Genomic DNA, 257,724 nt, shown 5'->3' on the forward strand with positions numbered 1-257,724 from the left:
AGCCTTGGGGTCTTGCTGTAAGTCTGCAGTATGGTATAGAGTGGGTTCTTTCTTGACTATTTGTTTTACTGAGATATGTCTCTTGATTAAACTTAAAAGTATAAGCCATAAGTATTATGTTAGCCTGGAGCAGTGTTTTGGAGCGCAATAAGATAGGGCTATTTTCTGGGTCTGCAGATTGAAAGAAGCAAAAATAGCCTTTAGTAGAGTGACATGTTCTTGTCAGTTGTGGGAGTTTAGGGAGAGTTTACGTGTTACTGAGGATTATATCTGCAATAAATGCCGTTTTTGCAAATCTGATCAGATCGAATTGAACGGTTGGAGAGACAGTCAGAGCACTGAGAAATTTACAGGAGCAAGGGCGTGTGATGAATGGCAGATATAGGAAGGGAGAAAGGCCACAGATATAGTCACATAGATGGGTTAACTCCAGGAAAGGTAAGAGAAAAAGGCAGGTAGTGCAGGAGTTTTCTGTGGCTATCTCTATTTCGTACAAGTATGTTATTTTGGAAAATGGAGGGGGTGATGTAACACAAACAGCGGAGTTTCTGGTATTGAGACTGGCTCTAATGCAATGACAGTGTTCCAAGAGAGCAATTTTGTTAGGGTACTGTCTAGTCCGAAGTACAGACAGATGTTTCTGTGGCCAGCAGTGAAAAATCAGAATGGTGTGTTACCTCCCTGGTTCCAGAATCAAGGATGTCTCAGAGAGGGTGCAGAATGTTCTCAAGGGGGAGAGGGCCCAGCAGGAGGTCATTGTACACATTAGAACCAATGACATAGGAAGGGAAAACATAAGATTCTGAAGGGAGAATATAGAGAGTCAGGCAGCAATTTAAAAAGGAGGTCCTTGAGAGTAGTAATATCTGGATTACTCCCGGTGCAATGAGCCAGTGAGAGTAGAAATAGGAGGATAGAGCAGATGAATGCATGGCTGAGGAGCTGTTGTATGGGAGAAGGATTCACACTGGAATCTCTTCTGGGGTAGAAGTGACCTGTACAAGAAGGATAGATTGATTGCTCCGAAATTGTAAGGGGACTAATAAAGATTAGATTAGATTAGATTAGATTCCTTTCAGTATGGAAACAGGCCCTTCGGCCCAACAAGTCCACACCGCCCCGCCGAAGCGCAACCCACCCATACCCCTACATCTACCCCTTACCTAACACTACGGGCAATTTAGCATGGCCAATTCACCTGACCTGCACATCTTTGGACTGTGGGAGGAAACCGGAGCACCCGGAGGAAACCCACGCAGACACGGGGAGAATGTGCAAACTCCACACAGTTAGTCGCCTGAGGCGGGAATTGAACCCGGATCTCTGGCGCTGTGAGGCAGCAGTGCTAACCACTGTGCCACCGTGCCGCCCACTGGCAGGGAGATTTAGATTAGATTCTCTACAGTGTGGAAACAGGCCCTTCGGCCAAACAGTCCACACCCTCCAAAGAGTAACCCACCCAGACCCATTTCCTTCTGACTAATGCACCTAATACTATCAACAATTTAGCATGGCCAATTCACCTGACCTGCACATTTTGGACTGTGGGAGGAAACTCAGGCAGACACAGGGGAGAAAGTGCAAACTTCACACAGACAGTCACCCGAGGCTGGAACTGAACCTGGGGCTCTGGTGCTGTGAGGCAGCAGTGCTAACCACTGAGCCACCGTGCCGCCATTGCTGGAGCTGCTTGGGAGGATTTAAACAAGTAAGGTTGGCGGGGGATGGGGGGGGGGGGGGGGGGGGGCGGTGGGATCCACAGAGATAGTGAGGAAAGAGATCAATCCAAGATTGGTACAGTTCAGAAAAGAAAGGAGTCAAACAGTCAGGGCAGGCAGGGACAAAGCAGAGAACAAGGTAGGACTGATAAATTAAACTGCAGTTATTTCAATGCAAGGGGTCAAACAGGGAAGGCAGATGAACTCAGGGCATGGTGAGGGACATGGAACTGGGATATCATAGCAATTACAAAAACTTGCCTCAGGGATGGACAGGACTGGCAGTTTAATGTTCCAGGATACAAATGCTAAAGGGAGGCAAGAGAGGAGGGGGAGTGGTGTTTTTGATAAGGGATAGCAATACAGCTGTACTGAGGGAAGATATTCCTGGAAATACATCCAGGGAAGTTATTTGGATGGAACTGAGAAATAAAAAAGGGATAATCACCTTATTGGGTTTGTATTATAGACCCCCTAATAGTCAGAGAGAAATTGAGAAACAAACTTGTTAAGGAGACCTCAGTTATCTGTCAGAATAATAGGGTGGTTATGGTAGGGGATTTTAACTTTCCAAACATTGACTGGGACTGCCATAGTGCTAAGGGTTTAGATGGAGAGGAATTTGTTAAGTGTGTACAAGACAATTTTCTGATTCAGTATGTGGATGTACCTACAAGGGAAGGTGCAAAACTTGACCTCTTCTTGGGAAATAAGGCAGGGCAGGTGACTGAGGTGTCAGTGGGGGAGCACTTTGGGGCCAGTGACCATAATTCTAATAGTTTTAAAATAGTGCTAGAAAAAGATAGACCAGATCTAAAAGTTGAAGTTCTAAATTGGAGAAAGACTAATTTTGACAATATTAGGTAAGAACTTCCAAAGGGGGCAGATGTTCACAGGTAAAGGGACAGTTGGAAAGTAGGAAACCTTCAGAAATGAGATAACGAGAATGCAGAGATAGTATTAGATTAGATTACTTACAGTGTGGAAACAGGCCCTTTGGCCCAACAAGTCCACACTGACCCGCAACCCACCCATACATACATTTACCCCTTCACCTAACACTACGGGCAATTTAGCATGGCCAATTCACCTAGCCTGCACATCTTTGGACTGTGGGAGGAAACACACGCAGACACGGGGAGAATGTGCAAACTCCACGCAGTCAGTCACCTAAGGCAGGAATTGAACCCAGGTCTCTGGCGCTGTGAGGCAGCAATGCTAACCACTGTGCCACTGTGCTGCCCACAGCATATTCCTGTTAAGGTGATAGGAAAGACTGGTAGGTGTAGCGAATGCTGGACAACTAAAGAAATTGAGGGTTTGGTTAACAAAAAGAAGGAAGCATATGTCAGGTATAGACAGGAGAGATTGAGTGAATCCTTAGAAGAATATAAAGGCAATAGGAGTACACTTAAGAGAGAAATCATGAGGGCAAAAAATGAACGTGAGAAGTGACAAAGAGGATTGATGAGGGTAGAACAGTAGATGTGATCTATATGGATTTCAGTCAGGCGTTCAACAAGGTTCCCAATGGGAGATCAGTTAGCAAGGTTGATGTCATGGAATACAGGGAGAACTAGCCATTTGGATACAGAACTGGCTCAAAGGTAGAAGACAGAGGGTGGTGGTGGAGGGTTGTTTTTCAGACTGGAGGCCTATTACCAGCGGAGTGCCACAAGGATCGGTGTTGGATCCACTACTTTTCATCATTTACATAAATGATTTGGATGTAAGCATAAGTGGTATAGTTATTAAGTTTGCAGATGACACCAAAATTGCATGTGTACTGGACAGCAAAGAAGAGTACAACAGGATCTTGATCAGATGAGCCAATGGGCTGAGGATTGGCAGATGGAGTTTAATTTAGATAAATGTGAGGTGCTACATTTTGGGAAAGCAAATCTTAACAGGACTTATACACATAATGGTAAGGTCTGAGGGAGTTTTGCTGAGACCTTGAAGTGCAGGTTCATAGCTCCTTGAAAGTAGAGTCGCAGGTCGATAGGATAGTGAAGAAGGCATTTGGTATGCTTTCCTTTATTGGTCAGAGTATTGAGTACAAGAGTTGGGAGGTCATGTTGCGGCTGTACAGGACATTGGTTAGATCACTTTTGGAATTTTGTGTGCAATCCCGGTCTCCTTCCTATCAGAAGGATTTTGTGAAACTTGAAAGATTTCAGAAAAGATGTGCAATGAAGTTGCCAACCTTATAGAGGTTTATAAAATCATGAGGGGCATGGATAGGATAAATAGACAAGGTTTCTTTCTTGGGATAGTGGAGTACAGAACTAGATTTAGGTTTAGGGTGAGAGGGGAAAGGTATAAAAGAGACCTAAGGGGCAACTTTTTCACACAGAGGGTAGTGCATGTGTGGAATGGACTGCCAGAGAAAGTGTTGGAAGCTAGTACAATTGCACCATTTAAAAGGCATCTGGATGGGTAGATGAATAGGAAGAGTTTGGAGGGATATGGGCTAGCTGCTGGCAGGTAGGACTAGATTGGGTTGGGATATTTGGTCAGCATGGACGAGTTCGACCGAAGGGTCTGTTTCCGTGCTGTACATCTCTACAACTCTATGACTTAAATACCCAAGAAAATCCCAATATGTGATCAAAAATACTCACAAGCCTGTGGAAAAAATGGCATGACCAATACAACTGGTGACTCCAGCTCACTGCTTGTTCCTCTGGAATGCCTGGCTTCAGCACTGCAGGATATACTTCACTTTAAGTCCATAGACACTGGCATATGACATGTGCCCGTTTTGCCATATCCTCATGGCGTATTTCCGATCTACTTGCAGTACGCATCAGTATTTTAATGCTGGATGTTGGACCATGGTGGCAACCATCAGTGAAAGGCAGCTACAAGGACTTTTTTGACGCAAGGCCAGGCACCCAGCATACAGAGTGGACCAGGCTGCATCTCAGGGCCGCTCGCTTGATCTCTTAGCATTCACTTAATTATCAACTACCTGAATTCTCTCAGCATTCCAGCCTTGCCTTACTTTGTTTGTTCTTTTTTGCATGTTGCTCCCTCAGCCAGAGCTTAGACTCTCAGAACTGTCTATGAGCACAGATACAAAGTCAGATAGCATGTACTGCCAGTCAGCAGTCATAAGTCATGGGGGTGGACATGTTGCTTTACTGCTCATTGCTATGTCAATCTCACATGTACTATGTGCCATCAGTTAAGGCACCAAATGATCTCCATTTACTTCAAGCCAATGATAATGTCATAAAGTCTAATTGGGGTAGTCTTCAGTGAGGTTCAGGGAGGCACAAATCAGTCATAGTATCAGTTGTACTTGACTGTGCTGGAGCCTATCAGTCCAGGGCTTGGGCTCAGTCACTGGGCTGGTCATTTGGAGGGGAGTGGAGGAGAACGGGGTCATGTTCAGCCCTGTGGATCTAGTAAAACCAGTCTGGGAAGCAGACATCATTCAGGACTGTCTAGCTATTTACTCAAGAGGGCAACAGTCAATCCAGCGGTTCTGTCCATCGAAAGTCAAGGTAGGTAAATGGGGGCAGTCCTGCAAGAGGAAACCAAATCGTGGAAACTGGAGTCAGAATGCTGGGATGCAGGGCCTGACAGCACAGAAGTTGGGGGGTAGCGGAGGGGGGTCAACGAGCTAAATGTAAGGGATGTGGAGAAACGGTAAAGCATGGAAAGGACAGGGATCATGTGGCAGTAAGTGTCTACTGTAAACAGCATCTTGGTTTCCATGGTAGGACTCTGCACACTAAATATCTGACATGTTTACCTAATATGTCTGGGACTATAGGGAAAAGTGGGCTGATATGCAGACTCAAGTTTGGTTGACTGAGGATCTGAGCAAGTGAGAGCCTATGGAGTTATTGTGGAGAATTACCAGGAAGGGGTGGTTTTTGCTGAGGTGGGGGTGATGGGGAATCACCTCTGCAGGGCAGAGCTTGGAACTCACTGTCTGCAGATCAGATACCGTCACCTTCAATAAATAAAAGATGTACAGTGGAGGTGAAGATGGATGCAATGACACTGGAGCATGAGGGGTAAGTGCTTCCAAGGGAGGGACTTTGACTTGAGCAAGTTGAGGGTCTTTAGAGAGTAATTCCATTTCACTCTCTCACACACGCACACACACACACACCAACTGAAAGATATCTGCAAACAATGTCTTCCTTGTGACATTTAGGCATTTGTCTCCTGAGTGCAATACATCACCTTGCCCCAAGCACTTTCGGACATATCATGCAAGATAATTAACAGACACCACTAATGTTTTTGCTACAAGAGCAATGTTTATCTAACTGGAGGAGATGGAATCTAACTCCCAAAGCTGCAATTACCTGCCAGTTACACATCACCTACTGGTGGTTCAGAAGTTGCTCACTTCACACCTTCAACCACAAGGCACCATCTACATGTAAGAATGGGTGGTTTTAGTTCCCTTGAGGTTGTGCTGTGCCTACACAGGGACTCAGGCTCATGGAGCAAAGTGAAGTTTCAAGTACATTTGTGAAAACAAGCCTGTGTCACCCATGCCACCAATGCACCACCAGAAGACCTTCATCTTTTTCTCCTTATCACTACAGTGGAGTCAATGCCTGCCTGAGTTAGAGCTGGGCTAGGAGGAACCTGCCCTACACTTGAACCTGTTCACCTTCAAGGTCTGTTTGGATGACCATGGGAGTGTTTTTGTAAAGACAGCCCAGACATGCTGATTGCATCCTTGCCAGCAGCAAGTGCACCATCTTTGGCTTGTTATCCCCACTGAGGGCTTGAGGGTGGCAGGCAAGGTGGAGGTAGAAGGCCCAGCCACCTCTGGAGGGACCTTCTGGCAGCCATGTATATGGTTTCTCCTTAACACTGTAACCTTGTGAGGAAGGGGTACCTAGTCCCTCACTTGCCCATGATCTTGTTGCTGGTGATAAAGACTGGCTAGTGTGATGAATTGCAGGTCTGTGTGCATATCCAGCAGACACTATAAATCTTGGAACTGCTTTGCCATGCAGCCATTAATCTGTCTCTGAAGGTAGCCAGACGCTTGCATATTTGAAGAAGCCGTGTCCCAACTGCATTGCTGCAGTCCTGCAAACATTCTGCTCACTGCCTTGGATAAACCTGCTGTTCCTGTATCTGCTTGTGCATGTTAATGAAGTCTCTGTTTGCTGACACCACAGGGCCCTCTCCTCCCTGAGGCTGGTGAGGTACCAGTCCTCTAAGTGCCAGAGACCCAGGTGTTTCTTTGTGGCCAGCTGAGGAGACATGGCAGTAAAATGATCACCAACATGTGCTCTGACTCTAACACATTAGATAACATATCCATCAAGGCATCAGTATCTGAGCTGATGGAGAATCCAGGAGGCTGGTGCATCCTCTGAGGGATTCTGCCCTCTCCTCAGAGGTGAAGCATGGGATGTGTTGTGGGGTGTCCTCTTGACTGCAGCCACCATGGACGTTCCATTAGTACCTGCAGGAGGCAAAACAAAAAATGTCACTACCGAGGGGTAGTTCTGGCATGTTAAAATGGAATGCTCAGTCTTGGTTACCGGGAGGGGGGCAGCATGGTGATGAGGAATCAATGTTTCTTACTTGGTTGCATGACATGGATATTCCAGCTTCTCCACAGGAACGGTCTCGGTCTTCTCCAGAAAAAGCCAAGATTCTCTCCTTTTGGGGGTGAGGAGCCGAAAGTGCAGCATTCCCCTGCCTGTCTTGGCCCTGTGAGCCTGTTGTTTACCATGTTCTCTTTTAATTGGAGAAAGTGGGGTTGGAGAGAATTGCAAGTGTGTGGCAATGCAGCTGGGTAGTGGTGCAGCTGGGGAATAGTGCTGAGGTGCCCCGAGTGCATAAGGAGGCAGTGCAGAGGTCATGCAGGGTTAGTACTGCCGTGTTGGGGTGGGTGAGAGTAAGTGAGGGAAGATGTTGTGTGCAATAGTGGAGAGTGGTAGAGTATGAGCCTTGATGGGAGGTAGATGCAGTGGTAGATAGAGTGTGAGTTAGCAGAGAGAAGATGATGGCACTTACTCTGTGATATAGAGGACACTGAGCTTCTTTCTACAACGCTGGGTGTTCCTCTGGATGGTTGAGACCACACTTACCCAAATGGCAACCTTGGACTTGATTCGCTGGGTCTGGTTTCATGGCCTCTCTGCTGGTGCTGGGGGAAGGGAACATCCTTCCTCTCCCATCCACCAGGAGCCCAAGGTCCTATCCACAAAGCAGGGCATCAACTTCCCTATCGCCTATCAGGTCTAAAACACAATGTGTAGTCATGTAGGGTATCTATAGCTGCTGCCAGGGACACCAGGCTATTCTGGGTTAGCTAGCCTCAGGATAGAACATTCAGTTACAGCAAGCACAGGTAGGTAACACCTAGAACTGAATGGGAAGGGAGACATAGGGAAAGGTTAAGTCATGAACAAGGTGCATTTGAGAAAATAGCACAACAGAACTCACTAAGTCTCGCAGAGAGAAATTCTCCATGAAATTGACACAGCCAAAATATCATAAATTTCAGCCCATGGTGTCAGCTTCTTTATGCATGACAATAAATTCTACATTATTTGACTCTTCTACTGTCTTTAATTCACTTGCAAGTGTATTTTCAAAGTACAAACTGTCTATTCTTTGTTCCTCTATTCATAAAGACATTTCTGTCACTGCGCATTCTGAATCACACCTTTGATGCCTTAGACTCCATCCTGCTGCACTCACTGTTCCCATAGTATGACCCTCAATTCTACTTTCCCTAATTCCAAGTGATGAAAACTTGAGTGGAAATGATGCACAACTTGTTTAGTCATTCACCAATACAACTGGCGGGAATACATATAGCTCGATTAGATCCTACTCTTGCAGGACGCATGCTCATAATTCCCTGCCTTCTCTTGGCTAGCAATCAAAGCCTGGCCAAAGCTTTCCCCACACCTTAACTCTAGAGACCCATCTTTCACTTCTTCCCTCAGCTAACTTGTCCCCTCTAAGAGAACTGAACTATAACTCTTACCCTATTCTCACAAAACTGCTGACTACACAATGACTATAAAAATGATAGTCATTTTTTTAGTATCCAGTTTCCTTTCCAGGTCCCACAGTGTGATATTATAAACAGATCCCTCTCTTTAGATAGGGTCCTTTCCTTTTCAAACCTGCCAGCAGCCCGTCATTAAAAAAAAGCACTATGATCCCTATGTAAGGTCTACCGACCAACTCAAATCCAACTTCCACCTCTTCCCCATGGTCCTTGGTTGTGTTTGCCCCTTCACAATTAGCTCATTGTAACTCAATCTTTGAACCTTTCCAATCATTTTGCTGGCCTTGCCGCATCATTGAAACAGCCCAACTCAAAGTCTGCCCTGCTCCCCTTTCTCAACTTCTCTGCAACTTTACATGGTCAACATAATTTTTCACTTTCAACATCTATTCTTCACCTTTGGCAAAATAGCCTTCAGTTCTGAAAAAGGGTCACTGGCCCCGAAACATTAGCTTTGATTTCTCTCCATAGATGCTGCCAGACCTGCTGAGCTTTCCGAGCAATCTCTGCTTTTGTTTTAGATTTTCAGCACCCACAGTTCTTCTGGTTTTTTTTGCATTGGAAACAACCTTGTTTGGTTCTGATCCTTCCGATCAGCCAGCAATTGTTTCTCATCCTGCTTACAACCTTTGGCTTTGGAGGCCTCCAAGAGCCTCCAATGTTCTATTCTCATACATACTTTCCTCAGCAGAATTGTCTGCAAGTGCAGGAAAGAGACTAGTTAATCAGTAACCACTATTTGTACAAGTGTAGAAGGTGTAGGCAAGGATAACACCACTTCTAAGAATGTAGTATCCTGGGATTCGGAAGGAAATAATCTGCACTCAAGAGAATGTAAGTCAGGAAGGGTAATCCTTACATCTGAAACTATTATATTTATATATCACCTCATTACTTCTCATAAATATTCCAAATTTTTGCAAGACCAGGAATTATTTATATGTATCTGAGGCATTGGGAAGGTCCAATAATTCAATGGACCCCCATTGCACTTTGGCAGAAAGACATTAGACGATGGTCTTTCCTGAATGTAGCAGAACGCCTCATCGCCAGAACATTCCAACAAGCACCAAACCATTACTTGGCTGGTGGTGAGAGGGCTCTACCTGTGAGATCCTTCATGCGTGCCCAGACTTCCTGCACCACCGCACGCTGCTCTTGAAGCAGCTACAGGGGGGGGGGAGAGGTCTTGAGACTGTCACACGTCTCTTTATGGAATGTGCCAATGCAAAGGAGGTCTGCAGAGATGAAGTGGTGTTTGGCAGGGTTCATCCCAAGCAGCTCCATGAAGCTGCTCACTGTGCTCTACGGTCTGTTACCCAGAACGCACACTGAGACAAATATCAATTATGACTGGAGAACTATCAACTCGGTGAAAGGTGCTCTTTGCTGTGCCCGAAACTTGCTGGTCTTCCAGTTGAAAAAGTTGGCCTTGACCGAGTGTTGCAGACTGGTACATTCCAAGGTCCAGGACTACCTGCTGAGGGATGCACTAAAGCTTGGGGCTGCTTCTGCCAAGGCACAGTGGGGAAAGACCACCATCTGCACTCTTTCTGCCACATTGCAATGGGGATCTATTCAGTTATTGGACCCTCCCAATGCCTCAGATACATGTAAATAGCTCCTAGCATAATTAAGAAAGGCGTTTAGATTTGTTGTAAGTACCAAAAAAGTCAAACTTAAATCTTTGTTTCCTTTTCTGTATGCAAAGACTGTATAGATCCGAACTGTTTTAAAAACTGTGTATACACATAAAAATTTCTAAATTTGCAAGACCACCAACTAAGGTCATTCAACCAAAGTACAATGGCTTTCCGTTCAGTTCTCAGACTCTCCAGGTGTCTCCAATTTATGTAAATAGTATCTTGACTAAGTAAGAAATGCCTTGGGTTTGTTTGTTGGAACTGCCGGAAAGTCAAATTTCAACGTTTATTTGTTCTACATATGTAAAAACTGTAAAGAACCAAAATAATGACTATGTACATATATAAAGATTTTTTTAAATTAATAAAGTATATTTCTGAAATTTAAAAATTCCCCAAATTTTGTAACTATGAAGTGCATTATGAAGGGCAAATATGGGAAAGGTTTAGCATACAGCTAGGTACCTCAGACAACACTGGGACATATAACAAAGTAATCGGTACTGGCTGATGCTGACTCACATCAAGGACAACTAATTGGCTCTGCTCATTTTTGTGGAGTTGTCCAGATAAGCCGCCGGACCAGAACAGAAAAGCAAGTTATCTGTCTCACCTGCAGAAAGGTACCTTGGAACCCTTCCTCAGCAATGTACTGAAATGGGTTGCGGACTCCCATCTTGGAGTGATTTTTTTTAAAAAAAACTACCAGTGGAAGAAATGAAATTCCTTGACTGTAACCAGTTCTAGGTGAGTAACTTACCCATGGTGCACAATAAGAACGGGGAGAGAAGAGCAAAGGCTGAGAATAGTTTCAATCTCCTGCAACTGAATATAGTTGTCTTCTTGCATTTGACATTTGTCTCAGTGTTACAATGACATATTTTGGAATTGGTGTATATAAAGGGAATTCTGGATTAGTGGTGCTGGAAGAGCACAGCAGTTCAGGCAGCATCCAAGGAGCTTCAAAATTGATGTTTTGGGCAAAAGCCAGGAATAAAGGCAGTGAGCCTGAAGCTAGAGGAGGGTGGGGGTGGGGAGAAAGTAGCATAGAGTACAATGGGTGAGTAGGGGAGGGGATGAAGGTGGTAGGTCAGGGAGGAGAGGATGGAGTGGATAGGTGGAAAAGGAGATCCGGACAAGTCATGGGGACAGTGCTGAGCTGGAAGTTTGGAACTAGGGTGAGGTGGGGGAAGGGGAAATGAGGAAACGGTTGAAGCCCTTGATGCCCTGGGGTTGAAGTGTTCCGAGGCGGAAGATGAGGCGTTCTTCCTCCAGGCGTCTGGTGGTGAGGGAGTGGCGGTGAAGGAGGCCCAGGACCTCCATGTCCTCGGCAGAGTAGGAGGGGGAGTTGAAATATTGGGCCACGGGGCGGTGTGGTTGATTGGTGCAGGTGTCCCGGAGATGTTCCCTAAAGCGCTCTGCTAGGAGGCGCCCAGTCTCCCCAATGTAGAGGAGACCGCATCGGGAGCAATGGATACAATAAATGATATTAGTGGATGTGCAAGTAAGACTTTGATGGATGCGGAAGGCTCCTTTAGGGCCTTGGTTGCTCCCGTTGCTCCCGATGTACTAAACTGGAACAAAAGTTACAATATTAATCAATACACAGGTCCAGGCACAGCAAGTACCTACAAGGATACAATGAATTGAAGGCCACCCAGTGTTGCCATTCTTTTTAATGATGTAAAAAGGGACCTCTTTATCTTATCTAACTCCACTTGTCTTGAAACTGTATGTAACACTTTATGACATTTTTGTGTCATGTCCTTACAGTACTCTGCATGCTCTAGGAAAAATGCAACAGTTTGTTACTGCCAGAACCAGAGATGGCATGCACCTTTTAGTGCTGACTGTAAATAAAGCAGGACCTGCATATAATGAAAACAGTGTCATATTTTCAGATGAGGATTGAACTCAGTAATAAGTTTGATTCATCACACAATATAAGCATTACATTTAACAATGGTGAATGTACATTGCATGGAAGAAAAGGAAAACATAGGGCATTTTTATACGAAAGCTTGTTGGGGTGGGAAGTGTTCCACACAAGTGGCCCAGTTTGTGAGAACTACAGGCTTGTATTTCCCAACCACACTGCCCATAAGGGAAGCTGCCAGCAATAGCAAATGCTCAGAAAATGGTGCTCTGTAGAGCTCTTCATTCACTGAAATGATCGAATGGTGTGAGACATTGGGGTATGATTCTGACCATTACTATCTTGTTACATCTTACATTTTGATGGTATTGCATAGGATTGACTTTTGAATTTAGATTCACTTAAAAACATCTGCAAATAAGATGCTGGCAACACTAAATATTGAAGCCTTTCCATGGTCATAAAACCCCAACCAGTTCACTAATGCCATTTAAGAAAGGAAACCTGGTGTCCTTACCCCATCTGGCCAATATTCGACTCAAGAACTATACATCTCTAAAATGCCATCCGCAAGCCTGGTGATTAAAGGATCAAGAACCATGGACTGCAGCTTTCAGATAATTGGCAAAAGATGAAATGGCCATTGTTTAAGATCTGGAATGCACCACCTGGGAGCGTGATGGAGGGAGGTCCGGTCAAGACACTCAAAAGGGAATTGTATTGTTATCTGAAAGATTACAAGGAAAGGTGACACTAGGTGAACTGTTCCTTTGAAGGGCCAGCACAGACATGATGAATCAAGTGGCCTTCTATACTCTATGATCCTATGGTTTAGAGCTGAGTAACAAATTGAACCTTGACAATGATAGATACATCCCAAACTTGATTTATGAAAAGTGCAGAACTATTGTATTTCAATGTCCAATTTGTGCAACTTCTCATACAAGTGTAAATTAAACCTGGAGATGCGAGTTTCTTGACATCTAACTCAATCGACTGATTTCAATGGCTTTAGATAAATATTAATTTCAATTCGGATAATTTTGTTCATTGACAAGTGTATTTCTTAAGTTTTTGTAATATATTAGGAATTTTTTTTTTTAAAAACTCCTTGTGATGGTGTGTATCTATTTTACTGTGTTCTAATGAAGACTAAGGAATACTGAATTTGTTGATGGATATATGTGCACTTACCTGAAAAGAAGAACGTTGAAAGAACATTATAGCTGGAATTAGAATGGTAGCAGCACAGAAGGAGACCCATTCACCCCACTGGTTCAATGTGCAAATTCTGAGGCCAGTCTTTGTGCAAAGTGACTGCTGTGACTCTGAAGTCCACTTCCTAAGAGAGAGAGAAGTTTTCTCTTCATATCAGATATCAAAGAAACTTGTGATAATTTCACTGAAAGAGCCCCAGCAACTAAGTATGGTCAAGGACGAGCAGTGCCTCCTCCATGAAAACATATACTGTTATTTCATATTAATAATGGACAGAATAGACAGCACCACGTGTACAAGCTTCCAGATACTGGTGTGTGACCAAGGTACAGGTTGATAGCTGTGTTTTTTTTTCAGGAACTGCTATCTGCCATCCTGTTGATCATTAGAGCAGAATTCCAGAATCTGGTAGAATGGGAAAATTTGGATCACACCTTTTATTAGTCGGGGCAGCAGGGTACACTACACCTTTGGCACGCAGTGAAGTATGGACTATCAGTGCTCAACTTCCAGCATTTGTTTTTAATATCTGAGACCATCATGGATCATTTTTTTAAAATGAAGAAATATGGACCTGTAACAGATACAGTAACCACAGATTGAGGCAAGTTCAGGAAACCAGTGTAGAATGAACAAAATTATCCAAATTGAAATTAATATTTATCTAAAGCCATTGAAATCAGTCGATTGAGTTAGATGTCAAGAAACTCGCATCTCCAGGTTTAATTTACACTTGTATGAGGAGTTGCACAAATTGGACATTGAAAGGATTACCTGCATCTAGCTAACTTGAAAGGCAATGGAATCAGACTTGGGAATGCACAAACAAACTATATTTCAGTCTCTGATTGGCAGAGCAGGAGAGAGAAGAAAATGGATTTGTAACAACAAGAACTGGAAGACTCTTTTCATCCTATCTCTCCCATTTCTCCTGTTAGCATTTCAGAAGTTGGCATCAGTAATAGAACAAATGGGGGAAGCTTTCACTCACTGAGAACCCAAGGATTCTACAGATTTCACGATCACTGAGGAAGCTATGGTAGGGGTCTGTAATGCACTGCCTAGGAGGGTGGTTGAGGCAGAAAACCTCACAACCTTGAGGAAGTACTTGGAGTAGTCACTGCAAGCAGTCACTGAAATGTTATCACCTTCAAGGTCATGGCCGAGAGAGGGAAAATGAGATTAGTGTAGATAAATAGTATATTTTTGGTGGTACAGACTTATTGGACTGAAGGTTCTCTTCTGTACTGTATGATTCTACGATCTGTGATACAAGATATCATAGAAATAGACATGATCTCAAGTTCAACTGTAATAATTCAAGGACTTAAAAACATTTTAACTCCCTATTCTTTATCTTCATATCATATGAGATCCGCTCCCTTTTTAAACATTACGCGTGTGCTGGATGTCAAGGTTTGTTACTTTTTTCAGGGTTAATAGATAATAAAATTACTCTTTCTGTCACTCAAGAAAATCTTGCATTTGGTTTCTTCATTTTGATTAGTAAACTACATTTTAAAGTGTGACGTAGCTGCGCTCTGAAAGAAAATGCAAGTATTTGTTGAGACTGAATTTTTTTATGCTCTCACGGGACTTAGGTTTTACTGGCTGGTTCATCCCTAGTCGTCCTTGAGAAGGTGAGCTTCCTTCTTGAACTGTTGTGGTTCATGTGCTGTAGGTAAACTCTCAATGCCCGTAGGAAGGAAATTATAGGAGTTTGACCCAGTGATTATGAAGGAACAGTGATATCAGGAGTGTGAGTGTCTTGGAAGGAAACTTGCAGTTGGTGGCAATACCATGTTGCTCTTACTTTTCTCGATAGAAGTGGTTGTGGGTTTGGAAGGTGCTGTCTAAGAATCTTTTGTTTATTTCTGAAATGCATTTTGTAGATGGTACACTCTGCTTCTACAGAGGACAGTGGTGGAGGGAGTGGATGTTTGTGAATGTGGTGCCAGTCAAATGGGCTGTTTTGTCCTGGATGGTGTCAATCTTTCTGAGTGTTGTTGGAGCTTTACTAACCCAGGCAAGTGCGAGTATTCCATCACACTCCTGACTTGAGCCTTGTAGATACTGGACAGGCTTTGGGGAGTCAGGCAGTCAGACTAAGGGAGTTAAAAAGAGAGGAGTTTAGATTAGATTACTTACAGTGTGGAGACAGGCCCTTCGGCCCAACAAGTCCACACCAACCCACCGAAGCGCAACCCACCCAGACCCATTCCCCTACATTTACCCCTTCACCTAACACTACAGGCAATTTAGCATGGCCAATTCACCTAACCGGCACAGTTTTGGATTGTGGGAGGAAACCGGAGCACCCGGGGAAAACCCATGCAGACACTGGGAGAATGTGCAAACTCCACACAGTCAGTCACCTGAGGCGGGAATTGAACCCGGGTCTCTAGCGCTGCAAGGCAGCAGTGCTAACCACTGTGCCACCATGCCGCCCATAATTAATTTAGTCCTGTTCACATTGTCATAACTGCTGTCGTAAGTGCATCATGTAAGTAACAAGTGAAATATTACAACAGGCTTTCCAGGCACAAACTGCCACGTGAGACCAGTCCAGCTCAATCAATCACTGTTTCATAGATTAGAATAGAATAGAATCCCTACAGTGTGGAAACAGACCATTTGGCCTAACAAATCTACACCAACCCTCCGAAGGGTAACCCAGCCAGACCCATTCCCCTACCCTATTACTCTACATTTACTCCTGACTAACGCACCTAACCTCCACATCACAGGACACTATGGGCAATTTAGCATGGCCAAATCACCTAACCTGCGTATTTTTGGATTAGATTAGATTACTTACAGTGTGGAAACAGGCCCTTTGGCCCAACAAGTCCACACCAACCTGCCAAAGCGCAACCCACCCAGACCCATTCCCCTACATTTATCCCTTCACCTAACACTACAGGCAATTTAGCATAGCCAATTCACCTAACCTGCACATTTTTGGACTGTGGGAGGAAACCGAAGCACCCGGAGGAAACCCACGCAGACACAGGGAGAATGTGCAAACTCCACACAGTCAGTCACCTGAGGCTGGAATCAAATCTGGCTCCCTGTCGCTGTGAGGCAACAGTGTAAACCATTGAGCCCTGTTTAATATACAGACACTGAGTTTGTACTAGAGCAACACAACACTAGGAGAAAAAATTGTTTTAGTCACCTTGTGGGAGCATGATGCTGGGATATATGTCATGAAGTTAGGGTTAATCTGTGCATCTGGATTTTCTTTGTAAGGCATAAGTACACATCCATTCTTGTGAAACCAGGTATAGCCGATATGTGGTCACTACAAGCTCAATTTTGCTCTGTCAAAATTGCATGACAAATTTACATGATCTCATTTTCAAACAAGCAAACAATCAATGAGCCACTCAAGACCTTGAAAAGGAAATGTTATCAGAGAAGTTCTCTCTGTTCTAGAGATTTAAGTTCTGGGGAAAAAGAGATAACCCATGCAAGAAATTAGCAAGTCGATGATAAGGATACCTCCTGTGCAAATGGAAAATATTCTAAATTTTTGATAATCAGTCTGAATACACAATTACTAGCCTAATCTTTGCCCTGTCTTCTCCCACATACGATCCAAATTGTATTTCAATAATAAAGATTGAAAGAACTGAGGAACCGGAAGTTCTGAGGAAGGGTCACTTGAACCAAAATGTTAACTCTGATGTTGCCTTTCCAGCAATTTCTGTTTATGTTTTTGATTTCTATCATATTTGTCAAAGGTTTACAAAGTACCACTTCAAAACAGTCTTGATGCCCCATGCAAGGTCATTTAATTAGTATGCTCTAAACCAAATGACATTGAACTATAGTACAACTCAAGCGCACTTTCAAGAAGCAGGCACAAAACTGTAGTAAATTATGAGCATACTGAAATACTCACATCGCGGATGATACAGAATATCTGGAAAAGGTTCAGCAACATACCATTGGATTGATAACTATCTTAAAAGTTATTTCGTTACAACAGACCAGTGAGAACTGAAACTTTGTTTTAGAACTTTTGTAGACCAGGGCATTTCCAAACTGGATCATGATCCCTGACTAGGTTATGACAATAGCATTCAAGGTCGCGAGCTCCCTTATGTCTAAGGCAATAAGGTGCCTATGTAGTCAGGACAATTTAAAGTACTTTGCGATCATTTTAATTGAAGTTGAAAAGCATGGCATTGGAAAAAGCACAGCAGGTGAAGCAGCATCTGAGGAGTAGGAGAGTCAACATTTCAGGCATTAGCCCTTCATCAGGAATGTGTAGGGGGAAGGGGGCTGAGAGATAAATGGGGGATGTGAGTGAAGGTGGGGTTAGTTGGTGTATGTGGACCAGAGATGCTCCCTGAACTACTCCGCAAGAGCCAACTCGCAGAGCGGTTCAGAGAACAATTCTGGTCTGCACGCACCAAACAACACCAATGCCCTGTGGCCAACCACTTCAACTTCCCCTTCCACCCCCCCAAGGACATGCAAATCCTGGGCCTCCTCCATTGCCAAATCAAGGCCACCCGCCAACTGGAGAAAGAGCATCTCGTCTTCTGTCTCAGGGACCCTACAACCACACAATATTAACATTGACTTCACCAGTTTCCAAATCTACCCACCCCCTACCTCATTCCAGATCCATACCTCCAACTTGGCTCCGCCCTCTTGACCTGACCTACCTGTCCATCTTCCTTCCCACCTATCCACTTTACCCTCCCCACTGAACTATCATAATCACCTCCTACCTGCATCCACTATCGCCATCCCACTTACCTTTCCCCCGGCCCCACCCTCATCCCCAACCCCCTATTTATTTCTCAGGCCCCTTCACCGTCCCATTCCTGATAAAGGGTTCATGCCCAAAATGTTGGCTCTCCTACTCCTCGGATGCTGCCTGACCTGCTGTGCTTTTTCCAGCGCCACACGTTTTGACGGACTCTCCAACATCTGTAGTCCTCACTTCCTCCTCTGTTTCAATTTGGATTCGAACCTAGACTTTCCAGCTTGGAAATAGTACCACTGCGTCAGAAGACTATTAGAATATGCAGTATCGAAGTAGGTCACATTTAAGCACATATTGTGCTTAAGCCACTAGAGTAGGGTTTTGAACCGACAATCTCCTAACTTGGATTTAAGGGAGCCATTATATGAGTCAATTTTTACAATTGCTCTTATGAAGAAAGTTATGAATAAGAGTAGGCCCACCGTGTCTGCCTTGCCATTTAGTATGATTGGGGCTAGTCAAACACTTCAATGTCTTTTAACTAGCCCATCCCCATAACCCAAGCACCAGTGATAATTATAAATCTATCCACCTCTACCTTACACATACTGAGAGACAGAGCTTCCACAACTCTCACTGGTAGAGATCTACAAAGTTTCATGACCTTTCGTCATCTCAGACCTAAATGACATGCCCCTAATTTTTAAGTTGTGCTCACTGGTTCTAAACTCCAAACCAGGGGTAACATTTTACATGCATTTACCCTTTATTTTGCAAGTTTCAATGAGATCACCTCTTATTCTTCAAAACTCTAGAAAACAGATCCAATTTGCTCAATCTCTCTTCATAGAACAGTCCAACTATCCTAGGAGCAAGTCTAGTGAACCTTTAATGCATTCTCTTTATGGCAATAATATGCTTTTGAAGATAAGGAGACCAACACGGCACACAGTACTCCAGGTGTGGTCAAACCAAGCTCCCTTACAACTGAAGGAAGACATCACTACTCATCTATTCAAAAGCTAACATTCTATTAGCCTTTCTGATATCTTACTGCACCTACATATTAGATTTCAGTGACTTATTTAACAAGGAGACCTAGGACCCTTTCTATATCAATATTTTTCAACCTCATATCATTGAAGAAACAGGAGGTGGGTGAGATACTAAACAAATATTTTGTGTCAGAAGGATATGGAAACAAAGGAACTTGAGGAAATAAATAGTGATATCTTGAAAAGAGTTCATATTACAGAAAGGAGGTACACGAGGTCTCAAAATGCATAGAAGTAGCTAAATCCCCGGAACCTGATCAGGTGTATCCCAGGACTTTGTGGGAAGCTAGATAAGAGATTGCTGGGCCCCTTGCTTAGATATTTGTATCATCAACAGCCACAGGTGAGGTGCTGGAAAACTGGAGGTTGCCTAATATGGTGCCAATATTTAAGAAAAGATGTAAGGAAAAACCAGGGAACTATAGACCAGTGAGCATGATGTCAGTGATGTGTAAGTTGTTGGAGGGGATTCTGAGGGACCAGACTTACATGCATTTGGAAAGGTAAGAACTTAGAGATAGTCAACATGGGTTTGCACATGGGAAATTCTGTCTCATTAACTTGATTGAGGTATTTGAAGAGGTGACAAAGATGACTAATGAAGGCAGAGCAGTGGATGTTGTCTATCTGGACTTCAACAAAGCATTCGATAAGGTTCCACATGGTAGACTAGTTATTAAGGTTTTATCCCAAAGGAACTAGGGAGAACTTGCCAATTGGATTCAAAATTGGCCTGAAGGTAGGAGAAAGAGAGTATTGGTGAAGGATTGCTTTTCGGATTGGAGGTCTGTGACCAGTGATTTGCCACAAGTATCAGTGTTGGGTCCACTGTTTTTTGTCAATTATAAAAATGATTTGAATGTGAATATAGCAGGTACAGTTAGTAAGTTTGCAGATGACACCAAAATTAGTGGTGTCGTGAAATTGAAGATGTTTATCTCAGAGTACAATGGGACCTCGATCAGATGAGCCAATGGGCTGAGGAGTGGCAGATGGAGTTTATTTTAGATAAATGCAAAGTGTTGCATTTTGAAAGTGGAATCGCAGATAGACAGTGGTGAAGAAGGTGTTTGACACGCTTGCCTTCATTGATCAATACACTGAGCATAGAAGTTGGGATGTCATGTTGTGGCTGTACAGGATAGTGGTGAAGCCACTTTTGGAATACTGAGTAAAATTCTAGTCGCCCTTTTATAGGAAGGATGTAGTTAAACTTGAGAGGGTGCAGAAAAGATTTACAAGTATGTTGCTGAGACTGGAGGTGTTGAGTTCTTGGGAGAGGCTGAATAGATTGGGGATTTTTTCCCTGGAGCATTGGAGATTGAGGGGTGACCCAAAAGAGGTTTATAAAATCATGAAGGTGATAGATAAGGTAAACAACCAAGGTCTCTTTCTGAGGGTGGGAGAGTCACAGCATCATAGAGTTATAGAGATGTCCAGCATGGAAACAGGCCCTTCAGTCCAGCCCGTCCATGCCGACCAAATATCCCAACCCAATCTAGTCCCTCCTGCCAGCACCCAGCCCATATCCCTCCAAACTCTTCCTATTCATATACCCATCCAGATGCCTTTTAAATGTTGCAATTGTACCAGCCTCCACCACATCCTCTGGCAGCTCATTCCATACACGTACCACACTCTGCATGAAAAAGTTGCCCTTAGGTCCCTTTTACATCTTTCCCTTCTCACCCTAAACCTATACCCTCTAGTTCTGGACTCCCTGACCCCAGGGAAAAGACTTTGCCTATTTACTCTATCAATGCACCTCATAATTTTGTAAACCTCTATAAGGTCATCCCTCAGCCTCCATTTTCAGAGGCTGAGGGAAAACAGGCCCAGCCTGTTCAGCCTCTCCCTATAGCTCAAATCCTCCAACCCTGGCAATATCCTTGTAAATCTTTTCTGAACCCTTTCAAGATTCACAACATCTTTCCGATAGGAAGGAGATCAGAATTGCACGCAAAATTCCAACAGTGGCCTAACCAATGTCCTGCACAGCAGCAACATGACCTCCCAACTCCTGTACTCAATACTCTGACCAATAAAGGAAAGCATACCAAACGCCTTCTTCACTATCCTATCTACCTGTGACTCCACTTTCAAGGAGCTATGAACTGCACTCCAAGGTCTCTTTGTTCAGCAACACTTCTGGGACCTTACCATTAAGTGTATAAGTCCTGTAAGATTTGCTTTCCCAAAATGCAGCACCTTGCATTTACCTGAATTAAACTCCATCTGCCATTTCTCAGCCCATTGACCCATCTGGTCAAGATCCTGTTGTAATCTGAGGTAAACCTCTTCGCTATCCACTACACCTCCAATTTTGGTGTCATCTGCAAACTTACTAACTGTACCTCTTATGCTCGCATCCATATCGTTTATGTAAATGACAAAAAGTAGAGGGCCCAGCACCGATCCTTAGAAGGCATACGTTTCAGGTGAGAGGGGGAAAGATTTAAAAAGGACCTGACGTTTTCATAGAATCAGAGTCGTACAGCATGGAGACAGGCCCTTTGGCCCAAATTGGTCCATACTGACCAAGATGTTCTTCCACACTAACCCCATTTCCCTGCACTTGGCCCATATCATTCTAACTCTTTCCTATTCATCTATTTGTCCTTTTCAATGTTGTTAATGGTGCACTTCACCTGCAAAGGAGCAGTGCTCAGAAATCTTGTGATTTCAAATAAATACATTGGACTGTAACCTGATGTCATGTGACTTCTGACCTTGTCCTGCCCAGTCCAACACCCGCATCTCCACATCATGATTAAAAAGGGCAGTATTTGTTATCCCTAATTATTCTCAAATTGTGTAGCAAAGCCATTCTCAGAGGGCAGCTAGGTTCTGTGTCCAGGATTCACATGTAGGTCAAACCAGCAGATTTCTTCCCAAAAGAACGATAGTGGACTAGATAGATTTTCACAACAATCAAATATGGAAATAGCATTTTTTTTAAATTGCAGATTTTTTTACTGAATTCAAATTTCGTCATCATGGTGGAATTCAAGCTCATGCTCCACAGCACTAGCCTAGAACTTTTACCAGTCCAGTGACATTACCTATGCATTACCACCTTCCTCTGCATGTATGATGTGCATATATATGCGGGAATGTGGTGGTGAGATGTGGGGATGGTGTTGGGAAGAACAGGGGTGATGGGAGAGGTGTGTGTGTGTGTGTGTGTATATCAAAAATTACAAGGGAGGAGAATGGTTCATTCAGCTCCTTCCCGTGAGTCAACGACAATAACCTTACAGGCCCAGAAGATGCCAACTCTACAGTCATAACATAGTGCAAGTATGCTAAAGTAGGCTAAATTGTCTATCGGCTGTGATTGCCCAAGTTATTTGAGCAACAGCACCAGATCCATAGTGGACACTGTCAAGGCTGCATGTAGTCGTATGTAAAAGGTTCCATGGATTTCAGAGTGGACTATGCTGGGGGCTTTGGACAGGGAACACAAACATGGGGTGAAATAGAAGGGGCATTCTGTTTTGTAATATAGGCAGTTAGGATGGAAAAGGGTTCTATCCTCTAAGAGGTTGCCCAATGGGAAGATTGCATTCCGTCTCTTTCCTGCCATTTTAAACAATTCAGAAAAAAAGGTCACTTCTGTCTGTGCCAACCATTTTATGACATGGGCAGTGTAATATTGATTATTTATTTCGTGTGATCAGTTGGCTGCCAATTTTAGCTTCTAGTGTCCTGTTAGGGGTGATCTCAAGGATGGTTCAGAAGGTTGTAGGTTAGCAACCCCACTATATTATATGCTTAACCTTCCTTCCACTCACAACTACAGAAGACGGTGTGTGTGTGTGTGTGTGTGTGTGTGTGTGTGTGTGTGTGTGAGTGAGAGTGTGTGTGTGTGTGTGAGAGTGAGAGGGAGAAAAAGAGAGAGAATGTGAGTGAGTGAGAGAGAGAGAATTGGGAGAAGAGAGAGGGACTAGCTATACGTAGTGAGGCAGTTGAGGAATGAAGAGGGACTGAAATTATTCTTCCATCATTAGGGAATAGGGAGAATTTGACTGAAAGCAACCAGAGTTCAGAAAATATTAACATTTTATAAAACACTTTGAAATCATAAAATTTTAATTTTTACCGTATGCTGGTCTATAGTATGCAAACTCAATGTTGAATTATTGCCGACTTGCTTTTGCTGATATCTGCAGTTATGTTAATTCATAAACAGGGTCATACTTGAAAATAGTTTGAGAAACACTTGGGTGGACTGTGGGTAGATTTCAGACATCTTTAAAAGACTGTATGTACCACTGTGTTTACATGGTTGGACCATTTCAATTAGATAAGTTAGCAGTGAGTGATCCTTGAAATGCTCCAAGGTGACATAGGACAGTTTGGCTTTACCTATTCCCAATCTTTTCACCTAGATCTATGCAGTACAAGATTTTAGATAGACCTTACATTTATATAAGCTGTTTGTTAGGCATTTCTTTCCTGTAAGCATTTGACTGGATTTAAGTGTACAGGGGCATTAGGTTAACCATTTAGCCTTTGTCTATATTTAGCTTGCAACATTATATCTCACAATTACATTAGATGACTGATCAAGGCAGCTATATAGTAGTAAATTCACCGTGGGTTCAATTCACTTTTTATTTAGTCGATCGGTCGCATTGTCTATCCTTTTGTTGCCTTTAAGTGGTACCATTAGAGCTTATGAAAGGATAGAGTGATCTCTAAATATTTTGTTAACTACTCACGATTGTGTAACTATAGATTTGGATGCCAGATTATGTATTTAGGGTTTAGCATAACGCGGGTATGAAGAAGTGGGGGTCAGACATTTTGAACCTTCTGGAGGAGTATCTACAAAGCAAACTCTGTTCCTGCTTTGTATTGTTTTCATTTAATATTGTCAGACAGCTAAAATCATATATCAACTTTCCTTTTCTGCTGTTAAGAGAACTTATACACTCAGTAAAGACTATTGGTTTTACAAAGGACTCATCTGTTTATTCCAAGTTAAAAATCACACTACACCAGGTCATAGTCCAACAGGTTTATTTGGAAGCACTAGCTTTTGGAGCGCTGATCTTTCATCAGGTGGTTGCAAAACTATTTTTAACTTTGTAAACCCGAGTCCAACACCAGCACCCCCAAATCCTATTTGTTTCAGACTGTTTGTTGGGACTGTTTCATACTAACAGCAGTGCCTGCTATCTGTCCATCTGTCTGAGTGACCTTTATGGGGTTGCTGTTTCAGGATTCAACGTTAACTGTTCATACTTCATAGAATGTGATGCAAGTGTGTGGTTAAAGTTCACACATTCTTCAACATCCTATGATTTGCAGAACACACTCTGGGTGAAATTTTCAATGATTGTAGTTTATGCACTTAACCTGACTCTTCATTTATCTTCAGGTGATATGGGTTCTTGAAAGAATAATTAGGACCTGACTATTATCACTTCTGACAAGTATGCAAATACTTGAATTTCTCAACTTTGACTGGCTGTCGCTAAATTCAGATTTCCTGCATAGGAATCCATAAATATTTAAATCAGATGTTGCCAGATTAGATTTATGGAAGGTTCACAAGATCTTAAAATATACAGGAGAGTTTTATAGTATTTGGGGACTACAAAGGTTGTATTTTAGGAGAGTGAGGTTACATCGGTTGTACTTTTAGATCTAAACAAAAGTGCAGACTAGAAAATACAAAACAACTTGGACTATAATCCACACCTGCAAAGCATTCAATTTAGTTTATCCATAAACCAGAAAATTGTGGATTCAAGTCATACTCTTGAAACAAATGACCCAATTACAGTTTTACAGGAGTGCTGCACTGCCCGAAGTGCTACGTTTTGGAGGAGGTGTAAGATTATTATCCTTTACAGCTAAATAGAAGAGTAGCTGAAAGGTCCTCAGTAACAACCCCCTCCCCTCAACCACCACCATCCCACCCTATACCATCAACTGACATTACCAGAACTGATTACTGTACATATTACTTAGCTCACTGCTTTTTGTGAGACCCTGTTAAATGAAAACTGACTGTTATTAAGAACACAGAACAATACAGTTTTGGAACAGGCCTTTACACTCCATGTTTGTGCCAGCCATGATGCATTCTAAACGAACCCCATCTGCACATAGTCTATATATTTTATTCCCTGCCAGTTCACGTTTGCCTAAATGTCTCTTACAAGTTACTATCCTATCTCTGGCAGCATACTCCAGGCATTTACAATCTTCCATGTAAAAAACTTGTCCAACACATCTCCTTTAAACTTTCCTCCTCTCACCTTAAACCCATACCTCCTAGCATTTGACATTTTTACCCTGAGAAAGACTTCAACAATCCACCACATCCATGCTTCTCATAATTTTATATCCTTCAGTCAGGTTGATCCTCAAACTCCAATACTCCAGCGGAAACACACCAAGCTTGTCCACTGTCTCCTTATTGCTTATACACTCCAATCCAGGCAACAAACTGGCAGACCTCCTTTGCCCCCTCTCCAAATCCTCCTTCCTGTAGTGAGGCACGCAATACTCCAAATGCAGCCTAATTGAAGATTTACGCAGCTTAACTTGTCAACTTTTATACTCAATGCCCCAACCAATGAAGGCAAGCATTCCATATGCCTTCTCTACCACCTTATCCACTTGCGTTGTCACTTTCAGGGAACTATTCTTTCCACCTTACAACAGTGACTAAGTTTTAGGTTATTAACAGTAAAGTGCTTTTGGATCTGAAAGTTGCCACATAAATGAAAGTCTTCCCTTTTGAGTCCAGTTACCTGCTTCCCCATTGCCAACAACTTACATTAATATAGCAGTTCTAACAAAGCAAAAAATTACAATCGTTAATTGTTACATTATTTTAAATATTAGGCAAAGAAATAAACGACTGCACTCTTGAAGAACTAAACGACTGCACTCTTGAAGAACTAAACGACTGCACTCTTGAAGAACTAAACGACTGCACTCTTGTATTTTAATGGTGTTGGAATCAGAATCCTAGAATGGCTTGCTGTCAAGGATGTAATCTTGGTATTCGCCCTGCCAATTTAACTCTATCAATTTACGATGTCTTTGTGTGATTTGCTGGTTTGGACCGCGCCTCCCCAGGGACAGGCATAAGGAGCCCCATGCAACATCAATCCAGCACTGCAAATGAGCTTCAATCTGAGGATGGTGTTTTTTGTGGTGTTGATCATCTGCGCTACAGGTACCGCCTCTGATAAAGAATGTGTTAAAATGGACAGTGCATGAGTGGGAGCTCTTACTGACCGATAGAAAGCAATTTCCGCTCTGTGTTGTATTCAAAGTGTTTTTATTTACAAGGTCATTCAATGTAGTTTAAACAGTAACAGAGCAACTTGTTTAATCGGTCGTGATCTCTAACATTCAAAGAGAAGGAAGTTTTGTTTGTTTGTCAGCTTGACACGTTAGTTATTGAGTTTGGAAATGGTGATGTGGGAGATGCAATATGTTGGTTTAGTGCAGCTCATACTAAATGGGGTAATGTGTATTCTAAATTGGAATAGAAATGTTGCTAACTTTATCAGAGATTGTGATATACAATGGAATCTAACAAACATCTTTCTTTTCCTCAGTATTGGCTGCTCACTCAATTAATGCGAAGTATGAGGAATCGATTAAAACTGTAAGTACTGTAAGTGTTCTTTTCATAGTAAAGTGGTTAGCAAACTTATTTGGTTCAGAAATCCTCTTTTCAAATTACGTAGTAACTGCCACCCTTACTCGCAGCACCAAAAATTTAATTATAAAGAGAACTCAAAAGAAAATGTGCTCAGCACTTAGCTTTCAAAATGCTTTTAGGGAAACCAATACTAATATATAGAAAGAAAGAATGGAAGAATTGCATTTTGATAGAGCTTTTCAGTGAATGAGTATGCCTGCTTCTGTCTGCACAGTTTGTCTAGTTTGGGCACGCACAGAAACCAAGTCCAGCAGGAAGGGACACCAAGAAAGCAGATGGACCAGGTCCTTTGGGAAGGCAAGGACGTTTGTGCTGGAATGAAGGCACTTGGGCTGAGCAGGAGCACGGAGAAAGCAGGACCAAGGGGGAGCAGTTCTCGGAGAGAGCGCACTGGAAAGGCAAAGGGGTAGCAGAAGACTCCACTTTCTTTTGACCACAGTACTATGGGCAGTCACACATACTGCTCACCTGTAAAGCTGGCCAAGTATTAGATAGTAGTCCCAGGTTGAAAACTATTGCTTTAGTAGATGCTTAGGTGTTAAACTTGAATGTGATATTTTAGTCCTTTGTGTTTTAGGTTCTAGGAAGCCCAAGACTTGAATAGAAACAAGTGAGATGTGTTGTGGAGGGTTTTTTTTTCAAGAACCTGAAGCTAATGATCTAACAATCTCATCTAATTTTAATATCATATGTTTGGAATCCTCTAAAAAAAAACAAATTAGAGAATGATGAAACATATTTATCCAAAGATTTTTATTTGCATGAAGCTAAGCTGATGAATGAGCAATATAATGTTCAATTGGGCTGTTTTCACATTGTTCACTGAATCACAGAAGTGTTTTGATGTAGAAGATGATCATTCAGCCCATTATGTCTGCACAGGCTTGTTAAGTGAGCATCATTACCTAATGCCAATCTTCTGCTTTTTCGCAATACCCTTCAACATTATTTTTATCCAAATAATCATCCAATGCCCTTTCAAATGTCTTGACTGAACCTGTCTCCACCAGACTTTCAGATCGTGCATTCCTCTCTAACTGGTCATACAGTCATAAAGGTTTACAGCATGGAGACAGGTCCTTCGGCCCAACTTGCCCATGCCACCCGATTTTCACAACTTAAACTAGTCCCACTTGCCTGCATTTAGTCCATATCCCTCCATACCTATCTTTTCCATGTACCCATCTAAATGTTTCTTAAATGATAAAATTATACTCATTTTCGCAACTACCTCTGGCAGCCTGTTCCAGACCCTCACCATCCTCTGTGTGAAAAACATTACCTCTCTGAATTCTGGATTAGAGTGGTGCTGGAAAAGCACAGCAGTTCAGGCAGCATCCGAGGAGCAGGAAAATCGGGTTTCCAGCATCTGCAATCATTGTTATTACCTGTCTGAAGCTGTTTGTATCACTCCCCTTTCACGTTAAACCTATGCCCTCTAGTTTTAGACTCCCCTACCATGGGGAAAAGTTGTTGGCTATCTACCTTACCTATATCTCTCATGATTTTATAGACCCCTATAAGGTCACCCCTCAGTCTCCTACACTCCAAGGAAAAAATATCCCAGCCTATCAACCTCTCCTTCTAACTCAAACCTTCTAATCCAGGTAGGATCCTATTAAATATTTTCTGTATTCTTTGTAGTTTAATAATATCTTTTCTATTATAGGGTGACCAGATCTGCACACAGCATATTGAATTTTTTTTTTCTCAATTCAACCCTTGTTTCTTTTGCAGGTCGCTTTAGGTTTATGCTGTCTTGTTCCATTTACACACAGGAATAGTTTCTCCCTATCTACTGTAACAAACCTGCTCGTGATTTTGCAAACTTCTATTAGTTCTCTCAGCCTTCTTCCCTCCAAGGAGAACAATCCCAAATTCTTCAATCTAACTCATCCTGGAAGTTCCTCATCCTGGAACCATTCTTATAAATCACAGCCTTCTTATAATGTGGCACCCAGAGCTGTACACAATACTCCAACTGAGGTCTAGGAAGTCTTTTATACAAGTTCAATACCACCTCCTTGCTTTTGTATACTATGCCACTAAAAATAAAGCTGAGAATACTCTGTTTTATTTATTGCTCAACCTGTCCTGCCACTTTCAATGATGTTGTAAATATACACAGAAGTCCTTCTCTCCTGCATCCCACCTTTGAATTGTACTCCTAGCTACATGGTTTTTTAATGTTCTTCCCACCAAAATGCAACACCTCACACTTTGCTGCATTGGAACTCATCTGCCCACTCCACCAACTTGTTCATATCTTTCTGGAGTTCTACACTGTCCTTCTTACATTTTACAATTCTTCCAAGTCTTGTGTCATCTGCAAACTTTGAAACTATCCCCTGCACGCAAGATCTCAATTATTAATATATATCAGGTGAAGCAAGGGTGCCAATGCTGAGCTCTGGGAAACTCCACTACAAACCCTCCTGCAACCTGAAAAAATTGACCATTACTCTTTGTTTCCTGTCACTTGGCCAGTTTTGTATCCATCTTGCTACTGGCTGTTTTATTCGAAGACATAAAGTCACTTGTGTGGCTCTGTATTAAATACCTTCTGAAAGTCCACGTGCACCTCACCAACAGCATTACCATCATTGAGATTTTCTTTTTTAAAAACTCCAGCAAGTCAGTTAAACATGATTTCCCTTTCAAAATCTTCCAAATCAGTCCACTTTTTTCCCATTTAACAATTAATTCCATCCCAAATAATTGTTTCTCGAAGCATCCCCACCACTGAAGATAAAATTATTAGTCTGTAATTACTGGGTTTATCTTCACAGTCTTCCTTGAACAAGGCCGTAATATTTGCAATTTTCCAGTCGTCTGGCATTTTTCCAAGTCTAGGGAAGACTGAAAGATTGTGACCAGTGCATCTGTAATTTCCATTCTCTCTTTCTTCAAAACCCTTGGATGAATTTCATCCAGTCACAGTGCCTAATCAACTTTAAATTCCAACAATCCTGCCCAAACAACACCTCGGCCCAATAATTCTGAACCTTTCTAGTGACTGAGTACCGTCCTCTCTCCATAGTCTGGGTAGCATCTGACTCTTTGGTAAAGTATTCATTTAACACCTCACTATGCCCCATCCCTCCAAGTGTAAATTCCCTTTGTTGTATGATATACAAAACACAAGCTATGGATTCACATTTTATTGGGACTTCTACATGGTATCAGGTTTCATTGTGGAAATCCAGCAGACATAACAGGAATAGTTTAGTGAAGTGGACCACTTGAAAAGCATTTTTTTTATATTTCTTTTCAAAATAGGATCACAAACTGGTTCCCTGAATATAGCCTTTCATCCCTTCTGACCTCAACCAGTCTCCCTAATATTCACACAAACATTTACCCTTCACAACGCAGACTATTCTTCGGTGCTGTGATGAGGTTACTTTCTCTATCCAGTTCAGTATCTTGTACAGGATCAAACAGTGGCAATTCAGCTCCTTCAGCCAGAACTGTCATTTAGTCAGACCATGATGATATGTTTCACAACTTCATTTAACTGCCTTTGCTCTAAATCCCTTGGTACCTTTCCATTACAAAACCCTACTGGCTGTCCATATTACTCCAAAGCTTTCCTTTAAAATTCCTTTTTTTGGAGCTTTAGCTTATAGTGTGCCTCTAATTCTTTCCTCTAACAGTGGGGATCAGCCTCACTGGTCGACTCCAATTCAGTCGCAACTCTTTTGCCTCTCAGTTATACGTTGTATGTTTGAGCTCTACTCCAAAGAACAATATTCAGACCAATGCTTTAATGTAATACTGACACTTTCTCTGCCCTCTCAGATTGCGATGAACATAAGAATATATGAAATGCGAGCAGGGATGGACTATCAGCTTGTCAAGCTTGCACCAACATTCGTCAAATCATGGCCTCAACTCCACTTTCCTATCTGCGTCTCACATTCTTTGATTTCCTTGTAGGTCAGAAACCTGTCTAATTTAACCCTGAATAGACACAATGACCCAGCCTCTGCTGCTCTGTGGGGAGAGAATTCCAAAGATTGAATATCTAAGAAAGAAAATTCCTCTTCCTGTCTATTTGAAATGGAAGGTTCTTCATCTGAAACTGTGCCCTAGTTCTAGATTTGTCACAAGGAATTACACCCTCTCAGCATTTAGTCTGTCTAGCCCCTGCAGAATCTTATACATTTCAATAAGATCACATCTTAGGAAGGCAAATCAAATGCTGGACTTTACTGTAAGGGAGACTAATTATGAAAGTGGTAAAGTTAGTAAGTTTGCAGATGACACCAAAATTGGAGGTGCAGTGGACAACGAAAAAGGTTACCTCAGAATACAATGGGATCTTGATCAGATGGGTTAATGGGCCAAGTAGTGGCAGATGGAATTTAATTTAGATAAATTATAAGGTGCTGCATTTTGAAAAGTCACATCAGGGCAGGATTTTACACTTAATGGTAAGGTCCCGGGGAGTGTTGTTGAACAAAGAAACCTTGGAGTGCAGATTCATAGTTCTTTGAAAGTGGAGTCGCAGGTAAATAAGATTGTAAAGAAGACATTTGGTAAGCTGGCCTTTTTAGTGAGAGAATTAAGTACAGGAGGTCATATTGCGGCTGTCCAGGATATTGGTTAGTCCATTTTTGGAATATTGCGTGCAATTCTGGTCTCCCTCCCATAGGAAGGATGCTATGAAACTTGAAAGGGTTCAGAAAAGATTTACAAGGATGTTGCCAGTGTTGAAGGGGTTGAGCTATAGGGAGAGGCTGCGTAGGCTGTGGCTGATTTCCCTGGAGCATCGGAGACTGAGGGGTAACCTTTTATAGAGGTTGATAAAATCCTGAGGGGCATTGATAGGGTAAATAGACAAAGTCTTTTCCCTGGGGTGGGGGAGTCCAGAACTAGACGGCATTGGTTTAAGATGAGAGGGGAAAGATTTAAAAGGGAGCCAAGGGGCAACATTTTCACACAAACGGTGCAGGTATGGAATGAGGAAGTGGTGGAGGCTGGTACAATTACAACATTTAAAAGGCATCTGGATGGGTATATGAATAGGAATGGTTTCGAGGGATATGGGCCAAGTGCTAGAAAATGGGACTAGATTAAGTTAGGATATCTGGTTGGTATGGACGAGTTGCACCAAAGGGTCAATTTCCGTGCTGTACATCTTTGTGACTCTATGATTCATCCTTCTAAGCTTCAGTGAGTATGGTGCCAATCTGCTCAAACTTTCTTTCATCCCAGGAATCAACCTGCTGAACATTCTTTGAATTACCTTCCAGGAAAATACATTGTTCCTTTAATAAAGTGACCATAACTATATAGTAGATGTAGTGTCATCTTGTACTCTGTGCAGATGTAACATAAGTTTCCTACGTTCATGCTTCGTCTTCCTTGCAATAAAGCCCAGCATTTGATTTGCCTTCCTAAGTACTTGCTGGACCCGCAACAATATTGGGATTCACATACAGGATCACCCAGAGACCTCTTTCTTGTAGCATTCTGTCCAGGTTCGCTAGTTAAATAATGTAATGCTTTATTTTCTTGTAACATCATATTTTCCCACATTATAACCTCATCTGCCAATTTTTTTTGCCTGCACATTTAGTTATGGAGACATACAGCATGAAAACAGACCCTTCGGTCATAGAACATAGAACAATACAGCACAGAACAGGCCCTTCGGCCCTCAATGTTTCACTGACCTGTGAACTATTCTCAGTTCGTCCCCCTACACGATCCCAAAATCATCCATGTGCTTATCTAAGGATTGTTTAAATCTCCCTAATGTGGCTGAGTTGACTACCTTAGCAGGTAGGGCATTCCATGCCCTTACCACTCTGCGTAAAGAACTTACCTCTGACATCAGTCTTAAATCTATCACCCCTCAATTTGTAGTTATGCCCTCTCGTACAAGCTGACGTCATCACCCTAGCAAAAGTCTTTCTCTGTCTACCCTATCTAATCTTCTGATCATCTTGTATGCCTCTATCAAATCACCCCTTAGCCTTCTTTTTTCCAATGAGAAAAGATCCAAGTCTCTCAGCCTTTCCTCATAAGACCTTCCCTCCAGACCAGGCAACATCCTGGTAAATCTCCTCTGCACCTTTTCAAATGCTTCCACATCCTTTCTGTAATGGGGCGACCAGAACTATACACAATATTCCAAGTGTGGCTGCACCAGTGTTTTGTGTAGTCGCAGCATGATATTGCAGTTCCAGAACTCAATCCCTCTACCAATGAAACTTAACACACCGGATGCCTTCTTAACAGCACTGATGAAGGGCTTTTGCCAGAAATGTCGATTTCGCTGCTTGTTGGATGCTGCCTGAACTGCTGTGCTCTTCCAGCACCACTAATCCAGTATATTCTTAACAGCACTATCTACCTAGGTGGCAACTTTCAAGGATCTATGTACATGGACTCCAAGATCCTCTGCACATCCACACTACCAAGAATCTTTCCATTGACCAAGTACTCTGCCATCCTGTTATTCTTCCCAAAGTGCATCACCTCACATTTAGCTGCATTGAACTCCATTTGCCACCTCTTAGCTCAATTCTGCAGTTTATCCAAATCCCCCTGCAACCTTTAACATTCTTCCAAACTGTCCACTACTCCATCGACTTTAGTGTCGTCTGCAAATTTACTAATCCATCCACCTATGCCTACGTCTAAGTCATTTATAAAAATGACAAACAGCAGTGTTCCCAAAACAGATTATTGTGGAACACCATTAGTAACTAGACTCCAGGCTGAATATTTTCCATCAACCACCATTTGCTGCCTTCTTCCAGAAAGCCAGTTTCTAATCCAAACTGCTAAATCACCCTCAATTCCATGCCTCTGCATTTTCTCCATCAGCCTACCATGTGGAACCTATCAGAGACTTTACTGAAGTCCAAGTATACCACGTCAAGTGCCCTACCCTCATCTACAGGCTTGGTCACCTTCTCAAAAAACTCAATGAGGTTTGTGAGACACGACCTGCCCTTGACGAAACCATGTTGTCTATCTGAAATCAAGTTGTTGCTTGCAAGATGATTATAAATCTTATCTCTTCTAATCCTTTCCAAAACCTTTCCTACAACAGAAGTAAAGCTCACTGGCCTATAATTGCCTGGGTCATCTCTGCTGCCCTTCTTGAATAAGGGCACAACATTTGCAATCCTCCAGTACTCAGGTACTAAACCCGTAGTCCAACTCATCCATGCCAACCAGATATCTTAACCTGATCTAATCCTTTCTGTCAGCATTTGGCCCATATCCCCTCAAAACCCCACCTATTCATATACCCATTCAGATGCTTTTTAAATGTTGTAATTGTACCCCCTCCACCATTTCCTCTGGCAGCTCATTCCATACACACATCATCTCCTGTGTGAAAATGTTGCCCCTCAGGTCCCTTTTAAATCTATACCCTCTTATCTTAAACCTATGCCCTCTAGTTTTGGACTCATCAAACTAGGAAAAAGACTTTGGCTATTCACCCTATCTATGCCCCTCCTGATTTTATAAACCTCTATAAGATTACCCCTCAGCCTCTGACGCTCGAGGGAAAAAGTCCCAACTTTTCTGTGACCTTTTCACAACTTGCTTCTCTACTTATCTTTGGATCCTCAGAAAATATGACTACAATACAATATGTCCCTTCATCTATGCCATTAGTATAAACTGTAAGTACTTGCAACTTTGAATTACCTTTGCTGCTGGTCAATTTTTGAGAGTTTATTAGCCCATTTTCTGTTTCTGGAAAAAACTGGCTGCTGAGAAATGAATGCTGGTGTTGCAAATTTTTGATTATTTAATAAACAATTTGAGTGTAGTCAAGGGTGATTGGGAATTGTTGACTTTAAGATTAGTGGAAAGGGACAAGCAGCAGAGAAGACGGGACTGAGAGAAGAGGAAGGAGAAAGACACAGTGCAGGAAGTCAAACCACAACAGATCTGAAAGCACCTTTCCAGTTTGGATTTCACTGAGGACAAATATAATCATAGCCTTCAATTCACAAAAAAGACTGTCACTGAGCTAGTTATCTGCTCCACACAACTCTAGAATTAAAGCATGATCAACAGTACCTGTGGCAGTTAAGGTCTATGTGACCCTTAACTTTTATTCCACACAGTCCTTTCTGGAATGGGCAGATGACATCAATAATTATTCCCATTTACATTCCATCATCGTATGAGGGAGGTATCAAAGCACTCTCACCAGAAAGAGCACTTGTATCCTTATGCACACTGTTGGGCTTGATAATAGCGTAGTAGGGTTTACCTGCATTGTTGGAATCCTCAGGATACAACGTGCCACAGACTGTAATCACGCTGCTCTCCAGCACCAGTTTAGTATTTTCACCAATCTGAAAGAATTCAGAGTCACAGTCAAAGTACAGCTGACTCGCAATCATTGATTGGTAACACAGGATGCTAGTCCCCATTTGGTTTCTTGGTATGGTAATGATTCATTAATTTTTTGCCAGCTATGTTTATCTCAACCAGGTTGTCAGGTTACAAAATAGTTTTTGGGTGACAAGCACACAACATGAACTACTTGTTAACACCTCTGAATGGGTTGTCCTCCCTACACTGCCCTACCTTACCCCACCCCCATGCCCACCACCCACCTTACCTGGGCAGCAAACTGTGTAGCAGGAAAAATAGGGATAGCTTCAGTCACCTGAACAAACAGCTGCCAGAATTCTGAAAATAGTTCATCTAAGGGTCCATCACATGAACCATTTCTCCCATTCCAACACACCTAAGTCTTTCCATTCTTATAGTAACTGTCCTTACTATTTCAATTACCATACCTATGGTTCCTTTGATCTCGACTTCAATACAAATATTAATACTAACATATGTGGATATGACTATGGATCTTTTAGTTTTGTTTTCCATAAGTAATACTATTTTTTGTCTATAATTAACACTGCTGCTAATTGGTTTACATACGAACCGAGTGAACTCTTTTAAGATATTACCTTCTTCACTGTCTAATTCCCTTCCAACCCCATCACTTCTGCAGTCTCCAACACTGTACATCAACCTTTTTCTAGTACCTTTCAAGTCGGATACTGTAATTTGAATGTCAGCTGTGATTCAGTAATACCATTTCATCCCTGAGTTGAAGCTGTGGGTTCAAGTTGGGAGAAACAGGTTAAAATTCAAGATATTGGCACCAATACTGGGGAAAAAGAGAGCAGTTCCAATGGGATGGGTCCATCTGAATTGAGACGAGTCCTGGTGAATCGTATAACTAAGCTGTATATAGGGATTTAAACTAAATACTGAGGGGTGGGTTCAGTTGCATGGAAAATTATAAAAGCAAAGTAAAAGAAGAAAGTAGGCTTGTAGATTGGTGATGGGGTCGATTGTTACCAGAAAATAAAAGGAAGGGACAGAATATGTTAATGTCACATTGTAATAAGGAACCATAAATGTGTAGGGAAACTCAAAATCAGAACAAATTTAAAGGCTTTGTATTTTAATGCAAGAAGCATTTGGAATGAGGTACATGAACTCATGGTGCAAATCGGGTTACAGTTAATCCTCTGCATCCACAAGTTCACAACTCATAAATTCATCTACCTGCATTAAAAAGTAAGTAGCAACAAAATTCAACATTCGCAGGCAAACTCGCATACTGGTGATTTTTAACAAGCTCCATATTTGTGAATTTCATGATTCATGAGGGTTCTCAGAAATGGAGTCCTTCGCATATGGAGGAATAATGATAAAGGAATATGATCTCACAGCCATACAAAAACATGGTTACCAGGAGACCAAACTGGGAACTTAACATTCAAGTAGATTTGACCTTTCAGAGCGACAGGAGGGTTGGAAAACATGGTGGGTAGCACTTAATAAGAATTGAAATGAGGACAGTAGTGAGGGATGATCTCAGATGATGTAGAATCTAAAAACAGGAAGAGAAAGAAGATACTGGTAGGACTCCCAAACAGAAGCCACATTTTGGGAAAGGCTATAAATCAAAAACTAATAGTGTCTAAAAAGTATAGAGCAACACTTATGCTTGGGTTAATAAAATTGGGAAGAGTAACTACCACAACGAATTTGGATAATTTCCAGGAGCAATGTGTCATGGAGCCAACCAAGGAGCAGACTATCTTAGATCTGGTAATAGTTAATGACGCAAGTTTAATAAATAATCTGAGTAAAACATTCTCCAAGAAGTTGTGATCATTACATGATCAGATTTGATATTCAGTTTGAGAGTGAAAACCTTGGGTTGGAAACAACTGTGTTTAACTTAAGTAAAGGGAATTCCAATGAAGTGAGGATAGAGGACCTAAAGTAATCTGGATGGATAAATTAGCAGGAATAACGAGGTGCAAGCAGGGGCAGATATTTAAAGTGGTAACTCATGACTCTCAGCAAAAATGTGTCTCAGAAAAGATTCTGAGAGGGATAAACTAATCATGGCCAATCAAGGAAGTTCTAAAAAGTGAATTAAGTTGCAAGAAAAAGATATAAGGAGGCTAAACTTAGTGACAGCCCAAAGACTGGGAAAAATTCAGAATCCAACAAAGGAGGACTAAGAAGATAATAAGGAGAGGGAAAATAAAATAAGGAGAAACTAGGAGGAATAAAGAAACTGACAATAAGAGCTCCTTTAAATATATAAAAAGGACGAGCGATGTCAAAGTGAACACAGGATCCTTACAAGATGAATCTGGGGTGACAGTTTTGGAGATCAAGGAAATGGCAAAAGAGTTAAACAGATATTTTGCTTCAGCCTTTATGATGGAAGGTACTTTAAGCATTCTACTATGGCTGAGGAATACAAGGGAGGAATTAAGTACCATCACCATCACTAAAGAAGTAGTATTAGACAAACCAATAGGGCAAAAGGCAGATACGTCTCCTGGCCCTAATGGCTGGCATCCTAGGATCCAAAAATATACAGTTGCAGAGATAGTGAATGCATTTGTTGTAGTTTCCAAAAATCATTGGATTCTGGAGAAATACCAATGGATTGGAAAACTGCAGATATGACACCCTTATTCAAATGGGGAGAGAGGCAAAAAGTGGGTAACTATAGGCTGACTAGCCTAACATCTATTATTGGAAAAATATTGGAATCAATTATTAAGGAAACAATGGCAAACATTTGGAAAATTATAATATAATCAAATTTGACTTCATGAAATGGAAACCATGTCTGACTAATCAATTTATTAGAGTTTTACGAGGAAGTCTAACCCAGAATGGATATAATGGAACCAGTAGATGTGTTGTGTTTGGACTTTCAGAAGGCTTTTGACAAAAAGAATTCACAAAGGGTTAGGTCATATGACAAGCACCTATGTTGTTGGAGGTTGTACATTACCGTGGATAGAGAATTGGCTCATCGGCAGGAAATGGCGAATGGGAATTCCGTGTTATTTTTTTCATGTTGGCGACCTGTAATCAGTGTGGTTTCACAGGGATCCATGCTCGGACTGCAACCATACATAAATGTTAATTATCTGGAGGAAGGAGGTGAATGTACTGCAGACAAATTTGCATTAAAGTAAGTTGAAATGCAGGTTGAGAGGGGGGGGGCTACAAAGATATTGATAGGTTAAATAAGTGTGTAAAGTGTTGGCAAATATAATGTGGGAAATCATGAAGTTGTTCATTCTGGAAGATGGAACAAAAGAACATAATATTATTTAAATGGAGAAAATCTGCAGAAAGCTGCAACACAAAGGGGCTCTCAGAAGGTTTAGTGTTGGTGGAACTCCTTTTCGCAGAGAGCTATGCGGGAAGAGTCTATGTGAATATTTCAGACTGAGATAGTCCTTGAAACTTCTATTGATCATGAATCTATGGGGGAAGGGCAGGAAAGTGGACATGAGGAATGTCAGTTCAGCTATGACTCTTTTGAAAGGTAGAGCAGGCTCAAAGGGCTGAATGGCCTGCTTGTGTTCCTAATTCTTATGGTTTTCTGGTCCAGAGCTCTGGGCTCAAAATCTGGACCAGCATGTATCGAGATGCATTGCTCCATTACCACCGTCATTATACTTCAATTTACTTGGTTGTGGTTTCGTAGAAATGCATTACACTAGGGCAAGAAGCACTTAAACTGAGACTTGTGGAGCAACATGTTTGCTTCTCTTCTATGCTCGTCTATCACAACAGCATCTCTCCAAAACCCGCTAAGCTACTCATTGTGACCTGAATTTTCTTATAATTGTGTCCAAGATCTCTTTGCTGGTTTCATAAAACTTTTTTTCTACCAAGTTACCCTCAGATAGTTAGGAATCCATGTCTATTTCTAAATACCCACTAGCTGCTGCCTTTTGTGAAGGAGCCCCTCAGCTGTATCTTATAAAAGGCATTTTGTGATTGTCGATATGCTACCTCCTGGAGGGCTGATTAACAGATTCTTTCAACATTTTTAATGTTTACTTTGTCAATTAGCTGTATGAGCACTCCATCAACGAGGTTTTGGGCATATTCTTCATGAAAAGAAATGATCAAGAGATGAACATTTCCTTCAGGTATACAGTGAATGACTATGAACAAACTACTTGCAGACTTCACGTGTGTTTTCAGCACTTATAACTTATCTTAATGGAAAAGAAGGAAAATTGTTGGCTTTCCACTTTTATGGTCGGTGAGTTGTGTGTGGAGAGAAAGAATATCCTAAGGTTCATTTGCTTTAGCAGATGTCTTCTAAATCTTTCACTCTGATTGTTTTTCAGTTTGTTGTTGCTAATCTTTTTTTAAATGCAAAGTGCAATACTTCATCAGGAGAGACAACAGTTGAGCTAACAAAATGCTATTACAGTTTAAAGTTCCCTTCAGTGACCTTTTTGTGACAATTGCATAGATAATTGCATTCCCACCTCAGTCTGTGTGGAGTTTGCATATTCTCCCCGTGTCTGTGTGGGTTTCCTCCAGGTGCTCCGGTTTCCTCCCACAGTCCAAAAATGTGCAGGTTAGGTAAATTGGCCATGCTAAATTGCCTGTAGTGTTAGGTGAAGGGGTAAATGTAGGGGAATGGGTCTGGGTGGGTTGCTCTTCGGAGGGTCGGTGTAGACTTGTTGGGCCGAAGGGCCTGTTTCCACACTGTAAGTAATCTAATCTAATCTAATCTAATGAGCAGGAACAGTACTAAATTAACATTCAGTCCTATTGCTTGAAAGCTTGCAAGCACAGTACTAAATCGTGTATTTTACATTATATTGCTACACCTGGAAGTAAAATCAGATTACTGCTGTGGAAGAATCAGAGTAATGATAAGAAATTAAGCAAAATGTAATTAAAACAACAATAAAAAACAGTAATTAAAATTATAATGTGACAAATGTTTAGTATTGATGCTATTTGCTATATAATGGTTTAAAGATTTGATATTCAAAAGGTACTACTTTCAATACAAGAAAAATCTACAATGAAAACTATTAGCAAACATACATATCTCTACAGAGTTCCCACAAAAGGAAGAAATCTTGCTGCATCTATCCTGTCAGGTCCCCTTAGAATTTTGTATGTTTTAACGTGACCTTGATGTCAAGAACTGTCACTCTCACCTCATCACTGGAATTCAGCATTTTTATCCATGTTTGAACCAAGGCCATAATGAGGCCAGGAGCTGAGTGGTCCTGGCAGGAGCTAAACTGGGCATCAGTGGGCAGTTATTACTGCTTGATAGCACTACTGATGACCACTTCCATCACTTTGCTGATGATCAAGACTGATGGACTGGTCATTGGCCAGATTGGACTTGTATACAGGACAGATCTGGGCAATTTTCCACTTTGTCAGGTAGGTGCCAATGTTGTAACTGTACTAGAACAACTTGGCTAGAGAAGCAACAAGTTCTGGAGAACAAGTCTTCAGTACTATTGATGGAATGTTGTCAGGCCAATATTTTGCAGTATTCAGACCCTCCAATCATTTTATATCATGTGGAGTGAATCGAATTGGTTGAAGCCTAGCAACTGTGATGATGGGGACCACTGGAAGAGGCCATGATGGACATCTACTTTGCATTTCTGGCTGTGAATGCTTCAGCCATATGTTTCGCACCAATGTGTTGGGCTCTTTTATCATTGAGGATCAGGATATTTGTGGAGCCTTGTCTTTCAGCAAATTGTCCACCACCATTCACAACTGTATGTGGCAAGTCTACAAGCTTAGATTTGATCCATTGGTTATGGAATCGCTTAGCTCTGGCTATTACTTGCTGCTTATGCTGTTTTGCATGCACGTAGCTCAGTTTGGTGGCTTCATCAGGTTAACACCATTTTCAGGTATACCTGGTGCTACTTCCAGCATGCCCTCTTGCACTCTCCATTGGACCAATGTTGAACCCCTGGCTTGATGGTAATGATGGTTTGGGGAACTATGCCAGGCCATTAGATTGCAGACTATGCTAGAGTACAATTCTGCTGTTGGTGGCCCACAGTGCCTCATGGATACTCAGCCTTGAGTTGTTAGATCTGCTTGAAGTCTGCGCCATTCAGCTCAGTAATAGTGTTGCACAACACGATGGGGTGCATTCTTAATATGAACCCGGGATTTCATCTCCACAAGGACTGCAGCAGTCACTCTTATAGATACTGTCATGGGCAGACGCATCTGCACTGGAAGATTGTTCAGAATAAGGTCAAGTATAGACTTGGTAAAAACAATTACTGCAGATGCTGGAAACCAGATTCTGCATTAGTGGTGCTGGAACAGCACAGCAGTTCAGGCAGCATCCAAGGAGCAGTAAAATCGACGTTTCGGGCAAAAGCCCTTCATCAGGAATAAAGGCAGAGCCTGAAGCGTGGAGAGATAAGCTAGAGGAGGGTGGGGGTGGGGAGAAAGCAGCATAGAGTACAATAGGTGAGTGGGGGAGGGGATGAAGGTGATAGGTCGGGGAGGGGGGAGTGGATAGGTGGAAAAGAAGATAGGCAGGTAGGACAGGTCATGTGGACAGTGCTGAGCTGGAAGTTTGGAACTAGGGTGAGGTGGGGGAAGGGGAAATGAGGAAACTGTTGAAGTCCACATTGATGCCCTGGGGTTGAAGTGTTCCGAGGCGGAAGATGAGGCGTTCTTCCTCCAGGCATCTGGTGGTGAGGGAGCAGCGGTGAAGGAGGCCCAGGACCTCCATGTTCTCGGCAGAGTCGGGGGGGAGTTGAAATGTTGGGTCACAGGGCGGTGTGGTTGATTGGTGCAGGTGTCCCGGAGATGTTCCCTAAAACGCTCTGCTAGGAGGCGCCCAGTCTCCCCAATGTAGAGGAGACTGCATCGGGAGCAACGGATACAATAAATGATATTAGTGGATATGCAGGTAAAACTTTGATGGATGTGGAAGGCTCCTTTAGGGCCTTGGATAGAGGTGAGGGAGGAGGTATGGGCACAGGTTTTGCAGTTCCTGCGGTGGCAGGGGAAGGTGCCAGGATTGGAGGGTGGGTTGTAGGGGGGTGTGGACCTGACCAGGTAGTCACGGAGGGAACGGTCTTTGCAGAAAGCGGAAAGGGGTGGGGAGGGAAATATATCCCTGGTGGTGGGGTCTTTTTGGAGGTGGCGGAAATTTCAGCGGATGATTTGGTTGATGCAAAGGTTGGTAGAGTGGAAGGTGAGCACCAGGGGCGTTCTGTCCTTGTTACAGTTGGAGGGGTGGGGTCTGAGGGCGGAGGTGCGGGATGTGGCTTGATGGTGAGGTTGGAGGGCATCGTTAACCACGTGGGAAGGGAAATTGCGGTCTCCAAAGAAGGAGGCCACCTGGTTAGTGGAACTGGTCCTCCTGGGAGCAGATACGGCAGAGGCGGAGGAATTGGGAATATGGGATGGCATTTTTGCAAGAGATAGGGTGGGAAGAGGTGTAATCCAGGTTGCTGTGGGAGTCGGTGGGTTTGTAAAAAATGTCAGTGTCAAGTCGGTCGTCATTAATGGAGATGGAGAGGTCCAGGAAGGGGAGGGAGGTGTCAGAGATGGTCCAGGTAAATTTAAGGTCAGGGTGGAATGTGTTGGTGAAGTTGATGAATTGCTCAACCTCCTCGTGGGAGCACGAGGTGGCGTCAATGCAGTCATCAATGTAGTGGAGGAAGAGGTGGGGAGTGGTGCCGGCGTAATTACGGAATATCAACTGTTCTATGTAGCCAACAAAGAGACAGGCACAGCTGGGGCCCATATGTGTGCCCATGGCTACCCCTTTGGTCTGGAGGAAGTGGGAGGATTCGAAGGAGAAATTGTTAAGGGTGAGAACCAGTTCAGCCAAACAAATGAGAGTGTCGGTGGAAGGGTACTGTAGGGGACTTGGAGAGAAGAAGAAATGGAGGGCTTGGAGGCCCTTGTCATGGCGGATGGAGGTGTAGAGGGATTGGATATCCATGGTGAAGATGAGGCTTTGGGGGCCGGGGAAACGGAAGTCTTGGAGGAGGGGGAGGGCGTGGGTGGTGTCTCGAATGTATGTAGGGAGTTCCTGGACTAGGGGGGATAGGAAAGTGTCGAGGTAGGTAGAGATGAGTTCAGTGGGGCAGGAGCATGCTGAGACAATGGGTTGGCCAGGTTGGTCAGGCTCGTGGATCTTGGGAAGGAGGTAGAACCGGGCAGTGCAGAGTTCCCGGAATATGAGTTTGGAAGCTGTGGGTGAGAGATCTCCTGAGGTGATGAGGTTCTGTATGGTCTGGGAGATGATGGTTTGGTAATGGGGGGGTGGAGTCATGGTCGAGGGGGTGGTAGGAAGAGGTTTCCTTGAGTTGGCGTTTCGCTTCAGCGGTGTAGAGGTCAGTGCGCCAGACTACCACTGCACCCCCTTTATCTGTTGGCCTGATGGTGAGGTTGGGATTGGAGCAGAGGGATTGGAGGGCTGCGTGTTGTGAGGGTGAGAGGTTGGAGTGGGGGAAGGGGGTAGACAGGTTGAGGCGGTTAATGTCCCGGCGGCAGTTGGAAATGAAGAGGTCGAGGGCAGGTAATAGGCCAGCGCGGGGTGTCCAGGTGGATGCAGTGTGTTGGAGGTGGGCGAAGGGGTCCTCGGAAGGTGGGCGGGAGTCCTGATTGTGAAAGTAAGCTCGGAGACGGAGGCGACAGAAAAAGTGTTCGACGTCACTGCGTGTATTAAATTCATTGATGCGTGAACGGAGGGGGATGAAGATGAGTCCTTTGCTGAGAACTGATTGTTCGTCCTCAGTGAGGGGAAGGTCTGGAGGGACGGTGAAAACTCGGCAGGGCTGGGAGCTGGGATCTGGTATGGGTGTGGAGCTGGAAGTGGGGGTGGAGCCAGTAACTGGAGTGGGTGTGATGGTGGGGGGAATGGGGGTGGAGTCATGAGCAGGGGTGGTGTTCCCCTCAGGGTTCTGGGGGCCGGTAATGGTGACAGTGGGCTCTGTGGGGGGTCTGTCAGCAGAATGCAGGTGAGTGGTGTTGGTGGGGGCAGAAGTGGTGGCAGACACGGCAGTAGGGGTGGCAGCAGTCACTGAGCATGTGACATCAGCGATGATGTGAGGGGCGGAAGTAATGTCACATGTGATGCATGCAGAATGTGAGGGGCAGAAGTGGTTGTGGGAGTGGCCATGATGGGGACGGAAGTGACATCATCAATCAGCGTGGGGGTGGCAGTGCACCAGCCGCGTGGCTATTGGAGTCCGAGCAGTTCCAGAGGCCGGGGGGCTCTTCTAGAATGATTGAGGAGTGCTGGTTATGGAGGGGAGTAGATAAAAGTTTGTTGTACTTACAGTTTTTGATGTTTGAGATGGAATTGAAATACTGTTTGTTGAGAGTATGAATTCTCCTGAGGATGTAGTACAGAGTGGGTCCTTTGCAATTCTGAGAGAGTGTGGCCCTCAGCTGAGGCAGGGCTGACTGTAGAGAGGTTATGTGCCAGCGCATTGCTGCAAGCATGGAGCGGAGGATCTTGAAGGAGAACTGTTACTGGTGTTTTTGAATCTGTAGTCTGTACTGTTTGTCCTGTTCGGGTCCGAACTCTGCTGGTTTAAATGTGGTCCGGAGACCATGTGGGATGAGTTGGTTATGGAGGCAGGCACTGAAGAAGCAAATGTGGCTGTGGTAGCGGGTTTGTTTCAGGCGTTGGGGGCCGGGGAAACGGAAGTCTTGGAGGAGGTGGAGGGCGTGGGTGGTGTCTCGAACGTGTGTGGGGAGTTCCTGGTCTAGGGGGGATAGGACAGTGTCGAGGTAGGTCCCTTTTCTTTGTTCCCTCACCATCTGCCACAGATCCAGTCTAGCAGCTATGTTCTTTAGGATCCAATCATCTCGATAAGTAATTCTGCTGCTGAGCCACTCTTGGTGGTGGACATTGAAATCCCCCACTCAGAGTACATTATGTGCCTTTGCCACCCTCTGTACTTCCTCCGAGTGTTGTTCAACATGAGTTACTGATTCATCAGCTGAGGGAGAACAGTCACCAACCTGCTATAGGAAGGCAAAAGTGAGGACTGCAGATGCTGGAGATTAGAGTTGAGAGTGTTATGCCGGAAAAGCACAGCAGGTCAGGCAGCATCTGAGAAGCTGGAGAATTGACATTTGGGCAAAAGCCTTTCATCATCAGCATTCCTGATGAAGGGCTTTTGCCCAAAACATCAATTCTCCCGCTCCTTGGATGCTGCCTGACCTGATGTGCTTCGCCAGCACCACAGTAGCAACCTGCTATAGGAAGCTGAATGCTGGTTGAGCCTCTGCTCAAGAAGAAGCAGAGCTCTCAGACCAGTCTGGTGAGGGTGTATAGGTATAGACAGATTGGAAGTCTATAATGAAGAGAAGACAGGAGCAGGAAACTAGAATCTGTTGAAGTGAAATTGGAAGAATCACAGACTTGGGTTTAGAAAGAGACTGGATAACTGAAGAACAAACAGAGTTGAAATGGGAATAAATAAGGTCAATGTTCAGTGGGGCAAGAACAGGCTGAAACAATGGATTATCCAGAGCAGTTTTCAGATTTGAAAAGGTGTTGCTTTTGTTTGGGATTGGAGGCCAATGCTGTGGATGGAAGATTTCCCAGGTTATATAAGAGGTGATAGTTCTGGATATAACGGCCTGGTGTTTAGTAGTGGGTTCATGATCCAGGGGGTGGAAGGAAGTATTGGAATGTTTGAGTTCAACATCTGTTAGGGAGATATCAAGAGCCAGAAGACAACAGCACCATCCCGTCAGTGGCTTTGATCACAATATTAGAGTTGGAGAATAGAGTGCTCCTAGATCAGAGGGAGGGAGATTAGAATGAGTGAGGGGAACAGAAAAATTAAGACAGTTGATCTCCAGCCAGCAATTGCCAGTTAAAGGATTTAGAGAGAGTACAGAGCCAAAGTGAGGAGTCCAGGTAGAGGAGAAGTTTGGAAATTGGTAAAATAATCTGCTGAGTTGAGGAATGACTTCTATGTGAAGAACTTAGTGGAAAGGCAAAGGTCATGTATGAACAGCTCAGCATCACACAAAGCTCAAATTCATTGAGATGGAGGCATAAGACGAAGGTCTAAGCTGTGGATGTATTATTCAGTCAGAAAGATATGGCTGAAGGGAAGGAGGATTTGAGATGGGGTTAGGGATGGATTTTTACCCCCGAGTGGGTGAATCTTGAGATCTTTCACACCTGCAAGTAAAAAAGAAAAGTGGAAGTGTCGAACTGTGAATTTGATTGCTGTGAGGTGGAATCAGTAGATTCTGTTGAAGAGGGACGACAAGGGCATGAATGTGGTGCTGCATGGTATTAAGACTGGATTCAGGGTATAGTGTCAGAGCAGTTCAAGAAATTCTGAATGTTCAGATATTTGCAATCATTGGTGGAATCTACATGGAATAAATTACAGCCAGACATAGTTACTTCGGAAGATAATGTGGCGGTGTAAGTGAGTTTTGTAGATACTTAATTAAATATAAGAAGGGAAGTAGAACGCAATAAAGGAGAACAAGGAAGAAGAAATGAACTGAAATCCCAGCAAAGAGAAGATTACAACTTCTTGATGGACCTCCTTAAAGTGACGTGGCATTGAATTAAAAACTAATGCAAACTGATGATTTAAAAATCACATCCTTGTCATCAAACAGCTTCATTCCTTTTTCTTAAAAATGTCATCAGGACTTATATTTTGCAAGAAATGTACACTCCTCCAATTTTGTTTTCTTGTACATTCCTCACTCCTTTTGCTTCACAATTAGTGGCTCTACCGTCACTTCCTATCAAGATATTCCTATCACCTTCCTGGTCCACCAATGTTGATCACTTGTTCTAATACCTCTGTGGATCTGAATAAAACTTCATCTGTGAAGTATCCTGGGACATTGTGCTACTTCGAAGCTGATGTGTAAATGCCAGATATGGTTATCAATGCATTTTAAGATGAAACGTTGACTGACTTCAGTTCCCATACAATTGCTGCCTGGCGTAAATATTTACTTACAGTATTTGATTTGCCATAGCCTTTTTTTCAGGAATAATACTTTATAATTTAAAATTGTTTTTGGAGGTTGATTATTAACCCAAGTTTTTGCATATTGCTGAACATGGCTCTATTTTTCTTGTTCTGTTTCAGCCTAACTGTGCACAGTATCCTACAAGAGCGTGCTCAAGGATTCGGGACCCAGTCTGTGGAACAAATGACATAACATTCCCTAACGAGTGTATGTTGTGCTTACACAATAGGTAAGGAGTCAATATTTTTCTTTAAGAATTGAGTTTTAGGACATAGATATCAGAAGCAAGACCCATCATTTATTGCTCTTGAAAGTGGTCATGCACTAACTTCTTGAAGTGGACATCCATGTGTAGGGTTTGTTATAAACCTGGACAAGTCAGATTCCAGAATTAAACCTTGCTTAATAAACCATCTATTTCATGCTTGCTTTTAGTTAAACTCCTGTTTAGTCAGTGAAACTTATTCATCCCTGCAGGAGTTCCTTTGGCATTGTCCTTGGCCCAACAATCTTCAACGGCTGAGATGCTCCCTCCATCGTAAGGTCAGAAGTAGGGAAACATACTAATGTCCGATAATGTTCAGCGCTATTCATGACTCCTCAAACATTGAAGCCGTCCATGGTTCAATTGAACAAGATCTGGACAATATCCAAGTTTGGGCTGAAAAGTGGCAAGTAACATTTGTACCAACAAATGCTAGTCAATAGCGATCTCCAATAAGAAGAAATCTAAGCATTGTCCCTTGAAATTCAATGGCATTACCATCATGGAATTCATCGTGATCTCTAGGCCATTGACCCATGGAAATATAATGTCAACCTGCTGCAGAATTCCTCACTTTTGATCTGTTTGAATTACTCATGTCCTGATTCCCCAAAGTCTATAATACAAAGACACAACTCAGGAGAGTGATAGAATATTCTTCTTATGCCTGGATGAGTGAGATTTAACAACACTGAAAATGTCTGACACCATCCAGGACAAAGCAGCCCACTAGATTGGTGCCACATAAATCTTCAATAAACTCCCTCCACCACCAATACTCAGTAGCAGCAGTGTGTACCATCTACACGATATACTGTAGATCCCCAGAGATCCTTAGACTGCACCTTCCAAACCCATGACTGCTTCCATTTAGAAGAACAAGGATAGCAGATACATGATAACATTTTCTGCAAGTTCCACTCCAACTCACTCACCATGCTGACTGGGAAATATATTGCCATTTCTTCACTTGGCAAAATTCTGTAATTCCCTCCCTAAGAGCTTTATGGTTCAATCTACAGCATATGGACTGCAATAGTTCAAGTAGATAGTTCATTGCCACCTTCTCAAGCGAAACTAAGGATGGGCAATAAATCCTGGCCAGCCAGTGATACCTACATCCCACTATAGAATACCTTACATCTTTCTTACAATCCTTCAGCTAGAGGGAATAGTTGCCTCCATGTAACCTGTCAAAACCCTTCATTATTTTGAATACTATGCACAACAAATTTTACCTCTCTCAAGATAAATCCCTTTTTACATCTAGCCACATAAATCTCCTCTGCATCCCCTCTGGGGACAGAGATAATCCTCCTAAACTGTGATGCCAAAATTAAGGTGGTGAAAAGGATGACAATTTTTTCTCATTCTATGATACATGACCTTTTAGCTTAATCTGACTGATCTACACAAACAGTAGAATCATGCTAATGAATGCAGTACATCACACCAGGAGAGGGGTGGACGTTCATGTGAATAACAGAGAGTTTGGGTTTTCGAATGTACTAAATAATCTGGGCTATGGTCAGGCAGGGAACATTCCACAGCATGTTGCAGGATCAGGTATGCCTAATAATGGTTCAGGATGGGTGATGGTGGTGTAGACATTTATATTCTCTCTGAAGCTGTCCTTGCTTCACATCAGGGATTTGACAAGTCCATGTACACTCGGAGGTCTATGAACCTACAAAGCTGTTTAAGACAGAGGCTAATTGCCTCATTAATATGTATACATTACCAACCAGTCTTATGGAAGGGGGTTTATAGCCTACCCTCTTGCTCTGTCTCAAAAATCTAAGTGGTCAGTGGTTTGGAGTTGATTTGTAATACACAATAGTGCCTCGACATACAAACGACCCCGTTCACGTACAAATCGGTTTACGAATGTAAAATTGTACGTAAAATTTTGCTTCAACGAATGTACGAAATTCAAGGTACGAACAAAGGTACGAACGCAAAAAGCCCGTGTGCGACCACATGGTTTCATTGTTCTGCTTTGCTATGCGCTTGTTGAACGCAAAAGCTCTCAGACCCCGCGTGATCTCATTCAGTTCGTCTTTGGCGCGTGCGCTGTGAACAGCCTCCAAGCATTCTTACGCTATCCGAACAATGGGAAAAATTGATTCAGTTCATGAACTTTTCGGTTCGCGAACCGGGTCCCGGAACAGATTAAGTTCGTAAGTCAAGGCGCTACTGTATTTATCCACTTCAAGCACATCAAATTGTTTATGTGAGCTAAAAATCTCCCTTCGGATCTCCTAGCAATGCTTCCTTTTATCTTTCACTAAAGAAGTTAAATTATCTTTGTTCTCACCTCTGAGTTAGAAGGTATAGGTATAAGTCCCATTTACATTACGAAAATAACCAAATTTCATTCGTTTTGTGATGTCTTGGAATTATAAATCACACTGCATAAATTCTTTCTCTTTTGAATTTATAAAAGCCTTTTTTTTATTTTTGTCTGTGAGGACCTTACAAGTATGTAAGGGAAGGGTGGAGAAAGAATAAGAAAACTAAAGCAGTGAGGAGATTTTTTTATCATCAGGCAGTGTAAGACTTAACCTGAATTTCTGTTGCACAGTAACTGACTTCTCAGCTTCTGATGTTGACCTATACCAAAAGGAAAATAATTTGAGTATACACACGCTCCTCCTATATTTTACAAGGACTCTGGAGTGAGCCATTGGCTTAGTTGTAGCCCTCTTGATTGGGTGACAGAAGATGTGGAGGTGAAATCATACTCAAGGTTTTCTCAGCAAATGAAGACAAGAGCTTTTCACATCCAGCAGCGGCTACTAACTTGATGCCTGCCCTTATACTTTTCCTCATTGGATGTGATGTGGGTGCTCATAAAATACATGCTGTATGGGATTAACCATACTATAACCTAGCATGAAGGTGGCTAAGGCACTTTCACATTGCAGCCTGACAGATGGTAAATTGGTCCATAAATCCTAATCTTCAAAGGCAGTTGCTGTGAAGATCCTGTTTTTTCTCATTATAGTCACAGAGCTGTACAGTATAGAAACAGACCCTTCGGTCCACCTCATCTATGCTGACCAGATAACCAAAGTTATTCTAGTCCCATATACCAGTATTAGGCCCATATCCCTCTAAACCCGTCCTTTCATGAACCCATCCAGATGCCTTTTAAATGTTGTAATTGTACCAGCCTCTACCACTTCCTCTGGCAGGTCATTCCACAGACACAGCTCCCACTACATGAAAAGGTTGCCCCTTAGGTCACTTTTTAATCTTTCCCTTCTCATCTTAAACGTATGCCCTCTAGTTTTGGATTCCTCTACCCTGGGAAAAAGACCTTGGTTATTCACCCTATCCATGCACCTCATGATTTTACAATCTCGTTAAGGTTATCCCTCAGCCTCCAACGCTTCAGGGAAAATAGCCCCAGTATATTCAGCCTCTCCCTATATCTCAATCCTACAATCCTGGCATCATCCTTGTAAATCTTTTCTGAACCCTTCAAGTTCCACAACATTCTTCCTATAGTAGGGAGACCAGAATTGTATGCAGTATTCCAAAATTAGCCTAACCAAAGTCCTGTACAGTCTTAACATGGTCTCCCAACTCCTATACGCAGTACACCGACCAATAAAGGCAAGCATACCAAACTCTGCCTTCACTATCCTATCCATCTACAAGTCTACTTTCAAGGAACTATAAACCTGCACTCCAAGGTCTCTTTGTTTAGCAACACTTCCCAGGATCTGACCATCAAGTGTATAAGTCCTGGCCTGATTTGCCTTTCCAGCTCACATTAATCTAAATCAAACTTGACTGACAAAGGGTATGTCCAGTGACTACCTCCTCTTGGCAAGACATCACTGGATGCTGAGGATTTAAAGTTTGTCTGTCACTGTTGCAGGGAATCAGAAGGCTATTTCTGCTTGATATAACAAAACATCTTTATGCCTTCAACAGGTTCTCCCAAATTATATTAGCTCTACTCAAATTTCAAAATGAAGGATCAAAGGTCTCCATAACTTTTATCTATCATTGCTGATCCTGGCTCCACCATACTCCTTATGAGAATTACAACCCACCGAGTCCATTGAGAACAGAAGGACTTTGGATAGCCATGTCACTTGTCTTTGTCTGCTTAGATTAGAACTCATTGGGTGGAAGGCCACATCACACAATGGAATTCAGAGGCATAGTCTTTTGGGACAATAGCTGAGCAGAGACAGCACCTTTTTGATCTTGTTGCCTTTTGAAAAGAGTTATCCTGGTTTTATGCAGGAAGACTGCTGAAGCAGAATTTTTAGGCCATTGTCTTAAATTTGGAGTCATGTAGTCATTGCATGTACTTTCAGCCATGTCATTCTTCTGATCAGTCCATTAGTGATGTTTGGTTAAAGCATTTCCTTCCTCTGTCTCCAGGGAATACAATCAGAATGTGAAGATAAAGAAGAATGGAAATTGCTGAAGTGAACAACAAAGCAGTGGGGAATCTTGAGCTGAGACAAGAAGTAATACAATTAACAAGAACCAGCCTCCATCTCTGTACCTTTAACACATTTGACTTTTCTTCCTGGGGGATGATTCACTGATTAAGTGCTCGTTGGTAGTGCTGACCAGGAACATGAATGGTCACCTTCCAGACTTGCTGATTAATTAAGGAATTAGCCTTCTTGTATCAACTGCAATAGTCATGATAAAAATACTTGTCAATAAATCATTTTAAAAATAACCTGTGTGGTAGACGTGCTTGTGCTTCTTCAATCTCTGAAACTGAGTATATATCAGTGACAGTTGCTATTCTTACTACCTCCACACAATAGTGCTGTTGCTTTTTTTATATACTGTACTTTATACTATTAAAAGCTGTTGCTTGCTTGATCTGGAGGTGGCACTATAGTACACTTGAGTAGATTTCAGTCTTTAAAGGGCTTCCAATTGATGGAACCATTTCTCTCACCTTCCTTCACTGTCTAATTAGATCTGGAATCCCTTAGGATCTAGAATTGTTTTTCTCTTCTTATACATTTTCCATGGCAACTTCATTGGACGATGTGATTCAAGTTCCATGTTTGCTTCTTTGAAATCCAATCATGAATGAGCTGCATTTTCATTAATCTTTGTTGTACATTCTATGCCTTTATTGCTGATTCTACACAACCTGGCTGTTTTAAAACTCAGCATCCTATCTAACCTTGAATTGAGCTTCTGAACCCATATTCTTTCCAAAACCATGACTAACTATATCTCTACTTATGTGACACTGAAATACTTATCCAGGTTTTATTATCTTGAAATCATATTGTCAGATGGCATCTAACACGCCATATTAGCTGCCAATTAGCTTATTCCTCTCTCACTACTGATAGTCATACCTTTCACCATTTGGATTCCCACTCTCAAATATCCTCACTAAATAGTGACTTCCACTTTTTGTATAACATCAACTTGTTTGACCATACCCGAACCTTGCACAGGAACACCTAATTCCTGATCTAATTCCTGTTCAGTAATACTTTATATTGCAGCAAAACAATTGAGCAACACCAAACCGAGCACATTTGATGCACTTGCGGTATGTTTCTGCTCTTCAATTCTGTCCGTTGGATTGCAAGTGTAAAAATCATATAAAATATTTTTTATTTTTTGTATTTTTGATTGTGGGCTGAAACAGGACAAAGACTGGTTTAAAAACCAAGGATGTGCAAAGGATTAAAGCGTCTTTTAAAAAGTCTTCGAGTTACCTAGTACTCGTCGTAAGTTGTTTTATACTGCTGTTTGTTCAAGCACTGGAGGAGGTTACAGTGGTTAAAGCCAAAGCATTGTACTAAGGAAGGTTTGGTTAGCAAAAGTAGCTGATTGATCAATGGAATGGTGACCAGTTGTCAATGACTCAGGTCTCTGCCAACAACTGTGACTGGCTCTCACGTAGCTGAATAGCTTGTGGGTGCAAATGTTTGGTCAGAAGCTATTGGAGTCAGCAAAGGTAGGAGCCGTCCATTCCTCTGCAGTTAAAAACACATCAAGCCTGAAGAAAGTATTATTTTTCCTTGTCAGTTAATGACATATGTGGCTCTTAACCAATAGGTCAGATATTTTATCAATGCAAACCAGTCTCCCTTTGCCTCCTGCAAGCAAGTCCTGACAATCCAAAAAAGTTACTTTAGTGAACCCTGTCTTCAGGGATTATCAAATACCTTCCTAGACTTTCCCACTGCCCATTACACCCATAATATTTTGTCTGCCTGCATGTTTGTGCAGGGGGTATTTTATAAGAGGGCTTGAGTTTTAACGAGTAGAGTGAAATGTAAACAGTTCATAATTGTCTCACTGTATCTCAAATCTATTTATAATATACTAGTAATTCTTGTTAAGTACAGAAACCTGGTCCATGCTTTCTGTCAACATGGGTCGAAAAGTCAAATAAATTAGGAAATCTTTAACTTTTGTGACAATTCTGGGAGTATCTGAGGTTGATTTCCAGTGTGCTACCCCAGTCAGGTGCATAATTGGCACATCTCATTGCAATGCTACAGCAGGTACAGTTTGTGCACAGAGACAGGCACGCAGCTCACAGAATTGACCAAGGTGCATCTCAGAACTCCTCAATCACTCTGATAGCAAACACTCACTTAGTCATTGCATCCTTGCTTTGCCTTACATTGCCTTTTTGCACTTTGCCTCTTATACAGACCTTAGAGTCTCATAATACTTCCACTGTTTAGCGCAGACAGAAAGCCAGGAAGTTTGTCTTATTTGTCCGTCAAAGGTGTGGACATATTGCTGAATAGCACATTGCTGCATCAATTTCACACCTACAGTCTGTGTCAGCAACTTCTGCAGAAAACACACAGGATGCGTATCAACTAAATGGCCATGTCTGAAGGTCGAAGGGGAGCTGTCCTCAGTCAAGTCCAGGGGTCTGCCATCCTTCAGGGTTTATACTCGCTGGAATATTTTTTTCCCACAATGCTGACTTCCAATGTCACTATGCAATAACAGCTTTGAGGACCAGATGCCAATGCGTTGACACACCAATCATTGTGTGGAACGTCCCAGAAATTGCAGTGGCCCACAGCTGTGTGGCAACTTTGGTCAGGGAATCTTGATACGGTCAGTCAAGGGCAGAAAGTCAGGGACTTTGACATGGTCAAATAGCAATTTGGGTCAGGGGCTCTGTCTCATTGCAGTGGGGCTATGGTCAGTCTGACAGGTCCAATGCAAATAAAAGATTCTTGGGGATATGTACAGAGAGAGCCATTAGTCCGTCCAAGGGACTGGACAATGGTCAGTCCTGGGGAGTCAGCTCAATAAACGTGAAGAGTTGGGGAGGTAACAGAGACACAGTTGAGGGTTGGGAAATCAATACTGGACAGTGAAGACAGAAACTGAAGTGCCAAAGGCACAAGGGAATGGATGATCAATATATAAGGAGGAAAGCTGAAGGTACATGGACAGATATGGGAATACTGTAGGAGGTGGGGCATATAGCTGTTCCCACCACTGTTGCCTCAGTCATGCGAGTGTGCATTGTGTTGGTGGCCAGGAGTAAAGTGCTGAGGGATGGTGTTGGCAGGTGCGTGGCTTGACGTAGTAACCAGGCTGAGCCTGGGAGAGTCACAATATGGATGCTGACTGCTCACATTAGTGAGGACTTATTGTTTTTTTCTGATCTGCACCGATTCCAGCCACAATAAAGGTTATATTTTCTGTTGTTGTGGAGCAACGAAGGAAGAGGTACAGATGTGTCAGCAAACCCAGGGCCAGCTGCTGCCACATAGACTCCACATGAAGAGGTCACAGCTGAAGGTGCCCTCAGGATGTGAATTATGCCAAAGGCTGGAGCAGAATCTGTGACCCGAGGTTTGGGTGGTCATCTTATCCCAGTGGTTGTCAAGGTGACAGATCTGGAGAACATTTAGGCAACTGGTTCCTTTCAAACCAGTGAGGACGTATGACAACTACGTAGTACTTCTCAGTTGCCCAGCCAAATAGGGCAGCATGGTGGCTCAGTGGTTAGCACTGTGGCCTCACAGCACCAGGGACCTGGGTTCAATTCCAGTCTTAGCAAATGTCTGTGTGGAGTTTTGTGCATTCTTCCCATGTCTGTGTGGGTTTCCTGCTGGTGCTCTGGTTTCTTCCCACAATCCAAAGATGTATAGGTTAGTTGAATTGGCCATGCTAGATTGCCCATTGTGTTCAGGGATGTGTAGGTTAGGGGTAAATGTAGAGTAATGGGGAACAGGTTTGGCTGGGATACTCTTCGAAGGGTTGGTGTCGATTTGTAGGGCCGAAGGGCCTGTTTCCATGCTGTAGGGATTCTATGAAGAGTATTAAGGCCGATACTGATGTAATTTGTGCCTCACTTTATTCCCCCATGATAAGATCAGTTCTGCAGCCCAGGTAGTGGAATACAGCAACATAGCTGGTGTTCCCCATGTGCAGGACGTAAGAAATTGTACACACATCTCACTGACAGAATTATTTCAAACGCAGCTAAGTTTATTAAAAAGACATGGCTCCATTCCATCGATGTGCAAGCAATCATCATTACCACAGGGGTCCGTGCTATTCGTTGATCCTATATTCATTGTTCATAATATTGCATATACATTCTTGTATTACTAGGGAACAATTTTCAGTAGTCATTCAGCCATCTCATTCTTACAAGATTATTTTGGTGTGTTGCCCAATGCTCCCATCAGTTCTCTCATTGTGGTGATGTCTCGGCAACTCCTGCTGAACATCCTCTGCACAATGTTCCCTCACAACACTCTTTGAGAAGTTTATACATGGTACCTTGGTACATGATGCCTACATCCCTGAGAACGCTCAAATCCATGCTGCATTTGAGATGCCAGATGCCCTGTAAAGATGGTTATGGGAGGAATAACATGAGTTGAAAAGTGTAGTGCTGGAAAAGCACAGGTCAGGTAGTATCCAAAGAGCAGGAGAATTGACGTTTTGAGGAATAATATGACCACTGTGACCATAGCTGATGATTCTGAGGCTAAGCAGAGATATAATACTGCCCAGGAAATAGGTCTCCCAAAATGAGGTTCCATTGTTTTGATTGGTATGTGGGGGGATGAGGGAAGGGCCTTACAGTATACTCCAGACACAGAATGCAAAATTATCCTAGCATTCTCTGCACAACTGGAACTGGCAAAGCAGGGTCATGATGATCACTATGAAACAGTAGCAGTTACGTAGAGGGTTTTAAGAGGAACATGGTGAAGAACAAGCAAACTTTGGGGCCTGGTGCTTAAAGAGCGATGAGTCGGAATGTACAGTGTTCAAGGTGGTGTCAGACATGCCACCTATGTTTTGTGGGAAGTGTTGGTTTGTTGCTGTTGTGCCCTTACATTGCTGAATATAAACTCTATGTTGTTGCACTGGTGAGTCAAAGATGGTGCCAGTGCCAGCGATCCTGGGATATCCCAGAAGTGGTGAGTACTTCCATCAGAAGAAATTGGTAGAAATGGGCTCACACTGTATGAGAGGGCTGTCATAGGCACACCATATCTAACTAGCGAGACTAGTTTCAGATGATCGCAAGAAAAGTCACTTGGCCTCACAAAGGGAAACCTGCCATTAAACTCAAAAAAACAGACACTCCATTATTTTTTGGAAAAATTCAGCCCTTGGAGTCCATGGATATAGATCATTTAAATATCACCAACAGTTTCAGAAAATAATCAAGAAGGCTAATGTATTGTTGGCCTTTATATCTCCATGACTAGAACAGAGCAGTATAGAAACCGTGGTGCAGCAATGGAAAATCTTTGTTATAGGCTCTGAGCAGTTCAGGGCACTGCACCTTAGGAAGAAAATATTGGCTTTTGAAAGAGAATGATACCTGTACTCCAAGGATTCCTTACAATTTAGAAGATTAAATGGTTATTTGGTTGAAGTTTCCAAAATGCATTTGGGAACACGGTTTCTGCCCATCGCACTAGTTCCACTGACTGGCGAGTCCAGGACCTGGGACAGGGGACACAGTCTAAAAATTTGAATTAGGCTTGTGAAATTAGGAAACACTTCTGCACTCCATGGCTTGGAGAAGTTGAAAACACTCTTCAACAAGTAGTGGCGAATGAAAGACCAATAGTTATACTTTAAATCTTAAGAATGAAATATTTTGATGGTCTCCACAAGTGTTTGATAGCAGACGCTGACGCATACACCACGTCCCGCTTTGAATGGTCAGAGTGAAGATTTCGGGGAAGGAGTTGGGATTGGAGATCGGGACCAGGAGGCGGAGGGAGAGGTCCGGAGGGTCCCGGAGAGCGGGGAGATGGGGATCGCGAGAAAATGGAGGGGACTCTGGAAGAGGGATGTGACTGAAGGGTGGGAGCCAGGATTGTTGGGGGAGGGGGGGAAGAGAAAAGAGCCAGGGAGAGGGCTTCCCCGGCTCCTGGGCCGTCCCTGTATTGTCCTGTCCCTCCCCAGATCTTACACCCTCCTTGTTACCCCCCACAACTTCTGGGCCGCGTCCCCTCCTCATTCGGAGAGGCTTCACCAACCTCCGGCTCCGGCAACTGAATCCAGTTCAAAAAACCGCACGCGCTCCCTGGCTCATGCGCAGTGATGTCTTTGTGTGCGACGACGCGTCACGTTTACGCTGCTTGGCAACGTGCGCATGTGTAGTCCCGCGGGCGGGCGGGCGAGCGCATGCGCGGTTTTTGGGGTCAGCAATGCTTGATGACCGCAGGTGTTATAGGGTGCAGGTAAAGGCAGTATTTGTTGAGGTTGTATATCATGGAAGATACTTCATTGAAGGGATAGAATGGACTAAAGGGCTTACGTCTGATTCTGTTTTCTGTAAGCTCTTGGTCTACATGGTGACACCCATGGACTCAACTGAAAGTGGACTCCCAAACGTAAAGACGCAGCTTGTTGTTTATTTTTAGGTCTTCTTGGTACGTTATGATTTCACTGTCAATAACAGCAATAGACTTACTCTTTTATAGCTTCAGCAACAAAACTCAAAGAACTCCACCAAATCCCAGCTCAGCAATAAATACACAAACCTCCCAACTCCACAGCAATATTTGCAGTTTTTAAAGATTGTTGGATGCCTCATATTGCAGCTATCTCACAATTCATCCTCAAGTTCAGTAGCAACATTAATGTGACCCTGTGCTGCAAAAGTAGCAACTTTTTTTCCAGACTCAGTGACACCAACAGTATTATCTCAGACCAATAGCATTGCAGGCTTTTACATCCAGTTGAGAGGATATGTGTAACCTTGGTTTGATATCCAAAAAAACACTTCAGGCCAAGCAGTACAATGCTAGAGTTTCAGCTCAAATAATGTAGCCTTGTCTATGAATTAGGACTTGAAACCATGATCTTCAACTCATAGACAAGAGATAGTTTCAAGTCTGAGCCACAGCTGACATGCCGCATAAACATAAGATGCTTCCAAGTCTCGAACAGCACCATTAAGTTGAACTGAACAACACAAAAAGATTGATTTTACTCCAAGCAATACAAACATGTGATCAAGCTGCAAAACCAGCCAACTACTGTTGAGGGTTGTCTCGATACATTGTTGGCACAATCCCCAAGTTAACTAGCAACATCAGGCCAATTCCTGCTCAGCAACATAGGCAGGATGAGTCATGTTCAGCAAAGCCTGAAATCTTCAAAACGATAACCCTCAACCCTAAACTTGTTCATTCACTGCATTATGAATCTTTGGAATTTTCTTCCCAAGACAGATGTGTATGAAAGCGTTTGAGGATGAAAGAGACCATTTTTAGAGCCTCCGGGAATCAAGGGATGTGGAGAGTAGGCAGAAAAGTACAGGTCAAAAATCAGCCATGATTGTATTGAATAATAGAAATGATTCAGTGGACCATATAGTCTTTTTCCTATGTTCTTTGTGACATTCGAATTCTTATCTCAGCCCAGCCAAACCAAAGATATCTATAAACACATATAAAATGGTCAAGCTCTTTCCTGCACATCAGGCCAACTAATATTGTGTCAACTCTGATGATCAGTAGACACCGAATTTACTTTTCCCTGTGATCTGTTCTATGTCTACTTCTGATGAGCAATACTGATGAATAAGGATTGGGCGTTAATTTTGTCTTTGTTCTATTCTTTTTACATTTTGTAGACATTTAACTTTTAATTTTATGCAAAATGATATGAAATGATACTTTCTTGCCCTGCTCTGTATTGGAAGAAAGTGAGGACTGCAGATGCTGGAGGTCAGAGTCGAAAAGTGTGAAGCTGGAAAAGCACAGCCATTCAGGCAGTATCCGAGGAGCAAGAGAGTCAACGTTTCGAACATAAGCTCTTCATCAGCAGTGGAAATGACTCTTCTGCTCCTTGAATGCTGCCTGACCAGCTGTGCTTTATCAGCACCACACTTTTTAACTCTGCTCTGTATTGTTCTATATTTACGCTGTTTGCAACCTGTCCCTATTTCAGTTGATCGTCATTCTTTTTACACTCTATTTCAAAAGCTGAAAATGTTTGAAAAAAACAGATGACATTAGATGTAGAATGAATAATTTTGTTTTAAGTTGAAAAAATTGTGCATTACTTACACTGCTGTGATTAGGCTGCACTTAGGCTGGAAGTTCTCAAATGCTCATTGGGAGTTCGTTACTAGAATAATTGCAGTTGAATCAAGTCCAGTCCAATTTCATATTCCGCAAATATGCATGTTACTTTGAAAGAGGAAAATGATAAAGATTTCCATTAATGAAGCCAAGGTTTCAATTTCCTCAAAACTTCAGATTCTACGTCCCTAAAGAGGGATTAAAGTCTTCATTCAATTGATTTTTCAGTTTGTCTATAAGACCATCTAGACAAATGCTGTAGGCTAATGGATGAATTCTGGGAATTGTAATTCATTCTGTTTACGTCAGCCTAATGGATATGCATGCACCCTTAGGGTTAGCCAAATTTAATTTGATTTTATTTATTATTGACACATACATTGAAATACAGTGAAAAGTATTGTTTTGCATGCTGTTCAGGAAGATCATACCTTACATTAGTACGTTAGGATAATGGAACAGAATGCAGAATACAGTGGTCCAACTACACAGAAGGTGCAGAAAGATCAACTTTAATATCTCAGAGGTTCATTCAAAAGTCTAATAACAGTGGGAAAGAAGCTGTTATTGAATCTGTTGTTGCAGATACAGATAGCACGTTGGCTCAGTGGTTAGCACTGCTGCCTCACAGTGCTAGGGACCCGGGTTCAATTCCTGCCTTGGGCAACTGTCTGCGTGGAGTTTGCACATTCTCCCCGTGTCTATGTGGGTTTCCTCCCACAGTGCAAGGATGTGCAGGTTAGGTGAATTGGCCAAGCTAAATTGCCTGTGGTGTTAGGTGCAGTGAATGTCGGGGAAAAGATCTGAGTGGGTTGCTCTTCGGAGGGTCGGTATGGACTTGTTGGGCCGTAGAGCCTATATCCACACCGTCGTGAATCGAATCTAATCGCGTTTTCAAACTTTTGTATCTTCTGCCAATGGAAGAAGATGGCTGAGATGGGAGGGGTCTTTGATTATATTGGCCACTTTCTCAAGGAAGTAGAAAGTTTAGAAAGAGTCAATGGATGGAAGGGGCTATGTTCACAACTCCTATAATTTCTTGCAGTCTTGGGCAGAGCAGTTGCCATCCAGGATATGTTTTATGGTGCATCTATAAAAGTTGATAAAGTGTCATTGTGGACATGCCAGATGTCCTTAGCCTTCTCATTGTGCTTTCTTAGCCAGATATCAAATAGATGTTAAGGTCTCTTTTTGTCAATACCCCCTGACTGCACCCTCTCCAGATCCAATCTGTATTCTGTTGGACACTGTTTGTTCCCTTCAATAGGGTACATGGAATCTGTCATCCCTGTGTGAAGCGTTGCTATAAAGAGAATAGCAAGCTTGCCACTGTTGGGAATGGATGGAGTTGTCGGCAGTACTTTCTAGGCAACGTTGTGCTGCAAGTGGTAGAATGTATACAGTACAGGAGAATGTAGGGGGAAAAAGAAAGGAAGGAATGTTTGTGAATGAGATATTGGGTTCTGGTATTATCCTCAAATTAGAACATATCAGGCAGGATATCCTTTTCACTATGCCCAAGAACTCTGACATCCGAAGAATACATCTGCCAAGACTAGCTAAGATGATTGCTTATGCAGGGGAAGTTTAGAGCAGTAACCTCACTCTATATTTTGCATATCCAAAGGTAAGGCCTTCCCTTATCATTACCGTATGGAAAATACTGCAATGGAAAAAAAGGAAAGCAACATAATAAAATTATTCTCAAAGTTCAAAAGCTTTAAAACTGTCAAGACTGGGTGAATAATATTAGGCAGTCAGGAAGGGGCATTCAGCTGTTGAAGGAACCTCCAGATTCTTAGAGAAAAGGAAAATCATTGAGGAGATAACATGGAGTGAAGGGTATCTATAGACCTGTTAGACTAATGACTGTTCTGGACAAATCCTTAAAATCTATAAGTTGAGATGAAATGAATAAGCATTGGTGAATAACAACCAGTGTGAATAGAGTAAAACACAGTTGTGGTCTTGCAAATGCAACTGATTTTTTAAGATAAATAAAATGTTGTGGTTGTTGTTAGGCATGAGAAAAGGCTTCCAGAAAAAAGTCAGGTACTTGGAATAAGAAGATACAAAGTTGGTGGAAAGAAAATGAAGACTTCAGGTGAATGAATGTTGCTTGAATCGCGGATGGGTTGGAAGTTTGCAGCTCAGGGTAAATGCTGAATCCACTTTCATTCCAAGTATAGAGAGAATTTATAATTGGATATAAGGCAAACAAATCTCAAGATTTGTTGATGGTAAGAACTTAAATAAACAATCAAGAGAAAGGAAAATACTTCAGGATGATGTAGGCTAGCAGAATGAGCAAGTGCAATTTCAGATGGATGTGGGAGTAATGCACTTTATCAGGTCAGACAAGCAATGAGAGAATAGAAGTGTTGGATAAACTCAACAGGACAGGCAATATCTATGGAAAGAAAAAATAGAATTAACATTTTGAGCCTAATACAATTGTGCTCTAGTTTCATAAACATAGAAGTGTCATATTGGACTCAAATGTTAACCCTGGACAGACCCCAAACAATGTGTGTCATGCAACAAATTTTGGAGAATTGTGTGAGAAGTTGAGCGAGGGTTTTCTTCATGTCAGTAGCAGTTAATTGCATTTTCCAACTAAATACCAGATGTTGAGGTGAGACTTTCATTGGAGAGAGGGGATTATCACTCTTAACATCTTCACTACGACCTCATATCATCTCACTAATAGATAGGTTTCCATTCCACTGCCCATCAGAGAGAAAGTAGATACTGAGAACTTCCGACATGAAATTCAAAGTGGTACATGACACCTCCAGCTCACCACCTGTTCCCACAGAAAGCCATCTTGGACATCTGGCATCAACATTTCAAAGTACACTCCATGGCAGTGACCATGCACACATACACTATCATGGCCTATTTCTGAGCCACTTACAGTGTGATCCTGCACTCAAGTGCTTGACATTGTAGTGCACTGGTGACCATCATTGAAGTGATGCTGCACAGACACTTTGTGCACAAGGACTGGCACCCACCTTATGGATTGGACCAGGCTACATCTCAGAACTGCTAATTTGTTTTTTTAATGCTTGCTTACTTCCCTGAATGGTCACAGCATCCCTGTCTTGCTTCGTTTGCCTTTTCGTGCTTTGCCACCTCAGTCAGAGCTAACATATGCACAGTATTTCTCTTTTGTCTTGCTTTTTAATATAGACACAAAACCAGAAAACTTGTCATGGATGACAGCAGTCTATAGTAAATGGGGCAGACAAGTTGCTATGCAGCACTATGCTGTATCAATCTCACATTTATACCATGTGCCAGCAACTCACACAGTAACCGCATATTCTTCAGGCAAATGTCCATGTCTCAAAGTCCAGAGGGATAGTCTTCAGTCAAGTCAAGGAAGACACCCTTTAATCAGAGGCTAACAGCACTTTAAGTTATAGGCAATATTAGTCCAGGGGCTGGGTCATTTGACTGTTCAGGGTGGTCAGGATCTGGAAACCCTCCTTGTAGGGGGTAAGGAGCTGTATGTTAGGCACCTCATCACCCAACTTGGCTCATTCTGCCCTATTCTGGTCTATTTTCTTTGGAAAAAATGAGAGAGAAGCACTGAGTGAGATGAAAGTGGATGTTAGTGCCACTGTGTGTGATGAGGTGTCCCAAGCAAGTCATGCAGGATTAGTGGACTGGGGTGTTGTCTTGTTCCTCCTTAAACAAGTCAGACAACTTCAACCAGAATGTGAAAATGAATTTGCCCAGGTGTCTTACAATACTGAAGTGATCAAATCAATACAAACAAAAGCCAGTACCAATACAAAACAGTTCCAACTTTATTAGGAAACAAGTTACAATCACTCAATACTAAATATACTAACTCTACTCCAATTTGGCCCCTTAAGGTTACAATATTTCCCGAGTCTACTATAGATTTACACAGTTGCTCTCTATCTCTGGCTCTATTTCTGAGTAAGCGAAGCTGCTTTCATGTCCTCTGTCACTCTCTCTCTCTCTCCAGATGGTCAACTGGTATCTGCCTCTTGCCTTGCTGGTCCCCTCAGAAGATTCCAAGAGCACCAGGTTTGCAGGTGAACCTTTTTTTAACCTTTTAAATGGTTTTCTGGAACTTTCAACAGTTCTGACCAATGGGAGATATATTTAATAGTTTGAAACAGGGTCAATCATTTGGAATGGCATGCTGCTGTTAGGTTTTCTTTTGTGTAGCAGGACCGGTGCATTTCTGTGTGCGCTGTCCTTTGTTTGGTGGATAAGTTTTTGGAGTGTCTGTGTTCAGGATAACTATTACTTTTCACATTATGTTACTGTCATTAGCACCTGGCTGCTGTGCACTGTGTCTGTTGCGTGGGTTTTGTGATTTCAGAGTTTTACTTGGCCAATGTACCCAGCATCCCTTGCTGTTTGGCCAAGTTAGCATTCTATCTGTGCTTTAGTGGCCAGGAGGATGCTACAGGGGGAATTGGATGGGGTGAGCACAAATGAGGGATGATACTGCATGACAACCTTGATGAGATGTGATTCAGTAATAGAGATAAAGTATGTAAAAGGGTAGCAGAGATAAGATAGTGGCATTTACTGAAGAGGAGTGAAGAAAATCATTGACTTTCTTTCTACTCTGCTGGGTATTTCCTTTGAAGGCTTCTTCTGCCAGTCCTAAGGGAAGAAGATGTCCTTCCTCCATACCATCTCATCCACCTATGACTCTATAATGTCTGTCCTCAAAGTGGGACACCAATTTCCCTCAGTCCACCGTGTCTGGGGCAAATATCTATGAACCCTACAGGGCAGATCTGAACTACAATGCTAATTATGTGCACAATGGCTTTTAAAAATGCCATTGGCACCAAAATCCATAAGTTTTCAGTAATTCAGCTATGACAGTTGGGTGAATTAGGATAACTTTGAACAATATTTATGTAGTTAATGAGGTAAATTGGGAATGATATTGCAAGAAAGCTGACTGGGCCTCATTGAGAGAAACCTTCAATAAAACTCAACAAAAATGACACCTTGACATAACATGGTAAGATTCATTTCTGTCTCCACCGATGCTGTCAGACCTTTTAAGTTTCTCCAACACTTTCTGCTTTTATTTCGGCTCTCAAGCATCCACAATAGTTTGCTTATATTTTAAGGAAGGAGTGAATGACCCCTTCTCTTCGACACCCCCACCAGCAGATTGTTTTTTTTTCTCAAGCTCTTCATAACCTCAATAAAATTATTCCTCAACCTATTATGATCCAGGGATAGAAGATTAGCGATGCAATTTCTCATCAAGGCCTGGGAACATTCTAGTGAAGCAGTGCTGCAGTCCTTCCAAGGTCAATATGTACTTTCTAAAGTGTACTTCCCAGAACTGTATACAGTATCCAGATACAATCTAATAGAATCTATATTTGGCTGTAGTAACCTTCCCTTTATATTCTAACATTTTAGATATAAATATTAACAATTCTTTAGTCATTCTAATTTTTATTTCTCTTTGACCATTACATTTCAGTGAGCTGTTTACATGCAGCACTTTGGACTTCCATTGATCCAGGCCCTTCAGCATTTAAAACTATACTTGGAACTCACTAGATACAACAAATATCTGTACCATTGATGAACTTACAATATCCCCAATTTGCCAGTTAATTCATTAATAAGTGTTGCAAATACTTGAGAACAGAAATCCTCCTGCAATACTATTACTCATTTTCTTCCCATTGAAAGCATGTCTATTATCCCCATACTTTGTTTTCACTGCCTAATCAGTTCCCAAGCAGGTCAATAATTTGCTTTAAATTTCATGTTCTATTATTTTAGTTAAATGTTGGAACCTTGTCAAATGCATTCTACGTGTAAACCACATTGACGTTTCCACTTCTGCTATTCTAGCAACTTCCTGAAAAAGCTCAATTAGTTCATTGGATATGGTTCATTGTCCAATATTCATGCTGGCTTTCTCTAAACAACTCAAATTTCTTTAAGCAGTCTGTCAATTTGTCCTTTGTTATCGATCTCAATACTATCCCCACAATTGAAAAAAGTCTCATCTCCTGATCAACAACAGCAATTAAACAAAATTAATGACTAGCCCATTGCTGGTTATAGAATCTCGTGTACAATAACTTAAAAGAGTTGTATGATTAGCAAAAATGAGAGGAGTAATATAAAATTGTAAATATTAATTCATAAGTGGCAACACATTTTATTGGATTCCTTAAAACTATAAATGTTTGTTTAATGTATTTTTTTGTAATTTAGTAGAAACATTTGTTGTATTGTAAACATCCAATTCATTGTTATAGACATCAAATGAACTAGAAGAATTCTATAAAAATTAGACAATAATTCATGGGTTGATTGACACATCAATATAATATGTTAGGTGATTTGAGGCTTCAAAAAGGACTAGATATTGTAATCCATAACAAAGTGTTTTATCTTGTCCAGAGAACATGGCCGTTGTTTGAAGGAAGGTAAACTACAACACTAATCTGCCAAAACATTGTCTTAATAAGTAAGTAATCAAGTAAGGAACAGCCTACTTGGGAGATTGTGGAGGCAAAATGTGTCAATTCATTCAAATGTAACTGGGATAGAAGTCTTTCAGAAAACAATGTTTTCGGATAAAGTACATAACTAACTTGAAGCATGACATGGTAAGTGTCACATGAGTAAGAAGGACAGGGACTTTAAGCCTCTGGTTTTCAAAATTTTTTACCATTGACACCCAAAGTTTTCTTTACTTCATGTGAATGTCGTTTATGTCTAATTTATATCAATTGTTATGAATAGTCAAAATTCCATTATTGCAAAAAAAACTGAAAATGTTGTGCAGCTGAAATGAAAATAAAATGCTGGAAATACTGGTAGTCAACAGGTCTGGTAGTACTTCGACAGAGAAACAGAATTAACATTTCATTTGATGGCCTCTCAAGTGAGCTAGAAAAACTGGAACGAAAACAGAAATTGCTGGAGAAACGCAGCAGTTCTAGCAGCATCTGTGGAGAGAAAGCAGAATGAATGTTTCGAGTGACCTTTCTTGTGAAGGGTCTTCTGTTTTACAGAAGTACAGCATGGAAACAGACCCTTCGGTCCAACTTGTCCATACTGACTAGATATCCCAACCCAATTGAGTCCCATTTGCCAGCACCTGGCCCATATCCTTCTAAACCCTTCCTATTCATATACCCATCCAGATGCCTTTTAAATGCTGCAATTGTACCAGTCTCCACCACTTCCTCTGGCAGCTCATTCCATACACACCACCACTGCGTGAAAATGTTGCCCCTTACGTCTCTTTACCTGTGAACAACTGCTCCCAATCAGTTTTTGAAAGTTCTTGCCTAATATCATCAAAATTAGCCTTCCTCCAATTTCACTGGATTTGAAATGTTAACTTCGCAAATTTATTAACTCCCTATAGTGTGGAAGCAGGCTGTTTGGCCCACTAATTCCACCGTAACCCTTCAAGGAATAGTCCAACCAAACCTATTGCCCTACCCTATAATGCTGCATTTCCCATGCCTAACCCACCTAGCCTGCATATCCTTGGACATTATGGGGCAACTTAACATGATTCTGGATTAGTGGTGCTGGAAGAGCACAGCAGTTCAGGCGAAATCCAAGGAGCAGCGAAATCGACATTTCGGGCAAAAGCCCTTCATCAGAAATAAAGGCAGTGAGCCTGAAGCGTGGAGAGATAAGCTAGAGGAGGGTGGAGTGGGGAGAAAGTAGCATAGACTACACTGGGTGAGTGGGGGGGGTGGGGGGGGGATGAATGTGATAGGTCAGGGAGGAGAGGGTGGAGTGGATAGGTGGAAAAGGAGATAGGCAGGTAGGACAAGTCCAGACAAGTCATGGGGACAGTGCTGAGCTGGAAGTTTGGAACTAGGGTGAGGTGGGGGAAGGGGAAATGAGGAAACTGTTGAAGTCCACATTGATGCCCTGGGGTTGAAGTGTTCCGAGGCGGAAGCTGAGGCGTTCTTCCTCCAGGCGTCTGGTGGTGAGGGAGCGGCGGTGAAGGAGGCCCAGGTGCTCCATGTCCTCGGCAGAGTGGGAGGGGGAGTTGAAATGTTGGGCCACGGGGCGGTGTGGTTGATTGGTGCAGGTGTCCCAGAGATGTTCCCTAAAGCGCTCTGCTAGGAGGCGCCCAGTCTCCCCAATGTAGAAGAGACCGCATCGGGAGCAACGGACACAATAAATGATATTATTGGATGTGCAAGTAAAGCTTTGATGGATTTGGAAGGCTGCTTTTGGGCCTTGGATAGAGGTGAGGGAGGAGGTGTGGGCGCAGGTTTTACAGTTCCTGCAGTGGCAGGGGAAAGTGTCAGAATGGGAGGGTGGGTCGTAGGGGGGGTGTGGACCTGACCAGGTAGTCACGGAGGGAACGGTCTTTGCGGAAGGCGGAAAGGGGTGGAGAGGGAAATATATCCCTGCTGGTGGGGTCTTTTTGGAGGTGGCGGAAATGTCGGCGGATGATTTGATAGGGTGGAAGGTGAGCACCAGGGGCGTTCTGTCTTTGTTACGGTTGGAGGGGTGGGGTCTGAGGGCGGAGGTGCGGGATGTGGATGAGACGCATTGGAGGGCATCTTTAACCACGTGGGAAGGGAAATTGCGCTCTCTAAAGAAGGAGGCCATCTGGTGTGTTCTATGGTGGAACTGGTCCTCCTGGGAGCAGATCCGGCGGAGGCAGAGGAATTGGGAATACGGGATGGCATTTTTGCAAGAGGTAGGGTGGGAAGAGGTGTAATCCAGGTCGCAGTGGGAGTCGGTGGGTTTGTAAAAAATATCAGTGTCAAGTAAGTCATCATTAATGGAGATGAAGAGGTCCAGGAAGGGGAGGGAGGTGCCAGAGATGGTCCAGGTAAATTTAAGGTCAGGGTGGAATGTGTTGGTGAAGTTGATGAATTGATCACCCTCCTCGCGGGAGCACGAGGTGACGCCAATGCAGTCATCAATGTAGTGGAGGAAGAGGTGGGGAGTGGTGCCGGTGTAATTACGGAAGGTCAACTGCTCTACGTAGCCAACAAAGAGACAGGCATAGCTGGGGTCCATACGGGTGCCCATGGCTACCCCTTTGGTCTGGAGGAAGTGGGAGGATTCAAAGGAGAAATTGTTAAGGGTGAGGACCAGTTCGGCCAAACGAATGAGAGTGTCGGTGGAAGGGTACTGTTGGGGACGTCTGGAGAGGAAAAAAACGGAGGGCTTGGAGGCCCTGGTCACGGCGGATGGAGGTGTAGAGGGATTGCATATCCATGGTGAAAATGAGGTATTAGGAGCCGGGGAAACGGAAGTCTTGGAGGAGGTGGAGGGCGTGGGTGGTGTCTCGAATGTATGTGGGGAGTTCCTGGACTAGGGGGGATAGGACAGTGTCGAGGTAGGTAGAGATGAGTTCAGTGGGGCAGGAGCATGCTGAGACAATGTGTCGGCCAGGGTGGTCAGGCTTGTGGATCTTGGGAAGGAGGGTAGAACCGGACAGCGCGGGGTTCCCGGACTGTGAGGTTAGGAGCTGTGGGTGGGAGATCTCCTGAGGTGATGAGGTTCTGTATGGTCTGGGAGATGATGGTTTGGTGATGGGGGGTGGGGTCATGGTCGAGGGGGCAGTAGGAAGAGGTGTCCTCGAGTTGGCATTTGGCTTCAGCGGTGTAGAGTTCAGTGCGCCAGACTACCACTGCGCCCCCTTTATCCACTGGATTGATGGTGAGGTTGGGATTGGAGCAGAGGGATTGGAGGGCTGCGTGTTGTGAGGGTGAGAGGTTGGAGTGGGGGAGGGGGGTAGACAGGTTGAGGCGGTTAATGTCCCGGTGGCAGTTGGAAATGAAGAGGTCGAGGGCAGGTAATAGACCAGCGCGGGGTGTCCAGGTGGATGCAGTGTGTTGGAGGTGGGCGAAGGCGTCCTCGGAAGGTGAGCGGGAATCCTGATTGTGAAAGTAAGCTCGGAGGTGGAGGCGACGGAAGAATTGTTCGATGTCACGGCGTGTACTAAATTCATTGATGCGTGGACAGAGGGGGATGAAGATGAGTCCTTTGCTGAGAACTGCCAATCCACCTTACCTGCACATCTTTGGACTGTGGGAGGAAAGCGACACAGTCACAGAGAGAACATGCAAACTCCACACAGATCATCACCCAAGGCTAGAATCGAACCCAGGTTCCTGGTGCTATGAGAGTGGTGCTAACCACTGAGCCACTGTGCTGCCTTTTACTCCCTTAGCCTCAGCAGGATTGCCTGAAGGCTTTCTGCTTCATTAATGAATGGAAACTAAACCAGCCCTATGCATCTCTGTCCTTCTCTATCTGGCTGAACTTGTTAAACTGCTCTTTTTACCCTGTACTCTTTCTCTAAATAAAATGTGCCTTTGTATGAGTCCTAACTAACCCCGCCATTTTCATGGCACATGTGGAACATTTTTTGTTCCAGTAATGACGAGGCACATTTTTGCCTTGTAAATTAATGGCTGCAATGAAGCTGTTTTTAGTACAAGAAAGAAATTTCCTCAACTTTGCTTCTAAGTCCTCATGAGTTAGACAATAGACAATAGGTGCAGGAGTAGGCCATTCTGACCTTCGAGCTTGCACCGCCATTCATTATGATCATGGCTGATCATCCTCCTCCAACCACACCAATCAACCCCACCACCCTGTGGCCCAACATTTCAACTCCCCTTCCCACTCAGCCGAGGACATGGAGGTCCTGGGCCTCCTTCACCGCCGCACCCTCACCACCCAATGCCTAGCAGAAGAATGTCTCATCTTCCGCCTCGGAACACTTCAACCCCAGGGCATCAATGTGGACTTCACCAGTTTCCTCATTTCCCCTTCCCCCACCTCACCCCAGTTCCAAACTTCCAGCTCAGCACTGTCCCCATGACTTGTCCTACCTGCCTATCTTTCTTTCCACCTATCCACTCCACCCACTCTCTGACCTATCACCTTCATTCCACCCCCATTCACAAATTGTACTCTTTGCTACCTTCCCCCACCCTCCTCCCTGACCTATCACCTCCATCCCTACTCCCATTCACCTATTGTACTCTCTGCTACTTTCTCCCCACCCCCACCCTCCTCTCATTTATCTCTCCATCCTTCAGGCACTCTGCCTATATTCCTGATGAAGGGCTTTTGCCCGAAACGTTGATTTTCCTGCTCCTCGGATGTTGCCTGACCTGCTGTGCTTTTCCAGCGCCATAGTTCTTGACATCTACCTGAAACCTTAACTCTATTATTGTTTCACAGATAAAACTTAAACGGGTGCTGCATTTTGGAAAAGCAAATCAGAACAGTATGTATACACATAATGGTAAGGTCTGAGGGAGTGGTGCTGAGCAAAGAGACCTTGGAGTGCAGTTTCATAGCTCCTTGAAAGTAGGGTCACAGGTGGATAGGATAATGAAGAAGGCATTTGGTATGCTTTCCTTTATTGGTCAGATTAGTTGGGAGTTCATATTACAGCTGCACAGGACATTGGTTAGGCCATTTTTGGAATATTGCATGCAATTCTAGTCTCATTCCTATCAGAAGGATATTGTGAAACTTGAAAGGGTTCAGAAAAGATTTACAAGGATGTTGCCAGGGTTGGAGGGTTTGAGCTATAGGGAGAGGCTGAACAGGTTGGGGCTGTTTTCCCTAGAGCGTCGGAGGCTGAGGTGTGACCTTATAGAGGTTTATAAAATCATGAGGGGCATGGATAGGGTAAATAGACAAAGTCTTTTCCCTGGGGTGGGGGAGTCCAGAACTAAAGAGCATAGGTTTAGGGTGAGAGGGGAAAGAGATAAAAGGGACCAAAGGGGCAATGTTTTCACTCAGACGGTGGTGCGGTATATAATGAGCTGCCAGAGGAAGTGGTGGAGGCTGGTACAATTGCAGCATTTAAAAGGCATCTAGATGGGCATATGGATAGGAAGGGTTTGGAGGGATATGGGCCAGGTGCTGGCAAATGGGACTTAGTTGGGTTGGGATATCTGGTCAACATGGACGAGTTGGACTAAAGGTTATGTGTCCATGCTGTATATTTCTATAATTCTTGACTCGTCTGTTGAATACTTCAAAGTAGTTTCACTTGTTGGATGAAGGTGGTGAAAGGTGAACTAGAAGGACCTTTGACTTTTTACCTCCAGCAATTCTGAAATATCTGTCTAGCCACATGTACGTAATGTGCTCAAATACTCAATGTCTTCCAAGTGCTGTGTTTGACTTCCAGCTCAGACAATAATAAGCTATAAAAATAGTAAAATTGTGTTACAAGTAATATAGCATTCATGACTGATTTATTTAGACACGATCCCTGGAAAATGTTGAGTCATCCTGTTACAAAGTGTAATTGGGAGGCATTAAAATGATAGACATGATGTGAATGGAGGTGTGCTTCTTTGAGGTAAGGAGAAAATTCCAGAAATTAAGGTGTATACACTTCAACTGCAGTTCTTGGTATGAAGTAATATCTGTGCTAAACAACAGCAGCTGTGGTCTAACTGCACTGCTAATGTTTTTAGTTTTCATCAGCATCAAATGGACTCATGCTCAGCTTGCGAAAGAAAAAATAGCTTACTGTTGAATTGGGCTTTTCATGACAGAGGGCATTCCCAATCAGTTTACAGTCTTTAAACACTTTTCAAAGTCTAATTATTGTAGGAAATGTTCCATACCAAGTGCTTGTCAACAGCAGTGCACTAAGTGGCTTTATGCAGGAGCAAATTACTGCAGATACTGGAATCTGTACTGAAATAATTTAGTGGCCATTATAGAAACTTAGTTGCAGAGTGGTTACGACGGGGAGTTAAATATCCAGGGGTATCAGACTATTCGGAAGGACAGCCAGGAAGGAAAGGAAGGTGATGTAGCTCTGATATTTAAGGATGACATCAGGGCAGTAGTGAGAGATGATATAGGTTCTATGGAGAGAAAGGTTGAATCAATGTAGATGGAAATTAGAAATACTAAGGGGAAAAAGTCACTGATAGGCATAGTATATAGGCCACCAAATAATAACTCCATGGTGGGAGAGCAATAAACAAAGAAATAACTGATACATGTAAAAATGGTAAGGCATTTAACATGGGGGATTTTAATCTACATGTTGATTGGTCAAACCAAGTCCATCAAGGTAGCCTTAGGGACGAGTTCATAGAATGTATCTGCGATAGTTTCCTCGAACAGTATGTAATGGAACCCACGAGGGAGCAAACTAACCTAAATCTGGTCCTGTGTACTGAGACAGGAATAACTGATGATCTCATAATTAGGGATCCTCTCAGAAGAAGCAATTGCGGTATGGTTGAATTTAAAGTACAGATGGAAGGTGAGAAGGTAAAATCCAAGTCTTGTGCTTAAACAAAGGAGTCTACATTGGGATGAGGGAGGAGTTTTCTAAGGTAGACAGAGAGCAAAGACTATATGGTGGGACAATTGAGGAAAAGTGGAGGACTTTCAAAGTGATTTTTCACAGTGCTCAGCAGAGTACGTACCAGTGAAAAGGCAGGATAATCACCCAAAGATAACTAAGGAAATAAAGGGGGGTTTTAAATCAACACCAAATGCATACCAAGTAACAAAGGTTAGTGGGAAACTACGGGATTGGGAAATTTTTAAAGGTCAGCAGAAAGCCATGAGAAAAGCTTTAAAAAAAGTAAGGTGGACCATGAGAGTAAACTAGCTTAGAATATAAAAACACAGAGCAAGATTTTCACAAATACATAAAACTAAAAAGAATGGCTAAGGTAAACATTGATCCTTTAAAGGATGAGAAGGGGGAAATGAAGAAATAGCCGAGGTGTTAAATGGGTACTTTGTGTTAGTCTTCATAGTGGAAGACACAAATAACATGCCAATAATTGATGGCACAGAGGATATGGTAGGTGAGGACCTAGAAACAATCATTATCATTAAAGAGATAGTATTGGACAGGCTAATGGGGCTAAAGGTAGACAAGTCTCCTGGCCCTAATGAAATGCTTCCCAGGGTAGTAAAAAAGCTGACAGGGGCAATAGCAAATGTGCTAGTAGTAATTTACTAAAATTCACTGGACTCTAGGGTTGTTCCAGCAGATTGGAAAACCATAAATGTGATGTCACTGTTTTAAAAAGTAGGTAGACAAAAGGCGAGTAACAATGGGCCCATTAGCTTAACTTCTGTAGTGGGAAATTACTTGAATCTATCATCACGGTGGCTCAGTGGTTAGCACCGCTGCCTCACAGCACCACGGTCCCAGGCTCAATTCCAGCCTCGGGTGACTGTCTGTGTGGAGATTGCACATTCTCCCCATGTCTGCATGGGTTTCCTCTGGTTTCCTCCCACTGTCCAAAGATGTGCAGGTCAGGTGAATTGGTCATGCTAAATTGCCCATCGTTTTAGGCGCATTAGTCAGAGGGAAATGGGTCTAGGTGGATTACTCTTCAGAGGGTCAGTGTGAACTGGTTGGGCCAAAGGGCTCTTTCCACACTGTAGGGAATCTAATCTAATCTAAAAAGATAGAAATACATCTAAATAGAAATTGTCCCATTGGACAGATGCAGCATGGGTTCATGAAAGGCAGGTCATGTTTAACTGACTTACTGAAATTCTTTGAGGACATTATGAACATGGTGAACAACGGGAAACCAATGGATGTGGTGTATCTGGATTTCCAGAAGGCATTCGACAAGGTGCTGCACAAAGGCAGCTGTTTAGGATGAAGATGCACAGCTTTGTGGTAATGCATTAGAATGTATAGAAGATTGGCTAACTAACAGAAAGCAAAGATTGGGGAAAAATGGGTGCTTTTCTGGTTAGCTATCAGTGGCTAGTGGTGTGCCTTAGGGATCAGTGTTGGGACTGCAATTGTTTACAATTTACAAAAATGATTTAGCGTTGAGACCAAGTGTAGTGTGTGAAATTCACAAATGACACTTAAATGAGTGGTAAAGCAAAGTGCAGAGGACATTGAAAGTCTGCAAAGGGATATAGATAGATTAAGTGAATGGGCATGGGTCTGGCAGATAGAGTACAATGTTGGTAAATGTGAGGTCATCCATTTTGATAGGAATAACAGCAAAATGGACTATTATTTAAATAGTGAAAAATTGCAGCATACTGCTGTGCAGAGGGATCCTGGTGTTCTTGTGAATGAATCACAAAAAGTTGGTTTGCAGGTAAATAAGAAGGCACATGCCATATTGTCCTTCATTGTTGGAGGGATGGAGTTAAAAAACAGGGAGGTTATGCCACAGCTGTACAGAGTGCTGGTGAGGACACACCTGGAGTACTCTGTACAGTTTTGGTCTCCTTACTTGAGAAAGGATGTGCTGGCACTGGAGGGGATGCAGGGGAGGTTCACTAGGTTGATTCCAGAATTAAGAGGGTTGGCGTATAAGGAGAGATTGAGTAGACCGGGACTATACTCATTGGAATTAAGACAAATTAAGGGAATCTCATGGAAACATGAATTTTTGAAGGCAATAGATAGAAGCAGGGTGGTTGTTTCCACTAGCGGGTGAAACTAGAAGTAGGGGCATTGCCTCAAAATAAGCGGAGTAGATTCAGTACTAAGTCGAGGAGGAACTTTTTCACTCAAAGGATTGTGAATCTGTGGAATTCCCTGGCCACTGAACACAGTAAGGAGAAAGTGAGGATTGCAGATGCTGGAGATCAGAGCTGAAAATGTGTTGCTGGAAAAGCGTAGCAGAGCTGAAAATGTGTTGCTGGAAAAGCGCAGCAGCTGAAAATGTGTTGCTGGAAAAGCGTAGCAGAGCTGAAAATGTGTTGCTGGAAAAGCGCAGCAGCTGAAAATGTGTTGCTGGAAAAGAGCTGAAAATGTGTTGCTGGAAAAGGCCCTCCTGAAGAAGGGCTTATGCCCGAAACGTCGATTCTCCTGTCCTGAAGAAGGGCTTATGCCCGAAACGTCGATTCTCCTGTTCCTTGGATACTGCCTGACCTGCTGCGCTTTTCCAGCAACACATTTTCAGCACTGAACACAGTAAGCCAGGCAGTATCAGGAGGTAGAGAAGTCCAGCATCTGCAGTTTTTTTAAAATCTCTAACCCAGTGAAGCAGTTGAGGCTACCTTGTTGAAAGTTTTTACAGCAAAGATAGCTAGAGTTTTGAGCAGTAAAGAAATTAAGGGTTACGCAAGGGAGAACAGGGTGGTAGAGGGGGAAGAGGATGGGAAGAGGAGAAGATGGGAAGGGAAAGGGGGAGAAGATGGGAAGGGAAAGGGGGAGAGGATGGGGGAGAGAAGGGGAATGGGGAGAAGGGAGAAGAGGTTGGGGAGAAAGGAGGAGAGGGTGGGGAAGAAGGTGGGGGAGGAGAAGGTGGGGGGAGAAGGTGGAGGAGGAGGGTGGGGGAAGAGGAGAAGGGGTGCAAGTGGAGTAGCGGAAGGGAGTGGAACGGGAGGAGTTAGGGAGAGGTGAAGCGTACAGGGTGGGAGAGGTGGAGGGTACAGGGTGGGAGAGGAGGGGAGGGGGAGGGAATGGAGGAGGGGAGGGGGAGGGAATGGAGGAGGGGGAGATGGGGGAGGAGGGGAGAAGTGGGGGGAGAGGAGAGGGTGGGGATGAGGGGAAAAGGAGGGGGACAGGGTGGGGGAGGGGAGCGGGTGGGGTGAAGAGGCGGAGGAGAAGGTGTGTGGAAAGAGGTGGGGGGCAAGAGGAGGAAGGGAAGGGATGGAAGGTGGATGGGGTAAGTCATGGGAGGATGGGGAAGGGGCAAGAGGGTGGGGGAAAGAGGGGAGACAGGAGTTGGGAAGAGGGGAGAGGGTGGGGGGAAGAGGGGAGAGGATGGGGGGAAGAGGGGAGAGGATGGGGGGAAGAGGGTAGGGGAAGGGATAAGGAAGGAGAGGGGTAAAGGGAGGGGGAGAAGAGGGAGTAGAGTAGGAGTGGAAGAGGGGGACAGGGTGGGGAAAAGTGTGGAACAGGGGAAAGGGTGGGGATGAGGGTGGTGGTGGGGATGAGGGGGTTGGTGGGGAAGAGGTTGGGGAGAGGATGGGGGATAGTGGAATGGAGAGAGGGGAGGGGGAAGGGGAGAGAGGTTGGGGGGGAAGAAGGTGGGGGAGGGGTGAGAAGGGGAGATGGGGTAGAGGATCGGGAGAACAGGATCAGGGAAGAGGGTCGGGGAAAGGGAAGAGGGTTGGGGAAGAGGGGGAGACAGTGGGGGGAAGAGCGGTTGAGGATGGGGTGTGAAAGAAGTTGGGAGAAGATGGGAGTGAAAGGGGGGAGGAGAGGGGGATAGAGGGGTAGGGGAAGGGGAGAAGCGGGAGGAGGGGTGGAACAGGTGGTGGGAAGGGGGAAGAGTGTGGGGGGACATTGTCGGGGGAGAAGGGGGGGTTGGGGAGGGAGATGGGAGAAGCATGAGGGGAAGGGAAGAGGGTATGACAGAGATGGTGAGGGAAGCAGGGTGAAAGGGTGGGGGGAAGAAGATATTGGGGAAGAGGGCGGGGGAGGGGTAAGAGCATGGGGGAAAGATTGTGGGTGAGAAGAGGGAAAAGGTGGAGGGAGAAGATATTGGGGAGAAAGGGGGGAGAGGGTGGGGAAAAGAGGGTGTGACCGTGGGGCAAGTTGGGGAATGGAGCTGTTGGACTTTGGGAGAAGTAATGCGGGAATGGGGTACTTGCTGCGGGGGCGGGAGGGAATGTAAATTTTGTCGAGGGGGGGGGGGGAAGGAAGGCACCTGGTTTGGGGGAGGAGCCACCGATGATTGACGGCCCACCTGACCCTGCCCTGCCGAGGCCTCGAGCCGGTTGGTGATGGGGGCGGGGACAGTGTGGCCGCATTTGCTGCTCGCGGGGACTCAGTGTCGGTGAAGGAGCAGGCGGCGGCGGCGGGACTCGGGGCTCGCGCGCGGTCGGTTCTCCGTCCGTCCGGCTGAAGGGGTGAGGATTGGGCGGGGGGTGGTCCTCAGGTGCAATCTCTGGGCCCACCCTTGGGCTGGTTCATCGACCTCATTTCCCGGTGTTTTCCGCGGGGGGATCGGCCCTGTGTCCCTGACCCTCTCCATCTTCACTCTGTCTTGTGCTGGAATCGACTCTGTCGCTTATTTTCATTTGCAAATAATTAGATGACGCTTTTTTTTTGTTTGTTTTGTACAATAACATTAGAAGAAGCTGCAAATACACAAATTAAATAATCTTTTGCATTCACAAGTTTTTTTTAAATTCCCCGTCTGCAAAGCAACATGTTACAATGAAGTATTAATATTTTGTTAAAAATCATACAACATCCGGTTATAGTCCAACAGGTTTCATTGGAAGCACACTAGCTTTCAGAGCGACGCTCCTTCATCAGGTGATTGTGGAGGGCTCGATCGTAACAGAATTTATAGCAAAAATTTACAATGTGATGTAACTGAAATTATACATTGAAGAATTGATTGTCTGTTAAGTCTTTCATCTGTTAGAATACAGTGATAGTTTCACTTCTTTCATGTGTAAATCACAAGTTGTATTCTCGGGTTAGCTGTTAACAATAGCTAGACAATATGTTGAAGGTGTTGGCCCCCTGTGTACTCTGTCTATGACCTGATGTTTAGATTGATTCTAATCTAAAAAGCGAGATATTAGAGTTTTACATAAATTCGTGCAGTTTTTGAGCTCAGAGTTTGACATGAATGCATGCAGTTAATATTTTGTAGTAGATTCCAGGGAATGATTTGCTTGATTTTTATTTTGCGGTGAATTGAATGGTCTCAATTCAACCTGATCTTACTTCTGGCTTAAAAAAAATGCCAGTGAAACCTTTGCATTCGGATTTATCGGTACATTGGTTTATATGTTTTATTTCATGGTGAAATGTCTTGATTTGTGGTTAAATAGTGAAGACATTTTTGACAACTGTGACTCATGCCTGCTCTTCTTGTTAAATCTTGATTCAATTGATTGCACTCTGCGTCAAAAGATCATGGTTCTAGCTTCACTCCAACAGTTTAAAGACATAATTGAGGCTGGTAATCCTAGCATTACGGAGGGAGTGCTATTTCAACAAGACAATGAGTTCCAGCTATGTGCTCAAAGACACAAACTCTGCCATGGCTTTCTTTACTGATGGAAAATCCAAGGAGGTTTCAGTCTAACCAATGCCAACAAAACATCTTAAGTATTTAATTGACATTATTTCATGCGGTGCTTCGTTGTAGCATTGTTCTCAATGTTCAAAAGTACTGTGTTTTTAAGCATCTTTTGTTTTGTGAATGCATGACTGACTTCTGCGGCACAAAAACAATGTTGCCCTAAAATATTCAGGAAATAAAGGACACGTGTTCACAAAGAAGGAAATAATTTCTATTTGCATAGCACCTTTCACAATCTTGGTATCCTAAGCTATCTCTCTGCCAATGGAGAAGTTAAGAGTTGCATTAAATCCACTTCTCTAATCAGATTGCAGTTGTAAAATGCTTTGTCTTTTTTTTTCTTTCTGTCGTTACTTTGGTTCCACATTTGATTTGGTTTTATTGTAGTCACATGTACCTAGGTACAGTGAAAAGTTTTGCGAGCAGTAAAGGCAACTTGTAGCAAACAAGGACGTACAGATCATAGGGCACTTAGAGGCATAAGATCAACATTGTTTGAAGTTAGTGAAGTAAACAGCCTGTAGCTTTCATTCCATGAACCCATTCTTTTTTTTAAATGATCAGAATTGCATATACAAAGGTGATTCCTTAGTTCCATCATTTGCAGAGAGTCTGTGTATTTTTTGAAGCATAGTTGCTGAAACAATTGTGTTTGTGGTCATATTTATTTTAACTATTTTTATATTAAACTAATTGTAAAGTTTTTAGTTTTTAATTGTTCTGATGCTTCCGTTAATTTGTGAATTTAAATATATGTTCAAGCACAATTATTAAATTTCACCTATTTTGCACAATAGTGTAAGTATAGTGTGACCTTCTATTTGAATGCATGAATGCCTACAAGGTTTTTGTTTCAGAAGCTTCTTTTCACTAGTGGCTAGTTATTTAAAAGGGAACTTTGTTTCCCTGTAATTTTTGGGAGGTGGCCATGGGAAATTTACTGGTTGAACGGAACCTCACTTGCTTTCAGGTGGATCAATGTCACAGTAGTCTAGATTGTTTGCTTGCACTCGTATCTAACAAGGACCAGTCCTCCTGTCACTGGCCAGAGAGTACTCTGTACTAGAACATATTGATGGTGCCTAGATTTGCCAAGTTTTAAGTTATATTTTTTAGTACATATATGTTCCCACTATGCTTGGACTGTTCCTGTCTAGCAGCTATAAATTGTCTCAATAAGCATAGAATTTGATTCCATGTGTATGTTGATGACAGCCTACCCTCCCTAGACCTGTACAATTGTGATTGCTTTCATGTTATGGAACTGATGTATTTGCCAGAAATCCTTATCCACACATGCAGCAGTATGCCGGTTGTATTCATCTACTTATGGGGAGGTGACGGCCTAGTGGCATTATCATTAGTCTATTAATCCAGAGACCTAGGCATCCAGGTTTAAATCATTGATGCCTATGAATCCATTGTCCATTGTCAGAAAATTCTCTTTGTTTCCCTAATGCCTTTAGGGAAGGAAATTTGCATTCCACACCTGCTCTAGTCTACATACAACTCCAGACTCAATCAGTATGAAGTTAAAAATCTCACAGCACTAGGTTATTGTCCATCAACTTTATTTGGAAGCACTAGCTTTCAAAGTGCTGCTGCTTCATCAGGTAGTTGGAGAGCAGGGCCATAAGGAGGCTGGTAGGTATAGGGAATGCTGGATGACTAAAAAATTGAGGATTTTGTTAAGAAAAAGAATGAAGCATATGTCAGTTATAGATAGATCAAGTGAATGCTTAGATGAGTATAAAGGCAGTAAGCGTATACTTAGGAGCGAAATCAGGAGGGCAAAAAGGGGACATGTCTCAAACTTGTTTGTTTTTTGAAGAAGTAACAAAGAGGATTGATGAGGGCAGAGCAGTAAACGTGATCTATATGGACTTCAGTAAGGTGTTCGATAAAGTTCCCCTGGTTAGATTTCATGGAATACAGGGAGAACTAGACATTTGGATACAGAATTGGCTCAAAGACAGAAGACAGAGGGTAATGGTGAAGAGTTGTTTTTCTGACTGGAAGCCTGTGACCAGTGGAGTGCCACAAGGATCGCTGCCGACTCCACTACTTTTTATCATTTATATAAATGATTTGGATGTGAGTATAAGAGGTATAGTTAATGAGTTTGCAGATGACAACAAAATTGGGAGGTGTAGTGGACTGCGAAGAAGGTTACCTCTGATCTTGACCAGATGGGCCAATGGACTGAGGAGTGACAGATGGAGTTTAATTTAGATAAATGCGAAGTGTTGCATTTTGGAAAAGCAAATCAGAGCAGGACTTATGCACTTAATGCTAAGGTCCTTGGATGTGTTGCTGAACAAAGAGACCTTGGAGTGCAGGTTCCTTGAAAGTGGAGTCACAGGTAGAGACAATAGTGAGGAAGGCATTTGGTATGCTTTCCTTTATTGGTCAGAGTATTGAGTACAAGAGTTTGGAGGTCATGTTGTGGCTGTACAGGACATTGTTGGAATATTGTGTGCAACTCTGGTCTCCCTACTAACAGAACAGATGTTGTGAAACTTGGAAGGGTTCAGAAAAGATTTACAAGGATGTTGCCAGGGTTGGAGGATTTGAGCAATAGGTAGAGGTTGAATAGGCTGGGGCTGTTTTCCCTGGATATCAGAGGCTGAGGGTTGACCTTATAGAGGTTTATAAATACACGAGGGGCATGGATAGAGTAATTAGAAAAGGTCAAGATTAGAGTGGCGCTGGAAAGGCACAGCAGGTCAGGCAGCATCCGAGGAGCAGGAAAATCAACGTTTTGGGCAAAAGCCCTTCATCAGGAATAGCAGATTCCTGATGAAGGGCTTTTGCCTGAAACATCGATTTTCCTGCCTGACCTGCTATGCCTTTCCAGCACCACTCTAATCTTGACTGTAATCTCCAGCATCTGCAGTACCCACTTTTGCCGAAAGAGAAAAGGTCTTTTCCCTGGGGTGGGGGCGTCCAGAACTAGAGGTCATAGGTTTAGGGTGAGAGGGGAAAGATATAAGAGAGACCTAAGGGGTAACATTTTCACGCAGAGGGTGGTGTGTGTGTGAATGGGCTGCCAGAGGAAGTGGTGGAGGCTGGTACAATTGCACTAGTTAAAAGGCATCTGGATGGGTATATGAGCAGGAAGGGTTTGGAGAGATATGGGCCGCGTGCTGGCAGGTGGACTAGATTGGGTTGGGATATCTGGTTGGCATGGGCGAGTTGGATTGAAGGTTCTGTTTCCGTGCTGTATATCTCTATGACTCTATTCCAACTCCAGTACCTCCAAATTATCTTTTAGATGGTTTTGCTAATTTTGGTTTGTTAATATGCAAATCTCAGACTCCTTTTAAGTCACATTCTCAACATAACTTCAGGTGTTTTAACAAAATGTGTCAGTTCAGACAATGCATTAAAGGTGTGGTGTTAAAGTCTGTCTGTGTCCCAATCTTGAGTCAGACTGGATTGAACGTAGATTATGCATTTTTGAGAAAATAAAATATAATTCTGCAAATACAGATTCACCCCATAAATTTGTGTGCACACGTGCAGAAGGGACACTGTGATTCTGGGTGTGAGTGCATATGAGAAAGTGTGCATGTGTGTGTAAGCTTGGTAAAGTGTGTGTGATCGGGTATAAGCCTGTAAGAGGGTGTGACTGTGGGGGATGTATGAGAAAGAGTCTGTTAGTGTGATTATGTAGGAGTGTGTGTGAGGTAGTATATAGTGCAGTGGGGTCACCTGTAGTGACATAAACCCAAGATCACACCCACGTTCACGCTTATACCATCACACGCTCACCCATACACTCTGTGTCCCTCCTGCACGCGTGCACACAAATTTATGGGGTGAATCTGTATTTGCAGAATGATGCTTCATTTTGCTCCAAAAATGCATAACCTACAGTCAATCCATTTAAGATTCTGTAAATCCCAATTTAGAAATAGAACCAGTCTGACTCAAGATTGGGACACAAACAGACTTTAACCTCAAACTTTTAATGCATTGTCTGAGCTGAGAAGATGCATTTTGTTAGAAAGCTTGAAGTTATCTTGAAAATGTGACTTGAAAGGAGTTCTGGGATTTACATTTTAACAAACTGAAACTAGCAAAACAATCTAAAGGATGAAAGATTTAATCTAAGTTTGTTTAATATATTTCAGCCGCATGACACTAACCTTTTGCTATAAACTGTCTTATGGTCCTGCTCCACAGCCACCTGATGAAGAAACAGCGCTTTGAAAGCTAGTGCTTCCAAATAAACCTGTTGGACTGTTGTGTGATTTTTAACTTTGTTCACCCCAGTCCAACACCAGCTCCTTCAATCAATCAATCAATGATTTACTCTTAACTGCCCTCTGGGCAATTAGGGATGGACAATAAATACAGATCGAGCCAGTGACCCCCTCATCCCATGAATGTTTTTTTAAAAAAAAACACCCTGTTTTTAAAGTCAATCTCTTCAAGAAGGTAGCTTTAGACTAATTTTGCCTCTGAGTCAACACTTTGTGGCATCAGATCTCTAAAGATTCTAGTTTGTACTTTAAGCTGATACTTAAGCACCTTGGAGCTATGACACAGTAGATAAGACAATAAACCAGTCACCAAGCACTCTTCGCTAGAATAAGAGCAGGGGAACTCCTCTAGTGTGCTGGCTGACATGATTTTGTCACCAGCACTAAAACTGATAATCTGGTCATTTATTGTATTTTGATTGTGTGAACTTTGTGTACCTTGGGTGCTTAGTTTCTTGCGCTATAAACAGTGACTATGTCTAAATCACAATTAATTGACTGTAAAGTACTTTGAAAATGGGAATTCTCTTTACAACCTTGATTTTCCTCTTCTAAATTTCTTCCTCCTTGATGTCCAAATGTTGCTTTCATCCCTTTAAAGCTGTTGGACCTTTATTTGTCTGAAATGCTTAATACAACTTTAAGTTTATGTTGGCATTTACTATTTAACTTGCTTTTGAAAGTTATTGCAAAAAGAGAGTTGAAGTCAAAGAAGCATCAGTTATAATGACAGTTGTGTAATTCTGTCAGATAATAGATTAGAATAACATATTTTCATATTTCAGGAAAATTATTGCACAATGTCCCAAATCCGGATTCCTGGAACTTCGGGATATGCTTTAATGAGTGATAAATCCTTAGAGTTCTATAAGGACCCAATGCATTTTTGCAACAGTCGAATTCATAGCTATGGAAGCAGGGTTTTCCAAGCACGTCTCCTCAACAAGCCAACTATATTTGTGTGTTCAGTGAAAGGAATGAAAGAATTGCTATGTGGTAAGTGTTAAACTGTCAAACGTTGGTGGAGGTCTTAATTGGTTTTGAATTTAACTGGAGAAGGTGCAAAAATGACAAGTCAGGATCATAAACTGTGACTACACCCTAATAAGCTGAATAACCTGGTATAGGCGATCCTGCTGAGTGAAGTTAGATTTTGAGGATGTATTTTTTAATGCAAGTTCCCAGAATACAACCACCGCTTCAGAAAAGACTTGTTAGAAAGTAGGAGTGTTCTTATTTAATGGCCAGCAATTTCCAGAATCTTAATTTATCGGTCAGCCTTACTTGACTTGACTTGTGAAGGTGATTTGACAGAGGGTTGTCAAGCTGGTTTTTAAGTGCTCCTGTGATGGTGTTCAAAATTATTCTCCAAGTGACGATGGAAAAAACAATAGTTTATATTTCAGTTCAGGAATATTCTGAAATGTTGGTACTCCCTTTACTGTTTTTGTTCCACTGCAGCTCCCATTTGCCACTAGTAGAGGAGTGTTGGACGTGGAGTCCAGGGACAGTGATTTTGGGTTTTAACTTTTTTAGCATTTTACACATCAGGCATAGAGATCCACAGTCCTTCACACTATCGTGTCCATGCCAGTCAAAGACAACCACCTAATTTTAAAGATTATAGAAATTTCTGCAGTTCTGTGCACAAAACAATTAGAGTCATAAAGACATACAACATGGAAACAGACCCTTCAGTCCATTGATTTAAACAACTGATTTAAATTTTTATAGCCAGCCTTTTCTATCTGATTTAATTGCACTAATGTTAAACAGAGACTTGATCCTTCCCTTTTCTATTTTACCACTTTTCCGCAATTGGTCCAGAATATGTGCTTCCTTCTCCCCTGGACAAATGCTGTTTAGGAAGTGGGTAACTTTGTTGTCTTGCTCAATAGTTCCATGAGAGGCATAAACCAGTAAGTGGGATCCAACCAGAAAACTTTGTTTTTTTGTCTTTTTTCCAACTTGAGCATGAACTAACTCTCACATTACACATCAGACAGCATTCAGTAAGGTCAGTATCAGGTTCTAGTTTTATTGAGGTGAAAATTGATATTTTGAATAATAGCCTTCTCTAGGGCAATTAGGGATGGACAATGCAGGCTGGCTTCGCCTGCAATGTTCATTTCCTATGAACAATATTTTAAAACAAAACTTACACATGTATTGCATTTTAATATAGAAAAATATCCCTCGGCATATTTTCTCCCATAATACATTACTGTGCCACTAAAGGATAGATTGGTATGGGTAGCGAAAAGCTTGTTCAAAAAAGTGGGTTTTGAGGTGCATCTTAATGAAACAAATAAGTTTGTGGAGGGAATTTCAGAATTTGCACTATATGGATGTAGCTCCACTTAATGGGGCAAAGGAAATTTGGGATTATCAGATAGTTTGGGTGATAAAATATAGAGTTGTTTGTGTTTGACTGATAGAGATTACGGAGAAATGGAGGAATAGAATCTTAGAATGAGGATTTTAAAATCAAATGGCCCTAAACTAAGAGCTGGTATAGATCAACGAGAACATGGATAATGGGTGAACAATATGTATTATTGAGAGTTAGGAAATGTACTCTGTACTGCGAAGCAGCCTGGAATCTGTGAATCATTGTAACTTTGTTGATCCATTGGGCAGCACGTGAATGGAACACGGGAATAAAGTGTGCTTTGTTGCTTCGTTAAAATTGGCATTTCCTTAAAAGAAACTGACTGAAAAAATTATTAATCTGTTCCTTTGTAAATCTGTTCCTTAGTATGAATCCTTAACCAGGAACTAGTTTTCTTGAAATACTAGTGAACGGTTTCATTTTATGATGGGTATAGAGGGTTTCAAAGATTAAAAGTGAACTAAAATTTGGAAATGTGTTAGAACAGAAGAACTAGAAGCAGGAGTAGGCAATCTAGCTCCTTGAGCCTGCTCTGCATTTGATATGATCGTGAGTGGCCTTAATTCCACATTCCTGTCCACTTTCCATGACCCTTCAACCCTTCAATTGCTAATTCAATATTTATCTCCAAGTTTATTCAATGTTCCAGCATCCTTCACAATCTGGGGTCGTGAATTCCATAGATTGAAGACCCTTTCGAGAGAAGTAATTTCTTCACTCTTCTCTTCTGTTTTAAATTTGCTATCCTTTATCCTAAAACTCTGACCTAACATTCTAGATTTCCCTAAATGAGGAAACATCCTTTCTACATCTACTTTGTCAATCCCTCTTGTATTCCTCAGTTAGATCTCCTCTCATTCTTCTAAACTTCAGAGAATATAGGTCTGAACTGCTCAATCTCTCTTGGTCAGAAGTCACACAACACCAGGTTAGAGTCCAGCAAGTTTATTTGAAATCATAAGCTGCTCCAGTAGCTTGTGATTTCAAATAAACCTGTTGGATTATAACCTGGTGTCATGTGACTTCTGGATTTGTCCACCCCAGTCCAACACCAATACCTCCACATCAGTCTCTGTTCAGCAGAAAAACACTTCATCTGTTCAATCAATCTAGTGAACCTCCAATACAAGTTTATCCCTTCTCAAGCAATGGGATCAAATTTGTACACAATACTCCAGGTGTGATCTTGCTAACATCTTATCAATTAATTCCAAAATTCCATTTTCTTCCCTTATTACCCGTGTGTTTATTTTCTGCAGTTCATACGAGGACACCCAGATCCCTCTGCAAGGAAGCACGCTGCACTCTTCAGCGTGTGAAAACATGACGGGGATAATATGGTGTCAAATCTAGAGTTTAAAATGTGCATCTGTTGACTCTTTAGAGCATTTGTTAAAATTATCTAGAAAGAAAAGTAATGTTGTTTCCTTTCTTGGAATAACTTTGCACTGATTGTGACTAGCCACAGAATGGTTAAAATCAGGAGAGTTGAAGATTCAGGTTTGCTGAAGTTGGTATTACTGTTAGCTTTGGATTACTGACACATTAACTGTGACATAAAAGGTTGCTGTGACAATTTGATCACATTGGCTTTTTGGATGCTTCAAGCAGATCTGAGTGTTAGTAATTTCCTTCTGTTGAATGCTCATACACAAGCAACAGCAGTGAAAATCTATAGCAACGTTGATTTTATCAATTTTTTTAAGAATCCCAACCATGTGGAGGCAGGCCCTTCGGCCCAACATATCCACACTGACCTTCCAAAGAGTGACCCACTACCCTACACTATTATCTGACTAATGCACCTAACTTACACATGTCTGGACACTATGGGGAAACTTAGTATGGCCAATCCACACTAAATTGCACATCTTTGGACTCTGGGAGGAAACCGGAGCAAACCCAGGCAGACATGGGGAGAATGTGCAAACTCCACACAGTCGCCCGAGGCTGGAATCAAACCTGGGTCCCTAGCACTGTGAAGCAGCACTGCTAGCCACTGAGCCATCGTTTAAAATAATCATGTCCCAAGGTACTGCACAGAAAGGAATCTTAGCATGGGTGATGAAAAGCTTGGTCAATGAGAGATCTTCTAATTGATCTTAAAGTGGAAGAAAGAGGTATAGAAGTTAGCGACGAAAACTGTAGGAGCAGAAGTGGGCTATTCGAAATCTGCTCTGCCACTCTGTGCAGATCGATAATCCTCAACTACTTGCCTTTCCCGTAACTCTTGATTTCCTTCCTGATTTAAAAAAGTAAAGAATTCCAAAAGTTTACTACCCTTTGAGAGGGGGAAAGAAACTTCCTCCATTCTATTTAAAGGGTGTTCCCTTACTTTGAGATTATGCCCTGTTGTCCTCAATTCTCCCACAGGAGAAACAACCTTTCTGTATCCAGCCTGTCAAATTTAGGAAGGTAGTTTTAGGGCTAACAACTGAATTCATGGTCCATAGTTGTAGTGTGGGCTGCAAGGAGTCCAATGCAGAAGTTAAATTAGGAGGAGTCAGGAGTTTTTATTGATCTGGAGGAGTTTAGCAATAGATGAAAGTCCATGTAGAAATTTGAACATAGATGAATATTTTGAAATAAATTGTGCCCAACCTTACTCTTTGGAGGCTATCAACAGTCAGTTGTTGCAGATGGGTGTGGGGTGGAGGTGTCCCTAACCAAGGTTGCTTCTGTTCTGTCTCTCCAGTTTCTGAACTGGTGACCAGTTCTGGCAGTTGCCATATCCTCATTTCATCACCAGCACCTGCTCAGTTTCAGTTTTTGTTTTGATGTAACGCTAATTCAGGAGCTGTGTTTCTGTTAAAATAATAATCCGGTTGGATCAAAGATAGTCTTTACCTTACACCTACACCAAACTAGGTAAAAACAATGACTGCAGATGCTGAAAACCAAATACTGGATTAGTGGTGCTGGAAGAGCACAGCAGTTCAGGTAGCATCCAACGAGCAGCGAAATCGACGTTTCGGGCAAAGGGCTTTTGCCCAAAACGTCGATTTCGCTGCTCGTTGGATGCTGCCTGAACTGCTGTGCTCTTCCAGCACCACTAATCCAGTACCTACACCAAACTTCAAGTTCTACACACCTTTCTAAGAAGTCTTTACAGTTATTGATAGTGACCTGCTCTTTCTCTTGCTACATGACCAATTTGAAATCTATAACCTTGAAACCAGTGGGAAATTTAAAGGTACACTGGTCACAATCTTCCAAAATGCTGCCTTCAAAAATTGCAATTTGTCAAACCAAAGATAACAAGCACCACTGCATTATTTAAGAAGGGGGGTGGGGGTGGGAGGGGAGTGGAAATAGGAAATCTATTGACCTGCGACTTTTAATTAGGTTAAGGATATTACTTGAATTACCGTTAGGAACAGAGTGACTGAGTCAGCCATTGAACAAGTGTGAAATGATCTGGATCAAGAGAAACCATCAGAGGGTCATAGCCATAAGCAAGTTGTAAAATGATAGTTGGAGTTTAGTGTGAGGAAGGCTGATATTATTCATTTGCATCCAAAGAATAAATAATGGACTAGTATTGAAACACAGATGAAAGCTTTGGAGAAATGAAGGAAATCAATAACCTCACCCACACACTACGGTGCATAGGTGCTAAAGTTCATCAAAGTCTAATGAAATGTTGACCCCTTTTTCAACCTAGATTGGTAATACAAAGGAGTTCAGAAGCTTTAAGCTGTTACACTTAAATTGTGCCCAACCTTAGTCTGACCACATCTGGAGGACTCTATTGAGACTTAGGCACTGAATTTCAAGGAATGTATCTAAAATTCTGGAGCACAAGCTTTAAATGAAAGCCAGGCAATGTTTTGTGAAATTAGGAAGCATTTCAGTGATGATGTCAGTCTCTTAAGTTGCTCCATCAGAAAACTTAGCTGAAATGCTGGATCATTGGGAGCTTTGAGATCAAATTTTTGTTTTGTTTGTTTCGGGTAGAGGTATCAAGGGAAGTGGATCAACGCAGGTAAATGAAGTTGAGGTGTAGATCAACAAAGGTTTGAATATCAGAATAGACTTAAGGGACTGAATGGCCTATTTCTATCGCAATGTCACTAATCTCAAACTCTGGACAGATAGTGAATGAATATTCTTGACCAAGACTTTTGCTTGATTTAATTCTGAACGCTATTGGTAAATGTCTGGAGTTTGGGTGTCCCAGTGGAAGTCAGAAATCCTAAGTGGAAGAATTTGTCTAGGACAGTTGGAGAAAATAACTTTTGTTTTTGGGATGAACAGATTAAGGAATGTGAGAGTATCTGTGTTTTGATAGCATTTCATTCTGCCATTAACCACTTTCTGATTACATTTTTCATTTTATTTGAATTACGATTATTTTAACCACGATTTGCCAGCTTTCATTCAAGCCAATTGATTGCTTACACTATCTGGACATGTGTAGGTCAGTAAATGGTCTTGTATTGTTAAAAGAACAAACGAAGCCTGCTGGTAAATACATTTAATATGATGGAAAGCTCAGGACTATTTCCACTATGTGATGAGAATATGTAAGCCATTGTTTCTCTGACTCTTTCAGACATTGCATGTTGATCATTATTGTTCATTATGTATGTGAAGCAGAGCTTTTCTCCTTTTCCCTCTACTTGTTGGTTATCTCATAGCCTTAACAAACCTTTTTTAATTGAGTACCCTGGATATTGTGACTTGTGCTGGTTATGAAGCTATGGGCACCAACAGCCATCATCACCTCATCCAAAGTCCCCATTATTCTTACGTGAACAGTAATGCATAAAATTCCCTACTAGGAACCCATACTCTGAGGATATTCTGGCTGGGGGGTCAGCTCCAGGAGGCTCAGTGCTTTCCCTGGAGGATAGATTCCTGTTGGAAAGCAAAGATTAATGGATTTACCACTATCAAGCTATTCAACTGAGACAAATTGCAGTGAATCCCAGCTGGATGTCTGCCATTGTTGAAGTTCTAGCCTGGTCAAAGGCATTGTTGGAAACCCTGATTATTTTTCTTCAGTCTTTGATAAAGATGCTTTGTTAATTATACCCTGGCTGTCAAGATGTATGAACCTCCCTAGTTTAATTCAATTTCATGCATTTACTAATTGAACCATTGAGGCACGCTCCCTAAAACTTTAAATGATTTGCAAGTGTATATGACTATGCAATTTTTAAAGTGAGCTGATGGTAATAACATGCTTGATTTTAATTTCCTGTCCATGATCTGTATGCCAGTTACTGTTGTTTTCTGGTGTCAATCAAAAGCTATTACTAGAAAATACTTCTTGCTGAGTTTAAAAAATGTTTAGTTTTTCCCCCCACCAACCCCTTCTTGTTTATATTTTAATTATTTGTGGACAGTTCGAGTTGTATTCACGGACAGGAGGTGGCTTTTGTTTTGTCCCAACATTGTGTGTGCAACCAAAATTTGCCTGATGCTTAGACATCTCAGAAATGATACATTCTATTTTGCTTTGCTTCATTGTCAGTTGGAGTCTTTACACTGAATTTGCTATCCTTGTCGCGTCTCCAGCGATCCCACTGAAGTTAGAGAAGGAGAATAGGAGGAACCTTACAGCTGTTACAGACCCGCAAATGTAGCATAAGTGTGCAACTGGAACTGCTTGCAATTGACAGTGAATGCACCAAGAAACTTCTAGCTGTTTTAACTTTCTCAAAGAATTGCTTTTGGTAATGAGCTTTGACTAGGTAGTATTTATGTGGAATATAGGTCGTGTACGTCAATAACTGACGTGATTGTATAAATTCTAATGAATCTCTGATTATGCGCAGTCACGTGTTAATTGTCTGATTTTATATAGCGTATCCAGATGGATGTGGAATTGAACAACTCAGGAATGTTCAGATACCTAATAAAATGTGCTGAGACTAACAATTATTGCTTTTGCAGCTAGAATGTCAGTATTTGAAAAGGATCCTTCTGCAGTTATGCATGAATTATATGGTGGCAATCTAGTAACAACAGATGGTAAGCTCATTACAAAGGTATATCTTTCTGAATGTATAAATATGTGTGGAGGACACTGAAGGAGATTGTTTACTGTCACCTTTTCATAGTTTGATGCGATTTGTGTCACTATTTTGCAGAGCAAGTCAATGTCTTTGACACATCCTATACTACCTCTATGTGTAAGCTGTTTGGAGACACCGTCTGCTTCACTAATGGTATGTTCCAGTATTTGTTTAGAGGAAAGCAAGTATGATATTAGCACAGAGCTTCTACAGGGGATGCAGTCAGCAGAATGCAGCTAGAATGCACCAGACATTGCTGGTTTGGCAAGCTGAAGTTTGCACATAAACATAAAAAGTCTGAACATAAAATTACCCGTAAATCAGTATAATCAGGGAGCATAATCATTGTTAATAGATTTGTGGTTGATATATGGCCTCCTTCATTGTTGGAAGGGAGTGTGATTGGTAGGAAATGAACAATTCTTTGATTTAGTGACTAACTGACGATCGAAGCTGCACAGTTGCATCCTGCTGTGTTGCAGTTGATTAAATTTAGACTCAATTTGACAGTATTATAAACCTTTGGAGCAGCACTAAGAGAAACACAGCTGTGTTAGGCTTCAGCTGACTGACTAATGCTGGTTTCATACGCTCATGAATGCCTGCACATTGAGTACATTGTGATCAGTACCTCTGAATCAGTGCATATTGTTGAAACTAGATGTTCCGATTGAGGATCGATCTTTTTGTGAGCTCTAACTGCTCCAAGTGATCGAAACGTTTATCCCATAGAAGGTAATAGGATTTAGTTTTCTCTGGGGGTTGTAACTGTTCTCCATTCCGAATGACTTTCTTGGGTCGGGGTAATTTACTGTGCTTGGTAGGTTTCTTGCTGTCTAAAGGCAACTTATTTCAGTTGATCTAGTTTGAAGGAAGATTTGCTGCCAAGAGGCAAAAGAGATCAAGCTACCACCATTGTAAACTTTGGCAGAGTCTAGGGTCTACAAAGATGTGAGCTGCAGGCTGCCCCCCCCCCCCGCCCAACTCTTGGAAGAAATCTGGGCTTTTACTGCTGCAATTTTGGGCCTAACACAACCTTTTACTTGGCAAACCCTGGGATTGGTTTTAATTGAGTCAATGAAATGGATGACAGGAACAGATCAACAGCCACAGTGCAAGATGGGTTGGGCAAGACTAATCCAGGTTGGAATGTCATGGAGTCCCTTCATTGGGTGGGGAATTCCAAACTCAGTTACTTTAAGTGTTTAGAAATGGTTAAAAAAATTATGTGCAGTTATTATTTGATATGCAGTTCTACTATTTCTGTATCTTAACATATATATCAAATTCCATTTATATTGCATTCTTCATTGACTGAAAAGCACATGAAAGAAAGCAACACAATTGGCAACCAGACCTGGAGAATACACTGAGTTTAGGATGGTGTCCAGGCTACTCCAAAGAGAGACCTGGGAGAGCAGTGACAAGATAGAAGGGTCTCCTTGAACATTTTCAGTGGGGAGGATCTGACCACATTCTCTCTCTTGTTAGTGAATGAGGATGAAGAAAAATTCAGTGGGAGGGAAATGTGGAGGGTATTTAACGTAGGATGATGTGAGGCCTTGGAAAAATTTGAAAGTAAGATGAGAATATTGAATTGAAGATGTTGAGGCATTTGCCCAAACTCTTGAGAGGATGCTGGGCATTTAAGATGGGGCACCAGGAAGAAAGGGCAGATTACAGCTGAAGAGACCTATTTGAATGATCTGAAGCTCCTGGAGTGTTTTGGGCAAGAGGGCTTTCATAAAATCAGTGAAGGTAAAATCAGTTTCAAAATATTAGGGATGATCGTTCAGGGAAGTAGTTTTGACAATTGAACTGATAGGAGGAGAGGTAACTCCAAGGTCCTGCGTCTCTTTGAATCAACTGGAAATGAAGACTGAAAAGAGAGAATCCACATTTATGTATTGTCTTTTATATTCTCAGGATATTTTTATTCAGTCGATGGAGTGTAGTTACTGTTGTAATGTGGTAAACACAGCCAATTTGCATGTAACAAGCTTGCACAAGTAAATAAGGTGATCTGTTTTATGATAAATATTGTCCAGCAAACCAATTTCTGCAGGTTTTCATATTAGATGAGATAGAAACAGGAGTTTGTCTATTCAGCCCCTTAAGCCTGTTTCATCATTTAGTTAGATCATGGTGGCCTACATCTTAGCTCCCTGTACCCACACTTGCACCATATTCCTAAACTTTCTTATCCACCAGTTTTCATTCATTCCAGCCATGACTATGTTAGTTGAACCCCAGCGTAGTGCTTTGAGCAGTGAAGTAAGCCATGAAGTTGAACTGTGGAAGCTGATGTCAGTCAAGTAGATTTTAAACCAAGGTTGGAAAGTGTGATGCTGGAAAAACACAGCAGGTCAGGCACCATCTGAGGAGCAGGAGAATCGATGTTTCTCGCATAAGCCCTCATACCTCATAAAGGGTTTATGCCCGAAACAGCAATTCTCCTGCTCCTTGGATGTTGCCTGACCTGCTGTGCTTTTTCTAGTGTCTCACGTTTTGACTCTGATCTCCAGCACCTGCAGTCCTCACTTTCTTCCAGATTTTAAACCAACCTAATTGCCAATACCCCATGCGAATTCATCTCTGTTAAAGCCACTATTTATTTTGGGTGCTGATGGTATTACCCTTCAGACTGAAGCAGTTGAGCTGGATACGCCATCACAGTCTAACGCAGATTGCCACTGTGGGCATTCTTCATGAAAGAAAGGAGCTCTACATTTCTGAGAGGTGGTTCCAATCAAGGCTCCTTGGGAAATGCAGGGCAAACTTGTATTTTGACAGTACGAAAAGGAAGGCAAGCTACACGCTCTTCTCGCAGCAGTCAGCTGCCAGATACTGACATTTAAAGGTCCGGACAGCTGCTGTCAAAGGTTAAGCATTATAAGGTAAGTGCAATGTTAGCATGCTGGGTGGACTGGGTGCCACATTGAAGTGGCTAAAGACAATTGTGCTATACTACACTGTGCTTTTAAAAAAAAACTGTAGCAGTGATGTCTTGAATTGTTTGGCCTCTGACACCATAACCGTCCTCCTTAGTGTTGGGTAGGACTCCAACCAGTGGATAAGGTTCCTCTAATGTGAATTACCTTCAACTTTGCTAACCTCTTTAATGCCACAATTAGTCAAGTATTCCCTTCCACAGGCAGTCACTTTTGGAATTCAGTTCAGGGGCATAGAGAAGCGAACGAGTATTAAGTTGGATGGACACTCTTCTTCGTAAGGAGGTCAACTAAGCACTGGTGGCTCATGCCAAAATTAGGAGAACAGACCCACTAACTAATAAAGTAAAATCTGGCATAGCCACACATGAAATCTTATTACTAATGTTCCAGACCCCTCCATCTCCATCTCCATCCCTAGGTATGTTTTACCCCACTGTTGGAGGAGTGCGGTATGTTATGTATTTGAGAAGTTACGAACTCTAGGGATCCTCAATATTGACCCATGGCATCAGGTCAAATATGGTCAAGGAAGTCCTCAGCTGATGACTCAGTACTTCATGTTGAACACTGGTTGGAAGAAGCAGTGAGGGTAGCAAGGTACGGAATACGCTTGGGTGGCGTATTCTGAGTATCTTGGTAGCACAACTACTGACCTGAGGGATTCCTATAGGATGTGCCTGATTGGGCCTGATAAGCCAACTTATCCCATCTAGGACTTGCGATTGCTTGGGAACAAATAACTAGCTGGAGGATGAGGGTTCAAAAATATCTACGTCGACAACAATGGCGATTGTAACACATCAGTGCAAAAACCTAGGCTGAAGCATTTGCAACTAACTTCATGCAGAACTGTGAAGTGAATGATCCACCTCTGTCTCCCTCTGTGGTCACTGCCATCACAGATGCCTATCAGCAAAGTGTTGGGAGTAGTTGTCACAGATGCTAGTCTTTAGCCAATTTGATTCATTCCACAAAATAACAAGAGTGAACCAGCAAAGTTTATCGACCCTGATAACATCCTGACTATAGCTCTCCAGAACTAGTTACATCTATAGGCAAGGTGCTCTGGCCATTGTTGGTTGTGTGCGATATTGCCTAAAATAAACCTGTTGGACTATAACCTGGTGTTGTGTGATTTTTAACTTTGTTCACAAGAAGCAGGACAAATCAAATCTAGCCAGTTACCATCTTTTCACTTTACTCTGAATCAGCAAAGTATTGGAAATTGTTGTCGACCACGCTATCAAGTGACACTTGCGTTGCAATAAGTTCCTTATTGTGTTAAGTTTGGATTCCACCAAAGTTCTGAGTTCATTATGTGTTGGATCAGGTGTAGATAGAAGAGCTGAGTTCCAGGGATGAGTTAAGAGTGACTGCCCATGAGGTCAGGGCAGCATTTGACAGCGTAGGATTGAGAAGACTGAGCAATGTTAACAACAATAGAAAATGGTTGGGACTATAGTGAAGAAGATAATCACTCCGGTGGTTGTAGTCATATTGGAAGATGGTTCTGATTGTTGGAAGTCAGTTTTCTAAACCCTCGGACATTACTGTAGAGTTTCCTTTGGGTAGTGTACTGAGCCCAACCGTCGTAAATAGCTTTATTAATAATCTTTCTTCCATAAAGTCAGAAATAGGGATGTTTGTTGATTGCTCAAAGCCATTTGTGTCTACTTAGTGAAACAGTTGGTGCCCACGAAGATGTTCAGGCTTGGGTTTGATTGCTGCTTAAACATAAATCTTACACTCTATTTAAGTGCTAGACAAATACCATCTCTGGTCGGAGAACATAACCATCTCCCCTTGGCGCTCAATGTCATTACCATGGCTGAATTCATCATCAACATTCTGCAAGTCGCTACTGACTAGAAACTGAACTGGACAAGTAAAATAAGTAATGTGACTACAAGAGCAGGCTAAAGGTATCCTTTAGTGCTAATTCACCTCCTACGATCCTTTTTCTCTCTACCATCTGTGAGACAGCTGTACTGCTGGTCTTGATCAGAAGCTTGGAACTGCTTCCTGACAGCATGATTGGTGTATCTCCACCACATGGATTGCCAAGATTATAAAAAAAAATCAACTTTCCACGACCTTCTCAAAGGCAATTAAGGATAGGATATGAATGTTGGCACATTCACTGCTCACACCCCATGAAGGAACAAAGTAAGACCCAAAGCTTCAATTTGCACAGGACAACTGTGGCACATATCCTGGGATCTGAAGAGCAATGGAGTTAAAAAAAAAAATGGACATCACTAGAATTTTGGATGCCACTACAAGTTGTGGCTGGGATAGGGTTGGGGCTTAATGCTGTTACAAGCTGAGATAATGTGAACATGGTTAAGAGTAATTTGATGTAGGTCCAGTTACTTCATTACATGTGATAAATGATTGATTCAGACAACCTGTGGTTGTGATTATAGATAAGGGAAACTTGGTTCTATATGTTCAGATGCGGTAAATAGTTTTTATAATTTGAATTGAAAGCAATAATTCTGTACAATGTGTAATATCAACAGATAACTTTATGATTGTGATGTCAGAAAGGTTCAAGGTGTCTGCCTTTGTAAACAGCATACACAGGGAAACTGTGTTCATGTCAGTGTCTCCAAAACAATTCAGATTCATATAATTGGACTGCTTATTACCTCTCCATAAATTGGGTTTCCAGATTTCCTGCTTCAGTTTGCTCCTGCATGCATGTATTTTGATGGGACTGTTCTATTACAATTTGCAGCTTTATTGTAAAATTAAAGATTATTGTGCTGCTTTGAGGTTTTTTCATATTTTTTTTCTAACAGATTTTATCTGCCTCCCTGCCAGACAGGTAGGCTTAAAATTGAGTCCGTAGTGATAAATATATGTTTATTATTTGTTTTTCTTACATTTCTCATTACATGGTCCTAAGTAAAACATGGCATTTACGGACGTTGAAAGCCCTTTAGCCCAACTTGATTCATCCATCCACAGTAACCCTAAAGTCCATCAACCAATTGGTCTTCAATTGGACCCATGGTTTAAGACTTCCCACTCTCTGGGAATCCATTACACTTTGTGTAAGAAAACAAGATTTTCCAAACCTCAGTCTTAAATCTTTGACTCGTTTGAACTGGTGTCCCTTACTGCTGCATGACAAAGCAGTATTCTTGATTTTTTTTTTCCAATCGTTTCCATAACTGTTTTTATCTATTTCTCCAAGATCACCCCCTTAGCCAGCTATTTTCAAAGTTGAAAAGTAGAGGTTTGCCATTATTTTCTCAACTCTGTTGTTTTGTTTCTGTTGTTTGAGTATTTCTGTGACCAGAACTGTATACAGTATTAAAAGTATGCCTTGATGAGGTCATTATGAAATATGATCATAATTTCATATAACTTGTATTCCAGTGTCAACGACTGTATGGTTCTGCTGACTTTGATTCTTGCTGTGCTTTGGTTGAGTCTACTAAAACCTCTTAATCTAATTAAACTTTACTCATAGTAAACAATTAATATGAACAATTTACACAAAGTACGTGTTGTCCACCTGCAATACTTCAATATCTTGCATGGAAAATTTCATCTGTTGCTCTGTCCAGTTGTACGTTCTGACTTGCCTCCTGATTCCACTGCTGCTTCTCGTTTGGTATCCTCTGCATACTTGACCGATACAGTCTTAATTCAGCACTTATTGCATCTGAGCTTGCAACACAATGCAACTCGCTAAATTGACAATCTTGATTGTTTGGAAGTGCAAAACACAGGCTGGGACTGCTCTTTAGAGGCTGTGGCTGGTAGTGATTTTTGGAGCGGAGTACAAGGAGCTTCATTGCTGTATCTGGTTTCTGCTAAGATGCTGCATAAAACCTTTTTTGGTCATTTTCTCAAATGCTGCTGTCTGTCTGTTTTTGTCTGATTATATACCTGTGATGCACTGTGCAACTTTCTGTATTTATGAAATGCATATAAATGCAAGTTTTTGTTAGACTAAACTAAGGAGTCCTTGATGCAAACACCAAGTACTCAATCTGATCGTGTTCCATTTGTTTTATTTCACAAAAATAAATTTCCCTTCTTTCCTCTAAAAAGCTTTTGAAATATATATTCCCAATCTTCACAGAAAAATTGTTAAAGCAGATGATATGTTTTTGGTTCATGGTCACCGGCGATTTGTTTTAGGTTTTGCTAAGTCACAGTGAGTCGCAATATATCTCCTTCATGACTTGCTACGTAAACTCTTAAACTAATTTCTTTTGTGATGACTCAGTACAGTGGGCTGAAAGCCAACAGTCAGACCTTGGCACAAAAAGAACACCTTGATTCCTTTGTACTGTTTCTTCCTCGCATATGTTTTGAAGTAAAAATATGGCCAATCTACTACTTTATGCCTCTCTCTAAATGCTAATTTACAAAATGAAAATGGTGCACAGGTGGTTTAAATGAGATCCTGGCCTATCTTTGCATAACATTTGAGACTGACGTACAGAGGGAAGTACAGGGTCAGTCCTCAAGGAAGATCCTCTGTTTAGAGCTCACAATAAATGGAAATTGAAAAACTTGCATGTGTCCTGTGCACAAATTCTTCATATGAGAGTGTCACATGAGAAGCTGGTGGAACAGGATTTGTTCATTTTAATTTTAAGGAACCTATTCAGGAAAAAGAAATATCACCTGAGTTGCAGTTTTCACTCCTGTTTAAGTTACAAATTCCCCAATCTATTCAGGATCTTAAAGTAGATACAGACGTGGGTTTCCAAGAATATAAATGATTCATTTCCTCATATAAAATATCAAGATAACTTGGTGTTTCCTGTTGTATTGACTGCAGAGGGAGGGGAACAAAACAAAGACAGTCAGAAACTTTTTCCCCGGGTACAACAGAATGTTACAAGGGGACATAAATTTAAGGTGAAGGGTGGAAGGTATAGGGGAGATGTCAGGGGTGGGTTCTTTACCCAGAGAGTGGTGGGGGCATGGAATGCGCTGCCCGTGGGAGTGGTAGAGTCAGATTCATTGGCGACCTTTAAGCGGCATTTGGATAGGTACATGGATGGGTGCTTAATCTAGGATAGAAGTTCGGCACAACATCGTGGGCCGAAGGGCCTGTTCTGTGCTGTATTGTTCTATGTTCTAAAGGAATTACCTCGTTAATACCATGATAAATCCCTAGATGATGAGTCAGCTGTTATTCTCCTATAGCCTCAGAGGGTTACTCAAAATTGTTTGTTTTGTTGTCAATATAATGGCCTAGTGGACCCACCTTACAGATCTGTAATTGGTGTTTTTGTTTGTTTCATTTTGTGTCTCAAACCTTCTCAGTCACAGGAGTTTTGCTTATGCGATGGTGTGTTACCATGAATCAATTGATTACAATTCCTGCAAAATGATGAGTCTCTGACTTGCACCCTATTACTTTAAGGACCCATCAGCTGTGTGACTGGTCCAGTACTCTTAAGTACTGTAGTCTAAGAATTTCATATGTACAGTGTCACAAAGGTGCATTTGTCTAAATTGTTTAAAATTCCTGTCATAGTGGCGTTGCTTCATGCATCGAGAAACATTTTTCTGAAGTGAATATTTAGACTCCAGGGCTGTTCTACCATGGGATATTGTCTTGCACTTCTTGTAATGGACTTAACAAGCCAAGTGAAGGTGCATGTTCATGCCAATCTCCAGAGCTAGAAATTCTGACTAGATACTTTGCATATTGTGCAGAGTAATTTGATAACTGACAGGGTTACCACCTTTGCCATTGGACTCCAGGTCATGAGGTGCTAATCTCGCATGTCTCAATCAGAACCTCTTGACAAACACTTCTGATTGTATGGTTGCAAATTGTCAACCTACTTTAGTCACCAGTTTATGGATTATCAAATCTTGCACAAATAGCTTGGCGTTCTTTCAGAACACCATGTCAATAAAGTTACTGTTATTCGCATATAAGAAACAGAATAATTCTCCTAAATCAGCCTGACCTTTTGACCAAGGCCCAAATACAACCTCCTGTAATAATTCTTGATCTTGAAAACCACAATGAGTCAAATTTTAACACCCCTCAATACATTTATCAAGCTGTTTAGTTATCCTGAACCAATAGAGGTCGTCACTGACTGTGGATACTGTGCCAGTGTTGAATAAACTACTTATTTCTTATACAAAACTCTTGGTACCATTCGTTCTTTGTTTTGAATATTCATCTTAATGGCCACAGTAAGGGTGGAGGCAGTTGGCTACCTCCAGGCTTGCTAAACAACAGTTGCTTCTCAACTAGGTTCCCTCCTTCAGCATGATTTAGGTTGTTGCCAGTGTGAGTATCCAACTGGAAGACATTTGTGATGATTAATTTCTTCCAGTTCACTTGTAAAACAACAAGCATTAATGTTTGACAGGTGTGCTTTCCTCACCGTTTGATAGTCCTGTCGTCTTTTCTCTTATTGTTTTAGAAGATAATTTCAGGCAAAACCTTTGAAGATTTAACAGGTGGTTTGAAGACTCTTGGACCTTGCTTTATTGGCTTGAGAATAATTTAGCTTTAAAAGGGCAGCAATTTATTTACGTATCCACCTTTATACCATTATAGTATCCTGAGATAAATTTGAAATGAGTGTGTTTACTGATGCTGAAACCGCAGGGCAATTGTGGTTATTTAGAAATGCATATGTGCACAGTTCTAGAACCATCATATCGTTGCATCATATGCAAAGTGTACACTGCATGTGTGCACAGAACAGATGTGACATTGAAATGAAATTCTTTCTCCCTCTCACCCCCCCCACCTGCCAATCAATCTCCTTCCCTTCCCTATCCTGTCCCCTCCTCTTTCTCTCTCTTCCCCATTTCTTCTGCTCTCTTTTCCCACCCGATATCTTTTCCTCCCCCGCTACTTGCCCGATCTCTTACCCATCAACAACCCCACCTTTCAGATCTGTCTCTCACCACCACACCACACCCTCCTGCCCCACACCCCAGCCGTTCCTGATCTTCAGCAAAATGTTTGAAATTCAGGTGTACAATTGAAACACTTGATCAAATCTCATTCACTAGCGCATGCATGAGCATCTCCTTCGAGTATGCTGCACATACAATTTCAAGGCTATGTTTGCTGACACTGAAAAGTATCAGTTACGAGTAGCTTATCTCTGCTGTTGATGCTTTTGATTCACCCACAAATGGTTCTGTAGCAGTACTGCTCCAGGTCCAGATTGAGATGCATCACATTGCAGTGTTCTCTTTGAGAGTGTAGTAGCCAAGTACAGACAAGTTAGTGAGCTCTACTCTTGGAGGCCTTGCATATCAATTTTCCCACAGAATCATTTTGTGTTCACATATTTAAGCAGATTTGCTATGCCTGGCAGAATTGCTTGCGTGATATTGTACGAGTCCAACTAGTTATTGAATTGTTGCTGTGTTTAGTTATGTTGGCTTCTCCAAAACCACTTTATCTTTGGCTGAATGCAAATAAAGCCCTCTTTTCTCCTTGAAATAAATCCAATAAAATAGCTTCTGTGCAAGAAATTCCAGTTTGACAATTTTAGCACCACTCCACAATTATTGTCTTGATATCAATATTCTAGGTTTTTATTAAAAACATTGAATTATTACTTCAAATTCTCTTGAAACCAACTGTCTAGGATCACGCGCAAAGTCACTGTCCTTGCAGTTCTTCCACTAGCTTGTGCACCTTGGAGTCTGGCTGATCCTAAATGTCATATGTCTTCAGTGGTATTGTCCAAAAACCCATTTTTGGCCATCAAACAATGAGTATATTAACACCTTGCAGACATTTGATGCTCTATCCATGGCCATTTTTTTTTTGGGAGGTTTAAAGTTATAAGCATCGAGCTAGTGTAGCATTCTTAAGAATGTCTACCATTGAATTTGTCCTCAAGTTGTCATCATTGCAAAAACAAAGATGTTCTGTTTCACTTGACTACTCAAAGTTTGCTTCAGTGTATTCTTTTGAGGCAATTGCACATGGCGGTGGGAAATGAAGTGCATCTCTTTCATTTGAGTAATACTTGTGTGCATCCTGATCAGTTATTGCCTGTTGGTTGATATGGGAAGTGAGGGTGGAAAGGCAGGGTTACCACTAAGACTTAAAAATTGCTGAAAAGCTTCCCACAGCCTAATTTTGGGCAGGAGGTTTTTGCTTATTTGAATTTCCTCCTTGAGGATTTTGAGGATATCATTCCTCAGCACCTGATTGGAAAGCAGAGTCTGCTGGACCTAGATACCTCCTGGATCCTGGATTTGCTGACTGGGAGACCTCAGTTCGTCCAGTTTGGGGACAGCGTCTCCAACACCATCACATTGAGTATGGGAGCCCCCAGGGCTGTGTTCAGTCCATTGCTGTTCACCCTGCAATGCAGAGCTCAAATCATATTACATTTGCTGATGATATGACTGTAGTGGGTCTCATTAGCGGGAACAATGAATCAGCATACAGAGAGGAAATGCAGTGGCTAACGGACTGATGCAGAGCCAATAACCTGTCTCTGAACGTGGACAGAACAGAAGAGATGGTTGTTGACTTTGGGAGGGTATGAAGCGACCACACTCCGCTGAATGTCGGCTCCCCCATGGAGATCATGAAGAGCACCAAATTTCTTGCCATCCCTCAACACCTGCTCCACAGCCAAGCAAGCACAGCAGTGTCTCTACATGCTGCATAGGTTGAGGAAAGCCCAGCTCCCCCCATTCTCGCCACATTCTACAGAGGGTTCACAGAGAGTTCCATGAGCTGCTGCATAACTGTCTCACTTGGGGATTGCATGGTCTCTGATCACAAGTCCCTACACCACACACTGCATCTGAAAGGCTAACAACATTGTGGAAGACCCTAAACATCCCTCACTGAAACTCTTTTCCCTCCTACCACTTGGCAGAAGATACCAGAGTGTTCGGTGCAAGAGTTTCTTCCCCCGGGCTATCAGGGTCCTTAACGCTGTATGATCAGACTCTATTCCATCTGAAACTTTGTTTTAGCAGCGATTCGAAGTCATACAGTGTTTTATTAATTATCGTTCTTTTATTGCACTGTAATTTGTACACCACTGTACAACCAGCGCTCCTCAAACATTCCAGAAGATTCCCCTGGCCTCGAAATCTATTCCGCCATTAGCCATGCGGCTGATGCAGCTGCCACCCCACGCTAATTGATGATGTCACTTCCGCCCCCATCATGGCCACTCCCACAACCACTTCCACCCCTCACAATTCCTCATGCATCTCACATGACATCACTTCCGCCCTTCACATCATCGCTGATGCCACATGCTCAGTGACTTCCGCCACCCCTACTGCCGTGGTCACCACCACTTCTGCCCTCACCAATGCCACTCACCTGCATTCTGCTGACATGCCCCCCACAGACCCCACTGTCACTATCACCACCCCCCAGAACCCCGAGGGGAACATTACCCCTGCTCATACCCCCATTCCCCCCACCATCTCACCCACTCCAGTTATAGGTTCCACCCCCACTCCCAGCTCTACACACACACCAGATCCCAGCTCTCAGCCCTGCCGAGTTTTCACCATCCCCCCCAGACCTCCCCCTCACTGAGGACGAACAATCAGTCCTCAGCAAAGGACTCACCTTCATCCCCCTCCATCCACTCATCAATGAATTTAATACACGCCGTGACGTCGAACAATTCTTCTGTCGCCTCCGTCTCCGAGCTTATTTTCACAATCAGGACTCCCGCCAACCTTCCAAGGACCCCTTCGCCCACGTCCAACACACTGCATCCACCTGGACACCCCGCGCTGGCCTATTACCTGCCCTCGACCTCTTCATTTCCAACTACCGCCGGGACATTAACCGCCTCAACCTGTCTACCTCCCTCCCCCACTCCAACCTCTCACCCTCACAACACGCAGCCCTCCAATCCCTCTGCTCCAATCCCAACCTCACCATCAAGCCAGCAGATAAAGGGGGCACAGTGGTACTCTGGCGCATTGACCTCTACACCGCTGAAGCGAAAAGGTCAACTCGAGGACACCTCTTCCTACTGCCCCCTCAACCATGACCCCATCACCAAACCATTATCTCCCAGACCATACAGAACCTCATCACCTCAGGAGATCTCCCACCCACAGCTTCCAACCTCATTATCCGGGCACCCCTCACTGCCCGGTTCTACCTCCTTCCCAAGGTCCACAAGCCTGACCACCCTGGCCGACCCATTGTCTCAGCATGCTCCTGCCCCACTGAACTCATCTCTACCTACCTTGACACTGTCCTATCCCCCCTAGTCCAGGAACTCCCCACATACGTTCGAGACACCACCCACGCCCTCCACCTCCTCCAAGACTTCCATTTCCCTGGCCCCCAACACCTCATCTTCACCATGGATATCCAATCCCTCTACACCTCCATCCGCCATGACCAGGGCCTCCAAGCCCTTTGTTTTTTCCTCTCCAGACGTCCCCAGCAGTACCCTTCCACCGACACACACATTTGTTTGGCCGAACTGGTCCTCACCCTTAACAATTTCTCCTTTGAATCCTCCCACTTCCTCCAGACCAAAGGGGTAGCCATGGGCACACGTATGGGCCCCAGCTATGCCTGTCTCTGTTGGCTACGTAGAGCAGTTGATCTTCCGTAATTACACCGGCACCACTCCCCACCTCTTCCTTCGCTACATTGATGACTGCATTGGTGCCACCTCATGCTCCCGCGAGGAGGTTGAGCAATTCATCAACTTCACCAACACATTCCACCCTGACCTTAAATTTACCTGGACCATCTCTGACACCTCCCTCCCCTCCCTGGACCTCTCCATCTCCATTAATGACGACCGACTAGACACTGACATTCTTTACAAACCCACTGACTCCCACAGCTACCTGGATTACACCTCTTCCCACCCTACCTCTTGCAAAAATGCCATCCTGTATTCCCAATTCCTCCGCCTCCGTTGGATCTGCTCCCAGGAGGACCAGTTCCACCACAGAACACACCAGATGGCCTCCTTCTTTAGAGACCGCAATTTCCCTTCCCACATGGTTAAAGATGCCCTCCAACGCATCTCGTTTACATCCCGCGCCTCCGCCCTCAGACCCCACCCCTCCAACCGTAACAAGGACAGAACGCCCCTCGTGCTCACCTTCCAACCTACCAAACTTCACATAAACCAAATCATCCGCCGACATTTCCGCCACCTCCAAACAAACCCCACCACCAGGGATGTATTTCCCTTCCCACCCCTTTCCGCCTTCCGCAAAGACCGTTCCCTCCGTGACTACCTGGTCAGGTCCACCCCACCCCCCCACAACCCACCCTCCCATCCTGGCACCTTCCCCTGCCACCGCAGGAATTGTAAAACCTGTGCCCACACCACCTCCCTCACCTCTATCCAAGGCCCTAAAGGGGCCTTCCACATCCATCAAAGTTTTACTTGCACATCCACTAATATCATTTTTGTATCCGTTACTCCTGATGCGGTCTCCTCTACATTGGGGAGACTGGGCGCCTCCTAGCAGAGCGCTTTAGGGAACATCTCCGAGACACCCGCACCAATCAACCACACCGCCTCGTGGCCCAACATTTCAACTCCCCCTCCCACTCTGCCAAGGACATGGAGGTCCTGGGCCTCCTTCACCGCCGCTCCCTCACCACCAGACGCCTGGAGGAAGAACGCCTCATCTTCCGCCTCGGAACACTTCAACCCCAGGGCATCAATGTGGACTTCAATAGCTTCCTCATTTCCCCTTCCCCACCTCATCCTAGTTCTAAACTTCCAGCTCAGCACTGTCCCCATGACTTGTCCTACCTGCCTATCTCATTTTCCACCTATCCACTCCACACTCTCCTCCCTGACCTATCACCTTCATCCCCTCCCCCACTCGCCCATTGTACTCTATGCAACTTTCTCCCCACCCCCACCCTCCTCTAGCTTATCTCTCCACGCTTCAGGCTCACTACTTTTTATTCCTGATGAAGGGCTTTTGCCCGAAATGTCGATTTTGAAGCTCCTTGGATGCTGCCTGAACTGCTGTGCTCTTCCAGCACCACTCATCCCGAATGTTGTCTAGATGTGCCAGGAATTACTGTGCTCTCTTGTGTGTTTTGCACTTTGCCACCCTGTGTATGATTAGAATATATTCCCTACAATGTGGGAGCAGGCCCTCCAGCCCAACAAGTTCACACTGACCCTCTGAAGAGTAGCCCACCCAGACCCATTTCCCTCTGACTAATGCACCGAACACTCTGGGCAGTTTAGAATGGCCAGTTCACCTGACCTGCACATCTTTGGACTGTGGGAGGAAACTGGAGCATCCAGAGGAAACTAGGGCAAACGTGGGGAGAATGCGCAAACTCCAGACAGACAGTCGCCCAAGGCTTGGATCAAACCTGGGTCCCAGACACTGTGAGGCGGCAGTGCTAACCACTGAGTCACCGTGCCATGTAATTTGTGCTGTCCATGTAGCATCTTGGTCCTGGAGCAACATTGTCTTGTTTTTACTGTGTCGGTTGTATATGGTAGAAATGACAAAGCTACTCTTGATATGGTGGCCAAGCAGCTCTGTACAGTTATTAAACAGACAATGCAAGATCATGGTTGTCCATGAAATTTCTGCAGTCCTAATGCAGTGGTCCAGCTTGAATGACCACTTCCTGTTACCAACATCCCCTCATTGTAGAGAATCCGAGGTTCATATCTCGGATTTCATGGCAAAAGTGAGGACTGCAGATGCTGGAGATTAGAGTGGAAAAGCACAGCAGATCAGGCAGCATCCAGGGAGCAGAAGAATCGACGTTTCGGGCAATTTCCCTTCATCAGGAGTGACTGAGATTTCTGTTTGTTAGAATGATTCTGCATCACCCTTAACGTAAAAGGAGGCTTGCCAGGAGGCATTACTCTTGGTCAACTGCACTAGTTTCATATATACAGGCAAGGACTGAAATTTGATTTAGGATGTCTCTCCTCCCCACCAACAGACAAGAACCCTCCACCCCTGTGCACACATGCAGTCTTTTTTTCTCATTCTGTCTCTTCCACACCCCAGGAAGGTGTGGATATGACTTCCCAGAATAGTTCCAAGGTTGAGGAAATTCATTTACAAAGTGAGGTTGGAAAACTGAGATTGTTCTCTTTGGAAGAAAGGTTGCAGGAAGTCTCCAAGGAATCCACAAGATTATGACTGGTTTAAGTGTTCTGCTTAGTGAGTGACAGAAGGACTAGAAACATTAATTTAAGGTTTTGGTCGATGGATGTACTTGAGGTTTTTTTTATACTTAACTGGGAAGGGCAGAACTTATACAGTAATTGGAGTTGAAAAGGCCGGTGAATGGAGGACGCTGTGGGTATTCTCTGCCTTTTATTCTCGGGCCCCGGCCCTGGGGCTTGGCATATCATGTACTGGGGATAACGGGGCAAAAACTGTCACTGGGAAAACCTAGAGCCTCTAATTTCCCTTTCCTGGCTTTTTAGTGACCAGGTATGAACCAGAGTAGATAAAAAGCTCAAACTGATGCAGCACACAACCAACCCATCTAAAAAGTACATCTTACTTTTTATTTTGAATTGAAGCTTGAATGTTATTTATTCGTATTGTATTTATTGGGTTAGGATATGCAGTTTATGGTGTAATAAATTCAACCAATCTTTCAGATACAGTATGTGGCCTTAGATGAAAGACTGCCCACTGACTTACTAAAAAGCCAATTTTAAAACCCACCACATGAATGGCAATGTTTTCCTTTCAATTAGTATGGAATTTCAGAAACATTTAATGATTTTATTTTGAAAGCTTTTTCAACTGAATGCACAGTGCCACACACGTATGATATAGTAGTAAGCTTTACACTTTTTAAAAAATCTGGGTAAGAAACCTAACTCTGGCTTTAATGTTGATTTCTATTGGAAACTATGCTTTGCTTAAAGCCATTTCACTTAAAGCTGTGATTTTCAGGAACGCAAGCACAGCTTTAAGTAAGGACTGGCTGTATTCAAGAGTGAATGTCTGTAAAGATACTTGCTGATCTGTGAGTATTTTAAAAATATAATTGTTGTAAACTGTTAGTTTGACTTGGTTGGCAGGAGTTCTCTGCCTCTGAGTCTTCTGCTTCTGCTTTGGTTGTCAGCGTCACTGATCAACATTGTAATCCACCGTTTATGACTGTTTTAACAATGTGATAATAACCATGTAATCTCCTTTTGTGATTTTGAATGAGATTATAAATTGGTCAGCGCACCAGGAACACCTTTTCCATACTCTCAGTCACATAGTGCTAGATGGAGGCAAAGTGCTGCTTTATTAAAGTGTGTCATTTGAAGCTCAGAACTTATCAAACCATGAGTCCCTTTGGCAACAATTGTAGAAGTGCAGACAATTCTTCCCGGTGCTCTGAGCAAAAGTGAATCTCAATTCTAATGAAACGAGATTAAGTTGTCACATGCTGTTTTATGGAGCCTTGCTATGTGTAAATTGGCTGCTGTGTGGTCTATATGACAGTAACTGCACTTCAAAAATAATTATTTGAACTTATTGAAATTCTATTTTATATTACACTGTTTGACCTAATCATTTTGGTTGGCATTCATCCCACTGTAATTCAAAGAATAGTAATCCGTATGACTCTTCTTCTCATCCCCTTTTGTTTCCTTCAACCTGTCTGGTAATGTATTCCACATTCATTCGCCGTGAAACACTCTACTAATGAGCAAGCCACATTTTAGACTTTAATCAGTAAAATCGATGTATAACTTTCTGGAACAATTTTTAGTTGGTGTTTTTATCAAGTGTTCTTTTTCTTCCTGGTCTTTAGGAGAAGAGGCACAATTATTAAGGCTGTCATTAATGCAACTTTTTAGAGGCAAAGCTATTGATACTTATGCAGATTATATTAACAGGTAGGTATTTTTTGTGCTCATTAAATACACAAGGCTGATTGCAAATGCATAATCAAGCTATGGCCCAAAACTAGAAGTCTGTGGAATTTTTCATGTGTCTGAAATGTGATGCTTATTTGGATGAATTAATGTACTTAAATAAATACAATGTATTGTAGTTGAATAGACTAGGCCTTGAAAATCTGTAAAATCTCCTCCCTGACCTATCACCTTCATCCCCTCCCCCACCCACCCATTGTACTCTATGCTACTTTCTCCCCACCCCCACCCTCCTTGAGCTTATCTCTCCACGCCTCAGGCTCACTGCCTTTATTCCTGATGAAGGGCTTTTGCCCGAAACGTCGATTTCGAACCTCCTTGGATGCTGCCTGAGCTGCTGTGCTCTTCCAGCACCACTAATCCAGAACTTGAAAATCTGTGGCAGTTCCTGTGAACTCTTGCTGCAAGTTTTCTGGAACAGCTCCACACTCAGTCAGGTTTCATATGCACCAAGTCTTGGCCTTGATATGTTTTCTGGGAAGGCTTTGGGGGCATCGACTTAAGTGGAAGACTGGATATTGCTGTTCAGTTATGACCTAGTTTAGCAGTGGGGTCTGTACTTAACCTGACTTGACTGCATATGTCACTAGATTCAAAACTGAACTGGAAAAAATGTTCTATTATAGAATCGGAGAATCCCTATATTGTGGAAAGAGGCCATTTGGCCTATCACATCTGCAACAACTCTCCAAAGAGCATCCATCCCAGACCAGATCCCTCCTTATTCCCAAGACCCAACATTTATCATGGCTGGCCCACATGCTGCAGGGCAGTTTTTTTTAAAGCATGGCCAATTCACCTAACCTGCGCATCTTTGGACTATGGGAGGAAAGTTACGCTGGTGCTGTGAGGCAGGAGTGCTAACCACGGAGTCACTGTGTCCAAATATATTGTTTAATTACTTGTATACAAACTCTCAGCAATTTGGTTGGTTTACCTAAATTCTGCTTTGGGCACAGAATCATTGGACAGAAGAATCCACTTTAATGGCTGGGATCTCTGAAACAATGCTACCCACACTGGCTCCTGCATGTAGTGGTTCAACTCTTGATCATGTTCGGTACGTCTGTGCTAGGAATGAACTCTCAGGAAATGTAGTTGGTATCTATTTAACAGTGAATTTTCTTCTAAAAGTTTATTTTTCTAAATTACTTTGTTTTATTATTCAGAGTTTGTGTAAGGAATCTGAAAGACCTTGCGCTGAGGTAAGAATGCAATTTAATATATCTTGGGTAGTTGGTATTTTGGCGGATTACAAGATGATCCAAACTCTCTCTGACTAGTTCTTCAACAATCATTTGGACGGTAGAGATCACTTATTTTTGGCAGGTTATAATCAAAGGTTATGAATATTCTGGCTGGCGCTTCACGTTTCAAATAGCTCTTGGATAATTTCGTTCAGATTTTCTTTATCCAGTTCCCTTTTTATTAGCTTTTCTTCAAAGTGGTAAAATCTCCGTATGGTTACACTGCTTGGTTTCCAGTTATTTATTCCCCTGTATGTTAACGGTCTGATGAAAATCTATTTCAGTTTTTGTTTTCTGCCCATAACACTCCATGCAGCTCCATTTCTCCTCTTAACTATATGCTTAATATTTCTTGAACATCCCTGACTTCTGTAAATCTCCAAATACTACATTTCCTTGGTCACCCTTGTTTCTGTGAATTCAGTAGGAAGCATGTGTCAGGTATAGACAGGAGAGATTGAATGAATCCTTAGAGTAGAAGGGCAGTAGGAGTATACTTAAGAGGGAAATCAGGAGGGCAAAAAGGGGACATGAGATAGCTTTGGCAATTAGGGTTAAGGAAAATCCAAAGAGATTTTACAAATACATTGAGGACAAAAGGGTAACTAGGGAGAGAATAGGGCCCGTTAAAGATCAGCAAGGCAGCCTTTGTGTGGAGCCACAGGAGATGGGGGGAGATACTAAACGGGTATTTGGCATTAGTTTTTACTGTGGAGAAAGACATGGAAGATATAGAACGTAGGGCAATTGATGGTGACATCTTGAAAAATGTCAAATTACAGAGGAGGAAGTGCTGGATGTCTTGAAACTCATAAAAGTGGATAAATCCTCAGGACCTGATCAGGTGTACCCTAGAACTCTGTGGAAAGCTAGGTAAGTGATTGCTGGGTCCCTTGCTGAGATGTTTGTATTATTGATAGTCACAGGTGAAGTGCCGGTAGACTGGAGGTTAGCTAACGTGGTGCCATTATTTAAGAAAGGTGGTAAGGACAAGCCAGGGATTATAGACCAGTAAGTCTGACATCAGTGGTGGGCAAGTTGTTGGAGGGAATCCTGAGGGGCAGGATGTACATGTATTTGTAAAGGCAAGGACTGATTCAGGATAGTCAACATGGCTTTGTGCATGGGAAATCATGTCTCACGAACTTGCTTGAGTATTTTGAAGAAGTAACAAAGAGGATAGATGAGGGCAGAGCAGTAGACGTGATCTATATGGACTTCATTTAAGGCATTTGACAAGGTTCCCCATGGGAGACTGGTTAGCAAGGTTAAATCTCTGGTTTGTTACCTGTACCACGTGATGGCGAGATAAGGAATAGGGAGAGATGCCAGCTGAACACATGGCTGTAGGGATGGTTCAGGATGGAGGGTTTCAGGTACATGGATAATTGGGGCTCATTCGGGGGAAGGTGGGACCTCTACGAACAGGATAGTCTTCACTTGAACAAAAGGAGTACTAATATCCTGGGTGGGAAATTTGCTGGTTCTATTCGTGTGGTTTGAACTAGCTCAGCAGGGGGATGGGAACCTGAGGTGTAGTTCCATTGTACAGGAGGATCAGTGTAGGGAGGGCCAGAACAGAATTTCACGGTCACAGGAATGCGCAAGCAGATAGCAAAATGGTTTGACGTGTGCCAGAAGTATCCAAAATAAGGTAGGTGAGCTTGCTGCTTGGATAGGTACCTGGGATTTTAATGTTGTGGCCATTTCGGAGACATGGGTAGAGCAGGATCAGGAATGGATGTTGTAGGTTCCAGTGTTTAGATCTTTCATTAAGAACTTCAGCAGGGCATTTGATAAGGTTCCCCATGGTAGGCTCATTCAGAAGGTCAGGAGGAATGGGATACAGAGGTACTTAGCTGTCTGGATACAGAATTGGCTGGCCAACAGAAGACAGCGAGTGGTAGTAGAAGGAAAATATTCTGCCTGGAAGTCTGTGGTGAGTGGTGTTCCACAGGGCTCTGTCCTTGGGCCTCTACTGTTTGTAATTTTTATTAATGACTTAGATGAGGGGATTGAAGGATGGGTCAGCAAGTTTGCAGACGACACAAAGGTTGGAGGTGTCGTTAATAGTATAGAGGGCTGTTGTAGGCTGCAGAGGGACATTGACAGGATGCAGAGATGGGCTCAGAGGTGGCAAATGAAGTTCAACCTGGATAAATGCGAGGTGATGCATTTTGGAAGGTCCAATTTGAAAGCTGAGTACAGGATTAAGGATAGGCTTCTTGGCAGTGTGGAGGAACAGTGGGATCTTGGGGTGCAGGTACATAGATCCCTTAAAATGGCCACCCAAGTGGACACGGTTGTTAAGAAAGCATAAGGTGTTTTGGCTTTCATTAGCAGGGGGATTGAGTTTAAGAGTCGTGAGATCTTGTTGCAGCTCTATAAAACTTTGGTTAAACCGCACTTGGAATACCGTGTCCAGTTCTGGTCGCCCTATTATAGGAAAGATGTGGATGCTTTGGAGAGGGTTCAGAGGAGGTTTACCAGGATGCTGCCTGGACTGGAGGGCTTATCTTATGAAGAGAGGTTGACTGAGCTCGGACTTTTTTCATTGGAGAAGAGGAGGAGGAGAGGGCACCTAATTGATATATACAAGTTAATGAGAGGCGTAAATAGAGTCGATAGCCAGAGACTATTTCCCAGGGCAGAAATGGCTAACACAAGGGGTCATAGTTTTAAGCTGGTTGGAGGAAAGTATAGAGGGGATGTCAGAGGCGGGTTCTTTACACAGAGAGTTGTGAGAGCATGGAATGCGTTGCCAGCAGCAGTTGTGGAAACAAGGTCATTGGGGACATTTAAGAGACTACTGGACATGCATATGGTCACAGAAACGTGAGGGTGCATACATGAGGATCAGTGGTCGGCACAACATCGTGGGCTGAAGGGCCTGTTCTGTGCTGTACTGTTCTATGTTCTATGTTATAACAGGGAAGTGGTAAAAGAAGGGAAGGTGTGGCCTTTTTAGTCAAGGACAGTATAACTGACTGAAAGAACTTGTGACAAAAACTCATCTACTGAGGTAGTATGGGCTAAGATTAGAAACAGGAGAGGAGAGGTCACACTGCTGGCAGTTTTTTATAGGCCTCCACAAAGTTCCAGGCTTGTGGAAGAGAGGATCGGCAAAATGATTCTGGATAGGAGTGAAAGGAACAGGGTGGTCGTTATGGGGGACTTTAACTTCCCCAACATTGACTGGAAATGCTATAACTCTAGTATGTCGGATGGTTCAAGTTTTGTCCAATGTGTGCAGGAGGGTTTGCTGACACAGTATGTCGAAGGGCCGACAAGAGGTGAGGCCACACTGGATCTGGTGCTTGGTAATGATTTAAAGGCCAGATGTTTGATTTAGTGGTAGGTGAGCAGTTTGGAGGAAGTGACCATAATTCAGTTACATTTAGTTTAGTGATGGAATGGGGTAAGTAAATGCCATAGGGCAAGGAGTTACCGATGGGGGAAGGGCAATTATAATGCGATTAGGCGAGACTTAGGATGCACAGAATGGGGTAGCAAAATGCTGAGGATGGGGGCAATCGAAATGTGGAGCTGGTTTAAGGAACAGATATTGATAGGTATGTCCTTGTCAGGCAGGGAGGAAGTGATAAGGTAAGGGAACTGTGGTTTACTACAGAAATTGCATCTCTTGTTAAGTGGAAGAAGGAGGCTTATATGACAATGAGACGAGATGGTTCAGGTGAGGCCATATAAAGTTACAGATTAGCTAGGAAGGACTTTAAAGAGAAAGAGAGGATATAAGCAGTCTTTAGCAGGTAGAATAAAGGAGACCCTAAAGCTTTCTATGGATATGTGAGGAATAAAAGGATGACTAGGGTAGGATAGGAATAGGGCCAGTCAAAGACAGAAGTGGGAAGTTGTGTGTAGACTCTGGAGATCGGAGAGGTGCTAAACGAATATTTCTCATCCGTTTTCACTCAGGAAAAGGAGAATATTGTAGAGGAGAAGAATGAGATCAGGGATATTAGAAGAGAAGGGATCAAGGTTATTAAGGAAGAGGTGTTATCAACTCTGGAAGGAGTGAAAGTAGACAAGTCCCCTGGGCCGGATGAGGATTTGCCAGGAAGCTAGGGATGTGGTGTTGGAACCTTTGGCTTTGATCTTTGAGTCGTCATTGTCTACAGGTTTAGTACCAGAGGACTGGAGGATTGCAAATTTTGTTCCCTTGTTCAAGAAGGGCAGTGGAGATGACCCAAGTAATCATAGTCCAGTGAGCCTTCCGTATGTTTTGGAAAGGGTTAGGAGAGATCAGATTTCTAATGATTTGGAGACGCCAGTGTTCGACTGGGACTTTAAAGTTAAAAATCACACAATACCAGGTTATAGTGGTGTTTATTTGGAAACAGTAGCTTTCGGAGTGTTACAATCTTATTCTCCACAACCACTTGAAGGTGCAAGAGAATTTATAGCAAAAGTTTAGTGTGATGTAACTGAAGTTATATATTCAACTTTTGATTTATAATCATCTAGCAAGCAACAGTTTGATTGCAGATAGTCAACATGGGCAGACCATGTCTCTCAAACCTCATTGAGTTTTTTTTTGAGAAGGTGACCAAGCATGTGGATAAGGGTCGGATAGTTGACGTGGTGTACGTGGACTTCAGTAAGGCCTTTGATAAGGCTCCACATGGTAGGCTGTTGGAGAAATTGCAGAGGCATGGGATTGAGGGTGATTTAGCAGTTTGGATTAGAATCTGGCTTTCTGTAAGAAGGCAGCGAGTGGTGGTAGTTGGAAAATATTCAGCCTGGAGTCCAGTTACTAGTGGTGTGCCACAAGGATCTATTTTGGGACCATTGCTGTTTGTCATTTTTATAACTGACTTGGATACAGGCATAGGTGGACGGGTTAATAAGTTTGCAGATGACACTAAAGTCGGTGGAATAGTGGACAATGGGTAAGAATGTTGCACGGTGTCTTAGATAAACTGCAGAATTGGGCTGAGAGGTGGCAATTGGAGTTCAATGCAGATAACTGTGAGGTGATACACTTTGGGAGGAATAACAGGAAAGTAGAATGCTGGGTCAATGGAAAGATTCCTGGCAGTGTGGATGTGCAGAGGGATCTTGGAGTCCATGTACATAGATCCCTGAAAGTTGCCACCCAGGTTGATTAGTGCTGTTAAGGCATCCGGTGTGTTGGGTCTTACTGGTAGAGGGATTGAGTTCCAAACCATAATGTCACGCTTCAACTGTACAAAAAGCTAGTGTGGCTACACTTGGAATATTGTGTACAGTTCTGGTCGCCCCATTACAGGGAAAATGTGGAAGCATTGGAAAAGGTGCAGAGGAGACTTACCAGGATGTTCCTGGGTCTAGAGGGAAGGTCTCATGAGAAAAGGCTGAGAGACTTGGGTGTGTTTTCAATGGAAAGAAAAGGCTAAGAGGCGATTTGGTAGAGACATACAAGATGGTCAGAGGATTAGATAGGGTAGACGGTGAAAGTCTTTTTCCTTGGATGATGCCATCAGCTTGTACGAGGGGGCAAAGCTGCATATTGAGCGGCGATAGATTTAAGACAGATGTCAGAGGCATGTACTTTACTCAGAGAATGCCCTACCTGCCAACGTAGTTAACTCAGCTACATTAGGGAGTTAGAAACCATCTTTGGATAAGCACATGGATGATGATGGGATAGCATAGGGGATTGGGCTTAGATTAGTTCACAGATTGGCACAACATTGAGGGCCGAAGGGCCTGTTCTGCGCTGTATTATTCTATGATCTATCTCATGGAATATAGGGAGAACTAGCCATTTGGATACAAAAGAAGATATAAGGCCATTGCTGAGGAGGTGAACAAAGTTAAAAATGAGGAGGTGAAGGCAGTAGAATGCATAAAGGACCCATAATTAGATAATAGAGTCATAGAGATGTACAGCACAGAAACAGGCGGGGTGGTAGTGGAGGGTTGTTTTTCAGACTGGAGGCCTGTGACCAGTGGAGTGCCACAAGGATTGATGCTGGGTCCACTACTTTTTGTCATTTATGTAAATGATTTGGGCATAAACATAAGAGGTATAGTTAGTAAGTTTGCAGTTGACACCAAAATTGGAGGTGTACTGGACAGCGAAGAAGCTTACCTCTGATTACAACGGGATCTTGATCAAATGGGCCAATGGACCGAGGAGCGGCAAATTGAGTTTAATTTAGATAAATGTGAGCTGCTGCATTTTGAGAAAGTAAATCTGAGCAGGACTTATACACTTAATAGAATGGTCTGAGGGAGTGTTGCTGAACAAAGAGACCTTGGAGTGCAGGTTCATAGCTCCTTGAAAGTAGAGTCGCAGATAGATAGAATAGTGAAGAAGGTGTTTGGTATATGCTTTCCTTTATTGGTCAGAGCATTGAGTATAGGCATTGAGAGGTCATGTTGTGGCTGTACAGGACATTGGTTAGGCCACGTTTGGAATTTTGCATGCAATTCTGGTCTCCTTCCTATCAGAATGATGTTGTGAAACTTGAAAGGGTTCAGAAAAGATTTACAAGGATGTTGCCAAGGTTGGAGGGTTTGAGCTGTAGGGAGAGGCTGAATAAGGCTGGGGCTGTTTTCCCTGGAGTGTTGGAGGCTGAGGGATGATCTTATAGAGATTTATTAAATCATCAGGGGCATGAATAGGATAAGTCGACAAAGTCTTTTACCTGGAGTGGGGGAGTCCAGAACGAGAGGGCATAGGTTTAGGGTAAGAGGGGAATGATATAAAAGAGACCTAAGAGGCAACTTTTTCAAGCAGAGAGTGGTGCATGTATGAAATGAGCTGCCAGAGGATGTGGTGGAGGCTGGTACAATGTTAGCATTTTCAGAGGCATCTGGACGGGTATATGTTTTAGAAGGGTTTAGAGGGATTTGGGCCAAGTACTGGCAAATGGGACTAGATTAGATTGGGATATCTGTTCGGCATAGATGAGTTGGACTGAAGGTTCTGTTTCCATGCTGTCCATCTCTATGACTCTGCCATTTAATTTTGGGTCCTTTATGCATTCCACTGCCTTCACCACCTCATCATGAGCGGGTGGTTTTTAACTTTGTTCACCTCCTCAGCAATGGCGTTCAACTGCTAGAGCCTAAGTTCTGGAATTCCCAATCTAAATTTCATTGGTCAGCCTCTGTCCAACATCTTGAATAAAGCTTATCACCACATTGTCTTATTCCTTGGATATAGACGGAGTGAGTAGAGAGAAGTTGTTCCCTGTGATGCGGGTCACAAATCAAAGGATTTGATTTAAGGTGGTTGGTAACAGAAACAACTGCACCATGAAGGAACGATATTTTCTAAACCATAAATGATTCTGATCTGGAGTGTTTTATCTGGGAGGACAGTGGAGACAGGTACAACTAGGACTCTCTAAAAGGAATTGGATTAACACACAAAGAGAGAGAATTTGCAGGATTCTGGTGGAAATGCAGGGGAATGTGATTAGCAGAGTTTCTTCAGGGAACCTGCACACATCCATGGTGAACAGAATGGCTGCCTCCAGTCATAATCATTCGGATTCCGTGGCTTGGCATCAATTTTAGACTGATTTATGCTGTGTAAAGAAGATTTATGACATGAATAGTTTTCAATTGCGCTGTTGGAATCAGCCACATCAAACGCGCTAAAAATATCCTCGGTCACTACTTGCTCAAAAAGTATGCAAAAATTAACTATTTCTAACTTGCATGCTGAAAATTGCTCCAAGGGTTGCATATTGAAATATCGCGCATATTAACATTTTGAATTGATTTGTACTTGGTGGCTAGTGCAGTTTACTTTTCCTTACGATCAGTATTTGCCAATCTGATGCTGATAAATTTGAGCTTGGAGGAAGTAAATACAGTTGTATCTTTCAAAAGTCAACTGGAAATGTGCTGAAAACAAAAAAAAAAAAAATTTAGAGCTGCAGGGTAGAACAGGATGAATTGTAACTCTGAAAGTTGCCACCCAGGTAAATAGTGCAGTGAAGAAGGCATATGGCGTACTGCCTTTTATTGGTAGAGGAATTGAGTTCCGGAGTCCTGAGGTCATGCTGCAGTTGTATAAGACTCTGGTGCGGCCGCATCTGGAATATTGTGTGCAGTTTTGGTCGCCATACTATAGGAAGGATGTGGAGGCACTGGAACGGGTGCAGAGGAAGTTTACCAGGATGTTGCCTGGTATGGTAGGAAGATCCTATGAGGAAAGGCTGAGGCACTTGGGGTTGTTTTCATTGGAGAAAAGAAGGTTTAGGGGTGACTTGATAGAGGTGTACAAGATGATTAGGGGGTTAGATAGGGTTGACAGTGAGAACCTTTTTCCACGTATGGAGTCAGCTATTACAAGGGGGCATAGCTTTAAATTAAGGGGGGGTAGATATAGGACTGATGTTAGGGGTAGGTTCTTCACTCAGCGAGTCGTAAGTTCATGGAATGCCCTGCCAGTAGCAGTGGTGGACTCTCCCTCTTTATGGGTATTTAAGCGGGCATTGGATAGGTATATGGAGGATAGTGGGTTAGTGTAGGTTAGGTGGGCTTTGATCGGCGCAACATCGAGGGCCGAAGGGCCTGTACTGCGCTGTATTCTTCTATGTTCTATGTTCATTCAAAGGCATGCAAAGTGAGCTGAACAACAATTCACTGCATTATAAAGCTTTCTAACTTTTCACTCTTGTACAGATGACTTTAATTTGATAACCATAAAAAATGCCAATTGGTCTTTGTTTACACAAACCAAAGTTATCATTTTTAAAAACTACAAGTCACAATTGACTTTGCTGTAGTTGCAACCTCCACTCAGCTGTTTTGCCATTTCTGGTGAAAGAACTATACGGGGCAATGTGATGGTTTTCACTCCAAATGATGTACCAACCTCCAGTTTTTAAGTTATTTAGATTTTTGAATTACTTCTATCTTTGTACTCTATGGCTCGCTGGTTAGCTCAGTTGTCTAGACAGCTGGTTTGCAATGCAGAGTGATGTTAACAGCATGAGTTGAATTGCTCGCGCTCTCTCGCACGCACGCGCTCTCTAAGTTGGTACATGAGCCTCCTCTGCGTAGGAGAGGGTGAGGACTGCAGATGCTGGAGATCAGAGTTGAAAAGTGTGGTGCCAGTCAGGCAGGATCCAAGGAGCAGGAGAGTCGATGTTTTGCGCATGAACTCTTCATCAGGAAGAGCTCATCCTCTAAAAGTGAACCCTCCTGCTCCTCGGATGCTGCCTGGCTGGCTGTGCTTTTCCTGCACCACACTTTTCGACCTGTCTTCTGCATATCCAGTAAGAAATCCATCTGCTCAGCTTGTGCAAGCAGCTTATCTGAGGAAAGACTTCAGTTTTGAGCTGCCTACCTCATGATCATTTGGCTTTCAGATAACTTTCACTCTCCGCTTCTTTTTAAATCTACTCTGATGTTGTTTAGTCAGCAATCAAAGTCAACTTCTTAAGCCAATCCATTTTCTGGAAAGGGGGTTTTGTCTGTTTTGTTATCCTACTTGTCTTCCAGAGACCGCTTGCTTGTGTGACTGTAGAAGATGAATGTTTTGGTTCCTTATTTTTGGTACAAATCCACTGAGAACAAAAATAGATTAACATTTTCTTTGCAGTGTTATTTCCAAGCTAAGCAGCACCTGTTTGTTATTATTCTTTTTAAGTCCATTGATCATCCAGGCTTATAATAGGTAAATAACTGCACAGAGGCCATTATCCCATCACCCTTTATTTACCTGTGGAGAATCCTTGACGCTGATCTAACTCCCTCAGAGCCAGCTCCAAGTGAACATCATGTCTGACACTCCTGTTCTCTTTATTTCTAGAGACACTTCTGTTTTTTTTCTATTTAATTTTTTTATTTTATAAAACAGTGCAGTTTACAAATAATTAACGTTAACAGCTGTATACAGAGAAACAGCAATTTACAAGGGAGAGGAGCAGCAAAGCCAAACCCCACCGTTCTACAGTAGAGCATGATTTTGATTCATCGACCTCTGGGTTATGTGCCCTACACACTCCTGCTACACCACTGTGCTCGCTAACACTCCTGTTCTTGTCAGCCAGGATTCCTTGGTTGGACAAGATTAACAGCCCCAGTCAGGGAACTCCAATTCTATGATGACCACCAGCTGACCTTGTTACAATCACTACACTAGGCCTCTGGTGAGACTCCTTACTGAAGCCATTCTAAAAATCAGTGACCACTACATTTACCTTAACTATCCATTTACTTACTTGCTCTAGCTGAAATTGTAAAATTTAATTTGCCTTTATAATCAACTCATGCTAGTTGCTTTTAGTAAACCCACTCATTTTCAAATGCTTTCTAAAACACAAATAACTTGTGTTGAAATGGTAAAATCCTGATGTGCCAAATCTGAGAGAGTTGATAAGCAACTGAAGAGTGAATTTGCATGGTTCTGGTGAAAGAGCAGGGGAATAAGGTAACTGCATTTCTCCTTCAAAGAACCTGCACACACCATGCTGAACTGAAGGTCGTCTCCTGTTCAATAATGATTTTGATTCCTTATCTTGGCGTCAATTTCGGATTGATTGATTACGCTATGTAAATAGCCAATTTACCACATTAAGTTTAAATTGTTTGTTTGGAATCAGCCACTTCCAGCACACCATTACAATCCTAGATGACTTCTTTTGATGTGTAAAGAAGTGCAACGGCCATGTGCATTGCTAGTAATGAGATAAATGTCATTTATGAAAAAAGTTAAATTTTTATTGATGGCAATTGATATATTTCAGTCAGGCAGATGTACTGTTGTATGTTTTTTTTATATCACACTCAGATCTCACAGTAGAGGCTCCAACCTCTGTCAGGAGAATATACAAAAGCTTAAACACATGTACCACCAGATTCAAGAACAGTTGCTTCCTCATTGTTACTGGCTTCCAAATGGATCTGTTAAATTTCAAATCTAATCTTGCTTTTTGTGCACCTTCTTTGCAACCATAGTTTTGTAATCCTCGCTCTGTTCTATCACCCTTAGATCTTTGTATGGTATGATCTGTCTGTACTGCAGAGAGCATTTTGCTATACCTTGGTACATGTGACAAAACTAAATCAAATGAAATCAAAATCCAATCAATGCATGTAATAGTCAAATTAAAGGGAGGAAGATCAGAAGGTCCAAATGTGGCACTGGGTTTATGTGAAGGATTCATTGTGACATAGCAACATATTTTGTTGTGCTGCAGATTGGAAAGAGTCCAGAGTATACCATGTTATTATGCAATCTTTTGGATTTTTTAATCTTCTACTTCACACTGATTCCCTCTGCAATATCTCCACCTGGAGACCACTTGGTGGTCGTAGTCTCTATACCTTTGCACTATTATGTATCTACAATATTCAATATCCAGTAACTTTGCTTTCCCAGGCACTGAGAATTCCAAATGACTTTTGAAGTATTGTTCCGCAAGTGAATCTAGCAAACAGATTGCATGCTACAAATAACACAACTGACTAGCTAATTTATTTCTGGTTGAGGTTGGAAATGGTCACCAGTGCTGGATATTGAAGGTGGATTTAACAACATGTTATCAATTTTGTAGGCTTGGAGAACCTGTTTATCTGTCGGTAGCTCTATATGATCTTTACTTGATCTGACCCAAAAGGCTTGTCAGTTTAACATCTTGCGATTATATTTCTACTTTTAGTAAAATGGTATCCAATTGGAAATTGTGTTGAGGTTATGTTATGGTTCAAGTTTCCACTTGTTTGTTTGCATATACTCAAACGCAAGTTTTCCAAGGACCATTGCATACAGACAGCATCTTGGAATGGAATGGTTTTTAAAATCTTGCACAATGAATTTCTTGATATTTTTGAGTGGTACCCTGCTGCAATTTTATGAACAGTGAAAAATCACTTTATCCCAAGTTGGCATTTTTTAATAACAATCTTTTGGTCACAACTAGAGTACCCCAATTCTAATTTTTTTAAAAATCCTGTAAGACTTGATGTTGATTTGGCCACAGTTGTGCATGCACACCTGGCCTGGTTCACACTCTCATTTCTGTTATTATAGTGTCATTTGTGTACACTCACCTGCAACCATACCGCCAAACACACACTATCAACCCCTGTTTACTGGCCACCACTGATTTCTGCTTGGTGATTTCATCACTCATGCTACCTTAAACTTGAGGAGCTGGCATTTCTGCTTATGTCTGGCTGACTCTTGCTTGCCTCCAGTCCTGAACCCTCACTGCCCACTGACAAGCTGTAATCCTCATTTCTACTTTTCACAGGTGCTGCCAAACCATCACTTATTACAGTGCTCCATGAGAAGTCCCCTTAGTTGATGTTACTCCTCGAGTGTTCTGCTTAACATTGTATTTTCTAGTTAGGTGAACCTGGAAGCCATTCCCACTGTATTCCATATCACCAACTTTCTATTTTGACTTGATTTGCAAATTGCAGCTATCTGGGACTTGATGTTGACACCACAGGCAATGCACACACATATGCAGATAGTGCACCCTCTGCAGGATCATTCGGTGCACTCTTTCATTTTCTTAAACAATTAAATATTTATTAATTTGTCCAAGGTCATCTAGTTGTGTCTTTGTGGCAAAATAAAACCAAGCAATTTCAAAAGGCTGCTACAACTGCAATATCTGGAAACTACATGGTGCTTAATTCAGTCTTAGATATGGCCTGCAATTTTGTTTAAAACCAAGATCACCCAAACCAGCACACAGGACTTTGGGGAGTTGGTTTGTGCATGAAGTAACTTCAAATTCTGAAATCTTTTGCTCAGTTTGGCCATCTTTATTCACTATGCTGGATAAACCAGTGCAACTTAGTAGAAATGCTGCCTCAGTATCTTTTAAGCTGGCTCCTCAAGTCCTTCCATAATGCAGCAAACTGCTAAGATTATCATCATCAGTTGTATTAAGACTGCTCCTCCTGAGGCCAGCAGTTGGTTGACAAAGCATGTTCTTTAGATTTAGTGGATATTGAAGTCTCCCCATGCTGGACATCCATCTCCACAGTCCAGTCTCCAAGTCAAGTAAAACTGGGTTTCATAAGTATCATAATTACAACTTTACACAGCTGCCACCAAATGTACAACTTGTACTTAGCTAGCACCTTTTAATAGAAGGAAGTTTTGTCAAGTGCTTTTGGTGAAATAGAATTGAGGGAGAAAATTAAGGTAGGTAATAGAAAGCTTTGTGGAAAAAAAACTTGGTTTTAAAGTTTGGGAGCAAAGTAAGACAAAACCATTTGGGAGTAGATTCCGTAGGTTACAGGTTGTTGAAGGTTATGTTGAAAAGCGGAAGGTTTAGCAGAGACCCATCTGAAAGTAAAAATATTGTAGAGGAAGGCTCAGTTAGGCTTAGAGATATCAAATTTTCCTTTATGATTGACTTGGAGATGCTGGTGTTGGACTGGGGTGTACAAAGTTAAAAATCACACAACACCAGGTTATAGTCCAACAGGTTTAATTGGAAGCACACTAGCTTTCGGAGCGACGCTCCTTCATCAGGTGATTGTGGAGGGCTCGATCGTAACACAGAATTTATAGCAAAAATTTGCAATGTGATGTAACTGAAATTATACATTGAAAAACTGATTGTCTGTTAAGCCTTTCATCTGTTAGAATACAGTGATATTTTCACTTCTTTCATGTGTAAATCACAAATGTGTAAATCCCCAGTTGGGGAACACTTCAGTGGTCCAGGAAATTCAGCCTCAGACCTTCGTGACCATCCTCCAAGGTGGACTTCGGGACAGGCAGCAGAGGAAAGTGGCCGAGCAGAGGCTGATAGCTAAGTTCGGTACCCATAGGGAGGGCCTCAACCGGGACCTTGGGTTCATGTCACATTACAGGTAATCACCATTGCATTACACACACACAGATATTCCGACGCGCACACACTCTCACATACACATGGACACAGGTACACACAGACGCGCACACAGACACCCACACACACCCTTAAAGCCCCACACACTCCCACACATGCACCCCCTCACAATCTTAAGACACTCTGCACGCACACGCACGCGCACACACACAGACAAAGACCCACATGCACACATATATTTTGTCAAAAATCACACAACACCAGGTTATAGTCCAACAGGTTTAATTGGAAGCACACTTGCTTTCAGAGCGATGCTCCTTCATCAGGTGATTGTCAATTAAACCTGCTTCCAATTAAACCTGTTGGAATATAACCTGGCGTTGTGTGATTTTTAACTTTGTACACCCCAGTCCAACACCGGCATCTCCAAATCATAACATATATTTTGTGTGGTGAATTTGTACTTGCAGAGTTACATTGCACTTTGCTCAAAAACTGCATACATTCATGTAGAACTCTGAGCTCAAAAACTGCATGAATTTATGTAAAACTCTGTTATCTCACTTTTTAGATTAGAATCAATCTAAACATCAGGTCATAGACAGAGAACACAGGGGGCTAACACCTTCAACATATTGTCTAGCTATCACCATTGTTAACAGCTAACCTGAGAATGCAACTTTAAAAAAAGGGTTTTGTGATTTACACATGAAAGAAGTGAAACTATCACTGTATTCTAACAGATGAAAGGCATAACAGACTATCAGTTTTTCAATGTATAATTTCAGTTACATCACACTGTAAACGTTTGCTATAAATTCTGTGTTACGATCGAGCCCTCCACCATCACCTGATGAAGGAGCGTCGCTCCGAAAGCTAGTGTGCTTCCAATTAAACCTGGTGTTGTGTGATTTTTAACTTTATGATTGAGGTAGGGGTCTGATGTAGTCCATTGAAGATGGGGTGATGGGTGGACAGAGCAGGATGTGAATTGTTTAGAATTTATTCAGTTTCGATGTCTCGAAGTTAAGGAGGGGGTTCAGTTGAGCAATAGCCAAGTCATTGAAACAGATCCCAACATCTATGGGAATAAGATAAGGCAGAAATAGTCACTTTACTGAGAGATTATGTTTTTCCACAAATAAATCATTAGGTTGCTAAAAATCTTACCTTTTAATCTATCTCAATCTCATGAGCAAGTTCTGAAACCTTGTGAATTTGCACAGGATGCTGCAAGTTTTCTATTCTGGCATACTTGATGTTAGGATTGGAACTAGTTAGAAAATGTTTATCCAAAATCTGGAAATACCACTTTAATGTGCATTTTGCTGTACTTTAAATTTAAAAATGTTGCAACTTGTTAAGTGCATGATCTACTTGACTGACTCCTGTGTAATATGTGCACTTTTACTCTGGGTTAGAATGGGAAGAAAATCAGGCAGTGGCCATTACTGCACCTTTTCCGGCTGCTTTTGATGCTAGGTAGCCAGGTTGCTGACTTGCTATATGCTGGTCAGTGATGTGGTTGCAGAATGTAGTACTATATGGCCCTGAAGTTGCTGTTAAATTTTGTTTTAATTTTGTACCCATCGCCTTACTGCTTCCTACAAAGGAGGTAAGTATTCCAATGGCCCAGTAATGGCGAGGTGCCACTCTACACTTTCTGAAGGCATAGGATATATGAAGCATATAAATAATTACAATGTTACAATTACCAAACGGTTTGTAAGTTTTCATGCACAACTTTTCTGTAAAATCTGCATTACAGGGGAACCTCGATTAGCCGAATGAGATGGACAGACACTATTTCGTTCGGATAATCAGTTATTTGGTTAATCGATTAAATTCCTTTCCTCTGGGGCTAGGAGTTTTTAAACTCTGCTCCCTGTTCAGGAGACTGCGGCAGCACACAGCAGTGAGACCCTGCCCCCAACACCGACCCCCACCCGCCGCCATCCATCACCGCCCCCAACCCCACCAAACACCGCCCTCGCCTGCCCCCAACCATCACCGCGCTCTCCCAACCCCGTCCAACACCACTCCCCACCATGTGCCTCTTTCCTTACCCCCCCACCCCTTCTCTGGGGCAGCCGGACTGGACACCAACAACAAGGCTGCTGCTGCTGCCTTTTTGGGTTTTGTCTCCAAATAGCACATAAACACACAGCCACAGTCACAATCACAACTTTTTCACAGGTTTCGCGATTACCCTGCTTAGGACAATGTTGGAGAGATTATCTGGGGAAGCGGGGTTTAGGGTACACCCCTCAGTCGAACTCCAGGGGAAGTGTGGAGAGAGAGAGAGGGCGGGACGTCAGTCATTTGGAGATGGTGCCTATTTAATCACTGTAAGCAAAAGACGTGATCACTGTTAGAAACACGTCTTTGCTGTAATGTTTCCATCGGGACCTTGAGATCTCCTTCATATAAATCCGATTTTTGGATAATTGGTATTTGAGTAGTCAAAATTCCTGTGTATATATCTGCAAAGTGTTAAATTATGTATGTTTTTACTTTAAGCTTTGCAGTATATTGATTTTATGCTCCATTTTAATTTATCTTCTATAATTTTAAAATATTAAAATTCTGAAGTATTTTAGTAACCTTTTACTAAAATACTAACCTCCACATAAGGAAACATCCAGTTGCTGCTGAATCATTGACTTGTCTGTGTCGGTTCTATTTACTTCTATGGTTTGTTATGGAATAGTTTTATATTGTTGGGATAGGTTTATCATTGATGGCATTTCATTTATGACCTATCATTTGGGAACCAAGAAACACTGAGGGCTAAGTTTGTCCTGAGACTTAATGCTGTCATCGGGCCTCAATTTACAGCTGAACATCTTTTCATAGTGATAGTGTGATATCTGGATGACATCTGTACCTTGGCTTCCTGTGTTTAATTTAAAAACACACTACTGTATTCTAGCAATAGAATCATGGGTGCACAAAGTTGAGTCAATAATTCTGCTGACAGGATAAGGGAAACAGTCCTTGCATCAGTTCAAAGTTCATGTCTGATGACCACAGTGGCAGAACTAACCAATGTAAAAGCAAGTGGCACCTTCTGCTTACCTTATTAATTATGCAGCTGAGATTTTGGGTAATGTTTCACCCGAACTAAGTGTCGGGTGAGGCACCAGTGCCAGACTTTGTGGCTCACATGCTGCTGGTGCCATTTTAAAAGCTGAACTGCAGACCACTTCAGACACCAAGTCAAGAACAATCCCTCACATGGTAGTGCTCGACATTGACAAAGTCACAGAGGAAAGGCAATCGAACGCCCTGCTTCTAGACCAAAAGCTCGAGTGATACCGATAGGCAGTGTGGTGGAGAGGCAAGCAGTCATTCTTCCTGCTGACCACGCCAGCAGATCAAGCAGGAATTGCAGCATAGGTCAGTGCTATGTTCCAAGGGAAAAAGAGATATCCAGCAGGACACAGGAGATTAATGTTCTTTTGTGATCCACAAGAATAAGTTCTTCTCTGGTACCTCTCAATCATGGCTTGCACCCTGTCTAATTCTGTGCAGGTGCCTCAGTAAGGCTCATGGATGACTACTCTCAGTATTTTATGCATCATTTCTACTTGAGGACTCTTACACTCGCCTCATTCTTACAAACTATATTAAGCATTTGTACCCTCTAAGCTTCCCACTCGCGCACTTCACTGCTTGCTCATGCATGACCACAAACTGCTCCATCATCTGCTTCCATCATTACTCAGTCCCTCCCTTTGTCTCATTTCAGGACGAACTGGCCCCAAGACCCCGTCAACCACCCAAAATTACCTACCCGTAATCCTTAGATCTTCAGGCCTGACTGTGGGCTGTTGACAGCACGTGGCTCCACACTATCAGTAGGACCAGTGCCTGACCGATTGGTGGTCACCCCTGTACTGGAATTGAACCAGCCATTTGACTGCAGCGGTAGCCCATAACTGTCTTTCCCCTTTACCCACTGAGAATTATCCCTTTTGACTTTTCTACATGGCCATTTGCTTGAAGTGCATGCAATGTGTTTGTCACATAAACTGCAGGAACATGCTGAAACTCTATCATTGTGGCATGGTGCCATACGAGATATGTCCACCCCACTTGTAACTAATTATATTAACTGTTCAGTCCACAACACTATCTCCAGCTGTCTGCCTTTCCCTCTGAGCTAAGAAAGCAACGCAAACCATAGGCTGGCAGCACGCAACTGAACATTGAAGGTCTTGTGCATTAAGTGGCTAGCAGCCAACTCAGTAATTTAATTATTGTGTAGGAAGAAACAGACTAGGTCATCTCCAAGTAAATGCAAAAGTCAACGAGCAATAAGAAAGTAAGCTAGGAGTAGTAAGATTATGTGTTCTTGTCAGCGCAAAGCTGTCCTGTGTAGATGCATGGCTGTCCCTGCAAGCAAAGTGAACTGGCAGAATAATGCAAGTAGTAGATGTTCTTCAGCTCCAAAGTGAAGTGTTGAATGCCCGAGTTGGTTTGAGAACAGGAGGATATCCTGGAGCGTTCAAGGACATTGTCCCGGCCATTATACCACTCCTGCTTCTAGTCAGCTATCCATGAGCCCTGGTTCACTTGTCAGGAATCTAGTTTCATAATGGAGGAGAGGAGAAAATGGAAGTGGAATGCAAATACAGGTCATTCTGCTGTATCACAACAGTTGCCTTCCTCAGTGGGCGGCACGGTGGCACAGTGGTTAGCACTGCTGCCTCACAGCGCCAGAGACCCGGGTTCAATTCCCGCCTCAGGCGACTGTGTGGAGTTTGCACGTTCTCCCCATGTCTGCGTGGGTTTCCTCCGGGTGCTCCGGTTTCCTCCCACAGTCCAAAGATGTGCAGGTTAGGTAAATTGGCCTGCTAAATTGCCCGTAGTGTTAGGTAAGGGGTAAATGTAGGGGTATGGGTGGGTTGCGCTTCGGTGGGGCGGTGTGGACTTGTTGGGCTGAAGGGCCTGTTTCCACACTGTAAATAATTTAATGTAGTAATCTGCAACCCTGTGCTATCAACGCTGTACAAAATCATTATCCAAACAGCGTTCACAATTTATCAATTGCATTATAACCGATTTGTGTTAGTGAAACACACATTATACCAGAATGACCTGTAGAGCAAGTTGGGTTTGATATGCAAATACAAGGAAATAACATTACCACTCCATGGGCAGATCAGAAGTTGCTATTTTAGGCTTGTGTGGGGAAATTGGGAGAGCTTTTCTTTTTGCGAAAATCAGATTTTAAAAAAATTTTTCACTTCTGCCCTATTTTGCCACCATCCTTGCTGTTACTCTCCCCTCACCGTGGAGGGGAACATTCCACCTCTGATTTTCATTCCAAGGAAGGAGGTAATGGGTACATGAAGAGTGTGGCCCACTTAAAGGCAGCCTGCTGAGTGCAGATTTGAGTCTAGAGTGGTGCTGGAAAAGCACAGCAGGTCAGGCAGCATCCGAGGAGTAGGAAAATCGACATTTCGGGCAAAAGCCCTTCATTTGGGCTGGTTTAGAAAGCCTGTCTTGATTCTCTGGGACTTCAACACTGTTTATTTTATTTGCCTATCACTCGTCACTTTTTCAACCACTCCCCATGGCCCTCCTCCACCTAATCCTAATGGCCTTGCATTGCCTCCATGCCAGCTCAGCAATTCTATGCTCATGCATCCTACACAGAAACAATGATCTCAATTGTATCAATTGCATTTGTTGCAAAGCTTGAAAATAGCAATTTACTTTGTCTTAACTCTAAAAATGCTGATCAGTCAGTACCAGAAGCAGAAACTACAGTCACTTAAAACCTCTGATCATGTATTAATAAACACTAAACCATTGACAGAGTAAATCTAAGAGAAAGTAAAATTGTCAGTTAGGAAATATTTCCCTTGTATGTATTTCTCTCCAAATAATGGAAATCTGGATTTCCAACAAGGTAGAGTTATGTGCTTGAAGTTGTTACTGTGGATGAATTAAAAGATTGACAGTTTTATTGGAGAATTTTAATAAGTTTTTAAAAATTTTTGGCTGTTTTGTTCTAGCTTTGCTGCAGATGCCATTTGTTACATTTGGGTTCATTGGTTCTGTTTCAGGAGCCAGTGGGAGGGAGTCAGTTGGCATAGGAAATGTTGGTAAGACCTTTTGAAATTATCTTTCAAAAGCTTCACTCATACAGACTAAGGTTAACAAGTAGTTGAAAAGCTGGCCTGATTCCTGAACAAATGCAAGTAGCAGGAAATGTCTAATTCACCCATACAAGTGACAAGTACAAGGTGAGACCTCAGTTCTTGCACCCTTGTCCCATCCTAATGAAAACTGAGGTGCCAGGAACATGCAGTGTGAATCTCTGAATCTGGTCCCATTCTCTCTTTTTAATAGTAAACTGAGCAGAAATTCATCCTTTTATTTTAGCTCCATATTCATAAAGGCTAACACTGAATTCATTTCTATTAAATTTAAAGAAGATGATATATGTTTACATGGGTCACTGCTTAAAACAGGACTTTCTAAGACAGTGCCTTTTTATTTTTCAGTATCTTTGATTATGGATTGAAATAGGAAAAGGGCTGTGTTTTAATACCAAGGTTTGGGGAAGGGATTGTTGCACTTTTTAAATGTTAGATACTGAAACTCAATGTAGGTGGTGTTTACACTGCTGTTTTGTCAACCAGTGGGGGAAGGCTGGTCGCAGATGGCGCTTGCAACAGGGAACGTGTACAAAGTGAGATTTGGCTGGCAACAAGTAACTATTAATTTATGGAGTGGTGAGTAACTGTTGATGACAATAAAAGTCATCAACCTGTTAACAACTACGTGATTGGATAGCTGAGCACTTGTAGATGTGAGCAATATGCCCATAAATGTATTGGACCTCTGCAAGGAGCAGTTATGTGTGTCTCTGTGCGTTAACAGAAAAGCCTAAGCCTGGAGAAATCAATTTATTTTACCACACCAATTGCTGTAAGCTGTAGCTTTTAACCAAATGACTGGGAGACTTTGCAATGTACCAATTGCCTGTGCCTCCTGCAAAGAAGTGAAAAAGACCCTTGGGAAATGAGATTGAAGAACAACTGGAGAGTCCAAAACTAGAGGGCATAAGTTCAAGGTGAAAGGGGAAAGATTTAAAAGTGGCCAAAGGGGCAACTTTTTTGCCCAGAGGGTGGTGCATCTTGGAATGAGCTACTACAGGAGGTGGAGGCTGGTAAAATTACAACGTTTAAACGGTGTTTGGATGGATACATGAATAGAAAAGGTTTAGAGTGATTTGGACCAAATGCAGGCAAGTGGGACTAGATCAGTTTAGGATATCTTGTCAGAGCAGATAAGTTGAGCCGGAGGGTATGTTTCCATGCTGTACAACTTTATGACTCTACTTCCTGGTGAGCGAAAGGATCATTGTGGACAGGGGCTATCAAGTCTCCCCTCCACTCATAACACCAGTCTTTTTGTCTGTTGGTTGGGGTGTGGGGGGGGGGGGGGGGGGAGCGGGGAGGAGGGGTTTAAAGGGATTTTGTAGTTTTATTTAATGGAGATATATGACACAGTTCTTTGTTGTTTAACTGTAACTAGAATCTGCTTCTTTGTAACAAATGGTAAATCTTGTTGAATGCAAAACCTGGTCCATGTGTTCTGTTCACTTGAATCTAAACAAGAGTTAAATAAGGAACTACTTTTGCATACTTTGATAAAATCTTTAACTAACGTGACGATTCCAGGAAAAGCAGAGCTTGACTTCTACTGTGATGCTCCAGTGAGGCATGATAACTTAGAGGTATACTTGTTGTTTCAAAACAGTTGACCTCATATTGCCTGTTTTAAAACACAGTAGTCCCCCTGTACCCTCACGGATATGTTCTAAGACCTACTGCGGAAGCCTAAACCTACAGATAGTAGTGAACCCATTTGTTTAAATGGGGCATTTACCTCCCCAGCAGCCCCCGGTTCTGTTATGTTCCATGTAATATGTTCAGTTGCTACAAATAACTGAAACCGTGGAAACCAACTCCGTGGATACGATAATCACCCTGTATATCTGCCAGTGTGGCCTACTTACTCAATTTGTCAATAACTGTACTACCAATCTTGGGCAAAGTTGCTTTCTACTTAGGCAAACAGTGTTAATATTGCCTAAAACCTTACCCATACTGAGGTAGCAGTTGAATGAGAGGATAGTCTCATTAGGGGTGTGTAGATTTTCTAATAGATATGAATGTGCCTTTGGTTTTCCTAATACCTTTGCAGATATTGAAAATTCCATTTTGCTGTAATGATCAGTTCTGAATATCTGTTACTTAAATAAACCAGTTTAGCACCATTGTATTTGTGATGTGATTACTTGATGCAATTCAGTTGTCCTCACATTTATTTATTATTCTTGCCACTATTCAGAATTAAATGGCAAATTGAAGCTGTGGGTGATTTTGTGAGATCTGCCATTATAATCGAGCTGGTAAATAATGACATTTGGCATCATAATGAATTCAAACAAGAATATCTCAGTTGTAAATGGTAGCGCTGCCTAGGTCACAAAACAGATATCATTGTTAAACATATTTATCAAGTGGATTATTAAATAAATGTTGACCTTGCTAGTTTTTTATCTACATCCTAAGTATTAATTACACATTTTAGTTCTCATGAGGGCATTAAATATCAACAACCTCTGTGCATCTGCAGTTTCTTGTAAGCCAGAATCCAGGTACGTAGACTAACAATGAAAAAGGATCCAGGTGGGTATTTTATCTTCCTAAAGGGGATGAATGAAGTATTTGGGTTTTCTGGTGCACTGACAGCTTGCAATGTAATTTTAATATCTTGAGAAGTTTATGCAATATCATGTTATTATTGGACATGCATCACCATTTTTTTATTGTCACTGAATCAATATCCTGGTATCTTGACCTAACCCAACAGGAGCATCATCAGCACAAGGACTACAGTGATTCAAGAAGATTCGCCACATGATAATTGGAGATGGGCAACAAATATGGCTTTACCAGTGTATCCCAAAGCCTGAGAGCAATTCTATTTTTAAAAACGTATCAATCGGGATGAAGTCCAATCCTCCTTAGTTCATTATCACTTAACTAAAAAGATAAAATTTCAATTAATTTATTGTGTCCAATGTTTACATTATTTAAGTTGCTGCACTTGAATGCTGCATGAGGTTTTATAAGAACAAAAGATTTTTGAAGTATTAACAGTAATCTTTATTTGTTAAGCTATTCCCTATATATATTAAGTAATAAAATTTATCATTTAAAAAGAGGTGGAATTTCACTTTACATCTGAACAATGGATTGGAAGTTACACAAAAAAAAGTTAAAAATCTCACAACACCAGGTTATAGTCCAACAGTTTTAATTGGAAGCACACTAGTTTTCGGAGCGACGCTCCTTCATCAGGTTATAGTGGAGGGCTCGATCATAACACAGAATTTATAGCAAAAATTTGCAGTGTGATGTAACTGAAATTATGCATTGAAAAACTGATTGTCTGTTATGCCTTTCATCTGTTAGAATACAGTGATAGTTTCATTTCTTTCATATGTAAATCATAAAACCTTTTTTTAAAAGTTGCATTCTCGGGTTAGCTGTTAACAATGGTGATAGCTAGACAATATGTTGAAGGTGTTCTCTGTCTACGACCTGATGTTTAATTTGATTCTAACCTAAAAAATGAGATAACAGAGTTTTACATAAATTCATGCAATTTTTGAGCTCAGAGTTCTACATGAATGTATGCAGTTTTTGAGCAAAGTGCAATGTAACTCTGCAAGTACAAATTCACCCCACAAAATGTGTGCATGTGGGTCTTTGTCTGTGTGTGTGTGTCTGTCTATCTGTCTGTCTGGGGTGGGTGTGTGTGTGTGTGTGTGTGTGTGTGTGTGTGTGTGTGTAGAGAGTGCAGAGTGTCTTAAGTCTGTGAGGGGGTGCATGTGTGTGTCTATAAGGGTGTGTGTGGGTGTCTGTGTGCGCGTCTGTGTGTACCTGTGTCCTTGTGTATGAGAGTGTGTGTGTGTGTGTAGGAATATCTGTGTGTGTGTGTGTGTAGTGCAATGGTGATCACCTGTAATGTGACATGAACCCAAGGTCCCAGTTAAGGCCCGCCCTATGGGTTCCGCTCTTTGCTATCAGCCTCTGCTCTGCCACTTTCCTCTGCTGCCTGTCCTGAAGTCCACCTTGGAGGATGGTCACCCGAAGGTCTGAGGCTGAATGTCCTGGACCACTGAAGTGTTCCCCAACTGGGAGGGAACCCTCCTGTCTGTCCGTTGTCAGACCTGAGCTCAAAAGCTGCATGAATTTATGTAAAACTCTGTTATCTCACTTTTTAGATTAGAATCAAATTAAACATCAGGTCATAGACAAAGAACACAGGGGGGCTAATACCTTCAACATATTGTCTAGCTATCACCATTGTTAACAGCTAACCCGAGAATGCAACTTTTTTAAAAAAAGGTTTTATGATTTACACATGAAAGAAGTGAAACTATCACTGTATTCTAACTAATGAAAGGCTTAACAGACAATCAGTTTTTAAATGTACAATTTCAGTTACATCACACTGCAAATTTTTGCTATAAATTCTGTGTTACAATCGAGCCCTCCACGATCACCTGATGCAGGAGCGTTGCTTCGAAAGCTAGTGTGCTTCCATTTAAACCTGTTGGACTATAACCTGGTGTTGTGATTTTTAACTTTGTACACCCCAGTCCAACACCGGCATCTCCAAATCACAAGGAAAGAGTTTTCACTGGAATTATTATTCCACAAGATGTTTTAAAAGCACCTCTTGTATTATTGAGTTTTGACCTCTCTTTAAACTCTTACTCCACCAGCAGTGAGCCTGTCGCAGTTTATGCTATGTTCAAACGTTTGGCTACAGAACTGGTACTAGGAATTTTTCTTAATGTTGATGCAGAGGAATCTGCAGCACTCTCCAAACAGATTACACAGCTTTCAACGCAACACTGGCATGGTAAGGATTCAGTTTGGGTGAATGACAAAAGCTGGCAACTATATGAAATCGGAGCACAACATTTTAGTACAAAGGCTTGTCATTTAGCTCATAAGTTCTGTATGTTGTTTATTACAATATGAACTACTGAGTCCGCTATCTCTTCCTCACTACTTAATTCCTTTAATGTCCTTTATCTTATTCTAGCTCTCCTGATTCATCAAACTTTTAATTTGCCACCTTGTCTAATTCCAGTCTCCTATACATTTCACACATTCTATACTAATCCTGCTGTTAGATCTCCTATCTAGTTTTCCTTTCAAAGAATTTATGTGCTCTGTCACATCAACTTGCATTCATTAAGTTAATCAGAATTTAAAAGGTAATAATCTCAAGATTAGGCAGACTCTCTAAGGGAGAGGCAGACTGGCTCAGAATAAATGGATTTAGTGGTGCTGGAAGAGCACAGCAGTTCAGGCAGCATCCAAGTAGCTTCGAAATCGACGTTTCGGGCAAAAGCCCTTCATCAGGAATAAAGGCAGTGAGCCTGAAGCATGGAGAGATAAGCTAGAGGAGGGTGGGGGTTGGGAGAAAGTAGCATAGAGTACAATGGGTGAGTGGGGGAGGGGATGAAGGTGATAGGTCAGGGAGGAGAGAGTGGAGTGGATGGGTGGAAAAGGAGATAGGCAGGTCGGACAAGTCATGGGGACAGTTACTGAGCTGCAAGTTTAGAACTAGGGTGAGGTGGGGAAAGGGGAAATGAGGAAACTGTTGGAAGTCCACATTGATGCCCTGGGGTTGAAGTGTTCCGAGGCAGAAGATGAGGCGTTCTTCCTCCAGGCGTCTGGTGGTGAGGGAGCGGCGGGAAAGGAGGCCCAGGACCTCCATGTCCTCGGCAGAGTGGGAGGGGGAGTTGAAATGTTGGGCCACGGGGCGGTGTGATTGATAGGTGCGGGTGTCCCAGAGATGTTCCCTAAAGCGCTCTGCGAGGAGGCACCCAGTCTCCCCAATGTGGAGGAGCACTCCCCACCTCTTCTTCTGCGACATTGATGACTGCATTGGCGCCACCTCGTGCTCCTGCGAGGAGGTTGAGCAATTCGCCAACACATTCCACCCTGACCTTAAATTTACCTGGACCATCTCTGACACCTCCCTCCCCTTCCTGGACCTCTTCATCTCCATTAATGACGACCGACTTGACACTGACATTTTTTACAAACCCACCGACTCCCACAGCTACCTGGATTACACCTCTTCCCATCCTACCTCTTGCAAAAATGCCATCCTGTATTCCCAATTCCTCCGCCTCCGCCGGATCTGCTCCCAGGAGGACCAGTTCCACCACAGAACACACCAGATGGCCTCCTTCTTTAGAGACTGCAATTTCCCTTCCCACGTGGTTAAAGATGCCCTCCAATGCATCTCTTCTACATCCCGCACCTCTGCCCTCAGACCCCACCCCTCCAACCATAACAAGGACAGAACGCCCCTGGTGCTCACCTTCCACCCTACCAACCTTCGCATAAACCAAATCATCCGCCGACATTTCCGCCACCTCCAAAAAGACCCCACCACCAGGGATATATTTCCCTCCCCACCTCTTTCCGCCTTCTGCAAAGACCAATCTCTCCGCGACTACCTGGTCAGGTCCACGCCCCCCTACAACCCACCCTCCAATCCTGGCACTTTCCCCTGCCACCGCAGGAACTGTAAAACCTGCTCCCACACCACCTCCCTCACCTCTATCCAAGGCCCTAAAGGAGCCTTCCACATCCATCAAAGTTTTACTTGCACATCCACCAATATCATTTATTGTATCCGTTGCTCCCGATGTGGTCTCCTCTACATTGGGGAGACTGGACGCCTCCTAGCAGAGCGCTTTAGGGAACATCTCCAGGACACCCGCACCAATCAACCCCACCGCCCCGTGGCCCAACATTTCAACTCCCCCTCCCACTCTGCCAAGGACATGGAGGTCCTGGGCCTCCTTCACCGCCGCTCCCTCACCACCAGACGCCTGGAGGAAGAACGCCTCATCTTCCGCCTCGGAACACTTCAACCCAGGGCATCAATGTGGACTTCCAACAGTTTCCTCATTTCCCCTTCCCCCACCGCACCCTAGTTCTAAACTTGCAGCTCAGTAACTGTCCCCATGACTTGTCCGGACTTGTCCTACCTGCCTATCTCCTTTTCTACCTATCCACTCCACCCTCTCCTCCCTGACCTATCACCTTCATCCCCTCCCCCACTCACCCATTGTACTCTATGCTACTTTCTCCCCACCCCCGCCCTACTCTACCTTATCTCTCCACACTTCAGGCTCACTGCCTTTATTCCTGATGAAGGGCTTTTGCCCGAAACTTCGATTTCAAAGCTATTTGGATGCTGCCTGAACTGCTGTGCTCTTCCAGCACCACTAATCCAGAATCTGGTTTCCAGCATCTGCAGTCATTGTTTTTACCTGGCTTAGAATAAAGTCAATGAGTTAAATGCAAGGCTTCGAGATTAGTATAGGAGGAATGAATTTCAGTTCTGGCACTAATGCCAGTATTGTGCTGGAAGGGACCCATACTGATTGGACAGTGTTCAATCATGCTGGGGCCAGTGTCCTGGTGAATCAAATAACTGGAGAGTTTGAGCTTTAAACTAGTTAGAAAGGTTATGGGGCTTGAGAGAGCGACTATGCAGGCTTACAAGCAAAAGTATATGCTAGCATTTGCAGGGAACTATATGGGTATTAACATCCAGAGTGAGACAGTTAGGGACACAGTACACAATTATAAGAAGACAGCAGGAAATTAGGTTAAGGGGGAAAAATGATGAAAAGCAAAACTAATAGCTCTTTCTTAAACATGTGTTGTGTTTGGAACAAAATAATTAAATTAATGGCACTAGTATAGGTTAATGGGTATGACCTTGTGGCCATTTCAAAGATTTGGAAGGAGGTCAAAACTGAACACTAAGGGATGTGACTTTTTGAAAAGAGATGGAATAAGTACAATGGTAAGAAATCCTGTTAGATTGGAAGATGTAGAGTCCATGTGTTTGGAGGTAACAATTAACAAAGGGAAGATGACACTTGTAGAAGTAGTCTGTAAGCCCCTAAACAGTAACTGTTTGGTAGGACAGAATAAGTCACCAAATTATGAAGGCATGTTAAAATACAGTATAATTGATCATGATTGACTTTGATCTTAATGCACATCGGAAAAATGAAATTGGTAACAGTAGCCATCAGAGACCAAGATTAGTGGTAAACCAGAGCATTGGGAAAGTTTTAAAAACCAAGAGTTAGGAAAAGTAACCAAATAACTGAGAGATTATAAACTGAAGGCAAGCTAGCAAGTAATATAAAAATAGACAGTTAGGGTTTCTTTAAAAGCATAAAAAGGAAAAGGGGTCAGAGTGAACATATGCCTTGAGAGAATCAGGAAGTGGCAGAAGAGCTGAATAAATAGAGTACTTTGCATTAGTCTTCATGGTCAAGGACATGCATAGCATTCCAAAAATATTAAATCAATTGGGATGAGGAGGAATAAACAGAACAACCCAGTAGAGGCAAATGTATTAGGGAAACTATTAGGGCTAAAAGTTGATCAGGTCTAGGGGCTTTATCCTATGCATCCAATGGTTTTGAACAAAAGTAGTCGCAGAGTTGTGGATTCATTGGTAGTATGATCTGGCCCTGGAGCATGTTCACTGGATGTTCACTAAAATGATCCCAGGAATGAAAGGCTTAACATACGAGGAACTTTTGTGGACTCTGGGTTTATACTCTATGGAGTTTAGAAGGTTGGGGGGAAATCTAATTGAAACATATAGAATAGTGAATGACCTGGACAGAACAGACGTTGGGAAGATGGTAGGAGAGACTAGGACCCGTGGGCATTGCCTTAGAGTAAAAGGAAGGCCTTTTAGAACAGAGATAAAGAGAAACTTCTTCAGCCAGAGAGTGGTGAGTCTATGGAATTCATTGGCACAGAGGGCTGTGGAGACCAGGTCATTAAATATATTTAAAACAGAGATAGATAAGTTCTTGATTGCCAAGGAGATAAAATGGCATGGGGAGAAAGCAGCAAAATAGGATTGAGGGAACCTATCAGCCATGATTGAATGGCGGAGTGGATTCGATGGACCAAATAGCCTAATTTCTGCTCCTGTCTCATGGTCTTATTTATATATTAATGACTTGGGTGAGAAAAGTGAATGTATTATTGCCAAGTTAACAGAAGATGCAGAAAACTGATGGGAATGACACAGTCCATATGTAGAGAAAGAGAGAGAGTGTGGGCAAAAACCTGACAGATGGAATATAATGTTGGGAAATGTGAGGTTATGCATTTTGACAGGAAAAATAGAAGAGCTGGTATTAGTTAAATGGAGTAAGGCTGCAGAAACCTTCAGCACAGAGGGATTTGGGAGACCTTGTGCATGAATTGCAAAGTGCTAATATCGAATTTTAGCAGGTGATAAAGAAGGCAAATGGACTGTTGTGCTGTTTTTCAAACGGAAGTAGGAAAGTCTTGCTAAAACTGTACAGATCACAGCTGGGATACTGTGAACAATTTTGGTCCCTTTTCTAATGGAAGATATACTGGCATTGGAGGCAGTCCAGAGAAGGTTCACTAAATTGATTCTCAGTATGGAGGCATTCTCCTATGCGGAAATGTTAGGTAGATTGGGTCTGTAATCACTGGAATTAGAAGAATCTTTTTGTACCATGTAAGATTCCAAGGAGGCTTGACAGGTACTGAGAGATTGGTTTCCCCTTTGGGAGATTCCAGGACAAGAGGACATTATCTCAGCGCTAGGGTCACCCAGTGAAGACAGAATGAGGATTTTTTTTTCCTGAGTTGGTCAGCCAAGATCTCATTGAATCGTGACACTGATTGCTGAATGGCCCACTATATCTTATCTATATCCAATATCTTATGGTATTATGGACTTGTACAGTTCCTTTTAAGTTAGAATTATTTTATGGGGTGTAGCAGCAAAGTTTGACATAAAGTTACATAAGGAGATATTGAATCTGATGACCAGAAGCTGAATCAAAGGTAAATTTAAAGGAGTCCGCTAGCAGGTAGAGAGAATGAGACATTGAGGTAGGGTGTTCCAGAGCTTCAGGCATTGCCAGATGAAGGATTGGCTCCCAATGGTGGTACAATTAAAATCATGTCCTCAAGAGGGCAACGTTAGGATTGCAGACATCTGGTATGTGAGGCTGGGAAGGATGGTCAGGGATGATGCCATGAGGGGCTTGCTAACAATTTTTACAATGAGAACTTGATTAACTGTGAATGTAGATCAGTAAACGCAGCAGTTAACAAGGCTATGTATAAGTTAGGAAATGAGCATAGGCATCAGAGCTTTGGGCGATGGGAGATTTACAGAAGATACAACTTTCAAATTTGGTCAGGAGTATATTGGAATAATCTATTCTAAACTAAACTGCTTATTTCAGCATAAGCTGAAGTAGAGTTGATGCTGAGCTACTAATGTTACGGATGGCTTCGACGAGGATTCCTTAATAAAGAATTACACCTTCTGATCTCCAAGGTCTTTTTGGGGATAATAAGAGAGAGTTTGCAGTTTAATGCTTTTGTGACCACCTCTGGACAACACACATTACATCCAATTAAGATCTGTCATTGTAATAGTGATGCTGCAAATAGTTCAGTTTCTGCAAACAAGATAAATGACCACATAATCTGGTTTCTTGGTGTTGGAAGTGTTAAAAATGTTAGTCAGGCATCAGGTGAATTTTTATTCCAATACTTCCCAGACACCTTTTGCATCTACTTGAGGGCTACTGAGACCACTTTTAATGTCTCACCTAGAAGATGGCACCACCAAGAATGTAGCACTCCCTCAGCATTGCACAGCAGTGTTGGTTTGAATTGTGTTCATGTGCTGGAGTGAGGCTTGAATCCAGAGTTTTCATATACAGAACCCAAGTATCACAACTGAGTATGGTTTGTTACAAAAGGACCTCTCAGTATTAACTTTCTGAACAATGGAATGATCTTTGACCATTTATAAGCTTTCGCAACCTTGAACCTGATTGCTAGTTTTAAAAGTGTCGTTTTGGCTTATTCTAATAAGATGTATTTTTAATCTATATTTGCAGTAGCAGCACTAGCCATAGAGTGAGCCACTACTATTGGCGAGTAGATGTTAGAGGTTGATTGAACGTACCTCCAATGCATAGTGATATTTAAAATGGAAACTAAAAAGGTCACATCTTCAGCTTCTTTGACAATTAGCCTGTCTGTCCTTTGCACAGGGGTGCTTCCCAAGGAGTCAGTAAGGCAAATAGCTCAGATTTATTTAAAGGTAGGCTAGGCGAGTAAATGAATGAGAATAAGAAGTATTGCTGATAGATGAAGTTGGGCAGGAAGTGGTTCATGGGAGCAGTAAATGAGTGCTGTTTCTGTGAAATATGTTGAAGTTCATTTATCTTGAATGAGTCCTGTTAATAATGTAAGTTATTTCCTAACAATAATATAGATGACAAGAGCTGTAGAAGATGGTCCTTTCTCCAACAAAGCTTATGCTAGATGAATGTAAGGATTAAACGGGGTAACAAGGATATCAAAAGATACTGAGTAACTGAACAACTCAGCAACAGGAGAATGGTGATAAATACATTTTTGCTGATTTGTGCTGAAAGGTTTGGTAGCATTAGCTGTTATAATAGAACCGATATCTGCAAAAGATTTGCTTAACTAAATGTATAATCATGTCCACTCTTCCCATACTAACCTTGTCGAAGAGTCCTAGAGGTGTGCAGCATGGAAGCAGACCCTTTGGTCCAACTAGTCCATGCTGACCAGATATCCCAACTTAATCTAGTCCTTTTTGCCAGCACTTCTTCATTATCCCTCAAAACTCTTCCGATTCATATACCCATCCAGATGCCTTTTAAATGCTGTAATTGTACCAGCCTCCTACACTTCTTTTGGCAGCTCAATCCATATATGCAGCACTCTCTGGAGTTATGAACCTGCACTTCAAGGTCTTTGTTCAGCAACACTCCATAGGATCTTACCATTACATGTATAAGTCCAGCAAAGATTTTCTTTCCCACAATGCAGCACCTTGCATTTTTCTAAATTAAACTCAATTTGTCACTTCTAAGCCCATTGGCCCATCTGACAGGAAAATACTTTCTCTAGACTCTTTTTATCTCATTTTGAAGATTTCCCACTTTCCAGCTGTCCCTTTACCTGTGAACATCTGTCCCCAATCAGCTTTTGTAAATTCTTGCCTAATACTGTCAAAATTCCTGCAGTTTAGAACTTCAACTGTTAGACTGGTTTTTCCTTTTCCATCACTATTTTAAAGCTAATAGAATTATGGTTACAGGCCCTAAAGTGCTCCCCCACTGACACCTCAGTCACCTGCCCTGCCTTATTTCCCAAGAGTAGGTCAAGTTTTGCACCTTTTCTAGTAGGTACATCCACATACTGAATCAGAAAATTTTCTTGTACACTCTTAACAAATTCTTCTCTATCTAAACCATTAATACTATGGCAGTCCCAGTCTATATTTGGAAAGTTAAAATCCCCTACCATACCACCTGAATATTCTTACAGGTAACTGAGATCTCCTTACAAATTCCTTCCAGTGCCTCCTTTTGTCTGCCCTCCCTCCCTCCCTTACTAGCCGTACTTGCTGTTCCATCCTTTCCATGCTACCTCGTCCCATTTCTCCCCTGAGATTATCTTTCCATCTCATCATATTTCCACATTGCCCCGATAGCCTCTTTCCAAGTTCACAAACAGTTCCTTCATCGACAGCTTGAAAATCATCGGATTTAAATTAAACAATCTGTTGTACCCAAACTAAACAAAGGCAACACTGACATTAGAAGGTAATTTCCAGAATTCTGATGACAGCAAACATACAGCAATACCACATTTATTTGCTCTTTAGATGTGTCATTTCACCATCATAAGTGATGTTTACATTTTATCTGATTTAATGTGTAGCTCGATGAACTGCAATATAGTGAGGCATTTAGCATTTTGTTTGGTGCAGAGCGCTCCCGTGCCGAATGGGCGAAGAGTTTTCCATATTTAAGACACTTGGACAGGTACAACGATAGGAAAGGTTTAGAGGGAGAGTCATAGAGATGTACAGCATGGAAACAGACCCTTCGGTCCAACTTACCCATGCTGACTGGATATCCCAACCCAATCTAGTCCCACCTGCCAGCACCCAGCCCATATCCCTCCAAACCCTTCTTATTCATATACCCATCCGGATGCCTTTTAAAATGCACTAGCCTCCACCACTTCCTCTGGCAGCTCATTCCATAAACGTACTAACCTCTGCGTGAAAAAGTTGCCCCTTAGGTCTCTTTTATATCTTTCCCCTCTCATCCTAAATCTATGCCCTCTAGTTCTGGACTCCCCCACCCCAGGGAAAAGACCTTTGTCTATTTACCCTATCCCATGCCCCTCATGATTTTGTAAACCTCTATAAGGTCACCCCTCAGCCTCTGAGGCTGCAGGGAAAACAGCCCCAGCCTATTCAACCTCTCCTGTAGCTTAAATCCTCCAACCCTGGCTACATCCTTGTAAATCTTTTGTATTCCAACAGTGGCCTAACCAATGTCCTGTACAGCTGCAACATGACCTCCCAACTCCTGTACTCAATACTCTGACCAATAAAGAAAACATACCAAACGCCGCCTTCACTATCCTATATACCTGTGGCTCCACTTTCGAGGAACTTATGAACCTGCTCCCCAAGGTCTCCTTGTTCAGCAACACTGCCTCGGACCTTAGCATTAAATGTACAAGTCCTGCTAAGATTTGCCTTCCCAAAATGCAGCACCTCTCGTTTATCTGAACTCCATCTGCCACTCCTCAGCCCATTGGCCCGTCTGATCAAGATCCTTCAGTTTCAGAAACCTGGTTGGCATGGACCTTGTAGGGTCTGTTTTCGTACTAGGAGAAAGTGAGGACTGCAGATGCTGGAGATCAGAGCTTAAAAATGTGTTGCTGGAAAAGCGCAGCAGGTCAGGCAGCATCAAAGGAGGAGAATCTGAAGAAGGGCTTATGCCCAAAACATCGATTCTACTTCTCCTTTGATGCTGCCTGACCTGCTGCGCTTTTCCAGCAACACATTTTTAAGCTCTTGTTTCTGTACTGTATGACTGTATATTTAAAACCATATTCTCTGTTTTGGAACATGTGGAAGTCTGAGCAGGGTCATATCCTGTGAATACGTGTGCCAAATTAATGTAGGGAAGGAATACACAGACAGGAAAAGTGTAAGAATGCTGTTTGGGAATCTGTCATGAGGATGCAATTTACTGATTGATATGTTGAGTATCATGATCAAGCTGATTAGAATTTAACAGCACACTTAATAGTTATGATTGAAGTGGAATTTTTCCTTACTATACAGTTGGTTTTAATGTTTGTTTTGTAGGACTGATCTCTGCCCCTGTGAAGGTGAAAGTGTCAGTGTGGTCCTCAGCATTTACTCAGGCACTGGAAGCAAAAGGAAAGCTGCTTAACATCATCAATGAGCGTCTCAAGAGTGAGGAGGATGGGTGAGTATTATCAAAATCATAAAAGCAAAATAATGCACATACAGTAAATTTGAAATACAACAAGTGTATTAAATGTTCAGCAAATCTGTCAGCATCTGTGGAAAACTATTTTTGCAAAAGGGTCGCAGTCAACTTGAAATGTTAAATCTGTTTCTCTGCCAGAGCTGCCCAGCTTACTGAGTATTTCCTGAACTTTATTTGAATGGTCAGGGTAATCTTCCTTTTTAAACTGCCCATTTTTAACTACTTCCTTGTACATTGCAACCTTGGTAAAAAGAATGACTGCAGATGCTGGAAACCAGATTCTGGATTAGTGGTGCTGGAAGAGCACAGCAGTTCAGGCAGCATCCAAGGAGCAGCGAAATCGACGTTTCGGGCAAAAGCCCTTCAGGAATAAAGGCAGAGAGCCTGAAGTGTGGAGAGATGAGCTAGAGGAGGGTGGGGGTGGGGAGAAAGTAGCATAGAGTTCAATAGGTGAGTGGGGCAGGGGATGAAGGTGATAGGTCAGGGAGGAGAGGGTGGAGTGGATAGGTGGAAAAGAAGATCGGCAGGTAGGACAAGTCATGGGGACAGTGCTGAGCTGGAAGTTTGGGAGTAGGGTGAGGTGGGGGAGGGGGAAATGAGGAAACTATTGAAGTCCACATTGATGCCCTGGGGTTGAAGTGTTCCGAGGCGGAAGATGAGGCGTTCTTCATCCAGGCGTCTGGTGGTGAGGGAGCGGCGGTGAAGGAGGCCCAGGACCTCGATGTCCTCGGCAGAGTGGGAGGGGGAGTTGAAATGTTGGGCCACGGGGCGGTGTGGTTGATTAGTGCGGGTGTCCCGGAGATGTTCCCTAAAGCACTCTGCTAGGAGGCATTCAGTCTGCCCAGTGTAGAGGCTACCGCATCGGGAGCAACGGATACAATAAATGACAATGGTGGATGTGCAGGTAAAACTTTAGAGCTTTGGATAGAGGTGAGGGAGGAGATGTTGGGGGCCGTTCCTCGGCCCCCAACGCCTCATCTTCACCATGGATATCCAATCCCTCTACACCTCCACCCGCCATGACCAGGGCCTCCAAGCCCTCAGTTTTTTCCTCTCCAGACATCCCCAACAGTACCCTTTCACCGACACACTCATTCGTTTGGCCAAACTGGTCCTCACCCTTAACGATTTCTCCTTCGAATCCTCCCACTTCCTCCAGACCAAAGGGGTAGCCATGGGCACACGTATAGGCCCCAGCTATGCCTGTCTCTTTGTTGGCTACGTAGATCTTCCGTAATTACACCGGCACCGCTCCCCACCTCTTCCTCCGCTACATTGATGACTGCATTGGCACCACCTCGTGCTCCCGCAAGGAGGTTGAGCAATTCATCAACTTCACCAACACATTCCACCCTGACCTTAAATTTACCTGGACTATCTCTGACACCTACCTCCCCTTCCTGGACCTCTCCATCTCCATTAATGACGACCGACTTGACACTGACATTTTTTTACAAACCCACCGACTCCCACAGCTACCTGGATTGCACCTCTTCCCACCCTACCTCTTGCAAAAATGCCATCCTGTATTTCCAATTCCTCCGCCTCCGCTGGATCTGCTCCCAGGAGGATCAATTCCATCACAGAACACACCAGATGGCCTCCTTCTTTGGAGACCGCAATTTCCCTTCCCACGTGGTTAAAGATGCCCTCCAACGCATCTCTTCTACATCCTGCACCTCCGCCCTCAGACCCCACCCCTCCAACCGTAACAAGGACAGAACGCCCCTGGCGCTCACCTTCCACCCTACCAACGTTCGCATAAACCAAATCATCCACCGGCCTTTCTGCCACCTCCAAAACGAATCCACCTCCAGGGATATATTTTCCTCCCCACCCCTTTCCGCCTTCCGCAAAGACCGTTCCCTCCATGACTACCTGGTCAGGTTCCCCCCCCCCCCCCCCCCCTTACAACCCACCCTCCAATCCTGGCACTTTCCCCTGCCACCGCAGGAACTGTAAAACCCGCGCCCACACCTCCTCCCTCACCTCTATTCAAGGCCCTAAAGGAGCCTTCCACATCCATCAAAGTTTTATCTGCGCATCCACTAATATCATTTATTGTATCCGTTGCTCCCGATGGGCTCTCCTCTACATTGGGGAGACTGAATGCCTCCTAGCAGAGTGCTTTAGGGAACATCTCCAGGACACCCGCACCAATCAACCCCACAGCCCCGTGGCCCAACATTTCAACTCCCCCTCCCACTCTGCCAAGGACATGGAGGTCCTGGGCCTCCTTCACCACCGCTGCCTCACCACCAGACGCCTGGAGGAAGAACGCCTCATCTTCCGCCTCGGAACACTTCAACCCCAGGGCATCAATGTAGACTTCAACATTTTCCTCATTTTCCCCTTCCCCACCTCACCCTAGTTCCAAACCTTCAGCTCAGCACTGTATCCATGACTTGTCTGGACTTGTCCTACCTGCCTATCTTCTTTTCCACCTATCCATTCCACCCTCTCCTCCCTGACCTATCACCTTCATCCCCTCCCCCACTCACCTATTGGACTCTATGCTACTTTTTCCCCACCCCCACCCTCTTCTCGCTTATCTCTCCACGCTTCAGGCTCTCTGCCTTTATTCCTGATGAAGGGCTTTTTCCCGAAACGTCGATTTTCACTGCTCCTTGGATGCTGCCTGAACTGCTGTGCTCTTCCTGCACCACTAATGCAGAATCCATTTCAACCTTGGTTCATCTGGTTAGTGTGTTGGAATACTAGAGTATTAATGCAACACTGTATGGAAGGCAAAAGTTCCTTTCTCACGAGTGAATTCAGACAAGTTTGCTCCTAAAGGTAGAGTGAGGTTTCCATGCACAATCAGTTGCATCTAGTCATAATCTCGGAAGAATGGAGATAGACCGTCAAATCCTCAAAGTCCGTGCTATCTGTAAGTGCATTGATGGCAGGGGTTTCTGCATCGTGGAACTTGACTTCATTTTATCTTCAATGAAAATAAAATATTCAGAATTGTAAGAAATACAAATCCAAAGTGCCCATGGGACAGCAATCTGAATCTTTTAAGATTTCTCTCCATGCCAAGAGGGAACTATATCCTGATCCTCTCAAACAAGTGATACTTTTGTTCTACCTTGATTCTCCTCCACATTGTCTGACTTTTGGGCTTGTGGTGTGTCTTGGGAAGCAATAATTTATTTCCAAATCCCTCAAAGCCCCGCTTATATTTTTGAACTCCCTCATTCCACTTGGCATTTTCTGACTGTAATTCAATATTTTTCCAGTGTTCTCTTCAGGTTTTGTTGTGCCCTGTCATATGCCTGCTGTTCCCAGCAAGATTGATGTACAATATTTTCCAACCAATCGTCACTTACCTACACAATCCCTTAACTCATTGTAGTTATTTGTTTAGCTATGAGACACATGCATTTTCAGATTTGTTTCAGAACTTAAGTTTATTTTGCCTTTTTAACCTTTTATAAAAAGCCCATTGAGTGTTCACTCATCCTTGTGTCAGCTGTTCCACAACTTGGCCCAGACATACCTGTCACTGTAATTCCCTATAAAGTGTTAATGCCTTTGTATACTCATAGCTTTGCTGGAGCATCTTCGTGTATTTAACTGCAACTGTTGCTTCTCAGGCCTACGATCTCAACTACTGTGATTCTATTTCTGACAACACTAGCATTGTAATTTACGAGTCACAGATTCTCCAGAAAGGGGGTCAAAGTCATATATGTAATTTTGGAGCTTATTAAAGACCAAAAGTTTGCATATGTGCCATCAGGAAATCTATTCAGCCCATAACTGATCAGAACGGTTTAATGGTTCTGATGCAGGTGTATGCTAATCTCCTTGGCTAATGGCAGCAGTCTCCCCAACAGCTGCTAGTCCTGGATGAAGCTGATCCCCATTACAGATGTGAGTCTGTTCCTTTCTCCATATTCTTAGGATAACCAAAATCTTTGGCTAAAACCAGTATAGAGATTTCAAAAAAAGTTCTCCTCTGCCCAGAATCTAAGTGGTGCTGGGCCAGAGCCAGTATCTGTCGTACTCAAGAAGCTTTTGCCTGTCTGAAGTGATTTTTCCATTTCAGGAGCCCGTTTGTATATTTTATTTATTCAGTTATCTATTAACAATGGACAAATATTCAAGTTAATCCTTCCTACTTCCGAGTCCTTGAGGCCATCTTGTAGTTCATCACTTGCTAGATGTTCTACTCAACCTTCGGGCAGTTACAGGGAGAACTAGCCATTTGGATACAGAACTGGCTCAAAGGTAGAAGACAGAGGGTGGTGGAGGGTTGTTTTTCAGACCGCAGGCCTGTGACCATTGGAGTGCCACAAGGATCGATGTCGGCTTCACTACTTTTCATCATTTTATATAAACTATTTGGATGTGAGCATAAGAGGTATAGTTAATAAGTTTGCAGGTGACACCAAAATTGGAGGTGTGGTGGACAGCAAATAAGGTTACCTTGGATTACAATGGGATCTTGATCAGATGGATCAATGGGCTGAGGATGGCAGATGGAGTTTAATTTAGATAAACGTGAGGTGCTGCATTTTGAGTAAGCAAGGAATTTTCCCTGGGGTTAGATTTAGGGTGAGAGGGGAAAGGTATAAAAGACCTAAAAACCAACCTTTTCACGCAGAGGGTGGTGCATGTGTGGAATGGCTGCCAGAGGAAGTGGTGGAAGGTAGTACAATTGCAACATTTAATAGGCATCTGGATGGGTATATGAATAAGAAGGGTTTGGAGGGATATGGGCAAGGTGCTGGCAGGTGGGATTGATTGGGGTGGGATATCTGATCGGCATGAACGAGTTGGACTGAAGCGTCTGTTTCCGTGCTGTACTCTGTGACTGAGTTCATATTTGGGTGATGAGGTCACCTCACCTTTTTATTGTAAGTAAGGATACAGTCTCCATAGTCTTGATGGGTCATGGAGCTGCTCTCTCAGATGACTGGTGGTGGTTTAATCTGAGGGTCACCATGTCTCAGGCAAGGGGAGAGATTGAGAAGGAGAGTCCTCCATGATGGCCTTAGCGAGCACAGGTAAAAACTCACACTGTTAGTATCGCGCTGAATTTCAAACCAGCCATCTAGCCAACTAAGATAACCAATATCCCCAGAAGAGGGATGAGTGAGAAGCAAGAGGTCTATGGTTCTTGCTTGCCAGGAGTTGAAAATGGGCTTAAGGCAGGAAGGTATATCTTTCCCATCTTGTCAGACTCCATCTCCACTAGCTCCAAGATGCAATAAAACATCTCCTGGACAGCTGAGAAAATACCGGCGTCTTTGTCCCCTGCCAGCTATGCTCTGCTTTCTTCTTTTCTGTAATACCTTGCCCTGCAAGAGAAGGCAAATTGTCATTGCTTGTGTGCTGGAATACAAGTCATATGGGAGTAGTTGAGGAGCATGGAACCGGTGAGAGGTAGGTGTAAGGCTTTCAGCTTTGGCAGGTGTCTGAGAATAGGTTGGAGTACCTGAATGCTCTGTGATTTCTAAATGCTAAGGAATGCTGCTGGATAAATGGGGTTTTGGTGCTTTGAGCAGCATGAGTGGTTGATGGTGGGAGATATTAATAAAAATGGATTCATTGACTTTAATTGCCTATGTGAGGTTACTAAACTTCCTATGATATTGCTGACAGGTATTCACATGCAGACTCCAGGAACTGATCTCTCTGGGTGCCTGCTCTCCGTTGTTCTTATCCACCTCTGTTGCTTCCTGTGCTATATCAATTATCTTGGAATTGTTTTGTTTGCCATGTTTTAAATTCCCAAAAATGTATTCAGTACAGTTTCCCCTTTAAATAAGGACAGATTATTCTTAACCAGTACTGGGTTTACAGCATATTTGACTAACTCCATGGTGAGCACAGAGGAAACCGGCATTAGGGAAGTGCTAATTCCACACTACAGGTACAGTAATTGGCTGGGAATAGGAAATTTCCATTGGAACCGACATGGGCAGATTGTGCATCATGACCACCCACCCCCAAACCAAAGAAACCAAGCACCTGAATTTTTAGCTGTGATTAATTTGAATAAAATATTCTATCGCAGATTGAATGGGGACAGCATGGTGGCTCAGTGATTAGCACTGTAGCCTCACAGCGCCAGGGGCCAGAAATCGATTCCTGCCTCGGGCAACTGTGTGGAGTTTGCACATTCTCCCCGTGTCTGCGTGGGTTTCCTCCAGGTGCTCCAGTTTCCTCCCTCAGTCCAAAGCTGTGCAGGTTAGGTGAATTGGCTATGCTAAATTGTCCAAAGTGTTCAGGGACATGTAGGTTAAGTACATTAGTCAGGGGTAAATATGGAGTAATGGGGAATGGGTTTAGGCGGGATACTCTTTGGAGGGTCGGTGTGGACTTGGGCTAAAGGACCTGTTTCCACACTGCAGGGATTCTATTAGAACATTCTATCAGATATAGAATCAGCAGTTTCATAGCTACTCACTATCTCCAAATATTTTGTCAAGCTTTCTAATGAAAACCTCTATCGTTCATGTTCTTTGTAGTTATAGTACTCAAATAATAATCAATAAATTTGATGTAAATGTGTAATTTTAACTTGATAACTTTAACAGGCTCATCTCCAAAATAAAGACTATACCATTCCCAGAAAATACCAGTGCAGCACAGCATCTTCTTCTGTTCATTTCGGCACTAATCCCCAAGGCGGTTGCATCGTTGTTGACTTCCTTTACAGTGGAGCTCGCTGGCTCAGACAAGGTATACTTATAAAATATGCTGTTTTATACTATTCCTAAAACTGTAACTAAAGTTGATCAAGATCATTTCTCTGCTGGCTGTACGTCTTAATCAAAGTGATCAATTTAATTTAAATGTTGGTTTCAATATATTTCTTCCTCTTTCCAGACTGATTATCTTTTGCCCCAGTAAAATTACTGATTGTTCTTTAATGCTATTTACCGACCTGTTCCTTCCAACTATTTCTTTTCTGTGCTGTGGTCTACCCTTTCATTCGACTATCTCCATTTCTCCTCCATTCTGTAGCTTTGTCTGAATGGCCTGTTTGAAGGTGTCATCTTGCAACTCCTCAGGTAATTTTTAGTATATCAGTGTTTAAGTATTCCAAGTAATGGTTTTTACACTAACATGAATAAATAAAGAAAGTCATAATTTAGTCTCTAAGCTAGGCTACAAAAATATCAATTTATATATTTGCTTCCATTTAATTTATCTCCTTTCCTGTATGAGTGGAATTAAACATTTCTGACTTGATGATTTATATATGGATGTTTCCTGGGAAAAAATTATCTAACTCATTGCTACAACTGAAACTTGTGTGATTGTAAATGAAACTCTCCAAATCTGTCACAGGAATGTTATCAAACAAAATTAGACAGCCACTTGAGATATTGGGTTTGGCGAAGGTGATCAAAGTCTTGGTCAGAGGTAGATTTTAAAAAGGGAGACTGGAGAGGTTTAGGAGATGAATTCCAGAGCTTTAGAACTGTCTGCATGGTTGGCAGTGGTGGAGTAACTAAAATCAGGAATATACACAAGGCCAGATTTGAAGGAACAGAACTACCTCTGAATAAATTAACAGGGTTCCTGCATCTTTAGTGGAATAAAATTCCATTATCATGAAGCTGTCATTAACTGTTCTAAAAGTGTATCTGGTGCGTTGATGCCATTTAGAAAAGAGAATCTGTTGTTCCTATCTGGGTCAGCCAACATGTGATTTATAGTGGTTAATTGCCCTCTGAAATTGTCTAGAAAGGCATTCACTTTTGTACAATTATGGATGGGCAGTAAAGCCCGGTGACTCCAACATCCTATTTTTAAAAAAAAATTTAGTCAACATTTTAAGTAGGTCTCTTGCATAAGATTAGAGTAAATTGGTCTCAAATATGTCCTTACACATGGTCTCCTCCAGTAGATGTTTTCTCTCGCTTTGCTTTACCTTGTTGTACTGTTCAGTGTTTCTGAAGAAAGTACATCCACAGCCTTCCACTAAGTCCGCCACTGCCGCAACCATAAGTATGCACTTACACCAAGAAGCACACCTTGTTTAACATGAGAAAGCAAGAAAGGAGCAAATGGGAAATCTTGTGCTTAATGCTCAGCCAATTATTGATGTTCTGGCAGTGTCTCAAACAGCTACCTAGCACTAGACTGTTTTTAGTTGACACCTTCATGGCCGATGGAGACTTCTGGAAGAACAGTCAATGCAGCAAATGAGCAGTGGCAACAGGTAGGATTAAGGAGAAAGAGAACAAAGCTGTACTGAATTCCAGTTACACAAAGCAAGTGATTGTGAAGAGTTGGGAACACGGATGTTGGTCTTCCAAACCTGTCCAATGTTTATTCACAAAATCGATCTCATGTATTCATAAATTTCCTTAACTTTCAATGACTTGGGCAATTCTTTTTGGATATTTCCCAGCCTGGAAGAGTCACTCGCAAAATTCCATGATTTTCTAATTTGTTTAACAACCTGCAGGAACTCTGAATTAAATGTAATCAAGCCATGAATAATGGCATTATTCATTTGGTGTAATCAATAATAACTTCCTTTGAGTTAGTGTTTGGTACCAAAAGGTGTCAATAAAGTATCAGCTGAACTGGAAATTTTATCAAATTTTTCAACAGCATCTTCAAAAGCCCTGAAAGTACTTAATCCATCTTCACCCCTCCACTGTGAGCAATATAATGCACCTGTCATCCACGGGAAAGGCAGGAAGCCATCCATCTCCTCTTCCTCAAATTTGGAGATTAAATGGGCACACTTGAATATTTCCGTAGAATCCATATGGTGTGGAAACAGGCCATTAGGCCCAATAAGTCCTCACTGACCCTCCGAAGAACATCCCATCCAGACCCATCCACCTACACTGTCCCTGTAACCCTGCATTTCCCGTGGCTAACTCACCTAACCTACATATCCCTAAACACTGTGGACCATATAACATGGCCAGTCCACCTAACTTGCACATCATTGGACTGTGGGAGGAAACTGGAGACCCCAGCGGAAACTCATGCAGGCACAGGGAAAGTGAGCACATTCCAAACAGACAGTTGCCAGAGGGTGGAATTGAACCTGAATCCCTGGTACTATGAGGCAGTAGTGTTAACCACTGCGCTGTCATTCTGGCCATTTCAGTCATAGTCATAGAGATGTGCAGCACGGAAACAGACCCTTCAGTCCAACTCGACCATGCTGACCAGATCTCCTAACCCAATCTAGTCCCATTTGCCAGCACTTGGCCCATATCCCTCTAAACCCTTCCTATTCATATACCCATCCAGATGTCTTTTAAATGTTGTAATTGTACCAGTCTCCACCACTTCCTCTGGCAGCTCATTCCATACACGTACCACCCTCTGCGAGACAAAGTTGCCCCTTTAAATAAGATCTATGTGTGGTGCTCCCATTACTGGGGTTTTCTTTTCAGCTGGGGGTGATCCAGTTGGAACTTGTTTTCCCTTTCCTTGAATTCTCCTCTTGGCCCTTCTCCTTCTCTCATTTGTCTGTTCCTGGAATTCATTTCTCCTCTCCTTCATTTTCAGTTGGAATCCAAATTCTTAGCTCTGCGGCTCCAGTTTTAGTTTTCTTGCATTCCTCAGTTTCCAGATCCTAAATATTTTGCCATCCTGGTTTGTTTTTCTGGCTTTCAATAGAACCCAACCTTTAAGTATTGAGCTACCCCTTTTAATTTGTCCAAGGATAGCTTTTAATGTTTTAAGAAGATTGTCATCTTGCTGTATAACATCTAATGTGCGCATTTTAGTACTCCATGCTTACAGATCTAAGAAAAGGTTTTTTTTGCAGCCTTTGAAGGAACTGTTGACTTTCCCTAATTCCAATTATTTTATGATCAGTCAAGTTAAAAACTTGCAGCAATCAATTTCTGTGGTCTTCACTGATATGCCCATCAGCCAGGGGAAATCCTGAAAAGGAACTGGAGAAAGCAATGCCGATGATCTCAAGGTCTGAGACCATTTCCAGAAACATCTGACAAATGTATGAACCAATGACCAATGACATAGAATTTCATCAGTGGGAAGTCATACTCGTTAGCGAGTGATGGCTGAGGGTGACGAGTACAGAGTTTGAATATTGCTTTAAAAAAAATACATTTTGTTGAAGCTTTTTGTCTTGATAGGACAATTTGCAGAGAGAGGAGAATATTGCTTGATTGGCAGGTAGACAATCATGAGTGCAAGACGCAAAGCTCCAACAAAATGTGACCTTTTTTGTCTTGCAACGCTATGGTACTCTTCCTGTAGGAATTAGTACTCTGGTGTCAAATTATTTGGTTTGCCTTCTCTCTACTCCCTTAGTTACAGAATAAGCATTAGGTCTTGCCACAAGATGGCCTCAGTCAAATACTAAAGCAGACCAGACCAGCTAAATTAATTCTACAACATTGCAATTTAACCAATAGGTGGCATGCATTTAAGTACAAAATTAAAAATCTCACAACACCAGTTTATAGTCCAACAGGTTTATTTGGAAGCACTAGCTTTCAAAGCACTGCTCTTTCATCAGGTGGTTGTGGAGTATGAGATTGTAGGACACAGAATTTATAGCAACAGTTTACAGCGTGATGTGACTGAAATTATACATTGAAAAATACCTTGATTGTTCATTGTCTATCAACTGTTAGAATGACTATGTTAGTTTCCCTTCTTTCATATGTAAATCACAAAACTGTTTTTTAAAAGTTACATTCTCACCTGAGAATGTGAGAAGTGAAACTAACATGGTCATTCTAACAGCTGAGAGACTTAACAAACAATCCAGGTCTTTTTCAATATATAATTTCAGTTACATCACACTGTAAACTTTTGCTATAATTTCTGAGTCTTACAACTGTGTACTCCACAACCACCTGATGAAGGAACATCACTCCGAAAGCTAGTGCTTCCAATTAAACCTGTTGGACTATAACTTGGTATTGTGATTTTTAACATTGTAGGGCACAATTTATTGCAAAAGTTTACAGTCTGATGTAACTGAAGTTATATACTAAGAAAAACCTGGATTGTTTTAAATCTCTCATCTTTTAGAGCGGGCATGTTAGTTTCAGTTCTTTCATATGTAAATCTCAGAACTTGAAGTACATTCTCAAAATGAACTTTAACAATAGGTGCCATGTTGGCCCAAATAATAATTAAAGGCATGAGGTACCCTGTGTGAGGGATTTGCAGAATCTTGCATGGATTCATGCAGTTTTTGCACAAAACAAAATACAATTATGCAAGTACAAATTCACCCCACAAACTTGTATGTGTGCATCAGATGAATGAGACTCTGGGAATTCTTTCAAGGTTCCAGCAGTGAGCCCACCGAGAAACTGGAACAGTCACCAGAGATCCATAGAGGGACAACCAAAGGAAGAGTCAAGTTGGACCCCACCGGAGGGCACTGCCCTGAGCTTGATATGTATGCTCAAACCGTCAGGAAATATATAATTGCCAGATTCATCAGCCGCACCCAAGGTAGAGCAAAACATCACCCGATCATAACACAACGCCATCCATACTCTCAAAACCAATCGCAACATTGTCATCAGAACAGCAGATAAAGAAAGAGTCATTGACATTCTGAATAGAACAGATTACTGCAATGATTTGGAGATGCCTTTGTTGGACTGGGGATGTACGAAGTTAAAAATCACACAACACCAGGTCATAGTACAACAGGTTTAATTGGAAGCACTAACTTTCGGAGCGTCGCTCCTTCATCAGGTGGTTGTGGAGGCACGGCGCTCCAAAAGCTAGTGCTTCCAATTAAACCTGTTGGACTATAACCTGGTGTTGTGATTTTTAACAGATTACTGCAAGGAAGTATACTGACAACTGAACAACCAGGAACACTACAGGCGATCCGACCAAAGATAGCCCATTGATCAGGACTTTGGATCCAGTCCTTCAGAGTTCCCAATCCGCCCTCATCCCATGTACTTCTCACGTAGGTGACTTCTACTGCCTTCCGAAGATACACAAAGCCAACACACCAGGACTTTGCATCGTATCAGGCAATGAGACCATGTGTGAGAACCTCTCTGGCTACGTCGAAGGCATCTTGAAACCCATTGTACAGAGGTCCCTCAGCTTCTGTTACGACACTACAGATTTCTTACAGAAACTCAGCACCTACGGACCAGTTGAACTGGGAATGTGCCTCATCGCAATGGAAGTTTCAGCACTCTACACCAGCATCCCCCACAATGACTGCATCGCAGCAACAGCCTCAGTACTCAACACCAACAACTGCCAATCTCCGAGCACCATCCGACAACTCATCCACTTTATCCTCAACCATAACGTTTTCATCTTTGACAACCAGTTATTCTTCTAGACACACTACAGCCATGGGGATCAAGTTTGCATCCCAATATGCCAACATCTTCTTGCACAGATTCAAACAAGACAACTTCTCTACACAGGACCTCCAATCAACACTGCACCAAACATATTGACGACATTTTCATCCTCTGGACGCATGGCAAGGAGTCACTGAAACAACTGTACAGTCATATCAATGAGTTTCATCCCACCATCGATCTCACCATGGGCTACTCTCTCATATCTGGATTAGTGGTGCTGGAAGAGCACAGCAGTTCAGGCAGCATCCAAGTAGCTTCGAAATCGACGTTTCGGGCAGAAGGGCATTTGCCCAAAACGTCGATTTCGAAGCTACTTGGATGCTGCCTGAACTGCTGTGCTCTTCCAGCACCACTAATCCAGAATCTGGTTTCCAGCATCTGCAGTCATTGTTTTTACTCTCATATCTGTCTCACTCTTGGACACATGCATCTCCATCAAGGATGGGCACCTCAGTATCTCACACTACTGCAAACCCACGGATAACCTCACGATGCTACACTTGTCTAGCATCCACCCGAAACATATTGAAACAGCCATCCCCAGTGGACAAGCCCTACACGTACACAGGATCTGCTCAGATGAGGGGGGACATGAAGGGCATTTGGAAGTACTCTGATGCCCAACTTATCGACCACCAGTTCTGACATGCCACAGCGAGGAACTGTAATGATTTCCTTATGAGACAGACACAAGCTGCAACCAACAGGGTACCCTTCATTGTCCAATACTTCCCAGGAGCTGAAAGACTGCCATGTTCTTCGCAGTCTGCAACACACCCTCAATAAGGATGAGCACCTCGCAAAGACCTTCCCCACGCCTCCACCTCTCGCCTTTAAACAACCACCAAACCTCAAACAGATCATTGTTCGCAGCAAACTGCCTGGCTTTCAGGACAACACCATACAACCTTGTCATGGTAGATGCTGCAAGACATGTCAGTGTCAACACTGATACCACCATTACCATGCGGACACCACCCACCATGTATGTGGCAGGTACTCGTGTGACTCAGCCACCATTGTCTATCTCCTACTCTGCAGGCAAGGATGCCTGAGGCATGGTATATTGGTGAGACCCTTGCAGAGGCTACGGCAATGGATGAATGGACACGGCGCAACAATCAACAGACAGGAGCGTGGCCTCTCCAGTCAGAATACATCAGCGGGCTGGGACTTTCAACCTCAGCCCTTCAGGTGACCATCTTCCAAGGCAAACTTCGGGACAGGCAACAATACGAAGTGGCCAAGCAGAGGCTGATAGCCAAGTTCAGTACCCATGGGGGTGGCCTCAACCGGGACCTTCAGTTCATGTCACACTACAGGTGACCCCACTGCACTACGTGCACACAGACAGACGTGCGCTCAAGTGGTGTACCCTCTCCAAAGACTTTATACCCCTTTTACACACACTCTCACACACTTGTCTCACAGACACCCATTCTGTCCCCCGCCCACTGTGTGCGCACACCCACAAGCATGCACGCATACACACAAGTTTGTGAGGTGAATTTGTACTTGCAGAATTACATTTTATTTTGCTCAAAAACTGCATGAATTTATGCAAGATTCAGTGAATTCTTTTTTTAGATTCGAATCCGTCTGAACATTAGGGTATAGACAGCCTCACACAGGGTACCTCACGCCTTCAATGCATTATCTGGGCCAACATGGCACCTATTGTTAAAGTTCACTTGAGAATGTACTTTAAGTTCTGAGATTTACGTATGAAAGAACTGAAACTAACATGCCCGCTCTAAAAGATTAGAGACTTAAATAATCCAGGTCCTTTTCAGTATATAATTTCAGTTATATCAGACTGTAAACTTTTGCAATAAATTCTGTGTCCTACACACTCATACTCCATAATCACCTGATGAGGGAGCAGTGCTCTGAAAACTAGTACTTCCAAATAAACCTGTTGGACTATAACCTGGTTTGTGATTTTTGAACTTTGTACAGTCCAGTCCAACACCGCTACCTCCAAATTATGCATTTACATAGATCTCCGGTCCACATTCCACACTCATATGGTATCACTGGCCCATAACACAGATTCAAATTGTGACTACTTTTCAGCCAGAAGCCACTACAGTTGCACGTCATCCTCACTTAGGACTGTATCAAAGTCCCTTCGTTGCCGCAGGGTCAGAACTTCTTTCCTAATAACACTGTGGGTACTCCTCCTCATCCTCTCAAGGGCAATTAGAGTGTGGAAACAAACATTGGCCTAACAAACAATCACCACATCCCTTGAATGATTTTATTTAAAAAAAACTGCTATTGCCTTGTTAAAAAGGAAAACTGTATCTTCGTGGTAAAGCAGCAGTGATCACAATTTGCTGAGAGTTGTCTTGTCATCTAACTGACCAATCTGTGTCTGTCCTTGTGCTTTGACTAAAGCTGCACATCGCCAGTGCTGTATACTGTAAGTCTGTTCTGAAGGGGGAACTTTGGTTCACTTGACATGGAAGCTGTCTTCAGGTCATTTTCAGCCACAGCCCAGAGCAAACTGTCCCACCTGTGATTCCCAGAATGACCATTTCTAATTAACTTTAGGAAAGGCCTCCACTCCTAATGATGTAAAGAAAAATTTGAGATTCTCCTTTTCAAGGCCAAAGTAACTTCCCTTGTCCCTTTATTTATCCCTCTTCTTGGCCAGCCCCTCTTTCGGGCATGCTACTCTTAATGAGGCTAGCGCTGGACAAAGAACACACATGCCAAGGCTTCTGAAAAATGTCAGTATATTCCAGTTTGTTTCCACAAAATCCTCACTTGGGCCAAGGGTGTTACTCAGTACCTGCCAAAATGGAAGTAAGAGCTATAGCCACACTAAGTGTCAGGTCATGTCTAATATTTTAATCCACTCAGACCTTTTTTTTTAAGCGTTGGGTGGGATTGAGTGGTGGCTTAAATCGGGTCTTAAGTTCTTGCAGGAAGTAATGAATGAGATCATGGTTGACTTGAGTCTCCATCCAACTGTGTCCCCATCCTAAATTTCCAAAGATGAGGACATGTCAGGAAATTAATACTTAGTCATCAAGATTTACAGCACAGAAAAGGCCCTTTGCCCCATTGAGTCAGCATTGGTCAAACACAAGCACCTTTATTTTTCTAATCCCATTTTCCAATACTTGGCTCATAGTCTTTTATGTCTTAGCATTGCAAATGCACATCTAAATGCTTCTTAAATGTTATGAGGGTTTCTGCCTCTACTACATCTACCAGACAGTGACTTACGAATTCCCACCACCACCTGGGTAAGTCTGTAATGACTGACTGACTGACTAGCTTTTAAGCAAAAGGCGCACTTAACCAGACATATCATCGCATCCACTCCTCCCATACTAGCCTTGCCTATCCAGTGCCTCCCTTTGCCTGCCCTTGCTCACTCAATTATTGTCCCTATTTGCTGTTCCATCATTCCTATACCATCTTCTCCCCTGAGATTACCTTTTCATCTTATCTCAATTCCACATTGGCCCTGAGAGACCCCTCCCAGGCCCACAAACAACAATTTTTTCATTGACAGCTTGAAAGTCATCTGATTTAACTTCAGCAGAATCAATTGCACCCAAAATAAACACAAGGCAACACTGACAAAATGAAGCAGGTTTAAGCTTTGCTCTTTTAATGCGTTGACTTCGGACAGGGAGTGGTTGCAGGGATACCTTACTGGATCAGTCGTGCTTTTGCGTTCTTCCCATGTCATCCCTCCTATGCCACTTGAAGTGGGCTTGGAGTAAACCTTCAGGGAATTGTTAGGACTATTTTACCCATTGCACCTGTAGACAGAGATTTTTGAAAGCAAAAGACAACTCAGATTTGTGGGACTTGTCCTATAGGATGACAGTTGGTCAATTAAAACATTACTGATGCATTCCATACACAAATGTTACAAGTATAAAAATTGTTTGGTCCAACTGATAAAAGGGTGCAGGCAATAAGATTCAAGACCCTCTGACATATGTGCCACACTCAACCACCTGATTAATCAAGTACAGACAGGCAAAAACAGTGTACTATTATAAATGAGTATTTGGTATGTTACCAGGAATTGAACCAGTCCAATCTGAAACACAAAACATGTTTTTTAGTTAATGCTGTTAAGCTTGTAGTCAATTTTCTGTCAGACTAAACAAGGTTTGAACTGTCAGATACTTGGGACATCTGAACCAAGCAGGACTTGGTGTGCTGCATTTGATCCCACAAAGATAACTGCATTTTTTTTTAAGTGCACATGAGTATTAAAGCTTTTTTTCCAGTGAGCTAACTCTAATCTTTTTTAGATTAGACTCCCAACGGTGTGGAAACAGGCCCTTCGGTTCAACAAGTCCACACCAACCCTCCAAAGAGTAACCCACCCAGACACATTTCCCTACATTTACCCCTGACTGATGCATCGAACAGCATGGCCAATTCACCTAACCTGCACACCTTTTGGACTGTGGGAGGAAACCGGAGCACCGGAAGAAACCCATGCAGACATGGCGAGAATGTGCAAACTCCACAGACAGTCTCCCAAGGCCAGAATCAAGCCTGGGTCCCTTGGTGCTGTGAGGCAGCAGTGCTAACCACTGAGCCACTGTGCTGCTCTGCACGTTTTATTGCACAATTCCAGAACTGCAAGTTCAGTATAGGTACTAGGAATGTATAGGACGACTTACAATTAATATGTTTGAACTGATTTGCAAAACCCTACCCTGAAATACTTGATCAAAATACACAAACTCTGAAATATAATAACAGGGCATCTCCCATCTCTTCTGTGTCATGGCTAGCATTTAAATCTCCCTCCCCACCACCAGTACCCAGCAGATTAGCAGTGTGTTCTAACCGCTGATTATGAAACTGTGCTGTACATTGATTGCTATGTTGAATTATATGATAATGATGACTGAACTTTAAAACAAAAATCCCAAGTTCTCTGGGCTGAGCGCTTGTGAAAGCATTCCTTTTCTTAAGGATTCTCTCAGGTGGTAGATTCAGTAGTGACTGAATCATCTGGTTGGGAGCACTCTTTGTCCCTTAGAATGTTGCTCTGTCAGATTTTGACTTAATTGATGGAATGTAATGCAATCACTCAATGTCCAGTTTGGTGTACCCTGATTTGCTTGGTGTTCCTGGAGGTTTGATCGTTTTAGTTCTTACAGTAGAACAAGGCAGAAATTGGTAACTTTAGCCCCTAAATTCTTTTGGAATGTGTTTGGATATTTAGTCGAAAAAGTGCAATTACTAAGGGTGGAAACTGAACAGGATAATGAATTTAGACCAAGTCGGATATGAATAATTATGAGAAGGAAACTGCAGTTAGAGGATAGGATGTTAGAGTTTATGGGCAATAAGCAGAACATGCGATCATACAGGAAGCTGGGATTAGACTAGGTTGATCATATTGGAAAAGCCACCATCATATTGGAAAAGTCAGATGTAACTTGCAATAATTCCATATCTATGATGATAAGCTACATGCTTTGCATTATAAACAAGCTGCTTTGTTTACTTGAAACATGCACCACAGCATGGAAATATGAGTTATACAAGGGGCAATGTTTGAATTTACGATGGTATAGGCCAACATAACGCAAGAATTTAATGTCTTTATTCAGACCAAACTACATTATTGATTAGGAACTGTACAAGTTGAGGGATATAATTTTGTTTTAAAAAATGCCTTGATCAGGCAGCAAAATAAAGTCTATATTCAAACAAGGTCACTTAAACTCACAAGTTGAATGGTTCCATTATTGCTGGATATGACTTTTTTGAAGTATCCAAATATTCTGTAGTCCAGTATTAAAAATTATAACTACAATTTATTGGGAATGTGCAGAATGAAACTTATAAATAGATTGGTGATCATTGCAATCCAGAGGGGCAGACATCAGTTGACTCACTGCCAGAATGGGCCCTTGCTACGCTAGTGGCCACATTTAATTTAAACTTTAAATTGAAGCTGATTTTCACTGTAACATTTACCTCTAGACTGACCTCCGTAAACGAGCTCAAGAAAGTGAAGATTATTTGAACCATGTGCTACTAGAGGTGGAAAGACTCTGGCCATCCTTTATTGGGGGTCGAAGAATCGCAAAGCAGGTATTGACTTTCCTGGAACAGTTACTACTTAATGATAAACTTATTCATAGTGAAATGGTGCAGTGCTGCCACAATGCTTTATCCCTGTACCAGGTAATTGAAGGAGCTAGCCAGTTAAATAGCAAAATCACTGAGCACACCTGTGAAACACCTTAAAAGGTCTTACTACATTGACGCATTCAGTATTTATGTGTAGATTGGAGAGTTGCAGTACTTCAGGAATCTAAGTGAACCCCCAACTCATAGTCACAGGCACCCTTTATCTTGCTACTCTCGTAATATCAAGTACAAATCAGTTTAATCAGTTTCTTCTTATCACTCTCCAATGAGTCCCCTTTCTGCACCAACCCTAGGTCGTCTTTGTACACTGCTGGAATTAATTTTTCATACAACCATACTTTGAAAACTCCAACTCAGCTATTTTTTGACTCTCATTCACGAATACATTTCTTGTCCACTAATCTGCTGAATTATGCATCCACTTCCATGTTTGCCCTTGTCCCCATTTAAAAACATTCTTTCTCACCTTGGCAGTTTACCTTGGTGCACCTCTCATCTCTGCCACCTGAGATTCACAACGTAGACGGATGGCACCCAGTTGCTTCAGTCATTCACTGCTAATGTGACTGGTGCTTGTAAAGCACTGTTGAGTTCTGTATTCATCTGCCCAGACTGTTCACTATTTCAAGATCATTTTGTCATGTGAACATGACTCCCAGCATTTCTTTTCTACTGTGAACAATGTTTTTAAACCCCTTGCCCTCCTCCAACCTGACCTTCAATGTAATGTGAGAGAAATTCATGAGCTCCTTTGTATGTAAGGATAGAACCGTCTGATTACGGCTTTTCCTTGCTTGAGTTCTACAGACCAAAAGTCTTCTGAGTCCCTGAGGTAAGGCAGCAGATTTGTTTCCCTTATTTATTTTCCCATAATCAGCAACAGATTCATGGTCGCCATTAGACCGGTGGGTTTTTTTGTACTAAATTCAAATTCCACCAACTGCCATGGTGGGGATCCAGGTCCCCAGAAAATTACCTGGATCCGTGAATTCAGGGGCTGGCAATTATACCACGAGGCCATTGCCTCCCTGTCTATCTAACTTTGGCCACGGAATTACTTACTTTGGCTTCTCCTCTTGCTCCCACAACTACCTATGGTATCCCTTTTGAATCTACTCCTGACCCCCTCCTATTTCACATCTACATGCTGCCCTTGGGGATGTCATCTACAAACACACAGTTTCCACATATAATGATACCCAACTCTACAACACCACGATCTCTTTTTTTTGACATCTTTGTGGTGTCTATAAATTATCACCGTGCCTGTGTGGCATCCAATATTTGACATAGGAAATTTTCTTCCAACAAAATATCGAGAAGACCAAAGCCATTGTCTTGCTTTCAGTCACAAACACAGTGCCATAACCACCACCATACCTGTTCCTGGTGCCTGAGGCTGTGTAACCTCGGTGTCTTTTTGAAGCCAAGACAAGCTGTCAACCTCATTTCAACTTCTGTATATTTGCCCTTGCATCAGAATTTCCAGCTGAAATCCTCATCGATACCTTTGTTGACTTGATTCTTTCTTCACAACAATACTCAACTCATTAACCTACTATTAGCTCCTGGTTAAGCAGCAAAATTAGGTTTTCATCCTCTGTGTCAGTGTGTGTCTCTTCTTCCTTAAGATAGCCCTTAATACCTACCTGTTAAAGATTTCTTCATCTATCTTGATTTCTTATGCAGTTCAGTTTCAAATTGTCTTGTATGACACAACTGTTCAGTGGCTCGACAAAGATTCTGAGTAATCCGGATTGTTCGTATTAAGATGCAGCAGTTTATGCCTCTGTAACAGGAGTCCACACTTTGAAGGTCATTCGTGGGAATGTCCTGAGAAATGTGATAAGATGGGTTTTTTTTGTAAGTTATTTGACTTCTTTTGTGGAAGACTAAATTCAAAATTATTTTCTAATTTGAGCATGTTTTTAAACCTTTGCTTTCCTACACTGTTTCAAACAGGACACCACACTTTGTGGTTATGTGGTCCCGAAGGGTTACTTAGCATTATTCGTCGCCTTTGCTGTCCACAGGGATCCTGAAATTTTTGACGATCCTGACGAATTCCAACCTGAAAGATGGTCTGGAAGGTTTGTACTTTCTTAATTTAGCTATTATAACTTCAATCTTTTGTTTAGCTGTGCTTTGTTGTTGGAAAATTAAATGTTACTAATTTCCATTAATGACGCAGGCGTGGAAATTTAGGACAAAATGAATGAAATGTGCAAATGGTACCAAATTAGGATAGGCAATGAAATTGAGAGGTGACTTGGAACTATAATGAATTACACTGGATGCAAGCAACAATTAATGAAACTTAAAGGAGATAGGTGTAAGGAACTACAAAATTGGAAATATAGGTGCTGCATGTATTCCATGATATTGAAAAAGTTGGAGAAATGAAAATGATTGATCTCTAACAAGCCCAATATCTCAGCCCCTGATAGTTTTCTTCAGTTCCTTTCAAGTGTTTCAAAGATTAAACAATCCCAGTCTGAATGCTGGAGAATCGGACTGACATTAATACTTGAGATGATAGGTGCAAGGGAAAAGAGAAGTATTGCAGAGCATCTCAGTCTGATGGAATTCCCATGCTGTTGTAGATTGGACTCTGGCCCTGTTCATGTCCTGGACAATGACAGTATATGCAGGAAGTGCTGAAGCTGGAGCTCTAGATTTAAGATCCGAGTGGTAGCTCACATCACATTGTGTATTAGCAAGCTTAGCTTTTCATGTCTGCACATTTCTGGATGTGATACATCTACATCTTAAGCTTATTCAGGCAGAGCAGGGATAGGTTACTAGGTAATCAAGGAGGACCAAGCAGGTAGTGCAGGAGGCCTTTAATGTATCTTTCTTCCCAGCTGGAATTTGGTTCTAAAAATTTACCAGAGTGATGGTCCCTTTGTTAATTATAACCAGAGCCAAGTCCATAGCAGTATGACTGGCTCAAATGTTGTAGGTAAGCAGGAGGAAGATTCTGAAATTAATAGTGATGGCGAATCTAGAGTTAAGGTAATAGAAGTTTCAATAACTACAGATCGGAATCCAAGGTGGAACATTACCAGCCTGTTGTCAGAATGGAGGATGCCACTTCTTGCTGTTTTGGAGAATGAAGAAAAAACAGTTGTCACCCATGCCGGCACCAGCATCGTAGATGAAAAGATAGCTGAGATACTTCAGGCAGATTGAAGGAGTTGGGAAAGAACCTAGCTAGCAGAATCGTAAAGGTAGTCCTCTCCAGATTACTTGATGCATTGGTTGCTAATAAGTAGAGAAATGGGACGGTCAAGGAAATTAATCTGTGGCTTTGGAAATGGGGCAGGTGAGAGGATTTTGGACTCCTTAAAAATTGGGATCAGTTATGTCGAAGGTTGGATCTTTGCAAACTGTATGGATTAAACATGAACAAGAAAGCTCAAGGACAATCTATTTGATTAGAGTGCCAACAGGGATGTATTTTGTAGGCTAACAACTCAAGGAAAATAAACAGATTTCTAAGAAATGGAGGTGCAAAATATAGTGTGGTGACCCGGGGAATTCAGTACCCTAATAGAAATGGGATAGTAATAATATAAAGAGGAGAGATGGGGAACTATTTCTACAGTATATTCGGGAGAACTTGTAGATGACCTTTTTCCAGTCCAATGGAGGGGGCGGCTTTGGTAGACCTGGTTCTAAATAATGTTTGGGACAGGTATCAGTTGAAAAAAGATTTAGGAATTAGTGATTGTAGTATCATAAGGCTTAGATTCAGTATGGAAAAGGGCAATGAGAAATTGAGTACAAATATTTAATTGGAAAGTAGTCTGTTTCAAAGATTGGTAGGTAAAGCTATGGTACAGAACATTGCCTGTTTAAAGAGGTGATGGTTTCATTATAGTTGAGGTATGTTCCTACAGAGAAAAGATAGGATTAACAAAGTCAAAGCTTACAACAAAAGAAAGTAAGAGAGGTGAAGCAGCAAATACATAATAAAAGATGGTAGAGGGAGGAGTGGGCCAATTAGGGACCAAACGTAAAGGGGCAGCTGAGCAACTAAATAAGTACTTTGCATCTGGCACTGCCACAAATGTTATGCTGTAAAATTGGATAGTTGAGACACAGGCTGAACAAAAAATTGAAAGGGTATTAGAAAAGCTGGTATTTCCTAAATTTGGCAATTCATCAGGGAGATGCATAAGCAGATATTGAAAGAAATAAAGGTGGAAATTGCATAGATACCAGCTATAATCTTTCAAGTTTCCTTCAATATAAAGTTGGTGCCAGAGGACTGCATGATTTAATGTGACTCCTTTGTTCAAAAAAGAATGCAAGGATAAGCATAGCAACTCCTGGCTAGTCAGTGATGGGTAATGTTTGGAAAAGATAATCTGGATTAGGTTAACAGTCACATGGACAAGTATTGATTTAAGGACAGTGAAGAAAATATTTAAATAGTTGGATTTTTTTGATCAGGTATGAGAGGATTCATAAGGCTAAGCTGGTGGTTGAAGTCTGTGTGGACCTCCAAAAGTCATTTGGTCAAGCGTCTCAAAACAGGATTGCAAGCACATTTGAGTAGAATAAAGGTGCTTGGGCAAGATGAATATAAAGTTGGTTGAATGGGTTAAAATGGAACGTCATAGTAAACAATTGATTGCAGGTAAGAGGAAGGCATATAGTGGGGTTCCTAGTTGGTCATTGTTAGGATTACTACATTGCTTGGTTAATGACCTAAACTTAGAGTCATAGAGATGTACAGCATGGAAGCAGACTCTTCCGTCCAACCCATCCATGCTGACCAGATATCCCAACCCAATATAGTCCCACCTGGCCCATATCCCTCCAAACCCTTTCTATTCATATACCCATCCAAATGCCTCTTAAATGTTGCAATTGTACCAGCCTCCACCACATCCTCTGGCAGTTCATTCCATACACTTACCACAGGAACTTGTGAGCTATAGAAGAGGATAGGAATAAGCTTCAATAGGACGTATGAAAGAGACTGGTAAACAGAATGGACTTGAGACATGAAATTTGGTGGGAAGAATAAGATAAATAATGCAATTTTAAAGAGGCTACAGATGCAGACAGACTAGAGGATTTGTGTGTGCAAAATCAGTATCTCACAAACCCACAACATGTACCACATGGATTGAAAAGGGAGCATACATATGTCAATACCACAACATCCACGTTTCTGTCCAAGTCTCTCTCTCTCGCTCTCTCTCTCGCTCTCTCTCTCGATTTTGGATCACTGCTTTTTTTTAATTGCTGGATCAAATTCCATGGAATTATCTTGTTGTTAGTACTGTGGGAGTACCTGTCATTACTTGGGCACCATTGTGGTTCAAGGTAATGACCTGCCAACATCTTGGGGGCATTTAAGGATAGTCCATATAAATACATCAACTTTAATTCATGAGGTGAGTAACAGATTTCATGGTGAACATATCCACACAGATAAAGAGCAGCAATTGTTGCATGTTGAAGTGCACTGCTAAATCAGCAGTCTGAGAGTCTGAAGAAGTACCAATTAAACCTGTATGGGGCTAGGGTGAGAAAAGAAACTTGGTACTGTGTGTGGAATGTAGTGGCCAGGTGACATTGATCTGCAGATAAGAATGGTGAGGCTGGTTCCTTGTATCGGGGAATTGAGTTATGTGAGGAGACTGGAAAGATTCGGTGTTTTCAGTCTGGTAGGTAACCGTCTGATAAATATAAAGTTAAGCTTTTGTGCTATTAACGTCTCAGTCAAACTATGTGTCACAGATTCAACCTACAGAAAAGTATGTTTATGATAGATTTTGAAAATTCTTCATTTTACAGGTAAACTACTACCAAGCAGAGTAATCAAGTCAATATCCAGAAGAATTTCATAAACAATTGAATGCTACAATAGGGAGTTAATTCTGATCACTCTGGATAGTTTGGCTAAATTGTTAAGATTATTGAAAATCTTGTGAAGAAATTAATTAGGAAAGCATAATTAACTTTGCTAATCCAGCAGTTTACTATTTTTTTAAGAAAAAGTGCTCCAAGAGTGCTAGATTTTTGATATTTCTTTTAAATATTAGTAGTTTAAATCTAATTCCATTTGTAACTGTGCTACATTGTTGCTGCAGTAACTGAACATTCAAAAGTAGTTGAAAAGTTAAAATATTTCAAGGATGTTTTGAATGAGGTGGGCTTATGCCTGTATTGTCATGTGGAAGGACATAAATTAGGATTGCTGTTTCAAACAATGTCACATGATTGCACAAGACATGAGGCAAATATTATGTAAGATACCATGAAGCCTTCAGAATTGTTGGCCAAGAATGCGGCTTCCTATCATGAGTGAAGAATTTGTTGACTAGCACGCAACCCATGAATAGCCTATTTGTCTCAAGAACCTACAGAGTCCCTTTGAAGAAAGCAGAAGCTTCATTTGTGCTGCTTATTTGGGTGATTTAAGGGATAGTTTCCCTTGTTGACAATTTTCCAGTTCTTTATTAAACTGCTCTAATGTTCACAGTTGAAAGGTTTGACAAAAACTTTCAGCTACTTGTAATTGAAGAGCTACTTGTAATTTAATGTATAGAGGAGAAAGTGAGGACTGGAGATCAGAGTCAAAAAGTATGGTGCTGAAAAAACACAGTCGGTCAGGCAGCATCCAAGCAGCAGGAGAGTCAATGTTTTGAGCATGAGCTCTAACGAAGAGCTCATGCTTGAAACATAGACTCTCCTGCTCCTCAGATGCTGCCTGACTGGCTGTGCTTTTCCAATACCACACTTTTTAACCCAAATGTATAGAGACCATGTCATCAAGGCCCCAAGCAGTAAAGAATTGAAGAACTTGCAGTGCCACAGTACATTTCATACATTCTGCATGTTTGCAAGTTCCTCACATTCATTAGATTACTTGGAAGCATAGTCACTTTTGTAAGGAAAACAGCCAGCAATCAATTTGGGCACTGCAAATTCACACACAGCAATGAGGTGCAAGACAAAATGAGCTACTTTGGTTCACTAAGATAAGTGCTGGCTAGGAAATCAGGAGCACTCCCAAGTAGTTCTTTGAATAATGTCAAGGATCTAACATTTACCTACGAGAAAGCATACTTTGGTTTAACATCTCATCTGCAGACTGGCTCTTATCAGCACTTCCTTCATTATGTACTCTGGTTTCAACCTATGCTCAAGATTCTACGTGAGGCATGGGCCAACAACCACTTTGTTGAGAGACAAAGCTATTCTCACTGTACCAAGATTTAAAAGATGAGGTAAATCAATTTCAAAGAGGAGATGTTAATCAGTTCTAAATGAACATGGAAGTTTCTGTATAAAATACCTGACCAGAATGTGTCTCAAATGCACTAATCAAGTGATATCACAAGCAACTTTTTTTTTTAGTCTTAATAATTAGATGAAGCTTTGAAGACAGCATTTCTATAGACTGCAGCCACTGATTGAGGATTCGATGTTCAGGCTAATAGATGAGCTGCTAATAAGTGGGCTGTTTTGTCTTGAATGTGTGGACATGGGTATGGACATGGACAGCTTCGTTTATCTAAGGAATTGTGGATGAAAAAGTGAAAAATCTTTCCCAGATTTCATTGGAAAGAGAAGATCTCTGCTTGTCCTAGTTGGAGGTGGGAGTAGATTGATGTGTTGCCTGTAAAGTGGCTCCCACAGTATCCTCATTTACCAGCTCACGCAACTTCTGTAACTTAGCTTATGTGCACACATCAACCTGATGCTTTGGAAGTGTCCTAATCAGTATTTCATATTATTATAAGATTACTAAAGTTTTTGGTGCTATCTTGCACTGTACATCTAGTTACAGATGTTATGGGCAATTGACAATAAATTTGCCAATATGTTTCAGGTAGTTGGCAAAAGGCCTAGAGTTGCAAAGCTACTGGCTGTTATCTACATATTGGTCTCCTACAGGTCTGAAGGCATGTTCATCTATTTATTCTTTTATGGGATGTGCTTGCTGTTGGCATTTGTTTTCCATCTCCAGTTGTCTTGGAGAAGATGGTAACAAGCTGGAATATAATTGTGTGGCTTGCTCGACTGTTTGAGAGCAGTTAAAAATCAAAATGATTGTAGATCAGGAGGTAGATAGACATGTAGGCAAGACCAGATGTGGGTGGGAGATTTCCCCCTGTAAATAGGCATGATTGAACCAGAAGTATTTTATGACAATTGATAGATTCATGCTCACCATTACTAAGAACAATTTTCAGTGCCAATTTTTGTCAATTTTAAGTATCCCCAGCTGCTGTGTCAGGATTCAAAACTGTGTTTGCAGAACATTGGCCTGGGTCTCCGGATTTACAAATCCACTAATGTTAACACTGCCTCCTCAGTAATAGAATTCATCCAACTTTTATGGCTTTGTATTTACTGGATTTAGGTCTGTCTCCTTTCTTCCCTGTGTATGTATATGGACTGGTTTGGCTTTTATCCAGATGTTTTTTGGGTCTTCTGATCATTCATTGAAGCTGACGTGATTGTCAGGACTAGACAAATTTCATCCTTAGCCTGTTAGAACCCTGTGATAGACATACTCCTTTTTCGATGATTTTGTTCTGTATAAAATCTGGATGTTGATGTCACAGCTGTGGATGTCCATTAATTATTTACTTTGCTACACATTGGTTACTATGGTAAAGAAAGCACTTTCCTTTAAATGTCCTAGCTAAGGAAATGCTTTTTGAAGTGTAGTCAGTCATGTGGGCAAACTTAGCAACACGTACACCACAAAGTGTTTCAAATGGCAATGAGATGACTGTCTGTCTGAGTAGCCTTTAAAAAGCCAGGTCCAGGCTTGATCAGAGCATCAAAATGATATCTTGCTTCTTATCGAATAGTCTTGATAACTGTTTTCTCAAGCTGAAAGAATAAATCTGAAGGCTGGTACCTTTGATAATGCAGCACTGTCTCCAAATTGCCCTAAAGTGCTAGTATAATGAGCTCAAGGATTGGGGCTTGAACTGACGCTCTTCTGACTTGGATGAGCAATTAAGAGTGGCAGTTATATCATGTTTATATTAGTGATTTTCATTTCTGTATCCAACAAAAATATTGAAGCATAAAATTGAAGGAAACTGATGTGATAGTAGGAAGTATAGCTAAAGAAACAACACTGATTATTCTGTTGGATGCTAAATGACATAATTAAAATTATTTCTAAGTGAGCACTAATCAGGTGAAAAGCCTTAGCTCATTCCACTGTTATATTTGAACAAGAGGATTAAACTGCATTATTTTCAAACTGTCTTTTAACAGCTGGGAGCAATAAATTGATTTATCTAAAATATGTCTCTGCTGTTTCAGTACAGGTGCTAACTCGCTTAAAATAAAATTAACTGAGGATGGGATAGAAAGCAGTAGACTATAAGTGGAGGTGGTAAACTTTACATTTCATTACTGCATTGGGATAGTATGTTCATTATGTAGAATAGAAGATTACGTATAGAGCCACCACTAGCCCCTGTCCGAATGGAGCCAAGGTAATTTTTCATGCCCACATGATCCTTAGTTGATCACGTCTAAAAATCCCACAACAGTGTATAGTGTTTCACTTCTTTAGAGTCATACAGCACAGAAACAGACCTTTCGGTCCAACTGGTCCATGCAGACCAAGCTTCCCAAACTAAACTAGTCCCACTCGCCTGTGTTTGGCCCATACCATAGAATCCTTACGGTGTGGAAACAGGCATTACTGCTAGAAAATACATCGCTTTTTAAAGCAGAAATGATTTTAGTTTTAATTGTGAATTCTGTTTGTAGTTTTTGTAAATAGACTTTGCTATTATGAAAGCAGACCATTGCATCGGTCGTCATGTATTGTTGAATTAATGGTATAGCTGCCATTTTGAAATGTAAAACTCCAGTTAATGCCATCTCTGTCACGTGGCTGAACATGGCTCACCCCTGCCCACTCTGCCCCCCCCCCCCCCCCCCCCCCCACAGTCGCCCACTCAGCACCCACCCCCTCAAACAAACCATCAAGGGTTGGTTGCTGAGTGCTTCTGTGGCTATTGCTGCAATTGCTCAAGTGTTTGATGCACTCAAACTGTTTAAGTTGGTTGAAAGCAGGTCTGAACATCTTTGTCCTGACCTTTTTAAAGCCTCTGCATGAATTGGCTGGTCAGTCCTTGGTGCACTCATACGAATTCACTTTGGAATATAACATGGTTGGAAGGAAGAGTGGAGGACATGCAGTGCAGGGAGTTTTCTAAGAGAGCCCTCACGTGAGGCCATGTTGACCTAATGTGTTTAATGAGTGACTCTGACTTGAAATCTAATGAGGAACAATGTTTGCACTGTTTTTCTCCTCTAAGAACTTGGTGATTGAAACCGATCTTCAGCTGCAACTGCAACCTCTGCCTTGGGCTGTTGTGATCACACAGGTGTCTGACCATGTGGCATTATGCTCCTCATCTGCAGCATTTCAGCTTGCTGTTCATTGTTGCCTAACAGTGGTCTGTTCAAAAAAGCTGAATGCACTTAATTCTCTCTTGCCAGAGAGCAATGTGCATAGAAAGCACATAACTTTGTGAGGTTTACACAAACAGCCCTATAGCACTTGGTAGAGAGCATGTCAGGTTCCACTGTGATTTGCTGCACAATCTTGCTCATGAAAGGGCACAGCTTTTGTCACCACACGTTCAGTAAGGAATTGAGGAAGGGGTGAGGCAATCCACTGTGGCCAGGTTGTCAGTGGAGAAAGATATGTCGTAGAATAATCATAACTGCAACATCCCAGTTCCCTAATAACCAACACCACCATCCCTTACCTTCCTTCTGTCACTAAATTTACTTGTTCCCAAGCCTAAAATTTAAACAAAAATCAGTATTTTTTCACATTGCATACAAATGTAAACTATTAGCCTTGTGTGCTTTTGTAGTAGCTGTCTTGAGTGTAGAATTTCCGTTTCAGTGCGAGGATGAGAAACTTGAGTCTTGACAAGTGCCTTCAAGCCAATTACAAGTGAGCGAAAGCTGTTTGCTGAAGTGGGCTGGAAAAGTAGCTTAAAAGGAAGGATCAGAATCCGTTCTGATGAAGAGTCACTAGATTCAAAACATTAACTCCGCTTTCTCCTCACAGATGCTACACGTCCTGCTGAGTTTCTCCAGCAATTTCTGTTCTTGTTTCAGATTTCCAGCATCTGCAATTTTCTATTTTATTGCGAAGTAGGATGATAGTTAAGCAGTGGAAGATATTGAAGGAGGTATTTGATATTTCTGAATAAAGATACTGGTAAATTCAATTAAGAAATGAAATACTAAATAAAGTGTGATGAGCCATCTGAGACCAAAAGTTTAAGGATCTCACAAAACTGATAGACATATCGCAGTGGGGATTGATGGTCAGAAGTTAATGAAAATTTTAGAAATCAGCAGGATAGATAATCAGTAGATCATTTGAAAGTAAGCTAGCAAAAAAATGAAGTCTAAAAATTTCTATGCCAGTATAAAGAGGAAGGGAGTAGTTAAAGTTAACATCTGAGACAGGCATGAATAATAGATATCAAGAAATTGGCTGAAACTTTGGACAGATATTCTGTGTCCCTTCTCACGACAGAAGAACTAAAATTACACCAGATTTTTAAAAATATCAGAGCGGGATCCTGAAATGAAGAAGTGCCTGTATGTAATATGCAGGGCTGTGGGAAAAGAACGTCTTGCTGGGTTAGAGTAGTTAGGTATGCTTATGAAGCTGTTGTGTTACTTGATTGGTATTAAGAGGATTAGAGTACAAATTCCAACATGGTAGTTAGAAAATTTGAGTTTTCACTTTTATTTTTAAACAAGTGTCCAAGAGGTGTCTGATTGTGTTATTTTAATAAAGCAGCAGATTTGCGCATTGTTTGAGAAGATAACCTGCTGTTCAGACACACGCGATTCTGGTATCGCAATCACGATGACTGGCTCTTGAGGCCCTCTGAAGTGACCTAGCAAGACATACCTTTGTTCCATTGTTACTGCCATTGAAGGTAGAGAATTTGTTTTTACTTCTGGTGGTTGTTAAAAATTCAAATGCTGCTTTAGTATAAAAACTGAAATAGCAAGCAATCAAGAAGAATAAAGATGCTTAAAATTACTGCTGTGCCATCCTTAATGCAAAAACAATGCTTGGTTGGACCTCGAGGCATGAACAGTCTGTCCTGTGCTTTCAAGGTTTAGATTATAGCTTCCTTTTAGGTGGATCATGGAAAATTACAGTAAAGGAGACAACTTGGTTCATCATGCTTGTGTTGGTGCTCATTCTTTAACTTAGAACTGGAACATGCCTGCTCTAGTACCCCTTTCCTTTATCCTCTATGCTCTTCTTAAATATTTAAAATGAAATTAGATTAACAATGTTCGGCAAAGTCACTTCCTGCCATTACATTGGTAGCATGAAATTGGAAAATTACCCTGCAGTTTCTATCTCAATAAGCCCTTCTGATAAAATGTTCTATGTCCTAATAATCTGCTCTGCAGAGAGAAATAAGTATCCTTTTCCTACAATAATGCCAAACAACTTGTGTTTTTTTAAGGGAAGTCTTCAGAAATTTGAATTTTAAACAAATTGCAGATGCAACCTTTTTCCCTACCAAGTTTGTTTTGCTTAGCTCAACTAGTAACAGAGGACTCCAGGGACCTGATTCCCCTTATCATTTGGTAAAAGGTTTATTGGAATCAAGCATTTGGACAGGTTTAAGGGAGCACAATGCTAGCTTGCTCTCTCTTTTCCTTTTCTTTGCTAGGCAAAAGCAAGTGTGCTATTACCATACATTGGTATACACTCCATTGCTCGCAAGTTGCAGAAAGTGAGTACTGCAGATACTGGAGATCAGAGTCGAAGAGTGTGGTGCTGAAAAAGCACAGCAGGTCAGGCAGCATTCAAGGAGCAGGAGAATGGACGTTTCAGGCATAAGCCCTTTATCAGGAATGAAACTTGTGGGCCGAGGGGGTTGAGAGTTAAATGGGAGTGAGTGTGGCTATGGGGAAGGTAGCTGGGAATGCGATAGGTAGATGAAGGTGGGGGTGACAGTGATAAGTGGAAAGGAAGATGGACAGATAGGACCATTTAAGAGGGCGGTGCTGAGTTGGAAGATTGGGACTGCGATAAGGTGAGTGGAGAGGAAATGGGGAACCTGGTGAAATTGCATTGATCCCATGTGGTTGGAAGTATGGTTGTTCAAAAGTTGCCCTAACACAAGAAACTGAGTTGCGATTGACGTCTAGCTCCATTGTATCTCATGAAATCATGAATGAGTACAAGATTGAACAACCGTCCAATTATACATGGATTGCATGATTGGATTTAGCAGCCCAGAAAAGCAGCATAGTGGGATAGCTTTGAGTTTCGAGCTGAATGACTTGATCATTTCTTTTGTACCAAAGTGAAAAGAGGATTCCAACAAGAGATTTTTGTCTGCCTGAAGGATTTTATTTCTGCATTCCCTTCTGGTTCTACACTGATGTTCGAATGAAAACATAAAAATAAAAATCTGGGAATATTCTTCCACATCTTCTGCAGTTTTGAAAGGGACCATCCCACTCAGACTTAAGAAGGCAAAGGACACAGAAGTCAGAGTATAACAGCACCTCATCTTTTGATCAAGAACTTCTAATAACTTAGATTCACAGATTCCAGAAATGTCTGATCATAATGATCACTCCCTTTTTTTGGGGGGGGACAGCAAATGCTAGTAATACATCTTCTATAACAGTTTCCCTCCTCTTGAGATGCATCTTTTATTCTTACCCAATTACTGCTCCCTTTTACCTTGCACTAGCATCCTTTGTCTTCTATTTATAAAATGCCTTTTTCCTCTCGACATTCATTTTTCATGCTTCTGTATGTATAGCTGATGAATCATAGAGAATCATAGAGATGTACAGCATGGAAACTGTCCCTTCGGTCTAACCCGTCCATGCCAACCAGATATCCCAACCCAATCTAGTCCCACCTGCCAGCACCCGGCCCATATCCCTCCAAACCCTTCCTATTCATATACCCATCCAAATGACTCTTAATTGTTGCAATTGTACCAGCCTCCACCACATCCTCTGCAGCTCATTCCATACATGTACCACCCTCTGTGTGAAAAAGTTGCCCCTTAGGTCTCTTTTATATCTTTCCCCTCTCACCCTAACCTATGCCCTCTAGTTCTGGACTCCCCGACCCCAGGGTAAAGACTTTGCCTATTTATCCTGTCCATGCCCCTCGTGATTTTGTAAACCTCTATAAGGTCACCCCTGTCTCCGACGCTACAGGGAAAACAGCCCCAACCTGTTCAGCCTCTCCCTGTAGCTCAGATCCCCCAACCCTGGCAACATCCTTGTAAATCTTTTCTGATTCCTTTCAAGTTTCACAACATCTTTCCGATAGGAAGGAGACCAGAATTGCATGCAATATTCCAACAGTGGCCTAACCAATGTCCTGTACAGCTGCAACATGGCCTCCCAACTCGAGTACTCAATACTCTGACCAATAAAGGAAAGCATACCAAACACCTTCTTCACTATCCTATCTACCTGCGACTCCGCTTTCAAGGAGCTATGAACCTGCACTCCAAGGTCTCTTTGTTCAGCAACACTCCCTAGGACCTTACCATTAAGTGTATAAGTCCTGCGAGGATTTGCTTTCCCAAAATGCAGCACCTCGCACTTAGCTGAATTAAACTCCATCTGCCACTTCTCAGCCCATTGGCCCATCTGGTCCAGATCCTGTTGTAATGTGAGGTAACCCTCTTCGCTGTCCACTACACGTCCAATTTTGGTGTCATCTGCAAACTTACTATGGTTGCTACCTGCCCTGTATTTTCTGTTTTTATTTGAAAGAAGCATTTATTTAATGATGAGTCTTAGTTTGGCTCAGAGGTTCAAACCCCATTGCAGGTCACTATCAAGACAAGAAAAATCAACTTCCTGTTTGTCATTAACTAACCATACCATAATCTTATGCTGTATGTCGGAGAAGTCACTTCCAATAAGCAATGATAGTATTTGATCATTGATGTATGGGTACATAATCAACAATTACCTGAGAGGCATTCTCCAGTTAAGTGCACAGGATCAGCTGAGTCTGCTGATCTGATTTACAGTAACGCTACTCTAATCTTTCAGTTGAATCTGACAGATGCTTTACACAGGAAGTTGGTTGAAGGTTGCAGCTTGACTGAGTATGAGTCAGGTGTGAGTCACAGCTTCCTGGGAGGATAGATCAATGTGCTACGCTGTTAAATTAATGAACAGCAAAAAGCTTTTGAGTAAAATATTATCATGAGAAGAGCTCCTCTCAGAGTAAAACAAAATGGTTGTGGCAGAAAACTCCACTTGGAAATGAATTTTTATTTTAAATTGTTTTGTACATCAGTGGCATAATGACACTGCAGTTCGAGGCTAAAGATGAGGGTGAAATTTTGTACATTCCATTCTGGTCATTGCTTAAAGAAATTTGAAGTTTGTCTCGGTGAAATCAAAGGACAGTGGACTTGCATCTAGTCCATCACTAGATCAAGTAGCCCGCAATAATTGATGATCAAATTCACATTCAAATTTCTCCTTGTCATTTCAAGCATTGCACTTTCCAGGGTTTAAACTGATTGAGGTGGATAAGGATAGAGAGGGTGCATGCTGGAGAAACAGTGTTAAATTTGTTCTGTTGACATTGGTCAATTAACTGTACTTGTGCAGAACGCTCATTTTTCTGATTATTTGAAAAGGGAGTTATCCCCAACATTTAACCCTCAATCAGTTTCGGAGCAGATCTCATCATTATTTTGTTGTCATCTCTCGCCCTCTCTTAACCCCCCTCGTCTGTGTGTATGCACAAAGGATGGATGGGACTTGGTTTCATGCCTCAATTAATACTAAGCTGTGCGATAAAGTCACTCTCCTCAGATGAATAAACTCACTGAGGAACAGAGCTTAAAGATTGGGGAAGAAAGGCAGGCTGTGTGAGAATCCATAATACAGGTGGTGGGTTCATTACTGCAATCTTTCAGAAACTAGAAATGAAATTAAAGCTGTAGGGGAAAGATTGAACCTGAAAAATAATGGGGATCTGAAGATGGAGAGAGTTGTCCTAGTGGAAGACTCGAGGATTATTGCTTGGAGGTGACATTTTACAAGATTAGTCTAAATTTATGGTTGCAGTTTACTGTTTATTACTTTCCTTTACAAACATGGCTGGCATGAGGTTCAGAGGCTTGGGCTGTTGCGTGGAAATACCAAGAGAATTGTGCCTGCGTTAATGCAAACTACTCAAATCTTTAGGCCCAATTTTAACAAGGGCTAAGGGGACAGCATCTGTCTTTCATTTGTTGGCCTAAGAGGCTAAAATCATTTCAAGTTGTAGGCCTCATTTAAAGACACTAAACCTGAGGGAGGAGGGACTTGAGTTTTCATGGAGAAAGTTTGGATCAGAAATTGACTGGCTGAAAGAAAACAGAGGGTGGTGGTTGATGGAAAATGTTCATCGTGGAGCTCTGTTACCAATGGTGTGCCACAAGAATCTGTTTTGGGGCTACTGCTGTTTGTCATTTTTATAAATGATCTGGATGTGGGCTTGGAAGGATGGGTTAGTAAATTTGCGGATGACATTAAGGTAGGCAGAGTTGTGGGTAGTGCCAAAGAGTGTTGTGGGTTACAGAGGGATGTAGATAAGATGCAGGACTGGGCTGAGAAGTGGCAAATGAGTTTAATGCAGAAAAGAGTGAGGTAGTTCACTTTGGAAGAGGTAACAGAAATGCAGAATGCTGGGCTGATGGTAAAATTCTTGGCAGTGTAGACGAACAGAGAAATCTGTGTCCCAGGTGCATAAATCCCTGAAAGTTGCCAGCCAGGTTGGATACAGTTGTTAAGAAGGCATATGGTGTGTTGGCATTTATTGGTAGAGGGATAGAATTTCAGAGCCACAGAGTCATGCTTCAGCTGTACACGACACTGGTAAGGCTGCACCTGGAGTATTGCGTATGGTTCTGGTCACCACATTACAGGACGGGTATAGGTTTAAGATGAGAGGGTGAAGATATAAAAGAGACCTAAGGGGCAACTTTTTCACGCAGAGGGTGGTACATGTATGGAATGAGCTGCCAGAGGAAGTGGTGGAGACTAGTCCAATTGCAACATTTAAAAGGCATCTGGATGGGTAAATGAATAGGAAGGGTTTGGAGGGATATGGGCCGGGTGCTGGTAGGCAGGACTAGATGAAGTTAGGATATCTAGTCAACATGGACAAGTTGGACTGAAGGGTCTAATTCTGTGCTGTATATTTCTATGACTCTATATCGGGGTAGTTTCTTTACTCTGAAGTAGAAGCGTGGAACAGCCTGCCTGCAACAGTAGTAGACTTGCCAACATTAAGGGCATTTAAATGGGCATTGGACATACGTAAAGATAATGGAACAGTGTAGGTTAGATGGGTGTCAGATTAATCTCACAGGTCAGCACAGCATCAAGGACCTAGAACTACACCTCTTAGGCCAGGCCAGATTGCATGAGCAATTTTAATTGAAGTATTCAAAATTGAGACATTTTTAATTAATAAAAATAACTGTTTCCATTAGCTCAAGGTTCAGTAGCCAGAGTGCAAAAGAACCAGACATGCAGATAGCAAGTGGGATAGCAGGGAGAGAGGTTAGTTGGCTACAAGAACAATGGTTGGGTCTCAGCCGCCCCCCCCCCCCCCAACATCGATCAAGCATTGGGTGTCTATGAACAAGCATTCTCCACCCTAAGAATCTGCAAGCAACTCCGCATGGATTTGTTTCCAAAATAGCAAACCCCCACCCTGGTCACTCACTGGGTTATCACCATTAGTGTGCCCTCTCACTTTGTGTCTTCAGTTGGTGGCAGTGTCGGAAGGTCAGCCATGTGCCTTGCTGCCACAGATTATTCAGAGTGCAGGTAAGAAAGGAATACAGTTTCCACTTGCCATTAGATGCAACTTTGCCATAAAACTCACCACGTGAGAGAGCACTAAATTTTGCTCATTAAATCCACCGCACAGAAACTGATCATCTGCTTCAAATAATCTGTTTGTGTTTGTTACAAACCACTCGCTATCTTTTAGTAGAATGTCCATTTTATGCATTAACTGTTTATATCCATGTGTTGATAAAGCCAGTGTGTTCTGTGAAAAGGCTTGCATTTTGGTTTTGTTTCATAAAAGCCATTTTCTGCTCTACAAAGTGAGCTCACTGCATTTTTGCACTTTCTTGTTAGTTCTGTCCTGTTCATTTTGGGTAGTACTGATAACTGCAGTGCAGTTTGGACGTTATAAAATTTGATGTCTGATTTTGGTTTTTGTCGTTAATCTTGGAGACCTGTGCCAAAAATGGAAACACAATTTTCATTCTATCATTAATTTCACTCATTATCCCCTGTCTCAGCCATTCGATATCTGTCACAGTGTAGAGGAAAGTTGTTCAATCATCTATACTCCCAGCATGAGAGTGCCAGGTGGAAACAACAGTTGCTGAAAGTGACATGAATGACTGATCATGTCATACAAGCATATGAATCAGTAAGAACCCATCATCTGTCATTAGTTTTCTATGAGAAGTAAACAGGACAGTTTAAAAACCAGTCAAGCAGAGCTGGAGTAGGTCTTTGGCTAATCATTCTCTTCCTTCCCTTAGATTAATGTGAGATTCTAGACAGCAGGATACAATTAGCACCTATTAGTCGGAAATACAGAAATCAAGCCCCTTAATTTCCTCTGCATCTTGCAGTGTGGTCCACATCTTGTACTGTGTTGCTGTGATCAAATGCGCTTTATCAGACAAATTGTTGAGATGAGTGGGAGACTGTTTGAAGGAGTCATGATTATGCAGTTGCACAATATGCCCAAAGACACACTGTCCCATGTTTAACTTCCTGCGTAAATTAAAGTTGACAACGTGCCAATATATCTGTGTACTCACGACAAAAACAGTTGTTTTCATCTCACAGCAGGGTGTTATCTGTAACAAACTACAGTAAGTAGAGGATAGCTATATCAACCACACTGCATGTATAAAATCAATCCCAGTCAAATGCTACGTTGGGATCTGCCTGCATGGTTGATAGGTAAAATATGCAATCATTTCCATTCTGGCTGAGAGTTATGGTCTCACCATTTACAGTCACCTTTTCAGATGAGGTGTGAAACAAAAGCTTTGTCTGCTTTCCCAGCCAAAGCATGATTCAGAGAACATTTGTTTATCTAGTGCCTTGACTATCATTTATCCCTCATCCAGTGCCTTAAATTACATTTATCTGGTCATTGCTTTTTATTTATTCAAAGGATGTGTGCATTGCTGGGTAAGCCAGCATTTATTGCTCTTGAGAAGGGAGTTGTAAGCTGCCTCCTTGAACCACTGGCCCTTGAGTGTAGGTACACCCGAAGTGCTGTTAGAAAGAAATGGCCAGATTTTGACACTGACTATGAAGCAGTGACATTGTTTCAAAGTCAGAATGGGTGTGGCTTTGAGAGGAATTTTTAGGTAGTGATATTCCAATGCAGCTGCTGCCCTTGTCCTTCTCAGTGGGAGATGTAGTGTGTTTGTAAGGTGCTCATGGAGGAGCCTTGGTGAGTTGAATAGCAGGTCTAGTAGATGATAACTTGCTCCTGCCACTACGTCGTTGGTGAAATAAGTGAATGGAAGGTGGTGGATAGTATGTCAGTCACATGGCTTGCTTTGTCATCGAGTCATACAGCACGGAAACAGACCCTTCAATCCGACCAATGCATGCAGACTTAGTGTTTGAGTGTTGATGGACCCATCCGAGAAAATGGAAGTCATTCCATCAAATTTGGCCTTGGAGATAGTGGACAGGCATTGGAGAGTCAGGAGGTGAGTTACTTGCTGTAGAATTCCTAGTCTCTGACCTACTCTCCTAGTCACTGCATTTATATGGTTAGTCAGTGGTAAACCCTAGGATGTTGATGCTGAGGATTCAGTGCTGATAATGCCACAGAAAGTCATGGGGCAATAGTTAGTTCCTCTCTTGTTGGAGGTGGTTTTTGCTGACACTTGTGCAGCTTGAATGTGATCCATCATGTGTCGGGCCCTAGCTACTGTTCATGTCACTCCATATGGACATAAGCTGCTTTGCTACCTAAGGCATTGTGTTTGGTGCTGAACATTGTGCAATCGTCAGCGAACATCCCCACTTCTCAATGTATGATTTGAAGGGAAGGTCACCAATGAAGGAACTGAAGATGGTTGAGCCTCGGACACAACTGTGGAACCTGAGGAACTCATGCAGAGTTGTCCTGAGACTGATTGATGACCACCAACAACTACAGCCATCATGCTAGGTATGACCAGTACAACAAACAGCTTCCCTGATTTCCAATGTTAAATACATTCCCCCTAAACCTTTTTCTCCTTGTTGCTTGCAGTATGAAATTAATTTTAAAATTCTGGAAACTCTCAGCTGGTCTAAAAGGATTGATGAATTTATGTTGAAAATGAAGTTAAAACTGAGAAATGTAAGTAATTATTATCTTATTTTACAGAAATGCTGGTCAAGAAAAGCTGTTGTGCTGTTTTGGAAATGGATCTAGAAACTGTATTGGTATTGATCTGAACAACGTGATATTGAAGGTATTTAAATTACATGAAACAGTAGCAAAAGAGACTAATACATAAGTTTTATTTATTGGCACTAATACTCATAATCACTTGTTGCTAATTTTAGATTAGATTCCCTACAGTGTGGAAACCGGCCCTTCGGCCCAACAAATCCACACCGACACCCAGACCCATTCCCCCAACTAATGCACCTAACACTACGGGCAATTTAGCATGGCCAATTCACCTAACCTGCACATCTTTGGACTGTGGGAGGAAACCAGAGGAAACCCACGCAGACACGGGGAGAATGTACAAACTCCATACAGACAGTCGCCCGAGGCTGGAATCGAACCTCGGACCCTGGTGCTGTGAGGCAGCAGTGCTAACCACTGAGCCACCATGCCTCCCCCATTCTTATTTTATAAAACTTTCTTAAAGTTTGGTTCGTTTGGTAGCACTTGGGCTGGGTCAGTGGGATATGTGTTCACATACTATCTATAGAATTCCGTCCTTAAGTCCGGGCTGTCATCCCAGTCATGTTGAGTGTCGGTTTCATTGTTCATTCAGTAAACCCTCTGAAGAAATAGACAAGGACTCTCATTGTTCACACTTGGAATAGAGCGAGCTTTCTGGTATCTAGCTGACATTCCACCCTCCAGTATCCTCAAAGGATTAAAGGTTATGGAGGAAGGCAGGAGAATCAGTCGTGATGAAATGGTCGCGCAGATTCAATGGGCTGAATGGTCTAATTTTGCCCTTATGCCTTTTGGTCTTAAGCAATCCCACACAAAAAGAAAGACAAATGTATTAATCTAAATAATGCCTGTACACTCCTGCTGTGCAAAACACAGCTATCACACATTTGCTTAACATGTTACAATACTCTAAAAGTAATTTGGGACATTTGAGTGATGAGGAATGCCAGTAATTGGTTTGCTCTGAAGTTTGCCAAAAATAGTTATTCTACTTACTGTTTTAGCTAGGTGCGAACCAGGATTATTTATTTAAATACATAACAAGACTTTTCCTCCCAATGATTTGACTGAAAGTTGCTAGCATTAAAAATGGTGACTTTTTAAATCTATGATTCAGTATTCTTTGTCAAAGCTTTGTAATGTAAAACATTATTAGCAAATCTCAACAAAGTCCCTGCCACTTGAAGGTTATGTTTGAAAGGATCAGTTGCTTATAAGTGATAAGTTATTTTTCATTGGCATTAATACCTCTTTCAAAATTATTGGTTATAGACTGCTGAGTGCTCCATTTATTTCAGGTAGAAATATTCAAGTTTACTCATTTTAAGGCTCACTATCCTAAAAAGGTCTATTTGTGGCAGACTTCACTTCCATTTTGGACTGCAGAATCAATTGCTGCAAACACTGTCTCCAGATTTCCTCGTTGTTATTCAACCGTTGTCAGGTTTCACTGAGCTTTTCCAACCAGCAAAAATACTCATGATTTGAGAAAACTGCCTGTTAAACTGATATTTTAACTCTGTGTCTGCCTTTAAAGTGTATTTTAAAAAAGAAACTTTTAATCTGAAGCCATTAAAGTTATTGCCAGTAAAATTTTAAACTAATAATGGACAAAACTACATTTGAAATTTTCGTGGGAAAAATTAGAGTACAAGTACAAATGACTAAAATGTAGAATTCTGTTTAGCAGCCACTCAAGGCCAACTGGTTGATTTAAAAAGATCTTTTGATTATACTTTACAGCTACCACTGTGTAGAGTAGACAAAATATGTCTGCACAAACATACTGACAATAAGAAGTGAGAGCACTGTTTTAAGAAACAGATTGCCCATGGTCCTGTTCAGAGTGATGCTTATGATTCCTTATTTGGCCAAGATGACCTTCTTTACAAGCAATGCAACATAGAATCATAGAATCCCTAAAGTGTGGAAACAGGCCATTCAGCCCATTGAACTTACGTTGACCTCCAAAGAGCATCCCACCCAACTACCTTAGCTCTGTAACCCTGCATTTCACATGGCTAATCCACCTAACCTACACACTCCTTGACCCTTTGGGTAATTTAGCATGGCTGATGCACTCAAACTGGAGCACCCAGAGGAAATCCATGCAAACACAGGAAAAATTTGCAAACTCCACACAATCACCCAAAGGTGGAATTGAATCCAGGTCCATGGTGCAGTGAGGCAACAGTGCTAACCACTGAGCCACCTATTCTTTCACTGTCAAATTAGTCAGATCTTTTAAATAACACAACAGGCATTAGGGGTTGAATGCATTACTCCTGTTCCTATATATCCCTAGTCTGTGGTGTCCTCGCCTGTTCTTTTATCTTTGCTCAATAGTCTGTTGGGTTTTAGTCCTTAATATCTAAAGATGTTTCTTTGCTGATGGTCTCCTTTTCTACACCTTACCCACAAGGGAGGTGAGTTATTTAGTGCAGAATTCCTAGTCTTTGACCTGTAGCTACAATATTTGTATGGCTGGTCCAGTTAGTTTTTAATTATTAGTAATGCACAGGGCATCATAATGCCAGCGAATTTATTGGAGATGCCCATTGCCAAGTGCTTGTGGCATAAGTGTTACTTGGCACTTATCAACCCAAACCTGGATATTGTCCAGGATATGTTACAGAAGGATACTGACCGCTTCAGTATCTGAGGTACCTTGAATGGTGCTGAACATTGTGCAGTCATGACAAACATCCCCACTTTTGACCTTAAGACCATAAGGTACAGGAGCATAGAGGAAAGCTCATTGATTATAATAGTTGAATATGGTTGAGGCTGTGATGCTATTAGGAACCATTCCTACGTTGATGTCCTGGTGCTAAGATGTATTACCACCAACAACCATAACTATCTACCTTTGTCCGAGGTATGACTTTATCCAGTGGAGAGTTTTCCTCCTGATTTCCATTGACTCCAGTTTTACTTGAACTCCTTGAGGGCATATTTTATCAAATGTGGCATTGATTTAAAGGGCAATCAATCTTGCCTTAACTCAGGAATTCAGTGTAGTGTTTGGTGTTGAGAGTGTGGTGCTGGAAAAGCACAGCAGGTCAGGCAGCGTCCGAGGAGCAGGAGAATCAACGTTTCAGGCATCATCGGGATTCCTGTTGAAGGGCTTATGTCCGAAACTTCGATTCTCCTGTTCTTATGCTGCCTGACCTGTGCTTTTCCAGTACCACACTCTTGAGTCTGATCTCCAGCATCTACAGTCCTCACTTTCTCCCAGTGTTATGCTTGGACCAAGGCTGTAATGAGATCAGATACAGAATGGTCTTGCTGAAGCCAAAACTAAGTGTCAGCAAACAAGTTATTCCTTTGCAAGTGCCACTTGATAACCCTGTTGATGTGCCAATCCATCACTTTGCTGATGATTGAGAATATATTAATAGGGTGGTATGTAGCCCATTTAACTTTCCTGCCTCTTATGTGCAGGACATAGGCAACTTTTCGCAATATTAGGGAGATGCCAATGCTGTAGCTGTACTGGCTCAAGGAAGGTTTGCTATGGAGTTCTCCAGGTGTCGATATTAGGACTTTGCTTTTTATAAAATGGTTTAGATCTTGGTGTACAGGGACCAATTTCAAAGTGTGCAGATAAGACAAAACTGGGAAGAATTGTGAACTGTGAGGAGGATAGTGTAGAACTCCAAAAAGACTTTGACAAGTTAGCAGATTGGCTGATTGGTAGCAGATGAAGTTCAGTGCACTGAAGTGTGTAGTGATACACCTTTGTACAAAGAGCATGTAAAATAAGGGGTATTATTTGAAATAGTGTGTATGTATACATAATTCATTCTACATTGTAGACTGGCTAGCGAAAGCATACAGTAATCTAGACTTCATAAAGAGAGGCATTAGAGTCAAGTGCAGGGAAAGAATGATGAACTTAATTAACACTGGTGAGATCTGAGTACTGTGTAGTTTCTGGATGCCACACTATGGGAAAGATGTGAATGCAGAGAGGTTTATGAAAATGGTTCCATGGATGAAAAGCTTAAATTATGAGGAAAGGTTGGAAAAGCCAAAAATGTTTTCCATGTAGAGGATAACTTTTCAAATCTTGACGGATATGGCCAGAGCGATAGGAAGAAAACGTTCCCACTCTTAAATGGATCAAGAACCAGAGCCATAGTTTTAGTTTTGCAAAAAAAAAACAAATGCAAGGTGAGGAAAAACTTTTTCATATTGTGAGTAATTAAGGTGTGAAATGCAATGCTTACAACTGTAGTTGAGACTGGTTTAATTGAGGCATTCAGGAGGGCATTGGATGATTACTTAAATAGAAACAGCATACATGGGTATAGGGAAAAGGCAGAAGACTGGCATTCTATTAAAATGTTCAGACAGTTGGTGTAGACATGATGGACCAAATGGCCTCCTGCACCATAATGCGATGATTCAGTGCCTTTAGCCATTTCTTGATGTCTTGTAGAATGAATCAGATTGGTTGAAGACTGGCATCTGTGATAATGAGGATTTTGTGAGGAGGTTGAGATGAATTATCTACTTGGTGCTTCTGGCTGAAGATGGGCTAAATACTTTAATCTGTCTTTTGCACTGCTGTGCTGGCTAACTCTATGATTGAGGGTAGCAATATTTGTGGAGTCTCCATGTTCCAACTGAAAGATCTTTTAGCCCTGTATCCAGTCGTCATCTGCTTCTGTGCACATTCCACTCTTACATAGTGTTTTTATGGTATCAATAAATGTCTATACTACTGGGATCTGTTCTTCAAAGGATCATGTCAATAAGATAAACAGACTAATTGTGTTCTGACTAAGTGTATATAAGGATTTGGGAATTCATACTGGTCATCACTGTTCCCTCAAAGCTGCCTGGCTGCTCGGGGGTCCATGCATGCAGGTATGCTGACTTCCAGTTCTGGGAATTGTTGTCATGCACGAACCTTGGAGTTCGCTGTAAAAAAAATAATTAGAGGGAAAGTATCTGGTCCTGTAGGACAAGATAGAAATTATGATGCAGAGATTCAGTCCAACCTTTCAGGTATTTGGCATTTATTCCCCACATGAGCAGATGACCCAAACTAATGGTAGTGTTTAATGAAGGTAATGGGGGTCCACCCAGAGCCCTGTTTCACCTCCTTTCTGGGTACACTTTCTGAATAGAGAGCCATTTCTCTTTCCTTACATTCTTACCTTTCCTTTCTTTAAAACACTTAAAAGAAATTTTAAAAAGGCAAGTTTTATGGGATGTAAGCATCACTGATGCTTAGTGTGTGCTAAATCACAGGATTCATTGCAAAATATGGAGCTGACTTAACTAGCAATGGATCATAGAATTGGATGGCCAATGTTTACGTAGTAGATTCTATACACTAGCACAAGGACTGTACCAACAAACCCTCATCTGATAAGAAGTGAAAACTGGTGACATCTGTATGTTTGAAATAAAAACTCCAACCTGTTTAATCTTTCCTGATAGAGGCATCCAGTTTAGTCTGCTAACATTCTTGTAAATCTTTTGTCAAAGTTTTAATATTGTTTTATGGTATGGATAGCAAAGTGGTACTTTAAGGATTGTGTAACTATGGTTCTGTATAAATGCAGAATTATCACTCTGCATTTGTATTGTCTTCCTCAAGAAAAAGAACACCACAACTTTGTTTGCACTTTTTATGGCCTTGCTAACTACTTTTGCTACTCCTAGTGATTTATGTATCTGTATTTCCAGATTTTCTTTGCTTCTCAAACTCATGTAGTGTCTTCCTTATTTCTTTTGCCAAGTTAATAATTTTCAGTAACCAAATTAGCACGAATATAATGGCCCATAAATGTCATTCTACCCTTTATACACAGCAGCCAAAAGCACCATATCTCAATTATCAGTCCTGTGGAAAGGCAAGATGCATTGGCAATTTGACAAAGTTTTTATTTTGCAAATTTCTCCTTAGTTGCTCAGAGTAATCGAGAAAGCTGTGGTGGACCTTGGTCATCTATGATACATCACTGGAATATTCTGCATTCTTTCACTTCTTTTGAAGGAAGCAACCTCCAAACTTTGTGAAAGCCCTCACTACTTAACTAGTTGTACAGTTAATATTATAGGTTTACCTGTTCTAGTAATGAGCAAGTAACCCATCCTTTGTAAGTCTTGGTCTCAGTTGCAAAGAAAAATATCCATTCTCCTTACTATACTGTCATCTGTCACTTCTACATGCAGTTTTACTTCCTGTCCCATCCCAGAACTTAAATAGGGTCTGCACTTTTGGCTCAATGGTCAAATTCATCTACACAAGAACAAGTTGGTCGAAGATGAGGACTGAGGCTTCTCCACTACATACTAGATCCCATATCTGTTTAACTTGCAGTTACACTCACCTGTCCTTAGGGATTGACCAACTCTAAAATACTTTTGAACCAAAAATGGGTGTTTTGACTCTGAAAACAAGTGTCCTGGTAACTCTATTCTTCTCTGTCTTGAACGATCTATACTTCTGACTCCAGAATAACATTTTTGCACTACAGACTCTTAACAGATCTGATTGCACTGAAAGTCCCGCAGGTACTTTTTATGTTGTGTCTGTCTAATTTTTTACTTATTATAGTCAAATGTATTCAGTTGCCTCCAAATCATCATTATTTTAATACATTTATCTCGTTCATTTAGATAGTAAGTTGCTGTTTCTCAACTCATGAATGTTTCACCTCTTCAAGTTACTCTTCTAAGCTCCAAGGGATACAAGCCCAGTCTATCCAACTATTCCATGTGAGACAAACAACTCAGTCAATGTATTAGTCTAGTAAACCTTCCCTGAACTACTTCCAATGCACTTGTATCCTTTCTTAAACGATGAAACCAAAACTATACACAGTGCTCAGATGTGGTCTTGTCAGCACCCTGTATAACTGAAACATAACTGAATGCAAAACTAGGAAGGTCCTCCTCACATTAACTGAAAGCTTTCCTAATTAGCACTGTACCCTCATGCCAACCTTTCCTAATCTATGCATAGGAATGCACCAGCTCTCACTACACCACAAAGCTTTTGCAGTCCTCAACTTCTAGGTAATGCTTCTTTCTTATTTTTCCTGCTAAAATGGACAAGTTCATATTTTCTCCACATTGTACACTATTTGTCAGATCTTTTCCCACTCATTTACCTCCCACTCATTTACCCATCTATAATCTTTGTTTCCTTCACATGTCCTCTTAATGACTGACTTTCAAAGTCATCAGCAAATTTGGCAGCGTATTTTGATCCCTTCATCCAAATAATTTATGTAAATTGTAGAAGTTGAGACCCAAGCATTGGTCTCTGAGGCATGCTACTTGTTGGAAAATGGCTCTTTTATGCTTCGTGTTAACAAGCCAATGTTCTAATTAAGTCGCCCTAACAGCAAAAATGCAGAAATAGTGCAATTCTTATTCACTTGTCAGGTTGAATATCCCATTTCTCACTTCCCACAATAAATGTTCTGTAATAATTTGGATATTCTGTAGTTCTTACCAACATTATAATTATGGCATTGTAATAAATATCTTGGGATGTTGCTAACATCAGGACAGATATTTATAAGCTTTGTTTTTGCTAAAGGAAAAGTGGACTCATTTAACCCTTCACTAAAGGTTTAGAAACATACAAATAAGAATAGGCCATTCAACCTTTTGACCTTTTGCTTCATTATTTAGATCAGGGCAAATATGTACTTCACCTTGGTTTATTGCCTTTGTTCTAAATCTTTTGTTATCTTAAAAAAATTTCAATCTTAAATTTCAATAAACCCAGCATCCACAGTCTCTTCATAGAACTGTACATTGTGCAGAGATTTTCTGATTTCCATCTCCATTTTGGGAAATAAGCTTTCTAATTTCTGATTAAATAGCTGAGTTCTAATTTTAAGATTATATTCCTTTTGTTCTGAATTCTCCACCAAAGAAAATAATTTTTCTGGCTGTAAACTATAAAACCCCTCAATCGTTTGACTTGGGGTGAATTTGGCAAAATCAGGAGTGATTTGTGATGCAGAATAAGAGAAAATTCAGGTGATTTTCCCCTCATAGTTCAGGAGGTTTTTATGCAATCTATAAATATTTGGAGCTGTGGTATGAGCAGAATAAAAAGAAGTAGATAAATATTTGATTAACCAAATGTAAAAGAGCACATGGAAAGAACAAGGGAATAGAACTAAGGGGATTGTTCTCCATCTCCTATGCTATTGAAATTATTTGTGTGTGTGTGTATATATATATACATGGCATGCAAATTTGTACACCTCCCACACCATTGTTTATAGTCAATAGGATGACTGAGAAAAATTTTCCTATTGTAACAAAAGGAAATGGACATCAATGTTCCAATTAGCAATTTTACAGGAACAATAATTGCGTGGTAGTATAGAAGTTGAGTATTGTTGAAAATAGAGACATGTTGTCAAACTTTACATCTTAGGCTTATCAGGGCGCAGACACAATACTGCATTTCAAAAGGAATAATAATTTGTAATACATGAGCAAAAGGTTAACAGTTGACTCTGAGGCATTGTCATGGAGAATGCACCAAGGAACTTGGGTTCTCGGTGCTTTTGGTAAAATGACAAAAGGTGTAATGCTTGTATATGTTCCTTTTTTTTTCCACAGCTGAGGAGTGGCCTTTACATATGTATATCAGTGGCTTCTGGCAAGCCAGCCTGATGATCTTAAATTCTAGCTGAAACAAGAATAGTATTGACAGGTTGCTGCCAACAAGCCAAAAAGATGTTCAGCAAATCTTTCAATTGAGTAATACAATAGATGAATTTCATTACCAGTGCAATACCAGGTACATAGAGCATGTCTCCAATTGACTAGTAGATCATGACAAATAACACTTTTGCTGAGTACTAATCATACTCAACTTATCCATGCTTTCAATGTTTGGGATGTAATGTTTCCATTGGATGTGATTTTGCAATCAAACAAAACCCTCTAAATAATCCTGAGTGTGCTAAGCATTACAGTAACAACTAATTTAATATTAGTTGGGCTTGCTATGTGGCTTCTTTATGCTTACTAAAAGCTGTGTTTTATTAACCTTTGGGGCCTGTTTTCTGTGGGTTAGTGAACATGTGCAACATTGAGCCTTTTTTTAATTAAACCAATTACGTGGGAACAGTTGTTCCCTGGTACATTTTTCATAGCAGCACCTCCATCAGAGTTGACTTACCAACCCGTCCTCATAATTTGTCACTACCTTTGAAGTTTGTCAATCTTGTATCTGTTGTGAAAAATGTAAGACAGAAAGCATCAATCGCAAGCCTTTACTTCTCAGCACCATTGCAATCTAAAATGAAATGTACAAAATATATGGAACAGGTATTTACAGCAATTCAGACAGTTCTCTTTAATATAAAACCTTAAAGTTAGTGCTATCTGTTGAAGACAGAAGCTAATAGATTGATAAATGCTTGTAAAATTCAAATGTTGTGTCATTGGAGAAAAAAAGATATGCCTAATTTCTTTTGAGGTTTTGAAATATGAACTCTGAAGGTGACTATACACGATGTGCAAAACATTCAGATCAGATGTGAAACAATGTAGATTAATGCGTGAAGGCATAGACAAATGTAAATGTGTCAGGTGCAAGAGTGAAAGTGATCTGGGAATAATCATTGCAAACGAGCCAGTGTGCAGGAGTTAAGTGGGACTAATTTTGAGAAATCAGCATTCACTTTCTACTGAACAATGATGAACAAGCGAGCACAATTTTAAGATATGAACCTCATTTTCCTAGGGCTGGCAAGCTATGGACGTTAAAAGGAATGAATAACATCATTTAAAAGAAAACAAAATAAATCAATTATTTTCAAATGCACTTTATTAAAACTAGGTTTTCAAATTGTACAGTGAACAGCTGAAGTTTTTTTATTCTGCATTCAGAAATTAAATAAAACAAACGATAGGGACATTGGCCAGGATCAGGCATGTGGAACTAGTTTAGTCTGGGAACGTGTTCGGCATGGACTGGTTGGACCGCAGGGTCTGTTTCTTTGCTGTATATGACTCTAAGACCTGCCACTATTGGCTAACCCAGATAGTTAAGTGCAAAGTGGTGAGGTGATTGTGGAAGGTAGCAGGGTTGTGATGGTGGTGATCTTGATGCTGCTGCTGTAGCCCACATTACTTTTGTAAGACTGGAAGGTCAGTCCTCTTTCCCCCTCACAAGGCAAATTTCAAGCATAACCCCTGATTGGACTTAATTTGTTTCATCACTCATGGAACAAGATGGAGTGAGTGTTTAACACCATAACCAGTTATGACCTAAACTGGCGTTCAGGGCCCAAGGTCCCAGATTTATATATTATTGAACGATCATCTACTCCTTCCCATTAGTCACTACCTTGTCATTGTTAACAGAGCAATAGACTCATTGGTCCTATTCTGAGCTCATTAATCAGTCAAATAGAAATGGAAGTTGACCCCACAAAGAAATGGACACAGAGTATTGGAAAAGGAAGGAAGAAAGCAGCAACTTGATTGGGAGCATATTGAGCAAAACTGGCGAGAAGATTCCACAGTTGTAATAGAGCAGGCCTTCTTTTCCAATCATTTAAATTTGATGAAAGGAACATTTTTGTGGTTCTCTGGCAGGCCCACAATCATCCCTATGCGAATCTTCGTCCTGTGGTATGCCAACCCATAATCCACTGTTGGTAGTTTTTGAATATTGCCACATGAGGTCTGCACATATGTAAATAAAAATATCATAAATGTAAGTTCATTTGGCTAGTGGACTTGAACTGCAATTGAATTAATTAAAAAGGCAACATGCCAACTGCAGAAATGTATCAGAATTAATCTGCCTGATTTAATACATATTAATTTGATTGTATTTCTTCCATCTCAAATTGAAAGCAGTGCCTTGAAGCTGGTTCTACATGCTGTAAATAGAATTCCACCTACATTTCTGTCCTGTGATGATCACATTTTTGAGCTTGTTGCTAGTTAACTCTAACCTTGATTACTGGCTTTTTTTGCTGAATATTAATCACTATTACACTTACAATATTAGAAATACAACAATTTGTATCCAGCATGGTTCCATAAACAACAAATACCAGATCACTTGTTTTCATGATGTCAAATGAATGAAAAATACTGGCTAAGACGTATTAAAATCATAGAATCACTAGTATGGGGACAGGCCATTTGGCCCAACAAGTCCACACCAACTCTTCGAAGAGTATCCCATTCAGACCCATTCCCCTACTCTATTACTTCACACTTTGCCCTGACTAATGCACCTAACCTATGCATCCCTGAATACTATGGGCAATTTAGCATGGTCAATTCACCTAACCTTTTCATCCTTACACTATGGGAGGAAACCAGAGCACCTGGAGAAAACCCACACAAACACGGAAAATGTGCAAACCCCACTCAGACAGTTGGCCGAGGCTGGCATCGAACCCAGATCACTGGCAGCAATGCTAACCACTGAGTCACTGTGCGACCCCAATATTAGCTTACCATCAGCATTGTTTTCCCTCTGTTAATGTGCTCTTTCCCTTTTAGTCCCTGTCTGCAGTAGTACATTATTCTAATTTGAACTCTTTCTCCATAAAACAAAACAACAGTTCTACAAGCAAACTTGCATCTTGTCCACTGAAATTTGCACATTTTGTGTGTCATGTATAGAGAAGGGTACCATAAGAGTAATGTGCACCTATACACCATAGCCTCTGTACGCCATGAACTACACTGTCGTGCTCACATTCAAAAGACAAAGTATCGATTGTCAGAAAATGTTAAGGCTAAACCTAACAGGTGTATCTACTTATAGTTCCAATAACTACACAGATGTAGAAGACACAGGTGATAAGTAACTGGTAGTGCAATAGTTAGCTTCTCTGATTAAACTAGTCCTAAAGTATTAAAAGTTGAAGGTTCTTGTATCCTGTTCCAGATATTCCAGTTCCAACTCTGCCCTTATGGTAAGTGATGATTCCTATTCCCTCTCCATCCCACTGCGCTCTCAATTCCATCTTCACCGTTTCATGAAATCCAATTGATATAAGACCAGAGGTTCATTAAAACATTGGAATTACACCGGGACAATTAAATAGCATCTCTCTCAACAATTTAATTTTTATTTTAACACAGTACTGTAGCAGGTCATATTCAAGTCCAGATCGCCCATGTTTACTAGATAAGCTGCTGGTCAGTCTTTATAACAGTGCATTGTAGGAAGAGTTTGTGTTTTTCAGGTAGTTTGATGTGAACACGATTCCTTTAATAATTGTAAAGCAAGCAGAATCTTAACATCTATGGAAAACAATGGTGATAATGAATTAACTGTATAGTCATGTGACAATAAAGTGGGTTCGCAGTGTTTAATCCCAATTAAAATATTCTAGATCCATTAGTCACTAAAATGGAATTCTATTGAAATATGGTGCTCTGGATTTCAGTGGAATTTGTGTGTTTGAGTAGTCCATATTTAGACATTCATTAGTGCTTTGGGGTCACATTCCAGAAGACACTTGTCATCTTGACTAATTGTAAAATAAAAATAAGACTGAGCATTTGCTAAATATTGTGACTCAATGAGAGTCTTGAGGTCCCAGCACCAGGGTGGGATTATATACATTGGCAGGAAGAATAGAAGAATAATTTTTTTAAATGAGAGAAACTACCAAATATTAGTGTTCAGAGTGATTTGGATATCCTTGCGAATGAATTACAGAAAGTTAACATTCATGAACGGTAAATAATTAGGAAGGTAAATGATACGTTGGCCTTTCTCACAAAGGGGTTTGAGCACAAGAACAAGGAAGGCTTATTGCACCTGTTGTAGCTGTTTAATGAGACAACTCACCACCGTCGTCTCTAGAACAGTTAGCGGCAGACAACAAATATTGCCAGCGATATTGTCAACATTTCATGAGCGAATTAAAAATAATTTTATTGGGCTCTGAGGAGATGTTAAGTAGAGTAGGCTCAATACCTTCTAGAGTTAAATTGAATAAGAGGTGATTTCATCTGAAACATAAGATTTGAGAGAGTTTGACATGTTTTATGAGGAAAGGCTGTGCCTCCTATTTAGACCCAAAGGTATTCTCAGGATATTTAAGACTGCGATGAGTGGAAATTGAGAGGGTTATAAATCTTTGAATTTACTACCCTAATGGGCTGTGAATGTTCATTCATTGAATATATTCAAGGGTGACATTGGAATCTGGGGGATATGAGATTAGATGAAAAGGTGGTCAAAAAATAATCTTAATCTTTGAATGGTGGAGGGGCTGGCTGACCAATAGTTACTATTTCTCATGTTAAGACTTGACAAGCCAGAGAAGAAGAACAGACCAAAGTGAAATTCAACAACACTACCACCTAGAGAAGAAGGAAAGGGAATAAAGGATTATTACTCCTGAATGACAGTCAGTTGTCTAAGGCTGCAACATGACTCAAAATGTTTGAAGGGAACAAATTGAATGATGTAGAGATAAAAAAGGAATGTATGGTGTCTTTCACAACTTCAAGAAGTTTGGCAGCGAATTGATTATTTGTGGTCGCTTGCACTGTAAGAATTGCAGCATTCAGTTTGTGCATAAAATCCAACATATGGCAGCCAGAAAAATGACCAGATAATTTGATTAGTGATAAGGTTTGCGAGATATATGTGAGCTCAGACATCAGGAAAACTTTGCTGCACTACTTTGAATATTTTATTTCTGTTTTAGTATTTCATGAAAGCACCTCCAGCAGTCCAGCACTCATCCAGTACTGTGCTGAAGTGTGAAACTGGATTATATGTTCAAGACACTGCAGTGGGGTTTGAACTCCCAATGAGTCAGACTGCAGTATTACTGCACCACTGAGCCAAGGACGCTGTAAAGTAATGTAGTATTATGGAAATGTCAAGTCATACTTAAAATATTACAGGTGCCAGGAAAAGGGGTTATAACAAATCTAACAATGAAATGTAAGCATGTTTGAAATGCAAAACCCAAATTATATTTACATATGGATTTTCAGTGGTGACCTGACAAGTGTACTGAAATTAGTATTATATACGTTGGTCACAAGGTATATGCTCAGTTGGCTAAACTGCTGGTTTGTGATTGATGTCGACAGTGTGGATTCAATTCCCACACTGACTGACATAACCATGAAAGTCTCAACTTCTCCCCTCAACCTAGACATGTTGACCCTCAGGTTAAACCACACCACAGTTGTCTCCCTCTAGTGAGTGAGAGCAGCTCTATGGTCCTTTGGGATGAAGCAACTTTACCTTTTATACATATGAAGCTGTCACAACATCAAATCTAATTGTACAAAACAAAATTGCAAAAACACTTCGCACATTCCTCTATTATTTGGCCATTCGATAACACAATAGGGCAAATGCTATGGTTCAAGTGAAGAACTGCTGCGATATTAGATATAATTGCAAAAAAAAGCTACATGTGTGCAATAACATTGCATTCGTTTATTTAAACATATCAGTGATGTTCTAGGTGTATATCACTTGAGTTGCTGTGATTACTATGGGCTCAGGTGATGAATATTGAACACCAGCAGCCATTTAAGGATCTTGCCTGCTGCAGTGAAACAGCAGAAATTTTAAAGCCTTTTTCATATTTACCACAGTTGGTTGAAGGTATGCTTTAAATAGTCCTAGTACAAAGAGAGTCTTGTCCAGGATGGCAATCAGCCCTGTTGCATTTTGAGAGAAATCCAGACTTCAAGTACTCATAATCTAATGAACTTTAGCTGTTACTCTTCCCATCCACAGAGTATACTGAACATGTCCAGCATAGAGTAAGTATTTGACACTTTGGGCTTCTGTTGCTGTATTATCTGAACTCTGTGTGTCAATCCCTAAGGCTAAAGCCCTGAACAACCCCATTATTTTCTTGGGCTTCATTTTATAATTTGTTGTTGAACCAGTGTAACCAAAATGTATTCTCTAAGAACAAAAACAAGCAAATCAAAACCTTGAATCTGTTCCACAATTCAGTTAGATTATGGCTGGTCTGTATCTCAAACTCATCAACTTACATTTATTCCATATCTTAATTGATTTTTATTTGGGGGTATTGATTTCATTTTTCAGATTCAAATGATTAATAATCAACAGGATTTTAAGTTATTACATTTGTAAGCAATGTTTCTTTAAAGTATGACTCAGCAAATTTGTCCTTTTTTTGTATTTTCTGCGCAGTGTCTCCGGGATCACTTAAATTCGTCCCTCTATATGTCATTTTGTTGTTTCTTATTTCTTAATTTTTCACAGCTCAGGTTTTAAAATGTCTGATCTTTTCTGTTCAAGGCAACAGCTGGGTATTTGCTCAATCATTACTGCTGGGAATTGGACCCTCCCAATCAAAACCTGGAATACAAATGGCTTCCTGTCTCCCGACCTGCTGAAGACCCTAAAATTAAGTTCACGTCATGTTCCAGCAAAACTTAGTTCTCTCCATCAACTGCTGTTGAAATCACTGATAGTTCAACGCGTCATCTGTCAAAAGAACAGTGTGATCAGTGAGTCACCATACAACAGTGCAACCTGATAACATCACTGTGAGGACCAGATGCAATTGTGTCATAATTCGGTGTGTGAATTTTTTGGTGTTGAGCGTGCAGTAGTTATCAAATGTCGTGTTTTTGTTTTTGAAGGACAGAGCAAGAAAATATGGCTATAATGTCCTCATTTTACTGTAGAGAATATCTTTATTAAAATAGTTTTTGATTTGAGTCAGTTGTGAATCTTTTAAAACTAAATGTGGCAAAGACATTGAAGGTATAATTTCTCTGCCATGGACCATGACTTAGTGTGAATATGGATATGTGTTGCACATAATTTTCCAACCAACAATTGCTGATAGACACTGCCAGTAGCAAAACTTTAAAATGATCCTTTTAATGTGAGCCGGATACATCAGACCAAGTACATTATGTAATACTGCTTAAGGATGTAAATCCATGGTAACCACTGTAATAGGAGATCTTTCATTCCTTTCTGTTACTACCATTCCAATCCCAACCCCTCTCTGAACTGTAAATATTACAATGTGGACTCCTACCTCTTATTGTTGACAATACCATAAGACGTAGGAGCAGAAATTAGCCCATTCAGTCCGAGTCTACTCTGTCAATCAGTTATGACTGATAAGTTTCTAAACCCAATTTTCTCCCTCTTCTCCCTTTAACCCTTGATCCCCCTTTACAATCAAGAACTTCTCAATCTTAAATATACTCAAAGACCTGGCCCTCTCAGCCTTCTGTGACAGTGAATTCCACAGATTTGCCACTCTCTGGCTGAAGAATTTTCTCCTTATCTCCAGTCTAAAAGGTCTGCCCTTTACTCGAAGGTTGTACCCTCGGTTCCTAGTCTCTCCTACCAATGGAAACATCTTCCCAACGTCGATTCAGTCCAAGTCATTGTGTTCTGTATGTTTCAATTGGATTCCTCTCCCCAATCCTTCTAAATCCCATCAATTATACACCCTCAGACATTCCTCGTATATTAAGTTGTTCATTGCTGGGATCATTTTTGTGAATCTCCTCTGAACATACTCTGGGATCAGTATATCCTTCCTGAGATATAGGGCCCAATACTGCACATAGTACTCAAAATGTGGCCTAATTAGGTGATGTCACGTTTCAGGGGTCTGTCAAAGGAATAGACGGCTTAAACAGTAGCTGCTGTAATTGTGACCCATCTTCCTTCAATTTCTACACAAGTCTTTGAACATCGCCTGTAATCAAAAAGCATTTTATACTAATATTAATTCCAATCTACAGAACAGTGGTGTATTGGTTATACTGCTAGAGTTCCAATCCAGACAACACAGGCCAGATTTTCAAGTCATCTTGGAGGCAACAATGGCAAAGACTCCTTTGTTGCAAATTCAAATTCCTTGGCCTTTTTGAACCAGTGTCATTTTTCTTTGGTTGTTCTATGGGGTGGACAGTTTGAGTTCATTCTCCATATCTGTTTCTTATGAGATCCCTTTTTACAGAGCCCAGAGAAAATCAGCATTTCTTGTACCACAACTTTTTCCATCATGTCTGGTGAATATTGGAATACCTCTTAAAAACTTAATCGTTTAGGAGCTCAGGAATCATGTGGGAGCCTGTTGAGGCAGAAGCAGTCTGATGGGTACCACTAAATTCCACAGTGATACCACAAAAAAAGCTGAGGCTCATCAAATGATCATCAATCAGAAGCTTCAGGAAATACACCATATGGATGTTGAGCTAGAACTAATAAGATGGACTTCGAGATGAGATATGAAAGATTTAAAAGGGATCTTAGGGGCAACTTTTCCACACACAGTTTGGTTCAAATGGGGGACTGTTCGACCAGAGGAAATGGTAGGTGTGGATATAGTTACAACATATAAAAGGCATTTGGATGGATATATGAATGGGAAAGGTCTAGAGACCAAATGCAGGCAAATAGAACTAGTTTACTTTGGGAAACTTGGTTAGGATGGACCAAATATCTGATCCATGCTGTATGACTCTGAGCTGTCTGCTTCCAGCCAGCTGTGAACAAAGGAAAACATGATGTTAAAATGGGTGCTAATGTTTATACAATCACCTTTTCATCTTGCAATGGATATTTTGATGGGGGAGATGTAAATATGCAATTAGCTTACTGATGTCGTTATTAGGTCATTGAAATGGGCACTCAGCACCAAAAATGCCTGTCTTTGCCACATGACATATCTCAGGTTGTTGAATTATTGAAGTACACAAACACTGAAATTACAACAGTTATCTCAACATCACGAGAAAAGCAGATTATAGCATATCTCTCTCTTCTCTGCCTGTGTCTCACTCTGTTTCCCCCTCAGTCTACTGTCTGTCTTTTTCTATCTGTCTCTATGTCTTTGTTTGCCTCATTTTCTCCATCTTTCGCTTTCTCTCCCTCGATCTTATCAAAAGGGAATCTCAGAATTCACCTGCCAGGCTGGATTAACTTTGAGTCCAAGATATATCTGACTAGATCCCAAGAAAGGAATTGTTACAAGGTAAGGCAACTGATGGACTCTCAATTGGACACTTGACTCTGGTTTGGTTTTGATTTTAGTGTTGCAAGTACTCTGCCACATAAACTAATATCATTGATTTTCTTAAAAAAGAAATTCATAAATTGTTACCTTTTTTCTACTTATATACTCTTTGAGAATGAAGCAGCAAATCATCTCCCCCACATTTTGATGTTTTGTTAACGAGTCATATCTTTGATTTCATCTTGAAGGATTTTGCTCTGAAAGGTTTTTTAAAAAACGGTTTTGGGAATACCTCATAGTCTACTTCAATCAGATACAGGATATAGAAGGAAAAATATCCATCGAGCTACACAACGGTCTCAGGCTTAAAAGGGGAAAAAATAAGTTTAAATTTATCCCAGGAAATGATTAAATGGTTTGATGACTTCAAATGTTGTTATTAAAATTGGCGTTATAAATTAGATGTGATCTTTCTTCAGTGTTCTTCATCAAACTGTGTCCTACCAACGAAAGGTGACCATTACATTGATCATTGTGTAAGTCAAATGTTGAAGTGCGTTATAGTATTTTGTCTATTGGGAAAAAATGCTGTTGTGAAATTAAGCTGAAGAAAACATTGTTTTTGATCTCCAGTATAATAATATGAAGTTATTTAAATATCTAGAATTTTTTAATTAGAAAAGACTGTCTGCAATTAACCCTCAAAGATGTCTGTTCCTTGTCTATTTTGATTACCAAGACATCTGGTATAATTGAAAGAAAAAAAGGGGCCAGTTGATTTGTTTTGACAGATTCCTTCATCCATACCCACACTCCTTCATACTAGCTTTTGAGTTAGAAAACCCAACCACTGCATGCCATGGTCTCTGGGAGACAAAAATGTGGCAGTTATGAGCTGGTGTGTGGAAACAGACATACTCATTCTCATCTCTCTTATGAAGTTCTTGAACCTCTTCCTAAGTAAAACTTGGTTTTGAGGGGTAATGTTGCTGGTTGTCACCATGCCTAATCTAGCTGGATGGTACTCCTGAGCTACTGGAGACCACAGTTTCTCTACTTGTCCCAATTCTTCTTTCAAGGGCCTCCATAGAAACTTGTGGAACTCCCTGTGATTTGTCTTCTATCTATTCCAATGTGCGGACATGTCACCCCCAACAATCCCGACAGAAGGGAATGTGAGTTCTCACTGTGGCAGTAACATGCTAATTCCTGATGTACTGCAGGTGAGTAGCTGTTAGTCATGAGTACCGGGATTTTAAATTGGCTGGGCCTCAGTGCTGACACCATGGGTATTTCCTACTTACTTGCCCACACATTCTAGATTCCAGGTTAGGCTTAAAGTCAGGACTTTTGTTTGGTCAGCCTTTGTGCTGAGTTCACTCAGCAGCTTTGACAACGTCTCCATGGCAGAAAGGCTACCTATTTGGTTGCTTGTCATTTTGGAGGCCTAGGCAAAGCAAAATGACCAGCCATGTTCCCCACCCTCCAACCTCTACCTTGTTGGCCACCTCACCAAGTTACAGAAAGGGCTTTAGCCACCTGGCTGTACAATGCCCTAATGTGGAAAAGAGTAGCTAAATGATAGTGCTCTTGTAGTACAGTGGTAGCATACCTGTGAACCAGGAGGCCTATCTGCTCCAGACGTGTGTCACAGCATTTGAAACAGATTGATTAGAAAATGTTTACCACCTTGATTTTAACTCCTATTCAAGCCGATTGTCTTCTGGTGGAGAGAATTAAAATACTGTCCAGCATACCTCCACGATGACCGTGACAGACTAAGAATATAAATTTGTATTCAGTGATCTGATGAATTCCAATCACTGCCAGCTACTCACGTAATATGAGTCAGTGACTGTGGCCATCACTACTGCCTACACTATCCGTCTGAATCATCAAGTCCATCAATCAGTACTGACCATGTACCAGTCCAAGTTAATTAGCTAATCAGTCACTGCCTTGAAAGTTTAGCCAGACAATCGACTCCAGTTCAAGTAATGCATCTTGCTCCACATTCTGAGAGCCAACTGAAAGAAGTTCCAAAAGGATGTGATCTGGAAATATGCTGCTGAGGAAGATTAAGGTATCAGTGAGTAGAATTATTTAAATTGTAATGAAGAGGAGTGTGTGACAATTCTTAGTGTTGGGACAACAATAACAGCACCACCCTCAAAACACAAGCTCAAGAAGAAAGAGAATGATGCAAAGTATAATAAAATATAAAACATTTCAGGGCCACTATCGCAAAAGTAAAATGAATAGCCAGTGGCTATCTAATTGAGTATTGTCACATTGACACTCTTACTATAGTATGAAGAGGTAAAAGTTTTCGAAAGCCAATTAACAGGTTACGATATAAATGTTTCTTTGCCTGTAAACCTCTTTATATCAGGGTGATCAATACAGTGGTATGGTATGTAGTCAACCAGATCCAATGAGAAGCCAATTGGATGTCCACTCAGAATGCAGTGATAGTGCCAGTCTCCACTGGTTGAGACTGTCTGGATCTTTCATCTTCTCACTGAGAAGTCACATGACACCAGGCTACAGTCCAACAGGTTTATTTGAAATCACAAACTTTCAGCCACTTTACCTGATGAAGGGGCTACAGATAAACCTGTTGGACTATAACCTGGTGTCACATGACTTTCTCCACCCCAGTCTAACACCAGCACCGCCCCATCCTCAGGCAGACAGTTGCCATCGAGTCATCAAAAGCACATTTTAAATTAAAAAAAGAGATATGTTTTATACATGCCTACCCAAACCATGTTGTTACTATGACCACAGCCCATTTGCACCTCTGTGGTGCATTTTATTTCGTCACAAACAACAATTTTTATTTGAAATGCAATATTAAAGGAAAGACTAATAGGGAACTCATAAATAGAAGAAGCATTTCAGCACTTTTGTCCAAGTCAGCTCATTTTCTGCAAGTTTCTACTTTTAATCCTAGAAGAAAGCCAACAGGATTCCTACTCTAGAATCATGCTTAAATCAAGACTGACATTCAAGTGTGACATTGAAAGTGTGGTTTTGGTACATCTTTCAGACAAGATCTTAAACTAAGGCCCCCTCTGCCCCCTTAGGTACATGTTAATGATCCCAGGTTTCTATTTGGAAGAAGGCAGCAGAGTTACACTTGGTATCCTTGCATGAACCAACACAACTAAAAGACAGATTATCTAGCCATCATTGTTTTGCTGGGTCCTTTTTATGTACAAATTGGATGCTGTCCTTACAACATTATATCAGTGAACATGTTCAAAAGTATTCAATGGTGGTGAGGCAGTTTGCAACATCTGATGGTCGTGAAAGGTTCCATAAAAATATGTATTTTGCTTTCCAAATGAAGGTTTCTCAATAAGCCAAAGCAAAGGGGCGGCATGGTGGCTCAGTGGTTAGCACTGCTGCCTCACAGCACCAGAGACCCGGGTTCGATTCTAGCCTCTGGTGACTGTGTGGAGTTTGCACATTCTTCCCGTGTCTGCGTGGGTGCTCCAGTTTCCACCCACAATCCAAAGATGTGCAGGTTAGGTGACTTGGCCATGCTAAATTGCCCGCAGAGCTAAGTGCATTAGTCAGAGGGAAAATGGGTCTGGGTGGGTTACTCTTCGGAGGGTCGGTGTGGACTTGTTGGGCCAAAGGGCCTGTCTCCACACTGTAGGGAATCTAATCTAATCTAAACTGAAAATCATCTAAGCAAACATTCACTAGAATTCACTGTCTAAACAGAGTATCAATTCCACCAAGCATCTACTAATTGCATGTAACACTAGTGACTAACCTGACGAGCCACTTCAGCTGCTGAGAAAGAATGTTCATAATTTTACTTAAAACAGATACTGACCTAATTTACTTGGATGTAGATTGCAAAGGGGGTTAACTTGGTTGCTTCAAACATATTAGAGAGGACTACAAAATATAAAGTTTACCATAAGTGCTATACAAAAAGTTGGTTTTGTTTGAATGAAGCAGTGTTGAATCTAGAAGTATGATGTTCCCAGACTGTATTATTGACAGAATTTTGCTTCCTCCAACTTACATTTCATCTGGCAGAAAATTGTCTTGGACTCCTGTGGATTCACGATATGCAATGACCAGCACTGGTCACATGTACCACAAAAATCAATGCAGGATTTTTACATAACTGCAACCACAAGTTTGGTAGCACTGGTAGAAAGATTTATTTTTAAAATCAACATCCTTTTGAGCCAATCTGTTATCAACTTGAAGAATAATTCAAACCAATTAAATTTACAAAACAATATCTGTACCAATCATAATGTCAATAATAATGTTGGAGTGATATTTCTTCAAGATTGAGCTTCTGTAATGGAAGTTCTCAATGACTTCTAATGATTGCCCACAGAAGTCTTGAGTACAGATTTTCAGTTGTTTATCCAAAAGTATGCAAAGAGAAGATCACTCTAGCCACCTGATGAAGGACAAGTGCTCCGAAAGCTTGTTCTTCCAAAAAACCTGTTGGGTTATAACCTGCTGTTGTATGACTTTTAACTATATACACCCCAGTCCAACACCAGAACCTCCAAATCATTTTTTGGAGGCCTCCAGTCTGAAAAACAACCCCCCAACACCACCCTCTCTCTTCTACTTTCCAGCCAGTTCTGTATCCAAATGGTTAGTTCTCCCTGTATTCCATGAGATCTAACCTTGCTAACCAGTCTCCCATGGGGAATCTTGTCAAATGCCTTACTGAAGTCCATATAGATCATGTCCACCGCTCTGCCCTCATCGATCTTCTTTGTTACTTCTTCAAAAAACTTGATCAAGTTTGTGAGACATGATTTCCCACACACAAAGCCATGTTGACTATCCCTAATCAGTCCTTGCCTTTCCAAATACATGTACATCCTGTCCCTCAGGATTCCCTCCAACAACTTGCCCACCACCGACGTCAGGCTCACTGGCCTATAGTTCCCTGGCTTGTCCTTACCATCTTTCTTAAACAGTGGCACCATGTTAGCCAACCTCCAGTCTTCCGGCACCCTCACCTGTGACTACCAATGATACAAATTTCTCAGTAAGAGGCACAGGAATCACTTCCCTAGCTTCCCACAGAGTTCGAGGGTATACCTGATCAGGTCCTGGGGATTTATCCACTTTTATGCATTTCAAGATATCCAGCACTTCTTCCTCTGTAATATGGACATTTTTCAAAATGTCACAATCTATTGCTCTACATTCTATATCTTTCATGTCCTTTTCCACACTGATGCAAAATACTCGTTTAGTATCTCCCCTAACTTCAGTGGCCCTATTCTCTTCCCTCGTTACTCTATTGTCCTTAATGTATTTGTAAAAACACTTTGGATCCTCCTTAATTCTATTTGCCAAAGTTATCTCATGTCCCCTTTTTGCCCTCCTGATTTTCCTCTTCAGTATACTCCTACTGCCTTTATACTTTTCTAAGGATTCACTCGATCAACCTTGTCTATACCTAACATATGCTTCCTTCTTCTTCTTAACCAAACCCTCAATTTCTTTGGTCATCCAGCAATCCCTATACCTACCAGCCTTTCCTTTCACCCTAACAGGAATATACTGTGTCTGCACTCTCATTATCTCATTTATGAAGGTTTCCCATTTTCCAACAGTGCCTTTACTGGTAAACATCTGCCCCCAATCAGCTTTTAAAAGTTCTTGCCTAATACCGTCAAAATTGGCCCTTCTCCAATTTAGAGCTTCAACTTTTAGATCTGGTCTATCCTCTTGCATCACTATTTTAAAACTAATTGAATTATAGTCGCTGGCCCCAAAGTGCTCCCCCACTGACACCTCAGTCACCTGTCCTGCCTTATTTCCCAAGAGTAGGTCAAGTTTCGCACCTTCTCTAGTAGGTACATCCGCATACTGAATCAGAAAATTTTCTTGTACACACTTAACAAATTCTTCTCCATCTAAACCCCTAACACAATGGGAGTCCCAGTCTATGTTTGGAAAGTTAAAATCCCCTACCAAAACCACCCTATTATTCATGCAGATAACTGAGATCTCCTTAACAAATTTGTTTCTCAATTTCCCTCTGACTGTTAAGGAGTCTATAATACAATCCCAATAAGGTGATCATCCTTTTCTTATTTCTCAGTTCAACGCAAATAATGTCCATGGATGTATTTACTGGAATATCCTCCCTCAGTACAGCTGTAATGTTATCCCTTATCAAAAACACCTCTCCCTCTCCTTTCTTACCTCCCTTTCTGTCCTTCCTGTAGCATTTGTATCCTGGAACATTAAGCTGCCAGTACTGCCCATCCCTGAGCCATGTTTCTGTAATTGCTGTGATATCCCAGTCCCATGTTCCTAACTATGCCCTGAGTTCATCTGCCTTCCCTGTTAGGCCCCTTAGATTGAAATAAATGCAGTTAATTTATCAGTCCGATTTGATTCTCGGCTTTGTTCCTGCCTGCCCTGACTGTTTGACTCACTCCTTTTTCCAATTGCACCAGTCTCAAATTGATCTCTTTCTTCACTATCTCCCTGGGTCTCTCTCTCTCTCTCACACACACACACACCCTCACCCTCACACCCCCACCACCACCACCATCTTAATCGTTTAAACCCTCCCGAGCAGCTCGAGCAAATTTCCCTGCTAGTATATTAGCCCCTTCCAATTTAGGTGCAATCCGTCCTCCTTGTACAGGTCACTTCTACCCCAGAAGAGATTCCAATGGTCCAAAAATGTGAATCCTTCTCCCAGACACCAGCTCCTCAGCCATGCATTCATCTGCTCTATCCTCCTGTTCCTACCGTCACTAGCTCATAGCACCAGGAGTAATCCAGATGTTACTACTCTTGAGGACCTCCTTTTAAAATTCCTGCCTAACTCTCTGTAATCTCCCTTCAGAATCTCAACCTTTTCCCTTCCTATGTCGTTGGTTGCAATGTGTACAGTGACCTCCTGCTGGTCCCTCTCCCCTGTGAGAACATTCTGCACCCTCTCTGAGACATCCTTGACCCTGGCACCAGGCAGATGACATACCATTTTGATTTTTTGCTGCTGGCCACAGAAACATCTGTGCCTCAGACTAGAGAATCCCCTCACACAATTGATCTCTTGTAACCCGACATACCCCCTCAGTCCTGATACCAGAAACTTGGCTGTTCATGCTACATTCCTCTGAGAATCCATCATCCCCTCCATTTTCCAAAAAAGCATACTTGTTTGAAATGGAGATAGCCATGGAAAACTCCTGCACTAACTGCCTACCTCTCTTACCTTTCCTGGAGTTAAACCCATCTATGTGACTGTATTTGCAACTTTCCCCCCGTCTTATAACTGCCATCCATCACACCCCCTTGCTCCTGCAAATTCCTCATTGCCTCTAACTGGAACTCCAACAGATCCATTCAATTTGTTAGGATTCCCAACCAATGGCATTTATTGCAAATATAATCCTCAGTAACTCGTAAACTCTTCTTGAACTCCCACATCCGACAAAGACAGCATATCACTCTGCTGAAGGCCATTTTTGCTTCTTTCAATCTACAGACCCAGAAAATAGCACTGTCTTATTCCTCTCCAAAACACTGCTCCAGGTTAAATTAATACTTATATTTTTAAGTTTAATCGAGACATATCTCAATAAAACATATAATCAAGAAAGAACCCACTCTACTCACTACTGCAAACTTACTGTAAGGCCACACTTAAACTATTCCTTTATCTGTTTCTGTGCTGTGACCTCTCTCAAACAGGTTCCTCCAAGATCAGTTGTGAATTTCACTGTTGTTAATTTTTCTAGATGCACTCCTAGTAATTGAACAGGTCGGTTAGCAATGTGGGTTTCTCTCTCTCTCTCTCTCTCTCTCTCTATCCTGCACTGCCTCACCATATGCTGCCTATATCTGTTCCTCTCCCTTTTAAAAGTGCTGTCATAGAGTCATAGAGATGTACAGCATGGAAACAGACCCTTCAGTCCAACTTGTCCATGCCAAACAGATATCCAAACCTAATCTAGTCCCATTTTCCAGCACTCGGAACATATCCCTCTGAACCCTTTCTATTTGCATATCCATCTAGATGCCTTTTTGATGCTGTAACTGTACCAGCCTCCACCACCTCCCATGGCAGCTCACTCCACACACGCACAACCCTCTGCGCCAAAAGGTCGGCACCCCCACACATCACTCCAGGTACCCCCTCTATCCTTTACCTCTCACCTCAAACCTATGTCCTCCTGTTCCGGACATCCCACCGCAGGGAAAAGACCTTGTCCATTCATCCCATCAATGCCTCTCATGATTCTATCAACCTCCAGAATGTCACCCCTCAGCCCCTGAAGCACCAGGGAAAACAACCTCAGCCCATTCTTGAACTTGTTTTTTTTCTAAAGTTCCAAAACAATGCAACAGCATATAAAACAGTAATTGCTGCTCCTGGAATTTGAGGAAATCACCTCCAACACCTAAAATACCTCAAAAAAGGAGCATCCTGTTACAGGTAGAAATTTTTCCCATCCTCCATCTTGGATTACCCAGACTTATCTCAAGAACATGACTTAAAAGAATTTCTGGAATTTACATATTAATGAACCAAAACCTGCAACCCATTCTAAAAGATGAAAGACTTAACAATAATCCAGGTTTGTTCAATATATCATTTCAGTTGCATGACACTGTAATCTTTTGCTATAAATTCTGTGTCTTATAATCTTATGCTCCACAGCCACCTGATGAATGAACAGCGTTTGAAAGCTAGTGCTTCCAAATAAAGCTGTTGGACTATAGTGCAATTTCTAACTTTGTCATTTTTTTTAAGAAGATTTGCTCACAAAAAGCTCATTTATTTGCATTTGCTATGGTTACAGCCTTCCTCGAGAGGTTTACAACATAGTACATACAAGTTAAAAAAGGATCAAATGCATTAATATTGCAAATTTGTTCTGCGTTGCTTTTGATCAGTGTGAAATTTTATATCAAGATTTCATGGCCCACTTAAATACTAGTTTGGCTGGAAACCACTGCTCTGGGGTACACAAGTGTCATCTGGTACAAAATGCATATGTCATAGAATTCCAAGGAGAAATCTGCTCTTTCCTTTTTACTGTGAACATAAAAACCCTTATTTAGCCCTTTACAATCTCATTCATTTGAACAGATCTGGGTTTGATTCCAGCCTCAGGTGACAGTCTGTGTGAAATTTGCACATTCTCCCCACTGGGTTTCCTCCCACAATCCAAAGATGTGCAGGTTAGATGGATTGGCCATGCTCAATTGCCCATAGTGTTAGGTGCGTTAGTCAGGAGTAAATGTAGGGTAATAAGGTAGGGGAATGAGCCTAGGTGGGTTACTTTTCAGACATCGGTGTGGACTTGTTGGGCCAAGTAGCCTGTTTCCACACTGTAGGGAATCTAATCTAGTCAAATCTAAACAAATGGTATTTGGAATGGAGTTGAATCACATTTTGATGCTTGTATTAAGAAGTTTCTAATTGGCTTCTATATATTACATATAGGTTTTTTTTGTGTAATAAACTTATGCTCTGCAGTTAAAGAACATGTGAAGCCTTATGTGAATATGTTTGAGTGACTAACCATCAAGTTAACCAACTGGGGGAAAAAAGAGATCTATAAAGCCAAGTTTCAATCTGTCATGATTTATCCTGTATTATCATCAGCTGAGACCATAACAATGTGCTTGGTCTTTTTCCTGTGTTCCTCATTTTTGTCTCCATAATATGTGTGATAATTGATGGAGTTGATTTAATCCCTTTACCTGTCACAGAGCTGTTGAATTTTGGTAGAGGGATTGAGGTTCGGGGGTATGAGATCATGTTGCAGCTGTAAAAACTCTGATGCGGCTGCACTTAGAGTATTGCGTACAGTTCTGGTCACCACTTTATAGGAAGGATGTGGGAGCTTTGGAAAGAGGAGATTTACTAAGATGTTGCCTGGTATGGAGGGAAGGTCTTATGAAGAAAGGCTGAGGGACTTGAGGCTGTTTTCATTAGAGAGAAGATGGTTGAGTGGTGACTTAATTGAGACATATAAGATAATCAGAGGGTTAGATAGGTTGGACAGTGAGAGCCTTTTTCCTTGGATGGTGATGGTGAGCACAAGGAGTCATAGCTTTAAATTGAGGAGTGATAGATATAGGACAGATGTCAGAGATAGGTTCTTTACTCAGAATAGTAGGACCTGCAACAGTAGTATACTCATCAACTTTAAGGACATTTAAATGAACATTGGATAGGCATATGGTTGAAAATGTAATGGTGTAGGTTAGACGGGCTTCAGATTGGTTCCACAGGTCAGCGCAACATCGAGGGCCGAAGGGCCTGAAATGCACTGGAATGTTCTATGTTCTAATTTTCATTTTGTTGAATCATTATTGGCTGTTCTCCTTCTTTAGATCAGATCATCACCTGTGCTAGCATTGCTGTGCTGCAGAAGGACAGGAAACGAAAAGGTTGTTCACAGAATTAATTTTTAATGGAACACTTTAAAGAAGGAACGAGGCAGAGAAATTTGGGAGGGAATTCCTTCCATTCCTTCAGCAGCACCTTCCAAACCTGTGATTCCACTATCCAGAAGGACAAGTGCAGCAGGTGCATTGAAACAGTTGTACCATAGTTCACTGGAACGATGATCACTGGAAATTGAGCCCTGTTATTCCAGGCGTCATCACAAAAGTTAAAGGCTTTATAAAAGTTTACAGAATTCCCCAACGTAACTGTCTTTTAGATTCAGGATGGAAAAAAGTGTGGACCAGGCTTTGGTACTTATCAAGAATGACTATTTATGACAAATAAATCAATTCTAGCAACAGTTAACTGGTTAAAAAACTTTAACCCTATCCCTCAGAGCTCCCCATTTCATATATGCACACAGACACAAAACAATTGGGGTCATGGGCAGAGTGTAAGACTAGAAAGGTGATTCAATGATCCCTGTCGACAGGGTTCAAAGCGATGATCCTTTCAGTTTGACACGACCTGCCGCTCCTCGATCTTCCTTTTCCAGGTACTTTCACTTGCTTGCAAGAGTCACATGACCACCAGTTAACATTTAACCAATAGGTCAGAGACATTATAAAAGCCAAAGCTTACAGTGACTTATGAGGGAACTAAATTGGTTTTCTTCAGGCTGTGGTGTTTATCTTTACTGCAAGGAAAGGGACACCTCCTTTATTTTCAGAAGTCCGATGGCTTTTGACCAAACATTCATGCCCACAACTTCAGCAACCTGGGACCCAAAGACGTAGTTGCTGTTAGGCAGAAGGACTTTGTCATCAACAACTGGTCACCTTTCCCCAAAACAATTAGCTACTTGTTGCCAGTTGAATCTCTATTCGTATATTGCCATAGGCCCCAGCTTATCTGCAGCTGGGCTGCAACCACACACTTGGGCAAACAGCAGTGTAAACAGCACTTAAAATGAATGTCAGGTAACTTGCTTCTATAAAGTGCTGTTTGTTTGTACAATCTTTGGTTTTTGAAATAATCCTTTTCCCATTTCAATCTGAACACAACATTACATAAAAATTAAGAAGATACAGTCTTTACAAAACACCACAAAGAGCAAGTTCCCCTCCAAGCCACACACCATGCTGACTATATCACGATCCCACCATTGACACTGTATTAACATCCTGCTGCTCCCTCCAATAGCACCACACCAAATGGACTGCAGTGGTTCCAGAAGAAAGCTCACCGCCACTTTTCAGAACAATTGGACAATAAGTTATGACCTCACCAAGGTGCCCACATTCCATGAGCAAATGAAAAAAAAATGCTGATATCTCAGCCATCTGTTGTGGGATTAAAGTGTCAGAGTTTTGTCCCTGATAGTTTCACAGCTGTCTGACAAACTGGCCTTCCCTGCACACTCGACACTCTAGCTTTTTTCATAATCTGTCTTTAGCAGGTGCACATGTCACAGGGTTGAAAAGTTGCCCTGTTTGCAATAACCTGCTTACTGGGTTTTACTTTGAGCTCAGCCAAGTCACTGTAGAATGCTGAAAATTAAGATCAAAGCAGTTTATGCAGTCTATAACAACCTTTGCATTTTTGTGTAGTTTAGGATACCAAGCCTGAACATTTGGCAAATGCTAACACAACAACAACTTGCATTTCTGTAACACCATAAGATGGAGGGGTAGACATTAGCCATTTAGCCCATCAAGTCTGCTCCACCACTCAATGTGACCACAGCTGATTTGATCACCCTCAACTCCACTTCCCTGCTTTTTCCCCATAATCCTTGATTTCCCTGTTTATTGGGGAAAAAAAACAAAGCACTGCAGATGCTGGAAATCAAACACAAAATTAGAAATTGCTGGGAAAACTGTGGAGAGAAAGCAGAGTTAACGTTTCTGGTCCAGTGATCCTTCTTCAGAGCCGACAATAATCGATCTGTCTCAGCCTTGAATATACTTAATGTATTCAGCCTCCTCCAGTAAAGAATTCCATTGATTCACCACTCTCTGAAAGACAAAATTCCTCCTCATCTCTCTGTCATAAAGGATGACCCCTTACTCTGAGATTATGCCATCTGGTCCTAGACTTTTCCTCAAAGGATAACAGTGTGTCCACATATACCCCGTCAAGCCCCCTAAGAGTCTTGTATATTTCATTAAGATCACTTCTCATTCTTCCCCAATGAGCACAGTCCCACTGATCTTTGAACATAGTAAAATATTGAATATGCATCACAGGAACATACCAGACAAGGGGAGGTAAAAATACAAGGGAGGAGATACTGTGACTGAACACTTAAGTCGAATCAGTTGAACCATTGTATTAAAGTCGAAGGGAATAGAGAGAGATGGGGAGGTCTAGAGAGAAATTCAGACCTTAGGGCTGAAACTGTTGAAGGCACAGCTGCCAAAGTTGGCTATAGGCCATGTGGAATGGATAAGTGGCATGAATTGGTGGAAACAAGCTCTCTCAGAAGCGAGAGGAGGTTATGCTGGGAGGATTGTGACCATGAATGGATTTGAACACTGGGATGATCATTTTTAACCCAGGACACTTGTGGATGAGGAGCCAATGAGCACAAGAGTTACGGGTGAACAGGAATACTACAAATTTCATTTACGCCCAAATAGAAAAGTTCGCATTGAACCAATTAGCCTATGTACAAATGCCTTCAGCATCTGAAGCTTGATAAAAGTGTTGGTATAGAAAATTCAGTCATTTCCAACTTCATATCACTTTCAGTATTGACGCAATTCAATACACATATGTAGATATTATAGCTTAGAAGAACAAATGAACTGTTTTGAAATATAAACATTTTAAATACTTAATTCTTTTGAAAGTGAATGTAACAATGTGATGTGTATATACCAAAACTACATACAAAAATGCATCATCAAAACAGTATATCACTGCAGCATATCTGCTAAGATACAAACACTTGTCAAGAGTCCCATTAAATGGTATATCAAAGGGGTGAGCTATTGACATCTCTTGACCATTGATGTCGAGGCATGGAATACAAAATCTACAATCCCGTCCTGCTAACCATCAGAACTTGGAGTGGGATGAGTGTTGGATGAGTGGGGGACCCATGCGCCTCTTGATCCTACCGAGTATTTGCTGGGCCATATTGTGTACAGCTCCATTTTGCAAACAGGTTAGGGTTCACCCCACCAGGTAGAAAGGTGCAGGGTGTACATGGTGCACTGGGGGATTCCAATCTGCATGTTTTACATTGATTCAGCCTTTGACCTGAAAGTGGACCTTACCTGAAAGGGTGGCAATCTAAATGGAAGCATAAATGGGTTGTTACATGACCCAACATCATCGCCTCATATCTACAATCCCATTTACCCCAGTAGCAGTGGTTTAAAATTGATCTTAGTGTCTTGATACTTTCCCCATCTTAAAATACTAAACAACACCAGAAAGGTAAGGTGATAACCAATGTCCCAACAGCAATAGAATTCTATTCAAAGGAAATCCGAGTTAGCTATTCCACCTACTTGAGAGCTCACAGTCTGACTCAAAGATTCCATTAGTGTCAACTCGTTCTGGTCAACTAATCCATGACTCACCACCTCGTAAGCATACTGATTCAGTGAATCAATCATCAATAGAAATCACCATTAGCCATACTGTACACTCAGGTTCTGAAGTGTTCTCAGGAACCGTGTGAGGTCTAATTACAGCATCAATTTCAGCGAATGAACAAAGTAAGGCAGCAAGTTGCATTCACATGTCAGCTTTAATGTAAAGCATCCCAATTACTTCACAGGGGCATTATCAAACTAAAAATGATGAGATGCGTAAGGAGACATTAGCATAAATTGTTTAACAAATTAACTTTTAAGAGGTGAAGCTGGAAAAGCACAGCATGTCAGACAGCATCTGAGGAGCAGAACCGTCAACATTTCAGGTGGAAACTCTTGGTCAGGATGAAGGATTTTGGCCCGATACATTGACTGTCCTTGCTGCTCGGATACTGTCTAACCTGCTGTGCTTTTCCAGCTTCACATTTATTGACTCTGGCTACCAGCATCTGCAGTCCTTACTGTCTCCAAGTTTTAAGAGACTTCTCAAAGGGGCATAAAAGTAAAGGGAGAATTTCAGAGGGTAGAGTCTGGATGGCTGATGGCACAAACACCCTTTGGATTAAAGAAGTGAGGAGACCTGAGTTGGAGGAACTCAGAGATCTTAACGGTGGGACCAGAAAGAGCATGGTTGAGAATCTGAAGAGATAGAAGCCATCCTGATTTAGAATTATCCTGCTGTTCTTTCACTCTCATTAGGCTGTACTCTTGGAACTTCCTTTGTAACAGTGCTTTCTGTGGCCCTACAAGATGTGGCCTGCAGTTGTTCAAGAAGGCAGTTCAACACCGCCCAAGAGCAATTAAAAGAGGCTGTAAATGTTGATCACGTGACCATGAATGAATAAGCTCATTTTTGACAATGGACTGACCAATTAAAACCTTTTGACTTAAGAAGTGATGTAGACTTTTCTCACAAAAATATGCTCATCTTTATAAATTAAGCATCCAAGAAGTTTTGAAAACCTTTATGTTACTGAATTGAATGCAAAATTCAATCTAGTTAAAGAAACAGGGCACCACTGAAATTGCCAGATTAGATTCTCTACAGCCCAAAAAGTCCACACCGACCCTCCGAAGAGTAACCCACCCAGACCCATTTCCCTCTGACTAATGCACCTAACACTATGGGCAATTTAGCATGACCAATTCACCTGACCTGCACATCTTTAGACTGTGGGAGGAAACCTACGCAGACATGGGGAGAATGTGCAATCTCCACACAGACAGTTGCCTGCTTTCCAAATGGTGTAATATAACGGTGTAAATGAGTTAAGCCCTCCCTAGATCTGAAGAGGTATTTGCCAGAATTTCCTGCGTCAGCTCATTCGCATATGGATTAGAACAACAGTCGGCATAAATTCTGTGTAAAATGGGGGTAATCTGTTGGGTTGCACGGAAATGAGAATGCAGCCTTTACAAAGCCAGCCATCAGCTTGCTTTCCCACAAGGCCCAATGAACCTGTGTCAATTATCAAGATTGCCTGGTTATAGGAGTAGCTGTATACACTGCCTGACAATGGTATAGACACACGTTAACTCTTTCTGTGTGTGCTCGCTGCCCCTTTATTTAAGAAGGATTGACTTATACGTGACCCGTGTGGGGATTTTCGGGTTGTTACACGGATGTGCTGTTTAAAGGGAAACCCTCTGCAACATCTCGCTGTTTCACCGGCATGACCAAGGGAACACAGACTGCTGGAGACCTGCAGTAGCCCAGTGAGAGCAGCCCTCCAGATTGCAAACCATCCATCAGTAAAAGATAAAAATAAAAGATTGATTAGTCACTCATCCTTGCACTGGCGCAAACAGAATTAGATTTTAACACTTGTGGCAACTTTTGACTTGCAATTTCGGATCAGTCACCCGTTATACTGTTTCAGAAAATAAAATCGGGCAAGGATTGAAGGGGAGTCTGATCCAATAATGTTCATTCTGCACCATGAGCCAAAGACAACATTGCCACTGTCTTACACTGATAAAGCTTCATTGAAGAAGCACCAGATTGCTACTGGGGTCAAATGGCACACGGAATAAACAGCAGGGGAGATTAGTTTGACTTGTCATCAGTCAGTGTGTCTAATGTCAGTGCTCCAGGTTTCAGGATGACACACACTCTACTAATGGAACAGGAAGGGGTTGTTTTAATCCACAGGATGTAAACAGGATGCCAGATGTTCTAACAAAGGTACTCTGATGCCAGCCAACCTAGGTAATCAGTGTAATGAGACTGTGTCCAAATGCAATTAGCCCCACTTAGGCACTATATATATCATGAACTTGTTAAAACTCTGTGGCAGCTCAGCAAGTGGAGAGTTTATGTAAATACAAAATGAACTGCAGCAACTGATAGACCCACAACACAAAATCATAAGCAAACATTAATGCTATTATAAAGAAGGCTGTCTCCCCTGAATTACTGGGAGTGCATTCTAACCAGCCATGATCACAAGGGGCTCTATTACAGAGATCGCTGTAGTGTAGTTCACCATTTAAAAGAATTACTAGAACATGAACAAGTGTCTCAACTCCATCACAAAACACTTCGAATAACACAGCACTAATAGTTTAGATTCTCCTGTTCGATTCTCCTGTTCCTCAGATGCTGCCTGACCTACTGTGCTTTTCCAGCACCACACGCTCGACAGTAATAGTTTAAAGTCGTAGTTGAATTGGTTTAAAGATCCGCAAAAGAAGCAAGGGTGAAGTGAGGAAAAACTTTATCACACAGCGAGTAGTTAGGTTCTGGAAGGCATTGCCAGGAATGGTGGTGAAAGTGGTTCAAATAAAGTTAATAATCACACAACACCAGGTTATAGTCCAACAGGTTTAATTGGAAGCACTAGCTTTCGGGGCGCTGCTCCTTCATCAGGTGGTTGTGGAGGTTAAGATCATGCTCACAGAATTTATAGCCAACAGAGTCCAGTGTCATGGAGATGTGATACAGTAAACAATCTTAGATTAAAACTTTTATCTTTTATAATGGGATATGCTGGTTTCTATTCTTTGATATGTAATTCCCAGAACTTCTTTTAAATTACATCCTCTGGATAACTCCACTTTTTAAATAATAGGTGTGAAGTCTGTCTGTGTCCCAATGCTGAGGGCGATTTCACCCTCCTTTTAGTTCCTTCTGTTGAGTTTTTAGTTGCGCTTCAGTCCCAGGCTCCTGATATCTGGGCACCTGGTGCGGACGGGTGTGGGCAGATCTGAGGACCTCTTCGTGGGTCTGCTCCTGGTCCTGGCCAGGCTGGCAATAAACAGGTCCAGGCAGCAGGGCATGGAGGCAGTCATAGCTGCCCACTGCCTGTCACTTATCCACAACTATGTTTGTGCCTTGATATGCTTGGAAAGGGAGCATGCAGTGCCCACCCAATGAGCAATTTCCCCCAGTCCCTCCTCTTTCTCCCCCTCCTCTCCCTCATCTTTAATGTTCTGCATTTCCCTTAAAAGGCTTTGCATTTCAATTAATCAATTGGAAACACGGGTGATTTAGTAGTGGTGGTTAGTACTGTCACAGATGATATAGTGGTAGGAAAGCCCTCTGGTTGTGCGTCAGAGCACTTGTGGATATAAAAAAGTGTGCAAGAGCATGGGGAGAAAGCAGGAGGTTGGCACAAGGTAATGACTCTCATTTGAGGAGCCAGACACACACGATGGGGCGGAACAGCCTCCTTTTGCTCTAGAGAACTTCCGAGATAATGTTAGGATGTTACACTTGGACCCAATAATACGTATAAAAAAAGTACAGAGTTGAAGATTTGTGATTCCAGGACTAATATGCGATACAACAAAAGGGCTCTCAAATGTAAAACAGCCTTCATTCATTCGTATTGCAGACTGAAGCTGACAGGAAATAATTATAATCAAAATCCAATCCTAATTACATCTGGAAGAAACACGAGTGATCAAAGAGTGAATTGGGAATGTTCCAGTTCAGGCTGAGTTCAGAATGTCTTTCTGGGTGGAAAGCCTGTCTAATGGCGAGCAAACAAACTGTGCTAAGGGGCACCGGCTAATTCCATTATCACAGCTGGCATGAGCTTCCTGTTTACCAGCCGGGCTGAACAAAGCAAGAAAGTCAGGCCTCCAGCTAATAGCTGTCCTCGTTCAGGCTGCAACTCAAGTCAATCTACACACGCTGATTAAACCCTGTGACATCTTAAGACCCGGCCGGTCTGAGGAATGGTCAAATTTCATCAAGAGAAAAGCCACTTTGTCTTTATCGGTCTACTGACAAACTCACCTGCTGCACCATGCCAGATGGAGCTCACGCTGAAAGCAGTGTACACACACAGCGTTTGCAAGTATCTGCTGCATTTTCGCTCCTGTCCGTTCTGCAAACTGAGGAATTTACCATTTTGGTCCCCAGGATAATGGGATCAGTTTTCATTAGGAGCAGAGACTGGAAATTTTGCTCAGTATCTTGGTCCTCTCACAAGTGGGCATGTACACAATCCAATGGTGGACCTTTTTCTCATTCTGGTTGCATCAAATGGTGGTTCTGTCGATACTACAAACAATGTTTTATATTCAAAATAAATAAAAAACTTGTGTCTGGATAGCCCTTCATGACCTCAGGATGTCCCAGTAAGGTATTTCTGAAGTGCAGTTACAGCTGTAATGACAGGAATGTATCTGCAGCAATATTCCATAACCAAACAGCAAAGTAATAATGATCTGATAAAGTGTTCTGGGTGTTAGTTGAGGAATAAATATCACGTATATGAATGTGGTGGGGGCTGGGGTTTCTCCCATTTCGATTGAATCCATGGGGACAGGTATAAAGTGTATTAGCTCCCAAAGTGTATTAGCTCCCCAGTCTCCCAGTGGGCTGCAAAGTGAATCGTAGATTCATAGAGTTATACAGCATGGAAACAGGCTCTTTGGCCCAATCTGTCCATGCCAACCAGGTTTCCTAAACTGAACTAGTCCCATTTTCCTGCGTTTGGTCCATATTCCCCCTCTAAACCTTTCCTATTCATGTACCTGCCCAAATGCCTTTTAAATGTAACTGTGGTCAACTCTACCACTTCTAGTGGCAGCTCATTCCACAAATGCACCACCTTCTCTGTGAAAAAGTTGCTCCTTAAGTCTCTTTTAAATCTTTCCCCCTTCACCTTAAACCTATGTCATCTAGTTTCCACCCTGGACTCTCCCCACCCTGGGGAAAGACCTTGGCTATTTACCCTACCCATAATTTCATGAACATGTATAAGGTCACCCCTCAGTCTTAAAAAAAACCCGCAATAGTGCAAGGTTAAACTAAAGGCCAATTTTCTGCCAGGTTACAGGGAGATATTCTCTACCTCTGAAGGAGCAAAACATGCAAACTTCCTGGCCCAGGTTTGTGTTCCAGACGTTTTCCTGTATGGACCCTGACCTGGAAGGTCTTCTCAAATTTATAATTCCTGCGATTTATAGGAACAGTCAGTCACACAGTTTCTCAAGCCTTTTCTGTCATTCAGGTAGATCATGGTTGGTCTTAATTCCATCAAACTGTTATGGTTCTTCACCCTGGCCTAACAAAAACTTAACAATGCAAGTTTGGAAATGTTCAATTCAAGGAGGCTGAAATCGGTTTTAGGGAGAGTTCCATAACCTGTGTGTGAGACAGTTCTTCCTAATCTCAGCACTTAACTGGCTAGCTTACATTTGATCTGACCTCCCACATCATTGGAAATAGTTTCTCTTTGTGCATATTATCATTCCTTTAATAATCGTAAACACTTTAATTAGATCAACATTTAATTTTCTATACACTGAGATGCAGTGCCCAGAGTGAATACAGCATGCACCATGGCTCTGTATATCTGTAATAGAACTTAGCAGTCGCTCGAAATGGAAGCTAGCATTCAGTTAGCTTTTCTGCAGGGAATCGAGTTTGTCCCTGTTCTGCCCAAGAAAGGTAACCTGCAGTTTCTCACTTCTCCCACAGAGTCGCTCATTTATGACCAAACTTGCAATGACCCTTTTTAACTTGTGGCTTCCATCCAGGGTGTTTACTTTGCCACCTAAGATTTCCATCAACTTGAATAGGGATGATGACTCTGATCTAAAGAACCCATGGAATGGCAGGATTCCTATATCATATCAAATGGTCAACAAATCCTCCCCAAATAACCATGTGCCGGCAGCTATAATAAAATCCGCAAAGAACAACTATCACAGCGATGAGTATTCATACTGGAATGCATGTCCTCAAGCAAGATGATTATTTACCCATGTGCCTTATGAAAGGGATTTTCAGGTGCAGGGATCTAAAAAACAATCAAATAACTCAGCCGGGTCATCACTTAACTCTTATAGTCTGGGTGTCTCTGGAAAACCTAAATGTAAAATCAATTATGGCATCAAAATGGGGGATGCATAATAATCAATATAGTAATTGATAATTCTGATCGATATACACCTACAGTAAATAGGCAATTTAGAAAGTGCAATTATTCTTACTTCTGTGTGGAAAAGGTCATGGGTTCAATTGTCATCCAACCAATTTGGGTATTTAATCCAACCTGACACCTCAGTACAGTATTGATGGAGTTTGTTGTCAGAGATTGCATCTTTTGTATGAAACATTAAACCATTTTTTTCAGTCATAATGTTAAAAGATCTCACTCTCTTGGTGAATTAGTGCAAGGGGATCATCCTAGTTTACTGACCAATATTTATTCCTCTATCAGCATCACCACAATAGATTTTCTGGTATTTATTGCATTGCTATTTGTGGAGCCATCCTGTGCACAGTTGGTTTCCTATTTAACACCAGCAATGACATTTCAAAATTACCCAATTTGGGGCACCCTGTGTGTAATGACCACCTCCAGACAAATGCAAGTTCAACCTTTTGTGTTAGCTTTAACATTAGATCTGAGTTGAATGTTTTTCAGTTTCTCCGTGAAAAAAGCAGCAACATTTAGCAATTTGTTGACGCGTACATTTTTGAAAGAGGTATTTGGTTCTCGTTAAAGCTACTGTAATTTGGCCGGGGGAGGGAGGGGGGAGTTGGTTAGCTCAGTTGGCTGGATGGTTTACAATGCCAACTGCGTAGGTTCAATTCCTGCACCAGCTGAAGTTACCACGATGGGCTCTCCTTTTGGGCGGCACGGTGGCACAGTGGTTAGCACTGCTGACCCACAGCGCCTGAGACCCGGGTTCAATTCCCGCCTCAGGCGACTGACTGTGTGGAGTTTGCACGTTCTCCCCGTGTCTGCGTGGGTTTCCTCCGGGTGCTCCGGTTTCCTCCCACAGTCCAAAGATGTGCAGGTCAGGTGAATTGGCCATGCTAAATTGCCCGTAGTGTTAGGTTAGGGGTATGGGTGGGTTGCGCTTCGGCGGGGCGGTGTGGACTTGTTGGGCCGAAGGACTGTAATGTAATCTAATCTTAACCTCTCCCTTAGGTGTGGTGACCCTCAGGTAAGATCAGAACCATCTCTCTCTCCCCAGTGTGAAATACTGCATGGGACTCATTTTGACTGCTGAGTGTATTTACAAAATCACAAGCCCCACATGTACTGTGAATCCAATACAGAAACCCATACCCACACTTCACTCAGGAGATCAGTGCATATCCATTCCACTTGGAAAGGCCTGACCAGAAATCTTCTTTTGCATGGGAGGGGTAAATTTTCACGTTGACGTGGGAAGAACTGCTTTCAGGTTCTTGAACAATCAGTCTTTGGGATTTTCACGGAAGTGCCACTTTAATTGGCAGGTTCCCTGTCACTATTAAGGATGATAATCAGACTCTCAAAGACGGGGACTAGTCAGTGGTCTTTCCAGAGAAGGAGAATTGCAGGCTGCAGGAGAGTTAACAGAGAGAATGCTTTTGTATGAAGGTGTTGTCACACCAATGTTTTTGAAATTCGAATTTAAGACGAGTTATAAGGCAGTCAGAACCCCACTAATGGAATCGCTCTTACAGCCAGGGAGGCTGCTCCCCCTCCTCAGTTCTTCTGCAACTTGTTGCCGTCCAGACAGTTAAATTGCTCACACTGTTTCAGGAATCACAGAGTAGAAGCCTTCCACTACAAAACTAGGCCATTTGGCCCATCAAGTCTGTACCAAATCTCCAAACAGCATCCCACCCAGACCCAGCTCCCCATAAGCCCACATTCACCATGGTTAATCTACCTAGCCCACACATCCCTGGACAATTTAGCATGACCAATCCACCTAACATACACACCTTCGGACTGTGGGAGGAAACCGGAGCACCTGGAGGAAACCCATTAAGACACATGGGAGATCATGCAAATCCACACAATTACTCAAGCTTGGGACTGAACCTGGGCCCCTGGCACTTTGAGGCACCGTGCTGCCCGGAAGTTGATTGGAATACCTTAGTAAGCCTCATTTAATTATAGTTAATTACTCACCTCATGGGGAGAGAGTGTCCCTACAATCTTCAAAACCACCTCAGCAAACGTGGGTGACATTGAGGCCAGAGCTGTTAAACTTGTCATTGCTGACTGGGACCAATATTTTTGGGTGCTGTATCAGTCCCTGGTGGGGCCTCAAATTCCTGCCTGAAGATATGGATACTAGATCTATTCCTAGGAGTTTTCTATTCTTAGTTCATATCTAGCCTGGTTCCTCTCTCATTTAAATCAGTGCAGGGGCAGCAAATATCTCTTTCAGGTCCCATGGATTTAGTCCTTGTTGCCTCCTCTTCCTCATCAGTGAGGAGAGGTGGAGGTGATTAGTTGGGAACAGGTTGGAGTTGGATAAGCTGCAATTTCCTTCAGTTATGTTTTGGAGAAGCCAAAGCTATTAGCTCCTGGGTAGTGGTGTCATGGTAATGTCACTGGTACAAACAGTCCATGAACCCCAGGACAATGCTCTGGTGACATGGTCCCACTGTGGTAGATGGTCAAATTTGAATTCAATAAAATCTAGGAAAAGAAAGCTAGTCTATTGGTCACCATGCAGCCAATGTCAATTGTTACACAAACCCCGTCAGGTTCACTTGTGTCATCAGGGAAGGAAGTCTGCTGTCCTTACCTGGTCTGGCCTACATGTGACTCCAGACCCAATTTGGTTGACTCTTAACTGTTTTTTTGTCCCTAGCCAACAATACCCAAATCCCATGAATAAAATAAGATAAAATATCTCTGAGGCTGTAACAAACTCTGTGCCTGCTACATCACTCCAACCCCTCGTACTGTTGAAGGCAGAACCAAACTTTTGCAAGCTCAGTTTAACTACTATACACTTGGAAAACACAGCATGGGCTGTAAAATACTTTCAGGCATCCTACCGGCATGAAAAGGTGGTGGATAAACATTTCGGACTTTTTAAAGGGACTGTTAATTATTCGCTGCCAAATGGAATTCTTTAGTTGGAACTCCGGTGGGTTGTCAACACATTCTAGATTCTCCTCAGAGCTTTTCCAACTTTTCCCAGGCTCAGCTTGGAGCTATCTGGTTTCCCAGCCACCCTGCCTGGTGAGATTTGCTATTGAAGTCAGACCCCAAATCTGAATTTCGTTGGCTCCTGGGCAGGACACGGCAAGATCACTCTCTGCGTCTGACTATACTGCTGGTTTATGGCAAATTTCTCTGGCAGGTTTGGCTGTGCAGCCTGCCTTATCAGTGTGCCATACTGCCCCTCTCGTTGACCCCACTGTGATTCCCCCACATCGACATGACCCAACCTATTTAACATCCATGTGTCACCTCCTCATTGTCAATACTCTCAACTTCAAACAACGGTAAACAAATTAATATTAAAACTTGGAGGAACAAAGTGGAACAGGAATAATTTAACAAAAGGACATCAAGAAGATCACACAATTATTTTGAATAATGATCACAATAGCAGCATGGACAATATCATTTAAATGCATTATACGTAGCCATGCTTGTGGAAACCTGCCAGAAGATTTTAGCAGTTGACAGCTGGTGGAAGTAATCTGATTGTCTAGTTACATTTAGAACAGGATTAATGTACAATTAGCAAATAAAATATCATAAATATGTTTTGTACTGTAAGGTAAAAAATTGAAAAGATGATGAAAGCTTCTATGTTTCTCTTGGAACACTTTGCATTAAGAAAGGGTTGTATAGGGCTTCCCTTCAGGGAAAGTGCATGCAAATAAAATGTTAGACCCAACTGTGTTGGCAATATTACATTCCCTTTTAAACAGCACATTTGGTGACCATTTGTCACACTCTTCCACCCCTTTGATTTCAATCACAGGCCCTGACCAAGGAATCACAACTATTATATGTCTGCATTCCAAATATTAGGAGGTAGAGGATGGATTGTTAGGACCAATACAGTAATTTACCAAGAAGGTATCAATCAGTGCTCCTCCATTTCTTCCAGAGACCATTTTTATTAGAGTAGGATTCAGGGTGTGGGGCAAAATGACCCAATTTTCACTGGAGCAAGGGCTATGTCTCATAATGTGTGAGTTACAATTTTTTTCAAGAGTAAGTAATCATGAAGGGTGGTCATTTAATTGGTCAACCCTTTAAAAAATGAGAAATACATTTGTAGGTATCTAAAGTGTGTTTGGACATAGGAACAGGAGTAGGCCATTTGGGCCCTCAGGCCTGTTCTGCCATTTAATGGGATCATGGCTGATCTGTGGCCTAACTCCATATGCAGCCTTTGGCCCATATTTCTTAATACTGTCACTTGATAAAAATGTATCTATCTCCAATTTAAAATTAATAACTAATCTAGCATCAACTACCATTTATAGAAGAGAGTTCCAAACCTCTATCACTTTTTGTGTGTAGACATGCTTCCTAAATCTCTCCTGAACAGTCTAGCCCTAAATTTTAATCTATGGCCCTTAATTATAGAACCTCTAACCAGTGGAAATAGTTTGCCTTTATCTATTGTGTCTTTTCCTGTTAATATCTTGAAGACTTCGATCAGATACCTCCAACCTCCTAAATTCTAGAGAAACTGGGCCTAATTTGTATAATCTCTCCTCCATAACTTAATCACTGAAGTCCAGAGATCATTGCAGAAGAACATCTATTCCTGTATTTTCGATTGTTTCCTGACATAACCCTAACTGCTACCATTATAGCATTATTAATGTCTGACTACTTTCCATAACCTATCATCACAGTCAGATCCTATATCTTCACCGTTTTATTGATGATTCTACGATATTGTGAAAAGATATTAAATTATCATGTTTTTGATGCAGGGTTATGTATATGAACTGTTTTTCATAATGGATTAAGTACTTGAGGTAATTTAAATGTATTGAATGGTCTTTCATGAATGAATGCCTTTTATACAGCAAAGTATATAATAGAAACCTAAAACTTTATTTTAGTTAATTGGAGCATGAATCTTGATGTCTCTCCATGGAGAATACTGAGTGAGATGGCAAACGAGGTAAAAAGACAAAGGGTATTGAGTGAGTGCACGAATTGGCACTAATTAGCATTAAGTCTATAATGGACCTTTGGGGAAGGTTTGAGGGAATATGCTGAAAAGTGATTATGTGTTGTGGAGATGTGAAAGGTGAGAGACAAAGGGCCTAATGTTGAAGTAAACAACTTGAATGAAGTCCCAGAGAACCAAGGTGAACCTTTTAGATAGCCTGCCTCAGAGGCAGCAGCTCATGGCTGATTCCAACTTGTGTCTAGAGGCAGTTCAACCTCCACCTCACTCCACCACCCCTCTGCTCGCAGAGCCAAGATCCCACAACTTGGCTCACTCAATCCTGAGTTCAGCCAGAAAATTTCCCTCCACTGCACAAATCCAGGCCCATGTGGCAGCTCTTGGCAAATGTGTTATTTGTTTTATTTTATACTTTGATGAACGTGCAGATCTCTGGTAAGGCTTGTAGCTATAGCCCATTACCTATCTATCTTTAAAAAAGTAACAATTGCAATTTGAGTGACTAAACAAAACAGTTCAGAGGACAGCTCAGAGCCAATTGCAATGTTGTAGCTCTGGAATCACTTATGGGCTAGATCAAACAAGATTGACAGGTATCCTTTAGTGAACCTTTTACGATTATTAGATTAGATCCCCTACAGTGCAGAAACAGGCCCTTCGGCCTAACAAGTCCACACCAACTCTCCGAAGATTAGCCCACCCAGACCCATTTCCCTCTGACTAACGTACCTAACACTATAGGCAATTTAGCATGGCCAATTCACCTGACCTGCACACCTTTGGACTGTGGGAGGAAACCAGAGCACTGGGAGGAAGCCCACACAGACACAGGGAGAATATGTGAACTCCACATAGACAGTCGCCCGAGGCTGGAATCAAACCGGGGACCCTGGTGCTGTGAGGTAGCAGTGCTAACCACTGAGCCACTGTGACACCCTAATGATACCCCTTATTTCATGGTCACCATTACTGAAACTGAGTATTTTTTAAAATTTCAAAGCTGTTTAATTAATTAATTTACTTGGTGTGGGATTATGATCTTATTTCTCCACATCATGAGACCAAGCTTCTGAATTATGGCTTTAGGAACAGAGCCATTATGTTATCATACCCCTATTAAGCTCCATACACCAAGATAGATTTGCTGAACTGTTTGTTTGCTCACCTTTTAAAAGCTTAACTTAAAGAGCATTAAGAACCAAAAGCCAGCTCTCTGACTCAGGCATTGACATTGTTGACATTGATTCGTGTTAGAATAGAAATATAAGGCAACTAATGCATAACTCTGCTGTTATAGAATTGCAATGTCATTGAGAGGTTAAAGAGTTAAATTACAATGATAGTTTGCATAAAATTGGCTTGAGTTTAAGTGAGTTGTGGATGATTCAATCGGGTATTTAAGATCACAAAGGGAGTTAATAGGGTAGAGAGAGAGAAGTGAGTTTTTCTGGTGAGTTAATCTAGAACAAGGGGACACAATTGAAACATAAGAAAACTTTTTGGTCTCTCGAGCCTGTTCATGACCCAAATGTAACTTAACTCCATTTTCCTACTTTTACCCACATCCATGAAACAAATAAACACAAATCTATTATTCTCAGATTTAAAATTAACAATTGATCGAGCATCCATTTCCACCTTTGGGGTGACATGGAGCGCAGTGGTTAATGCTGCTGCCTCACATCTTCAGGGACCTGGGTACGATTTCTCTCTTAGATGGAATCTGGACTGTATATGGAGTTTGCACATTCTCCCTGAGTCTGTGAGGGTTTCCTCTGGGTGCTCTGGCTTCCTCCCACAGTCCAAAGATGTGCAGGTCAGGTGGATTGGTCATACTAAATTGCCCAAAGTGTTCAGGTTGGGTGGGTTAGCTATGGGAAATACAGGCTTTGGGTGCAATGCTGTTTGGAGGCTTGGTGTTGGTCAAATGGCCTACTTCCACACTGTAGGGATTCATGATTTGGAGATGCCGGTATTGGACTGGGGTGTACAAAGTTAAACATCACACAACACCAGGTTATAGTCCAACAGGTTTATTTGGAAGCACTAGCTCGTGTTTCCAAATAAACCTGTTGGACTATAACCTGGTGTTGTGTGAGTTTTAACACCGCAAAGATTCTATGTTTCCTAAATTAACTCATGAAAGGTGTGGCTTTAATTTTTAGACCATACTCCCTGCCACCATCCCACCCCACCCCACCCCACCCCCACTCCCCCAGTCTTAAACTTTCAAATCTGCAGAAATAATTTCCCATTTTCTGTGCTCTTTAATAGATTGAAAATCACCCCTTAACAATCTAAATTCCACATAATACAATCCTACTTTGCATAATTGACCTATTGGAGGCCAGGTGTCATTATTGGAATTTGTGCAGCACTACATCCTTTCCTAACATATTTTCCTCACAATTCCTTGCGGTATTCCAGCTGTCATCTACCTAAGGCTTTGTGTAATTAAAGCATGACTTTGATCTCCTTGTATTCAATCCCTCTGGATATAAAGGTCAACATTCAATTCACTTTTTAAAATTATTTTCAGAAACTGTCAAAGACACCTTAATGAACTGTGTGCCTGGACGATAAAGTTTCTTGGGATCTCCAATGTTTCAAGCTTTTCACTATTTATACAATCCCTAGTTCTATCGATTTTAGGACCAAAGTGTTAAATTTCTTACAACCAGTTGAAGTAGGAGACCAGATGTCAACATCAGTTTTAAGTTTGTTTACAAAGTGAAACACTACAAACATACAGCTCACAACTCTACAAAGACTACCAATGTAAGTAAATGTGTTTTCAAAGCTTGGCTGAGACTGACTATGTGAAGTTGTTGGGTAAGAAAGTCTAAATTTTTATTCTGCACAAATCCAGTTTAGTTTGTAGCAAACACCAAGAATGTCAGAAAAACTCAGAACATTTTGGAGAAACTCGGCAGGTGTGGCAGCATCTGCAGAGAGAGAAGCAGTTTTGTTTAACAGTTACTGTTTCGAGTCCAACACAACTTTTTTTTCAGAACTGTTAATTCAGTAAGTTGAACTTTTAACCTGCACATCTTCTCCAAACCAAATGGCCAAAGATCAGAAAAATAAGGCTAAAGGGAATGAAAATCCAAGAAGTTGCCTCTTGAAGAAATGGAAGAGGGAAAGTGTCATTTTACTTTTTTAACACATTAGTGTTCACTTTACATTCTTGGCTCCAGTCAAACATGAACATTTCCTCTGAGAGCCATAGGTTCTTCTGATTTTAGGATTGTGGAATTCAAATTCACTTGATATCGATTTTCTGTATAGTCCATTTATGTTCCTAAAAGTGCCAATAGTCCATTTTGTTATATTAATATTTAAACACCACCATGGATTTCTTCTTCATTTGATTTTCTTTTCTCCTTTGTATATTTGAAAGTATAAGATAAACCACTGCATGTGCACCAGTTTGCCAAGGTGTACCTCTTCCATCTGTATACATTTAACCTTAATTTATACAAATCACATAAGGTGAATGGCTTAAAAGTTGCTTGCATTGAAATTCAATCACCAGTTTTGCCAATTCACTTAACCTATCAATGTGCCTTTGTCAGTTTATCTTCTACCTGCTTACAATGCAAGCTATTTTTGTATCATTGACAAATTTGGGTATCTGGCTTTCTAACTCATCATCTCGGTCATTCATACATATGGTGAATAGTTCCGCCCTAATACCGATGTTTGTGGGGAGTAATAAGCTACATTACAGTCTTTGCACATTACCTGTAACCAGTCGCTCAGCCAATTTCCAGACCAGGTCAATAATTTGGCATCATTTCTATGAGCTTCAATTTTAACTTGCTTTTGCCTATTGATTATATCAAATGCTTTTTGGAAGTTCATCTGTGTAACATGTATTGATATTCTTCCATTCACTATTTTAATCATTTCTTCAAAGACAACATCTTAGAATTAGGGTTAAGCCTGGACAAAGGACTGAAATCACAAAGCACTTTTTTCACACAAAAGGTGGTGAAAATCTGGAATTCACTACACCAAAAAGCTGGAAACATTTAGTCGATTGGAAATCTTAAGACTGACATCGGTTTTGTTTTTGAATGGCAAGGGTTTCAAACAGTAGGAAACGAAAAGGGTGAATTAGGTGAGGTTGTGGTACAGATCAGCCAGATTTAAACAGAATGTATTCAAGAGCTGAATCGTCGAATCTCTACAGTGTCAAAGCAGGCCATTTGGCCCATCAAGCCAACACTGACCCCCACCCCCCCCACTCCACCCCACCCCAACCCAACAAAGAGCATCCCAACTAGCACCTCCCCCCCATCTCTGTAACCCTGCATTTCCCATGGCTAACCACCTAACCTACACATCCCTGGACTTTATGGGCAATGTAGCCTGGCCAATCCACCTAACCTGCAGATCTATCGATTAGGAGGATACTTGCTCAGACACAGGAGAATGCACAAACTCCACACAATTACCTGAGGCTGGAATCAAATCCATGTCCTTGGTGCTGTGAGGCAGCAGTGCTAACCACTGAACCATCATGCCATCTAAATGGCCCACTGTGGCAGAGAAACAGGCTATTCAGACCAACCTGTCCATGCTGACCTCTATGCTCCAGCTAAATCACTAGTCCTTTCTCCCTTGAGTACTTCTTAATATATTGAACATCATCAAAGCATATGCCTTGTCTTTGCATTGATTCCAGTAAAAGCAGATGCACTCAAGTAAATTCAATGAGAAGATTATCATTGATCTGAAAAAAATAAATCAATCTTTTCCTGATAACTCTTGGTGTTTCTGGAGAAATACAAAAGCTGTTGTGGTTCTGTTCGCTGAGCTGGGAATTTGTGTTGTAGATGTTTCGTCCCCTGTCTAGGTGACATCCTCAGTGCTTGGGAGCCTCCTGTGAAGCGTTTCTGTGATATTTCCTCCGACATTTGTACTGGTTTGAATCTGTTGCTTCCAGTTGTCAGTTCCAGCTGTCCGCTGCAGTGGCCAGTATATTAGGTCCAGGTCGATGTGCTTATTGATTGAATCTGTGGATGAGTGCCATACCTCTAGGAATTCCCTGGCTGTTCTCTATTTGGCTTGTCCTATAATAGTAGTGCTGTCCCAGTCGAACTCATGTTGCTTGTCGTCTGTGTGTGTGGCTACTGAGGATAGCTGGTCGTGTCGTTTCGTGGCTAATTGGTGTTCATGGATACGGATCGTTAGCTGTCTTCCTGTTTGTCCTATGTAGTGTTTTGTGCAGTCCTTGCATGGGATTTTGTACACTACATCATCAAGATACATCAAGAGCATTTCCAAACTGACAGCCAGACTACTGCGACCACTAGGACTCATAACAGCACACAAACCAACAGCCACTCTCAGACAACAACTCACCAGAACAAAGGACCCGATACCCAACATGAGCAAAACCAATGTAGTGTACAAAATCCCATGCAAGGGCTGCAGAAAACACTACATAGGACAAACAGGAAGACAGCTAACGATCCGCATCCATGAACACCAACTAGCCACAAAACGACACGACCAGCTATCCTCAGTAGCCACACACGCAGATGACAAGCAACATGAATTTGACTGGGACAACACTACTATTATAGGACAAGCCAAACAGAGAACAGCCAGGGAATTCCTAGAGGCATGGCACTCTTCCACAGATTCAATCAACAAGCACATTGATCTGGACCCAATATACCGACCACTGCAACAGACAACTGGAACTGACAACCAGAAGCGGCAGGTACAAACCACTACAAATGCCGTAGGAAAGATCACAGAAACGCTTCACAGGAGGCTCCCAAGTACTGAGGATGTCACCTAGACAGGGGACAAAATGTCTGCAACACAAATTCCCAGCTCAGCGAACAGAACCACAACAACGAACACCCGAGCTACAAATCTTCTCACAAACTTTAAATACAAAAGCTGTTTTTGCTTATAGGTGTTGTTTGAAACTAGAAGTAGTTAAGAGAAAGATAATTAGTTTTGAAACTATAGGCTAATAGTAATGCAACTTCAGGTCTCGTCATTACTAATATGTAAATAGACGTATCTGAAGCTATTTCGACTAACATAGCTCAAAGCTTTTGAGCTTATTGGTACTACACCATTACAGTTGTGTCCCACTGGTGTGCAGTATGTCACTCTATAGCTTCAGAAAACAATCCTTGGAAGAGAAATTAGTTTTTTTTAAAGTATTATATTTTTGGAGACATTCATACACTAAAAAGGCATGAATGATTGCGACAGAGACCATTGCATTCCTGCTCCTTCTGTCTCCGCATTCAGGTAAATCAATTCTTTATAGCTATTGTTTTTCTGTGGTAGCCTACAAGAATCATTGATTTGTGGCACTAATGATCTGGCTGATTTTGGCCTGAGAAAATTGACCTCAGCAAGCCCTAGAGCAGTCACGGTCAGTCACAATTGCACATAGCCAAGTGACCACACACTGGCCTTGGTCCCAACACTTGCACAAAGTCAATATAATTTTAGGCGTGTGCTCCAGATGTTCCTGGGCCAGCCATAACTAGTTTGGCATGCGGCATTTTCTTAATGAGGAAGTGTGCCATATTTGACCTTCTAGCCCCAACACATCTTGGGCAAACAACAAATGCTTTGCAGTCCAATTCCTCGTCTCATGGACATGCTCAATATGGAAGTCATAAAACCCACCCTGGTTCTAGTTATTCCAAACATTCCCAGTTTTCTTTATCCATTAGGATGCCTAATGCTTCCTTTTTCTTCCTTCCTTTGTCCCCTCCTGCTCTAATCAGCTAGTCTGCTTCAGTAAACAAAGACTTCACTGCAATTAAACAATGGAAAACATAATTGCACAGAGAACTGCAAGATCAAGCTTGTAATAATGCAGGAGCAACACCTTGACAAGGCCTAATGACTCATAAGCTGTTGCCACAGTAACCGTGACACAAAATTCCCATTTATCTTGCATGTAAAGCTGGAGGCTCTTTGTGAGCAGAAAATACTTTTTCATGTAGGAGTGCTGCCAGCACAACATAGCACCAGATCATTGCTATCAACTAATGTCTGCCGCTTAGTGATAGAGCTGTGTCACCGATCATGCACCCTGCATGTGGCAGAGTCTTATTAACATTCGGAGACCCACAGGAAGCATCTTCTGGTGATCCTTATTTATCAAGCAGCCTCTCTGCAAAAGAACCACACAAATTAGCCATCGGACAGAACTAATTTACTACTTCATTGAGTGCAACTCACTTTGAGAATTAGATCAACTTTATTCCTTGGTATCTGTACTCTACAGAGCTGTCAGAATTTATACGATAATCAATATATTTAACCAATGATTACTCCAGAAATGAATAAGAGAGTTTAACATTTAATCATCATTTTTATCATAACGGTTTTGAAGTTATAATACGAAGTAGGTTGTCAGATTTCAGGACAACGATGCCTGGAGGAAATTGTGATTCAAATTTACAGCTCTGACGCTTTCTGATGTGATTTGTGAGTAAGCACCACTACCTGCTATGTCCTAAGTGTTCCCCATATTGTAAAATATACAATGAAGACTGGGTTCTTGCTGAGACAGGAGTCTTGAAGTTTATGAATAACGCTAGTTACAATTAGAGTCATAGAGTCATAGAGATGTACAACATGGAAACAGACCCTTCAGTCCAACCCATCCATGCCAACCAGATATCCCAACCCAATCTAGTCCCACCTGCCAGCACCCGGCCCATATCCCTCCAAACTCTTCCTATTCATATACCCTTCCAATTGCCTCTTAAATGTTGCAATTGTACCAGCCTCCACCACTTCCTCTGGCAGCTCATTCCATGCATGTACCACCCTCTGTGTGAAATAGTTGCCCCTTAGGTCTCTTTTATATCTTTCCACTCTCACCCTAAACCTATGCCCTCTAGTTCTGGACTCCCCGACCCCAGGGAAAAGACCTTGTCTATTTATCCTGTCCATGCCCCTCATGATTTTATAAACCTCTATAAGGTCACCCCTCAGCCTCTGACGCTCCAAGAAAAACAGCCCTAAGCCAGTTCAGCCTCTCCCTGTGGCTCAAATCCTCCAACCCTGGCAACATCCTTATAAATCTTTTCTGAACCTTTTCAAGTTTCACAACATCTTTCTGATAGGAAGGAGACCAGAATTGCATGCAATATTCCAAAAGTGGCCTAACCAATGTCCTGTACAGCCGCAACATGACCTCCCAACTCCTGTACTCAACACTCTGACCAATAAAGGAAAGCATACCAACTGCCTTCTTCACTATCCTATCTATCTGTGACTCCACTTTCAAGGAGCTATGAACCTGCACTCCAAGGTCTCTTTGTTCAGCAACACTCCCTAGGACCTTACCATTAAGTATATAAGTCCTGCTAAGATTTGCTTTCCCAAAATGCAGCACCTCGCATTTATCTGAATTAAACTCCATCTGCCACTTCTCAGCCCATTGGCCCATCTGGTCCAGATCCTGCTGTAATCTGAGGTAACCCTCTTCACTGTCCACTACACCTCCAATTTTAGTGTCATCTGCAAACTTACTATTGCACCTCTTGCCATGAACAAAATGGAACACCAAGAATTCTCAACATGGAGGTCAGACTGAGTATCCGGTGACTTTAGCTCACTTCTTACTCCAAAGCATCTCTGTATTGGACACCAGGCACTGACATCTCAAAATATACTCCATGGGCATTGGGCATAATCACACCACAGCCACAGAGGTTGGCATCCATTATATGCCAGTCTCTAATAACATTCATGGCATATTTTCAATCTACTTACAGGATGGTTCAGCACTTTGATGCTGCACCTTGGCTGCAACAACAACCCCATTATAATGCTGCCTTCAGGGCACTTTGTACTCAGGGACACGCGCGTGAACCAGCCCAGGCTGCATCTCCAGATTGTTTGCTTGCTTTCTTAGTGCTCATTCATTTTGAACCTACCTGGATCTCCATAGCATCCCTGCCTTGCCTTTTTATACCTTGCCCTTAGCCAGAGATGCCAAGCTGACAGGACTGCTCTCTTGCCATGTCATTTAGTGCAGACTCACCTCCTGACTCCCAAAGTCTATCCACCATTTGCAAGGCACAAGTCAGGAGTGTGATGGAATACTCCCCGCTTACCTGGATGTGTTCAGCTCCAACAACACTCAAGAAGCTTGATGCCATCCTGGACAAAGCTGTACTTTTGACTGGCACTACTTCCATAAACATTCTATCCCTCTGCACCGTCGCTCAGTAGCAGCAGTGTGTACTATCTACAAGATGCACTGTAGAAATTCACCAAAGATCCTTCAAGAGTACCTTCCAAGCCCACCACCACCTAGAGGGATAAGGCAGCAGATACATGGGAGTACCACCTCCTGCATGTTCCCTTCCAAACCACTCACCATCCTGATTTGGAAATATATTGCCTTTCCTTCAGTGTTGCTGGGTCAAAATCTTGGAATGCCCTCCTGAAGGGCACTGTGGGTCAACTTAGAAGTTCAAGAAGGCAGCTCACCACCACCTTCTCAAGGGCATTTAGGGACAGGCAATAGATGCTGGCCAGCCAGCGATGCCCACATCCCTCAAGTGAATAAGTAAAAAGACACAATCTAGGAACCTTATCATGATTGACATAGTCTTGTGTTAAGTCAAGGGAGATAGCATTTACTCAGGGGGTCCTGGCACAGCAAGTCAAGAAGATGGTGGCAGTTAGACTGGCAGAGTGGAGAAGGTCATTGATCTTCCTACAATGTTGCATATTACTCAAGATGATTGAGACTACCCTGACCTGGGTAACGATCTCGGACCAAGCTGGTATAGTCAGGAGTCATGGCCTCTACTGCTGCTCCTGGGGGAAAAGAACATTCTGGCAAAGCACCACCACATCCAAGAGCACCTCCAGGTCCCTGTCCATGAAGGGAGGTTCCAATCAATGTCTGGGCCAAATGCCAAGAACCAATGCAGGGCACCTCTGGACTGACAGTACTTCACTGGGAGCTCAGTTACCTTTTAAAGATGGCACAGGCGCAAGGCTTACTGGGTCATTCTGGACCAGTAAGTGAGTTGTTCTGGGTAAGGTGAGTGGTACAATCAGATAAGCAGGACTCCACAAGAGTAGGGTGTTAATGAGGCGAGTTTGGTCAGAAACCACGAGCAAACATAATCGGCCTTGTGTAGGGAAACCCTCTCAACAAAACCCATAGTTAAAATACAAAGATCCCGCACATGTGCTCACTATTTACAAAGACCAAAGACATAGTAACTATAAGCAAGCTGCTGTGTGCTTCTCAAAGGTTAAATGCACTGCTTAGAGGGAAGTTTGGCCACCTGATGAAGGAGCAGCGCTTTAAAAGCTAGTGCTTCCAAATAAACCTGTTGGACTATAACTTGGTGTTGTGTGATTTTTAACTTTGTCCACCTTAGTCCATCACCGGCTCCTCCAAATCATTTATACTGGAATGTCATGATGTTATTAAACGGTCATACATTGCCTACCTAACTCCTGTTAGCTCATATAAAATTATAAAGCAGATGATACTGACACCTGCATAGATATTTCTACTAAAATAAAGTCATTTGCATTAATATCTGTACATAGTAAAGTATGTGAATCATACTAATATGTTATAAAATTAATATATACCAAACTTTCCTTGATACCCTTAGAAATCTTCTCAAAATTCATCTTTTTGACAAAGCCTTTTGTGACCACTCCTAACTTATGCAATGGCTCTGTTTACATTCCTACATTGTCTATTCTCTCTTTCCTTTTGCTGTGAAGGACCTTATGGACATTGTTAATAATTGCAGTGAATTACAGGTACTGCCCGTTGGGCAGCTTGCTGGTCTATCCATAATCAGTCTATGAGCAGTCAGCTGACCTCAGGTAATTCCTGGGACAGAAAGCTAAGTTGCATGGGCTGGCATTGACCCTCAGAAGCTCTGAGATCATTCACAACTCTCTCTGGGTCCACAGGGAGATAATATCTGGACTTTGAGATCAGTGTTGAAGTACATACTGGGTGTGTTTATAAACATGTGTACTGTCCTGGCTGCAGCATATAGGGAAGCCCAGTACTGAGGCAGATTCTCAATGAGATCATGAACTGAAGACACACCGTTTGAGGTCTCCCTTCAGCTCAAGTGTCTTTGAATAACATGTTTCTTTCAATCTATTTTTGATCATAGGCTACTCCATCCCCGGCCATGACTCTTCACCCTCCCTTCCTCATCAAGCAGCAGCTCCACTCCCTCACCACACACCCTGTTTAATGACATCTGTAGGACTGAGGAGTTTACAGGAAACAAAGGGGCGACATGGGGATGAGGTCAGATGAGGTGAAGACATGGGTGGGAACAGAGCTGTGGGTACTAATTCTGGGGGGCTTGGAACTGGGGTGGCAGGGCAAGTGAGGGCAAACTGCTCAATAGGAGAACCCCATAGTACCTGTAGTTCACCGCAATTACTAAACTAATACCCAATTGTAGTCAATCTTCAGACCTTCTGGTGCTCACTGTCTATTTTAAAGCCGAAAGCACACCTGGGCTAATTCCTAACCCCATATATCTTATCTGCATTATAGAAGAACCAGAAACAATCTCAGCACTTAGTGACTACCGGAGCCAATGATATTGACAGTCTGGTCATTTAGATTTGGACATTAAAAAAAATTAAAACTTGCTAATGTCACAAATTTGGAGATCTGTTGAAACATAAAGACTTCAGGAGGAGGTTGTTCATTGGTAGTTTTAACACAAAAGGCAGAAATGTGTCAGATGTAAACTAATGTGGATGCGTGTGACATAACTCAATTTATAAATAAAACATCAACAATGGGTGTGGACCCAGTGAACATGCACTAAGAGTTGGCTATGAACCTAGGCTTCAATATAAACTTTCCTGACAGTGTGACTACAGGGAGAGAAGGCCATAAAGAAATAGCTAACAGTACTCTCAGCCCATTACATCTACAAAGGAAAAAATGCAATGAAACATTTATATTAGAGACCAATTAACCACAGTTCAGGTACTGTATACACATACAGCCAAGCCATGGAGCCTGGAAGAGCATTCAGCATGGATTCATCAAGCAGGGGTATGTATAAGGAAAGAGTGGAGATGCTGGAACAATTATCAGTGGTGTGGTAAAGACCAAATTATAATGCCATATTCAATTACATCTTCCAAATTGCTGACTCCACAATCCCTTTTACCCCTTAAGTCATCCATATGATTTTATTTGTGATCAGGTGAAAATAGACATCTGCAGCACATATGCATGCACACTAAGCAGATACAAACTCTTTGTAGTTGTTTTATTCCAAGCAAACTTTATTGGGAGCAGGCACTAGATAAGGGCTTAAACATTTGAATACTTTCATTTCCAGGGATTGAGGGACATTTCCCACAATCAAGTGGGGTGAGAATAAACTGCACCTGGTATTGGGGCTCCACTTTTGTTCTCAAGTCAGGGAGCTGTGGTACGTAGTAGGCATCTGCACGTACTTCTTTGGAAAAGTGAGATTGCAATATGGGCTGCTGTAACTTGAACAATGAGAATGATGATTAACAGTGGCACATACACTTAGAATGTGGTGCTGACGTAGCAAACCTGTTCTGCTTGCCTTGACATTTACATAAGTTTGTAATCAACATTTACTTTGTTGGCTTCATCTTCCATTCATTCATTGGGATGTGAGCATCACTAGCTAATCCAGCACTTAGTTTCTATCTCCAGTTGTTCTTGAGAAGGTTGTGGTGAGCTGTTGACACTATGACATTGAAGGGGCAGTGATGTTGTTCCAAAACAGGGATGACTTGTGCAGAGGATGAAATCTTGTTCTCATGCATCTGCGGCTTTGGACCTTCTAAGTGGTAACAGTCGTGGGTTTGGAGGGTGCTGTCAAAGGATCCCTGAGTGAGTTCTGGATGGGTCACACCACTGCCACTGCTGGATTTCCTGAAGCTGCCTCAGAACAAACCAGCATTACAGTGGAGTCATCAAACGGGCATTATGTTCCTTATTTGTGTCTGTAATACTCCACACACCCCTCACTCAAACTCTTTTCCCTCCTGCTGAAGATACCGGAGCATTCAGTCTGTCATGGCCTGACTGTGCAATAGTTTCTTCCCCCAAGCCACCAGGCTCCTAACACGCTACAATCGGACTCTTCCTCATTTGAAATTCTTTCGTATTGCTGATAGAAAAATATCTATTATTTATCACTCTTCTGTTACATGGTAACCTACATATTTTGCCCTTCTTATGCACTTTATGCTGCCCCCTGTACGATTGTGTAGTTTGTGCTGTCCACGTAGCGCCCTCGGTCCTGTGGGAACTCTGTCTCCTTTTTACTGTAACAGTTGTATATGGTAGAAATGACAAATAAAAAAGCTACTACTATCGCTACATATTTACAACTGCCACAGGTCAAATCCCTTTTGTAGGAATGTGTGTTACATACTGGGATTTTCTTGTCTTTTCTAGCTAATAATCAGCCTGCAGCTCTTGCCTGTAGGGGTAAGAGTCTGTTTAGTACCCCAAAAATAGATTCTCTATGGCCAGATGTTTAGGTTAGACCATATCCCAACATGCAGAGTCGGAGAGTGTGGTGCTGGAAAAGCACAGCTGGTCTGGCAGCATCTGAGGAGCAGGAGGGTCAACATTTTGGTCATAAGCTCTTCATCAGGAATATCTGATATCAACTGGCAACTGCCTTATGCCAATCGACAATATACATGAAAACAGTAATTGGTCTTTTACCTTGTTTGCTATTTGGAGATTTTGCATTCTGTCATGTTTACCTACCAATAAAGGAAACTGCACTCCAACCATTGATTGTGAAGCACTGAGTTTGTCCTGAGGTAAGGATGAAGTATTATTTAAATCATGAATGGACTTATATCTGTCTACAATCTATTCTATATTATTGCTGCCCTCTTTACTTGTGCAAGTCCCCAAATATCTCATTGTCCCTTGTGGAGTCAATCCTTTCCTGAATTAATTTGTAAGGTGGGATAGTGCAGGTGAGGTTTGCCGTGATTATCCTTCCCTGGTTTCCCTCAAAATTCAGACACCTTCTTCAACCTTAAACCTTGTGTGATGAAGATATCCCTTTAAGGCAGTGAGTTCCAGGATTTTGACCAGAAAAGATGAAGATCAACCCTGATAAGTTCCCTTTTCTTTCGGTCTCTCTCTCTCTCTCTCTCTCTTTCTCTCTCTCTCTTTATAGCTCAATCAAGCATGAGGAATTTACATTAATGACTAAAAGTTGACAGAATAGAATTGAAGGTTTTCTGAAAGCTGTCAGATCAATGCGAATAAATATATCATGGAAAGCAAGCAATGACAACAATGTAAAAGAATAGACATGCGAGCAATCAAGATGATGAAAAAAAAGGTTTAGCACTGGGATGTAGCCAGAAAGCAGTGCTAATAACCTAAAGATAGCAATACATTGAAAGCTAGAACGACAAATGATTGACAAATTACTGTGGGCAGGATTCCATTCTAGGTAGGTGGTGAAATGATTATTGTAACTGGCATGAGATGCTGTGATAAAGTAAATTTTATAAACATCAGGTTGAAACAAATCATAGCATGGAAGTCAACCTTTCAACTCATCGGGTCCACACTGACCTTCCAAAGAGCATCCCATCCAGACTCACCTCCTACCTTCTCCCTATAACCCCACATTTCCCCATGGCTAACTCACATATCCCTGGACTCTATGGATAATTCAGCATGGCCAATCCACCCAACCTTTGAATTGTGGGAGGAAACCGGAGCACCTGGAAGAAAGCCACGCAGAAACAGGGAGAATGTGAAAACTCCACACAGACAGTTACTAGATGGTGGAATTGAACCTGAATTCCAGTGAGGCAGCAATGCAAACACTGAGCCACCATGCCACCCTCAGATTATATCTGAGGATCAGGTTATACCTGAGGGGTACCTCAAACTGTATATGCACCTCTATGTCTGCCAGTGACTACACTCATCTGTTACTGAAACTCTCAGCATGTTTTTTGTTGTTGTCTATTCCAGTGTCTGCTAGCCCCCACTATCCAACCATGAAGATGCAGAAAAGATATGAACCATAACATGAATCAGACATTCCTGATGAACAGCTCATGCTCAATATGTTGACTCTCCTGTTCCTCGGATGCTGCCTGACCTGCTGCATTTTTCCAGCACCACACTTTTTGACTCTGATTTCCAGCGTCTGCAGTCCTCACTTTCACCTAAATCATAATTCTGCCAAGAAGGTTTTACTCCAGGATTACCGGTATAACCTGGAAAGTAAGTTGCTAAGTGCTCATGGAAAAGACTTCGGGCAAATTATTTGACCTATCCCTCAAAAGAATCTCAGAAGAAATTGGTGAACTTTGCAGCTGAGAAGCACTGGCATATATGACAGAGCTGGACTGGTCCTACTGTTGAATTCATAGGTCCCATTTTTCAGTCATCCGGATAAAAAACAGAAACTTAGGTCAAGCTCCTTGAATATGTTAATGAGATATATAATACCTGTTTGGAGATTCCTGTGGAGAACAGAATAGATGCAGAAGCTTGGGTTTGGGCACTTGCTGAGGCTGTGCACATTTTGAAGAGGAGTAAAGGACTATCATTGAAAAATGGATTGTCAGAACCTTCTTTTGTTCCTCTTTGTGGGATGCAGCATTTTCCATATTACAACAAAGCCAGCACTTCAAGGGAACTTGGCTTTAAAGCTCTATGAGACATTATGAAGCCCTGATAGTTGAGTAAGTGCCATTTCTTTAAAGAAATACAACGCATTACAATGTTAACTTAGGTTGAATTTGAAAGAAGCAGAAAAACCTTCCAAGCTCCTTGATATGTGTGTGACTTGCTGTTGTCCCTTGTACAGAACCCCCATCAGGTCAGTTGATGTTCAAAATCTTGCAACATAACCATTGCATGAAGAAGCCATAAAGCACAGGGTGGGATTTCTGAGGGTGTGATCTAGTTTATTTAACCTAGACTCACTCAAGAGTAATAGCAGATTGAAAAGTAATATAAAAGGAATGGGAGAAGCCAACCTGTGGCAAAAGCTTTCTGGGCAATGATAATAAAGGAGGCTTATTGATAGACAAGATGTTGCAGCATGTTATAACACTTATAGCATCTCTACTCGCATTAAACCTGCATGAGCAGAAAAGTGGTTTCTTCATTAAAAAGATTTATTTTCTTACTAGAATTGGATATACATGGATTGTGAAATAATAAAGTCACTTTAACAAAAGACTATCAACTTAATGACACCCCCGTATCTGCATGGGTTTCCTCCGGGTGCTCTGGTTTCTTCCCACAATTCAAAGATGTGCAGCTTAGGTAAATTGACCATGCTCAATTGCCCATGTTTATTAATAAACTCAACTCCATATATCAACAACAGCAATATCCTGATTGGCTATTTGTAAAATTTGTGAAAGCAGGAAAGAGGTTTGGGTTCAGTATAGAATAGAGTGCAAGATATTGATTTTTAAAAGAAGCTTTATCGTTATTATACAATAGCCACTGCATTTTTACATGCCTTTTTAATTGTGAAATCATGGTGGCTTAGTGGTTAGTACTGATGCCTCACAACACCAGGGACCCAGGTTTGATTCCACCTCGGATGACTATCTGTGTGGAGTTTGCCCATTTTCCCCGTGTCTGCATGGGTTTGCTCCAGTTTCCTCCCACAATCCAAAGATGTGCAGGTGAGGTGAATTGGCCGTGCTAAGTTGCCCGTAGTGTTCAGGGATGTGTAGATTAGGTGCATTAGTCAGGGCAAATGGATCACTCTTTGAAGGAAGGATGTAGATTTGTTGGGCCAAATGGCCTGTTTCCACACTGTAGGGATTCTATGATTAAAAGGATCGTTCAATTTAACATGATGACTTAATGTTCCATATTAAATGTAGCAATTCTTAATTTAATGTTTTGTATGCAACTGTCAATTGAATATAGTTTAATGTGACATATTAGATATAATCCTCTCAAATTAATCTGGTATATTAACTATTGTACCCCTTAATTTATTGTGGTACATTTCATAACGCACGACTCAATTTCATAGAATCCCTACAATATGGAAGCAGGCCATTCAGCCCATCAAATCCTCACTGATGAGCATTCCACCCAGACCCAACCACCCATCCTATAAGCCTGCACTTCCCATGGCTAATCCACCTAACCCACACATGCCTGGATACTATGGGCAATTCAGCATGGTTAATCCACATAACCTGCACATTTTTGGATTGTGGGAGGAAACTGGAGCATGCGGAAGAAACCCACGCAGACAACATACAAACACCACACAGACAGTCACCCGAGGCTGGAATTGATCCCGGGTCCCTGGTGCTGTGAGGCAATGGCCATCATCATTTCTCAATATAATATCATGTGAAACTGCAGTGGCTATTGTATAATAGGAATAAAGCCCCTCTTTTAAATCCATATCCAGCACTCTATTAGACACTGAACCCTAAGCTCTTTACTGTTTTCATGAATTATACAAATAGCCAATCAGGATATTGCTGTTGTTAGTATATGAAGTTGAGTTTATTAATAAACATGAGAAATTCTCAGTATGGGTCTTCAATAGTTTGCTTCAGATTCAGCCTGTTCTTGTACTATATAAGAAAATAAAAATACCATTCGTTGGAGAGGTGTGAGGAACATGAAGAGTCTGCTTGGCATTTTCCTGAGGATTGGTCTTGAAATCTAAATGAGGTGAGGGTGTTGACACTCCCTGCAGAGTAGCAGTAATTTAATCCACATAGCTTCACATGCCTAAACAAGCCTAACCCTTGACTGAACATTATCAGATTGTCTTTCTGTGTCTTCATTGTTTCTCTCACTTGAATTTTCAATAAAGCAGAAATACTTGACAAGGAAAATAAATGAAGTGGTTGATCCACAGCTCTTGCATGTTGTATCATTGTGTCTGTGGAACGATATGTTCTGGAAGTGAGAAAGGAAATCTAATGCAGAAAGCTATTGAATGGAGGTGAAGAACCTCAACTTCATAAGAATGGCAACTTCAATGGCATGAATATGGCTGCTAAAAGCTGACCAAAATTATTGGTCAGATCTCTTGTGCTTTGGAATATATAATTGCCCAGAAATAAACGTTAGGATCCACATTCAGAAGGAAGCTGAATCAGGGACCGTATTATTTGTACCTTGAAATCTTTGTTAGTTAATCTGTCATGCCGTCCACACTATTAGATATCTTCCCTTTCTTCTTTCTACCCACTCTTTTCCCAGTCACGATTTGGAGATGCTGGAGTTGGGGTAGACAAAGTCAGAAGTCACGTGATGAAGGAGCAGCGTTTCAAAAGCTTGTGATTTTAAATTATCCTGTTGGACGATAACTTGGTGTCATGTGATTTCTGACTTTATAGCCTAGTGAGAGAAGGTCAGTGTTCCACTCTGACCTTTCCATCCATGGTGCATTGCAATATTCCAAAGATGCTCAGTGCGAGCTCAAGGAGCAGGATCTCATCTTCCAATGGTCCCTCTACATTAAGTTCAACGTTGAAGTCATAATCTCTGCTGCCATCTTATTGAACCTTAGTTTCTTTTGGGCAGATTTGTTTGGTGGCTTGATCTTATTTTGTTTTTTATTCCTTTGTGTGGTATTCAGATTGTGGCTATGTTACCATTCACAGCTCATATTTTGTACCTATTACCACTGTCTTTGGCTTTTGTACCTCGAAACTTTTGTCAAGTAATCTCTCATGCCCTCTATACTATCACATACCTTCACTTTGTTCTTTCCACCCAGCATATTGTCCCCTTCAAAACTGACTTTTTTATGTTTTTATCTTTCTTCAGTTGTGATGAAGGTTGTTAGGCTGAAAGTTAAATCTGCTTTGGATTTTCATGGCAACGACAGGCTCTCCAACCACAGAATTGACCAAAAATCGTACGTCATGCCTCTTGAACACAGTACTTCCCATTTTGGGTAGGTTTGTGGTGTTTGTGCATGAGTGGTAGGAGGCAACTTGCCATTTAAAACATCAGGTGCCTTCACTGAAGCGGAATTTGGTGAAGGTCAGACGCCCAATGGGAGAGGGAAGGTGTCCTCTGGAATTGTTAAAAGTAGAAATATGTCAAAACCAACTCGAAAAATTATCAGAAATACCTGTCGAAGGGAGCTATTAGAAGACCAGTCAAACGTGTCAACAGACTATGCCAAAATACCAAAACCATTTTTCAAAGACAGATGTCAAGCTGTTAAGACAACTCATTGCCCTTCATTGAAATAATCTCTAGGATGATAAATAGTTGCTTCGTGTTTGACTGAATCTGTCAATATGAGCCTGTGTCTTTCATTTCTGGATAAATGCTGCATGACTGATTTTACAACCATCCATTATCACAGTGAGGTTCCTATAATTTCTCAGTTTGATTGACAGCTACAAGTAATTATAGACTCTTTGATGTGGCACTATAATTGAATTTCAATACTTGTTGTTGGAAGGGATTGTGCACCTGAATGAATTACTCTTTCCTTGAAGGAATATGAGTATAGCTAATTAGTTTCATGAATTAGCATTTTTTCCAGTATAGTGATGTCTGCCATAGATATGCAGATCTTTACTTTATAGAAATGTATTGTATCTCATCCCTGCATAAATCCTGAGGTCTGCCCATGGTGGTTATTAGGTGTGGTAACATGGTAGGTGTAAGAGCACAGGGTTGCTTATTGGAGCAAGGGTTAGCATGAAATAAAAACCGAAAGTGCTGGAGATACTCATCAGGTGCATCAATATCTGTGGAGAGAGAAAAACAAAGGTAACATTTCAAGTCCGTGTGTTTATCCTTTAGAATTTTCAGATCTCTGGTCTCTACAATACTTTTCTTTTGCTTAAGAGCTGGCATGAGTTGGCACTAAATTGGCACAGGAGCTATAACTATCCACAGGGTACGGGTAGAAGGGCATAGTGATTGGTTAGAAGAGCATAGATTCACGTGCAAGGTGGGGCAGTGCAGTAGGTGATAGATGGGGTGAAGGACATTATGTTTGTATGGGTGAGCATGAGAAGCGTGTAGCTGAGAGGGTATGTGAGGGATGAGAGATAGATAGAGGTCTGTCTAAACTAAACTTCAGCACAGTGCCTGTGCACTGAGGCAAGCTTTCTGTATCCACATGTGGCGGCCTCCACTCTCATGACCAGCTTAGCTGGCTCATCTTCCAGGGAATTCTATCACCACAGAGCAAGACCCAAACCTCAGGCCACCTTTTCTTGTATTAGATTTGCACAGCTAGAAATGTTAAAACTCTAAGCCAGCAGCTGTTTCTCTTTACAGACACTGCTGGGTATCCCAACATTCTCTGTGCTAAATTGCCTTCCTCAAATTACAGTCATAAAGTTTTTTTTAAAAATTCAGTCATGGGCTGTGGGCATCTCTGGCTAAGCCGACATTTATTTCCCATCCCTAATTGTCAACCGTATTGCTGTGGGTCTGGAGTCACATGTAGGCCCAACCAGGTAAGGATGGCAGTTTCCTTCCCTAAAAGACATTAGTGAATCAGATGGTTTTTTCTATCAATCAGCAATGGTTTTGTGGTCATCGTTAATTTGAGATTCTTTGTTGAATTTAAGCTCCACCACCTGCCATGGCAGGATTTGAGCCCCAGACCCAAGAACATTAGCTGAACTTCTGGATTAATGTGCTTGGCAATAATACCATTCAGCCATTACCTCCCATTATCACACGACAGCCCCAATTCTCACCTGTTGATTTCAAAGCTTGGTAAGGCAGGATATGACTAATCTAAGGTACCGTTAATGCCTACTCTAAGGTTAGAATGACCTTTTACTTCTGGGACATGGATTCAGACCAATGAGAAAAGAATCTTCTTTAATCTTCTTAAATCTCCTGTTGCATGGCCTCTCTATAACTGACCACTTTATGTCTGCACCCGATTTTTCTTACATTCTCTTCCCCACTGCTGTGCTGTGTTTGTATTTTGTTTACTTTGCACTTAGTTGCAAAGACTAATTCTCTCCCTTTCACATCTTAATTTACATCCTTGTTACATCTCTTTTTTCACCTTTCTCCACTATTAACAAACTCTATCTTTTGCGATGAACCTCGACACTATTTTGCCCTCTTGTTCCTCCTCTGCCTCTGTCAAAAGTATAAAACATAACCTACTTTCCAATACCTTCCAATTCTGACAAAATCATATTAGACTGAAATGTTAACTCTGTTTCTCTCTCCACAAACGGTGCCAGACCTGTGGAGTTTCTCCAACATTGTCTGTGTTTGTTTCAGAAGTCCAGTATCTGCAGTATTTTGCCTTTATAATTTTTTGGCCAATCTCAATCCAGTTACAATCCAGCCTAAGACAGAAGGATGTGCCTTTCTCAGCCTCAGAGTTTGGCCCAATGTTTAAAGGGAACTTGATTCAGAAGGGTACATAATATCTTAGAAGTTTCGAGAATTATGAGGGCATATTGATTTATCATCCTTTGGGTACAGAAAGTTGAGGGGTAGGATAATGGAAATCATTTCTTCTGCGTATAAAATCATGAGGCACAAATAACCAAGGTCTTTTTCCAGTGATAGGGGAGTCCAAAACTAAAGGGCATATGTTTAAGGTAAGAGAGGAAGGATTTAGAAGGGACCTTAGGAGCAACCTTTTCACGCAGAGGGTGGTGTGTGCATGCAATGAGCTGCTAGATAAAGTGGTGGAGGCTGTACAATTACAGCATTAAAAGGCACCTGGATAGGTACATTGGAATAGGAAGGGTTTGGAGGGATATGGGCCAAACGCTGGCAAACGGGATTAGATTAAATTAGGATACCTGGTCAACACAGACAAATTGGACTGTAGGGTCTGTTTCTGTGCTGTACATCTCTATGACTCTATGACGGGGGGAGTCAAGAGTGAGGGAACTGAATATTAAAGCAAGTCATCTGGAGTGAAATCAGGAAGCACTTGTTCACACAAAGGATAGTAGAATTCTGGAACTCTTCCCATAAAAAGAGAGCAGATACTGGGAGAATTGGAACTTTCAAGATCGAGTTTGATATATTTTGTTGAATAACAATGTCAAATAATAACCAAATGGAGCTCTTTTCCAAATGGAGTTGAAATACACATCAAAGTTGTGGGACATGTTTGAAGTGTTAAATTACCTACTGCTGTTCCTATTGTTCACTTCTAACTGTGTTGCATTTGTATTAGGTGTTTGAGTGCTTGTAATGGACATTGCATATTCATAATGGATAGGACTCATTTTGCTGAACACCTTTATATGAAAATCACGTCTTTAAGAACCATCTGTGCATAATCACAAAAAAATTAGAATTAATTAATAACGCTGGTTGTCTGGGACCACTGAAATTATAGAAGGCAATTCGAACTGAGCCTAATCATTCAGTAGTAAACTGAGAAACCAAATTACCTGAAACATTGAGCTTTGGTTAATTAGGTCATAATGTATGCTCTTGAGACTCCTTCGGCAGTGTACAGCTGCCTCCATATACTGATTCATCATTTCCTTCCTGTTTCTCTCCAGCTACTGTTTTAAGCAACAGCTGATGCTTGAGGCATTTGTGTAATTGGAGAAGAGGATGAGTATCCACAAAGATATTACACTGTTAAGACTTGCTTAAACCTGGTCTGAAAACTGTTAATTAATATTTAAAATTGTCATGCAAAACTGCACAGAGGAATTCTTTTTTACCTTTTACAACTCCATGAGTCTGTCTCAAAAAACCAAGTCAGAATTTAGCCTTAAGATACCTAAAGATAATAGCATTAGAGTAATACTATTGGACTTCACGTGTAGAGAACAGTAAGTGTAAAATCGCAGCTAGTGGCCCAAGGCATATTGGTATCTAACCTTTCAAAAAAATGGGTACGCTAATACAACAATGAAACAAAAATGCAGTGGCACTGCTCCAACAACATACCTGAATGAGTCCAATAAGTTCTAGTAAAGAGGGCTTGGGTAGGACATTCACTTTTTCCTTTGAAACTCTCAAAAGGATCCTCACCTTGCTTTGGAGTTTACCTTAAAAGGCAACTTTCACGGCCTGAAGATGGTGGATTTCACTGTCCAGTCATTGTTGTCGGTGAATGCAGCAGCCACTTTGTACATAGTAACACTACATAACATAAAATTAATTGATTAATTATTGTATTATTGAAGGCAGTAATGTTGGTAAGGAGAATTTGGAATTATGCCAGAACAACCAAAAATAGGCTTTTTTCATCTTACTCATAAGGCAGGTGGAATAGTCCATTCAGTGGGAATTGCATATATGAGCCTTAAATGTCATGAGGACTTGCTATTCTAGTATCAAGTTAAAATCTTGAAACCTCGCTTCTTAATGCTGTGACTTATATAACATTATGCTTGACTCCAGATGTAACAAACAATGTAGATTTTGGAGATCCTGTAGCTTTAGTTTACCTGGACATCCAGAAGGAATTTGATAAGGTATCACACAAAGGGTTAATACATAGGTAAAACCACATGGGGTTTAGGGTAATTTATTAGCTTGGATAGGGGATTGGCTAACCAAAAGAAAGCAGAGTGTCTGGATTAATAAGTATTTTTTCTGGTTGGTAAAAGTAGGTTAGACCAGGGGAACCCAGTGGATGTGGTCTATCTGGACTTTCAAAAGGCCTTTGATAAGGTGCCACACGGGAGACTGCTGAGCAAGGTGAGGGCCCATGGTGTTCGAGGTGAGCTGCTGGGATGGATTGAGGATTGGCTATCTAACAGAAGGCAGAGAGTTGGGATAAAAGGTTCTTTTTCAGAATGGCAGCCGGTGACGAGCGGTGTCCCGCAGGGTTCGGTGCTGGGGCCACAGCTGTTCGCATTATATATTAATGATTTGGATGAGGGAACCGGGGGCATTCTAGCGAAGTTTGCCGATGATACAAAGTTAGGTAGACAGGCAGGTAGTACTGAGGAAGTGGGGAGGCTACAGAAGGATCTAGACAGGTTGGGAGAGTGGTCCAGGAAATGGCTGATGGAATTTAACGTGAGCAAGTGCGAGGTCTTGCACTTTGGCAAAAAGAATATAGGAATGGACTACTTTCTAAATGGTGAGAAACTTAATAAAGCCAAAGCACAAAGGGATCTGGGAGTGCTAGTCGAGGATTCTCTAAAGGTAAACATGCAGGTTGAGTCTGTGATTAAGAAAGCGAATGCAATGTTGTCTCTTATCTCAAGAGGGTTGGAATATAAAAGCAGAGATGTACTACTAAGACTTTATAAAGCTCTGGTTAGGCCCCATTTGGAGTACTGTGTCCAGTTTTGGTCCCCACACCTCAGGAAGGACATACTGGCACTGGAACGTGTCCAGCGGAGATTCACACGGATGATCCCTGGAATGACAGGTCTAGCATATGAGGAACGGCTGAGGATACTGGGATTGTATTCGTTGGAGTTTAGAAGATTAAGGGGAGATCTAATAGAGACGTACAAAATAATACATGGCTTTGAAAAGGTGGATGCTAGAAAATTGTTTCTGTTAGGCGAGGAGACTAGGACCCGTGGACACAGCCTTAGAATTAGAGGGGGTCATTTCAGAACGGAAATGCGGAGACATTTCTTCAGCCAGAGAGTGGTGGGCCTGTGGAATTCATTGCCACGGAGTGCAGTGGAAGCCGGGACGCTAAATGTCTTCAAGGCCGAGATTGATAGGTTCTTGTTGTCTAGAGGAATTAAGGGCTACGGGGAGAATGCTGGCAAGTGGAGCTGAAATGTGCATCAGCCATGATTGAATGGCGGAGTGGACTCGATGGGCCGAATGGCCTTACTTCCACTCCTATGTCTTATGGTCTTATGGTCTTATATTCATATTGGTGTGTGACAGGGTTCAGTCCTCAGGCCCCAACTATTTATAATCTGTATTAATGACTTGGATGCAGGGATAGAATGTACAATAGCCAAATTAGCAGATGGCACCAAAATAGATGGGAAAGTAAGTTGCAATGAAGAAATGTAAAATTTACAAATAGATATTGTTCGGTAAATTGGTCAAAATTTGGCAGACAAAGTTTAGCTTGGAAAAATGTAATGTTCGGTTGAGGAATAGAAAAGCAACTTAATATCTAAATGAAGGAATGGGAAAAAAAACATCCTCACCTAGTCTGACCTACAGGCGACTCCAACAAGGTGTTTGTCCTTAGTTGCTCTTTGACATGGCCTAGCTATCCATTCAGTTCAAAGGTTAAAAAGGAGGTTGGGCAATAAATGCTGAATTTGCAGTGTACCCACCTCCCATCAAAACAAATTTGTGAAATTCCCAGATGTTAGTGAGGAGAATTGTGAAGGGTTGATGCCAAGTAGTCTATCAGATTTTATTCGTATGGAACCTGAGGTAGCGGTATCATGAAATTGGGTGGTTTGTTGGACTGTTGGGGATGGCTATTGAGAATCAACTCATTGCTGTGGATTCACACGCAAGCCAAACCAACCAACACCAACCGTCCCTCCTCAGACACTTCTGTAAGGTATCCAACCCTACCCAATCTTTTCTCATGGCTGCTATTTTCAATCTCTGACAACATTCTTCATTACTATCTCCAGAGAAATTACCTCCATCCTGTTGACCAGAGCTATACACAAAATTCCAGCCAAGGCCTAGCCAGCATTTTATTCCGTTCCAGCATCTCATTCCAGCATCGTATTCTATACCTCATCCAGCAAAGCATTTCATATGCTTCCTCTACCACCTTATCTACTTGTCCCACCACCTTCAAGGACCCTGTGGAAATGCACCCCAAGGTCACTCACTTCCTCTACTGCTCCCAGTGTCCTCTGATTTGTTGTGTATTCCCTAACTCTGTCAGAGCTTCCCAAACGTATTTCCTCACTCTTCTCCAGGTTGAATTCCCTTTGCCCGTAAATCGTGCCCCACACCCCGCCCCACCCACTTAACCACTCAACCAAACCCTGATATCCTTCTGGAATGGGCTGCTATTCCCTTCACTGTCCAACTCCATGGCCAAATTTTGTGTCCTCTGCATATTTCTCAACCATGCTTCCAACACTAAAGTCCAAACCATTAGTACATACAATAACAGCTAAGAACCCACACTATAAAAAGGCCTGGCTTTTTTTTGGGCTGAAGAGTCAGAATCATAGAGATGTACGGAATGGAAACAAACCCTTAGGTCCAATCATCTTTGAGAAAAGAATTAAGTAGAAAACTAATGAGGACTGATTCTGTGTATAATATGGCCTTTTTTTTAGCAATGCTGTCTTGTACCTCGAATCTCTAACTCCTGGCCAGCTCTTTGAGATTTGAGCTTTATTTGATGCTTATGCAGAAAGAGACGCCACAGGGTTTCCTGCTCCCACTTTCACACACACACACACAGAGGAAACTATTGACACAATCACTTGGCCCAGATGTCGGAGGGGAAATTGGAGAAGCTTCTCTCTTATTGATCTTGTTTATCAAGGAAGGTGCCACTGATGTATAAATATATATCCCAGAAAGGAATGGAACTGGTTAGCGTGCATGTGTCAAGACAACCAGTGTGAAAACTCCAGGTAAGATGCGAAGTGGTTTGGAGCAGTGGTAACATCAAACAGACAGTGTGGTCTGTCAGCGGTGTGAAGTCTGACAGCCTCTGGTTTGTTTGCACTACTGATCACTGAATCCTTCCTCTGCAATCTGTCCCGGCATCTCCTGCTGGGACCATATCAGCAGCCAAGGGACAGCTTGAGCCGAGGGTGTTGGATAACTCCTGAGGTAAACCCTTTAAACTACTTGGTTCTGACACGAATGATCTGCCCCAGAACACTGGCCTATTCCAGAAAGCTCAGTTATTAGACTGGGTGCTCTCAGCAATACCAGATTCCCTTCAAACATATCATTGGAGTACAAAGGAGAAATAAATCTGATCTGAACTATGTCTGGCATTGCAAACAAGGTCAGATCACACACACACATATACATACACACACACACACACACACACACACACACACACAGGTTTGGGAATCTTATCCGAAATTCAGCGAATATAGCGACGCAGAACAGACGGGAATACTTTGGATGAAAATATCAACAAGAGGAAACAAAATCAGAAGTTGTTGGAAAAGCTCAGAAATCAGAGTTAACGTTTTGGGTCGAATTCCTCAGAACTGGCATCGCCTCACTGGAACCAAAGCGTTAACTCTGATTTCTCTGCACAGATGCTGCCAGACCTGCTGCGCTTTTCCAGCAATTTCTCTTTATGTTTCTGATTTCCGTGGCTCTCTCGGTTTTCAGCAAGGAGTAGTTCTGGAGATAAGGATATTGAGCAAAGGGCAATGGTGCGATCATTTAGAACACAGGGTAAAATTCTGGGTAAAGATTTAGAATGGGGGTAACGCTGGGGTGTAGATGTGAAACAGTAGGAGATTTTGTGGATAAGGTTATAGAATAGAGGGTGATACTGCAGATAATATAGAACCAAGAGTAACACTGTGAGAAATGGTATAGTACTGTGAATGATACTGGATATAATATCATTAATACTGGATATAGTTCAGATCACTGGATACAGTGATGTAGAAAAGGAGGTAATACTAGGGATAATATAGAACTGAGGTTAATACCACACATTATGGTCTAGAACAGATGGTAACATTGGGGATGGTTATTTCAAATGCATGATAATCATCCAGAAAATGATATCAAACAGAGTTTAATACTGGGAATAGTGATATAGATTAGATGATAACAATAGGGATAACATGGAACAAAAGCTAATACTGGAGTAATGACACAGAACAGAGGGTAGCTGTGGGAGGAGAGGGTAGCATGGTGGATAATATAGAACGGAAGGTTATATTGATGAATAATGATATAGAACAAAGGGTAGTACTTTGCACTATGATACAAAACAGAGAGTAACAGTGGGGATAATGATATGGAACATGGTAGAACCGTGGATAATATAGAACAGAGGGAAATTCTGGGGATAATGAAATAGAACAGAAGGTAGCATTGTGAACAATATAGAACAGAAAACAATACTACTGATAATGACATATAGCACAGAGTTATTCTGGGGATAATATAAAAGTGAGGTTAATACTGGGGATAATAATATAGAACAGATAGTAATAGTGGGGATAATATAGAACAGAAGGTATTACTGTGGAAATTAAAACAGAAGTTAATACTGCAAATAATGATATAGAACAGTGGGTAGTACTGGGGATAATAAAATAAAACAGAGGATTTAGCGGAGGATAATGTTATAGAATAGATGATAATGACACGGATAATAATATAGTGGCGAGGGTAATACTGCAGATAATAATATAGAACAGAGAGTAATACTGATGTAGCACTGATGGTAATATTGTGATAGTATAGTTCAAAATCACACAACACCAGGTTATAGTCCAACAGGTTTATTTGGAAGCACTAGCTTTCGGAGCGCTGCTCCTTCATCAGGTAGCTGTGATGTAGGGGCAGTGCTCCGAAAGCTAGTGCTTCCAAATAAACCTGTTGGACTATAAGCTGGTGTTGTGTGATTTTTAACTTTGTCCACCCCAGTCAGACACCGGCACCTCCACATCGTGATAATACATGACAGAGAGTTACTGTGGGTATACTGACAGAAGAAAGGGTAGTGCTGTGGATAATATACAACAGAGGGAAATTCTGGAGATAATGATCTAGAACAGAGAGAAGTTCTGGGGATTATAAGACAGAACAAGAAAGAGGCAATAGCCTAGTGGTGTTAATCACTAGATTATTAATCCAGAAATTTAGTTTGTGTCCCAGCGACCCCGGGCTCAAATTTGAATTCAATAAAAGGAAATCTGGAATCAAAGACTCTAATGATGACCATGAATCCATTGTTGATTGTCAGAAAAGCTCATCTGATTCACCAATTTTCTTGAGGGAGGGAAATCTGTCATCCTTACCTGATCTGGCCTACAGATCCACAGTAACGTGGTCAACTCATAACTGGGGAATTAAGGATGGGCAATAATTGCTGGCCTTTTCAGGGACATCCACACCATGTGAGTGAATAAAAAAAGAGTAATATTGTGAATAATCATGTTGAACTGAGGATAACGTTATAGAATCTTTTGTTTCTTCATTTCTCTTCTGTCTCAAAGGTCACCTTTTCTTCCTTGCTGCAGCTGCAGTAGAGGAAAGTGATAGTGAGGGCCTGTTGCAGCAGCAGCATGGTGGATCCAGATGTCCACTCCTCATGGCCGTGGTAGCTGCAGCTTTGCCATGGGTTCATCACCAGTGGTGGTGTAGTGGGGGTTTCGGCGGTGCCTGTAGTGAAGGCACCACGTGGCTCTGGTTCATTCCATGAGGCTGTGATGGCAATATTGAGGCTTTGGGCGGTGACTGAAGCGATGACGACTTGACAACGGTTTCAGAGTCAGCGACTTGGTGGGACTGGTCTATCCCTCCTTGCTATGGTGGCTATACAGTGGCTTTGGTGTCAGTTTCAGCAGTAGCGGTGTGACGGGTCTGGTCTGGAAATCCTTGCTTTGGCGGCCTCTGGGTATTCTGTATCTTCTCCAGAAGTACAAGAGCTGTGGAGGGAACAAAATTTGAACTGTTCCTGACTTTGTCTCAATTATTTATTTGTTAATTTCTGTTAAAATGGTGCCATTTTATTTTCCCAAATACAAGTGACAATAATTTGCTATTCTATTTTATAATCCTGCTATAATAATAAAGAATACAGGGTAATGATGCAGAAAATGATATAGAACAAGAGGGAAATACTGAGGATAATGATATAGAACAGAGAATAATGCTGGAGATAATAATATAGAGGAGCTGGTAATAATGGGGATATTACTATCAAGCAGAGCATAATACTGGGCTATTGATATAGAATGAAGTGTAATAGTAGTGATAATAATATAGAATGAGGGTGATATATGAGTATAAGAGGAACAGAGGGTAATACTGGGTATAAGAGGAACATAGGGTAATACTGAGGATAATTACATAGAAGGTCAGGTGATAATGAAAAAAATTATATAGAACAGAGGAAACAACTGTGGAAAATGATATACAACAGATGGTAATGCTATACATGATAATATAAAATACAGGGTAATCATTCAGGTAATGAGATAGAACACAAGAATACTAGGATAATGATAGA

The 257,724-nt window shown here is 41.9% G+C and overlaps 1 protein-coding gene across 5 annotated transcripts; it reads left to right on the top strand.

Annotated features, from left to right (window-relative positions):
* The first annotated feature begins 77,824 nt into the window (after positions 1 to 77,824).
* On the top strand, positions 77,825 to 199,925 carry LOC140491197 (uncharacterized). Of its 5 annotated transcripts, XM_072589179.1 has the most exons (13): positions 77,825 to 77,944; positions 84,191 to 84,401; positions 91,699 to 91,776; positions 91,896 to 91,973; positions 109,530 to 109,614; positions 110,823 to 110,858; positions 135,510 to 135,649; positions 145,070 to 145,193; positions 151,769 to 151,913; positions 163,526 to 163,636; positions 165,659 to 165,786; positions 184,182 to 184,269; positions 199,501 to 199,925. In XM_072589179.1, exons 2-13 carry the CDS (start codon positions 84,206 to 84,208, stop codon positions 199,639 to 199,641), a joined length of 1,350 nt encoding a protein of 449 aa, XP_072445280.1. In that variant the 5' UTR covers positions 77,825 to 77,944; positions 84,191 to 84,205; the 3' UTR covers positions 199,642 to 199,925. The 5 variants fall into 5 exon arrangements, with proteins under 5 accessions (XP_072445280.1, XP_072445295.1, XP_072445304.1 ...); XM_072589194.1 differs by lacking the exon at positions 91,896 to 91,973 and having other exon boundaries at positions 77,826 to 77,944; XM_072589186.1 differs by lacking the exon at positions 91,699 to 91,776 and having other exon boundaries at positions 77,827 to 77,944.
* Positions 199,926 to 257,724: the final 57,799 nt, after the last annotated feature.

This window comes from Chiloscyllium punctatum, chromosome 2 (assembly GCF_047496795.1).
Source record: "Chiloscyllium punctatum isolate Juve2018m chromosome 2, sChiPun1.3, whole genome shotgun sequence".
Lineage (NCBI taxonomy): Eukaryota > Metazoa > Chordata > Chondrichthyes > Orectolobiformes > Hemiscylliidae > Chiloscyllium > Chiloscyllium punctatum.

Coding starts and splice junctions, on each gene's coding strand:
- LOC140491197 (XM_072589179.1), top strand. CDS start 84,206: ATGTCCCAAATCCGGATTCCTGGAACTTCGGGATATGCTTTAATGAGT. Junction 91,974..109,529: donor CACCGTCTGCTTCACTAATG/GTATGTTCCAGT, acceptor CCTGGTCTTTAG/GAGAAGAGGCACAATTATTA. Junction 163,637..165,658: donor GTCGAAGAATCGCAAAGCAG/GTATTGACTTTC, acceptor TGTTTCAAACAG/GACACCACACTTTGTGGTTA.